The 288,358-nt window shown below is 41.9% G+C and overlaps 3 protein-coding genes and 2 non-coding genes across 6 annotated transcripts; 2 read left to right on the top strand and 3 right to left on the bottom strand.

Annotated features, from left to right (window-relative positions):
* Window positions 1-27,005: 27,005 nt before the first annotated feature.
* On the bottom strand, window positions 27,006-50,834 carry ube2e3 (ubiquitin-conjugating enzyme E2E 3 (UBC4/5 homolog, yeast)). 2 transcript variants are annotated; one of them, XM_063006130.1, is made up of 6 exons: window positions 50,741-50,834; window positions 45,043-45,254; window positions 43,071-43,121; window positions 30,622-30,754; window positions 29,427-29,574; window positions 27,006-27,767 (listed from the first exon to the last, which is right to left on the bottom strand). In XM_063006130.1, the coding sequence occupies exons 2-6, from the start codon at window positions 45,243-45,245 to the stop codon at window positions 27,670-27,672; spliced, it is 633 nt and encodes a 210-aa protein (XP_062862200.1). In that variant the 5' UTR covers window positions 45,246-45,254; window positions 50,741-50,834; the 3' UTR covers window positions 27,006-27,669. The 2 variants fall into 2 exon arrangements, with proteins under 2 accessions (XP_062862200.1, XP_062862201.1); XM_063006131.1 differs by lacking the exon at window positions 50,741-50,834 and adding an exon at window positions 45,420-45,438.
* A 957-nt stretch (window positions 50,835-51,791) lies between these two features.
* Window positions 51,792-51,874, bottom strand: trnal-uaa (transfer RNA leucine (anticodon UAA)). Its single transcript has one exon. It is a non-coding gene; the product is annotated as a tRNA-Leu (tRNA).
* A 2,159-nt stretch (window positions 51,875-54,033) lies between these two features.
* trnal-uaa (transfer RNA leucine (anticodon UAA)) lies at window positions 54,034-54,116 on the bottom strand. Its single transcript has one exon. It is a non-coding gene; the product is annotated as a tRNA-Leu (tRNA).
* A 22,538-nt stretch (window positions 54,117-76,654) lies between these two features.
* Window positions 76,655-107,305, top strand: cwc22 (CWC22 spliceosome associated protein homolog). The gene is made up of 21 exons (XM_063006125.1): window positions 76,655-76,729; window positions 78,896-79,007; window positions 81,416-81,594; window positions 82,369-82,424; window positions 82,512-82,589; window positions 82,691-82,984; window positions 84,105-84,233; window positions 85,309-85,477; window positions 85,767-85,820; window positions 87,374-87,509; window positions 88,545-88,751; window positions 89,909-89,971; window positions 91,139-91,234; window positions 91,604-91,688; window positions 95,714-95,774; window positions 100,763-100,840; window positions 101,036-101,188; window positions 102,234-102,361; window positions 102,446-102,547; window positions 103,845-104,029; window positions 105,271-107,305. The coding sequence occupies exons 1-21, from the start codon at window positions 76,679-76,681 to the stop codon at window positions 106,986-106,988; spliced, it is 4,134 nt and encodes a 1,377-aa protein (XP_062862195.1). The 5' UTR covers window positions 76,655-76,678; the 3' UTR covers window positions 106,989-107,305.
* Window positions 107,306-116,824: 9,519 nt separating this feature from the next.
* znf385b (zinc finger protein 385B) lies at window positions 116,825-286,492 on the top strand. Its single transcript, XM_063006133.1, has 10 exons — window positions 116,825-116,907; window positions 149,445-149,729; window positions 211,767-211,772; window positions 231,864-232,006; window positions 244,168-244,278; window positions 270,524-270,695; window positions 279,957-280,217; window positions 281,560-281,741; window positions 283,059-283,160; window positions 286,280-286,492. The coding sequence occupies exons 2-10, from the start codon at window positions 149,450-149,452 to the stop codon at window positions 286,490-286,492; spliced, it is 1,470 nt and encodes a 489-aa protein (XP_062862203.1). The 5' UTR covers window positions 116,825-116,907; window positions 149,445-149,449.
* The last annotated feature ends 1,866 nt before the right edge of the window (window positions 286,493-288,358 follow it).

Below are 288,358 nucleotides of genomic sequence, written 5' to 3'. Positions count from 1 at the left end.
CTGAAGCTGAAGCATAGTTGTGTTATGAAGCAGAATAAGCAGTTCATCTGTATACAGCTAAAATAAAACAGAATTACTGTTTGAATGTCCTGGCACAGTAGAACACAGTAGAGAGGGATTCTTAAGATGATTTTTGGTTCAAGGTCCTTTGGAGTAAACACGTGTTGTTTAATTATTTATTCACCAGCAGAGGAAATTACGTTTGATTTAAACTTAATTGAAAATTGGTTTTATTTATGAAACTAGATACATAACCCCACCAGCAAGATTTGGAGTTGATTTGTTATATATACTAATCTCAATTAGCTCTAGTATAGCCTCCCAATTTACCTCCCCAAAATGAAATTAAATTGAAATGTCCACAATAAGGTAAATATATGTACAATTTTAACAAACAAAATGATACTAATTTATATTATTGATGTTATTTTAATTATAACATTTTTAACTAGTGAATAAAAATCAAGCTAAAATAGCAGACAGCATGAAAAACTAAAAGCTAAGACAATTAGTTGAATTAGTTAGAAACCAAATTGTGAATGGTCATCCATTCAAGTCTGTAGTTTTTCTACAGAGATGTACTTATAATAAAAATATGATTTAGCACACCAGAGCTGGGATTTTGAATACATCGTATTAAATCTCAGCTCTGCCATCCGGCTGGGCTGAGCGGCTACATGAACAACGATTGGCTGTTGTTCGTAGGGTAGGATGAGCCGGACCGGGTTCCTCATAACTGATGCAATTACGACCTCTGCTGGCTGGTTGATTCTGTCTGCACAGAGTCGAGGAAAAATGCTGATCAGGGTGTGGCTCTCCATGCACAGAGCTGATCCGCATATGAACTCGCCTCATGCAGGTGAAAAGACGCAGTCGGCTACTGCACACGTGTCGGAGGGGTCGCTCTCCTCAGTCGGGGCGGGGGTGCCTTAATGAGTATGTGACGCATCTCACATATTTATTAAATGAGGTTATAATGAAACTGTGACGTCATAATGCCAAAATGTGAACATTTAATACAATAATAAAACACTGTGGTTAAGATTCCTTTATTGATCCCCATTAGGGACATTCGAGTGTTACAGCAGCTCCAGTATAGTGTAAGTACAGTAAGTACAGTAAATATAGTAGATAACATAGAGTAGAATAAAATTAAAATACAATTTAAAAACATTATAAAATATATTGACTGTAATGTAATTACTATTATACAGAAGTATTACAGTTGCAAATATATAAGAGAACACTGTTTATATTTATAGTATGTATAATATGTTACAAGACCAGTGTGTCATTTACAACAATAAATATAAATATTTGCGGTGTAATAGTGACAGATTGTTTTTGGGATTTTAAAAACCACATAAAACAGAATTCCGATGCTAACTACTCTCCCAAAATTGGTGCGTGATGAATACAGTGATATAACTGATCATAAGCACACATTATAACCAAACATGTACACAGACGTAACATGCTGACTAAGACAAAGTATGTTTCAGTCGTAGTATAAATATTTCGAACACAGTCACTGGTTTGAGTCACTGCAGGCTCACTCAGTGTCCCGTCGCAGGTCAGTGCTATAAATCATTTCAAATCTTCTCTCATGTAAGCCTGAAAGTCTCAGCATTAGGTCATTCTGACCCTGAACTCCGTCCTGTCTGGGACCAACTCACTTTTGGAAGTGCCAATGTATCGTAAACCCTGTGAAATACGAGTTTCCTGGATGCTAGACGGGTGTGTAGACGTTTATGTAATGCCCCCAAAGGAAAGCGGGTCGTATTTAGGCTCCTCTCGCCCCCGCTGCACAAACTTTCTCAGCAGTTCTATTTTTCCTCCTCAGTCACAGACATGTTTTAATAAGAAGTCAAGTCAAATATATTTATATGGTGCTTTTTTATAGCATTCAGCTCTATTAAACAGGAATGGAATGAACTGGAACATTAGGCTTTCTTGATCAACATCAGTTCCCAGCCATACAAATGCTCTTTTGACTGAATTGGCACAAATTCCCACAGACATAATTCAAAGTTTTGTAAGAAGCCTTCTCAGAAGAGTGTCTGTTTTTTATAGCTATTAGGATCACACAGAGGTCACTCGATTTAAATACTATTTGTTTTTAAAATAGGATGTCCAGCAAGCTCATGGTCAGGTGTCCAAATACTTTTGGCCATATAGTCCACACCTTAAGAAAAGTAGATTCACTCGAGTTGAATCAGGGGTGAAAACCTTCAAGTTTATTTGATTTTATTTGTTGATATTTCACACCTAAACCTGTAATGAACCTAAACAGAGTGGTGTTTTCTCAGCTTTTCTCTGGACGATGTTATAAACCCAAAGGTGTGACCAGAGAGGGTCAGTGGGCTAGAGTGACCCAGTGACCCCGCGGACTTCCTGTGTGGATGGACTTGGTAGGGATAAAACGACCCTGACTGATTCATAAACACCACTGCAGGCTGGTGTGGGATTGCAGGGCAGGACAGGAGTGTATAATCACACACACTCTCTCAGAGGGACGTGTGTTTTTTATCAATACTCTTGATGTGTCATCCACATGGATTCTTGTTCAAAGGTATTTTTTAAAAGCTGATCATTGTTTAGTTGGTGGAATCATCAACAGACGTGTGATATTTACAAGAATACATCTGGTAGAGTACGAACCATGAACAATGAAGCATTAGTGTTACTAATTTCCTTTAAAATATTAGAAGATGGGTACTCGAGCAGTGCAGTTGTCTAATGCGCTGATCCAACGCCGCTGCGCTCTCAAGCTTTCTAGTTCGAATTTTAGCTGTACTATCAACACAGACAGGGAGAACATGCAAACTCCACACAGAAAGGACCCGGACCGCCCTTACCTGGGAATCAAACCCAGGACCTTCTTGCTGTGAGGCGAGAGTGCTACTGTAGGTGTTAAAGATCTTTGATGGGGAATCCATTTTTGGCTTTACTGGTTTCGAAGGTGTGTTAGCTCGCCTGCAACCAGCAAGGTCACCTGAGTGCAAAGGGGAATTGAGTATAACCAAACTGGGACAGTGCAAATACAGAAAACTACATTAATAAATAATTATGTGGACACTTAACCCTGAGCGTTAATATAGTAGCTACACAACCTCCACGTATCTAGAAAAGCTTTTTACCAAGTTTTTGGAGTATGTGTGTGGAAATTTGTTCCCACTGGTGAAAGGAGCACTGCATCTTTTAATTATCTATTTTTTCCCACTTTTTCCCCCAATTTGTATCCCTATTCTAGTCATGTCCAATTACCCTGATTGCGTCCTCTATACTGATTCGACCCTTTTGCCGCTGACTGAGGACGCCACTCAACTGACTTGCGCCCCCTCCGGCACGCAATCAGTACAGCCTGCATTTTTCACCTGCACTAGCCGAGTTCATACACCGAGAGACACTGCGCACGGAGGGTCACACCCCCCTCAATGTTATTCCTCAGCCCTGTGCAGGCGCCGTCAGTCAACCAGCAGGGGCCGCAGTCGCACCAGTTATGAGGACCTATGCTCCGACTCTACCCCTAACTCTGAACAACAGTTGTTCATACTGCCGCCCAACCCAGTCGGAAAGGTAGAGCTGAGTTTCGATATGATGTATGTAGAAACTCAACTCTGGTGCGCTAGCGTACTTTACCGCTGCGCCACCTGAGCGGCAGGAGCACTGCATCTTAAGGGGAATTGGATATGACTTGATCAGGAGGAAAAGAGGCAAAAAAATAAATTAAACATAGAAGTTATGTCATTTATTTCTGTCTTTTACCACTTCTTTATCCGGGTCAGGGTTGCAGTCTGCCCGGTTTGTCCGGACAGGATGCCACTCTCACTAGCCCCAACAACGCCCCCCCCCCTCCCTTACCACAAACACAATCAATCATTTCTGTATGTAAATGTCCGACCAGCCAATAGCACTGCTGAGGATTGTAACCCCGAATCCCAGCAGTACTGGGCTAGATTAATTTACTGCTGCGCCAACCAAGCGGCCAAAAATAATATTAATAAAAAAATCTAAATAGAAATAAAAACATAATTCCAAGAAATGTTCATTCCAAGTAAAGAAGCTTTTTTTTCCAGCCACCATGTGTGTGTGCTGAAGTGAGGAAATAAAAACGTCTGGAGTGTGTGGAGTGTTCTTGTATCCCGCCGTGCCTGCATGGCCTTCACGGCTCAGGCTGTTAATAATCACCCTCAGTGGGCTACACGGCTCACACTCCGTCTCTCTCTCGCTCACACACACACAGACACACACACACAGTGATTTTTTTATCTTGTAGCCACACAAACCCACTATCATCTCCACTTTACACAGACCCTTCGATAACACACACACACATTATGATAACACACAACACACTATGCTAGGCAGCAGGAAATGACGGACGTGAGAATCTCCGTCTGCAGGCACGTCTTACAGAAGGAACACCTGAGTGGAAACGTAATCACTCCACAGCTGTCAGTGAACCCAGAGAAGCTTATTGATGTGTAGGACAGGTGTTGCTGTGCAGCAAGAACGCTTAAACATGTGTATAAGTGTGTGTGAGATATGAGAACACATTCCTGCCAACTTGTCGAAACCCCACCTACCCACCCGGTCCCAAAAAGGTGCCAAGGTTTACACCTCATCTCATCTCGTCTCGTCGCGAAAGACGCTCTGGCACTTTCTTCTTAGGTTTGAGCGCTAACTCTCAGCGCGTGATTTTTCGCAGGAAGGTGTAAAGGTTCTCACCGACGCTAGAAGCACACTCCACCATTACAGGCGGGCACGGCGATCAGGCCTAGATCCATTCGGAGGTGGTAATTAATGTACCCGTGTAGTTATTTATACCGTAATGTGCAGACGTTCTCTTGTCAGTTGTTTTGCACGCCTCGTTTGGCTCCAGCGCAGGAAGGAACAGCGCTTGTCGGCGATCTAAATGGATTGCGATCTTTTGTTAATTACACAAAGGAGCGAATTTAACGAGCTAGGAGAAAACGCAGCGAGGTGGCTTGATGTGGGAAGCAGCAGAATGTCTCTTTACTTCTCATGCAGTCGTAGAAACCCCAAACTGTCAGTAGACATAGTCCTCAAAATTTGAAAAAGTCAGCAACAAAGCAACTGAAACCCACTGTTCATGGATGGATCTAATTCAAAGCCGTTACACCCAACAAGTGTCACCAGAAAGCAGCCTTTGTACCAGAAAGTTCCAGAAAGTCTAAGCAATATACACCGATGAGGCATAACATTATGACCACCTTCCTAATATTGTGTTGGTCCCCCTTTTGCTGCCAAAACAGCCCTGCAACTGTGATGCACTGTGTATTCTGACGCCTTTCTATCAGAACCAGCATTAACTTCTTCAGCAATTTGAGCTACAGTAGCTCGTCTGTTGGATCGGACCACACGGACCAGCCTTCGCTCCCCACGTGCATCAATGAGCCTTGGCCGCCCATGACCCTGTCGCCGGTTTGCCACTGTTCCCTCCTTGGACCACTTTTGATAGATACTGACCACTGCAGACCGGGAACACCCCACAAGAGCTGCAGTTTTGGAGATGCTCTGACCCAGTCGTCTAGCCATCACAATTTGGCCCTTGTCAAACTCGCTCAAATCCTCACGCTCGCCCATTTTTCCTGCTTCTAACATCAACTTTGAGGATAAAATGTTCACTTGCCGCCTAATATATCCCACCTACTAACAGGTGCTGTGATGAAGAGATAATCAGTGTTATTCACTTCACCTGTCAGTGGTCATAATAAATCAAGCCAGGCACATTAGCCAGGTAACACTATTCTCACTGGAATGTAACCAGAAGTCTGGCTAGGAATGATCAGAAAATTAATGCTGCATAGAACAAATGAATCTTGGACAAGATCCTTTAAATAAACGTGGTTTAAAATTACTTCAGAGAGAATTAAATACCAATGGTAAGCAAAGCGCTACTGTAAGAAAATGAATCAAACTTAAACAGTGCTACAGAAGATTTAAACACCACAACAACCAAATTGGGGCAAATCCAAACCCATCTTGTTGTTGCTACTGCTGTTGTTTAAAGTTACCATGTCGTTTTAGTCCCAGCGTCAGTCAGAAAACACCATAACGGCGCCCAGGTGGCGCAGCGGGATATTCAACTAGCACAAAAGCGCTGAGATTCTGAACGCCTCGGTCGGCCGGGCGCCATCTAGCGGGCATAATTGGCAGTGTCTGCAGCAGACATGGTTCTGCTAGGGCGGGATGACCGGATTATGTGGGTGGGGTGACCGGATTATGTGGGTGGGGTCTTCAAACACTGTGTAAGGACCCTGATTGGCAGATAGAGAGACGCCTGTGCAGAATGCATGGGTGAAAAAGGGTTCCACTAAGGGCTGCATGTGGGTCAGAGGAGGCATGAGCAGCAATATACCCACCTCGCCTGCAATCAGGGATCCCGCAGCAGCGGAAGACAAATTGACTACGCTAAATTGAGAGGAATATGTGCATGAGTATTGTTATGCAATTAGAAATAGACAATGTCACATTAAGTACAGATAATTCTGGATTTGTATCCTATCGTGTTGTACTGCAGGGTACCGTGCAATACAAACAGGGAATTGTTTGTACTTCAAGACCCAAATAATTTGGGTTACTTGAGTCTTGAAGTAATTAGAACAGAATTTGTGACTATTACACAAAAAATGCAACATCTTTGAAGAAGTCCACAGCTCATTTACAGCTGCAATAAAAATGCAAAACAATTAAATGGCACCAAACCAAGACCATACTATCCTCAGATGCCTGAACTGATTCAGAGTAAAAATATTGCAGCCCCAAAGTCTTAAACATCAGCATTTCTCTTCTTCAGGACCAGAGGTGTCTCAGTGCTAAAGTCAATCTGATTTTCCACACACAGATCAAATATTATTTCTCTGAAAAAGTGCAGGACAGTTCCAGATCGGGCAGTAGCTTGGTGGGAAGCGCTATATTTGTACAATAGGAAGTAATTTGGGATTGAGCCAGATTTTGATAAGTGGGAAAGCCCGTTAAGAGAAATTCTCAGCGGAAGTGCTTCCAGCTCTGTGTAAAATAAATAAATGAAGCACTTTTGGAGCTCACAGACTTCAGGAATGTGAATGAGTAAGCTGAGTTTAACCATAAAGAGACAGAAAACGGGAAAATATCCAGCATGAGTAACCTGGACAAAATTAAGTATCGCTGCTCAGAAATTCCCAAAAAACTTCTATTCATCTGTTCTGATGATTTCCAACTGTGTGGATGAGTGGACGTTCCAGGTTCCTCTTGACTTACAGCTCATTCGGGTCTTCCATTAAATCTCTTCTTTATTTCGCTGAAGCATGTCGTTATGAAGCTGTGTTACGTTTACAAAAAGATTGGATTTAACCACTAACAACGCTTAGAATTTAAAGAATATCATCAAACTGAAATCGAACTGAAATAGGATCATCAAAAGAGGTCAGAAGCTTCAACAAGTCGTCGGAGTGTGTTTATGTCACTAAGTAGCTTTAGATGCTGAATATTTTCCCACATTTTTTCAGTTAAAAAAAATGTGGGAACTGATGCCCCTTAATTTGGGCATTAGGGCACTATAATTACTAGGGATGTAACGATGCACCACAAGACAGTTAAAAATCGATTCACATGAGTAACGATTCAAATCAGTTTACATGTATAATGAATGAATATTCACTTTAAACATCAGAGGGCAATGGCGCTATTCACCTCGCCTGGTTGACGTCACTACTGGGTTGCCAGGTTCTGAATTTTCCAGCCAAATTTTTTTATGTGAGGATACTTTATTTGTATCATTTATTTATTTATTTAATGTGGGATTTATTTCATTTCAGTTTTTTTAAACAAAAAAAGGGAAATGTGCAGCATTGTTCTGCATAGTTTTTACCTACCTCAGAAATAAAAGGACATTCATTATTTAGATAAATAAAAGATAAGTACAAAGAGAAAAAGGAAACTCTGTCATAATTTGTCTTCGATTTAATTTTGTTTACAAAATTGGGGAAAAAATCGTATCCTGAACCCAGTATCGTGAATCACATCGCATTGTGGATAGAGCGTTTCATTACATCCCTAATAATTACATTTTCTTCAGGATTTCAGTCAGGATCTATTACTTCATTACTATCTAGTGTAGATGGAGTCAAAGGTTTACATCGATTTGTAAGAACAAGAATGTCAAGTGAGTTTTTAGATTTTTGACGATTTTTTGTGTTTCTTTCATTTTCATGCTTTACGACGGCTTTATCCCAGTCAGGGTCACGCTGAGCGCAATGCAATAACTCAGCCCAGACAGGACACCAATCCATAGTCGGGCCTCGGCCGTCCCCTCAGGCATATCTGTGTGTAAACTCCCGACCAGCCAATAGCACCAATGGGATTCAAACCCTGGATCTCAGCGGTAGTGAGTGAGTGTAATTTAGAGCTGCACCACCAGAGTGCCTATTTATATTTATTTATTTCTTAATTTATATATATTTTTGTGACTGAAAACATTTATGCAGTCCAATAATAAACCTAAAAATGTACAAACAAAGCATAAAACACCCAGATCTTAAAAAACCATAAGTTACCGGAATAAAGTCTGGCAACTGGCAACCTGACCTGGTGTTTCCAGCTTTTCGCCGAATGAATGGGATCCAGTGCAACCGTGACCAAAATAAAGCTGTGGTAAAACAGACAATGAATGAATAAATTGTTGAATATTTAACATAACCTATAAAGTGTAATTCAGCTTTGTGGCATAATGCATTGTTTGTGATTATTAATTATTAGAGCAGCTCCTCTATGCCCATATAAATAGGGCTGTTTTGACAGCACCCATTAGACTAAGCGACAGGCATTACAATGGCAAAGTCTAGGACACTCCAAATGGATCTTAGAAATATTACTTGTAGCCTTTTGTAAGCAACTTCAGATGCCAGACTAACAATTATCAGCGAATTAAAACTATAAGAACCAGTGGTCTCTTAGGTTATATTGGGTACAAACCCAAACTGTCATTTCATGCTGAAAAAATTGCCTGAACACCAGATAGTAATACAGGAACCACAAGAAAAAGGTCTGCCACAAAAACCACCAAGCTAAAAGTACAATACCAAGAGCTTAAAGTCGACTGTGCAAAAAAAGACCAGCAACAAACGTCAGTCAAGCTTTATGGTGCCAAGCAGGGGATGTATTCTTTAACACATTAATGTAAATTTCCTCTAAGCATACTGTGCAGGTCTGAGTTATTTTACAGGAGACCATGTGTTATGTACAGAACTGTGCAGTCTAATGGGTGCAGTATAACTAGCCATTTTTATATCGACACAAAAAGACACCAGCTGTAGTCATAATCACTAACTAGCAATTAAAATACAATGCAGCAAAGTTCAGTGACATTATAGAACATTCAACACCACCTAATTATTAGCCTAAATTACTGTATGGATGGAAGTAACGCAAACTTGTGATAGTTTTTTTACCTGTCCATTAAACAGTTGTGGACGCTCAGGTGGCACAGCGGTAAAACACGCTAGCACACCAGAGCTTTGCTTCCAGCAGGCTGGGCGCCTACATGAACAACGATTGACTTGTTGTTCAAAGGGAGAGTGCTGGAGGGGATTCCTCATAACTGATGCTGATTGATGGCGCCTGCACAGAGACGAGGGATATTGTGATCAGGGTGTGTCTCTCCATACACAAAGCTGGTCCGCATATGAATTCACCTCCTGCAGGTTAAAAGATGCAGTCGGCTACTACACGTGTCGGAGGGGGCGTGTGTTAATCACAGCTCTCCTCAGTCAGACTGGAGGTCTGGATACAACTAGATTGGGAGTAAATTGGGGGGAAAATGCATTAAAACATTGAAACTCTAAGACTGACATGGCATGTGTAGATGTTCCTCACCACTAAATATCAACTTTTGATTTTAACTGTGAAGTCAGGAGCCATTTAGGATTTATGTAGTAGACTTGTGTCTCTATGAAATGTACAACTTGTCCAGTTGTTGACCTTTGGGCATCAACTTTTGCTTAATACACCATGGAATGAACGATATGGGAAAGTAAACAGGTTAATTAAACCCTTGAGACTTACAAGCTTTTCATTACAAGGCTGCTTTTCATCGAGTGTTGTTGAAATTAACACTGTTAACACTACTGAAAGCTGAACCAATCATATTTATTTTTCTATACGTGCTACAGACTTGACCACTGTTTGACTTCTGAGAGTTAGTGATGAAATAAAACAGGACCAGATTCTTATACATGTGGCAGTCATCAGAAGGACTAGTAATAAACCAAGCGCTGTCCTCACGCTCTCTTTAATGTGGCTGTACAATATCTTTTTCTTTAGATTTAATATTAGATGTCAAAGTCAGTTTAGCGGTCTCGCTTTAGCACAGCATGACCTTACAGTGTCAGGCCGGCCCAGATCACAGGAAGCTTTGTGGCAAGTTTGCTCTGGAGTAGGCACTTCCTGTTTTGTTTTATAAAGCCAATGTTTTTATAATTGTCCTCCTTTCCTTTACTTGTTAATGTTCGTATCATTCCCTCAGCATTCAGACCGATCCATTGTGTTGCGGTCTTGGTCACGAGGTCGGACAATGCCGCACCACTATTGTTCCCTGCTTCCTGCAACTACTCGCCTTATATAATATGACCAGTGAAGGTCAGTAACGCGTTACTTAGTAACGCGTTACTCTTATCTGACCGCATTTTTCAGTAACGAGTAATCTAACGCGTTACTATTTCCAATCCAGTAATCAGATTAAAGTTACTTATCCAAGTTACTGTGCGTTACTATTTTTGTCATTTTCCTTAGTAAAAAGATATATATTTGCTTTCTTCTTGCGTCTCGGGGAGTGACGTCTGGCCTATGCGACAGTTAAGTCACGGGCTGCGTCCGGAATCAGTTACTTACAGAGTGTGCACTAGATTGGAGGAAGTGTGCACTACTCGGCCAACGGCGAGTGATGACGTGGGGACGTGATGACGTAATATCACCATGGTTACAGACTCATTACAAATCCCACTCGCCAAAATGTAGGATATTTATCGTCTTTTTGTTATTTATTTGTCTTTAAAAATGTTTTATTTTATTTATCTTACTTACACTTGTGAACAGAGGACTCAGTTTTCCGCGTCTTTCTTGTTTCTTATTCCGCTTCAATCGCAGCTCCAGTTGCATTATGGGATACATTAGCGGACCGCATTATATAACTAATAAAGTAACTTGTAATCTAACTTAGTTACTTTTAAAATCAAGTAATCCATAAAGTAACTAAGTTACTTTTTAAAGAAGTAATCAGTAATCAGTAATCAGATTACTTTTTCAAGGTAACTATGCCATCACTGAATATGACTGATGAGATCTCATGTGAGGTGAGACCTCGTGTCTGCCCAATGAATTTATCCATCCTCTCACACAGCATGTAGCACATCCAATAAGGAGCCCTGTAAGAAATAGGTTCCATGATCCATTTACAGCTGAAAAAGAGGAAAATTGACAACCTTGTCACGATTGCTGTCTGGAGTACAAGTCCACTCTGGTGTTTAGAATAGAATAGAACGCCTTTATTTGTCATATATACATATACAGGTGTACAGTACAATAAAATTCTTCCTTCACGTATCCCAGCTTGTTTGGAAGTTGGGGTCAGAGCACAGGGTCAGCCATTGTATGGTGCCCATGGAGCCGAGAGGGTTAAGGGTCTTGCTCAAGGGCCCAACAGTGGCAGCATGGCAGAGCTGGGATTCAAACTCTCAACCTTTCAATTGATAGTCCAAAGCTCTAACCACTAGGCTACCACTGTCCCCCACTGTTTAAAAGTGCACTGGGTAAAATTTTGCCTCTAGTGAATTCATGGTGTAGACGCCATGGATTGATGTACACGCAGGTCTTCAGCAACGCATTCATAGTCTTTTCAGCCTTTGGTTCAATCTTTCTTAAGAAGAGCAGATTTGTCAGTAATCGGGTTTTTGTGTCATTATTTAACATCCAGTCACATATCATTAATTAAAACATGTTTTTGCCAATTAACTCCTTAAGACTTTGTTATCACAGAGGTTCACTTACTTTTTCCCTCCCTGCACTGTACAGTTTTACTCAATGTGCTCAGTAAAAGACGTGAACATTACATCTGTGTAATCAGTTTAGTTAGATTGTGTTTGTTACAGTTGTTACTTGAACAATCAGACCACATTTAATTAAGAATCAATTTAGAAATCCTGGTCATTACATAAAGGTTCACTTACTAAAGTAATAAAGAATGCCAGCATCTGTGCTGGCAGTAAACTGAATCGAATCAAGCTCAGTATTACAGTTCCAGGAAAAAGGAGCGACTCATTGAGGAAATAAACAAGATAAATAGAAAAACTTCTGTCAGTTAAGAGGAACTGATTCATCAATCATCTGTGCCTCCATGCCCCCTCTGTCGGCCATAAATGGCAAGGCAGAAGGGCATCATTCTGTAACCAAGTCCCCTCAGCAATCACCACAGCAGGTGGGCTGGTAACAAAAATAAAACTATTTGTTGATGCTTCAATTAGCCGTTACACTTCAAAAAGCTGAAGCAGCCTTTCAGTGGATGTGAGAGAATCTGTAAATATAAAGACAGATTAATTTAGTCTGTTTTTATGTACTGCTTTATAATTACATGGTCTTGGTGATTGCCTTTATGATGATTTATTTTTAATAACTTTAGCAATGACAGTTATTTTGTTTGTTATTATTATTTATTGTATTTTTAATTCTCTTTCCTTTTATTTTAATAAAGTGTTGATTGATTGATTTTGATGTTGGCATGGTGGCTAAAAGAGTCTCGCTAATAAACTGACACTGTTAGTGATGTGTGTGTGTGTGTGTGTGTGTGTGTGTGTGTGTGAAGGTGCACATCCAGGACATCCTTCCTTGTCTGGATGGTCAGACTCGTCTGCTTCTAAGCTGCAGGACACTCATCCTTCCCGGTTATTATTTCCTATTTTGGATTCAGTGATTCATTGTGGGTTAAATACAGGCACCTGAGAGCAGGAACTACTCATTACTACACACACACACACACACACACACACACACACTGACCCCAGGGCGTATGTGCTAGAATAGAAGACATGGAACAAATAAAGGCTGCGTTGTGATGCACTCATGGTGTGGGTGCTGCATAGTTAAATCGATCTTAGGGGTTTGGGTTTTATTGGTTGTGTCAGATCACTAGTTATGAGAAGTTTTTGAATGTTCTCCCTGTGTTTGTTAGCTACACTAAACCGCCCCAGGTGGAAATAAGTAAATAAATCTTGTGTAGATGGACAGGGTGTATTACTGACTTGCACCAAGTGTTCCTGGAGGAGCTTCCAAGCCAGGAGTTTGTAAAATAAATGTTTAAAAACGTGAGGTCGGCAGGTCAGGCATCTACATACAAACATTATTAGGCATGTCTGATAAAGGGAGGTGGCCTAGGCCCTATGATGGACTGACTTCCTTTCTAGAGTGTGTTACTGCATTGTGCCCAGTGAATCTGAGGAACCCGGTCCCACCACAAGCCTGACCAGTATAAAGAAAAAAAACATAAAATGAAATTAAATGTGTCCCTTGAGGAGTGGAGAGCACCAATAGGGGATTCAGCAACACTCAGTGTTACCTCAGAGCCTGGTCAGTGTCACCTTCTTGATAAAAAAGGGTTCAGGTGGACATTCTGAAGAACTGAAAACAATCCACACAGACAAACGCATGAAGCAGCAGCACGCGATGTAAACCTCAGAGCCCAGTCAGTGTCAGCGAGGCATCACAGTGAGGCGTCAACGCACATCTGCTTTCATTCAGGCTTGGCTTCGTTTCCCAGTGTCACACATTGCTTTAATAGCTTAGTTTCCAGAAAGAGGAAACCCCCACGGTTTGGGATGAGACCAGGGTGAACACGCTCCTGTCCTTATATGGACCAGATGAGAGTCTCTTCCTGTCAATCAGAGAGGCCTGAGGGAACACAGAACGATGCTATGTACACCAGAACGTGTGTCATGTCTGGAGCTTCATTTTAACCAAATCTGGTCACACACATGCAAACACCAGTGCAGCACATTCTGCTTTGGTCATTTTTGGAAAATGAATCATACACAGAATAAAGAAGGAACATTAACAGCACAGCATTTAGAGGAGCTATAAAATGTATATTTGATCGTAAATAGTTGTTAGTCAGCTTCAAATAACTGCTGCAAATGGAGTGCACATTTTAACTGTCAGCTTACTGATTTTTATTTTCTGTTTAACAAAGAAAACACAACACAATATTGTGGTGACCGGTTGGCTCACCGTTATAGTAAGGCATCGGCCATGGGAGCGTGACATCCCATGATGCTGTGTGGCCACGGTCGAAGCATTTTTAGGGGATAAAAAGTGGGTTTTGTGGTTAGAATGGCGTTTTGCTTGCCACTCAGGTGGTGCAGCGGTAAAACACACTAGCACACCAGAGCTGACATTTTGAACTCGATTTGAAACTCAGTTCTGCCATCCAGCTGGGCTGGGCGGCTACATGAATAACGATTGGCTTGTTGTTCATACAGAGCGGGAAGCCGGATAGGGACCTCATAACGGATGCAATTACGACCACTGCTGGCTGATTGATGCGCCAGAGTCGAGGAATAATGTGATCAGGGTATGGCTCTCCGTACACAAAGCTGATCTGCATATGAACTCACTTCGTGCAGGTGAAAAGATGCAGTCGGTACTGTACACGTGTTGGACGGGGCGTGTGACAGTCTCGCTCTCCTCAATCAGAATTGGGGATCAGCATCAGTAGAGAGGAAGCTTGATGCAATCGGGTAATTGGATACGACTAGATTGGGAGGAAAATTGGGAAAAATGCACAAAAAAAGGATGGTGTTTTGCTCGTATGCACATAGTTATTTTTTTATGATGTGTCTAATGATGTATTTTGTCTTCATGTTTATGAGAGTTGGTAAAGTTACCCTCTAGGTTAAATGTGTCATGTTTAGTGACCTTCCTGTTCTGTTGGCCTGTAAAAGCATAGTGGTCTGTGTATTCAGATCTAGCCTCTTCTTTGTGATTGGCTCAGAAGCAAATGTCTCGTTCCTTCTCGCCTACGCCACAATATATTTAGTTAAAGACAAAAAGTTTAACACCCTATTAGTTTTTGTGCACTTTACTGTGTTATGGATTTGATCCTGAATCAATCGAATTATCCATAATTATAACATGAACCAGTACTCCTTCTCTGTGGTTCTCCAAATTGTGCTCAGGTACATCTTGTTTGCATTAATGATCCACAAGTTGTGTAATAAACTCAGTTATATTCCACCTGCTGAAATCTGCATTGACTGGACGTAGTTTGGACAGGCACACACATGGTCTACAGTATGTATGACAAATCTCAACATTCAGCATAAAAGAAAGAAGGGCGGATGCCTGTACTGAACCAGATGAACTTTCAATATGACTCTGACCTCAGGAAGCAGTTCTGCTTTTGTTCCAAAGTGTCAAGTATAAATCTAACTCATCTCTTTAACTCATCTTGACCTTGTCAAGTATCCAACAATTATTTTGAAAACAAAAGAAACCAAAGCAAGTCTGTTGTTCAGGACGAATAGCTTTGTGATGATGGTCAAGAAATCCAAAAAGGATGCATCGAGTGGAACAGTGTAAATAGAATAATAAGTCAGCTATAATATGCTGTCAAGACACCCCTGACCCACTGAAACATGTACACCACAAGACATCTGAAGGAGTACTGTGGTATCTGGTACCAAGATATTACCAGCAGTTACTTCACCTTATGTATGTTGTGAGGTGGATCATCCTACAGTGCACCCTGGTGCCATCTCATCGGAGGGTAAACAAAGCACACCATCCACCAGTCAGGCCATTCATATGACCAGTCAGCCTCCATTGCTCCAATGCCTCTGTACCCACTGTAAGTGCCTTTTTGGTCCTAGAATCTGGTACCAGAATCTGAAGTTGCTTTGAGACACTGTCCATTGTAAAAGAACTACACACATAAATATGAATTTGAATATAGCGTGATTATGATGTGTGGCAGAGGAGCGTAGCGTCACCCTTCAGCAGAAGCAGCTGTGCTCTGTAGCAGCATCTCAAGTCGGGCCATTACAATAAACCTCCCAGAGGAGATACTTAGCAAGCCATCTGAGCTTCATTATTACACACCATGCCATTGGGGACGTGAGGAAACCAGGAGTGTGGAAAGAGTGCCATCTGCAGGCTGGAGTCAACAGTGTCATGGTCCAGAAATGTAAAGACTAAAATGTGATACTTTTTAGGGGTCACACTTCGTTTACATGGATTACTTGGATTAATATGTGTACACTATACACCGACAAGGCATAACATTATGAACACTGACAGGTGAAGTGAATAACACTGATTATCTCTTCATCACGGCACCTGTTAGTGGGGCGGATATATTAGGCACCAAGTGAACATTTTATCCTCAAAGTTGATGTTAGAAGCAGGAAAAATGGACAAGCGTGAGGATTTGAGCGAGTTTGACAAGCGTCTCCAAAACTGCCGTTTTTGTGGTGTGATCCCAGTCTGCAGTGGTCAGTATCTATCAAAAGTGGTCCAAGGAAGGATCAGTGGTAAACCGGCGACAGGGTCATGGGCGGCCAAGGCTCATTGATGCACGTGGGGAGCGTAGGCTGGTCCGTGTGGTCCGATCCAACAGACGAGCTACTGTAGCTCAAATTGCTGAAGAAGTTAATGCAGGTTCTGATAGAAAGGTGTCAGACTCCATGCCTCGACGGGTCAGGGCTGTTTTGGCAGCAAAAGGGGGACCAACACAATATTAGGAAGGTGGTCATAATGTTATGCCTGATCGGTGTATGCTGTAATGTATCTGGACACCCCATTTAATTATTGACAATATTTGACTTTATTTAGGTATATATATATTATTAATTATGTAAAATAAATTATATGCTTTCAACATTGAGCAAGGCACTTGTGCAACTCCCTTTTTTATGCTGTTTTCTTGTTGTGTGATATTTTCTTTTCACATTGTTGTATAAAATCATACATATAAAAGCTGTAAAAAATTATTTAGAACAAACAGATTGTATGCTTCTAATTTTATGGCAATAATTTGGTGAAGGCCCTGTCGACAGGGTGAGGTTGTACTTGTACAATGACAGTAAAGGTATTCATATTTGTATAAAGACCAGTTTGGTGTGAAGAAAGTTCAGTAGCCCTGATCTTCACCCCATTAAACATGGAGACTGTTATAGGTCAAAATGGAAAGATGCGATGCTCGGGTGGCAAAGCAGTCTAGCACGTTACCCCACCCACTGCTGAGATCTGAAGTTCCAATTTCAGGCAATGCTGGTTCCACATAGCTGTGCCCGTTTAGGGAGGGTTGACGGTGTAACATAGCCGCCGTACAAATGCGACCTTTGCTGGCTGGTTAAAGCACCTGCACTAGTGACTGCACTAGCGATATGGCTCTCTGTGAGATACCACCACTGGCAGGTGGAAGGATGTAACTGGTGACTGCACGCATGTTGGAGGGGGCATGTGACAGTCTCAGGTCTCCTAGTGTGGAGTTGGTGCAACTGGCAAAATACTTGAAAAAGGGGTAAAAGTAGGGGAAAATTCCCCTGCCAAAAATGAAAAGAGAAAGAAAAAACTAAGCACAATACTAAGCTTTTAATTAAACAAATAAAACTTTTGCACATTTTAATGAGTTATGCTAAACAGCATCTGATTAAAATGGTAAAACTGAAAATGGTCAAATTAAACAGAATAAAATGAAAAAAAGTGATACTTGAAAAACAAAAAAGAGAGTATAGTGGTGAAGTGTGGACTGTAATTGGGTATCAGGGTGCTTAGCAACAAAAATACCCAATTATACCATTGTGCTATGTAATTGCACTGGTTTTAACACACACACGTACACACACACACTTAAACAATTCATTCAGTGCCAAGCTACAGTGTTGTTTTTGTCCTCTCAGTTGGAAGTTCAATACCACAGCATAAAGCGGTTAATGAGGAGCACTTATGAGCACTTAACAAACGCTTTATACAGTCAGGATAGATATATTAACCCTTTACTGTACTAATTAATGCTGTTAAAACACTTAAACCCTAATAAAAACATCAGTAATTTGACACTGGCCCCATTTCACAGCAATTCCAATCTCTTTGTACAGCCAAGCTTTCCACTTAAATTTGGATCACGGCCAGTGATCTGGGTAGCATGGTGACATAAATGATAGTTGTGCTACTGGGGCAACTATTCCTAATATCACTACTATTGGGATAGTTGTGGAATAGGTGTACAGACTATCACAGACTGGACTGAATAATTAAGAACTCCAATTGCTTGTTATGATTTGTGAAAGTCTAATTCATTTAACTTAATCTCCAGACCACACAAGGAGGACGGAGGTCCCTGCTGAGTCTGGTTCCTCTCAAGGTTTCTTCCTATAAGTTAAGGGAGTTTTTCCTTGCCTTTGTCACTCTTGGTTTGCTCAAGAGGATTTTTTTGGTGTGTCGGTCCTGGATTCTGTAAAGTTGCTTTGAGACAGTGTCTATTGTAAAAAGTGCTATACAAATAAATTCGACTTGACTTGAATCTTTTTAGAAGAGTGTTTGTAAGGTTGGGGACGGATGTAAGACGAGAAAGCCTGGCTCATAATTGGCATACCAGTGTCTCCCAAAGGTGGGTTAAGGTCAGGGCTCTGTGCTCTCTGTGCGTCAAACCATGTCTTTACAGGTCTCACTTTGTACACAAAGGCACAGTCATGCTGGGAAAAGAAAGAACCTTTCCTCAACTGGGAATGGGTGTCCGCATACTTTTGGCAGTGAATTAGACTTGTCACTTATAAGTGTACGTAAACTTTTTGACTCCAAGTGTGGGAGCATCAAAGCAGTTCCTTCCAGGCGAAGATAAACTTTATTTTAGTCAGTTCGGTGTGACTGAGGTAAACAAATGCACCTGAATAGTGACAGCCAGCGTCGCCTCACTGAGTCTCATAACTGCGCTAATTAGAAAAGAATCTGAGAAGTTCATCCGAGCTGTCTGTCACGCCCGTTTAATCTCTAATACAAACTGATATTTGGAACAGAAGAACGTTTCGGATCCGTTTCTGTTCTGCCACAGTGAAGGTGCTCCGGGAAACTGCAGATGTCTTCAAGTAAAATGAGGTGAGGGTTTTTTGAAACATGCACTTTGTTGACAGATGAACACAAATGAGATTTTAATTACACAGAACAACGTAAAGAAATATTTGTAGTGTTCATCTCAAGTCAGCTGATTATTGTTAATAAGCTAAGACATGTTTGTTCAGTCTGATTTACTGGGGGAGGGGAGTTGGATCTACCGTGCTGGTTGTGTGCTAGTTTAGCATCATATAAACTGTGTATTTACATTAGAAATATATTTTTTATTTAAATTAGAATTAGAAATTTGATCTATTTTATTTTATTTATGTTTCTTTATGTTTTCTTAATTTATGGTGTTTTTATTCTCTCCTTAATGTCTTACTTTTTAATTGTTTGATAGATTTTGTTGATTTATGTTTTATTTATTACTATTGTTTGTTTGTTTATTAGGATTTTAACATCATGTTTTACACTTTGGTTACATTCATGACAGGAACGATAGTTACTTATTACACAAGATTTATCAGTTTGAATCGAACACATTCATGGACAATGTTGTATCTCCAATTTACCTCACCTGCATGTCTTTGGACTGTGGGAGGAAACCGGAGCTCCCGGAAGAAAACCCACACAGACACAGGGAAAACATACAAAAGCTACACAGAAAGGACCCAGACCACCCCAACCGGGGATCGAACCCAGTACCTTCTTGCTGTGAGGCGACAGTGGTACCCACTTAGCCACCGTACCGCCTGTTACTATTGTTTATTCACAATTTGTTTATAATTCTTTTTTTTATATAATTTCTTTGGTTTGTTTGTACTTGGTATTTTTTCTCTTACTTAGTCACTTATTTTGTTTGTGTTTTTACCCACATTCTTGTGATCTTCCTCTAGCTGCACTGGTTTTGTTCCTGGTAGGTCAGATTTCTCTAGCATTCCAAAAGCATTCCAGTAGATGGACTGGCTGCTTTATGTTGCCCTTTGATGTAAGTGAGCAGGTTTGTGATGCCTGGTGATGAACTGTCACCATGTTTAGGATGTACGGGCTAAGTGATCCTGGTTTGGATTTGAATGAATGAATGAATGTATAAATGAATGAATTAATTAATTAATTAATTATTGCATGCATGTATGAATGAATGAATGAATGAATGTATAAATGAATAAATGAATGAATGTATGAATGAATGAATGAATGAATGAGAATGTATGAATGAATTAATTAATTAATGCATGCATGTATGAATGAATGCATGCATGAATGAATGAATGTATAAATGAATGAATGAATGTATGAATGAATGAATGTATAAATGAATGTATGAATGAATGTATAAATGAATGAATGTATGAATGAATGAATGAATGAATGAGAATGTATGAATGAATGAATGAATTAATGCATGCATGTATGAATGAATGAATGAATGAATGTATAAATGAATGAATGAATGTATAAATAAATGAATGAATGAATGAATGTATGAATGAATGAATGAATGAATGAGAATGTATGAATGAATGAATGAATGAGAATATGAATGAATGAATGAATTAATGCATGCATGTATGAATGAATGAATGAATGTATAAATGAATGAATGAATGAATGTATAAATGAATGAATGAATGAGAATGAATGAATGAATTAATGCATGCATGTATGAATGAATGCATGTATGAATGAATGAATGTATAAAAAAATGAATGAATGAATGAATGTATGAATGAATGAATGAATGAATGAATGAATGTATGAATGAATGAATGAATGTATGAATGAATGAATGAATGTATAAATGAATGAATGAATGAATGTATAAATGAATGAATGTATGAATGAATGAATGAATGTATAAATGAATGAATGAATGTATGAATGAATGAATGTATAAATGAATGAATGTATGAATGAATGAATGAATTAATGAATGAATGTATAAATGAATGAATGAATGTACGAATGAATGAATGAATGAATGAATGTATGAATGAATGAATGAATGAATGAGAATGAATGAATGAATTAATGCATGCATGTATGAATGAATGCATGTATGAATGAATGAATGTATAAATAAATGAATGAATGAATGAATGTATGAATGAATGAATGAATGTATTAATGAATGAATGAATGAATGTATAAATGAATGAATGAATGTATGAATGAATGAATGAATGTATGAATGAATGAATGAATGAGAATGAATGAATGAATTAATGCATGCATGTATGAATGAATGCATGTATGAATGAATGAATGTATAAATAAATGAATGAATGAATGAATGTATGAATGAATGAATGAATGTATTAATGAATGAATGAATGAATGTATGAATGAATGAATGAATGTATGAATGAATGAATGAATGTATAAATGAATGAATGAATGAATGTATAAATGAATGAATGTATGAATGAATGAATGAATGTATAAATGAATGAATGAATGTATGAATGAATGAATGTATAAATGAATGAATGTATGAATGAATGAATGAATTAATGAATGAATGTATAAATGAATGAATGAATGTATGAATGAATGAATGAATGAATGAATGTATAAATGAATGAATGAATGTATGAATGAATGCAGGCATGTATGCATGTATGAATGAATGAATGTATGAATGAATAAATGAATGAATGCATGTATGAATGAATGAATTAATTAATGAATGCATGCACGTATGAATAAATGAATGAATGTATGAATGAATTAATTAATTAATTAATTAATATATGAATGAATTAATGGAAAATACAGCAGACGGTAAGAGGTTTATGTATTGCAGTACAGACTGGTGCAGAAAACGTTTAAAATAAAAGAGTAAATGCTTTAAAAATAAAAAGTGTCTCAGTAATCAGCACAGCAGAGGTTTATTAAGGCTCTTAGGTTAAATATGTTTGACACTTTGTCTCCCTCACGTGGCGTTACATGAAGTCAAATCATCATAAAATCGATTAATCACTCAAATCTCTTGCCCCATGTTCTGTCCTTTCAGATTAGACCCAGTCTCAATGAATTTAGCTGTAGTTGATGGCATGATGAAGCAACAAAATCCATTCCTCTATAGCAAACACTTTATGTGTTGAAGGTTACTTAGGGAACAGTGGACTAGACCAGTTTTAAGGTCTGGCCACAAATGAATGATTGACCAGGTTGTGATGGGGATTCTGACTGGACCCCTAACAGTCATCAATTCTTTTCAAGTCACTTCAGTGTGTAAACTTCAGTGTGCTTAAGCAGGTTTTCTATCCATGATTTCTTACTGCCGTCCAGCATTTATCTTCCTTTCCTATAATTGGAGTTATATAACGTTTGGGAGAAAGAACATGGCTAAAACTCCTCCCGACTTCTAATTGACTGCCTTTAAATATATTACCTGTCATTCCCTTTCCTCCTTGATGGATCCTCAACCACACCTCCTTCCCATGTCCTTCACAACTTTTCACGTTCTTGTTTTTCCCCTTACTGTCTGACATAATCACTTCTTATCCCCTATAGTTCAATAAATCAAGAGGAAAAGTTCCTTTTTAGTTTAATCAGACTACAAGGATATTAGTAGAACAATGCAGTGACAATTGGGGGGGGGGGGGGGGTCAACTTTATATACGTATGTTAATATAAGTAGCTGTTTAACTTTTTTAATACACATTATTGCTTTCTGAGTTTCTGAATTAGATTGTGTCAACTGCATATAGATAAATGTTAACTCTAACTTACTCTAACTTATTGTTGACTCAAACTCGAAGTGTAAATGTTAACTCTATTTTTTACCTCTAAGGTTTTGCCTCTAGCTAGTCTCTAACTGTTATTTTTACCTCATTTTGGGGAGTTCAAGTATTAATTTAGAAGGTCAGTCTCCCCCAATCTCCCATGTAACACGAACCCTGGAGGAAATGTTATTAAAGGAACTGTATCACAGACTGGCAGAAGGTCGTAATTGGATTTTAGAAATCAACACGCATCGAGGACGTCACCAAATCTGCAAGAGAGTTTTAACAGGGATTAATTGGTCTATAAACAACGGTCAGCATTAAAAAACACAGCGACTGCAGCCTAAAGCTGTTTCCAAATGGCAGGTTTTATAGCTCCAACTCACGCTGAGTGGTTCAGAACAGATTCCACATGAGGCAGGAATCAACAGAGACTTACTTCTACACAAAATCTGTGCAACAGGACTGTAGATGGTGAGCTGTGATGGAGGGTGTTGGGTTCTTTTGGTTAAAGTGTGTTCCATTTAACGTCTACATTATATGGCCAAAAGAATGTGGCCACCTCCTAATTATGGTGGTGGTAGGTTAGGGGTTAAGGTATGAGTAATTAGAAGGTCACTGATTCAAGTCACATCATTGCCAGGTTGACACTGTTGGACCCCTGAGCAAGACTTTGAATTGATTAGTTTGTAAGCCACTTTGAATAAAAGTGCTTGCTTAATGCCATTACATTACTATCAGGCTTCATTTCATTTATTTTGATCAACTGATTTTTCCTGCTCAGGGTTGTAGTGAGTTGTAAACACCTCAGCCAGACAGCAGAGGTCGCAAATGTACAGCAGGAATAAAGCCCGGTTGATGTCCCTCTACCATGCACAGCCAATTTTGTCTGTTATGATGGTTTGACAGCACCACAAGTGATTCGTGGAGTAATGCATTAGAAAGCTGTCACGCCTTTTTGTGGATTAAATTTACCACTGCTATAAAATGAAAATAAATAAATAAGTCAGCACCGTAAAGCTCAGATGGACAAGTGGATAGAGTAGCAAACAGTGTAACCCATAGTCCAGCAACTTCTAATCCAAAGGGGGTGTTGTTTGTTTGGGAGTTTGTTTTTGATTGTTTTTTTGTGGTTGTTGGATCATATCCAGCCATATGGACATACCATTGCACCACCTCACCACAGGATGGTCGCATACTATCACCCGTTCCCTCCGACATGTGCATAATCAAGTCGGCCACTTCTTTGTCACTGGGCAGTGGCTAGAACCCACAAAGAACCTCCATGAGCACAGAGTCCTATCACTCAGCAGGTGCCTCAGCTGTCAAGCAGCCACTTTTGGTCCTTTGAGCAGGACCCTTAACCCGCTTGGCTTCAGGGGGGCCGTACAATGGCTGACCCTGCACTCTGACCCCAGCTTCCAAAGAAAATGATATGTGGAAAATGTATTTCATTGTACTGTACACGTGTATGTGGCGTTCCATCTGCCTCATTTTATTATCATGTGTCTAATGCAGGGCAGCACACACATTCACTCACTCACACCTAAGAGACCAGTTTGCCAATTCGCCTTCTGCATGGTCAGCAGTGAGAGGAAACCAGAGCAGACAGGGAGACGGTACAGCCGGGGAACAATGAGTCGCTCCCTGATAGTGAAAGTGCAATTGTCATTATGAAATGAGCCACCAGGGGGCTGTACACACATCAGGCACAATTCACTTCTGTTTCTGGAGAATGATTTCACACACACACACACACACACACACACACACACACGGGGAGAGAGAGAGAGAGAGAGAGAGAGAGAGAGAGAGAGAACAGAAAACAATGTGTAGTGTTCTGAAATGACTTTGTCTCGCAGCGTCTTTTGGGAACGCCACACACACACACACAAAGACAAAGTGTTTCTGTGTATGTTCCACAAGAGACCATGTTTAAGGAACATGGTAAATGTGACTGATGGAAATCTTAGTTCAAACCCACACACAAAGATTAGAAAGACAAAGAGGTGTGTGTGTGTGTGTGACAGAGAGAGCGAGAGAGAGAGAGAGAGAGAGCGAGAGAGAGAGAGAGAGAGAGAGAGAGAGAGAGAGAGCTCAGATCTACATCACAGGAATATTCGCTATATTTTTTAAATGACTTTGCCTTGCAGGGTCTCTTAGGGACACGGGCACACACACACACACATCAGCAATTCAATCCCTGTTAGTGATGCAATACAATTCTCAGTATCAGATTGTAACATCTCTAATCCTCATGGATCAAATAAGCTTTTGAAGAAACACAGTGAATTTTCACTGGCGGCTGCAGGTGTCACTTCATGCTCTCACCAGGAATGTGAAAGTGTAACTCACCCCTGTCTGACTGACGTGGTCATTGCACATCCATCATCTTAATTAATTCCAAATTATCTAACATATTTGATATTTATTGGCACTTGGTCTCAGTTCTCCGTGGAGCTTGGGTGCTCGTTTCAATGGGGATCCATGCTGGTCCTCAACATGTGTGTGAGAAACTGTGACTGAATTACACAAAGATTCATGGTCTGTGCTGGTCGAGATCCAGTAAGTGGACAGAGTGGCATCTGCACAAACACTAACAACACACACCAGGAAGCCCTTTTGGAGTAGAGGTGTTGGCTTGTGCTACCCAGAGGACAAACGCAGAAGCAGTCAGTAGCATTCCCTTTGGAAACTCAGATATACATAGTATTATACATTTTTTTACTTTATTACTGACTTGAACGTTATAAACAAACAGGCCAAATCATATGTGTATCTCATCTGGTAGGCTAACTCAAAATCTGTAGACATCAGCTTGTAGAACATTTAGCCCCAGAACAAAAATCTATAATAATCAGAAATGAATCCTTGTAGATTTAGTAAGGAAATGTACAGCCAGGTAATTTAGGATCAGGAACTGAAGCTGTAGAACTAATGTCCAGAATTCTATCATACATTCTAAAACCAGACAGAAAAACCTGAAACCCAGGCATTTAGGCCCAGGAATTAAAACCACGTACCTAAGACCATACATAACACTGCATAAACAGGACCTAAGCACCAGGGCCTGGACTTTAGGGACAAGATCGGTCATATAGGGCCAGAAAAGCCAAGAATTTAACTTTGAAATTTCAGTCCAGAGATTTGAAACCAAGACAACTGAAATTAGCAGTGTAAACACAGAAAACCAAACCAAGGATCCACATCAATTTTAAGCAGAGGACTTTAAAACCAAAAAGATTACTCCAGGAATATAAACGCACCAACATCAGCCCTTAAAGTGAAACCCTAAGCATTAAAACATATTAAATTAAACCCTAAACTATCTAATTTGCACTGTCGCCTCACAGCAAAAAGGTCCTGGGTTTGATCCCCAGGTGGCGTGGTCTGGGTCCTTTCTGTGTGGAGTTTGCATGTTCTCCCCATGTCTGTGTGGGTTTCCTCCCACAGTCCAAGGACGTGCAAGTGAGGTGAACTGGAGATACAAAATTGTAAATAAAACAGAGGGGGAATCCAGTACTAGGGATATTAATGATTAAGGCCCCAACTTTTTCACAGCCGTGAAGTGAATCATTTCCCAAGAAATATGCAATTTGCTGTGAAAGGTGTTTGTGTTTAGCAATTTAACATTTTTCATTAATGTAGCATTGAAGTGCCTCACGTTTATTGGTTAACCTGCACTATGAGGCAGTCCTAGCAATCCTACAGCAATTCAGTTAGCAATCAGTTAGTCAAAATGCGCAAGATGTCGAAATGTAAAGTAGCTAAAAACACGTCTCGGGTCACTGAGTTTGGAACACTACCGACCAATTCTGTGGACGCAGGGGGGGGGGGGGTGAAAACAGCAGAGTATCAGAGTATTTTTGAGACCATCTTTGGATTTACAGTCAACTATTAAGGTAGGCTATGCTGTGTATTAAAGCTTCCATTTATTCTAGCATTCAATTTATGAGTGTAATTTAATGAAACAGTCCATGAAATTAAGCACATTTTCCCAAGAATTTAGTAAGACCCTATTAATGATGAACCAATTAACGAACCAACTACCAGAGAACCCACAAACAAGCAAATGTGCAAGACATAAACATGCAAACACACACACCAACACACAAATAAGTGATCACACACAAGCAAACACACAAACACAACCAAGCAAACACACACACACGGTTGTACAGGTTATATTTTTATTGTGTAGGAGGCAATAGAACATCGGTGGCTCATTTCAGCCGAGCTACAAAACGGAGGATGAGCTTCTCTTCATTACAAAGTGACAAAGATAAAACAGATTCACAACATCAGTACTCACAGAACGGGGGAAACAGCTCCGGGGCTCAGAGGAAATGACATCAGGTCTAATATTCTACACCTACATACGTTTGAACACTTTCTTTTCAACATGGTACAGGGAATGAATTAGGCTAAATGAACCATCATATCAGGATTGGAACTGTTTCCTTCAAACATCACAAAATACATTTTTATCTTAATATCCCAAAGAAGCGAGACTTGCCAGTATACATGTCATCTAAAATCTAAAGCTAGAAAAAGAAACAATCGACACCGGTGGTAGCGTTCAGCTGGGCGGGGTCTGCTGTGCCCCCAGTCCATGTTGGGTAAAAGAAACCAGGGCAGGTTCCAGGGGACAAATACACACGAGTCTGTATTGTAAAGGTTATAAAGATCTGCTGCACATTGTTAAGTTGTGTCTCCTGGATCAAGAGCTCCTGCTGGACAATCGAGTGGGTAAAGAGGGTCTGGGGCAAGGGGGGGATTTGGGGTGAGCAGAGGGGAGATATTAAGGTAGGTGGGAGGTGAAGAAGGAGTGCCGCGTCTATGTGGCGTATCTCTTGGTCCACTGTCGAGCTATCCTGTCATGTTCAGCTCTGTTGGTCAGATACTGAGTGGCTATGCTCCCCACCAGAGGATCCGCTAAAGAAAAGAGAAAGAGACGGAGTGAAAATGAGTTTCATACACATGATTTTATGCAAAAGTTTGTACACCCCTGATCACCCACACTGGGCTCATTTTCGAAGTGGAAAGAAGATAACACATTCTTTATAGAGAACAAAACTGCACATTTTAATGCTTAGTTCTGGTTTATCTGCTGACTTCAACATGCAAAAAAAATCATTTGCTTTTATTTTTCCCCCAAAACAAAACATACAGACAAAGGTTTAAGTTTTTCAATACCACCTACTGCTTAGAGATGTATTAAATTATTAATTTGTGTTAATAATTTGTGTTAATTCTCATCAAATGTGATTTATATATTTGTCTTGATGCTCCATTATTATTCTTTTTTACTTTTCTCAATTGAATTAAATGGGACCCCCCTCTAAGCTTACTGAGAACCACTGTGCTATAGCATGTGACCCCCAGCAAATGTGTCATACAACCAACAGAGATTGCCAGAGTGCTCAGGGGGCGGCACGGTGGCTAAGTGGGTAGCACTGTCGCCTCACAGCAAGAAGGTCCTGGGTTCAATCTACAGGTGGGGCGGTCCGGGTCCTTTCTGTGTGGAGTTTTCCTTGTGTCTGCAGGTGCTCCGGTTTCCTCCCACAGTCCAAAGACATTGGAGACACTAAATTGTCCATGACTGTGTTCGATATAAACTTGTGAACTGATGAATATTGTGTAATGAGTAACTACTGTTCCTGTCATGAATGTAACCAAAGTGTAAAACATGACGTTAAAATCCTAATAGACAATAAACAAACAAACCAGAGTGCTCAGGGGAATTGAACATATCCAAATTGGGACAATGTCTGTGTGTGTGTGTGTGTGTACACATATAATCCACATCAACTGACCTAAATCTAACTTTATTATGAAAGATCTAAATGATCAATTAAAGATCAGTTGGTTTTGAATCCAGTCTCAGAGCACTATAATAACATTTTCTGTAGTCATGAGTTCAAACACAAAGCAGCTGTGTGATGTTTCTGTTCACTCTCACTCACACACACACACACACACACACACAGCGAGCAGCTGGAGGCCTCTCAGAGAAGAACACCATGTGGCCTGAGCTGCAGATCTGAAACTGGAGCCTGCAGGCCAAACACACATTCAGTTTCTGTCGAGTGTTTTTAGTTACTGATCAGTGTTGAGGCAGCACCCAAAATTAGATCCTACAGATCCTACAAAAAAAGAGAGAAAATAATACACTTCCTCACACCGCCTCAGTCTGGTCTACATGTTTATTAGATTGAGGATGATAATCAGGGCAGATGGAAGGTTTTTATTTATCATATCTACAGATGCACGTGTACAGTACAATGAAAAAATTTTTGCACGTATCTCAGCTTGTTTGGAACCTGAGGTCAGAGTGCCGAGAAGGTTAAGGGCCCCAACAGTGGTTTCATGGCAGAGCTGATTTAATACCATGACCTTCTAAGTTCAGGGGTGTCAAACTCATTTTCACCGAGAGCCACATCAGCCCTTGGTAATAATATTAAAGCAATTCAATATAAATGCACATGGTTTTTGGAATGGGACGTCCAGCAGGCTCATGATCAGGTGTCCCAACACCCCGTGACATGTCAGAATTGTGAGTGACAAAAGTTATGTGTGTGGTGTTGAACTCACCGGGGTTACAGTCTGTCAGCAGTGAGCAGATAGACAGCAGGACCTTGGAGATGGTGAGCGCTGGACTCCAGTTATCCTTCAGGATGTCCAGACAGATCACGCCCTGACTGTTAATGTTGCAGTGGTAGATCCGCGTACGGAACGTAACCTGGGAAATCATGAGGAGACGAATGAGCCACGAAACACCACCATTTATTATAAATCACCAATATTCTTCACGAAACACCACCATTTGGTATAAATGACAAATAGTTATATAATAGTTATATAACAGTTTAATAAAAGCTCAGGTAATAAATGCTGATGTGAGAAATGTAATATTAGCACAGGCTCACGCTGAGCTGTTAGCTTATAAATCATCGTGTGTGGTGCTGATTGCTGAGCTAAAGGTTAAACTCTCATTACTGACACTCTCACTGAAACTCACTGAGATGTGAAACCGTTACAACTGATACGAGTGCTTAAACCAACCCTTTATCCTCCTACACCAACCCTAATCACAGGCTGAACATTAAAGAAAAGGAATTACAGAGGAAGTGTAGGGGTGTAGCGACACTCACATTTTATTTGATGTGTTCCCATTTCAATACAGATGTAAAAATGCCAGTGTATAAAAGTCTGTAGTTAATCAGCTTTCTCTCACACCAGAAATAAAACAGATTTAAACCCATTAAAAAGAACTATTGACATCCTACATTCAAGAGCTTTGTTTTTAATACTAGTGGGATTCACAGCTGGAATCTTAAAGCATTGTTCAAGCCAGAATTCTCTGTAGATCCTACACGTTCATGGGTCCCATCTTATGGACTCTCCACTTCAGTTGGAGCTTACACCACAGCTTTAATAAGTGGTTTAGGTCAAAATTACTCGAACATTCATGGGATTAGCCTAGTTCTTATCTCATCCAAAACATTTGAAATCATCATTGACCTTTTAAAAGATCCAACCACAACCTAGAGATTTAATTTCTTGGCAGATGCAGCCAGATTTCCATTTCAAGACTTCTGGTAGTTCATGATGCCATGTACACAAACTTCCCAGAGCAAATGAAGGAAAAATACCAAACCCCAATACCACGACCAATACATCCAAAACACATGTGAGTACTAGTACCAATGCCTTGTTTTTAATCCTCTTATTAGTCATTCAGACCTACTCAACAATGCAAAAAAATATCAGGTCTGTAAACGTTTACTTTTGGAGGTTTGAAGGGGTAATCTGAGGAGAAAGTGATATCCAGGAAGAAAACTCCACCCTCGTAAACAGAGCCAGGCGGACCTAGGATGGTGGACCTCCACTCGTAGATGTTGTCTCCTTTAGGTCCAGCACTGTAACACACAAACACACAACCAGATCAAGGTTAGGTATTATTTACTATATTTACATTAATCAGACGACCTGCTAGGACTCTTAAATCTGCAGAGCAATGGCTGGTTGGTAACAATGGTGCATGTGAGGGTCAGAGATCTATAAAATGTAGGACTGATGGTAGTTTGTCATAGTTTGTGTGTTAAGTGCTAAAGATCGAATCAGCAAAAAGACCTGCCAATCCAGTCGTATCCCATAACTGAATTTATATTTCCACTGCTGCTGCAGACCTCCACTCCTGAGAAAAGCAGCACTGACCACTTCTTTTCACCTGAATTGGTCAGTCCAAACTGCCCCAAGGTGTTTGTATATGAATGGATGGGTGTGTGAGGGTCAGCGCTGACTTGGCACCCTGTCCATGAAGTGTTTTTGTTTCTGCTCTGCAATTCTGGTGATATTCTATAATAGGTAAGGGCGACACGGTGGCTTGGTGGGTAGCACTGTTGCCTCACAGCAAGAAGGTCCTGGGTTCGATGCCCAGGTGGAGCAGTCGGGGTCCTTTCTGTGTGAAGTTTGCCGGGGTTTCCTCTGGGAGCTCCGGTTTCCTCCCACAGTCCAAAGACACGCAAGTGAGGTGAATTAGAGATACAAAATTGTCCATGACTGTGTTTGACACTGAAGAACTGATGAATCTTGTGTAACCAGTATCTATACTATATATGATTTATACATGCTGAGATGTAATGGTTCTCTAAACCATCCCAGTAGCTCAGTAGCTAGACTGGAACTGGTTTGGCTGGCTGGTGTAGCTGAGAGCCCAAAATATGATGATGACTTCAACTTTACTCAATCAGAGCTACTGCTGTCCTCATGGCTTTATTCTTCTCTACACAGCAGTCTGGTCTGATTACACACACACACACGCACACACACACACACACACACACAGCATGTACACAGCTGGTGGGCGCTCTGGGCGCCTCTTTGAATGATTGCAGCCCTACAGACATGAGGCACAAGAGGAGGAAAAAAAACAATTTCAGAGGAGAGAATGTGCATCAGTAAATACGGAGCCAGAGGAATAAATCTAACACCAGAAGAGTCGCTGCTGTTCCAGCTGTACAGATCACACAGAGGTCACTCTGTTTTAACACCACACCAATAACGTGGGTCAAACGCTATGGTCATGTGTGTTTCCACTGGGAAGTCCAGCAAACCATCCTGCACCCACACAAACCCAGCCTTCCTACTCAAAACATGACTGACCGTTACTGCTAGGTAATAAAAACAGTATGATAACCAAATCCATTTCATTTCATTTTTAATCAGTGGCTTTATCCTGGTCAGGGTTGTGGTGGATCTGGTCACATTGAGAAACACTGTGCGCAAGGCAGGAACACCCTGGACAAGGTGAAGATCCATCAAAGGCTTGAGCCACACCTCTCCCGTCAGACATAGCAAATCATGTCTGTGCAATTGCTCAGTTGACCGATAGCACAGTTGACTTTTGAACCCAGATCTCAGTGGTGGTAAGAAAGCGTAATAAGACAGCTGTGCCACACAAACGCCTTATTAATAAAATTATCTAAAAAAACTGTACAGGTTTTACAGGTTTACACACACACACACTTGGTGCAGTTTTTAATAGCTCTTATTGGCCTGACTGCACATCTTTGGACTTGAGGGAGGTAACTGGAGCACCAGGAGGAAACCCACATGAACACTGGGAGAACATGCAAACCACACAGAAAAGACCCATGCCGCCTGACTGGGGAATCAAACCCAGGCCCTTCATTCTGTGAGGCAACAGTGCTACCCACTGTGCCCCCGTGCCACCCTTGATGATTTTCTCTGACTGCTCTTTTTCTATGCCTGAATAACCGGAGCGCTCAGGTGTCGCAGTAGTGTTTTATGCTAGCCTACCAACACTGAGGTCCGAGTTCAAACCTCAATGCCGCTACAGGATGGTTAGAATGGTTTTATGAAGTACATGTGTATAAACCTCTAGCGTTTAGGATAAAGCTCGCTATAAACCTCAGCAGTAACATAAATCCGGTAAAAACCCTCCCGGTAAAGCTGTTGCTGAAAAAGATGCCAATTACACAATCCTGCAACAGGCAATGAAACAACCCAGCAAGAAATGTAGAAGCAGGCTGTGATAAAAATGCCTGGCTGGCTCTGGGCGTGTGCAGGATATTTATTTAGGATAAACCCCTCAGGTGTTCCAGCCCCAGCTGGGAAAGCCGAGGATCCAAACTGCTTTTATGATGCAATTATGCCTGATGCCCTGCCTGTGTGTGTGTGTGTGTGTGTGTGTGTGTGTGTGTGTGTTTAAGTGGTGAATTTTTGGCCAGATTCCAGCTGTAGAACAGGTCTGACCTCTCGGAAGCCGAAAAGTGGCGAGTGAGGCTGCAGCAGTGAATGAATGAATATGAGCACGCTGTGTAATACAGAACAGACCTCAGGGTTCAAACAGCACAAGTTTAATAAGCTTCAAATGCACTTAGTCTTCACACACACACACCCCGAGCTTTAATAGCTGTGTTAAGTCATATTAAGTGGTGTGAAAATCACTGGGATGCACCAATACCATTATTTCTCTTTTTCAAACCAATGTGATATCTGAACATAAAAACACTTCCTGGCCGAAAGTATGTAAACACTGGATCTTGATGGACTAACATACAAGCTTTACCCTTGGGTGGGTCATTTTTACATTTACATTTTCAGCATTTAGCAGACGCTCTTATCCAAAGCGACTTACAGAAACAGTAAACAGTAAACATTTCCTACTCTAGTTTAAGTAGACAACAGTCCAAGGCTACAAATGTGCTAAAACTTGTTTAATAAACAACTAAGAGCGTTAGTTCTCAGCTTAAGTGCTTAGTAAAGAGGTGATGAAGGTTTTTAATCGTCTTTTGAAGACAGTGAGACTCGGATGTTCAGACAGACAGGGGAAGCTCGTTCCACCACTTGAGTGCAAGTACAGAAAAGAGCCTTGATGCTCGTCTTCCCCGAGGTCTGGGTGGAGGATCAAGATGTGCGAGACTAGTGGCTCAGAGGTTGCCTGGCACAGAGTGGGGTGTGATGAGTTCTCTAAGGTAACTTGGGGCTGGTCCATTTTTGGCTTTGTAGGCAAGCATCAGTGTTTTAAACCGAATGCGTGCAGCTACAGGATGCCAGTGAAGAGAACGCAGCAGTGATCATGGAGAAAGGTCGCAGCAGGGTACCTCCAACCACACCTCTTCTTTAATCAAAACCAGCGTCTGATTAGGGCACACTGCTCAAAAAACCTCAGCCTCCCAAATACCCTTCTGGTAAATAAAACTGACGATCTAAAGTGAGGGGATCGGAGAAAATTCAGAACAGCCTGAGAGTCTCGGGAACCAAATCCTAAATGGTACTGATCAGACTCAGGTAAATCCTTCTGAATACAACAGCCTCTAGCTGCCATTATGCTTAAAAACGTGTCTGGATGTCACAAAAAACTAACAAAAACAAGGTCTACCATACATCAAAAGCTATGTGTACATGCCTTTGTATAGAGTCAAGCAAGCTAGGGCTCAGTTGCTCAAACATGAAACTTGAATAAACCACAGAGACTTCATTCTGACTTCAAACCCAAAGAGTACTTTTGGTTTTGGGATGAATTGGAATGCCAATTGCAAGCCAGCAAACATCAGTGCCTGACCTCACTAATGCTCTTTCAACTTAATGGACAATCATTTCTACAAAAACACTCCAGCTTTTCAAGCTTTTTAGTAAAGTAGAAATTGTTACAGCTGCCAGTGGGCTTTATTATTATCATTGCCCATGATTCTGAAGTGGGATGTCATGGTCGGGTGTCCAGATACTTTTGACCACATAGTAATACTATACCCTGATTGGATTAGGCTTACCAGGACTACTAGGGGGACTGATTTTAGTCTTGTCATACCCCTGAGTGCCCACAAGCAAGGCAGGAACACCCTGGACAGGGCGCCAGTCCATCACAGAGCTCCAACCATCCGCCCCCAATCAGATACAGTCAATCATGTCAGTGTAGACACCCGGTCTTACATTTCCCGCCCTCCCCTCGCTCTCTCTCAAAACTGACAGTTCAGTTACTCGCAAACCCTCCAAAAATCGTTCATGACATCACGCCTGCCAAAATCTGTTGACCTCAAGTATAAATACACACAGTGTGAGCTGCAAATAAACAGAGGTCATGTGATCTGCTTCTGAAGCCAGCGGAGTGTTGTATTATACACTTAACCTCAAACCAGCCATCTCTCCCTTTTACACACGCTCACACACTCTCTCTCTTTCTCTCTCTCTCTCACACACAAACACACACACACACACACACACACATTCATACAGTCAGATCAATAAGAAAGAGAGAGAATAAGGTTTTACTCACTATGTAATTATGCTGACGATGTATAAGCTGTAATCTACACACCGACCATGAAACATTCATGGCAGTTTTAAAGCTTAGTGTCAAACGCTACGCAACTTATCAGTCAATAAAGAACCTCTATTAAAAATAACACGCACACAGACACACACACACACTCACACTACTGGAACAGTCAAGCTAATAAACCTTTAAATTAAATTAACACAGAAATTCGTTCATTTATTCATTGTCTATTTTACCATGGCTTTACCCTGGTCAGGATTACGGTGGGTCTGAGTCATTGGGCAAAAGGCAGAAAACACCCCAGACAGGTCGCCAGTCCATCACAAGCCAGACAGTTCAGTCGGCCTGACTGCACGTTTTTGGACTTGTAGGAGAAAACCGGGGCACTCAGAGTAAAAGCACATGGACACAGGGAGAACATGCAAACTCCACAAAGAAATGACCCTGGCTGTCCATCAGGGAAATGCCCTTTTTGCCGTGAGGCGACAGCACTCCCCTGCACCACAGAAGTTCATAAATACAAAAATAAATCAGATAATTGAGGTTTTATGGCATGAAATTTCAACAGTATTATTGCCATGTCAAACCAAGGTTTTACAGACTAGCCATTAGGAGGTGGACTTGTCAGTGCTCTCCCAGTGCCGGTCCCAAGCCCAGATAAGATAAGGAAAGTTGTGTTGGGGATCCAGCATAAAAACTCTGCCAAATCAGATATGCAGAGCAGATCCACTGTGGCGACCCCTAATTTAAATATATGAAAAATACCCAAAAAAAAGCTTCCACAGCAACCTCGGCAAACTTATTTAAAAATTTACAAATTGGAAGCCCAAAACTGTCAATAATGTCACACATCATGCTGCCTCAAACATCAGTGCTAACATTTATTGGAATGTGGACACACAGGAGAACAGGTTTAATGTGCTAGCCCATTTTCACAGTTATCAAAGTTCAAATCTGAGCTGTGCTATCGTGCGCAATGGTAGCTTTAACCTTTAACACTTAATTGCTTGCATTGCAGTTGATTACAATTGTAAGTCACTGTAAGTTATAAGTCACTGTTGATATATTAATTTTTTTGGATTCGAGCATTCGAGACAGGACAGGTAGTTACTGGTTACATAAGGTTCACCAGTTCACAAGTTTGATGTCAAACACAGTCACAGACAATCTTGTATCTCCAATTTACCTCACTTACCCCCAGAGCTCCCGGAGAAGCCACACACCCACGGAGAACATGCAAACTCCACACAGAAAGAACCCAGACCATTCCACCTGGGAATCAAACCCAGGACCTTCTTGCTGTGAAGAAACAGTGCTACCCACCAAACCACCATGCTGCCCCGAGTCACTTTGCATAAGGTGTCTGCTAAATACCATAAATGGAAATGTTCGTCTGGGTGCCTAGACAGACATGGTTGGTTACATCCGTCAGTATGGTTGGTTGAAGGAATTCCTCATTACTGCTGCAACTGTAGCCTCTGCTGATCTGAATAATAATAATAAAAACTATTGGGACACAGGGTTGCTCTTTACTCTCTACAGCTGTGAGAGGTGTTTTATTCCACAGAATAAGATTAATATACGCTGATGGGAAACACACTCTCATCAAACCAAAAGAGACTCTCTTAGTTCAGTCAATACCATCCTGCCCTGATCTGTATTTATATGCATGTACACAGATCTGCACGTTGCATTCAAACACATGCAGAGATACTGTGAGATGTACACACACCACAGATATTCAAATGACAGAATGTCGTAGCTGAAAGCAACAGACCGTGAAATGATGATGAGGAAAAGCAAGTTGATGAAGACTATTCATATATTTATTAGGATTTTAGGGTCATGTTGTACACACTTTGGTTCCTTTCATGACAGGACAGGTAGTTACAGGTTACACAAGATTCATCAGATCAGGTTCAATGACAAACAGTCACGTCTTTGTACTGTAGCAATTGAACCAGAGCTGTTCTATGTATTCAACCGAGGTCATTTGTGTATAAGTTTGTTTGTTGTTTGTTTATTAGGATTTTAACGTCATGTTTTACACTTTGGTCACTCATTACACAAGGTTCATCAGTTCACAAGTTTAATATCAAACACAGTCATTGACAATTTTGTATCTCCAATTTACCTGACTGCACGTCTTTGGACTGTGGGAGGAAACCGGAGCACCCGGAAGAAACCCACACAGACACAGGGAGAACATGCAAACTCCACACAGAAAGGACCTGGACCGCCCCACCTGGGACCTTCTTGCGGGAAGGCGACAGTGCTACCCACTAAGCCACTGTGCTGCCCATTTGTGTATGAGTAACAGCAGTGGGCCAAGAACTGAGCCTTGGGGAACACAATGACATGCATGATGAACCCACAAATACTAATAAACTGCTTTTTATCTGTTTATCAAGATTACTTGAATCAAACAATCAGGCAATTTTTTAAAAATCAGTACAACATTATGTCAGAACTCAGCTGCAGAGTCCAAAAAATAGGTACGCCCAGCAACCCACAGTCAGCCACAACCAGTCATTTATCACCCTAATCGAAGCGGTTGCAGTGCTGTGGTTTGCCCTGAAACCAAACTGATACTCCTGTAACAGTTTATAAAAGGCTTTGTTTTTTTAGGCTGGTGGGCTCAGCAGGTCGGCTACTGCAAACTTTATCCCCAGGCTGTTTCAGACCAAAAACAAAACCAAACTGATGTTATTTATAAGAGGAACATCTAGACGTATAGCCTGTAAGACCCGAATGCCTTTATAAACAAGAATCCAAAATGATGTGGATTTTGACATCCCATTCCAAAAACCCTGAATAATGAGCGCGATCTGCACGGCCACCGAAGGTTCAGCATCAGACTGGCATTGCTAATGAGATTGATCGTCGTCTGGTTTTCATTTCCATCAGACGATTCGATGATAATGTGGTCATTGAGCGTAAAAATAAAGAATAAAACAGGACATGATGAACACCGCGCCCGCTCGCTCGCTCCCTCTCCAGCTATTTATTTTTAATGCCAGTCTGGCTTCCACGCCATGCTTTCCATTATGACCATGCTTTTCTTTCACCTCCGCGCTATACAGCCTGAATATTAATCAACTGATTACAAGGTGCAATCAAATCTTCCCTGCATAACAGCAGTGTAAAGAGTAACCCCCCCCCCCCCCCCCCCCCCCTCCCAACCACCACCACAACACTACTAATTATCTCTGTTATTGCATATTTGTCACTGTATGTGATGCCATATTTGTTTAATCATCTTGAACCAGTGAGACAGTGGTAGCCTAGTGGGTAGAGCTGTGGGTTGCCAGTTAGAAGGTTGTAGGTTCCAATCTCGAATCTGCAATGTACCCACTGTTGGGCCCCTAAGCAAAGCCCATAACCCTCTGAGCTCCAGGGGTGCGCTCTTACCCTGACTTCCAAAGAGGCCGGGATATGCATCAAAAGAACTTCAGTGTACTGTAAACGTGTTTATGTATATATAATAAAGATATTTAATTTCAACCACTGAAAAGGATCAAACAGCACATTTTACAACAGAATTTTTATTTAGTTTATTATTTTAATCAACCCAAATGCTTCCACATTACCACACTGCTGCACTTTATTCACTGGCTTTAACTAGCTGCCCGTGTTCTATTAACAATGTTTGCCTAATGGCCGCTCAGGTGGCGCAGCGCTAAAAACACACGCTGGAACCAGAGCTGGGATCTCGAATACATCGTATCGAATCTCAGCTCTGCCGACTAAGGCTGAGCGGCCACATGAACAACGATTGGCCTGTTGTTCAGATATGGGCGGGGCTAAGCCGGATGGGGTCTCTCTTCCATGACTGGTGCAATTACGACCTCTGCTGGCTGATTGATGGCGCCTGCACAGAGATGAGAAAAGAGTGCTCTCAGGGTGTGTCTCTCCGTACACAACGCTGAGCTGCACTGCACTGCACTCGTCAAAGTGTAGGTGATAAGATGCGTACGGCATGCTGCACACGTGTCGGAGGGGGCGTGGGTTAGCTTTGTTCTCCTCAATCAGAGCAGGGCTCGGCATTGGTGGAGAGGAAGCATGATGCAATCGGCCAATTGGACGCGCTAAAAGGAAGAGAAAGGGGAGAAAATGCATAAACAAAATAAAATAATAAAAAAAAATGTTTGCCTAAAAAGCCCAACAACTGATCAGCTTTACCTACTTTGGCTTTTCTTGATCTAGCAATTAGAACTCAGGGAAGACAGGCATCAAAACTCTTGTCTGTGCTAGCTCCCAGGTGGTGGAACTTCCCTCGTCTGTTCGTATAAAAAAGGGATGGACTACAGACCATCGCCACCTCTACTGCTGTTCTTCTGCTTCTATTTTCTACTGTCAGAATTTCGGCAGATTCATCTTCTTAGACTGGGGTTCCCACACTTGAATTAGAGTGTTTGCTAAATTGTGTAAATTATAACTGATTTAGAAACATTATCCAACAACCATACCATCCCTGTAAAAAATCTCCCTTATTAAGTGGTTACACCGACTTTAGCAGCAATGTCTGTAACCAAACACATTCTGCTCATCACTTGTGAAGGAATTTTACCTTCAATCTGGTTTTCAGATAAGAGCTGCACATTTTAGATCACAGTACAATATCTCGTCTGGGTTTAGGTCAGGACTTTGACTAGACCACTTCGAATCTCTTGGTTTTCAGGCAGTATGACAGTAAACGTGCTTTGTATTTTTGTCCTGCAGTGTAACCTATGCCTCGGCTCGTCACATTACCACTGCCTTATTTTACTGTTCATATCATTACAATGAAACACACTAAAGAAAAACACAAAAAGAACACTTAAACAAAGATCCAGGTGTCTTAGTTCCTTTAAAAACTGATATATTTTAGTAACTGTTTTTAGTTCTACTGGAATTTTCTCAGCCTGTGGCACAGTGTTTCTGTAGAAACTTTAAGGGTTATTATCTACACAGCCGTGAAAATCAGGACTGGCTGGGTGTAATTTTTTAAGCCGGCCTAATGAATGAATGATGGAACCAAGTGTGTGACTCCATTGACTTTTTTCTGTATACAGAAGTTGGACAACCTTAAATAAATAAAAAAACAGAAGAAGTAGATTTAATAATAAAACTGGAATGCATGCAGCTGCTGGAAGAAAAACAAACATCATACTTCTCAAAGAACTTTGAGTGATTCATCAACACAGTTTATCTTCAGATCTTATCTTCTGTTTTCCTGGCAGTTCACACTGCTTACATTACAAATTTCCCATGATGCCCACATCTGTCTTCTCTTACTTTCCTAAACCTGTGTCATAAACTTGTGAGGAATTTAGGTTTCAAGGTGGATGGAAACAGGCCTTTAATAAAGGAGGTCAAACTCATGAGCCTTTTGGTCAGGGTGGTGGTGCTACCCAGAAACACTGGACACAATGACTGTTTGATGCTGAATCTCATTTCATTACCACACTAGTTCCACTGGCAGCAAAACATAACACTACCACCACCATGCTTCACACTGAGTACACTGTTGCTGGGTTTTCTTGCTTTAACCCAACAAACGTCACTCATGCTTTCAGATGCCGATTTTGGAGCAGGTGCTTCTTTCTTGTACGAAGCCTTCAACTCTGTGGTGATGTAAAGCCGGTTTGATTGTAGTCGCCAGTACTAAATCAGCTTTAATTTATACCAGCTGAACACAGACTCCTGTATAACAGACGACAACGTAGAGCTTTTTAATTGAACACAGGAGACTCTGAAGGAGCCATTCTGCAGAATATAAAGAACACCTCTCCAGGCTGTAAAAGAAAAGCCCACGCACTGCTGTTCTCCGAGATTCCTCCTAAAATTCCAGACGGGTTTTCTTGTGAGGTTTAGAGCAGCAGAAATCGATAGAATGAATAAAACCGCTACAAATAGTGCATTCGTTTTCTCATCGTGCAATCACAGGCTTAACCGGTCATAAATTCACAGCTTTTTACAGCCTGACCAGTAGCTCAAATCAGAGGTTTGTAAGATTCCACTGACTGGCTAAAACAGCTAATAAACCATACGACCTAAAGTATTCAAAACATCCTAACTTCATGCTGTCCCTCTAATCATGTCCACCCTAGTTCCATGTTGCATTCACCTGTTTGTTTAACATAACTCTTTATTTATTAGGATTTTAATGTCATATTTACACACTTTGGTTACATTCATGACAGAACAGGTAGTTCCTGGTTACACAAGATTCATCGGCTCAAGTTTTATTAATGTCAAACACAGTCATGGACAATTTAGTATCTTCAATTCACCTCACTTGTACGTCTTTGGACTGTGGGAGGAAACAGGAGCTCCCGGAGGAAACCCACACAGACACGGAGAGAACATGCAAACTCCACACACAAGGGACCCGGACCGCTCCAACTGGGGATCAAACCCAGGACTTTCTTGCTGTGGGGCGGCAGTGCTACCCACTAAACCACCATGCCCTGTCCCTCTAATGAACTCCTTACTTACCACGTCCACCCTCATCCCTCCTGATGAGAACCGCAGCATCTTTATCTCTTCCAGCTCCCTCTCCGGCCTTTTTGGCAGTGCAACCGCCTCCAAGCCATATAACACAGCAGGATGGGAAAAGCTCTGTCCCTTTCACCTTGTCAGATACCCTTCTATCGAAAATCACTCCTGCCACTCTATGCCACCCACTCCACCCTGTCTGCACTCTCTTCTTACACACTTCTTCAAACCGATGCATCCCGTTGCATTTATTTATTTATCAGGATTTTAACGTTGTGTCTTTGGACTGTGGGAGGGAAACCGGAGCACCCGGAGGAAACCCACGCGGACACGGGGAGAACATGCAAACTCTACAAAAGGGACCCAGACCGCTCCACCTGGGGATCGAATCCAGGACCTTCTTGCTGTGAGGCGACAGTGCTACCCACCAAGCCATTGCACCACCCATCCAACATTTACCATTGTTTAAGTGTTAGTTTAACATTAGGACCTCGCTCAGGTGGTGCAGCGGTAAAGTACGCTAGTGCACCAGAGTTGGGGTTCTGAATGCATCGCATCGAATCTCGACTCTACCTTTCCGACTGGGTTGGGCGGCAGCATGAACAACGATTGACTGTTGTTCAGGGTTAGAGGGTAGAGAGTCGGATCATAGGTCCTCATTACTGGTACAACTGCGGCCCCTGCTGGCTGACTGATAGCGCCTGCACAGGGCTGAGGAATTAATGCTGATGGGGGTGTGACCCTCCGTACACAGCGTCCATTAGTGTATGAACTTGACTCGTGCAGGTGAAAAATGCAGTCTGTACTGATTGCGTACCGGAGGGGGCGCAAGTCAGTTGAGAGGCGTCCTCAGTCAGCAGTGAAGGGTCGAACCAGTATAGAGGACACAATCAGGGTAATTGGACACGACTAGAATAGGGGAGAAAAATTGGGGGAAAAAGTGGGGGAAAAAAACAAACAAACATTAGGACCTCAAATGTCCCTACACTGTGAATGCATACCAGCCCAGACTGTTCCTAAGGATCCAAAACTCACACAATGTCCACTGTAAGTCAGTATTCTCGCAAGTCCAGTCATCGTCTCTACAAGATCTACAAGATCTCTACAAGCCGTCTATGAACAGAGCTGAAACCAACTCAGGCTAGGTCTACAAACCTACTCAAATAGCTCCTGTTTAACACCAGCGAGCCAAGTCTTCAAACTGAGATTAGCGTCTGGAGGAACATCAGCAGGGACCCAAATGAAAACACAGCAGAACTATACACAGCAGCTCTTCTTTCACACTCAGTACAGTCAGAAACCCCAGACGGTGAAGATAAACCGGTGAGGAGTCTCTCGGCTCCAGCGCGCAGAAGTTCCAACCAACAGCGGCGGTTAGCGTTTAACGGTGATGCTTCTCTGCGGCGTTTCAAACACAAACTGAGCCATAACATGAGCAGTAAAAAACCTACCTGCAGTTGGGTGGAGGATCCAGAGTTATTTCCGCTAGCTCCTTCTGAATCCTGCACATGAGAGAGAGAGAGGGGGGGATTAGTGTGTGTGTGTGTGTGTGTGTGTGTGTGTGTGTGTGTGTGTGTGTGTGTGTGTGTGTGTGATTATTCAGGGGTAGCCGTGTCCCTCTGACTGCAAGCCTCACTCCCGCTAACACAGCTGCTCTCTCTTTGTTCTGCACCCGGAGTGAATCTGAAATTAGGAAAGGACTCCTGATCCCAGGACCACGCCCCTCACCTCGGGCCCCGCCCCCGGGTCATTCCGCTTTTTTGAAGCACAAAAGACTGATGTTAATAGCTTATATGCAAATGAGGCAAAAGAGGCAAATGAAAGGAGGGACGTGACGGGCCCGGGGGGACTCTCAGTGATGAATTAGTGACAGGGTGCGAGGGCAGGATTTGGGATGTTCTCCCACATGTTCTAATCACACTTCCTGTTCATGCATGAAGAGTCTCAGAGCTTTCTAAATGCACTTTTTTATTCTTGTTTTACCCAATAGCAAGCGGCTCTGTGTCTGGTAGCAGGGCACTAGAAACTGTAATGATGACAGCGTGCCAATCCAGCGCTGGGCACCACACGCTCACCCATTCACTCAGTCATTCACTTACTGATAGGAGCAACTTAAAGCACCTACTAGAATGTTTTGGGTGCTGAAAGGAACCTGTCTCGTGTCAATAGTTCAGGCTGGGAAAATATTTTCCTGACACAGACTGGGCCGCCTGATACCAACCGAGCATGCTCTAAATGCCAGAGCCTGTCTGAGTGTCCTTGCTGAACATGTGCTTCCCTTTATGGCCATCCATAATCTGCCATCCTATGACAATAACTTGATAATCATTGTTATTTTTATAATGACCCAGTTGTAGCTATTTGCCTCGTTTTGAAATTTCATTTTGAATCTCCTAATACTTATTAAAATCCATAAAATTTTTGGGTGGTGCAGTGGTAAAACACGCTAGCACACCAGAGCTGACACTTCGAACTCATCGGTTCGAAACTCAGCTCTACCACCCGGCTGGACTGGGTACGGGGATTTCCTTATAACTGATGCAATTATGACCTCTGCTGGCTGACTGATGGCGCCTGCATAAAGGCGAGAGATAATGGGGATCAGGGTGTGTCTCTTCATACACAAAGCTGATCCGCATGTGAAGTCGGCTCGTTCAGGTGAAAAGATGCAGTCGGTTACTGCACACGTGTCAGGGGGCATAAGTCGGTCTCACTCTCCTCAACCAGGGTGGGGATCGGCATCAGTAGAGAGGAAGCGTAATGCAACTGGGTAATTGGATACGCTAAAAAGTCGGGAGAAAAAGGGGAGAAACATAACTATTAAAATTTTTTTTGGATGCACCCATATTCAGGAGTCATTAAGGCAGATCTGGCCTGCGTACCAGACTTAGCACCGTTTTTATTTTTTTATATTAAACAAATGTGATCGTTTTCATTTTTAAATCATTTTAAACCTTTTCACTGAACGTTAACGATGCATGAGCAACATTTTCTGCAAACGCGACCTCAATCTCTACAACAGCACAACGCGGGGCCCAATCAGCCAGCTGTAGTGCTTTTATACACCCAGCAATGATCCAAAACACCGCCGGCAGGATTCCAGCTCTTAACCATAACCACCAACTGCTCACCAAATCATGCCATTCATCACCGAGCATCACAGTCTGTACATCACCTGTTATTAAACCATTCACTCCTAACAATAACTCATTTATTTGTTTTCACCTTCAAAGACACAGGGTGTTACACCCTCACCTATTAACCCTTTACTCACACAGCTGCAGTTTAAAGCAGCCACACCGACTCTGCATGGTGGAAGGGGGAAGGAAACAGAAACTCTTCACAAAATGAAACCCAGGTCCCCAGGATCTATAATGTTCTACAGCACCCACTCTCCCACCCGCACTGTGTGTTTGTGTTTACCGTTTGGCGCTGGACGACAGCTTGGCAGGGGTTTTGCTGGACTGTTTGCTGGATTTCTTCTGACTTTGTTGTGGAGGTGTGGGCTGTTTTCTTTCCTCCTGCTCCTCTGCTTCTGCTACAGGTGGATCTCGCTGATCAGCATCTGAACTTCCACTGCTGGTGCTGGGACTCTCATCGTCCGACCTCTGCCTTTCTCCGGACATTTTTCACACCTGGGTGGAAAGGAAAACTACATTGATGATATTTTCCACCACTTAATGAAGCAACAACTGTAGTATTACTTTATTTACATGTAAAGCTAGTTTTTTTGTCCAGTTGGACTTTTTATATTTTACATTTTCAGCATTTAGCAGATGCTTTTATCCAAAGCGACTTACACAATGAGCTGAACACGATGAGCAATTGAGGTTTAAGGGCCTTGCTCAGGGACCCAACAGTGGCAACGTGGTGGTGGCGGGGCTTGAACCGGCAACCTTCTGTGTACTAGTCCAGCACCTTATCCACTGAGCTATCACTGCCCTTTTATAGACTCTATTAAGTATCAGGAGATTTGAAAGGAAACTGAAAATTTGCCAAGAAGCCACGACTGGGTCATGGTTGGATTGCCTACCAGGACAATGATCCAAAAATATATCCTAATCTATGCAAAAATGGTTTAGTAGGGACAGAATAAAACCAGGGTCATCACAGTCCTCTAAAACCCTCTTAAACACAAAGACAGTTTTAACATGATGAGTGTTTTGCACTTCGTTTACCAAGAGGCTGGGCACATATTGCCACTTAACATAGCGTTTAAGCTTTTCACATAATACCCAGCAAAACCGCTGGCTCTCTGTACGTGTTACAGCTGTCTGTCGGACTCGCGGTACATGTCGAACAAGGCACACAATTCTCTCAGTTCTCCTCAGCCAGTGTGTGGGCAATAGTGGAATTGGCAACGATCAGACTGGGAGAAATATGGGGTGGGGGCAAGCGTAAACAAAAGCTGACGTATCTCCAGCACTGATCACACCGGATATGTTTTAATTTAAAGCAGCATCACATGCATCCTGTTCGCTGACTGAAGGAAATCCCATAATTCAATTCACCCGGCACGTGGAAGGAAGAATCTCGCTTACTGAAGAAAACATCTGCAGATGTGAGTCAGTCTGTTCCACTGCTGACACGGTCCTTACTGATCAAAACAAGTCCCGGTATAATACAGTTCAATCTCTTTTCCACTGCAGTTCTGGAACGTTCGGGGGGAACCGGACCCGTGATTTTTCCACCGGAACAGAGCGGAACCCAAGAGTTCCATCACAAAACAGCAAGATGATTCACGTGGTGATGTAGAACGTTCTAGAACGTCATTTAACTGTAGCACAGCTTGTAAATTCTCATTAGTATGATCAGTCATTAGTGTTACTACAGCTGGTGACTTTTCTGTGCCCATATAAATAGGGTTTATAGAGGCTGCCTTGCAGGAATAAAGCCTATGTTCTTTACATCCATGGTGGTGTAACACTGGCTCGACTGTGAACAGTCTCACTAATGTTTGAGCAGCTTGTAATTCATGGACAGCCTGTTTTTGGGAGGATTTAAGCTATTTATATATTTTTACACTATATGGCCAAAAGTATTTGGACACCTGACCATGTCCAAACTCCACAGACAACTCCAAACTCTACATACTATACAAGTCCAAACTCCACAGACAACTCCAAACTCTACATACTATACAAGTCCAAACTCTACAGACAAGTCCAAACTCCACAGACAAGTCCAAACTCCACAGACACAAGTCCAAACACCACAGACAAGTCCAAACACCACAGACAAGTCCAAACTCTACAGACAAGTCCAAACTCTACAGACACAAGTCCAAACACCACAGACAAGTCCAAACTCTACAGACAACTCCAAACTCTACATACTATACAAGTCCAAACCCTACAGACAAGTCCAAACCCTACAGACAAGTCCAAACCCTACAGACAAGTCCAAACTCTACAGACAGGTCCAAACTCTACAGACAGGTCCAAACCCTACAGACAGGTCCAAACCCTACAGACAAGTCCAAACTCTACAGACAGGTCCAAACTCTACAGACAGGTCCAAACTCCACAGACACAAGTCCAAACTCTACAGACAGGTCCAAACTCTACAGACAGGTCCAAACTCCACAGACACAAGTCCAAACTCCACAGACAGGTCCAAACTCCACAGACACAAGTCCAAACTCTACAGACAAGTCCAAACTCTACAGACAACTCCAAACTCTACATACTATACAAGTCCAAACCCTACAGACAAGTCCAAACTCTACAGACAAGTCCAAACTCTACAGACAGGTCCAAACTCTACAGACAGGTCCAAACTCTACAGACAGGTCCAAACTCCACAGACAGGTCCAAACTCTACAGACAGGTCCAAACTCCACAGACACAAGTCCAAACCCTACAGACAAGTCCAAACTCTACAGACAGGTCCAAACTCTACAGACAGGTCCAAACTCTACAGACAGGTCCAAACCCTACAGACAAGTCCAAACTCTACAGACAGGTCCAAACTCTACAGACAGGTCCAAACTCCACAGACACAAGTCCAAACTCTACAGACAGGTCCAAACTCTACAGACAGGTCCAAACTCCACAGACACAAGTCCAAACTCCACAGACAGGTCCAAACTCCACAGACACAAGTCCAAACTCTACAGACAAGACCAAACTCTACAGACAAGACCAAACACCACAGACAAGTCCAAACTCTACAGACAAGACCAAACTCCACAGACAAGTCCAAACTCTACAGACAAGACCAAACACCACAGACAAGTCCAAACTCTACAGACAAGTCCAAACACCACAGACAAGTCCAAACACCACAGACAAGTCCAAACTCTACAGACAAGTCCAAACTCTACAGACAAGACCAAACACCACAGACAAGTCCAAACTCTACAGACAAGTCCAAATTCTACAGACAAGTCCAAATTCTACAGACAAGTCCAAACACTACAGACAAGTCCAAACACCACAGAAAGGTCCAAACTCTACAGACAGGTCCAAACTCTACAGACAAGTCCAAACTCCACAGACAAGTCCAAACTCCACAGACAAGTCCAAACACCACAGACAAGTCCAAAAACCACAGACAAGTCCAAACACCAAAGACAAGCCCAAACATCCCAAACACCACAGACAAGTCCAAACACCACAGACACGTCCCTCCACAGACAAGTCCAAACTCCACAGACAAGTCCAAACTCCACAGACAAGTGGTTCTGGTTTTAATTTGCATCTCATTTTTCCTACCAATTTAGTCATGTCCAATTTCCAGATTGTTCCTTTAGACCACTGCGCCACTCCAGCAGCTTGATGAAAACGTAACACTGATGCACAGCCAGTTAAACAGAAGCTCATACAGGCAGCATCACAAATAGAAAAAAATGAAATCTTACAATCATTTCTCCTGCAGCCTGCTGAGGAACTGAGACACTGAGGAGTCCAGCACTGAGGAGACGGTAACGTGTTCCAGCAGGATATTATTACTTACACCTCCGTGCGGTCACTCTGCCACGACGTGCATGCGTGTGTTTGTAAACTGGCTGACTTGTAGCCTACAGCGTCGCATGTATCCGGTATGCAAGTCGACAATAAGCCCTTAATTCAGTTCTCCAGGTATGAACATTTGAAACGTGTGGAACAGTCGATTCTTGTTTAAAAGTATCCACAGATGTGAATTACTGACTGCCACATATCAAACAGCAGCTTGACAATAAGAGTCATATAAAACGCTGGCTAATAAAGTAAACAGTAAAGACCATCAATACTACACTAATCAGGATACCAGAATTTTGGTTGTCATTACCAAGTAAACCAGTAAGATCTGGTGTTTTTCAGTGGCAGATATTATCACAGCAAAGCAGTAATACCAGTAAGCACAATCCTTTATTTAAAAACTAAATTATTACAACTTTTTACTGTTGCTTTTATTTCCTATATTTATATTTATCACAGTGGATCATGCTGGTCCACATACTTAATATGGCACTGATGCCCATCGTGACGCAACCTTCCATATTTTATCAGGCTTGGAACCAGCACTGAGAGTGCACCAACCAGTGCACCTCCCAATAGCGAGACTGTTCAACACCACCCAAACCCCCCCACCCCTCAAGACATAGACAATCATGTATGTGTAGCCAGCCATTAACACCACTGCAATTTTAACCCTGCCAACATTTGCAGCTGCAACAAGGAACCCAGTTGACCACCCCTAGTGGTAGCTTTTTTATTTAGAGTTGGACCAGCATAATTGCGCCTCCCAATGTGTAAGGCATTCAGCCACCACTCCCCCCTCATCAGACAGTCAACTGTGTCAATCAGGATGCACAACCGGCCGACAGCACCACTGAAAATCGAACCCCAGATCTCAGCGATATTGGGTTGGGCTAGCGTGACATTCAAAGTACATAAAACATGGACCTTTTGTGTTCAAATAAAATAAAGATCCAGTTATCAGGTTTGGAAGAGAAAAACTGCAAAAGAGGTGATCAAACCCAACAACACTGTACCTACTGTTAACCATGGTGGTGGTAGTACTATGCTGTGGGGCTGTTTTACTGCCAGTTCAGTAAGAAAAAGATTTTCAGCACAACCTCAAACCATCAGCAATAAGATTCAATCTTGTAACTGGATGTAGCAGCAGGACAATGATCCTAATCACATGCCATAGCAAAATCAGACCTCCTGACCTCAACCCAATCATGGTTATGGAGAAAAAATTGCAAAGACAAGCAGCAAAGATCCAATCAGAGATGTTCCAGAAGCATGTCTAAGTGCAATCCAAAGCAGCTGAAGAAAGCTACACGTGTATACTGGTGTAATATGTGTGTGGTGTGTTTATATTTCAGCCACATTCTCGGAATGAAATTAAGCAAAAGACAAACTAACATTTCTCTGCTCAACTTTTCAGTCTGCAACCTGCTGAGTGCTGGAACGCCATGCCACCGACCCAGGGGGGTAATGTTAACATCCAGCCTGATCTCATTACTTACCCCAAAGTGTTGTCATTCTGCACAGAGCATGCAAGGAAATCTGTGTAACCTGGTAAACTGGTCTCCTAAACCTAGGGCACCGTGATGCCAACTTAATTCTGCTGGACTGGATCTGATGTCTGACACTGTTATGGAAGCAACCAGGCCAGCGTGCCACATTGTATCATAATCCTTCCCAAGGGTGGATCCGGGCTACCGTGTAGAGAGCTCAAGACTGCAGCACGATTTCCGAACAGCATGCAACAATGTGCAACCATCAGAAGGCGCAAATGTTGGTGCGCAGACTGGAGCGCTGCGAGGGAAGCAGAATTATTCTCAGCAGCAAGAAAAGAGAGAGAAGGAGGAGGGGGGGGGAATGCAAAGCAAAGCAAAAGCAAAGCCCAAAGCGTTCCAGTGAAGCCCACTTTAAAGCGCACCCAGCATGCATATCGCTCCTGAACCTGGATGACTGAGTGAATGTGAGCGCTTTTGAATGGACGCGGATCGGGTTTGTTTGTGCTCCACTATCAGTAACTGATGCATGAAGTCAGTTCCGAGCTCCCCCTCCTTCCCTCTCCCTCCCTCCCTCTCTCGGTCTCTTTCTCTCTTCTTCAGAGCTATAAAACAGCACAAAGCTCGATCATTTCTCCCCCGGATCGATCCTCGGAGCTTCAGCTTTACCTTAGACTCGGTCCTGTGCTGATCCGGAGCGGTTTAGAGGATGAAAAATCCGGTTGAAATGGAGCCGGAGCAGGAGAAGCACGACGAACATTGGAGAGCAGGAAGCAAAGGAAGCGTCGCACTGACACAGAGCCGCCGATAGAGGGCGCTGATCCGCGGACACACCGTCACCGCATACTTGCATAAATGCACTGATAACAGCCTCATTTCATTATTCATTTACTCATTTACTTTGCTCTGGTCACTGTCGCGGTAGGTCCTGAGCCGCCTAAAAAATATTGGTCGCAAAGCAGGACAACACGCAGTTTATCGCAGGGCACCGTGCACTTTTGTCATTCACTCTCTCATGCCTGGAAGAAATGTAGACTAGCCAATTCACCTACTGGCATGCTTTCTAGCAGCTGTGATAAACCCTGGATATACCCTGAAAGGACTTGCCAATTCACCTACTGAAAACATGCCAATTCACCTACTGACATGCATTTCTAGCAGCTGTGAAAAACCCAGAAGATACCCTGAAAGGACTTGCCAATTCACCTACTGAAAACATGCCAATTCACCTACTGGCATGCTTTTCTAGCAGCTGTGATAAACCCAGAAGATACCCTGAAACGACTTGCCAATTCACCTACTGGCATGCTTTTCTATAAGCTGGGATGAACCTGGAGATACTCTAAAAGGACTTGCCAATTCATCTACTGGCATGCTTTCCTAGCAGCTGTGATAAACCCAGAAGATACCCTGAAACGACTTGCCAATTCACCTACTGGCATGCTTTTCTAGAAGCTGGGATGAACCTGGAGATACTCTAAAAGGACTTGCCAATTCATCTACTGGCATGCTTTCCTAGCAGCTGTGATGAACCCAGAAGATACCCTGAAACCACTTGCCAATTCACCTACTGGCATGCTTTTTTGCAGCTAGAAGAAATCCAGGAGATATCCTGGTCAGATCCCACGTGGAGAAATGTATACAATGGTGCTTACATCAGCAACCTACCACTTATAATCCCAAAATCTTCAGCTAACACTGACCTAAAGTGTAGGATTTCTACCAGGAGTGGGGTTCGAACCCACGAGGACATGCGGCCATTGGATCTTAAGTCCAACGCCTTAACCACTCGGCCATCCTGGTCCACACGAACCTCAAACAACAACAACGTGATACACAATGTAAACCACACAACATGTAAAAAACTAAAAACACACACCACATAAAACACAATAAAATACAAAACATGTAAAAAAAAATATAAAACACTCAAGTAAAAACAATATGAAACACATCATATAAAACACACAACATGTAAAATACCTGGCAGTACTAGGGCTTGAATCAGTAAAATAACAATTATAAATCTTGTCCTAAAGTCTAGGACAGCTACCAGGAGTGGGGTTCAAACCCATAAGGAAGTGCATCCATTGGATCTTAAGGCCAACACCTTAACCACTCAGCCATCCAGGTCCACGCAAGCAACACTAACAACAAAAAACACCAACAACATGTGATACACACTATGAAACACCATATAAAACAATATAAAACACACACCATATAAAACAATATAAAACACATCACATAATACAATATGAAACACACCATATAAAACACAACATATAAAACAATATAAAACACACAACATGTAAAATACAATATAAAACACTCATGTAAAAAACAATATGAACCACACATCATATAAAACATCAGGCCATGGTGGAGCTTGAATCAGCAACCTACGAATTATAGTTCTAAAGCCTTAAACTAACGATGTCCTAAAGTCTAGGATTATTACCAGGAGTGGGGTTCGAACACACGAGGACATGTGGTAGACAATATGAAACACACACCACATAAAACACAAATGAAATAAAATACTAAAAATGCACAAAATGTAAAATACAATATAAAACACCCGTGTAAAACACTATAAGAAACCAGGCAGTGGTGGTGCTTAAATGGGCAACCTACCAATTATAATTTCAAAGTCTTAAGCTAACTCTGTCCTAAAGTCTAGCATTACCAGGAGTGGGGTTCGAACCCACGAGGGCATGCATCCATCCACGAACCACTCGGCCATTCTGGTCCACACAGGTATCAACATGTGATACACAATATGAAACACACACCATGTAAAACAATATAAAACACACACCATATAAAACAATATAAAACACACACCATATAAAACAATATAAAACACACCATATAAAACAATATAAAACACACCATATAAAACAATATAAAACACACACCATATAAAACAATATAAAACACACCATATAAAACAATATAAAACACACCATATAAAACAATATAAAACACACCATATAAAACAATATGAAACACACACCATATAAAACAATATAAAACACACCATATAAAACAATATAAAACACACCATATAAAACAATATAAAACACACCATATAAAACAATATAAAACACACACTATATAATCACACACCATATAAAACAATATGAAACACACACCATATAAAACAATATAAAACACACACCATATAAAACAATATTAAACACACACCATATAAAACAATATGAAACACACACCATATAAAACAATATTAAACACACACCATATAAAACAATATAAAACACACACCATATAAAACAATATTAAACACACACCATATAAAACAATATGAAACACACACCATATAAAACAATATGAAACACACACCATATAAAACAATATGAAACACACACCATATAAAACAATATTAAACACACACCATATAAAACAATATTAAACACACACCATATAAAACAATATGAAACACACACCATATAAAACAATATAAACACACACCATATAAAACAATATGAAACACACACCATATAAACATACACCATATAAAACAATATGAAACACACACCATATAAAACAATATGAAACACACACCATATAAAACAATATGAAACACACACCATATAAAACAATATTAAACACACACCATATAAAACAATATTAAACACACACCATATAAAACAATATGAAACACACACCATATAAAACAATATAAACACACACCATATAAAACAATATGAAACACACACCATATAAACATACACCATATAAAACAATATGAAACACACACCATATAAAACAATATGAAACACACAACATGTAAAACACACAACACATGTAAAACACACAATATGTAAAATACAATATAAAACACTATAAGAAACCAGGCAGTGGTGGGGCTTAAATGGACAACCTACCACTTATAATACTTAAACTCTTAAACTAACTGTCCTAAAGTCTAAGATTATTACCAGGAGTGGGGTTCAAATCCACGAGGACATGCGTCCATTGGAGCTTAAGTCCAACGCCTTAACCACTCGGCCATCCCGGTCCACACACACACAAAGCAACAACAACAAACACCAACAACATGTGATACACAATATGAAACACATCATATAACACGCACAACATGTAAAATACAATATAAAACACTAATGTAAAACAAAATAAGAAACCAGGCATAAACAATATCAAGTTTGTTACTTTACACTGTTACTTTAATGACTGTTACTTTACACTGTCAGTGTTGAGTGTGTACACGTGTGTGCTCATGTAGTAATAATTTATGTTTGCTCGTGTGTGTTGTGTGATCTTACATGAGGTGACAGTCTGAGTTCCACCTTGTGTAGGAACATTTGCATGTATTTGAATGCATGTGTGTGTGTGTGTGTGTGTGTGTGCTGGTTACATTATGTCATGTTGCAATAAATCATTACAACAGTAAAATGTATTTCATTGTTTGAACACTGGCTTGTGTAGAAGAGGTTTATAATCGTGTAGTGGGCTCTTATCCAGCATCTGCTTAACAGAGGTGAAATAAATCCACAAATTTGATGTCTGTACAGACACCCAGCTGGCCGATAGCATGAATGATGAACCCCATGTGAATGTATTTAATTCAGTTTTGTGTCACTTTTCTATAAGGTTATTCCTTATATATGAATTATATGGCCAAAAATATTTGGACACCTGACTATAAGCTTGCTGGACATCCTATTTCAAAAACAAACTTTTCTGAGAAGGCTTCTCAAAATGCTTTGAAGGTTTCAAATCTGTGGAAATTTGTGCCCATTTAGTCAAAAGAGCATTTGCATGGCTGGTCACTGATGTTGGTCAAGAAAGCCTCAACTAAGGTTCCAGTTTAATCTAAAGCTGTTCAGTGGTGCTGAGGTCAGGACTCTGTGCAGGCCACTGGAGTTTCTTATATCCAAGCTTTTCTTCATGTCTGTATAGAGCTTGCTTTGTGCACAGGGGCACAGTCATGCTGGAACAGGAAAATGTCTTCCCTAAACTGTTGCGGCAAAGTTGGAAGCATTTAATTACCTTTACATAATTGATTTTATATATATAAATCATATATATGTTCTGTTCTAGTGTGTATATTTACCGCTGCACCACCTGAACGGCCTTTACATAATTGATTTATTACACCTGTTAGCAACTGTTGTGGCTGTAACACTTGAACGCAAAAATGAAAAGGGTGTCCCAATACTTTTGTCTTATAGTGTCTTACTGTATTACCTCAATTTACATGTCAAAATAAATAAATCTACACATTTACACTATTCAACCAACATGTACAAAATATAGTTTCAAACATACAGCATGAAAGTAAACAATTCGTTATCTTTAACTAAAGTCAAAAAAATTTTATTTATTAATTTTTAATGAATTAAGCAACCATGAAACCATTATTCCTCACCCAGCTCTCTCTGGTTTGTTTATAACAGTAACTACAGAACCCTGATTTCCTTGTCATTGTATCATGAGAGGTTTTAAGAGCATCACCTGTTCTTAAATGTGATCTAAAAATAAAGAAGTCAGCTTCCTTCCTGTGCTGCGAGTGTTTTGAGGACAGTAATGTGAGCAAAGGCAAAGCCACACGTTTCCTGCTCTTTGATTGGTAGTTTGTATGGAAGGTTCTGGTGTCTGGAGAGAGTGCTGCCACTATGTTTGTGTTAGATAACATCCTGTACATTGCAAAGGAGTAAAATCATGTTCATATTGTTTACATTTCACTTTTAGAATAAAAAAAGATTAGATGTTTCATGAGTTTGGGTTTGGCTCTGGTCCACTGTGAACCCAGATCAGGATCAAGTGTTAAATAAAATAAATAAATGAATGAATTGATTTTCATGTGGGTTTCTGTCTGGTGCAAGACCAAAGACATGCAGTCAAGCTAATTGGAGCTAGTGAAATTGCCATAATTGTGTGTGTCCTATGGAGGACTGGTGACCTGTCCGGGGTGATTCACCCAATAAATAAGACCCACGGTGACCCTGACCCTGACCCTAAAGCGGTGGTAAAACAGACAATGAATAAATGAATTCATTTATTTCTGGTAGTTGTGGAGATAAGCACGAAAGTTTGAAAGGCTGCAGATTTTATATGATGCTTAGTTGACAAAGTAAAAATGTGCAATGTTTTATCACTGTTTTATACTGGTCAGGGTCATGGTGGGTCCGGTTTCCTCAGACTCACTGTGCACAAAACAGTAACAGACTCCAATTCATTGCAGGGCCTCGGTCACTTCCAGATATAGCCAATCACGTCTGTATGTAGATGCATATAAACCAGTATATACCAACTGGTTGCACTGGTAGCACCAGGCTAGTGCAACTTACAGCTTCGCCAGTCAAGCACCTTTAGCACACAATGATACAACTGACCTAATGTTGCATAGATGACTGAGGGATGACTGCTTGACTTTAATGCTAGGGTTCAAGATCAATAAGATTTACGTATGTGGGTTTAAAATCAAGCCTACCTGTGCTTGGTTAGCTACATTTGTATCACTTACTGGATCTAAAATAATACAAATACAAATAATACAAAATAAGTTTTGTCTTTACTTACATTTATTTTCCACAAACATATCAGAGCAGAGGCATCTGGAAGAAGGTAGTTATTGTTTTAAAACAACAATATGTTCAAAAGTGTATAAATTGTAATTGTATCTAATTTTGTTAGTATGTGACCAAATTGACGGGACTAAAAATTAATACTCATTTTGTTATGCAACACACACAGTCACACACACACACACACACACACACACACACACACAGTCACACACACACACACACACACACACACTTGTAGGGTTGAGGGTTAAAGCAACCAGCCGCTCGTGTGAGCGTTTATCTGCACTGCTGTGTTTTGGTTTTCTTCAAAGTATGTAAATTAGCTAAACCAATTGGTAAACACACGTCGAGACTAACTGTTCATGCACTGCAGAAACAATGCAAGATACTCAGGCTCAAATGTGTGGATTACCTAGCTGTTTTATTGCATTTCAGCTTTGACCCAAATTAAAATAGGAAATGTTTAGAAATAGGAAAGACATAGCATATATAGATACCTACTAGATAGATAGATAGATAGATAGATAGATAGATAGATAGATAGATAGATAGATAGATAGATAGATAGATAGATAGATGGATGGATGGATGGATGGATGGATGGATGGATGGATGGATGGATGGATGGATGGATGGATGGATGGATGGATGGAGGGAGGGAGGGAGGGAGGGAGGGAGGGAGGGAGGGATAGATAGATAGATAGATAGATAGATAGATAGATAGATAGATAGATAGATAGATAGATAGACAGACAGACAGACAGACAGACAGACAGACAGACAGACAGACAGACAGACAGACAGACAGACACCATCACCATTCCTTTTTTTAATGGTTTGGAAACTGAGGACACTAATTGTTGAAGTTTTGCAAATTGAATTTTCAGGACTTCAGCTGCTCAGCAGTCCATGGTCACCATCGTCTGATTTTCCTTTTCATGAGACTCCATTTGTTTTCTACTGGAGATAGATGTGGATTGCAGGCAGGCCAGTGAAGCATACACACTCTCTGTTTTGGAAGCCACACAGCTGCAGAATGAGCTCTGGCATTGTCTTACTGAAATAACCATGGACTTTATGAAAAAAGACACCTAGATGGTAGCGTTTGTCTCTCTAAAATCCCAATATAAAAACCCAATAAACATAAACTTGGTTTCTAAACTTTCATTGGAACAGATTATTAAACATAATAAATGTGACCAGATTGTTGGAAACAATTAATCTGAATAATTAAATAATTGCTTTGCTGACACATTTGCTCCCAAATGCTTCTACAAGCTCCAGAGAAGCTCCACATTCTCACACTTTCACTTTCATTAATATCGATCTTCACATAAACAATTCCTTAGAATCGTGTTTGCATACACACCCTTCGTTCATAATGCCCCAGGCCTGGGTGTTTAATGTGTGTGGTGCATTGTGGGAGACAGAACAATTTCACAGACATTTAAACAGCCATGTTTTATTAGATTGTTACTGAAAATGTTGAATAGCAGCGGAATAAAAGACAAAGACAAAAGATTCACCCTTCAGTAAACTATTTTTAAAAAACACAAGAGATAAAGTGTAGTCTGATTCACAGTTGTTCTCCACAGTGGGTTCAAAAATTCCTTTCTTAGAGGTTCCTGAGACCTGGGTTCAAGACTTGTTTCAATGTCTGTGAGGAGCTTTGCATGTTTTTTTTTCCACCTCTTAAAAACATGTAGATGTAAATGTGCCTCTCTGTCTCTGGGTGGAAGTAAGTGACTTAATGTTTGAGAGTTTGTTGCCCTGTGATTGGCGCATCTTGTTGACCCCACTAGACCCCCCTGCAACCACGATCAGTGAAGTGTTTTTTGAAATGAATAAAATGACATCCTTTGTTAAATCTGTTCTGTAAACCTGAAGTACACGGGGAGGGAAAAGTGAATAATGGGTTTACATGGGTTCTTCAAGAGGCTCAGCGACAGGAGCCCGACAAAGGTCAACAGACAGAAGTTCTAGACAAACGACAGTGTGACCTGAGTGTGGTGCCACAGGTCTGTTTGGGTGCTTATCAGACACTGGCCATGTCTCAGGGTGTGAAAGCTGCCTGGGTAATTACCTTCTTGACAGTGCTACCATCTGACTAAGGTTCTGGCATGAGTGGTGGCAGGATACAGAGGGAGTCACATGCACCTTCACATGTGTTATGGCTCTCTGTAAGAATACACTCAGTGAATTATAAAAGAAAGAGACCTTTGGCACACCTTTACACATGAAAAGGTACCTCCACTGACCAGATAAAGAGGTCAGAACATCTAAACAGGATTTGAAAAATCCCAACAACACTGCTGCACCTGCTGTACCTCTATGTTATTACCATATAAGTGCCATTGTATTGCTGAGAATGGTTCACCACTCAAGTATCATTTCGTCATGTCCGTTTGATAAATGGGGTACAGGGGGACGGGAAAGTGTACAGAGCAACAGATGGGCTACAGTCAGTTATTGTATACCCACAAAGTTCAGTTGTATGGTAGATGTCGTTTATAACATAGTTATTTGAATGAATGTAAGAGATAGGTGTACCTTATGAAGTGCTACATATATATACTGTATATATATATATATATATACTGTATATATATATATACTGTATATATATATAGTTAAACAGAGGGTTTCAGAGCTGAGGAACAGAAATAGGACACACTGTGTCAATACTGTTTATTACACACACTCACACACAGCTTATAACAGTCATTGATTCTATGTAAGCGATAAGTGTACCTAATAAAGTGCTCATGGGGGTATACATGTTTATTGTTAAACAGAGTGTTTCAGAGCAGGGGAACAGAAATAGGAAACACTTTTTTAATATCATTTATTACACACGCGTATTTAAACCATGTAAAGAGCCGTGAAGGATCTTCACACTGAGCTCTGATGGAAACAGGCGGCTGTAGCTTAAGTGCAGCTGTCAGTCAATATCGTGGTGTTCAGTCTGGTCCTGATATGGTGCTGAAAGCCTGTGATTATAATCTGACAGGATAATAAAAGGATATTTACTCTGTGTTGGATCTCTGAAGGGTGTTATCGTGTTGGTCATGCCGTGGTTTAAACGGAACCTGTGGGAGCTGTCAAAAGGACAGTAGCCTAAATACTAATATTGTATGAATGACTGTGGCCCTGTGAACAAATCGAGGTCCATATAAATATAATTTAACAAGTTTGATGTGGAGGAACTCTAGTGGCCTGCACTGAGCCCTGACCTCAACCTCATTGGAAATGTTTGACATGAATTGGAACACAAATTGTGAGTCAAGCGGTCTTATCCATGAGCAGTGCCTGTCCTCATAAATGCCCATTTAAGTAATTCTGAAGGATTAAGAACTATCAGGTCAATTCTGACCCCTGGGTACCATGTGGATATTCTTTTCTTTTTTTTCTACTTATTTTTCATTTATTATCCATCTTGTGGCTGGCTGTCCTCTTCCTCTTTTACCTTTAACTCGACCAAGCATAATTGTATTTTCCAATAAACTGGTTCTTATCATAATGTGTCCAAAATAACAGACCTATAGTTTACTGATCTGAGCTTAGAACGAGAGGTTGGGTTTGGGTTTGATTTGGTCGAGGATCCATTTGTCTTCTTTACTATCCAATGTACTCTCAAAAGTCTTCTTCTGACCAAAGTTCAAGAGCATCAATAATCTTTCTGTATCACTTTTTATTGTCCAGCTTTTTTATCTTTGTTTGAAGAGACAAATTTGTGTTCTATCGAGTGCCAGTCTGTGTTATATTACCTGACTGCTGGATCCTTTGCTGTTAATAATTCATCCAAGAAGGTAAAAGCTGTTCACCACTTTGACATCTTCTTCATCAATGTTAAAAGTTGGGGTTTATCCTGTTGTCATAACTTGTCTTTTTCCTGTTGTTGCCTATCTTTAACTTATGAGAATTTTCTGCTTTGAGTGTTCTGTCATTCACATATTGAAGGTTACTGATGTTTCTTCCACCAGTCTTAAATCCTGGATCATCTTCCTCCAGTCCTGCTTCTGTCATTATATGTACGGTGTACAGGCTGAACAGGAGTCACTTTTTGTCCTCCTTTGCCAGTGTGAAACTGGTCTGTTTGTCCATTTTCGGTCATAACTGGGGCTTGAGATTCCTCATTAAAATAATGAGATGTTCTGAAATTCCCATCTTCCTGAAGACATTCCATCATTTTGTGTGGTCAACACAGTCTAAAGCTTTGCTGTGGTCAATAAAGCACACATCGACCACGGGTGGCACGATGACTTACTGGTTAGCACTGTCGCCTCACAGAAAGAAGGTCCTGGGTTCGATCCCCAGGTGGGGCGGTCCGGTCCTTTCTGTGTAGAGTTTGCATGTTCTCCCTGTGTCTGCGTGAGTTTCCTCCCACAGTCCAAAGATGTGCAAGTGAAGTGAATTGGAGATTCAAAACTGAGGAACCTTGTGTAATGAGTAACTGCCGTTCCTGTCATGAATGTAACGAAAGTGTAAAACATGACAATAAAATCCTAATAAACAAACGCACATTGACCTCCTTCTTGAATTTCTTGGCTTTTTCCATAATACAGTGCACATCTGGCTGTTCTTTTTTAATTAGAAGGCTCGCATTTCCACCAATATCTGGAAATGCAAAGTGTTGGTCAGGTATCCACCACACAGTTCAGCTAACATTTCACATTCTGGAGCGAGTGGACGAGTGCACCCACACACCACTCGTCTATTCTCTCCTACAGGCTCTTAAGATGAAGCGGTCTGTATTTTAAGCACATGTAATAGAGACTGATTGGCAGGGGAACGCACACCTGCAGCCATTAAATCAAGCACTCACGACCTGGAGCAGCTTTGAAATTTAAATTCTGTGTTCAGCGTGGCGGGGCGGCGGATCAAAGATAAACGCTTTATGGAATTAGTAATTCAGCTGATGGTTCGGAATGGTTGACCTGCAACAGGGGACGAAGGAAGGGTAAGAAGAGGAGGATTCAAAAATGATAGGCAGAGGAAAAACTATGGTGATCTCCCACGTTTAGGGTTCAGCTAAATAGTTAAATACACTAAAATTACCTGCAGTACTTCTCACATTGCAACAAAACCTTGGTTCATTCCTGCAGCTCAGCTTTCAAGCTCTGATGGAGTCTTAGTATACACGATATGGACAAAAGTATTTGGACACTCTCCTGATTATTACATTGAGACCTATATATAAATACGAATGATGTGCAGCCAACATAATGGCAACAGGCACTGTTCCTGTTTCAGTATGTCTGTCCTCCTGTGGACAAAGTGAGATCCATAGAAACATCTGACAAGTTTGGTATGAAGCAACTCTAAAGGTCTGCACAGATCCCTGACCTCAACCCCACTAAACAGTTTTGGGATAAACTGTAACACTGATTATGAGCCAGGCATTCTCGTCTGACAGCAGTGCCCAAGTTTATAAGTGCTCTTTTGACTAAAAGGTCACAAATTCCCACAGACAAAGTGTGGGTGATGCCGCTCAGGTGGTGCAGCGGTGAAGACACACGCTGGAACCAGAGCTGGGATCTTGAATACATCGTATCGAGTCTCAGCTCTGCCTGCCGGCTGGGCTGAGCAGCCACATGAACAACGATTGGCCTGTTGTTCAGATATGGGTGGGATATTAAAAAAAGCCGGATAGGGACTCTCTCATAACTAATGCAATTACGATTTCTGCTGGCTGATTGATGGCGCCTGCACAGAAAGAAAATGCATAAACAAAATATATTTAAAAAAGTGTGGGTGCTGTTATAGCTGCAAAAAGGGAGGTGTGGCAACTTCATATTGATGCCCATGGCTTTGGAAAAGGATACGTGTCAAGTTTGAGGTTAGGTGTCCATATACAGTACTTTGGTAATGAAGTGTAACTGACTTTTAGACTGGTAGTGCCGTACATATGGTGCTGAAGCCCTGCAATGGATTGGCGCCCTGTCCAGGGTATTCTGGTCTTGCAACCGATATTTTCAGGTGGAACTGGATCCACCGTGACCCTGAGCAGGATAAGGCAGTTGATGAAAATAATTGTCCAAAAAAGGAGGACGACTGTGATATTTTGGACACACACACACACACACACACACACACACACACACACACACACGCAAACACACATACACACACCCATATACACAAACACACCCACTTTGCTATGAATGAATATATGCAGGGAATGAATGTAGTCACTTTGCAATATGAGTCTTGTACAAACCTCACTCACACACACACACTCTCACACACACACACACTGAATTGACAGAGATGTTTCCTCACAACTCGTGCATTATTTACACTTAGAAGGATTTCCATTTACAGAAAGCATCTTTGCTGAGCCAGCTGAATCTCACCATGCAGCATCTCAGCTGTAAGTGTGTGTGTGTGTTTGTGTGTGTGTGTGTGTGTGTGTGTGCATGCCAGATCCAGCAGTACATGATGACCATACCAGTAGCTGATGATCACACCAGGTCATCATGGTAGGTGGCACAGTTAGTGTGAGTGACAGACAGTTACAGACCTCCATTAGCACCTCACCCATGTGCTACTCTCATTCACATCAACTCTCCGTCATCACACTCATCATTAACAACTCCTTGACATTTAGATTTTGTCCCTACGGCTCTCAAGAAGGCACAGGTTATCCCCCAGATTAAGAGACCCATATCACTCCTGTTTTTTCTCTCCAAAATGCCTAAACAGGCTGTCTACAATCAGTCGTCTCTTTTTCTCAATGACCTTCAAGATCAGTATCAGTCTGGCTTCAAGGCAGCACACACAACAGAAACAGCTCTCGTGAGTGTCACTGAAAAGCTTCACTGATCAGTCCTGATCCTCCTTGACCTATCTGCACCCGTCAGCACAGTAAATCACAGCCAAGTCGAGTCAGGTTTATTTGTATAGCACTTTTATTTACAATAGACATTGTCTCAAAGACTAAAAACCCTTGTTGAGCAAGCCAAGGGTGACAGTGGCAATAAAACTCCCTTAAAAATACAGAAAGAGACCTTGAGAAGAACCAGACTCAGCAGTCTGGTTCTTCTCATTGGGTGGTCCTGAGAATAATTTAAGCACAATTATTCAAATTATTCTCATTTTATTATTCTAATTATTCCCCATAGTATTCTCATTTTCACCCTCTCCAACCACAGAGTAATTGATTCAGCATGGCAGTGGATGACTTCCTACCAGGCAGGGCAGTCCTACCAGGTGTCATAAAGAAGATCTACATCCTTCATGCAAGTGGAGTCCCACAGAGTTCTGTACCTGGTCCACTTCAGTTTTCCATATACGCCTTCTCTCTTGGTAAAATAATTGTCATGTGGCTTCTTGTATCATATGAGGCTCCTCCATCAATCCCTCTATCAGACACCTACGTCTAGGCTCACATCTCGGCATGTCTGGCAGACGTCTCATTACAGATGTCAGCTGATCCTCTGAGACTTTAGACCGGTAAGACTGAGCTGATAGATATTTCTGTAGATCTGTCTCCATGCCAACAACTAGTCCTCTCTCTCATTGACAGTCAGATCAAACCATCTCATAATGTACGGAATCCTGATGTTGTCCTGGATAGCAAGATGTCCTTCATGGATCATGACAAGTCCATGCCAGTTCCTTATCTACAACATCGTCATCTTATCTTGTCCAGTCTCTGCTGGACTACTGCAACTCCCTCCTGGTAGGTCTTCTCATGTCCATTATCAGATGCGACGGATTCAAGATGCATTTAGTCATAAAAGCAATTGTATTATCGAGTACTGATGTTGGACGGGAAGTCCTGACGTACAGTCGGCATTCCGATTATTCCTGAATGGGTTTAATGTAAGGGCCAAGAGAAGGCTACTGGAGTTCTCCACACTAAATTAGCCCAACCGTGTCTTTATGGAGCTCACTTTGTGCACATTTACATTCATGGCATATAGCACACGATTTTTATTCAAAGCGACAGTTGTGACAGTATTCAATCTAAACAAATGAGGGTTAAAGGTCTTGTTCAATGGCTCAACAGTGGCCTGTCTGATTACTAGTCCAGTAACCTTAACCACTAGGCCACAGTGTATAGTTTATATTATATCATTTATTTTAAATGCATGTTAGCAATGAGTAAGGTTGAAACACCTGGACATAATAATCAGGAGAGGTGTCCACATACTTTTGGCCTGATCAAGTGCATTTCTTGATATTTTCGTTAGTGAATCCACACTTCCAGTAAGCCGCCACTACGCTTTCATCCATTTCCCTTTGTTTTCGCTTTAATTCTAGCTGATACTCTCTTCATAATGGATGTCTCAGAGGAGCTCCTTTCAGCTACAGCCTAAAAAAGGAAAGATTTAGAGATTTTGTCCAGAGTCTCCCAGCAGCCCCCGGGTAATTTGAGTGAATGGTGAGGGGAGAGATATCTATTTTTCCAGAGCAGGATTCCTTTCGGTCGTAATAAATGGTCCACCGGAGGCCTGGAGGAGCAGGCCCACCAGCCATTACATTTTATTAATCACACTGATTCCACCCTGACATTGTGAATAAGGTCAGCCGGGGCTGGAGGATCAGGAGCAGAGCGATGGAGGAGGATCAGTGTGGACGTCTTCAGTCTGAACATTTCAAATAGAAATACCATGAGGGACACAAGAAAAAGATCAGCAGCGTAAATACTTGCCGTTCCCATTAGTCTCAAATGTAATAGCCCACCACCACTGGGATCCAGTTTTTTTTTTTTATAATTTCATTACATTTTTTACTACTGCTTTATCCTGGTCAGGGTCAAGAAGGGTCCAGTTTTGGCATTACCACACTATGCACAAGACACCAACTTAATGCAGACAACAGTGGCCACTTTTTGGAACCTGCAACCTTCTGATTACTTCGCTTTATCCTGGTCCTGTGGGTCCGATTCATTGGGCAAAAAGAAAGAAATACCCTGTAACTGTAGCTGTACCCTAGTAGTTAAAGTATTGGACTAGTAATCAGAAGGTCACAGGTTCAAGCTCCACCACTGCCAGGATGCTGCTGTTGGGCCCTTGAGCAAGGCCCTTAACCCTTATTTGCTCAGACTGTATATATAGACTGTAACTGTAATGTAAGTCGCTTTGGATAAAGGCGTCTGCTACATGCCGTAAATGTAAATGAATGAATGAATAGATGAATGATAATACTGAACTCATTAAAGATTTCAACCCCTCCCCCTGTACCGGGCTGTCTAACTGCCCTCTCCTGCCCTCGACCCTCTGATTCAGTCATGTGCCGCATGCATTCCCGGGGCTTTAGCATTGTTACAGCACAGCGAGCCCTGAGTATTATCGGTTTAATCTTTCTCTCTAGTGTAATTCACCAGCTGTTCAGTTCCATTCCCGTCTTTTGTCTGGCGCTCTGATCAGAAGGGTTTTATTACTTCTTGTCTCGAGGGAAACGTGGACACTATCTCAGATGGTGCCGTGATTTCAGGGAAGCGTGAATGAGCACTTCAAGGTGAAAAATGATGGTGTGTTATCGGTGTGTTCTGCTGTGGATCACAGGTTACATGATCACTTACTACCATTGGTGAACACAGGAAGGTTTTCATCAGATGTTTCTGAGCTCGCTACGTGTTTATGTGTCGGCGGTATCAGCTGTTTATGTGTTTTGCTTCACACATAAACTGTTTTGTCTGCGGAGCAGGTGGGGAGGGGTTTCTTTTAGAAGAAACAGAAGATCAAAGTTCAGATGCACAGCCAGAATTAGCTGAAAGAAGTAATTGATGAACTCCTAGGATTTTATGCACAATAGTCTCAAGACTTGACACAAAGCAGTGTGGAAAAAAAGTACAGTGGTACCTTGTAACTCAACATCCCCTAAACTCAAAATCTTTAAAACTCAACGCCCTTCGTCAAGAAATTTGTACCCTTAAACTCAACGTGTGTGCAACTGCTGCTTTGCTCAGTGCTCGGTTTAAATGGTGTGGTAAAACGTTATCAAAATGCGAATATGAGACGAATCTGCATTTGTGTGGAATATCCATCAAATTTACTCTGAAAGCTTCACATGTATCTGTGTTCAGATGGATTTTTCTCCTGTTTCACTTTTAAACTTGTGTTACAGCTCGAGGTTGTGAGAAATTGTGAGAATCAGCTTTTCCAAGAGTCTAAAATGCTTATTATTAAAATAATGTAACTTAATGTATTAAAAGAATGACATAGAAACACTAAACCTCTCTTAATTATTACTGCTTATTTGTTCTCTCTACTAATTAAGAAGCATAAGGAAACAATAAAAAAGTAAAGCTAAAGTGCAGGTTTTATTATATTTTTGATATTGTTGAACTGTTTTTAATCGTATTCCAGTGTTTTTATAGTATATTTGTGTTATTTTCAGTGTATGTGTCAAAATCAACCCCATTATTTTACATAAGCCTAAAATATATGCAGTTCCACGGGACCATTTAACGCATTAACAGGTTTCCCATTCATCCTTTAAACTCAACGCCACTCCCAGAAACAACTGACGTTGATTTCAAGGTACCACTGTAAACTGTGGCAGTTCTGCTGACATAAAGGCCTTGTTGATGAAAGAGGTCAGAAGAGAATGGCCTTACTGGTTTGAGCAGAGGAAAACATCAGGTTTCATAAACAGGAATCTGAGGCTACAGTGTGCTTGCAGAACTGCCGCTCACTGGATATTTTTTGTTGCTGCAATGTGTTGATCCCAGTCAGTTGTTTGGTGTGTGCACCTTAAATGACTCTCTTGACCGATGGCTGTATGATTTTATGCATTCCTTTGCTGTCACATGACTGGCTGATTGTATAAATACATAAATCAGTGGATGTACTAGTCCTAATAAAGTGACCGTTAAGTAGATATTAACATATTATGGGATGCTACTCAAGTTTTTACTGTGCTGTGATAAACTGTAAGCCTCGTAATAAGTCATGATAATAATCCATCATGTCTCACTGACGGCTTTGAATTAATATTTTATAAGAGCGGAAAGATCCATCTTATACCAAATCCTCTCTGAGCCCTTGACAACACACACACACACACACACACACACTCACACACACACACACACACACACACAGAAGGAGATTTCCGTCACACTAATATTTGGCTGCCTCAACAATGGCTGCTTTATGGAGGCTATCCCAAGAGTAGTGGAGGAACAGAAGGGTTAATTTAGGTCTCTGTATGCAGTACAGCTCTCTGCGAAAATCCACCGCTGGCTGGTTTTAAGATGTAGATGCAACTTCACATGTGCTAGTCTGTGATTGATACTGGTCTGAACAGAAGACCATATCAGGTTTCATGAACAGGAATCTGAGGCTACAGTGTGCCTGCAGAACTGCCGCTCACTGGATTTTTTTTTGTTGTTGCTGCTGTCGTTCACAGCATTCTGTGTACAATTTACAGTGTTGATCCCAGTCAGTTGTTTGGTGTGTGTACATAAAATTACTCTCTTGACCGATGGCTGTATGATTTTATGCATTCCTTTGCTGTCACATGACTGTCTGATTGTATAAATACATAAATCATTGGATGTACTGTTCCTAATAAAGTGACCGTTAAGTAGATATTAACATATTATGGGATGCTACTCGAGTTTTTACTGTGCTGTGATAAACTGTAAGCCTCGTAATAAGTCATGATAATAATCCATCATGTCTCACTGACGGCTTTGAATTAATATTTTATAAGACCGGAAAGATCCATCTTATGCCAAATCTTCTCTGAGCCCTTGACAACACACACACACACACACACTCTCTCACACACACACACACACACACACACACACAGAAGGAGATTTCCGTCACACTAATATTTGGCTGCCTCAACAATGGCTGCTTTATGGAGTCTCTCCAAAAATAGGGGTGGTACGGACGTCGGCACAAGTGGTGGAGGAACAGAAGGGTAAAGCTAGGTCTCTGTATGCAGTACATGGTCGGTATGAAAAAGTAAACAGCAACTTTACAGGTGCTAGTCTGCGCCTCTCCTGGGAGAAAAGGGGGAGGATCCACAAAGAAAATGCCAAAAAATGGGGCGCTATTGGCTGGATATTTTTGATTGGTGGACTATTCTCAGTCCAGCAGGGACAGTGGGACAGTGAGGTGAATGAAACTCTAGCAGTGCTGCTGTGTCTGATCCACTCATATCAGCACAACACACACTAACACACCACCACCATGTCAGTGTCACTGCAGCGCTGAGAATGATCCACCACCCAAATAATACCTGCTCTGTGGTGGTCCTGTGGGGGTCCTGACCATTGAAGAACAGCATGAAAGAGGGCTAACAAAGTATGTAGAGAAACAGATGGACTACAGTCAGTAATTGTAGAACAACAAAGTGCTTCTATATGGTAAGTGGAGCTGATAAAATGGACAGTGAGAGTAGAAACATGGAGGTGGTTTTAATGTCATGGCTGATCAGTGTACGCTAGCCCACCACGGTTGAGATCCGGGTTTGTATCTCAGCAATGTTCTCGGCCAGCCAGGCATCTACATAGAGATGACTGGCTATGTCTCAAAGGTATAGGGGGGCTGAGCGAAGTCCTACAATAGATTTCTGCCTGGTGCCCAGTGTTTTAAAGGAATACAGAGAGCATAGTATGATTTTTTGGGATATCTGCTGCTGGCCAGTCAGGATGGACATGTGTTAGTCCACTGCTCTCCACTACATCAAGGGTGTTGTGCAAATGGCAGCAGGCACCAGCAGGCACAGGGAGTTAAAGGTACTGACTGATGTGTGATGCTGAATGTGAGAATGAATAAAAGTCAGGTCATTACTGGTAAAAGAGGAGCCGACGTTTTTGGTTTTGAATGTTAAAGGGTTTTTTGTAAGTGAGCTTGTGAAGCGATTCTCTTCACTCATCTCCAGGCAAATAGGTTGTGAGGTTGTGGAGTTTGAATTACACATCACTGGGTCACGAGCGGCTATAAATCACTGAGTGTTTTCAAAGCAGTCGTTTTATAGAGACGGGCAGAGTGAGATCGCTACAGGGAAGCATCGTTCAAATGAAAAATATCAACATGTATTCAGAGCGACAGCCTGACAGCTGTAGGTTTAAATACTCGTACAGACTAAATCCTACTGATTTACTGTGGCATCTCTCTCTCTCTCTCTCTCTCTCTCTCTATCTATCTATCTCAGACACACACATACACTGTCCGACCAAAAGTATGTGGACACCCAACCATGAGCTTGTTGGACAACTCATTTCAAAATCAAATGCTATTAAAATAGAGTGATCTCTATGTGATCTTTTCAGCTATAATAACAGCCACTGGATGTCTAAGCACTGGTGTTGTTCATGAAAGCCTCCATCATTCCAAAGCTGGGCTGAAGTCAGGGCTCTGTGCAGGACACTGGAGTTTCTTTACAGGGGCTCAGTCATGCTGGACCAGGAAAGGACCTTCCCTTAAGTGTGAGCAGCACTGAGATTCTGAGCTCATGGGTTCGAGTCTCAGCTCTGCTACCAGTCGGATGGGCGCCCTCTAGCAGGCACAATTGGCAAATGTCTGCACCAGACAAAATTGGCTTCCAGTCTGCTGGGTGGGAGAGACCGGATTAAAGGTTTGGTTATCATTGCTGTGTAAGGACCTTGGTACAGGGTGCCTGTACAGAAAATAGAGGAGCACAGAGATCTGGGTGTGGCTCACCGTACGCACAAAGACCTCACGCGCAAATCCACCTAAGTATGGGTGAATACAAAGGGATTGGTATGATTGTGCACACATTGGAGGGAGTGTGTGTCAAGGCCTCTACATGCTTCCTGCGAAACTAAGTTCGTAAACGTTGCATGAAGCCGAACACGCCTTTGCAAGCTTACAAGCTGGCACACTTTCAGCTGCAGGTGACGCTGTGATATTTATGATGTTAAGTTCCATGACTACCGAAAAACGATGATCACAGTTATGGCGACGTGTGAGGTATTGGAAGCGCATAAAACATGCTACAAGGAGAAGCAGAGGAAGAACAATCTGAGTGTCTTTATAATCTCTCAGCGAGGAATCATAAAGGTGACGATACCGCCATACTTGCTCCGAGAGACGCTCCTCAAAGTCGTCCATGTTTGTTTTCATGGCATGCCTCCTTTTTACCGACCAATCACAGGCGCTGTCGCGGAGTGTCGTCGTCCGCGGAGTTCGCCCAGCTTCCATGTGCGCGACAACGCGAGCGAAGCCTCTTCGCAACGCCTGTAGTTGTATGCTTTCTCCGCAATTACATCACATTGGTCGCCGAAGCCAGGCGAACGTCGTCTCCGCATGAAGTATGCTGAGGCCTTCAGGCGAATATACACCCTCCTTGGATGCCGTTGAGGTTCCCAGCAGCAGATTGGCTACGCTAAATTGGGAGAAAAAGAGGGGAAAAGATTTCACAGAAGAGTGGAGACAGTTGTAGCCTCAAAGACAGTGTTGGGGGACCAGATATAAATGTCCATTGTTTAAACAGTGATGCCCAACAATCTCATGGTCAGTGGATTCCTTCTTGTTATGGAAGGGTTTCTTCAAAGGGACAGAGGTTGTGACTGGTTTGTATTAGAGGTGCTGAATTATTTAGGTGTTTAAGAGTCTCCGCTGTGATTTACACCTTCGCTCATGGAGCGCTATCATCAATCAGCTGCTTCATCGTTACATTTTGTGGATGAACGTTTTGTTCCGTCTCATTAGGTGCCTTATTCAAAACTAATGAAATCTCCAGTCTGATTACAGTAATGCCTGTGCAGCTAAATTTAGTGACATCAAATAACCCCGCCGTCACACCGCGAGTCTGCTCTGTCGTACTAATTAGCCTGATGGATGGTAGGCTAATACGCGCCGAATCTTTTTGGCGTGTGCGCTAAGGCTAAGAATGGCACTTTCAATCACGCTGCTGATGAGGATGATTAGCAAGTTGATGATGCGGCTATAAACTTTTCAGTCGGGATAAATTGATGTTTAGACAATGTCATAAATTTTATTATGACACATTATAATAGCTGTAAGGTCTCAATTGACTTCAATATGATGATCTGTAGGTTACCCATACACAAATGTAATACATGTACATGTATAAAATATTCATACATAAAATACACCGATTAGCCATAACACCATAAAACCACCTCCTTGTTTCTACACTCACTGTCCATTTTATCAGCTCCACTTACCATATAGAAGCACTTTGTAGTTCTACAATTACTGACTGTAGTCCATCTGATTCTCTACATGCTTTTTTAACCTGCTTTCACCCTGTTCTTCAGCGGTCAGGACCCCCACAGGACCACCACAGAGCAGGTATTATTTAGGTGGTGGATGATTCTCAGCACTGCAGTGACACTGACATGGTGGTGGTGTGTTAGTGTGTGTTGTGCTGGTATGAGTGGATCAGACACAGCAGCGCTGCTGGAGTTTTTAAATACCGTGTCCACTCACTGTCCACTCTATTAGACACTCCTACCTAGTTGGTCCTCCTTGTAGATGTAAAGTCAGAGACGATCGCTCATCTATTGCTGCTGTTTGAGTTGGTCATCTTCTAGACCTTCATCAGTGGTCACAGCACGCTGCCCATGGGGCGCTGTTGGCTGGAAATATTTGGTTGGTGGACTATTCTCAGTCCAGCAGGGACATATTAAACCCATCAGCGCTGCTGTGTCTGATCCACTCAGCACAACACACACTAACACACCACCACCATGTCAGTGTCACTGCAGTGCTGAGAATGATCCACCACCCAAATAATACCTGCTCTGTAGTGGTCCTGGGAAAATCCTGACCATTGAAGAACAGGGTGAAAGGGGGCAAACAAAGCATGCAGAGAAACAGATGGACTACAATCAGTAATTGTAGAACTACAAAGTGCTTCTATATGGTGGAGCTAATAAAATGGACAGTAAGTGTTGAAACAAAGAGGTGATTTTAATGTTATGGCTGATCGGTGTATGTCATATATTACATTTCCGTGTGGGTAAACATGATGAATTCTCTACAATTATTGTAATTTAAGAAAATAACAACTAATCTTGCATTCCATATACGATATATGGCCAAAATTATCCGGACACCTCAAGAGCTTGTTGGACACCCTGTTTCAAAATCATGGGCATTAATATGCTGGCCTTTACTCTTTTGGGCAGGCTTTTCAGAAGATTTTGTAGGGTGCCTATGGCAATGTATGCCACTTGTGACGGGCTGGGTCACAATCTCTTCTAATATGAACAGCAGTTTCTCAGTGATACTCAGGAGAGATGCTGCTCGCCTTCCTATAGAACAGATTTCTAATAGAATGGTATTCACATCTCTCTCTCTCTCTCTCTCTCTCTCGCTCTCTCTCTCTCTCTCTCTCTCTCTCTCTCTCTCTCTCTCTCTCTCTATCTATCTCTCTCTCTATCTCTCTCTTATCAGTCCTATCACTTGCTATTTTCTTCTCTTATGTGTAAAGTGCTGGTTTTATTCCTGAGTGGTGCAGTTCAGGGCTGTTATCCAATGTTGAGTCAGACGTGCATGAATCTGATGTGAAATGATGCAGTGTGTGGTAGAGCGAGATGGACGCTGCTGTGTATTATAAACTGAATCTCTAAATCGAAGGCAACTTAATCTCAGGGGAAACCAGTTACGTTCAACCATTACTTATTAGAGCTGCCAGACCAAATTTCACTGTCTATGTACTATTTACATGTAATGCTAGATCAATATTTATATGTGTATTCCAGGGGGAGAATCCACATTTGAATTTGTAACATGCTTTAACACACAGTCTGTATTTTATTACTTTATTTTTTTTGCATTGCCCCCTTTTTCCTCCCAATCTAGTTGTATCCAAATATCAAACTGTATTTTTCTCCATCGTTACAGACCCCCACCCTGACTGAGGATGGCAGCAGAGTCTCACATGCCCCTTTCAACAGGCCTCTTTTAAATAATTGCTAACTGAAACCAGTGTGGCACACAGAGAGTCACACACTGCTATATGTGGCCCATTCATTCCTCGTGCATTTGCCTCAACCAGCCAGCAGAGGTCACAATTGCAACAGCAATCAGGAATCCATTTGACCATTTCTTTCATCAGATAAAGCCAATTGTGCCTCAAAGACTTAAGATCTCAGCGGTGGTAAGCTAGCTCAGTAGACCCAGGCTAGCTCCTCTTGAGTGCCACACACAACCCAATTAAACAAGTGCAACATACAGTAAAAACCCCAGAAGAGTTTGTTGATCTGCCATCATGTGAGTATGTAGGTATTGAGTAGCCACCTGGCTTCCAAATGGCCTTCACCCTGCCTTTACTTGTATTTAAGGTGGTCACAGTCACAAAGCCCCAGCTTATTCCAAAGCAGCTATTCTTAGTGGACAGGGACCTGCTGCGACCCAGGCCAGGATAAAACAGTTGATAAACATGAGTGATATTATTTGTTTTTTAGCCAGGCAACATATAGGCATCTGAAACATATGACAGTATGGACCTTTTTTAAGAAAGACAAGTATGGTGGAATTTTAATGAAATACCTTTGTGCCTAAAAGCTGGACCATTCAGACTAGAGGTGGATGGTCATTCCACCACCGAAAATCCAAACCTTATGGACATGCTTTGCTTGCAGATTTGGTCAGACCAGTCCTGAAGATCCACCGTATCCAGTGGCCTTTAAGGCCTGGAAAGCTAGAACCAGATTCTTGCACATTTGAAGGACCAGAGCATCTCCTGTGCTCCCTCTTTACCATCTTTATTTCTGTCTTTCTCCCTCTAGTGTATCAGCATCTCTGTTTCTTTGCTCTAATGTTGTGCGCTCGGTCTCTCTCTCTGAATAAGATGTGATCGGTGGAGCATGCACTGTATCAGCAGGTCACTGAACGAGGAACTGTTTATTATGTTGGCGATGCTCTTTCCCTTGATCTTTCTCCAGCCCAGAGAGGAGAAGGTCTATCATGATCACAGGAATCATTCTGGAATCATCCCAAAAAGGTCACATGTGGAAAAAATGGTTTAACCTAGACTCTGCTATACGGAACACCTATTTTTACAGATATTCCGACCATACAGGTGTAGGTACAAGCTAAGTATTACAGCCTTCCTTATTTGAAAAAGACTTAGCAGGGGGTCCCTTGTACCACGGAAAATGGGCTTTATTATATTGTACCTGTAGTGCTTTTCTGAACCAATAGGTGGCAGTGTTGTTTTACAAAAGTCAATTGTAATTGGTGCTGTTTATTATTGGCTGCATTTATTTTTTAGGTGCTTTACAGTGGTATTTTTAGATGCAGGTACAGTGGTGCCACAGCTTTAGGGTTCCAGAAGCTTGGTTTGATCGTCGCCGTCATTCACCTTCAGTAGGAAGTTTTGTGTATGGTTGTTTTCTCTTTCTCTGCTTGAGCTTCCTCCAGGTACTTTTTTTCTCCCACCTCTCATGAACATACAGAAGGTGATTTGTAAACTAAAAAGCACCCAGGGGAGAGAGAGATTGGGTATATGGCACATATTACAGCGTCAGATAAATCGGTGCCCTGTCCAGGGTGTATTCCTGCATTACGCCCACTTTTTATAGATAGGCTTCAGACCCACTAGGGCCCTGAACAGATAACGAATATTAATAAACAAATACCTCCTGTCTAAAAAGCCACTATGTATTGCAATAATGCCAGGATCACGATCAGGTATGTTTATTCTTTTACAAAAGGCTCAGTGGTGCAGCAGGTAGTGTCGGTGTTGTACAGCTCCACAGTACTGGGAAGTGGGAACTCTGATGAGATTTTTAATATGATGTTCTGGCCCTGGATCCACTATGATCCTGACAGTTTCTAAATATAACTGTACAAATAAAGTAACTGTAATGTCTTTATATTTTTTTACATTTTCAGCATTTAGCAGACGCTTTTATCCAAAGCGACTTACAGTTATGACTGAACACAATTTTAAGCAATTAAGGGTTAAGGGCCTTGCTCAGGGGCCCAACAGTGGCAGCTTGGTGGAGGTCAGGCTTGAAGCGGCAACCTTCTTATTACTAGTCCAGTAACTTAACCACTGAGCTATCACTGCCCACGCCAGAATCTTACATGCCAGAACTGACTGCTTAGGTGAGGATCAAACCGTGGTTCCAAACAGAGGCAACAATTGAGCCATATTGCTGTGCAGCACCCACTTGTATCTAGTTTTTTTATTTGTTTATTAGGATTTTAACGTCATGTTTTGCACACTTTGGTTTCATTCATGACAGGAACGGTAGTTACTCATTACACAAGATTCATCAGTTCACAAGGTTATATCGAACACAGTCATGGACAATTTAGTGTCTCCAATTTACCTCACTTGCATGTCTTTGGACTGTGGGAAGAAACCGGAGCACCCGGAGTAAACCCACGCGGACACGGGGAGAACATGCAAACTCCACACAGAAAGGACCCGGACCTCCCCACCTGGGTATCGAACCCAGGACCTTCTTGCTGTGAGGCGACAGTCCTACCCACTTAGCTACTGTGCCGCCCCCTTGTATCTAGTAAAGACTGGTAAAATATTCCCCCGTCCAGTCCACATGTACACCTAGGGACATTTAGAGTATTTAATTAGCACTGGAATGTTGTTGGAATGAAATAGGAAACAATAGTACCAAAAGGACTCTCTACAAATGGTAACGAACTAGGGATCAAACCTGAGTCTTTGAGCTTATACTACTTTCTGCTTTATTGTGCCAAACTTTAATAATATGATTTATTACTTTATTTTAACTAACAGATTCATAATGGTCAGAATTAATTAATGATATCATAAGATCAAGCAAGTTTGTGATGCCAGTGTGATGATGGTGTTATGCAGCTTGAATAATGGTGTTAGTCTGATTTATTCCTTTTTGTAAGCATTAAGAATTATTATGGATTAAGGGGTGCGGGGTGTGGATCACCAGGAGGAATATAAACAACAGTTTCTGCTTCATTGTGTTTTTGAAATGTTTCGACTTTGTTTAAATTAAAAACTAAGACCATTTTAAATTGAATCGTTCTAATAAGAAATGCGTTTCGTTTTGACATCTTAGGCACCACGTAGGCATCCGTAGCAGCACTTTCGAAAGTGTACTGTGTAGGGAAAAATGGCGGAACCCGAAACGGTAAAGGATATGAATTCGCCCAGAAGCGACAGGGTAAGGATTATACGCATTTACGTACTAAAACCAGCCTTAAATTGTGTATTAAAGTTAAACCGAGATTATGATGCTGTTTTACAATTACAGATATTTTACTGTGAATGTGATGAAACATGTTGGCCGTAGGAACACGCGTTGTGACTTGGGTTGGAATCTAATCAACATAGTGCTACACTATACAGTGTGCACTGAGTAGTGTTAGATGGGGTACATTCTTGCACACTAGCTAGGGGGCTGGTGTGCGGTTTGAGATACAGCCATTGAAAGCGTTATGTAGACGTTCATGCTTAGAAGAAATATTTTATCTTTACAAATATGAAATGTTTACATTACAAATACGATGTTATTTTGAATTAGACTTTGCTTAATTATTTTTAAGAATTCAAGTTTATATTAGATTATTAGAGTCTAAAGCCCACCTGTTAGCCTAGCATAGCCTAGCCTTTAGCAGTTCGATTATATTTGATTAACAGATTTTCCTTTAGTAGAATCAGTATTTGTTCCAGACATTTAACGAATTGTTAATGTTTGTTAAATAAACACGCCAAGAATGAAACTTTGATCGTTTTGTGTTGTAGTTCGTGTTTTTGTGGTTTTGTTAGCATTTTGGCTAAAGCTAGTCGAATCCCCACAGCCAGATATTAACTATCCGAATTATTATTTAACATCAAAATAATTTGTGTTATTCCAGAGATTTAAAATGAACTGAACCTGGGTCAATCGTATCTGTATGGCTTGAGGATAAAGCTCTTTGGCCTGTCTTAACGCCTTTGCTACAAAGCTCATTAACTTTAAGCTTTGTGTTTTTGTTTTCTTTCTTTCTACTTTACTAAATCTTCCCATTTAGTCATTTCCAGTTCCCGACTGTGAATCTGTTGCTGCTTGCACGACCCTCGATCTGATCAAGGAGATCCTTGTTTGTTTCAGTAGTACTGGAAGCACATTCTGATTTAGTAGGTGAAGCTGCAAGAAACTCTTTAGAGACGATTAAAGCCACTGCTTTGTACTTTGTCTTGATATATAGCTGCTGATATACAGAAAGTTTTCAGACATCTTGACTTTTCTGCACACATTTTGATTCTGAATGGATATAATTACCATTTTTGTCTTCATTTAATTACCCAGAATGATTCAGGTTTTTTTTTAATACTTTGTAAAAGCTCTAGTCTTTGCACACCTGGATTTGGGCAGTTTATCCTATATTTCATGGCCTGACAAAAAGTCAGGAGAGAGGAGGATGGATAAACATGTGATTCTTGTTGGAAGTGACAAGAATGGACTGGATTAGCAGGGAGTTTATTAGAGAGACAGGTAGGATGTTTTGGAGGCAAACTTAGGGAGGCCAGATTGAGATGGTTTGGGCATGTGCAGAGGAGGGATGAGAGTTCTGTCAGGAAAAGGGTGCTGAGGATGAGAGGCAAAAGAGGAGGTTTATGGATGCTGTAAGGAAGGAAAAGGTGGTTTGGCGTGACAGAGGAGGATGCTTAAGGCAGGGTAAGATGGAGATAAATCATCCGCTGTGGACATCTTTAACAGAACAAGACTTTACTCAGGACTTTTAGAGCTTGTTTAAAAGGACTGTTGTGTTCTTTCTTACCAGGTAGCCAAAACTCTGAAGGTACAAAGCTCTTCTATTTCAACATTATTGACTTCAGTATGTTCTTGATAACTCAAAGCCTTGCTACAATTTGATCGTGGAGATCCACAGACAGTTCTTTAGACGTCATGGTTTGGTTTTTGTCCTGACAGTTCAGTGTAAATTGTGGCCTTTAAAGACCCAGGTGTGCCTTTCCAAATCATCAAAAAATTCTGTACAGACAAATTGGTGCAAACAGGATGCATCTGACCATAGTTTAAATGTTAGTGCCACAGCAAAGAGTCTGAATATTTTCTGAATATACTGTGTGCAAATCCAGCCTATGTCTGTAATATTTATCTGCCAATGTGCTGCACACTAGTAGTAGATAAAACCAATCACATGAACTTAATAACTGAACGGAGTGTCCCCATACCTTTGGTCATATCATTCAGCACTGTTGCTTGAGCTGACCTTGTTAATGAAAAACGTACAGGGAGCAGGATCTTTATGTTTGGTGGTGTTTTGAGCAGAGCAGATGCTTCAGCACAAAATAAATTGAAATTTCTGGGTTTGATTCTCTGTAGAGCTCCAGCCCTGGTGAGATGGGTGCTGCAGAGACGAGGAGGAGGAGGAGGAAGTGTTCCACCTCCTCAGATGAAGGAGATAGTGATGGAGATGATCAGAAGAGGACTAACGGTAAGATCGACAAGCCAAATTCAATGGGAATTGGGACACCCCCCCCCCCCCCCCCATTAGTTACAAGTGTGTTTTTAGGACACAGCAGTTTTCTGATTAAAGACACCAGACTGAGGTGCCCAGGTGGTGCAGCGGGATATTCCGCTAGCACACCAGCGCTGAGATTCTGAACTCCTCGGTTCGAAACTCAGCGTTGCCACCGGTCAGCTGGGCGCCATCTAGCAGGCATAATTGACAGTGCCTGCAGCAGACACGTTTCTGCTAGGGTGGGATGACCAGACTGTGTGGGTGGGGTCTTCAAATGCTGTGTTAGGACCCTGATTGGCAGATAGAGAGGCACCTGTGCAGAGTGCATAGGTGAGAAAGGGTTCCGCAAAGGGCTGCGTGCGAGTTGGAGGAGGCGTGAGCAGCAATATACCTCGATTGCAATCGGGGATCCCCCAGCAGCGGAAGACAAATTGACTACACTAAAGTGGGGAGAAAATGGGAGAAAAACGCATAAATAAAATAGGAAAAAAGACACCAGACTGATGAGCATCTGACTGCTCAGTTAGAACATATGACTCTCGCCGTCTTTTAAAGGCGATTAAAGTCTTTTATCACCTCTTTACTCAGCACTTACATGGAAACTAACCTGAACTTGCTATAGTAAATAGTTCTCTACATTTGTTTCAGCAGATTTGCATTTTAGACCGTTGTCCACTAAAGTAAGGAAATATTTACTGTGAGAAAGTGCCTCTCTAAGTAGTTCTGATTATGGAACATGGTTTTAAATTCAGCACTTTGATTGTTGTGACAAAACGTACAAGCAAAAAAAAATCCCAATTTTTTTCTCTGACATTGAGGTCCTCAAAGGAAAAGCCAAACTAAGAACCTCTAGTGCAGTAAACTGGCTCAGGTGTGGTGTCAGAATACCTGCTCTACCTTCTCGTTTTGCAGTAAGTCGACGTTCGGGCGACTTGGACCCGCTCTGAAAGAGCACAATGCATTCAGATCAAGCTTAAGCTTTCCATCAGCTATAGAGAAACTGCTGTCATTTTTCCCAGCAGAAACATTTTGCTCTTTTTGATTATTTAGCAAGGTTCGTCGTGCTCCTCAGCACAGATTTATTGAGCTTTTACTGCTCCTCTGAGTGCATCTTCAGCTCTTTCACTTCTAAGAGCATTTTAATGAATCACTGCTGCATAAAAAAACGTTCCCAATGTCCTCTTTAGCTAACAAGCATTGTGGGCTTATGCATTATTCATTTCCATTCAAAAGGAATAAAGATAAGTGTCATGGGCTTGGATTGCTGGATTGCCATTGGTGGGTTCATCAGAAAATGCTTTAAAAGTGTCATTTTTGCTGGACTTTGATACTTTAACAGTGACATTTATAATAATCATGTCATGTGTTTGGTGTAGATTTATTTCAGTGACTGTATACACTGATTAGGCATAACATTATGACCACCTCCTTGTTTCTACACTCACTGTCCATTTTATCAGCTCCACTTACCATATAGAAGCACTTTGTAGTCCATCTGTTTCTCCACATGCTTTGTTAGTCCCGTTTCACCCTGTTCTTCAATGGTCAGGACCCCCACAGGACCCCCGCAGAGCAGGTATTATTTAGGTGGTGGATCATTCTCAGAACTGCAGTGACACTGACATGGTGGTGGTGTGTTAGTGTGTGTTGTGCTGGTATGAGTGGATCAGACACAGCAGCGCTGCTGGAGTTTTAAATACCGTGTCCACTCACTGTCCACTCTATTAGACACTCCTACCTAGTTGGTCCACCTTGTAGATGTAATGTCAGAGACGATCGCTCATCTATTGCTGCTGTTTGAGTCGGTCATCTTCTAGAGCTTCATCAGTGGTCACAGGACGCTGCCCTTGGGGCGCTGTTGGCTGGATATTTTTGGTTGGTGGACTATTCTCAGTCCAGCAGTGACCGTGAGGTGCTGAGAATGACCCACCACCCAAATAATACCTGCTCTGTGGTGGTCCTGTCGGGGTCCTGACCATTAAAAGGGGGCTAACAAAGCATGCAGAGAAACAGATGGACTACAGTCAGTAATTGTAGAACTACAAAGTGCTTCTATATGGTAAGTGGAGCTGATAAAATGGACAGTGAGTGTAGAAACAAGGAGGTGGTTTTAATGTTATGGCTGATCGGTGTAACATGAAAATATAAATTAAGAAGAGGAATTTAAGAGGGCTCATGTTTCATTACAGCTATTTAGTCTAAATGTTTCATTTCATTTTCATTATTTTTCCACCCCTTTATCCTGGTCAGGGTTCCAGCAGGTCTGGTTTCCCCAGAATCACTGGGATACAGTGCAGTAGTGCATTTTTGTTAAAGAATTACAGGCTCATTGCATCTGTCTCATCCTGTGTTTGGGTGTGGTGGTGTTTTTTTTCTTGAAGATGGGGAGCGTAGTAGCCCTCCTGCAGAAAGAACCAGGGATGAAGAAGATAAGGCAGAGGTTCAAGATGCAGCACAGACACGGCAGTCAGGATCCAGCGGCTCTGACAGCGACAGCAGTGAAGACGACAGTGACGATGATGGCAGACATAAGATCAGGAGCAGTGTTGCACAAGTCTCGGTCAGTGCATCATATATTGATTCAAAATGGTTGTAAATGATGGGCGAACAGATATCCCACACCACAACCTACCGTTACCTGCAGTTACTCGGCCAGTCAGACTCTCATGATTATTTTTTTTTTTTTTTACCCACTGTGATATTTGGGTGATCTAGGTTTGAATCTCAGCAGTGCTGTTGGCACGTCTACACAGTTTTTTTTTGGCAATGTCTAGGGGGAGGAAAGGCTGAAGCCCTGTGATATACTGGCTCCCTGTCCAGGGTATTCCTGCCTTGTGTCCATTGTAAAGCAGATGATGAAAATGAATACCTCGAGAGCCGTATTGCGTTCGTGTGGTCACATCATGCTGCTCTGCAAGTTCCTTAACCTTAGTGCATGTGTCTCAACCGGCCAATAGACTGGTGCCTTGACAGTCGCATTTACAACAGCCTGAAAGGCTCGGTGGGTAGCACTGTCACCTCACAGCAAGAAGGTCCTGGGTTCAGTTTCCAGGTGGAACAGTCTGGGTCCTTTCTCTGTGAGGTTTGCATGTTCTCCCCGTGTCTGCGTGGGTTTCCTCTGGGAGTTCCAGTTTCCTTCCACAGTCCAGAGACGTGCAAGTGAGGTGAATTGGAGATACAAAATTGTCCATAACTTGTTTGATATTAAACTTGAACTGATGAATCTGTAGCCAACATTAAAAATTCTAATAAATAAAGAACAGCCTGAACCAGCTGACTGTTGTGGTGGTGGCTCATGTGTAGCAGCTTTGATGTTTGTCTCCCCTTTTTTTAGAGGGAAACACAGAACGAGAGCAGGAGACCCAGACGCAGGAGTTCTTCCACAGAGAGGTAATCATTACTTATGTTTCTCAACATACTCTCCAACACAAACTCTCTGTGTGTTCTAAGAAAACTATTTGTATGCAACCGTATCAGGAGCAACGGTGCAAGGTCGCGTTCACGCTCCGGCTCCAGATCTCCATCACCACAGAGATATTCAAACAGATATGGCAGGTGAGCACACGATGGTTTGGATCTTGGTGCTACTTCACATTTTTTGGCTTTGTCTGTTTGTATAAAGCATATTAAAACCCCCACCCCTTCCCCCTTCTCAGGCCTCGAGACGGTGACAGAGATTGGCGTCAAGGTCGAGGCCCCAGCAGAGAGCGAGACGAGGACCGTCGCTCAGATCGACGCTACAGCAGAAACCGACACACTGATAGAGAGAGGTTCGGCTCCAGAAGGGCGAGGTCTGCTTCTCCATCTCAAAAGGACGATCCCCCCACAGAGGAGCCTCCTGTCAAGAAGAAGAAGGAGGAGCTGGACCCAATTCTGACCCGCACCGGAGGAGCTTACATTCCACCCGCCAAGCTGAGAATGATGCAGGCCCAGATTACAGATAAGAGCAGGTCAGGAATCAGCACTTAGGATGAACTTCTGAAATGAGCTAGATTGGTTTTATACTTTATCTTGACAGTTGAGCAGCACTTGCATGAAATCCTGGTGGATAACAAAAAAATCACTTGGAAAAATGACAGAACAGCGTAAGAAATGTATTACTGGGCACTCATTAGTAATAGCATGCAAGCCAACCACTGCTGAGATGTCGAGCTCTCAGCTGCACAGATTTGATTGGCTGTGTATGTGGCAAGACGGGCTGAATGGATTCCTCAAAGCTGCCGCAATTGCGGCCTCTGCGGGCTGGTCGTGGCGCAGCACAGAGATGGTAAATTACAGATCACAGTGCGTGACTGTCTGTATGTGATACTGATCCCTGTGTAAACCTGCCTTGTGCAGGTGAAAAGAAGCGGTTAACTACTACACACGTCGGAGAGGGTGTGTGTTAGGTACAGTCGTCTCCGGCCAGGGTAAAGTCTGCAGCAGTGAAGCAAATACAACTAGGAAATTGGACATGACTAGATTGGGAGACAAAAGGAAAAAATGCATCAATATAGGAAAAATAATTATTGACTAGAAGGCATGAAGGTCGTGTTTAAAAAGCATGAAAAACAGAGGGTCAGCTGGACTTAATCCTACTGTCGGGACCACAGATTTTTTTTAATACACCATGCAAACCATTTGTTTTTTGGTCAGCCAGGCTTAAGAGCCAATCATGCTGCCAAAACCTTGATTTCCCACATTGTACTTACCAGGATGGGCCCAATTAGTCAAAACCAAAAGTTATTCAGGCGGAATTATTCTGCTTATGTCAGTCAGCATGGTCCTTAATGTTATCTCCTTTATTCAATGTAAGATTTTCATCCTGATCTTTTACATGTTTGTATCTGAAATCTGAAAGTTTAATCAATATTACGATGAGCAGCTTGACCATTTGAGGCTGTACATATGAATTATCAGAGCAAAAATACTATTCATTTTTCCTGATTTCACTCCGATAAAATGTGTATATAATAATCTGTATCAGGATTTAACTTAATGAACTGGAGGCCGATCCCAGGACCGTCAACAGTCCTCACTTATGAAATTGGCAGCTCTTCAGGACTCATTACTTTCTCTAATCTGTTTTAGTCTGGCGTTCCAGAGGATGAGCTGGGAGGCTCTGAAGAAGTCCATCAATGGTCTCATCAACAAGGTGAACGTGTCCAACATCGGCAACATCATTCAGGAGCTGCTGCAGGAGAACATCGTCAGGGGCAGGTAATGATCATCACTACTCACTGCTGTATGTTTTGCACCCCAGGAAATTTCAGAATTAGCTTTTTAATGCCAAACCTTGGGGCTTTGTTTGCATCTTCACATTGTTTGCAGCAGCCCGCTGGCCGATCAGTAGGCCATGTCTAAATCAGAGATGATTTGAACTTGTTTCTTTTTATTGGTAATGCAATAGTAATTGCTTTTGTTTGGCCAGTTCACTGTCCCAAGTAGTGGAGGATACACATAGGAGCATGGCTCTCAGAGAATCCACCGCTTTCTGGTGTAAAGAAGTGACCAGCGACTGCTTTCACTGGTTTAGAGTAACTTGTAGAAAACCAAATCGACCCACACTGTGTTTTAAACACATAAACGTTTTACTTGAAGAAAAGGAAGCTGGACTTACCGACATACATCTGTAAACAGTGGTGCTTGTGACCAGTGTGTGTTTACTGTTCTAGGTTCATTTCAGGAGAGGATTAGGAAACACAAACACAATTAAATATTAATGTATTTATTGAATAAAGCATATGTTTAAATTATTAATAACTGACCTTGTGTACAAAACAAATAACCCCTTACAGTGCAGTCAGCCCACACAACCAATTAACAACGATAGTTTGGTTCTATTAGACCAGACAAACCCAGTCTTTTATGTTTGTTTATTCAATTTACATTTTCAGCATTTAGCAGACGCTCTTATCCAGAGCGCGACTTACAAACTAGGAAAACAAATCTGCTCAAACCTGTTAGAACCAAATCTTGCAAGAAATAGATAAGAGTGTGCTAAGTAAGTACAAGTCAGCTTAAGTGCTTGGTAAACAGGTGATGATGGTTTTTAATCATTTTTTAAAGACAGCAAGAGACTCAGATGTTCAGGCAGATATGGGAAGCTTGTTCCACCACTTGAGTGCAAGTACAGAAAAGAGCCTTGATGCTCGTCTTCCTCGAGTCCTGAGTGGAGGATCAAGTCGAGCGAGACTAGTGGCTCGGAGGTTGCGTGGTACAGAGCGGGGTTTGATTAGACCACGATTGTTAATTTATTGTGCTGTATTTATATATAATTGTGTGTGTGTTTCAGGGGTCTTTTGGCCCGATCTGTGCTTCAGGCTCAGAGCGCGTCTCCCATCTTTACCCACGTCTACGCTGCCGTGGTGGCCATCATCAACTCCAAATTCCCTCAGATAGGAGATCTCATCCTTAAGAGGCTCGTCCTCAACTTCCGCAAAGGCTACAGAAGAAATGACAAGGTATAATTAATAATCCATAATAATCCACAATCTCTGTTAAACATACAGGCAAATTCATTCATCATCATTGGATTGGGTATGATGTCAGAAATGAGGTTTTTTAGCATATTGTCTGTGATCTATTGTTTAATACTGTTAGGGTCCTGCATGTGGAAACACCACTTTCTGATGTAACATTTTAACACCGCAAAAACACACAAATTCAGTGTGTAAAGACATAATGAATAGAAATTGCATTCGTGACCAGCTTCAGGTTCTCAGAAGAACTTACTGTTTTATTTCTCCACAGCAACAATGTCTGACAGCTTCTAAGTTCGTGGCTCATCTCATCAATCAGAATGTGGTACGTACTAACAGCATCTCTCATGTTCCTTTATATTATAGCACAGGTCTTGCTTTTAAATATTTCTTATTAGCTATCTACTGCAGAATGAACCGGTCGGTTGAAGGATGGATGTTCAGTACATTTTTAAGAAGGTGTTGTAATGACACTGATTTGCCACCTGGTGGTGTCGCAGATCCTTTATCAAGTCCGTTCGGCAGGGCGTTCATTATAGACTGAACACATGTAGCTGAAAATGTGGACACGGATCAAGCAACTGCAATCGAAATTATTATTAATTATTTACAATTATGGCATTTAGCAGAACCTTTTTTCCCCAAGGCCACTTACCGTTTTTACCGACTACAGTGCAAGCAATTAAGGGTTAGGGGCCTTGTTTAGGAGCCCAATTATGGCAACTTGGCAGCAGTTGGACTTTAACCAGTGACCTTCTGATCAACAGTCCAGTGCCTATTCTGTCCCACTACCTGTCATCCGCGCTTCGAATCTCAAGGATTTGCTATTTCTCTCAGTCCAAAGCTCAGACAAAATAGGTGGGGCATCTGCTGTATAAACTGTGCCATATCAGGTACGGACTTGATTGAGTCCATTGTCACCGCTGTGGTGACACCTAAATACGGGAGCAATCGAAAGGGGGGGGGGGGGGGGAGCGTACTTTTATTTCTGACTTTGAGCCATCATCAGTATTAAAATTTTAATTAAAGCTTGGCATCTGGTCCACACATCGAGGCTGCACCCCAAATATTTGGACATGCTGTTTAGATAGATAGATAGATAGATAGATAGATAGATAGATAGATAGATAGATAGATAGATAGATAGATAGATAGATAGATAGATAGATAGATAGATAGATAGATAGATAGATAGATAGATAGATAACTTTATTAATCTCATAGGGACAGTTATTACAGCAGCTCAGGATACATTAAGGCAAAAAGTATTAAAGTATGCAAGTAGTGTTATACAACTCTATGTAATTAAATAAATAGAATAAGAAATGTATTATGTAATATAATGAGATATGTAATATACTAAACTGTTGTAAGGTGTTCTTTGCAGTAAATATTAACAGGAGTGTAATGTAGGTTCCATAAACAGAGAGCCAAATCGTGCTCCATGAGTCTATCCTAATAGTGTCTCAGTGTTCAATGATGTCCCACACCGGTGAAGTGTTATACAGCGTGATCGCTGCTGGTACGAACGATTAAGTACATCAGTGGTTTAGGATGCAGCACATGTGTGACCATTCAACTCTTTTGCTCAGTAGCTTCAACTTGTGAAATCTCATTGTTTGCCTGAGACCCAGGATGTGCAAAATAAAACTCTGCTCCATAGTGTTTGATATTTTAAATGAATTACACGTTTAAAGGAGTTCACTAGTCTTACCTCATGCTTTGTATAATCGTCCGAAGTCGTTCAGTCTGACACATGCGATACAGGACACATTTGTAAAGGGGAGTGTTTACTTTACACCAGTGTAATTTGATGATAGAGGTCAGGAGTGTTACAGTCGATGTGTTAGGTTTATATTGCTTATGTCCTTCGTTCAGGCTCATGAGGTGCTGTGTTTGGAGATGCTGACTCTGCTGCTGGAACGACCCACTGATGACAGCGTGGAGGTCGCCATCAGCTTTCTGAAGGAGTGTGGCCTCAAACTCACTGAGGTTTCTCCTCGAGGCATTAATGGTACAATCCCAATCCTACACTCAATCTCATTACTATAATGCTAAAGCACAGCTTAGTTCATATTGAAAGATGTGTTGTGTATGTATTGAAGAATATACACAAAATAGCCAAAAGTATTTGGACACCTGACCTTGTGCTTGTTATACATTCCATTTTAAAAAACAAATGGATTTAAATAGGGTTATCTCTGTGTGATCTTGTCAGCTATAACAGCCACTATTCTGAGAAGGCCTCACACAGGACTTGGAAGTAAGTCTGTGGGAATCTGTGCCGATTCAGTCAAAAGATCATTTGTATGGCTGTAATTGAGCACTGCCACACTTAGTAAACAACAGGCAACCCTCTGGAGCTGATTAGAGTGACATAACTTGTCTGCAACCTCATCAGTTGTTCTCCTGTTATAGCTCTCAGCTTGCTAATTATACCCTCACCTCTGAGAGACGCCTTTATTTCCAACAGGCGTGATGATGACGTACAAATTAGCTTCTCACGCTGCTCAGATGTATGCTGCGTGAAGCTGTAGAGAGATGTCAACAAGAACAAACGAACACTGAAGGGTTCTGGAATGCACTAAATTAGGTCAGACCACTATTGGCCAAAAGTATGTGGACATCTGACCATGTACTTGCTGGACATTCTATTCTCAAACCACAGGCATTAATATAACAGTGTTTTCGTTTTCCGTTTTGTGTGTACCTGTGAGAATTTGTGCCTGTCTGGTTCAGAGAGCATTTGTGAGGTCAGGCTGATGATGTTGGACAAAAAGGCTTGTCTTGCTGTTGATGTTCCAAGTAATCCCACAGTTTTTTTTTTTAAGTGCAGATGTGGTCAGACCATGTCTAGAAGGATCTTGTTTTGCACACAGCTGGAAGCATATATTAGATTTTCCACACCTGTTAGCAAGGGGTGTGACTGAAAAGCCTGGATCTGATTGTCTGCATACTTTTAAGCAAAATTTAGAGCAGTTTTGATCTGATCTGAATCTGATCTTCATGTGTGGTCACTGTATCTTCTGTGCTGTTTTTTTTTTTGTAGCGATATTTGAGCGGCTGAGAAACATCCTGCACGAGTCAGAGATCGATAAGCGCGTTCAATACATGATTGAGGTGATGTTTGCCATTAGGAAGGATGGTTTTAAGGACCATCCCATCATCTCAGAGGGGCTGGACTTGGTGGAGGAGGAGGACCAGTTCACCCACATGCTCCCCCTGGAGGATGATTACAACCCTGAGGACATACTCAGTAAGAACTGTACACTCTCACGACTCTCATACAACATCTTACACAAGGTTCGACTTGTGCCTTTAAGCCTTTATCGGAATATTCTCTTGCCAAGCTTAAACCACTAGACATGAAATTTAATTTCAAAACCAAAACCCTATTTTTTCTTTTTGTTTATGCATGTTCTCCCTTTTTGTCATGATTTTAGCATAGCCAATTAGTCTTCCGCTGCTGGAGATCCTGATTGTGTCCGAGGAGGGTATATTCGACTGTCCTTCAACCCTTTCTTTTTCGCTCGTGCCTTGGGCTCCTTCACGTCTGCACATGTGCCTGGGGTTGCTAATCAGGGTCCCCACCCACTTATTAGTCTGCTCTTTTTACACCCAGCAGACTTGATAGCCAGTTTTGTCTGCTGCAGGCGCTGCTTATTCTGCCCGGTAGCAGAGCTGAGATTCGAACCGGGGAATCTTACTGCTGGTGTGCCAGCGGGAATATCCTGCTGTGCCACCTGGGCACCAAAACCCTATTTTTTTGTAAAAACAAACACATTTAGAATTTAGAATTTGGTGCCTGCAACACACCTCTGCCCAACAAAAGGTAGGGCAGAGGTGTGTTTACCCCTGTGTACTATTACCGTATATATTATTTAGACTATTTAATGATTTGGAAATTGAGGACATTAATTGTTGCAGTTCTGCAAGTGGAATTTTTGCTTGATACGAGACTTCAGGACTCTGGACTGCTGGCAGGCCAGTCAATCACAAACACTCTACAAAGCAATGCTGGTGTAGCATTTGTGCAAAGACACACACACACACACACACACAATTCATTTCTTGTCTGAACTTAAAGCTACATCTCTGCTCTGTCTGATTCATTTCACTCTGTCCTTTGCGTCTGTGCAGTTCCTCGTACCGTGTACACAGCAGCACATTTGGCATTTTGAATACAAAGGGAGCTAATGGAAAAGCTCTAAGATCAGATTTACAGGGCATCAAAACAGCGATTATCACATGATCACTTTTTTCTAAATCCCTTCTCATACACAGCAAATCCTTGTTCATGGCTAATTAGTGCTGATTACATCTCCTCCACCAGCCTCTTCATTCCTCTGACGTGTGTAATTGCTCACCGAGGGTTGCTGATACAACACAAACACTTTCTTTTCTGTTCCACAGACGTTTTCAAGATGGATCCGGACTTTCTGGAGAATGAAGAGAAGTACAAGGCCATTAAGAAGGGTGAGTTTAGGGTGTGTGGGGAAAAAATCACCCCCCTCCCTTTATTTTCCTCATCTAGTTGTTTCCAATTTACTGTTGCACACTGCAGTTCTCTGTCGCTTGCACCATCCCGGACTGGAAGCAGGATGTCCACAGACGATTATGCACAGCCTTTGACAAGACTAGGACCTGGTGTGAATCCTGTCGCTCAGCCAGAGACAAATAAAACCCGTCCAACCTTCCCATTGTCAGACATGGTAGCCACATCCAATTCCCCTGCTGTAACCTCCTCTGCAGAAACAGATCCCCACCCAGACCAATGAGAGCGGCAGATTATTGCATACCTCCTCCAACCCGTTTGTTTCACTTGCCAGAGACGAAATGCTCTGCTGTCCATGAATCAACCCTCTCTAGTTTGGAAAAGGGTGGTATGGTGGCTCGGTGGGTAGCACTGTCACCTCACTGCAAGAAGATCCTGGGTTTGATTCCCATGTGGAGTGGTCCGGGTCATTTCTGTGTGGAGTGTGCATGTTTTTCCTGTGCCTACCTGGGTTTCCTGTAAATTGGAGGTAAACTGGAGATACAAAATTGTCCATGACTGAATCTTGTGCAACCAGTAATTATCTGTCCTGTCATGAATTTAACTAAAGTGTGTAAAACATGACATTAAAATCCTAATAAAATTCAATAAATAAAATAAAATCTCTAGTTTAGGTGCCTCAATCAGCCAGCAGAGGCCACAACAACAGCATGTTTGACCCTTTCCTCCCTCCCTCAAATTCAGCCATACTTGTATCTGAGTAGGTGCACAGCTGATCTTTAGCACAGCTGAAAACAGAGCTCAGGCTACCATTGGTGATGGGCTAACACATGGGAACGCTGTGCCACCTAATTGCCCTAAATTGCAAGTGATTTCAGTCCTGTTGATAAGCTAAACGTGTCAGAGCACACAGTGCTATACATCAGTGCACATGTATGTATATGCAGATTCATATCAATTAATACCTGTATGTTTATGCACCGGCCGGTTGTGCACTCTTCGGCCTGAGCTGGGGTGGTACAAACCGTCAGTGAGACCTTACAGACCTTAGATGTGTTGGTTGAGCATCAGAGCCAACAAACTCACAGATCTTTTGGAAGTAACTGGTGCTCACTGTTGACCTCAGTGATGAATGAATGTTTTAACAGAGATCCTGGACGAGGGAAGCAGTGACTCTGGTGATGACGCCGATGGTAGCGATGACGAAGAGGAGGAAGATGAAGATCAGGAAGAAGCTGAGGAAGGTAAATTGTTTAATCTTGATGTCTAAGCTTATTTAGTTCATTCTGGTTCAGAGGTTTACATACATTTTAAAGCAACATATATTCAACAGCATGCTTAGGGTGTTTATACTTGTGATCTTTTATTGCCACAGTTGTGGTCTGATGCCCTGTGCAGTGCAGGTCAGGTGGAACTACTGTAGTGTAATTGGATAGAGCTTTGTGGTGGTAATTGCTCCGGGGGGGAAAATCTTCCACCGTGCCTGCTCAGAAGGCGTGAAGGTAAAAGAACGAACGGCAGGAGCGAGTGCAGTTAACCTCTGGGGTGAAGAGCAGGTCATGTGACTAACACTGCTTCATCGTTATTGACCTCGTGTCTTTGTTTCTCTTCAGACCAATCCAACGTCACCATTCTGGACAAGACCGAGGTGAACCTGGTCTCGTTTCGTCGCACTATTTATCTGGCAATTCAGTCAAGGTGAGTGTGTGCACACAGCCAGCAGTGTTTAAAATAAGTGTGTGTGTGCTGTGTCAGCAGAATGAGGTCCGTGTGATACTGTCACCCAAAACGGTCAGAGCCAGCACCTTTTCTATAAATATTCCAGATATATTCACCAAAGCCCTCGCAGACTGACGGAGGCTGGATACTGGGCTTACTGGGATTTAAGACTAAAAAGACCTCCAGCAGGTGCTGTGACTTAGGCTGTAGTGAATCAAGTACTTTTTCAAAGCCACAGAATTGCACTGTAAAACTGTCCACTCTGCAGTACTGTGCCGTAAAACTGTCAGTGGCAAGGAGGTACACCCACCTCCGACCTTCCCGTCTTCACACACCAACGACTGTGTCTTTTATTAGCCAGACAAGGCCGGTGGCACCACAGAGACTTCTGGTCCCGGTGCTAGTGGGCTATTGTAACAGCCTGCTGAACCACATTAATTTATATTCATATAAATAAAACATTTTCATTTCTTGATATTTTGAATACTTAAGTATTTGGAATTAGGGGTGGGCGATATATTATCGTTCACGATAATACCGGTATAGTTGTAAACTCGAAATGATTTTTGCCATATCGCGATATTGTTAGCAAACGCGCGTCACTCGCTCTCAAGCGCGTAACAGTGAAATAACGGACAGAGAGTAGTACCGGAGTTAGCACTGAGGATGAACTAGTCCCTAAAAGCGGAGCTACATCACTAGTGTGGAAGTGTTTCGGATACAGAAGGTCAGACTCCAAACAAACGACTGTAATTTGCAAAACGTACAAAAATACGATGACGACAGACGGTGGCAACGTCACATTTATTTCGGCACCTAAAGCAAAAGCACCCGCGTGAGTACGAGGAGTGTCGGTCACTGCGTGAGTCCGAGAATGATGTGAGAACAAAAACTGTCAGTGAACGAACAGAATACACAGGTTACCACACAGGTTACCACACAGGTTACCATCTGAGAAAGTTTAAAACCCAAAAGCGCTGAGCGGAATGCTTTCCTTCACATATGAGCATGGAAACTGAATGACTGAGTCAATGAATCAGAATCGACTCTCTTCACACAACTCCGATTCAGAGATTCAGATGTATGAACCAATCAGAACTTCGAATTTAGCTCTCTCTTCATTGGTTGTTGTATAATTGACAGACACGCTTTCATTATTAAATGATAGCAAATCATGATCAAATATTAAACGTTTTCGGGATTTTTTTCATGCTCATTTATTTGAAGTAAAACGGACAGTATAAATGTGATTGTGAGATTCTGCTGGTTTGTTGTAATAATACAAAATATAAACACTGTAATTAGTCAGAATGTATCAGAAGTACAATGTTTTGTGATTTTAAGAGAACTTATAAACAATATAAGGTAAAATACGAGCAGTGACCTGCCATCGTACTTTAGGTTTACATTATATCGTATTGTATATCACCACTTCTCAAAGGCATATGGAGATATAACGTTTTTTAGCCATAGCGCACAGCCCTACTGGAAGTGATGCTTAATTTAATGTACATTTAGTAACATTTGTACCTTAGATTTCCTGAGTGTCTGCAAAACAAAAGTGTTTTTAAAATAAACTTTTAAAAAAAGTGTTCTTATATATCGCGAGTGAATATCGTTATCGCAAAAATATCCCAAAATATCGTGATATTATTTCAAGGCCATATCGCCCACCCCTATTTGGAATGTCAATGAAACAAAAGCTTTAATGGCATCTTTAAAGAGAAGATCTTCGTTTTCATCAGCTGTGCTTCTATATACAAAAATACAGTAAAATCTCACCCTATTTAATATATTTTAAATCTAAAATAAATAAATGAACAGCTGTGCTTTAGTGTACGCTGCATTGGATATGTCACCAGCCCACTGAACTGACCTGATTTCACCCTGCTTTGATTCCGAACTGAGAGTTTGACTTCCCCCTGACTGGGTGATCACGTGATCAGCTTTAGAAAGCCCTCTCTTTTCTTTAGGAGGACAGTAAAAAAAGTAGGCTGTTATGTTGGTTTTATCTGTAGTGGAACCTGGTTCCTTTAAGAGCATGCTGTGTATGTGTGTGTGTGTGTGTTTCCACTATATGATGGCGTAACCTGGCTAGTGTCAGGTCACATCTGTATCCTTTAATGACCTGTGTGGCTGCTGTCCTCTGTTGATTCGTTTCAAGCCATGCCACTGTCAAGTTTCCACTGTTGGACCCTTGAGCAATGCTCTTAACCCTCAGTTGCTTGCATTGTATTGATCACAATTGTAAGTCTGATTAAAAGCTGTAAATGTAAATACACATGAACTGATGTGGCAGTTATACTACTTGGCCAAATGTATGTGGACACCCCTCATATCAGTTGAGCCACACCCATGTTCTGTTCCAGCCTGACTCAACGAGGTCCAAAAAGATATTTTGGTGTGGAGAAAATTCATGAACCACATAAAACTCATTTGGGATCAATTGAAACGACTACCAGGCAGAATTCACATCTAACTTTACTGTAGTGCCTGACCCTTTTGGGTTCTATTTTGGTCACAAATTCCTGCAGACACTCCAAAATCTTGCCAAAATTCTCTTCAGAGTTCAGATGAGGCTTTTGAAGCCACAGAGTGGGAGGGGAAGTCCATTATAATTGTCATGGTTTTTGTATAGGATGTCCAAAAAGCTCATGATTAGGTGTCCACTTACTTTTGCTCCTTTGTTTTGCTCGTTTGTAATACCAGTCTGTCTGTGTGTAAGTGAAGGACATACAGTTTGTAGAGAAGCCTCCTCGTCTCCTGCTCAGTCTCTCTACTCTGTGTTAACGTGGTTAAATCTCCCCTGCTGTGTGCTTGCTAATCTGCAGAGATGGCAAGAGAGGAACGGCACTACCATCGTCTCCGAATGTCCCACAATGCACCAATACTTTAGTGCCAAACCCAGCAGATCGTCTGTTCTATATTTAGCAGCTTTTACTGTAGTACTTTCACACACGGGTGAGCTCACACACTGTTCCATACGAGCGTTCATCTTACCGCTTTAGCTTAGAAAATTGAGCCCAGGAGGGAATCACTTTTAAATCGTCCCTCCAAAGTCTAAATTTAACCAGCCTGATCGAGTTTATATGGAAATTCTATTATTAGACGTCAGAGGGACGCGGCTTACTGTTTCAGCTCACCCCCCAATCCAGTCGTATCCAATTAAATGCCTACTCTATACTGATTCGACCCTTCACCGCTGACTGAGGACGCCTCTCAACTGACTTGCGCCCCCTCCGGTACGCGCAGTCAGTACAGATAGTGCATTTTTTCACCTGCACGAGTCGAGTTCATATACTTGACGGGCACTGTGTATGGAGGGTCACACCCCCATCAGCATTATTCCTCAGCCCTGTGCAGGCACCATCACTCAGCCAGCAGGGGCCGCAGTCGCGCTAGTTATGAGGACCTATGATCCGACTTTTTTACCCTGAACAACAGCCAATTGTTGTTCATGCTGCCTTCCAGCCCAGTCGGAAAGGCAGAGCTGAGATTCAATACGATGTATTCGAAACCCAAACTCCGGTGAGCTAGCGTACTTTACCACTGCGCCACCTGAGCGGCTATTACTAGTCCGGTACCTTAACCGCTAGGCTACAACTGCCATACATCTTGTAAGTTACAGTAGGACCAGATTGTACAGAGAAAGTAAGATGCATTGTGTTGCCTGGGTTGCGGACATGATGTGAGTTGCCCTTTTTGGACCACTGCGCCACCCTCATGCCCCAAGAAGGTTTTAATTTTCATTAAATAATAGTGAAACATAGGAAGTGGGACTGTAGAGTAGAACAGTAAGATAAACACTGTGAGCAATATAAGTTCTACCTTCCACACACTGGATCTGTATTCCACCTTAACTCATATACTTAAATCTGGTTCCCAGCTTGACCTTGATTATTCAGTCTTGTTTTTTATTAGTCTTGGCCTTGTCCTGATCTTGACCAAGCTTGACCACCTTTCCAACATTGTATGTTAACATTTCTTGTTGTGTGTTTTCTTAGCTTGGACTTTGAGGAATGTGCTCACAAACTGATCAAGATGAACCTACCTGAGAGCCAGACGGTATGTTAGCCTCCCTTTCCTTCATTTTATTATCCTCTCAGACAAACATCTTAGTGCTCGATCACCCCGTGTGTATGTGAGTGTGTATGTTTGTGTGTGTGTCCTTCTCTGTTAGTCTGTGTGTAGTGGTGTGTGAGATGAAGGATGCAGTGTGGTGTGTATGATGAGTGTATTATGTGTGAGATCATCCCCAGGGAGGCATCTGTACCGGACCAGTACATTACAGATGTTCGGCAGCTGGTCAGACATGCAGCGCTATGCTTTTCCTCTCCTGAATATTGAGGATGTCTGTGTCGTCCACCTAGAACCAGTATCAGGTCTGATCCTGGTCTCCACTAGTGCATCACTGTCCCCTTCCAGCCCTGTTTACAGACAAATTGTTTAAATGGGCTGGACTCAGGACAGTAGCTCTGATGTTTGAACCTCAGATAAAGAAAAATTCACGTAGACGATCTCCAACGTTATGGAAACCAAGTCGTCATTACCACCCATAATTTAGGGTGGGATTTGGGTCAAGTGTTCATGTACATTTAGCCATACTGGCACACTACCAGGTCATGACCTCTGACCTACTTGTGGCTTACTAAAAATAGCCTGTCATTCTTTGGAGCGACTAACAGGAAGGTCCTGCAGCATCACATTTCGAATAGCTCTACCTGGACACCTCAAATCAATCATTCCAAGAAGCCCTGCAGGGTAGCGGAATAGATTTTTTCTTCCGTCATTCTTAATTGAGTGGGAAAATGACTAGGAATTCTGGGTAAATCTTTCTGGGTAAAGACGTGTGTGTCTGTGTGTGCACCCATATGTGTGTGCATGTGTCTGTGTGTGTTTGGTTGTTGGTGTGTGTGTGTGTATGCGTGTGTTTGTTTGTGTGTGTGTATGTATGTGTTTGTTTCTGTGTTTGTGTGTGTATGCATGTGTGTGTTTCTGTGTTTGTGTGTATGCATGTGTGTTTCTGTGTGTGCATGTGTTGATGTATGTGTGTGCATATGGTTTTTTGTGTGTGCACGTGTACATTTGTGTGTGCATGTCTTGGTGTCTGTGTGTGTCTATGTGCATTTGTGCGTGCATGTTTGTGTGCGTGTGTTTGTGTGCGTGTGTTTCTGTGCGTGTGTTTCTGTGCGTGTGTGTGCATGTGTTGGTGTACGTTTGTGTGTGTGTGTGTGTGTGTGTGTACTTTTGTGTGTGCTTTTCAGTACAGTTCACAGATTTTCAGTAGTTTTGGGTCAGGACTTTCTAAACCCTTTTCCAAAATCTTTATTATAGCTCAGTTCTGACTGTTGACCCGTGGACCATCCAGTCCGGCGGTGTTGAACTTCTCCAGCCGAGCACACCTGACTTCCCTAATCTAAGAACTATTTGTTCTCTTGGTGCCTTTTTTATCTGACGATCAGATTTAATAAAGTAGATCAGATGTGGAAATCTCACAGCTGAGCAGATCTTTATGTAGGTCAGTGTACAGTAACTGGCAGCAGTTCGTCCTCCAGCTCGTACTGTATTAAGATCTCGGTGTCTCATGGGATCCTGTAGAAGTGGAAGCTGAATTTCCTCTCATCTTAAGAGCATCTGCTGAATCTGGCAGATCTGCTCTTTTTCACACCTGGTTTGGCTGAAATGCCACGATGGATCAGCGTCCTCTCCGGGGTGTGTTACTGCACTGCGCTTAGTTATACCGGGGAATCCGTACCCACCGTGACCCTGACCAGGATTAAGTGGTTTTTAAACATGAAAATGAAATGGAAAAGATATTTTAGGGCACTCAGGGATACTATGCAGATTAATCACAGTAATAGTGTTTCTAAAACGAGAAAATTAAACATTAAATGGCCAAAGGTATTTGGACACCTGACCATAAACTTGTTGGATGTCCCATTTAAAAAACAAATGGTATTAAAATAGTGACCTCTGTGTGATCTTTTAAGCTTTACACAACCATTCTGCTCAGAAGGTATCTTGTAGGACTTGAAGCATGTCTATGAGAATTTGTGCCCATTCACTCCAAAAAGCATTTGTATGGCAGGGCACTGCGAGTTGTCTGTGTGTGGACGTCTGGCCAGGTCAGTGGCTCTGCTGACCATCAAACTTGTAACCGCTCTGCAGTGGTGTGCTAGCGTGTAAGACCACTATGCCGGGACCTTTTTACATAGTGTGAAATTAGTACCCATGAACGCTCCCGTGCTGAAAACCGGGCATCTCACAGATCCGGGTATAGAACAAAAAGATACATCAAGAACACTTGTACTGTTATTGATGGGTTGTAAATAGCAGACTGGTCTGGGACTCGTTGGTCTTGATGGTGTATTTGAGTTGGGAGAGAAAATGAAATGGAACGGGGGAGGAACGGATCATATAAAATGATTTAAAAGGCGGGATAATGATGTGCTGTAATGTAGGCTAATGGAATTTAGGCCAGCAGATGGTGGGTCATCTCTGCACTTAACCTTGCAACACTTAAAGAATTCAAAAATCAATTATTTAAAGGACATTTTATGCTTCCAGCTTTGTAGAAACAGTTTTGGGAAGGCCCTTTTCTGTTTCAGCATGACTGTACCCTTGTGCATAAGCAAGCTCTATAAAGATCTGATCTCAGCCCTAATGAACAGCTTTGGAATGAACTGGAACATCAATTGAGGCTGTCATCCTTTGACTGAATGGACACAAATTCCCACAGACGTACTTCAAAATATTGTGAAAATCCTTCTGAGATGAGCTGCTGCTGTTATGGCTGAAAAGATCACATAGAGGTCATTGTATTATAATACCATATGTTTTTGAAACGGGATGTCCAGCAAGCACCTGGTCCGGTGTCCAAATACTTTTGGCCATATGTATTGTATTTCTTTCTAAAACAGGGACCCCCTTTTCAATGCATTAATACTTCACATGATTGCAGCAAAACCACTTTTGTGTGCCTGTGTTATTGTTTTGTATAGACCGAGTGTTGCTTTGATGTTCGGTTTTTACCGCTTGCAGCTGAACTCAGTGTTTAATCTGATGACTCAAACTTTGACCCAGTTTTACAGTGGCTCGGGGGGTTTCACTGTCGCCTCACAGCAAGAAGGTCCTGGGTTTGATTCCCAGGTGGAGCGGTCTGAGTCCTTTCTGTGAGGAGTTTGTATGTTCTCCCTGTGTCTGTGTGGGTTTCCTATGGGAGCTCCGGTTTCCTCCCACAGTACAAAGACGTGCAAGTGAGGTGAATTGGAGATACAAAAATGTCCATGACTGTGCTCGATATTAAAATTTGAACTGATGAATCTTGTGTAACCAATAACTACCGTCTAACCTGACTTATAAATAAATAAACTGACCCAGTTTGCTGCTGACCAATCACATGAATTGTTTATATGACGTAGTTGAACATGTCTGCTACACTTCTGTTCTTTATGAGCATGTTCCGTTAGCGCTTGTAATGAACTCTTTGCTACTGACTGTATTAAAATACGACATTCTGGATGCCAAACTGTTTCTGCTCACAGTGTTTATGTTCCTCTTACTGTTCTACAGCTCCAGGCTGTTCTGAAGCGCTGTGATGTCTTCTATAATTTAATGGGATGCTATAAGCTCGTCAGTTATCCGTGAAACGAAATTTGCATCCCTAATAGCACCGCATTAGACATTAAATAGTACGTTCAGAAAATTTTTTTATAGCTTTAAGTAGGTCTATCCGAAATCCAGTCTGAGTGCCAAATGTTGCCCTTGGATTTAATTTGGCCTGCAACATCTCTCAGAGGATCCATTTCTAGTCTGCTCCTGATACTTATGATCGCTACGCAGCGGAGCTAATGATCCACCTGAACACGCTCAGACATCTTTACAGCCCTGTCACTGCTGAGCCAGGTGGAGATTTGGGTTTGTTAAGCGCTGCCTCCGTCCCTCATACCAAGCACCTTTCTGATCGTCCTCCAGGGGTATTGTATGCTTTATAGCCACCTGACACCTGACCATACCCTGTTGGATATGAAAAAAAAAAAAAAATGAGTGACTTATGTGTTATATCTTTACAGCTATAACATGTATGTCTGTGGGAATTTGTGCCTATTCAGTCAAAAGGGCATTTCTGTGGCTGGGAAGTGATTTTGGTCAAGGAAGCCTCAAATGATGTTCCAGTTCATTCCAAAGCTGCTCAGTAGAGGTCAGGGCTCTGTGCAGGACACTGTAGTCTCATTACATTAAACCTTTTCTTTGGGTGTGTTTGAAAACCTAGTGAGCTGCCTTGCTGTCTTACTGTCTACATAGGCAGCTGCCTAAGTAGAGAGGATTCTAATAAGTCATTGACTTATAAGACAGGTCGAACGCACTACTTAGACAAAGCAATTCCATCAGTTTTCGCTTACTAAGCTAACGCAGTTGGCCTCATCCCATTCAAACCAATGGGCTGAGGTGGCACAACGCGCTAGCATGCCAGCTAACGTCTCCCTCTGTGTATCGAAATGGGTTAAATTTGCTGACAAGCCCGAATTTGCGAATTAATGACGTTTGTGCACGTTTATGCAAATTAAAAATCAACAATAATTTATTTACGTTTGAAAAGAACTCTGTTTGTTGCTCCGCACCGTCCGCCATGTTTTATATTTTCCTGTAAGAAAAGTCGTGCCGCACTGATTTCTGGGATTGCCTTCACCGCTAAGGCAGCATCGGATGCTTCTTCATTATTCAGACAAAATACCATTCAGATTTAAGGTACCTTATTAGGGAGCATTTTAAGGTGTCTAGGATTTCGAACAGCCTTCTTCTCGGGAGCGTAGAATGACGTAAAATGCGTCTATGTAGAGAGCGCACTAGGTTTTCGAACACACCCTATATGTTTATGTCTTTATAGACGTTGTTTTGTGCACAGGGGTACAGTCATGCTGGAACAGGAAAGGGTCTTTAATAAAGTGTTGCACTTGTTTGGATGGAAATGTGACTTAACACCAGTCTTATGTGTTTCAGTTTTTGGAGTGTGTTGACGTTTAATTGATGTTTGTGTGTGTGTGTGTTTGCAGAAGGAGCTGTGTAACATGATTGTGGACTGCTGTGCCCAACAGAGAACCTATGAGAAGTTCTTCGGCCTGCTGGCCGGGGTAGGAATGATATATTTTTGTATTATCTTTGTTATTTTTTCTTTCTGACTGTCTTTCTATCCATCTGGGAGTCTGTTTGCCTTCCATTCTGTCCACCCATTTTCATTATAGCTATAAGACTGACTACGACTTGCAGCCCTAATCCTGGCTCTTTGTGTATCTAGTAGTCATTATTCCTTCATTCTCTCCACACAGAGGTTCTGTTTGCTGAAGAAAGAGTACATGGAGAGTTTTGAGGGGATTTTTCAGGAGCAGTATGAAACCATCCACCGACTGGAGACCAACAAACTGCGGAACGTGGCCCGGATGTTTGCACACCTCCTCTATACCGACTCCGTACCCTGGAGCGTAAGTGACTCACTTTTAAGCCGTCAGCTGATTCAGCAGTGCTTAATGTATCGCATCCGTCTGTCTATAATTCTGCTCATCAAAACAACTCAAAAGATCAGACCAGGAATCATTAGCTTGCCACTGCAGCAACTGTATAGTGCAGCTATAGAATACGTAAAGAATGGCATTGTCCTGTGTAGGAATCCATTTCTGGCTGGTATAAAGCAGTATGTGCTAGCCTTCCTACGAAGTTAGAAGAATTATTTATGTTTCTGTATTGATTTACATTTACGACACTTAGCAGGCGCTTTTATACAGATCAGCTGGGTTGATTGCCTTGCTTAGGGGAACAACAGTGGCAACTGGGCAAGGATCAGGCTTGAACATGCAACTTTTGAATTACTGGTGTAGAACCTTAACCAGGGGGTGGCTCAGTGGGTAGCACTGTCGCCACACAGCAAGAAGGTCCTGAGTTCGAGCCCCAAGCCGGGCGGTCAGAGTTCTTTCTGTGCGGACTTTGCATGTTCTCCCTGTGTCTGCGTGGGTGTTCTTCGGGTGCTCTGGTTTCCTCCCACAGTCCAAAAACATGCAGTCAGATTAATTGGAGACACTGAATTGTCCTATAGGTGAATGTGTGTGTGTGTGTATGTATGTATGTGTGTGTATGTACATGTGTGTGTATATATGTGTGTCTTCCTGTGATGTATAGTCAACTATCCTGAGTGATCGTATGTGAGAGGCAGAATGACAGCAAACCAGGATTACCTGAATCAACATACATTTTTATGACTGAGGCAGGGATGGACAGTCCTGCTCCTGTAGGGCTAAAGCAAAGGCCGGGTAGATGACCCAACTTATGATTAAAAACATAATCATGTTGAGTCCATGTCCAGGCAAGTCAGAGCTGTTTTGCTTGCATATTAAGCGGAGGGTTTGCATGTTTTGACTAATAAGTGTAGACCGGTTGAATGTGAACTTGACATCTTGACATCAAGAAACTTGAAATGTTTCATCCTGTTTTAATACAAAGTTTGACTCTGTGGATCTTTCTGTGACCCCTCAGGTTCTGGAGTGTATGAGGATGAGCGAGGAGACCACAACGTCATCCAGCCGTATCTTCGTGAAGATCCTGTTTCAGGAACTGTGTGCCTACATGGGACTCCCCAAACTCAACGAGAGACTCAAGGACATGTGAGGAACTACGTCCTTATTTAGATGGAATTGAATACTCTTGGTGAGAAGAACATCTGATCATTCTGTATGTTTTCTGTGCAGGACTCTGCAGCCTTTCTTTGAGGGCCTGTTCCCTCGCGATAACCCGAGGAACACCAGATTCGCCATCAACTTCTTCACCTCCATCGGCCTTGGTGGACTCACGTAAGAACAGCTTCTGTTTTAGTAAACTGGCTGATGAGTTTTTTCTGTAGACATCTACACTGATAATCATTTTTATGGACGATAGTAAATTAATTACTTTAGCCCCGCCCATTTTGGCTTAAGTCAGTGTTATAGTGTTGGCTTGATTTGGCTGTTTAGGCCATTCTCTTTGGTCAGGCGTGAAGATCGTGGTCTGAGAACTGAGATCCAAACATTGACCAACAAAACGTTACAACTCCATTTTTATATATAGTTTTAGGAATCATATTGTTTATACATGAACTAGGCATAACATTATGACCACTGACAGGTGAAGTGAATAACACTGATTATCTCTTCATCACGGCACCTGTTAGTGGGGGGGATATATTAGGCAGCAAGTGAACATTTTATCCTCAAAGGAGAAATGGGCGAGCGTGAGGATTTGAGCGAGTTTAACAAGGGCTAAATTGTAATGCTAGATGACTGGGTCAGGGCATCTCCAAAACTGCAGCCCTTGACAGGGGTGTTCCCGGTCTGCAGTGGTCAGTATCTATCAAAAGTGGTCCAAGGAAGGATCAGTGGTGAACCGGCAACAGGGTCATGGGCGGCCAAGGCTCATTGATGCACGTGGGGAGTGAAGGCTGGCCCGTGTGGTCCGATCCAACAGACGAGCTACTGTAGCTCAAATTGCTGAAGAAGTTAATGGTGGTTCTGATAGAAAGGTATCAGACTTCATGCCTCGACGGGTCAGAGCTGTTTCGGCTGCAAAAGGGGGACCAACACGATATTAGGAAGGTGGTCATAATGTTATGCCTGATCGGTGTAAGTTCAAGCCTCGCCCCCATTTCTCCAGTCATGCACTGGTTGAATCCATCACTGCTTAGATTTCTTATTAAACAACTGGTTATTGCATTTGTATTTAAAGTTCTTGGATCTTTTAACTATATTATGTACTGTAGATGGTGAAGGATCTAAACTGTTTGCAATGCTTTGTTGAGAAAATCTTTTTTAGAAATAACTGAACATTTCAATCAGAAGGTTTGGCACAAAGTGGTGAACCATTATCTAAAATTTCAGTTTTGAGTGTGTTTTGGTCCTCACATTCTAATTTGTTTAGATAAATACAGTGTTGATCAATGAAAACATTAAATACAGATTCATCTTTGGGACGTTGTGTACATGCACTACAGTGGCAGTATTTTAAAGTGTCCAGACTACATGACGCATGGCTCTAAATAAATGTAGAATTTGTGCTCTTGTTCATTTTTTTTACTTTTTCTTTCTTTCTGTCTCTACTTTCACTCTCTTCAAACAGAGACGAGCTGAGAGAGCACTTGAAGAACGCTCCTAAGATGATCATGACCCAGAATCAGGACGTGGAATCGTCAGACTCTTCCTCCTCTTCTTCCTCCTCCTCCTCTTCGTCGGACTCCTCCTCCTCTGATAGTGACAGCAGTAATAGTGACTCGGACAGCTCCAGCGACTCGGACAACTCCTCAGGTAGCTATTGAACCCAGGGCTTGTAAAAAAAAAAGGTTTTTATTAGCAGTCCTTCTTAACTGGTCTTACTGGGATTTCTAGATCTTACCACTATTTTATTTACAACCACCAATTAGGAAACAGCCACATTCATATTCAACTTGTTTTACTGTTTTCTAAGATCCATGTAAACGTTTGTGAAGCTTTAAAATAAGTAGCACTACGTTTTAAGCCGTCTACAATACATCAGTCTTTCCCCCAGTGCACGGGTCCAGGCCTACCAGTGTCTTTAAAACAGGATACTGGACCCTTCCCAATGAAAACGGCCACCCGTCTCTCCCAGGAACCAACAGCCCCATCACAAACCACTAAATTATTGCCTTCTACCAAAGTACACTATATGGCCAAATGTATTTGGACACCTGACCACGAGCTTGTTGGACGTTCAATTTCAGAAACAAATGACATTATAATAATGACTTTTGCGACCTGTGGACAAGTCGTAGCCTAGTGGTTAAGGTATTGGACTAGTAATCAGAAGGTCACTGGTTCAAGCCCCACCACTACCAGGTTGCTGCTCTTGGGCCCTTGAGCAAGGCTTTTAATCCTCAATTGCTCACACTGTATACTATAACTGTAATGTAAGTCGCATTGGATAAAGGTGTCTGCTAAATGCTGAAAATGTAAATGTAATGTGGCTATTTCAGCCATTCTATGTCCGTGGGAATCTGTGTCTATTCAGTCAAAACATTTTTCAGAACATCAGATTTCTTTATCAGCAGTGCTGAGGTGTGAGAAACTACCAATCAGCTGTTGGAAATGACATTTAAAATGGCGAACATTTTAACATGTCAGTAAGTGGTTACTTATCATCATCAGGGTGTTGCCCAGCACTGAATTGGCTCCTGGTTCCAGCTCAATCTTTATTAATAGTAATAATAAATAAGCTGTTAATGTGGGGTTATGTTCAGGTGGGGTTCCCTCAGGTACTCTGGTTTTCTCCCATCTTTTCAAAAGCATGCAGATGGTGGATTGGCTTCTCTAAATTTCCCCTAGGTAGACGAATAGCCGGGTGTGTGTCTCTGCTTTTCTAAAAGTGTGTTCTTTGCAGTTGCATATTTAATATTTAAAACTGGTCAATTATCGTTTATGATCACTGCTTGTGCTCGTTGCTTTTACATATTGATGATTATTTTGCTCCGCTTTCAGAAGTCACTGGCCTGGTTTCTAATTCTTTTCATTATTCCTTTTTTTTTTTGCAGACGCAGACAAGAGAGGTAAAAAAGCGTCCAGGCATGGAAAGAAAGACAAGCAGAAAAGCTCCAAACACACTCCTGCTCTAGGGGAGAGGCACAGCAAAAAACGTGGGAACCAAAAGCAGGATCAGATTATTGAGGAGCGCAGAAGAGGAGAGGAAAAGTCACAAAAAGATTCATTTGTTTCGCGAGATCGAGCGAGAAGAGATTCGCCAGACACACAAGGGCGCAGACGAAATGATTCGGCTGAGCGTGGAAGACGAAGGGACTCGTCTGATGAGCGTGGCGCACGGAGAGACTCGCCTGATGCACGAGGACATTCACGTAAAGATTTGGCGGATGCACGAGGACGTTCACGCAAAGACTTGCCTGACCGCAGTGGACGGAGAGACTCCCCCGATGCACGAGGACGTGCCCGTAAAGACTCGCCTGAACGTGGGGGAAGGAGAGACTCCCCTGATGCTCGGGGGCGTTTACTTAAAGACTCACCTGATAGGGCCGGACGGCGAGACTCCCCTGATGCACGAGGACGTGTACGCAAAGACTCACCAGATGCACAAGGACGTTCACGAAAAGACTCACCTGATAGGGCCGGACGGCGAGACTCCCCTGATGCACGAGGACATGTACGCAAAGACTCACCTGATAGGGCCGGACGGCGAGACTCCCCTGATGCACGAGGACGTGTACGCAAAGACTCACCAGATGCACAAGGACGTTCACGAAAAGACTCACCTGATAGGGCCGGACGGCGAGACTCCCCTGATGCACGAGGACGTTCACGAAAAGACTCACCTAATAGGGCCGGACGGCGAGACTCCCCTGATGCACGAGGACGTTCACGAAAAGACTCACCTAATAGGGCCGGACGGCGAGACTCCCCTGATGCACGAGGACGTTCACGAAAAGACTCACCTGATAGGGCCGGACGGCAAGACTCCCCTGATGCACGAGGACGTGTACGCAAAGACTCACCAGATGCACGAGGACGTTCACGTAAAGACTCACCTGAACGGGCCAGGCGGCAAGACTCCCCTGATGCACGAGGACGTGCACGCAAAGACTCACCAGATGCAGGAGGACGTTCACGTAAAGACTCACCTGACCGGGCCAGGCGGCAAGACTCCCCTGATGCACGAGCACGTGCACGCAAAGACTCCCCTGATGCACGAGGACGTGCACGCAAAGACTCGCCTGAACATGGCGGAAGGAGAGACTCTCCTGATGCTTGGGGGCGTTTACGTAAAGACTCACCAGATGCACAAGAACGCTCACGTAAAGACTCACCTGACCGTAGCGGACGGCGAGACTCCCCTGATGCACGAGGACGTTCACGTAAAGACTCGCCTGACCGTGAAGGACGAAAGGATTCACCCAAGGCACGAGGACACGGTCGAAAAGACTCCCCCAACATGAAAGATCGGCCGCGAAGAGACTCACCTGAACGTGGGAGTCGAAAGGACAGGGAACACAAAGGCAGAGAGGACGAGGACTCATCCAGAAAGGAAACTAAAAGTGACTCTCGTAAGGAGCGAGAGCAGCGGCGCAGCAGAGAGAGGGAAAGGTCAAGGTCAAAATCACGCGAGCGAAGCCGCAAGGACCCGGGAGACTCGTACAGAAATGGAGTGGAACGTGAGGACAAGGAGAATAAGGAGAACCGGTACAGGGAGTCCAGGCGGAGGGAGGACAGGAGCATGGAGCGGTCGCCACGGAGACGCAGATAGCCAACAGTGACGGTTATACCCAAATATTTGTAGTCTTTTTTTTATTCTTTCTTGTTTCCAAACCTTCATCGTGTCTCTGTGTCTGCAAACTGCTTTGGTGCTGTAAAAAGCAGTGCATCATGGGAAATTTAGTCTAAAGAGACCCACATTGAATTCTGTATGCTGTTCACATGGTGACTGTTTTAGATCCACGTTGGACTGATGGAATCTTGGAGGACTGTTTGTATTATGGAACATGTTTTGTATTTTATGATTCTGTTTCCCTCAAATGTTTTGTGTGTTGGAGGGTAAATAATTGATTAAAGGACTGGAACTGGTTTCAATTTTACATGACTGGATTTTTTTTCGTTGCTGCTCTGCGGTTTTAGTGAGAAACCAGAAAAATCGTGGCAACGATTTCCTCAAATAGTACTTAAACAAATAATTCATATCACAGCACAGTAAATAAAGATCTGGTTTTTTTCTTAACAGGCTGAGAACAAATTCACCAATTAAATACTCTAAAGTATATACATCAAAAGTATGTGGACACCTGACCGTGAGCTTGTTCATTTAGAATGCATTCAGGTCGATTCAGACTCCTGGTGACCATGTGAATTGTGTTTCTCCAGAACATTCTGACTTCTATTGGGTCTTCAGGCTTCTTAATGACTTGGTCATTGTTCTAATTGTATTCATCCATTTTCTTACTGGTCGTCCTCCTCCTCCTTTACCTTAAACTTTTCCAGGCATAACTGTCTTCCAATCAATTGGCTCTTCTTATAAAGTGTCCAAGTGTAAAGTGTTCAGTTTGGTCAAAAGAAGACATTTAAGAGTCTCTTGGACAGCGTAAAAGTCAAATAAATAGATCCTCAACCAAAACTTTTACTTCAAGCTTAGATCACCAATGTTTGAAAGCATTGATATTCTTCCTGTCTCGTTTTTATTACTGTCCAGCTTCACAACCAGAGCACAGACTGGACAGTTGTGATCTTTGTTTGGAGGACAAATCGTTATATCTGAAGATCTTTTCCAGTTCATTCTTTCTTGTTCTGCCAACTGCCAGTCTGTGTCCTATTTCCTGACTACTGGATCATTCACTGTTAATAATTGATATAAAAAGGTTAAAGCTAATCACCATCTTGACGACATCTTTATCAATGGTAAAGTTATTTATATCAAACAAACTTAAATATGTATGTTTCTTGGACTAAGAAGTTTGTGTTCCAATCATTCAGTCACAAAAGGATAGTTATAGTAGTAGCAGCTGAAATTTTTTTTCAAATTTTTATTCAAGCAACCTACATTTTGTTCGTAATTTTTACGGGGGGGGTTTGGCGGTTATGTAATGATTAATATTTTTCTGTGACCCATTTTTTGGTTCACGACCCTCCAGCCTGATCAGGTGCTCCACAGACACGGTCATGTCTGGGGAAGGGAGGCCCAGCTGGAGAATTGCGTTCTTGGCGCTACAACAGCGCCTCTTACTGTCTGGTTGAGGTGCCACCTCTAGGAATACAGAAAGAGGAGCGTGGTCTTTCATTCATGCTGGTGCTCTAACAGCGTTTCCCAACCTTTTTTGCACCACGGACCAGTTTCATATAAGATATAATTTCACGGACCGGCGGGGGCGGGAGGATGTAATAATATTGCTGCTCCCACCTAAGGGTGACATTAAGACAATAACACCTGAATTAGAAGCAGTGAAAATTGCTTTTCTAGCAATCTCTAATTATTCATTCTTTCTGTGCGGCCCGGTAATAAATAGCCCATGGAAATAAATAGCCCCATCGGCGGCCCGGTGGTTGGGGACCACTGCTCTATAACAATCTGCTGCTGGCTGGTGTAAAGAATCAAAGAATTCCAACTGCCTTCACATTTCAACCCCGTGAATACTGACCTGAAAAAACAGACCCATGTTTTTACTTGGATGTGAGTGTATTACTTAAATGCACGGTTCTTTTTGAGTCCTGTTCATTTTGTCTACTCTGTAGATTATTCCGGGAGGAAAGTGTTCACCCTGCCAGCCTCTGTACCCGCTCATGTCCTCTCTCCTATTCTAGCTTATTTATTTATTTAACACTGAGATTTTATCTGACTCTGATCTGCGTTCCCTCTGCCCTTAAGGTTCACGTGAAGAGCACGCCATGCTTTTATAACACGCTCCTTTTACTCTGCTATATATGAACGTGACCTAGAAACGCTCCCTTCCTTTGTACTTATAGGTAATGGGGTGTGTGTAGATTGTTCTTTCTGCTCCCACAGCAGCCATCACGTGTAAAATAGAGGTAGTTTAAGTAGTCTGGATGTCAAAAGGAGAGCTGAGAGATTGCAGATATATGGGTGCTTTGGGCTCTACTGGGTATCTGGAAGTCCGTTATAGTGCTCGTTTGAAGACGTTTGATGTGCCTTAAGCCTTTAAAACAGTATAAACGTCTTTCTGGTGAACCATTTCTTCTGGACCTTTACCTTCCTTCAAACTACATGAACTGCCGGGGGAAAGACAGTCAGACTATGGAGCTCCGTGGGCAAATATGTTGAAGTAACAGCAACACCACTGCCAGTGTTCTGTGCCTGCTGGAGAGAAGAACGATTTGGATAAACATGTCTAGACAGATGAACAGACTCTGTGAAACCCCATGAGGAAGGTTACATAAGCCTTCTACAAACCATACAAGAGCACAATTCACAAACTGAACATCCATAAAGCTAGAAGGGTTTCAACATGAACAAGTGGAAGGATTGCAGACACCTTTCATTGAAATGAATAGACTGAGGGAAGGAATGAAATGGTGATGGAAGAATTTAAGAAAAGAAAACGAATGGATGGATAATTATTGAATAAATTAGTCTAATGATATAAAATTTAAGAATGAATAATGGATCAACGGGAAAATAAATAAAAGATGATGAGAAGATTGATGAATGGTGAGATACACCGATCAGCCATAATATTAAAACCACCTCCTTGTTTCTACACTCACTGTCCATTTTATCAGCTCCACTTACCATATAGAAGCACTTTGTAGTTCTACAATTACTGACTGTATCTGACATCTGTTTCTCTGCATACTTTTTTAAGGCTGCTTTCACCCTGTTCTTCAATGGTCAGTACCCCCACAGGACCACCACAGATCAGGTATTATTTAGGTGGTGGATCATTCTCAGCACTGCAGTGACACTGACATGGTGGTGGTGTGTTAGTGTGTGTTGTGCTGGTATGAGTGGATCAGACACAGCAGCGCTGATGGAGTTTTTAAACACCTCACTGTCACTGCTGGACTGAGAATAGTCCACCAACCAAAAATATATCCAGCCAACAGCGTGCCATTGGCAGCGTCCTGTGACCACTCATGAAGGTCTAGAAGATGACCAACTCAAACAGCAGCAATAGATGAGCGATCGTCTCTGACTTTACATCTACAAGGTGGACCAACTAGGTAGGAGTGTCTAATAGAGTGGACAGTGAGTGGACACAGTATTTAAAAACTCCAGCAGCACTGCTGTCTGATCCACTCATACCTGCACAACACACACTAACACACCACCACCATGTCAGTGTCACTGCAGTGCTGAGAATCATCCACTACTCAAATAATACCTGCTCTGTGGGGGTCCTGACCACTGAAGAACAGAGTGAAAGCAGGCAAAAAAGTATGTAAAGAAATAGATGGACTACAGTCAGTAATTGTAGAACTACAAAATGGACAGTGAGTGTAGAAACAAGGAGGTGGTTTTAATGTTATGGCTGATCGGTGTAAATAAAAATTATGAAAATGATCATTATATGGATTGATAAGAGCAGAAATGATTAACTGAAGGATGAGTGGCTTACTGGGAGAAGTACAAAATGGATAAATAAGAGCTTTAATGGAACCTTGAACGAACTGAGATGGATGGATGGATGGGTGATTAATGGGACTGAATGATAAAACTGAAGTATGGTTTATAGATGTATATATGGATGAATAACAGACGGCTGCATATATGGATGATAATGGGTGGATGGATCGATGATGAACTGAAGGATAAATGAAAATAATAGAAGAATTGGATGAACGAGTGAAGAAATGTTATGATAAATAGATGAATAGGTGGACTGACACAGTGCAGCATACATTTCGAGCAGATGACACAAGATAAATGAACAGAAGTGTGTATAAGGGAAATATAACTTTCAATATTTAAGCTACGTAAATAGAAGAAGGTCTAAAGAAGAAAGGCTTCCATAGCAGGATAGATGCTGGATAGCATGGAAGAATAAATTAACAAAACAGTGTTTAGGGATAGACAGAATATTAAAAATATTTATGAGCATCTATTCCTCAGAGAAGGTTTTCCACAAGATTGTGTAGTGTGTCTAAGAATTTATGACCATTTATTTATGAGGTCAGACACTGATGGTGAGGACTGGCTCACGATCAATGTTTTAAAACATCTCAAAGGTGTCTGATAGAGGTGAGGTCTGGTATCTGTGGCAACTTCAGGACTTTCTCCAAGCCAAACGTGTCAACCAATGTCTGGTTGTCCAAATGACTTCTCTTTGTGCACATGAGCTGTACAACCAAAAACAGCTCCAGACCATTATTTATCTTCAGCTAAAACAGACAGTCTTCCTTTGCATCTGGCAAGACTGGCAACTCTGATTTATTCCTCAGACTGGAAGATGGTGAAGCATTATCACTTTAGAGAACCTCCACTGCTTTATAGTCCAACAGCAGTGTGCTTTACACATAGCTTGTGGCACTCAGCTTTGCAACTCAAGCTACAAAGTTCCTAATAAACAGTTAATGTGGTGCAACTGCTTTCAAAGACAGTTTAGAAATTTGTAGTGTGTGTTGCAACACTTGTTTTGAGCAGGATGGATGAAGGATAGGACAGAAGAATAAATTAAATAAAAGGGTGTGTAGGGATAGACAGAATAATTAAATGGTATGGTTAAGACACTATATGGCTCCTTCTTCCAGCTACAACAGCATCTGTTCTTCAGAGGTCTTCCACAGGATTTTGTACTGTGAGAATTTATGGCCATTTATGAGGTCAGACTCAATGTTAAATGATGAGGTTTTAAAACATCTTAGAGGTGTCTGATAGAGGTGAGGTCTGTTATCTATGGCAACTTCAGGACTTTCTCCAAGCCAAACTTGTCAACAAATGTCTTTGGTTGTCCAAATGACTTCTCTTTGTGCACAATGGGCATGTTCATATTGGACCAAACTGTACAGCCAAAACAGCTCCAGACCATTATTCATCTTTAACCAAAATAAACATCTGGAAAACTCTGATTTAGCCTGGAAGATGGTGAAGCATCATCACTTTAGAGAACCTCCATTGCTTCAATGCTTTACAGTCCAACAGCAGGGTGCTTTACACATTGCATGTGGTACTAAGTTTTGCAACTCAACCCACAAAGTTCCTTGTAAATAGTTCTTGTGTTACAATTGCTTGTGCGGCCTACTGCTTAACCTAGATAGTTCCACTCCAGACTGACTGTTAGTAAAGTGGCATCCTATGACAGTGCCACAAGTTCTTAAGATCTGGAGACTGCATGGCTTCATGCTTAATTTATGACATCTGAATGAATGTTCAGGGTGGCTCGGTGGGAAGCACTGTTGCCTCACAGTAAGAAGGTCTTGGGTTTGATTCTCAGATGGAGCGGTCCGGGGTTCTTTCTGTGTGGAGTTTGCATGTTCCACTTGTGTCGGTGTGGGTTTCCTGCGGGTGCTCCGTTTGGAGATTGATAGATAAATTATCCTTAGATGTGTGTATGTGTGTGAGGTGTGAGTGTTTGCCCTGTAATGGACTGGTGACCTGTCTAGACTGGTGACTGGCAACCTGTCTAGGGTATTTCCTACCTCTCGCCCAGTGAATTGTACCCACCGTAACCCTGAATCAGATAAACCGGTGGTAAAACAGACAATGAATGAATGAATTAATGAACGTTTGTAAAATAGCAGAATTAAGCAGTTACAGTAGGTGTCCACATACTTATGGCTGTATACTGTGTCGAAGGAGATCAGTTTGTGTTTAAAAGTTTTAGTCATTCTTTGTGATCCTTGTCAACAGTCATATTGCCAGAGGCGATAGTTTCTGCACGCTAAATTTGATGCATTTCACAGGCCGTCTAGCAGGTAATGAAGGTAGGAATAATTGATTACATCAAGTGCTGGGCTCTGATTGGTCCAATTAAACTCAAACACTATTATCAATCATAAATAAGACAAGTGTGTAATTCTTCCCTCTTGGGACTCCACCACAATCGGCTGCTGATCATCTTTGTTGAGAGATTTGATCTATTTTTAGCTGCTTGTGTTGAATTCATCATCTCAATGCTGAATGTTGCACTCCATTAGCAGGAGATGATTTTGGAAACAGGACCAGCCGTTCACACCCATGTGACAAAAGTGTGAGTCTGATTTTTCACACCTCTTTCTTAAACGGGAAGTCATTTCAAAGCTCTTTTTGATTTTCTACTTAGTCTTGCCTCGTGATTTTAGGACTCAATTTGCAAGTTCTAGAAGTGGAAGAAAAGCACTCACACTCACACCTGGAACGATTTAGTGGCCCAGCCCAGGAGATCTGGATGATAAAGTTCAGTGAAAACAATCCAAGATAAAGAAAATCAAATAAACCGACTACCTAAAACTTGCTTCCTAATGAGGCCATCGATTCATCCATTAATCCATCTCTTTTGAAAGCTTGGGGTATCTGAATGAATGGTCTGTGGGGTACTGAGCATTTTATTTAGAAATCTTTAGTATTTACTGGCACAGGGTCTTCTAAATGGACAGATGAGTGGATTGGTGGATGCAGTAGTTGGATAAATGGAAGGATATGTGGATGTAGTAGTTGGATAAATGGAAGGATAGGTGGATGTAGTAGTTGGATAAATGGAAGGATAGGTGTATTGGTGGATGTAGTAGTTGGGTAAATGGAAGGATAGGTGGATTGGTGGGTGCAGTAGTTGGATAAATGGAAGGATAGGTGGATTGGGGGATACAATGGTTGGATTAATAACTGGAATGGTAGATCTGTGGTTAGGATGGTTTAGTAGATGGTTGGGTGGAAAAGTGGTTTGGTGGATTGTAGGGTTGGATGAATTGGATAAATGGGTAAACTGGTGGATCTATTAAAGGGTGGTTGGGTGGAAGGGAGAATGGGTGGTTTAGTAGATTGGTAGTTGGGTGGAAGGGAGAATGGGTGGTTTAGTAGATTGGTAGTTGGGTGGAAGGGAGAATGGGTGGTTTGGTGGAAAAGTAGTTTAGTGGATTGGAGGGATGGATGAATTTAATAGATGGCTGCATTGGTGGATCTGTTGAAGAGTGGGATTGGTTGTGTGTGTGATATACTTGGTACTTTTTCATCAGGGAACCATTTCGCTCTAGTAATGACATCATTCATCACTGACACCGCTGTAAGGATTTTGGATTTACTCATAATGGGCTGAACGGACGTACTACATATGACCATAATTGTGTGTACGTCTGATCATGATCTGCTTGTACAGTCCATTAAAAACCTGGACAGCCAATTACAAAACCATTACAAAAAGATTGTGTCTGTAAATTTGTTCAGTCAAAAGGACATTGTGTGGTCAGGTACTGATTCAGCATTCCAATTCCCAAAGATGTTAAGGTTCATGTCTTGTGGTTAAGGTCAGGGATCTGTGCAGTGGAGCTCTCTTTGTTCACTGGGGAACAGTCATACTGAAAATGACCAGAAAAGAGCCCTTCACATACTGTTGCTGTAATATGGAGGCAAAACGTGTAATAACAGAATCCCAACAACACTGCTGCACCTAATACACTAATACCAGAACAACACACACTACCATGTTGTCACCATATTAGTATCATTGCAGTGCTGAGAATGGTCCACCACCCAAATGACATCTGGTCAGTGGGGGTCCTACGAAGGTCTATTTTGATTGATAAATAGACTACTGTGTAAAAAGATATACAGAGCAACAACTTGGCTACAGTCAGTTGTTGTATGCCCTCAAAGTTCATTTGTACGATAGGTATAGAGCATAAAACAATAAATAAATGGACGTATCAGAATGGTTTACCTAATAAAGTGCTCAGTGAGTGTGTTTCACACCACTGTACATCTGTCCTGTCTATGCTTCCTCCAAACACCAGATGAGCTCCAAAATAGAAAAATAGGAATCTGATTTGTGTTGCCAGATTGGGTGGTTCGCTGCCAAACTGAGTTATTTTAATCACAGTTCAGTCTTGGGCTGAAAGATCTAAATTGGCAAAGATACAATCTGGACTGGTGAAAATTTATCCCAGTTCATCTTGAGCTGTTATTTCTACGAAGAGGGGATTCATATTAACGAAGAGGCGGTAGAATAAGCAAGAGGGGGGTTTGCAACCATTAGATTGGGTGAGAAATGGGTAAAAAATGCAAAAATCTGACTAAATAAACAACCAAAAAAGCTGGCTGATGTACTGGAGCGATGTACTGGCAGTTTCACCTTTGCCGGAGGTGCCATGTGCTAGCCTGCGGGCATCTTCGGCCAGAGAGATCGTCCTGCTACAGACAGAGGCCTGTTAGAGTGGGATCCAAAAAGGACATCTTGCATTTGGGCAACCCTGGTGTAGAAGTTTGGATCTTCTGGCTCATTGGCTACCATCTCTATTAGAAGTAAAGGGTGGAGATCAGCGTGGTACCCACAAAGCCTGTGTTTATCTCAAAAATAGATATTTAGTGGATGACCACAAGTGTAGCCTGCAATTACAGACCAGTTACCTACTGAGAGAAAATCTTTCACCACTGCAACACACACACACCAGTCCAACACTGTCTTATTAAATACACATGCATGTTTTGGTCTGGTTTTTAAAACTTCATTTATGCAGATTTTATTTGGAAACTATATGATTTTGTATTTAATTATACTGTATTATTAGGAAGCGGTGGCACAGTGGCTTGGTGAGTAGCACTGTTGTTTTTTCGGTGTTTTCTTTATGTTTTGTAAAATTCTATATTAAAATGTCCCCAAAGAATGTGCAGAGGAAGCGTAGTGGTGAGAAAATTAACAAATCTATTACATTTGTTTTTGTATAATTACTCCTGCCAGTAGCTGTCACTGTGTATCAGACAGAGGGGGCAGTGAGTGAGAGAGAAGAAGGAAATAGCTGAGTAAAGTATTCTTTCTTTCGTGTAATTACACCTACAGAATACAACACTATTGAAATAAAGAAGGAAATAATAGAGAAATATGAGAGTTGTTTCTGGTAGATACATTTTATTAAAAAAAAAGAAGGAAATGTATTATGGTGTATGGTACAGCACACGTACTGTACTGAAATGTGATGTGTGTTTATGTACAGTACTGTACTACTGTGTATTGTTGTTTATTCTTGTTTATTACAGTATTATATATTCTATAATTTAAGATTAAGGGAAAATATAGTTGTATTTATAACAAAAAAGAGCATTTAAGACATTAGAGAGGTTAGGTAAGGGGGTGTTTGGGAGGTCTGGCACAGATTAATTCTATTTACATGATTTCTTATGGGAAAAACAGGTTTAACTAACGAAAATTCTGACTTAAGAACAGCCCTTCAGAACCAATTAAATCTGTAAGTCAAAGGGTCCACTTTGCATACAACATTGTCCATGACTGTGTTTGATATTAAAAATTTGTATTTACCGGTATTTACCTGTTATATCATAATTGTAACCAAAGTGTGTAAAACATGACGTTAAACCCTAATAAATAAATAAATATTATTAAGAAAGTGTTGACTGCAGTGCTGAGCAGAAATGTGCAGTCAGGATGCGCGTTCACGTGACACGCTGTCGCTGAAAGGCACATGCCCGTGCGCGCTCACACATTATCAGTGTGAAAGCTGCTCTGCTTCGCTCGGTCTGATTTGCTGAAGTGCTGAAATCAACTTTATCACTGAAGGATAAAATCTGATTCATACAGGTCAGTGCTGCTGGGATTTAAGTCTACACGTCAGTACACCGCTTTAGTCCGTGTTTATCCCGGTTTATTTAGTTTTATTGCACTACAGTACTACAGGATGGTGCGCGCTGGGATGAACACGATTTCAATCACGTGGTCGTTGGAGAGTAAAGACTGGTATACAGGTACAGGTGAACTTTGTGTGTGTGTGTGTGTGTGTGTGTGTGTGTGTGTGTGTGTGTGTGTGTGTGTGTGTGTGTGTGTGTGTGAGAGAGTTACAGACAGTACAGGATGGTGTGCAGGTACAGGTGAGCTGTGTGAATTACAGACAGTACAGGTGAGCTGTGTGTGAGTTACAGACAGTACAGGTGAGGTGTGTGTGAGTTACAGACAGTACAGATGAGCTGTGTGAGTTACAGACAGTACAGGATGGTGTACAGATAAAGGTGAACTGTGTGTGTGAGAGAGTTACAGACAGTACAGGATGGTGTACAGATAAAGGTGAACTGTGTGAGTTACAGACAGTACAGGTGAGGTGAGCTCTGTTACAGACTACAGGTGAACTGTGTTAGTTACAGACAGTACAGGTGAGCTGTGTGAATTACAGACAGTACAGGTGAGCTGTGTGAATTACAGACAGTACAGGTGAGCTGTGTGTGAGTTACAGACAGTACAGGTGAGCTGTGTGTGAGTTACAGACAGTACAGGTGAGCTGTGTGAGTTACAGACAGTACAGGTGAGCTCTTTGTTACAGACAGTACAGGTGAGCTGTGTGAGTGACAGACAGTACAGGTGAACTGTGTAAGTTACAGACAGTACAGGTGAGAGGTGAGCTCTGTGTTACAGACAATACAGGTGAGCTGTGTGGGCTACAGACAGTACAGGTGAGCTGTGTGAGTTACAGACAGTACAGGTGAGCTGTGTGAGTGACAGACAGTACAGGTGTGAGGTGAACTGTGTAAGTTACAGACAGTACAGGTGAGAGGTGAGCTGTGTGTTACAGACAGTACATGTGAGCTGTGTGTTACAGACAGTACAGGTGAGAGGTGAGCTGTGTGTTACAGACAGTACAGGTGAGAGGTGAGCTGTGTGTTACAGACAGTACAGGTGAGAGGTGAGCTGTGTGTTACAGACAGTACAGGTGAGAGGTGAGCTGTGTGTTACAGACAGTACAGGTGAGCTGTGTGTTACAGACAGTACAGGTGAGAGGTGAGCTCTGTGTTACAGACAGTACAGGTGAGAGGTGAGCAGTGTGTTACAGACAGTACAGGTGAGAGGTGAGCTGTGTGTTACAGACAGTACAGGTGAGAGGTGAGCTCTGTGTTACAGACAGTACAGGTGAGAGGTGAGCTGTGTGTTACAGACAGTACAGGTGAGCTGTGTGTTACAGACAGTACAGGTGAGAGGTGAGCTGTGTGTTACAGACAGTACAGGTGAGAGGTGAGCTCTGTGTTACAGACAGTACAGGTGAGAGGTGAGCTGTGTGTTACAGACAGTACAGGTGAGAGGTGAGCTGTGTGTTACAGACAGTACAGGTGAGCTGTGTGTTACAGACAGTACAGGTGAGAGGTGAGCTCTGTGTTACAGACAGTACAGGTGAGAGGTGAGCTGTGTGTTACAGACAGTACAGGTGAGAGGTGAGCTGTGTGTTACAGACAGTACAGGTGAGAGGTGAGCTCTGTGTTACAGACAGTACAGGTGAGAGGTGAGCTGTGTGTTACAGACAGTACAGGTGAGCTGTGTGTTACAGACAGTACAGGTGAGAGGTGAGCTGTGTGTTACAGACAGTACAGGTGAGAGGTGAGCTGTGTGTTACAGACAATACAGGTGAGAGGTGAGCTCTGTGTTACAGACAGTACAGACTGAGTTGTTTGTAGGTCCACGTGAGCTGTGGGTACGGCGTCCCAGTGTTTCGAGCTGGTTTGCATTGTTAGCTTGGTGCACATAGATCTGATATCACAGCACTTGCTGATTAAATGCAGACTGTTGTTTGGTTCAGTCTCATCTTTTGATGTCATTTTTGGGTGAAGGTGTCCACAAGGTGGCGTTGTGTGCGCTATCATCCACAGCATTCAGCAGATGCTCTCATCCAGATGTGATTTGTGCTTCCATCAGTAAACATTTCTATACTTGTACAAATAAGGAACAGTCTGAGAACGCAGAGCTGATGGAACCCTGCTGGAGGAATATATAGGGAGGAGAAAAGATGGTGAACACAGCTTTCTCTCTCTCTCTCTCTCTCTCTCTCTCTCTCTCTCTCTCTCTCTCTCTCTCTCTCTCTCACACACACACACACACACACACACACACACACACACACACACACACACACACTCTCTTTCTCACTTTCTTAAGTCAATTTAGTTCAATTCAATTCCATTCAAAGGGAGCTTTATTGGCATGACAAATACAGACATTTGCGTTGCCAAAACCTAGTTACAGATTTAGGAAACGCAATAAAAAGAACCTATGGTCACACACTGTCCCTCACCTGGGGGCAGGTGTGTGTAGAGTGCTGCTCTCTGTGCTCCCCCAGTAGGTGAAGGAGTTTGTCGGGGAGGGGTGATGGTGTTGAATTTGAAGATGAATTGGGACAGAATGTGGTGGTATTTGGTACATTGAGTAATGAAGTGCAGCTCTGTCTCTACTGTACTGAGAGTGCAGTGCAGGTACAGTCTCTCCTCTCGGGGCAGCTAAAATGTGTGTTGCTCAGTCTTCACGGTCAGGTCATGTGCATTCAGTCTGTACCTCATCAAGGTCTCTCTCTCTTTCTCTCTCTCTCTCTTTCTCACACACACACACACACACTTTCTCTCTTGCTCTCTTTTTCAGATTTTAAGTTTTCACTAGTCATCAGTCATCGTTTTAAGACAGGAGGCGACTCAGCTGTCCACTTGCAAACACACAATCCATGAATTTAATATGTAACTGCAAATGCAATGCAGTATGATGCATTATTAGCTTGTGTGCCAGTCTGTCCACAATCAAAATAAGTGCATTTCAGTTATAACACAGGAATTTTAAAATAATCAGCACTTATTTTTGAGACAGCTGCTGAAAATGGGCCAGAAATTGAATCTCAAAGCTATAAAAAGCTTTTTTTCTTCTTACAGTAGAAGTCTTCAGGCTGTATTTGGGAACAGAGACTTTGTGAGCACTAGTGTTGTTCCTTTGTGCTGTTTGAATAGTGTTGAGTGAGGCTGTTGTCAGGGCTCAGTGGAGGCCACAGGACTTCCTCCACACCAAACTCATCAAGCCGTGTCTTGATAGATCTCACTTTGTGCATGTGGCACAGCAAGAAAGGGCCTTCCCTAAATTCTTTCCTAAAATCATAATTAGAAGTAGGTTATATACATTTATATGATTTTACATTTACATTTATCCAAAGCTTTTTACAATCATGACTGAACACGATTTGAGCAATTGAGGGTTAAGGGCCTTGTTCAGGGGCTCAACAGCGGCAAGCTGGCGATGGAGGGGCTTGAACCGACAACCTTCTGATTACTAGTCCTGTACCTTAACCACTGAGCTACCACTGCCCTGATATTATACATATAGCAGGAAATTGCACTAGTCTCCCAGTGCTGGGATCCAGGCTTCAAATCAAACATGATTGACAATGATTGGCAGCAGAAGGGGGATATGGATTGGCGTCCTGCCCAGGGTGTGTTACTGCATTGAACCCAGTGATTCCAGAGAAGCTGGACCCACTGCAACCCTGACCAGGAAGGAACAATAGTAAAACTTGAAAATGAAATAAAAATCCTATCCAGAATGGGTGCGATTACATATATATGTATGTATGTTATATATTCATTTATGTAACAACAGTGGGACTGTATAAATTGAAGACCTTTGGGGGACACACACAAAAAAAACCATTGACATTTTTATTTGACCTATTGGGTACTTTTAAAGGTTGCATTTGTACATCCAGGTCAGTGCTGCTCTACTTACTTATTCTACAGAAATACTGGTCTGTTTTAGGTAGAATTCAGATCTTGCTGAGTGCTAAATAATAGCTGTCACACAATCACTGAGATACTTTAATAAGCTATTAACAGTGTTTACTTGTTTAAAATGAGAAATTAATTTAACAAGGACAAATTATATTAGATATTAGATTATTTAAAAATCATAAAAAGTCATAAAACATGCTAATGAAAGCTTGTGGCACGTAGTTATGAATACACAGAGTTTTAACAGACAGCCTGTGGATACAAAAGCTTTGAGAATATTTCATCTTTGACCCATATTTCTATATATAAAGAAAAGAAAGGTTACATTTGCACATCCCCATCGACACATCTACAGGGGCCAGAACACCTTCTGAATAATGATACCATGATGGAACCATGTTTGGTTCCCTGAAGAGCAGAATATCCCTGGAGGAACTTTAGGTTGAGGTGTTCATTTTAGGATTCATTTTAGGTTGAAGTGCTCTTTATTCAATCTAATATGGTTTGCACACCTGGAATACTGTTGGCTGATCTGATTGTTCTGCACATTATGAGGTCAGAATTTGGCTTAAACAGGATGTTCATATTAGTATTAGTATCTGGTACCAGGACATTTGTACGTTGCAAGGTAGATCGTCCTGGATTGCATCCTGGAGTCTACTCTGCAGGTAAACGATGTTCACTTGATCTTGGAGAAAACAGGATTCATCAGATCAGTCAAGCTTCTGTCGTTGCTCTGAAGTCCAGTTCTGATGCCAGCGTGCCCACTGTTGGTGCTTTTGATGGTGGACTGGGGTTAGCATAGGCTACACAGACATGTACACAGAAGGGTTTGATGTGCCTGTGTGTTGTGACATTCACCTCATCTCCAGTATTAAAATCATCTGCGGTCGCACGGCGCATCTTTACATCGTCCAGCAGATTGTCAAAGAGAGCTGCAGCACATATGAAGCACCACGCTTTTCACTCTGCATTTCTTGCTAGTGGCATCACCGAGACTTGAACCTAACTCATAGGTCTTGGTGGTGTTAAGCTAGCATTTTAGAAGCATATTAGACTGCTACGTTTGTTTATTAGGATTTTACCGTCATGTTTTACACTTTAGCTACATTCATGACAGGAACGGTAGTTACTCATTACACAAGATTCATCAGTTCACAAGGTTATATCGAACACAGTCATGGACAATTTACTGCCTCCAATTCACCTCACTTGCATGTCTTTAGACTGTGGGAGGAAATCGGAGCATCTGGAGGAAACCAACCTAAACTCCACACAGAAAAGGACCCGGACCGCCCCACCTGGGGATCGAACCCAGGACCTTCTTGCTGTGAGGCGACAATGCTACCCACTTAGCCACCATGCCGCCCGACTGCTACGTCAAGACCAAACAGAGCAATTATTTAGACCTTGAGGCAAATTTTTACCTGCATTGTTCCATTTTTCCAGTCTTACCCTCAGCACTTTGTAGTAGTAACACACCTCAGACAGGACGCCAATCCATCTCCTCAAAGGACGAGAATTCCTGTCTTTGCTGTCAGTCATGTGTTGTGTCTGGCCAATCTCTGGAACATTTTCACTTTTTCACGTGGAGGAAAAGAAGAAATCAGTGGTCGACTTTTGTTTATGGTTTACAACAGTACAAGATTTTCTTTTGGTTTCATGTAAAATGTTCGGGAATGGTTTGGGCCTTTGTGTGTCAGAGATATTTGGTGGACAGTGTGATCTTTAATCTGCAGGACTCATAGCTTAGCTGCACGCTTGTACATTTGGATTGGTTGAACCCCAGGGGGAAACATGTACCTGTACAGTATATTTCTTCCTTCTAAATATAAGAATTGATGAACTTTTAAATATCTAGTTTTCTCCTTGGGGAAACTTTAGAGACTGTGGTGTACCTACCGAAGTCTTTAAAGATTTGTAATTGGACTTTTAGTCTCTCTCTTAAATGTTTATGGGTACATTTGCATTGGTTATACTGTAGGGAACAACAGTGAGCTGTAACAAAAAGAAATAATGTCTTAATAAGAATCAGCAACAGTATCACTGGTTTAAATATATTTAATCATTGAGAAAAACATCAGCCGAACATGAATCCTTGGAATTTTTCACAAGCTGCTCTATAGATTCAGAATCAAAACACTCATGATGAGCAGCAGTGGGTGAAAGTGGCAAAATATAAACTCCCAAAATTTTACAAAAAAGAAGCCGTGAAAGGAACCAATGGGTGGCTGTGTTTCTGTGTGTGTGTTCCTGTGTGTGTGTGCCTGTGTGTCTATCCTCCTGTGTGTGTGCCTGTGTTTGTACACCTGTGTGTGTTTCCCCGTGTCTGTGTGTCTGTCTTTGTGTTTGTGCTTGTGTCTGTGTCTGTGTCTGTGTCTGTCTGTTGGTGTGTGTGCCTGTGTCTGTGTGCCTGTGTCTGTCTCTGTGTGTGTGTCTGTCTGTCTGTGGGTGTGTGTGTGTGCCTGTGTCTGTGTGCCTGTGTCTGTGTGTGTGTCTGTTTGTGGGTGTGTGTGTGCCTGTGTCTGTCTGTCTGTGGGTGTGTGTGGCTGAGTCTGTGTGTGTGTGTCTGTCTGTGTGTGTGTGTGTGTGTGTGTGTGTGTGTGCCTGTGTGTGTGTGTGTGCCTGTGTCTGTGTGTGCCTGTGTCTGTGTGTTTGTGTGCCTGTGTCTGTGGGTGTGTTTGTGTCTGTGTGTGTGTCTGTTTGTGGGTGTGTGTGTGCCTGTGTCTGTCTGTCTGTGGGTGTGTGTGGATGAGTCTGTCTGTGTGTGTCTGTCTGTGTGTGTGTGTGTGTGTGTGCCTGTGTCTGTGTGTGTGTGTGCCTGTGTCTGTGTGTTTGTGTGCCTGTGTCTGTGTGTGTGTGTCTGTCTGTGGGTGTGTTTGTGTCTGTGTCTGTGTGTGTGTCTGTCTGTGGGTGTGTGTGTGTGGACGCCTGTGTTTGTGTGTATGTGTGTCTGTGCTCCTTTGTGTGTGCCTGTGTGTGTCTGTGTGTGTGTGTACTTGTGAGGTTCTGTGTGTGTTTGCCTGTGTTTGTGTGTGCTTGTGTGTCTGTGTACGTGTGTCTCTGTGCACCTGTGTGTGTGAGTGTACACCCGTGTGTGTGTATATACAGTATATATATATATATATATATATAATCTAGTGTACTCTATAGTCATGACTGCATAATGTTGAATAAATCTTAGAATCAGAATCAGATTTATTGGTCGAGTATGTGGATACACACAAGGAATTTGGTTCCGGCTGATGGTATCTTTCTACTGTAAATCCAGTATACAAGCAATGTACAAGTTGCAGACTATGCACAAGAAAATTAAACATTAAACACAAAAATATACATATACAGTACATATATATATATATATAACTGTAAGACTATATACAGGCAATATATATAAAATGTATGGACGTGTGCATGTATGTATGTACAGTATTTAGTGACCTATGTATGTACATATAAGCAGAGGTATACAATATATGGTAACAAACCAATGGCAGTATACAGTAATATACAGATAATGTAAGCTAGCAGCGTGTGGAATGTTTAAAAAATAACAGTAAAGTGTAGGATGAGTACTACAATATTTAGTCAATTGGCAGCAGGTGAATACTGTCACGCAAGTCTGTATTGTCAGTCATTTATTTATTTAGGAGGGAGATGGTCTGTGGGAATCTTAGATGCTAAACGTGTGATTGGCAGCTGCACAAATTGCAGATTTATGATTAATTTCATGTTTTGCAGTTTGCAAATAATAGAAGCTCTAATTTTGTTCTTTATTGCTTTTCTGTAAAGATGAGAAGAGAAGAGTCCTGATGAGAGTTTTACACACACACACACACACACACACACACACACACACACACACACTACCTACACCAAAAGTCAAACCTAATTTTCAGAAACACACAATGTTTCAGAAACATACAAAGACATATTATTTTATAACACTGGTGCCACAATATTGCTCAAATGTGTTATGAATAGGTGATGCAATATGTATCAAGTCTATGAAGTAATGTATAAAAATAATATGCTTGCAACTTTGTCAAACCAGTTTGGGGAACGCCCTTTCCAGGTCCAGCGTGACTGTATTCTGTGTGTTACAGAATCAGAATTTTAAAGACATAGCTGTTTTGAGTGTGAAGGAACTCAAGTGGCCTGCACAGAGCCTTGACTCCAATCCCACTGGACACTTTATCAAACAGGGTTGTATTGTTGTATACATGTTTTGATTGTTTTAAGGTAAGATGTTCTGGAGACAATGTTAGGGAGGCCAGATTGAGATGGTTTGGAAATTTGCAGACAGTGGATGAGAGTTGTAATGTGAGAAGAGTCCTGAGAAGGAGATGAAGACCAAAGAGGAGGTTTATGGATGTGGTGAGGGAGGACAGGGAAAGATGGAGACAAATGATCTGTTGTGGCGTCTCCTAACATCAGCCATACATCTTACACAGAGGTGAACTTTGCAGGTATAGAGTCACTGATTAGAGCCCATATCTTGCTCTTTATACATTGTCACCCCCTTGTACCCTATTTATCAATCAAAAAGGCTCCCCAAAACATCCCCCTGGCCAGATGTTATTTGGGTAGTGGCAGTGACACTGACATGGTGATGATGTGGTTTTTTATGTTGTGCTGTTACGTTCTTATGTCAGCCATATGAAGAGTATCTGATCCCATAATGCTTGGTAATGTAGGACTTCTGAGCTCTGTGACTGATTAATCCTGTACTGTGTGTGGTCAGTCTCGGGAGTGTAATGGTGCCACACAGGCGATCAAGTGGCCGGGGATTAAATAAGTAGATGGAGGGTTTGGCTAGAGTGCAGCAGATTTTGGCAGGTCCCCCTGGACCACGTTGTGTTCCTACACTGCCTGATTTATATGGCTCTGGCGGAACCGTGCTAGCTTTATTGGACGCTATGAATGGAGTTAAATGGTAGATTTGTAGCGGAGCAGACAAGCTGTGAAAGAAACCAGACTGCTATTAGAGATTAAAATAATGGTCAGCTCGTAAAACTGAAGCCTACTGCTGACTTGTGAGGAATTTTTAAATGTAAGCTAATTTAGAAGCAAAATAAACTGTTTGATAAAAAAATGAAAGCAAACAAATATAGAAACTTTCCAGAGCTTTTTTTGTCTAAAACTTCATACCAGGCCTTACATATGCTTGATTGCTGGACTGGTGTAAAGCACACTACTAGTGGACACCAGAAAAGTTATATTAACTTTTAGGGATGTCCCGATCCGATCTCACAGATCGGGATCGGGGCCGATCAAGGCATTTTTAACTGATCGGAAATCGGCTTTACTAATGCCGATCATAACCCGATCTTTTGTTTTACGTCAGCATGTCCGCTGTGTGGAAATACTTTAAATTGGAAAGTGAAACGAGTCCAACAGCGGTGTAATGTCTGTAATGCGAGCGTTTCACGAGGCGGTGGGAGCAGAGCTGCGTTCACTACTGTAGAATTTTACTGTTTATATGGTGTGTGAGTCAAGGATCACTCCGGTGTACAAAACAACAACTTTTAATCCGAGTATGAAAACTTCAGGACCATAACATACAGCTTTTACGAGTTTACGTGTTACAAGACTGAACGACATCTCAGTATCAAGCTCTCTGATTGGCTTAGTTATGTAACCGAGCGTCGTAGTGATGCACTCGCTTAATAAAGAAATAAAATACACGGTATATTCACAAATTGTCGGGAGCAAAACACTTTATTAACTTATTCTGTTCCGAATAGCGGACAGCCAGAGCCGAGCACGCTATCCCGTGCACTATGGAAGCCCCAAAGGGTCAAAACACACTCACTTTGCGTAGACCCGTCCATCAAACCATTGTCACAATACAAGCACTTTAAGAACTGGCTTTCCTTCATAACAAAAGAGTGACTTTCCATTTTATTTTGGTATTCAGGTTTTACTGTAATGCTGTTAAGTAACTTATTTGTTTTTTTATATTCAAGTTAAGCTGCTACACCACTTGTGAGTGGAGATTTTTGTTCATGTTTAGTGTATCACTGCATTAAACAGAATTATGTTCTTTGAATATAAAGTTCAAAGTGAAACTGTAATTATCTCACTTCATTTTTACTACAATGCTGCACTAGGTTTGTTTACTTTTATTTTGTAAAAGAACATTAAGCAATAGCTTGGATGCAGTTTATTTTTTCCTACAGCACTGCAGAGCTATTCAGTTGTTAAACATATACATTGGATTAATTTGAATAACTGTAATGTACTTGAAGTGTGCACTGTGTAAACAGTGTTATCTTATCTAGACAATATCTAGAAAATACAAGTATCGGTTTGAGAATCGGTATCGGATCGGGATCAAAATTAAAGATCGGGATCGGGAACAAAAAAACGTGATCGGGACAGCACTTATGGATGTGACTCGTAATTACTCACATACACACACACGGATGCACAAACTTACATGCACATACACTAACACATGCACACTCACAAACACACACATACATAAATCCACAAACACTTGCACACGGACATACACCAACACACTTAGATTCTGACACACATGCTTACTCACACACACAGGCGCATACAAACACATGCTCACACACACACATACATACACACATACACACACACTTACCTGCACACATACTTACACTGGCACAAAATTTCTCACATTCTATATACACACATACACTCACTTGCACACTGGATACACATGCACAGACACTCACTCACTCACTCACACATGCACTTGCACATGCACACTTAAACTCAAACTCAAAAGAAGCTTTATTGGCATGACAAATAAGGAAATTCGTATTGCCAAAGCTCAGTTACAGAGAAAAAAATTAAAATAAGAACAAATATATAGAGAACAGTTACAGGTGCAAAAATATAAAATAAAAACAGTGCAAATGATAACAATAAAAAAGGTGACATTTACAATAATGAGGTAGTAATAAACGTGTGTGTGCGTGTGCGTGTGTGTGTGTATGAGCCATGGTCACCCACTGTCCCTCACCTGGTGGCAGGTGTGTGTATAGAGTGCTGCTAGTGTGCAGCTCTCTCTCTCTGTGCTCCCCCAGTAGGTGGGGCAGTTTGTCGGGGTCTGGGAGGGAGGTAAAGTTGGGGATGACGGTGTTAAATTTAGGGAAGAATTGGGAGCGGACGTGGTGGTACTGGGTACTCTGGGTGAGGAAGTGCAGCTCCGTCTCTACTGTACTGAGAGTGCAGTGCTGGCACAGCCTCTCCTCCCGGGGCAGCCAGGACCGGGTGTGTCGACCCGTCTTCACGGCCAGGTCGTGTGCGCTCAGTCTGTACCTCGTCAGGGTGTTTCTTAATTTAGGGTCGGATACTGCGCTCAGATAATCTTCTGCACTGTAGTGTTTGTTTAGGGCCAAATAACACTGCATTTTACTTTGAGTTTTAGTTTCAGTTTCCCAATAATTCAGATATTTAGTTCTGAGTAATTTGGTTTATTCTAATTGGGTTTCCTGTTCCTGAGTCTTTATTGTGTTAGTGTGTGTTAGTGGTGTGCAGGTGTGTGTTAGTAATGTGTCGGTGTGTGTTACTGGTGTATCGGTGCAGTGACTCCGGACCTGTTGGATGAGGGGACTGGTATCTTTGATCAGCTCTTGGTGTTTCAGGGTTTTATAATGATACGATTGGGGGTCGCTCTTGTTTAGATGGTTACAGAATTTAATTGCTCTTCTCTGTATGTTAATATTAAGTGGAAATCGGCCTCATTCTGCCCTGCATGCATTGTTCGTTGTGTGTCTGTGCACTTTTAGGATGCTTTTACAGAACTCTGTGTGCAGGGTCTCTAATGGATGTTTGTCCCAATTATGGAATTGATGGTGTGTAAGCGAACCCCAAACTTCACACATACACACTGGACTCTGACAACTTAAATACATACAGCTACTGTATTGTACTACTGTGACTATATTACTTGCATCTTTGCACAATATTGCAATTTGCACAAGTTTTTTGCGTCATTGCACCTTATTCTTTTTTATATCTCCACTGCTGAAACAAAAAAAAAACCCTACGCTGCTAACTGCATATCAGAATATGTTTTTCTACCTCACCCATCATTTACGCAGTACCATGTACTGACCATCACTTGTCTCTAGTCTTGTCTTCCTAAATTACTCTTTAGATTAGAAATGTCTTCTTGTATTTATTTTAGGCCTTTTTTGTATTTGTTGTACTGTTGTTTATCTGCACTGTGTATTGTACTGTCTTGCACTTTTATTCTGTGTTGCACCCTGGTCCTGGAGGAACGTTGTTTCGTTTCAATATGTACTTGTATACAGCTGGAATGACAATAAAGCCTCTCTTGAACTTGAACTCTTTTGATATTTAGGTGGACGTGGCCATGAAGCTTATCTGATAACAGAAGTAGCTTTAATCAATAATATACTTTAGATGGACAAATGAAAGATTGGCTGACGGGAAGTATAAAAATAAAAAGACCAAAATGGCACCATTAAATGATTGGTGACTGAACATAATGTTGTCTTTGATTGTATCTACCAGCTCTGTTTTTAACACAACAATTTTGGATAAAACTCATAACTTAAAAGTGCATACTGCTGGACTTTATCGTCCAGCTTCACTAATGCTGTTGTGGCTGAATGGAAGTGAAGCCTGGCAGTTCATGTCTCTAAATATATTGGACAGCCTGCCCAGAAGAGTAGAGGCAGCAAAATAATATAGACTTTATATACAGTTAATGCTAATGGTTTGAAACCAGGCTGTAATGCAGGTTGTGGTGGCTAAGTGTTCAGCGTACTTCTACCTCCAGCTTCCACCTTTCGGCCTTTAAGCAAGGTCCTTCACCTTCTGTTGCTTGGAACTTTTGTTTTTCCAACGTTATTGGAATCTTAGTTGCTTGCTAATTAGTTAGCTTGCTCACTATCCACCGATCAGGCATATCATTATGACCACCTTTCTAATATTGTGTTGGTCCTCCTTTTGCTGCCCCATACGCAACAAACTGTGATGCTCTGTGTATTGTGACACCTTTCTATCAGAACCAGCATTAACCTCTTTAGAAGTTTGAGCTACAGTAGCTCCTCTGTTGGATCGGACCACACGGGCCAGCCTTCACTCACCACGTGCATCAATGAGCCTTGGCCGCCCATGACCCTGTCGCCGGTTTACCACTGTTCCCTCCTTGGACCACTTTTGATAGGTACTAACCACTGCAGACCGGGAACACCCCACAAGAGCTGCAGTTTTGGAGATGCTCTGACCCAGTCGTCTATCCATCACAATTTGGCCCTTGTCAAACTCGCTCAAATCCTCACGCTCGCCCATTTTTCCTGCTTCTAACATCAACTTTGAGGATAAAATGTTCACTTGCTTCCTAATATATCCCACCCACTAACATCAGGTGCCGTGATGAAGAGATAATCAGTGTTATTCACTTCACCTGTCAGTGGTCATAATGTTATGCCGGTTCGGTGTATATCCAATGTATTGAATCCATTGTAGCTAGCAAAGCAACAAAACTATCTTAGCTTTTTCACAGTGGTTTGGTGGGTAGCACTGTCGCCTCACAGCAAGAAGGTCCTGGGTTCGATCCCCAGGTGGGCCGGTCAGGGTCCTTTTTGTGTGGAGTTTACATGTTCTCCCCATGTCAGTGTGGGTTTCCTCCGGTTTGTTCCCACAGTCCAAAGTCCAAAAACATGCAGTCATGTTAATTGGAGACACTGAATTGCCCTATAGGTGAATGGGTGGTGTGTGTCTGCCCTGTGATGGACTGGTACCCCATCCAGGGTGTTACTGTGTGCCTTGCACCCATTGAAAATCTGGAATAGGCTTGAGCACCCCCCCCCCCCCCCCCCCCCCCCCCCCCTTTCCCTTGACCCTATTTGGATAAGTGTTTATGAAAGTGAGTAAATCGAATGATGTCCTGGTACTTGTTGAGATGGTTTTTGACCAGTTGTCTTATTTTAGGTTATACAGCTCTGGTGTTAGTTTAGTTTCAGCAGATGCTTCTCTCACTTCTTTTGTCTCTCTTCAGACCTTTAACACATGCTTGTTTTTTGCTCGTGTTTACTCAGGGTTTGTGGAAGGACCTTGTTAATTTCACAGCTCATTTCCAGTAGAAGCCTGGCTATTGATTTAACTCACTCACAGTTTATTCTTTTTGCATTCACGAGTCAACAGCAAGGTGAACCGAGATCCAGCTGAATGTATTCAAACAGCTGTGCTGGAAAGGCATGGTAAGAAAGCTAACAAAAACTGAGTAGAATATGGAAAGAGAGCGCTGTGTTCTAGCAAAGCACATAGTCAGTGGTTGAGTTACAATAAAAGTGAACAATTTATTCACATTTTATTTAATTATTTAGGTACTTTAGGACTTTACATAACATTAACATATCAAATAATAAATGTAAGATATTTTAAAGCGCCATAGTTGCTGAAGCTGGAGTAGAGTCTGCCACAACCAGCCAGATTTTCCTGTTGCTTAAAAAATTGTTTAATCGCTGGGAGGACGGCTGCATGAACAACGATTGGCTGTTGTTCATAGGGTTAGGGGCAATTCGGATCATGGGTCTTCATAACTGGTGCAATTACGACCCCTGCTGGCTGATTGATGGTGCCTGCACAGGGCTGAGGAATAATGCTGATCAGGGTGTGGCTCTCCGTGCACAGTGCTGATCGGTATATATGAACCCGACTCGTGTAGGTGAAAAATTCAGTCTGTACTGAGCATGTTTCAGAGGGTGCATCAGTGATGTTATCTGCCATTCGTGTGTCTGCATGGACATGATCGGCTAACATCTGAAGGAGGGATGGTCAAAACAGCCTAGCTATTGGAAGGTGCACCTGTCAGTGTGCTCTCTGTTCTGGTCCCAAGCCGGATAAAAAGTAAGGAGGGTTTCATCAGGGTGTAATCAGGAATGATTTACTGTGGCGACACTTAAATTTGGAAGCAGATGATTTTTTGGTAGTTGTAGCTTAGTGGTTAAGGTACTGGACTAGTAATCAGAAGGTTGCCGGTTCAAGCCCCACCATCGCCAAGTTGCCACTGTTGGGTCCTTAAGCAAGACCCTTAACCCTCAATTGCTCAGATTGTATACTGTCACAATTGTAAGTCGCTTTGGATAAAAGCGTCCACTAAATGCTGAAAATGGAAATGTGATTTGTGACGTGACTGTGAATTCACAGGTCTATTTCTAAAGGATCTTAACAAATAATCACTGAGACACTGAGTACATACAGTATAGCCCTGTGTGTCATTTAGAATTGGAAGATATATTTTTAAATCTCATTTGTATCTCACTTTCTCATATAGTGTGATAAGTGATGACCTTATAATTGTAAAGCAGTAAATCTCTCACCTTTAGTTTAATTAGAAACAGTGATAGCGCAGACTAACACTATATAAAGTGCATATGAACTGCTCATATGCATATGAAACCACAAAAAATCTATGTGGAATAATGTATGTTTCTTGTTGAGGAAGATAAGAACAAGCTTAGCAACATCTCTATCCGTTTTATCTCTACCCTAATTACAGGTACTGGAATAATTATAAATATTCATGAATATGCAAATCAGATGCTCCAATTTTCCTCCTGTTATCCTGTACCAGCAGTCCAGCCCAGTACTGCCTTCAAGAACTGTTGAAAATAGTCATGATTACGAGATGTGCTCATGTAGGCCAGTACAATCCTGGAGCTACCAGTAAGGAAACTTGGGTTGTCAATAAAAATGATGGCAGCCACCAATATTAATGTTGCATCTACAGTACATTTTAATCAATCTTAGAGTTTGACAGATTGTATTGTGTTTCTGGTTCTACAGCACTGACTCATGAAGGCTTTTGTTTCTTGAAAATGTCTTTCCACAGAAAAAAAAAAGAAAATTCAAGTCATTCTGAATAAATGATGTCTACATGATTTGTCTAGTGCTCATTCTCTGCTGTATAGTTCATTTCAGAGAAGCAAAGTAAACTTTTCCATAGCAAAATACAAGTAAACAAATAAAGAAACCTTTCAGAGCTCTGGATAAATGTTCCAGCCAGCTTCCGGCGTAGTGATGAAGCATCGCTCCCTACTCCCTACACAGTTTGAAGTTCACTTCATTTGAACATTTTTGTGACCTTTGGATTGAAATCTCACTTAAAATGGTGGAATACCCTACATAGTGCACCTCACAGGAACAACTGAGGTGAATGGAACGCTCATTCAGAATTGGTGCTATTGGTTGGAAGAGCGCCTTCTGAACCAATCAGACCTTCTGATTTTTAATTTTCAGTTTGCGTCAGACAGATGATGTGTCAATGAAACGCTTGATTGGCTTTCTAACGGGTTCGTGTTTTACTTCACAACCAGGAAAAGTTTGGGGTTTTTTAATTATAAGCACATTTACAAAATAACGGATTAGAGAGAGAGAGAGACAGTCAGAGTCAACTTGTTCGTGACGTTACGTGTTTCATTCGCGAGTGAATTTCGGTTCATAATCCTAAATTTGTTCGTACGTTAAATTGAAAAAACGCTCGTAACCCAAAATGTTCATATGGTAAATGGTTCGTAAGCCAAGGCTCTACTGTATTTTGATATGCAGTTGTGTAACTGTGGAGGTTTGAGGACCACATGAGCTGATCTGTGTTGTTTCAGTTCACTTCTGCACTGTTCTGTGCTTGTGTAACTGGAGCTCTGTGATGTGCGCCAGTTTTTCTGCTCCTGTAGAAATGTGGTACAGGGTGGTGCAGGTGAACAGCTCTTACTCCCATTCTGTCTGCGCTGATTTATAGCCTCTATGCGGTGTGTGAAAGTGATCTATGGCCAGGGGCGGCCGTTCTGCACAATCGTGCACCTGTTATTTTTATACCTGTTATTTTTTTCCTTTCTAAAAAAGATTATGATGTGGTGTGGAAATATCAAGATGACTTTTTTCTTCACAACTCTGTATAGCATGTGGTGTACCTTCACATGTTTATTTACAGCCGTGTTATAACATACTGAGTGTTGACTGGTCAAAATTCTAACAGTCAAATGCACCGTTAGTATAAAGGAAAGAAAAACAAAAGAAAGATTTTTTTCCTTTTTTTGGCTGCTTTTGCATTTAGGTGCTCAGTGCTACAGCCAGCAGAAAGTGCTTTTTTTCTATTAATTTATGCATTTTCTCCCTTTTTCTCCTGATTTAGCGTGGTCAATTTGTCTTCCGCTGCTGAGGATTCCTGATTGCGTTTGAGGAGGGTATATTGCTGCTCACGTGCCCTCCGACGTGAGCGAAGTCCTAGCTGACCCCTTCTTTACTCTTGTGCTTCTGCACAGGTGCCTCTATCTGCTAGCCAGGGTCCTTGCACAACGTTTGAAGACCCCACCCACGTAGTCTGGTCATTTCCCCACCCAGCTAACACGGTAGCCAATTTTGTGTCTGCTGCAGGCACTGTCAATTGCTCCGCTAGATGGCGCCTGGCCGACCAGAGCCGAGATGCCGAGAAGCTGGGGTGTTCAGAATCTCGGCGCTGGTGTGCTAGTGGAATGTCCTGCTGCGCCACCTGGACGCCCAGAAAGCGACAATATGCATCCAGTCTCCTGGTGAACGAAACACAAAGATTAAAGTACTTTAAACTTAGATCTTGGCTTGTATGGTTTCAGACATGTTATGGAATAATGATTGTGTTGTCCACAGCAGTAATTCTTACCTTCCCAAGTTTCAGCTGTTAGGTGATTGGATAGGTGGGAATCGACAGTCACTAAAGTAGAAAAATGTAGAAGATGGGGTTACAAGTTCACTGTACATCACTGTTATTTCCACCCCTTACTGGAAAAGTTTGAGTCCAGTTTTGGAGACGATTACCTGAAAAATATTGCAGGTCAGGATGATATTTAACCAGTGGTGCTCAAGCCAGATGCTGAACAGACACAGTTGGCTATATCTTAGGAAGGGAGGGTTGGATGGAGTCCTAATGCTTTAATGTAGTGTAACAGTGGCTGGTACGGTGTGGTTAAGGTGCTGGCACGAGCCTTTGTACATGCTGGATCTGCTTCATATGTTAAAAAATGTGTGTGTTAGGCTGCCGCCGACTTTGGGCAGCGTGGGTATCGAGTGGTCACCAGAGTGAACAGGGAAATTCAGACTATTCAAATAAGGTACAAAACCATTAAGATTAACTTGATAAATAATAATGAATAGATGTCATGACCAGGACAGGTCACATTTATGGAAGCCGTCTGGCTGAACGACTGTGTGCTCAGATGAGAATAAATTGGTGAATAAATGAAATATTTATGCTTTAGGTTTGTACTGATTTGTATGCAGATTACCTAACACAGGCACCATGTTCCTGTACTTTCCCCCCCCCAAAGTCCCAGTCCTGTCAGAAAGAGTGCTGGAGGAGTGATTCATTACCCCACTCAGAAAGTCTCGTTCCTCCTGCGCTGGCTAGTGGCATCAGGTGACCTTCAAACGCCCGACTTTCAGTGTTCAGGTTATAGTATGTTAAACTCCAGAGACGTGAGGGATGTGGAGCCAATTTATTTCTGCCCTGTTTCCCTTCAGCTACCTCGCCCTTCTTCCTGCCCTCCTCCAGGAGGTAATTCACGCTGTGGATTGCTATGTGCATATTCCTCTATCTGTTTTTTTCTTCCTTGGGCTTAAATATGTAATTGTGTCTATAACAGCCTCCACTCTTCTGAGACAGCTAACCACAAGATTTTGGCACAAGTCTGTGGGAATTAGTACATCAGTTATTTATTTAATTTTTGGGGGTACTTTTTTGTCTTTTTCTTCCAATTTAATAGTTTCCAGTTTAGTTATTGCAGTTCACTCCTGCTATCCAGGAGGAACATAAAGGCTGAAATTTGCCCAAAAACACCCCCAACAGCCAGAAATCAGAAGTAGACATTTTAGAGAGACCTGGGTTCGGCTGCATCTAGGTAGGGGCAAACATCATTCCACAGTGAGGACATCATTCCATTAGTCTAACAGGGTGTCTTGCTGTTTCTGGGCCTGGTTGACTGGTTGAAACAAAATTTCCTCTGTCCACCAGAAAAAAAGTTATGTAACAAGTCAGAGATCTAAAAAACAGGTTGACTTTTTAATAGCTTAAAAAACCAAAATGAGTTCTGACATGAACTTAATTGAGATGATTTAGTAAGAAGCATGTTTGAGTGCTCATGAGTTCAAATCTCAGCAAAGCTACTGTCCACATGAACACAATTAGCTTTGTTTGGGGGAGGGTTGGATTGGGTCCCTTCCCACTGCCACTGCAATATGTGATCTGTGCGACTGTGTGAGAGTGTGTGTGTGTGGGGGGGTGTCACATGAAGCCTAGTGTGGCCCTGTGTAGGAACCCAAAATTGGCAGGTGATAAAAAGTGGCTGCAGATTGGACACGTCTCAGAGGGGGACGTGTGATGTTCCGGCTCTCCTTGATCAGATTGTGGGTTGTGCAAAGCTGCGGACTCATAATTAGGAATGGCAAACAATTAATTAGGATATAAAAAAAGAGAAACATCCAGAAACAGTCATTCAATGTGACTGAATTAAAGTGATTCTGCAAAGATTAGTTGGGCCAAAATTCCTTAAGGTTGATGTGAAAGTTTAAATTCTAGTTGCAGTTGATGCTGCTAAAAATTGCACAGCCAGTTATTAAGTTCAAAGAGACAATTACTTGACCTGAGTAATATAGGTGTTGCATATCATTTTCCTCTTAAATAGAAGAAACACTCATTTAAAGCTGTGTTTTCTCTTTCCTCGTGTTCTCTTTGTTCTGTAATACATTTAAGATCGGAACCTGAAACAATGGAACCACTTCAGAGAAAGATCCCTCTCAGCGTGAATTTGTCCGTATACAGTCATGATTTGCTGCAGGAAGGTCGTGCTGTGAACGCACAGGAACTTTGGTGCTCCGTTTACTTTTGTGCTTTATTAATCCCAGGCCAGACGCTGTGGGATCTGAGCAAAGACAGATGACGGGTTCCTGTAAAACACACACATACACACATGCATCATAAATACTGACACTAATTTTTACACAGAACTGGAAGCTAGTGGCTTTCTAAAAAAAGAAACATGTTACTTTTATTGTATTTTTTAATTTGTAATGATTCAATACTTGTTTGCAACTGGCTGATGACTGCAAACCTGTCGTAGGGACGTATTTGATTTATCTTTTTTATCGGCACTAAGGGTGCATGATCATGATGTGTCTTCTGTATCTGTGAGCCCAGCCTGGGATCCGAACCCCTGGATCTCAGGCATTGCTGTTACCCAGATAGTTTTTTACCATTCCATCACACGATCTGACAGATTTACGAGCTTGGTTCACGTACCACCACAGGAGCTCACAGATTTACAGATAGTGTAAAGAATAAAGTGCAGAAACAGCAGTCACTTAAAAAATAAATCTCCCTCTGCAAAACAGACTAAATACATGCACTGATAAATCAATATACAGTCTTATATAAAAAGCAAAATCATGTCTGGAGCTGGTAATGAAGTTAATGGTCATCCTTGGTCCATCCTGCTGGTGGTTTATTTAACATTGTCTAAATTGTGTGTGTGTAAACACTTCTCTAGTTTTATATTTCACCATGCATATTAATAGCTGATCATTTTCAATCAGGCAGGGTGTGGCAGGGCTTTTTGATTGCTTTTAGTAGATGTTTAAGCACATGTTGTAGGTCTGTGTGTGTTTGACTTAGGGATGAACCTTTTTCCCTTTTTATATCCGCATACTTGCTACTCTATATGGACAAAAGTATTGGGACGGCCCTTCTATTTTTTTAACTTGTGTTTCAGATAATTGCTAAAAGGTGTAATATATTAATTATACGAAAGAAAGTATATGCTTTTAGCTTTACAGGAACAGTTAAAGGAATAGCCCCATTTTTGCTTCCAGCATGGCTGTACCCGTGTGCACAAAGCAAGGTCTATAAAGATATATATATATATATATATATACACACGTATGTGGCACAGTGGTAGCTTAGTGGGTAGAGCTTTGGGCTATCAATCGGAAGATTGACGGTTCAAATCCAGGCTCTGCTATGCAGCCACTGTTGGGTCCTTGAGCAAGGCCCTTAACCCTCTCTGCTCCAGGGGCGCCGTACGATGGCTGACTCTGCACTCTGACCCCAGTTCCAAACTACCTGGGATATGCGAAGAAAGAATTTAATTGTACTGTACACCTGTATATGTATATGTGACTAATATCTATCTATCTATCTATCTATCTATCTATCTATCTATCTATCTATCTATATGAAGAAAAGCTCGGATTAAAGAAACTCCAGTGGTCATCAGCCCCACTGAACAGCTTTGGAATTAACTGAAACATCATTGAGGCTTTCATGACCAAAATCAGTCAATCAGCCCAGCCGTACAAATGCTTATTTTATGAACTGGGCACAAATTCCCACAAGCACACTTGTGAGAATCTTTCTAAAATGGGATGTCCAGCAAGCCCATAGTCAGCTGCTAAAATAAGTTTGGCCATTTAGTGTAGTTCAGTCTGAAATAAATGAACCAGCTCAGCTCAACGTATACTGGGTGTACTTGTGCTTATACTCTTGGTCATGTAATTACACATCACATTAACATAACATTCCTACTTGTAGTTTAAATGAGATTAAATATAAGAGAAAATGCTAGACATGAATGTGAGCTTACATAACCCCTGTGAGCAATCTTCATACAGGCGGCAGTGTAACCAAGGGTGGAGGATTATACCTGTGGTATTAAGAACAGAAAAACCCGCTGTTTACTCAGATCGACTGTTCCGTTTAGGTTTGTCGTCTCTTTTGTTAAATGTGATTTAGGGAGAGGAGAAAATAAATAAATAAATAATGCCCGGCTGGCAGCTCGCAGAAGGAGATGAGCAGAGGGACGGACGAGCCGCCTAACAGATGGGGAACGTTAGGACTCCTAACGCTAATCCTTTCAACACTGACATCAGAGTGTGTGAGCGGTAACTCATACCCCGAACACTTCGCTAGCAGCCCAGAAAAACAAACAGTGTCAAAAGGGACTCAAACTCGCAGCCTTTCTGCACCACTGCGCCGCTCTAACTTTTTTATTGAGGCTTTATATAGAAAGTAGATGGAGATGTAATGCATTTAAACCTGGAGGTCGTTTTAATCCGATTAGGCACGTTAGCTTGACCCCCCTGAGCTATCTCTGTCCTCTCTCTCTCGTTTATCTCGTCCCTGTCTCTTCTCAGGTAAACCTTGGCGCCCGCGGTAACTTTACGAGGCCGGCGGCTTCCATTAGCGCAGGCACGCATCGTTTTAATTTTTTATGAAATGTATCCGGATAAATCCGGATGCGTAATCGAAGCTGGCTGGATTTCCTGCCTGGCTCAACACACACGCCAACGTTGATTTTTCCATCAAATCTGTGCCATCTTCTCTTCTTTGTCTATTTTAATTGTTTTTCCCCTTAGCATTAACTTTTCCACATGAATTGATACCTGATTTGTAAATGTATTCACTCACTAAGCAATTTATTAGGTACACCTCTTGTACATACATTCAGTGGGTATTTTAGAAGCTACACCTACCATACAGATGAACTTTGTGGTTCTCAGCACTGCACTGGTAGTGACATGAATGAGGGAGTTGCTCTGGTATGGGTGTAGAAGGTGCAGCAGTGTTGTTGGGATTTTTAAATAGTATTTAAACGTACTGGCCTCTTTATAATAAACACACACCCTGTTAGTGCTGGTCGTAGGTGCGTTCAGTTCCTCTAATCTTTATCAGTGGCCACTTACTGAGCACAGTACAGGACGTTGTTGACTATATTTTTGATTGGGCACACTATTTTCTTTCCATCATTGGCAGTGAGGTGTTTAAAAGCCCCAACACTGCTGCACCTAGTACACTCATGCCATAACAACACACATAACAATGCTATTACCGTGTTAGTGCCATTGCAGTGCTGAGAATGCAATATCCTGTCATTCCAGGTCCTGTGAGGTCCCTTTTGATTGGTAGATGGTGTACAGAGGGGGTGACAAAATGTACAGAACAACAGATGGGTGACAGTCAGTAATTGTATGACATACAATAGTTTGTTGAATACCACCAGTTAGGTGTACCTAATAAAGTGCTCGGCGAGTATATAATGGGGAAGCATCGTGGCACAGTGGGTAAAGTGGGTGGAACATATCGTTTTAGTCATGAGGACTTGGATTTAATCCACACCACCACCTCCTAAAGACATGCGGAGTGGGGATTAGGTATATTTTCTGGATTGGTGGCATATCCATGGCGTATTCCTAACCTGTGCCCAGTGACCTTGACCGATTAATGACTAAGTACATGAATTATGATTTAATAAATTCTCAAAACCTTACACTGACCCTATTATGCATGTGTAGAACGGCTTAATTCTGATCAGGGTTGCAGTGTGCCTGTGGGAATTTGTGTCCATTCTATCAAAACATCATTTGTGATATTGGACATGGGTGTTAGTCAAGAAGGCCTTGCTCTCAGTCAGTATTCCAGTTCATCCCAAAGGTGTTTAATAAACAGGTCTAGGCTCTTAAGGCCAGAATTCCTCCACACCAGACTCAACAAACCATGGTGTTATGAGACCTACTTTGTGCACAGGGACACAGTTATGAAGGAACATGTGGGGGGAGGGGTGGGCTTTGCCCAAACTGTTGCCACCAAGTTGGAAGCATCTGATTTATTTTGTATTATTGGCTGAAACACTCGAGCTCAATAATTGGGATTGGTGTGACTAAATACAATGCAAGCAATTGAAGACTAGGAGTCTTGTTAAGGTGCTCAACAGTGGCAACTTGGCAGTGGTGAGACTTGAACCAGCGACCCTCTGATTTCTAGTCCAGCTGAGTTAGCACTGCCCTTGTGTAGGTTTTTCTCCCTTTTGTATTGTAGTGCACTGTAGATCAATGCTACCCCTCACATGTACAAGGGTGGGGTCAGAGGCTCTTGCGAGGATAAAACGGGGTGACTGAACCACCAAGCAGCTGCTGTTCAATCATCAGTGCATGTCCATTCTGCACAAATCATGAAGATTAAAGATAAGCTGATCGCGCCGAGATACAAATTATACACTGAGCTCCATGTAAGTAGGTTACGAGCGGGCGAGGGGAAGAGTTTGTCTCCAAGTCGATTGGTCAGTCAGGGATTAATATGGATAATTAAGAGGTTAAGTCTAAAAGCTGAGGGTGAGTGCAGTGTTTAGTAATCTACAGTGGATTCAGAAAGTGTTTAAATTCCTTCACTTTTTGCACACATTATTGTTTTAGGAATTTGAATTTATATCATTACGTTTTTACCATCAATTTACACTTTATAACCCCATATAATGTAAATCTAGGTTTCCTGTTTGTTTTGATTAAACTTGAGACGTGTCTAGAACTTAGTTGGAGTCACCTGTTGCAATCTGAATTGATTAGACGTAGTTTAAAAACACACCTACACTGTCAAAACAAAAAATCATTACATCCAAGGACTTAATGATCTTCAAGGACCGAATGTTCTCTAAGGACCTAATGTTCTCCAAGGACCTAATGTTCTCCAATGATCTATTGATCTTTAAGGACCTAATGATCTTCAAGGACCTAATGTCCTTCAAGGATCTATTGATCTTTAAGGACCTAATGTTCTCCAAGGACCTACTGTTCACCAAGGACAAGATGTTATCCATGGACCTACTGTTCTCCAAGGACCAGATGTTCTCCAAGGACCTAATGTTCACCAAGGACCAGATGTTCTCCAAGGACCTAATGTTCTCTAAGGACCTAATGATCTCCAAGGACCTAATGTTCTCTAAGGACCTAATGTTCTCTAAAGACCTAATGTTCTTTAAGAACCTAACATTCACCAAGGACCTAATGTTCTCCAAAGACCTAAAGATCTTCAAGGACCTAACATTCCTCAAGGACCTAATGTTCTCCAAAAACCTAATGTTCTCCAGGGACCTAATGATTTCCAAGGACCTAATGTTCTCCAAGAACCTAATGTTTTCCAGGGATCTAATGTTCTCCAAGGACCTAACATTCACCAAGCACCTAATGTTCTCTAAGGACCTAATGATCGGTCAAAGCAACAATATAAAACAATATTTAAATCTTTAAATGTTTCTAGAACCACAACGAGTCAATATTTTTTAAATGAAAGAAGTCAGGACCTCTTTAAAATTGGCCATCCAGTCAAATTGGGCATATGGTCAAGAAGAGCTTTGGTCAGGGAGGTAAGAAAGAACTCAACAGTCACTGTGAAGGAACTCCAGAAGTCCAGAGGAGAGAATAAAGAACCAGTTGGATGGACAACCATCTCTGCAGGACTATAAATCTGACCCTTGTGGCAGGGAGGTCAGATGGAAGCCACTGTTAAGTTAAAAGTTTAAGACAGACAGTGAAGGACTCAACAAGAGGGAAAAAATACTCTGGTCTGCTTCTCTGGACTTAAATTGAACTATTTAAGCAGACCTGGCCAGGCGCTGCTCATCACCTGATTGGATATCTTGGATTAGGTGTTGGTACGTCAATCATATCGTGTTGGAAGGAGAAATGGACGAAATGGATGTCTTTGTTAATCACCTTACTCTTGACATTGTCTGAACTTAATTTGATTGATTTGGACCTTGACTCACCTTCTTACTCATCACATTATATCAGCTTAACATTTCTGATAAGTGTCGTCCTGTCTTTTCTCAGGAGTCTCTTCAATAATTCATCGTTTCCTCTGGACGTGTGTAAAGGTAGATCAGGTTAATTAAGGTGTCCCTCAGTGAGGTCATTTTAAATTTAATCCCCGAGTCCCATTCTTTTACCCTCGTCCTCTTTCTTTTTTTAATTCCTCTCGCCGTGCCTTCCTCTGACTCTTTGATTACGTTATCTCTAACACACGCTGCGGAGCGTTCTGTTGCCTCCGCTGTGTTGGCCCATTTCCACCCCCTACTGCTGTAAGGAATCTGTGCTGTCATACACACACACACACACACACACACACACACACACACACACACACACACACAGAGTGACCTGCACCTTGCTGACGTTCATATGCTAGCTGGGTTTTGGTATCCAGATAGGTTCATATGGAAAGTCCATTAATAGGTGGACTTCAAAGGAATACTTTTACGTTTATAAAATATTATAATTAATTCATTAATTCATTCATTTGTTCTGCCAGCCATTTTACCCTGGCCATTATGTATGAGGGTATTTGGGAAAATAAGACACTGATAAAACCGGGAGGAGTCTGGGAGTGTACACTATATGGCCAAAAGTATTTGGACACTGACCACTAGCTTGTTGGAACCTTTTCAAAAACAAATGGTATTAAAACAGAGTGACCTCTATGTGATCATTTCAGCTATAACAACAGTCACTTTCTTGAGAAGGCTTCTCACAGGACATTGAAGTATTTCTGTTTGAATTTGTGCTCATTCAGTCATGAACATTTGTATGGCTTGGCACTGATGTTGGTCAGGTAACCTTCAAGAAATTGATTGTATTGTTGTAGCTGAAACACATCAATTCAAGTCTCAGCTTCTGCTGTCTGGTTGGGCACTGATGTTGGTCAAGAAACCCTAAAGTTGGAAGAGTATAATTACATTTATATAATTGATTGTGTTGTTTGTTGTAGCTAAAACACATCAATTCAAAATTAGAAGGGGTGTCCCAGTACTTTTGTCCATATAGCATCCACTGACATTATAGGGTCCTGAAAGCATATTACTCTGGTAATAGGGAATTCGTGGAACATAGGATTCTGGGAACGGAGATATTTTGTTTTTGAGTTAAAGTCTCAGCTTCTGCTGTCTGGTTGAGGTACTGGCATGAGTAGTAGAGGAACATGTTGGGCATAGCATAACTCTCTGAACATGGTATCCACCACTGGCTGGAATACCCTCTGGGTCACCTTAGATCAAGAAACATAGGAATCTGACCATGAATTAATTCATGTACACGGTACTGGTCTGGGGTTCTGTTCTTTTCTTGGGACACTGTGAGTTCTCTCCAGTTAAATCTGGGTTTCTCTCAAGTACTCTGGTTTTCTCCTACCTCCTGACCCAAGTTGTGAGTTAGTAAATGGTTGAGTGTGTGGTTCCCTTAGAGGCCGGAACTACAATTTTAAAATAGAGTCTGTCGCTGGTAGTTCTGGTGCTGCCTGGAAACACTAGGTTCAAGGCAGAAATGCATCCTGGACAGGGTGCCAGTCCACATTCAACCATCAACTCCTTCAGTCACATCTTGGGATCGTAGGTAGAAGAAAACAGGAAGACCTGGACGAACTCCTCACAGACTACAGACAAGAATCAAACCCAACCTATAAGTCAGGTGACTATCTAATGCGTTTATCCAGAGAGCACAAATAATTTTATTAGGAGCCCGGTCACGTTCAGCCTGTGTCCGGTGAGACTGGACATTTCTACAGGGAACATGTTTGACCCTGACCTGCTGTCCTACTCCCTGTCCCTTGCTGATATGACTGCTCATATAAGAGTATTAGTAGCATATTTGTACATTTCCTCATCTCACTGGGTGTTCATGAGTGGAAAGAACATTAATAAATAGCAATAAAAATAAAAAGAGTAAATGTTAGAGGACAAAGAAAGAATAAGCAGTGGGAGGAAACATGCTGAGCTATATACACTCAGCTCAGGAATTCATATCATTTTACCTTCCTCTAAATAGCTCACGTATCGATCTTTATGTTCTCTAGGTCAAGTCCTGGATTTAAAAATGGAGCGTGTGTATCGTATAGCCCAGGTTTATCATTGTACTGTGCAGGAGGTCAAGCAGAAGTTCACGGGTACGTAAATGTAGGGTGAATAAAACAGTGTGGACTGGATAATTCATTTACAGCATGGAACTGTGGAATAAATATAATACAGGAGCACTACGAATATATATTCCATTCTAAAACCATGAGCGTTTACATGGACTTTCTCCTCCTTTGTGGCTTTCTACCAGTTTGCTGGGTGTCCGTGGGAGCAATGACGTCTTTCTTTCTAAGCACATGGTGATCCAATGCTTGCTTGACTGTGGACACATGTATTGCTGCAGCTTCTACTTTCTGACAGGCCTGTTCTTGGTGGTACCAGGATTGAATTTGACCATTCTGGCAATCTATCAGCCTAAATTGCAGCTAGGGTGTATTCTCTCCAAGAGTCCATCAATTTCATTGATGCTAAACCTGCCATCAATCTGGATAAGCAATCTGGATAAGGAACAGTTTCAGATTTGAAGACCCTTCCTATTGTTTATACAGTAGTTTCTTGTAAGTGTAGCTGTGTTTGGAGACTGGTACTGTTGGGTACTGTTTACCTTACAGTCCTGGAGGCTGGTTTTTCTACCTGAGGCGACCAGTAACACATTTCGTTCCTTCTCCGGTTGTGGTGGGTGTTCTGTCTGGAGTGTGTCACTCTTTTCCGTTTGTTGGTTTTAGGAGTGCCAGGAGAGGTAGATTCTCAGGTCCTGAATGGCGCCTGCAGGACATTCTCAGACAGCCCAGTGTTTGCAAAATTAGTCACCAAACTGGGAAAAATAACCAGTTGTCTAGTTAAATACGCCACTTTATAAATTTTCTTATGGGTTTGACGTGCGGGAATGAGTGAGTCTGTGCTACCTGACTACTCGGAAGGCAGAATTAGAGAGACCTTGTTACTCAGACTCCGAGAAGAAGTAGAAGAGAGTAGAATTGTGTGATTTGTACGAAACATTAGTACAAGGTAAAAGTGAGCTGGTGTGGCATAATGTTAAGAGCTACACTGCTTTGAGACGATGTCCGTTGTCATGAGAAAGTCACAATTATTTTTTTGTGCCAGAAAGCATTTCGGCATCTGCAGAACCAGGTCTGTATCCCAGGTGAGATCAGATTAAAAATGCTGAGCTGCAGGTATCAGAACTTTACTTTTCCCACCGTGCAGGTTTAATCCTGTTTATTTTCCAGCTGCTCAGCATTTTTCTTCTACATGGATCTGTAATAAGTCCTTGATGTTATCAGTACCTGATCTTCTGCCCTGTTGAGTGTTCTTCTGAATACATCACAGTGCCAGAAGATCACACAAGTGTGTGTGTTTGGTTTCTTTTAGAACTTTTAACACAAACCCCATTTCCAGAAAAGTTGGGACGTTTTGTAAAATGCAATAAAAGTAAAATCAGAGATTTGTTTAACTTACAAAAGTAGAAAGACAAGATTTCCAACTTGATTGCATTTTGTATACATAAATACAATTACAAGTTGATACCCGCAACACACTTAAAAAAAGTTGGGACAGAGGCGTGTTTAGCCTTATGTTTTAGTAATGACCTTAATCAGCTGCTCAATAGTCAGTGATCACTGTCTGATTCTCCTCTTCATGATGCTCCATACATTTTCAATAGGAGACAGATCTGGACTGCAGGCAGGACACTCAAGCACGTGCACTCTGTGTCTACGAAGCCACGCTGTTGTAGCCCATACAGATTGAGACCCGGGATTGTCTTGCTGAAATAATTAAGGACAAAGTACTTCTCGGGAAAAGTTGTCGCCTTAATGGCATCATTTTTCTCTCTCAAATCTCAATATATGCCTCAGCAACAATGCAACCTCATGCCATGACAGATGTTGGCTTTTGCATCTTTCACTGATAACAGTCTGGATGGCCCTGTTCATTTTTGGCAGAGCTTCAAACCTCAGTTACATAGTTGGAACAGTATGTTATATGCTAATAAAAATTTTATGTGCATTGTTTTGACCCCTTTGACATGTGAAAACATATTTAATGTTTTACCTTTTAAACATTATACATTTTTGATACATTGTAAATACTGTATGAGCTCATTTAAAATGTACTGGCTGCACATTTCAAAAATCTCTCCCTCCGTGTTACTGTAGGATCCCACTTCCCAAATCTTTCTGTCCAGATGTTACACATCTGTGCCAAGTACACTAATCATCTCCCACCCTAACCCACCCCACCCCACCCCACTCCTCCACACATGATCGCTGAGTGGAAAAGCTTATGTTGACTTGGTCAAGTGTTTTGTGGTTATGTTCTTCTGGGAGATTTGTGAGTTGGGTCTTAGCACTGAGGTCGGTGACCATCTGGTCCCCGGTGTGTTTTTAGCAGTGAGGGGGTAGCAGTGAGCTGTGTGTTTAAAGTCAGCGTGGATGACTGGACCTGACGTCCGAGCCCATGCTTCTTTACTTTCTAAATATAAATATAAAGTAGATTCTGGTGAAAATCGGAAAATGCTGTGTTCAGTACACACTGAAGTTCAGACTGAGCTGCTGAGTTTTGCAGGCAGATCTCTCTATTGAGAAATGATTGTAGGTTCTGAGTGCCTTGTTTCTTTTGCTTATTTGTTTGCTTCCATCCATCCATCCCTAACCATCCATCTGTCCATCCATCCATCATCAATCTATTCATCTACCCATCTACCCATCTGTTCATCCATCCATCCATCCATCCATCCATATGTCCGTTCATCCGTCTATCCATCAAATAATCATTAGCAAGGGCGTCCACATACTTTTGGCCATATAGTGTATTTCATGAACACTGTTTTTTTTCCTTGATATACCTTCATGAAGTTATTGGCACACTGAGTAGTGCTGTCAACTCGCAGCGAGGTGCCTGAGTTCGACTCCTCAGCTGGGAGTTCTGTGTCCTTTCTGTGTGCAGTTAGCATGTTCTTCCAGTGTCCACATTACCCTCAGGTGCTCTGGTTTCCTTCCACAAGTCCAACAACATGCAGTTAGGCCAACTGGAGCTACAACAATTGCCCCAAGTGTGGTTGTGTGTGTGTGTGTGTGCCCTGTGATGGACTGGCGACCTGTCTGGGTGTTTCCTGCCTTTCGCTTAATGAGACCTACCGCGGCCCTGATCAGAAAGATGCTGGGTGAGATTACTCTGAGCTGATCTTGCTCCTAGATGGTTCCACATCAAAATAATGGTTGACCAGCTAAATGTACATATATCTTGTATAAATGTACCATGGATTAAAAATACTCAGATTAAGCTTGGCTGGATTGATGATAGAATATCAATATAGTAGGGATGTAATGATGCACCACAAGACAGTGAAAAATCAATTCACATGTGTAACGATTCAAATTTGTTTACATGTATAATGAATCGATATTCACTTTAAACAGCAGAGGGCACTGGCGCTATTCACCTCGCCTGGTTGACGTCACTACAGGGATGCCAGGTTCGGAGGATACTCTCTTTATTTGTATTATACATTTATTTATTTAATGTGAGATTTATTTCATTTCAGGTTTTTTTTACACAAAAAGGGAAATGTGCAGCATTGTATTGCATAGTTTGTACCTACCTCAGAAATAAAAGGACATTCATTATTTAGATAAATAAAAGATAATCACAAATACAGTATTTTATTTTACTTTTTAAAGAGAAATAATAAAAGGAAACTTCGTCATAATTTGTTTTCAATTTTATTTTGTTTAAAAAATTGGGAAAAAATCGTATCATGAACCCAGTATCATGAATCGCATTGCATCGTGGGTAGAGTGTATTGTTACAACCCTACAATATAGTGATGTAGTAATATTATGATGCAGTTTTGTATGTATTGTGCTTTTCATACATCGGTAGTGCCTTAATTTGTTTGAGTCAGCATTTTAGCTGTACCTAATTCATTTAGCTTTTGCTTTATGAATGCAATTTCATGTCCCAAATCAGGTCTTCATTTTTCAAATTGTTTTTGGGAATAATTGACATTGTTTCCTGGTCCAAAGAGGAAACAAATTACAAATTGATGTCCATAATTTTGTTAAAAGAAAGGTTATATAACACAGTAGTAAACATCCCCCGTCCCAACTTTTATGTAATTAGGCAGAAATGCGTCAAAATGCCAGCGTCCCATTAAATGTTCTCCTGGTCTTTAGTATAATCCAGACTGTGTGGTTTTATGCAATGGGAGTGGCTGATTTAGACTCTAATTAGAAGGTGGGCAGCACGGTGGCTCGGTGGGTAGCACTGTCACCTCACAGCAAGAAGGTTGATCTCTTTGGAGTTTGTATGTTCTCCCTGTGTCCTGTGGGATTTTCTCAGAGAGCTCTGGTTTCCTCCCACAGTCCAAAGACGTGCAGGTGAGGTAAATTGGAGATACAAAATTGTCTGACCGTGTTTGACCTTACAGACTTGAACTGGTGAATCTTGTGTAACCAGTAACTACCTGCCCTGTCATAAATGTTACCAAAGTGTGTAAAACATGACATTAAAATTCTAATAAATCAATAAATTAGAAGGGATGTCCACATACTTTTTGGCCATTCCTCCTGCTTCTGGTCACTCACTCTCTCTTGCATTAAACCCATGCGAGTATTTCTTGGTGAGGTTGACAGATGGCTGCTGGAGGTCACGGCACTGCGGCCGTTCCTGAAACTGTAGGGAGGAGCCTAACAAGAGGGCACCTACCCAACACACACACACACACACACACACACACACACACAGATCTCCACCCTCAGATAGCTCATTTCACTAGGCTTTATTTTGCCGGGTTTGGGATGTAAACCCTCCTCCCCTGTGTACAGTGATGCTGACTTTTGAAAGTGAGCTGCTTCTTTTTGAAGAGTATTTTTTGTGCCAGTGTTCCCACTTCAGCTTTATTCCTTGTATTCATTCCTCATCTTGTCTCTTACCTCAGCAGGTATGAAGACTCCTCTGAGTGAGGCCCGGCTGATGGAGAACAGCCCGCTCTATGTACCCGTCCTGGAGCTGAAAGACGGCATGTTTGAAGGTACGATTCAGAGGAAGAACAAGCTGCCGTACTCGCTCTGTGAGGTCTGTAACATCCAGCTGAACTCTGATGCTCAAGCTCAGATCCACTACAACGGGAAATCTCACCTCCGCAGAGTCAAACAGATGAACAACGGAGAGGTTCCAGCCTCCAGCATCCCAAATCCTCTGTCTGTGACCTGCAGCAGCTCAGGTAGGGCTGTTTACCTGATTTTAATGTATTGACCGTGTGCTGTCGCCCCCTGCCATGTCGGAGGACAATTCAGAAGCTGTTTTATTGTAAATGTATTTATTTATTTATTAGGATTTGACAGGACAGTTACTGGTTACACCAGATTCATAAGTTCAAGTCTTTAAGTCAAACACAGTCATGGATAATTTTTTATCTTCAGTTCACCTCACTTGCACATCTTTGGACTGTGGGAGAAAACCCACGCTGACACAAGGAGAACATGCAAACTCCACACAGAAAGGACCCGGACCGCTTTACCTGGGAATCGAATCCAGGACCTTCTTGCTGTGGGGTGACGGTGCTACCCACCAAACCACCATGCCGTCCTGTTTTTGGGATATATCTTGTATAAATGTACCATGGATTAAAAATACTCAGATTAGGCTTGGCTGGATTGATGATAGAATATCAATATAGTAGGGATGTAACGATGCACCACAAGACAGTGAAAAATCAATTCACATGTGTAACGATTCAAATTTGTTTACATGTATAATGAATCGATATTCACTTTAAACAGCAGATGGCACTGGCGCTATTCACCTCGCCTGGTTGACGTCACTACAGGGATGCCAGGTTCGGAGGATACTCTCTTTATTTGTATTATACATTTATTTATTTAATGTGAGATTTATTTCATTTCAGGTTTTTTACCTCAGAAATAAAAGGACATTCATTATTTAGATAAATAAAAGATAATCACAAATACAGTATTTTATTTTACTTTTTAAAGAGAAATAATAAAAGGAAACTTCGTCATAATTTGTCTTCAATTTCATTTTGTTTAAAAAATTGGGAAAAAATCGTATCACGAACCCAGTATCATGAATCGCATTGCATCTTGGGTAGAGTGTATTGTTACATCCCTACAATATAGTGATGTAGTAATATTATGATGCAGTTTTGTATGTATTGCGCTTTTCATACATCGGTAGCACCTTAATTTGTTTGAGTCTTTTAGCTTTTGCTTTATGAATGCAATTTCATGTCCCAAATCAGGTCTTCGTTTTTCAAATTGTTTTTGGGAATAATTGACATTGTTTCCTGGTCCAAAGAGGAAACAAATTACAAATTGACGTCCATAATTTTGTTAAAAGAAAGGTTATACAGTATAACACAGTAGTAAACATCCCCCGTCCCAATTTTTATGTAATTAGGTTTGAACTAAAATAGTTGTGCGTGTTTCACATTTAGGACAAAATATTTAAAGCTTTTTTTGTGCACGGAGAGTCACGAACTGATCCCTGTGCAGGGGACAATCATAACTGCATCAGTTATGAGGAATCCCCTCTGGACCCCTTTTCTATGAACGAGCCAATCATTGTTCGTGTAGGCGCCCAGCCTGCCGGTAGCAGTGTTTTACCACTGCACCACCTAAGCACCCTAAATAATGAAAGCTTTTAACCAAACCGTGATCAAACTATATTTTTCCCACATTGCAAGCAGTGACGCATTATTATTATTATTATTATTATTATTTTTCAATTTATTTATGCATTCTCTCTCATTTTTCTCCCGATTTAGCGTAGCCAATTTGTCTTCCGCTGCTGGGGGATCACTGATTGCATTAGAGGAGGGTATATTGATGCTTACGCCTCCTCTGACCCATGCACAGCCCTTAACGGACCCTTTCTTTTTTACCCATGCTTCTGCACAGGCGCCGCTACCTGTAATCAGGTTCCTTGCGCAGCGTTAGAAGACCCCACCCACGTAGTCCGGTCATCCTGCCCTAGCAGACACGATAGCTAATTATGGTCTGCTGCAGGCACTGCCAATTATGCCCGCTAGATGGCGCCCAGCTAACCGGTGGCAATGCCGAGTTTCGAACCGAGGAGTTCAGAATCTCGACGCTGGTGTACTAGCAGAATATCCCGCTGCACCACCTGGGCGCTTGTGCAGTGCTGCATTATTCAAACTGCTTGCCAGCATGAGGAAAATAAACTCAGAGGAAATGCTAACACTTCATTCTGCTGAAGAAAGAGTTCTCACATGAGAGTCCAATCGATCGTACGTCACTTTATAGCTTCAGTTTAGACTTTAAACAATTCCACGGTTGTTTGGAGTGTCACTAGGGAGTGTGTGTGAGTTTGGCGGTGACCTGTAGACGACCTGTCGATGATACAGTAGTGAAGAAATTGGTGGAAAACCAGCACGGCTCTTCCAGACCTTCTGCAGACGCTTTGTGCTGAGAAATAACACCCGACTGTTTCAGACTGGCTGATGGAAATGTTGGCGTCCTGTGATGGTGTTGACTGGTTTATTCCGTGCTCACGCTGTGCTCTAGCTGGTATTGATGTTTAAACTATCACTGCAAAGATTTTTGTGCTTCATATTTCCAGCAATTTTCATGTGTTTAGATTTGCTGGTTAATAATGATAATTATTATTAAAGTAGAAGTCAAAGGTTTGATGACGGGGTTCATGCCAGACTCAAACCTGTGAATCTGAAGTTGATCAAGTGTGGACCACAAGCATTAATCCATTTATTATAGTAAGAAAGTAGAAAATCTAAGTATTATGCATCATGGTGTGTGCCACAGACTCATGATTGATAGGTGTGTGAGTGTGTTATCTGTATTCATGCACATCTGTGTGTGGGGGGTGTGTGAGAAGGTGTGTATGAGTGTGTGTTCGTGTGAAGAAGTGAGTTGAAGGTGCGAGTACGTGAGAAGACGGAGCGGGTGCTGTTTTGTCCTGTCTGGCTGAACATCTGGCTGATGTGATTTCAAATGTGTATAATCTTTACTCGTCCACTCATTTGATCACTTGTTGCTTCATCTTGGTCTGGGTTGCGGTGGGTCAGGGGCCACTTGGAATCCCTGGGTGCAGAACTGGAATCCCTGGGTGCTGAACTGGAATCCCTGGGTGCTGAACTGGAATCCCTGGGTGCAGAACTGGAATCCCTGGGTGCAGGGCTTTAATCCATTGTAAAGCAACATACCTACTAATTGCTAAATTACTCACACTCACACCGAGGGGCGATTTAATGCAACATTCATTAGCACTGATGCTTGGTGAGTTTATGTATTTGGGTACTTGACAAATTAAGTTGAAACAAAAGGATTTAAAATAAACTAATTATTTTCATTAGGATTTTATGAAATTCTAATCTTCAAGGTCTAAATTGTCCTAAACTGCTAGTGTTGACCAGATATATTTTCTTTTTCACCATTTTAGAAACTTTTCTCACAGACAGGAATATAAACTGTCCTGTGGTCTGACATCACATTACACTAAAGTAAAAATAAATATGTAATAAGAATTTTACATATATGTAAGTTTTAAGGTCTTTTTAAGCAAATTAACATTAATATTTCATGCTTTCTCCGTACTGTTTAATATGGAAGTATGTGATTTCGGATGCAAACAGTGATGCCGGATTGGTCGGTTTTCCACCAAATAGGGTGGATTTTGTTGGAAATTGGCGGGGAAAAATTGGATTTGGCGGGCGGACAAAATTTGGGTTGTTTTGTAATCATTTTGGCTGCCTAAAATATCAAAAAATATAATATTAAAAAATATAAAAAACAATTGCTTTTTAAAGCAGCTGGAATATAAATAGACCTACCTTCTCCCACCGCATCTAACCCGTTGTCAAAAGTTTGATTGACAGTTTATTCTTTCTAGTCCAAAAGACAAAAAAAAAGAGGCTTTTTTTGAACTCGTTTCTAGGCTAACGGTTTTGGCTTGTTTAGAGCTCATAATGCCAAAGTGGGAAAAATACAAAAGAAATTACCAATGGGAAAGTGACCCTGAATTAAAGTATTGGATATCACCTGCTACATATGATATTAAGGCGCATAATGTATAATAATAATTTGTCCTTTATAATTTATAATTACTGATCTGTACTTTTAAAGATATTAATTTGTAGGTCATGGTGGTTTAACTGTTTTATTATTTTTGAAATGCTAAACATCATCTGCTTATCCTGTGTTGTTTTGGGTGGTTTTTCTTGCATTTTGGTGGGTTTTGAGAAGGTTTTTGGCTGAAAACCACTGTTGCAATCTGGCAACCCTGGATGCAGCCTCATTTAGAACACTAGTGGTGTGTGATACTGCAAAATTTGGTATCGATCCGATATCAAGTAAATACAGGGCCAGTATTGCAGATACCGATACTTTTTAATAATTAAGGTAGATGCATCTTCAAATTGCTAAATCTGGCCTTACTTACATTGGTAAGTATATATACAATAATACCAAAAGCATTAATAAACAGTTTCAGGTATTTTATTTTATAAAGGTTTATATTTTAAACTTTTTACTTCAGATTGAGTATTTTTGCCTTACAATAAAAAACACAAATCTTTTATCTACAAGTTAAACCGTTATATAAAACAAACCGTTACATAAAAGTATTTTGGAAGAAAACACATTTTAATAGGTATTTTTATTTGATAATGGTAAAATCAGGAGTCACGTCACCCCCTCACGCATGTGTGTGAATGTGATCAGGTGTGTTACACAGCAGTGCAGAAACACGAGAGTCCTCACACTCACCACATCATAGATCTACGAGTGGATTTGTTAATCTGAGTTAGTGATCAGTCTTTACTGACAGAAGAGCTGATTGTCTGACAGCCGTGTACTGAGAGCTGTGTGTGAACTGGCAGTGTTGGTGTAACCCGGTCAGTGTGGTGTGTATCCTGAGCTGCTGTATGTAATTACACCAGGAGCATGGTATCATTTCTTTTTAATTACACCAGGAGCATTGTTTTTCTTTTTCATTATTAATTACAATTAATACAAGTCTGTGCGTGCTGATATTTTCTCAGGATGGCGGTTTAATGGTGTCTGATGGTGGATGTTGGAATTTGATGACAAGTCATTCATGAAGGTAAATATTGGTGTTTAGTGGTAAATTGTGGTGTTTAATAAAAATGAAAAATGTTGTGATGAGGACGGGGTTTGTAAATGTTCTTGTTTTATAGTAGTAGTTTCTTGGTGTTTAATGGTTTTTGATGGCAAAGGTTCATTCATGACAAATGTGGTGTTTAGTGTTAAATTGTGGTGTTTAATAAAAAATGTTGCTGTTTGATAAGTAAGTAAATTTGATGGTGAATGTTGGTGTTTATTGGTGTTTGATGCTGAATATTGGAGGTGTCTATTTGTGTTTAAAGTAAACCTGTGGTTGGCATTTCAGCTGTTTGTTTGATTGTGTTTGCCAGAAAGTGTTGGTACTGCGTTGAAAATGTGTGGTGTTTTATAAAACATGTTGCTGTTTGATACATGAAAAAAGTAACGGTTTAATGGTGAATGTTGGTGTTTATTTGTGTTTGATGCTGAATATTGAAGGTGTCTGTTTGTGTTTAAAGTAAACCTGTGGTTGGCATTTCAGCTCTACTTAACTTAAAGCAAGTGTTGTTTGTTAGATTGTGTTTGCTAGTGTTGGTACTGTATTGTAAATGTGTGGTGTTTGGTGGTAAAGGTGTTTTTATGGCGTTTAATAGGGTTTGGTGAAATTCCAACCAGTGTTAACTGTTAGATGGTGTTTAATGGAAATGTATGTTGATTGAAGCAAAATGTTAAATAATAAGTGTTTTTATCATTTTACTTGGAGAAACATTTAAATTTTCAGCATTTAGCAGACGCTTGTATCCAAAGCGACTTACGGTACCATGACAGTGTACTGTCTAAGCAATTGAGGGTTAAGGGCCTTGCTCAAGGGCCCATCAGTGACAACCTGGCAGTGTTGGGGCTTGAACCTGCATCCTTTTGATTACTAGTCCTGTAATCTTTGATGACTTTGATGCTATTTCAGTGGCCCTGTAATCCATCCTTGACCCCTCACCCCTCACACGCCCTTCTGCACACACATGTCGAGATCAGCTCTGCTCCCTCCTGTGGCCACTTGAGCTGTCACTGCTCTGCCTTGTTCATCTCATTCTATGGAAACTCCTCCTGTCCTGTCGTCTGTTCTCCATTCGCCTCTTTTTCACTCTGGCCTGATCTTTCCTGATTCTCCTCCTTTGTATGACTTGTATGATTAAAGTCCATAGAAAAAAGATCCTCTTATAAGATGTATTTGAAAAGCTCAGTAGGCAGATCAAATTGTTTAGTTTTTTTTCCTTGTTAATATCGTGGAAACAAGTATTCAAAATCCTGATGACTATGGAATGACGATTAGAATCAGATGTAATCATTGTAAGTACGTTTTTACATACAAAGAATCTGACTTGGTGTGCTGGTACCTGACACAGAAAGGATAAAAATGTAATATAGTAATATTAACCTTTTCCTATTTTTAGGCCAGCCTTTCTGACCTGGACCACAATGTCGTTGCAGTCTTTCATCCAGCACTGTAACTCCCTACATATTTATCTATAGGCTTTTGCTGCTGACCCATACTGATCAATAACACAAAGTGCGTCCTCCCTGTATCTATCTATAGACCTGCCTTTTGATTATTTATTGGAATTTCTGTGGCCCAGATAAAATTTTTATTGGATGGATATAGTTTAAATAAGTTCAGTAGTGTGTCCTACTGGAAGGAGAACAATAGAATTTTGACACACATGATCTACATGTACTGTATTTTAAAATAGATGTACTATAGGTAGTTTTTTTTAGAATAAACTTTAATAAAAGCTTACATTTTTGTAATAAATTCTAAATATTTTGTGATTTGAGATATGAGTTCCTAACCAATAATACATACTAATAGTATTATTATTAATAATATTGCTGTTGTTGTGACTTTTTATTTGCCCCTTCATTAGGGGTGCCAGTAATTCCTGCGCTGACTGTATGTCCTGCAGGATTGTGTAGTAAACACTAGATGGCAGTGTTGGGAAGTTGAAGGTTTTGCAGTGAACGCGTCTCAGTACTGAACACAGCAAGTTTATCACAGGTGAAACCCCACAAACCACCTGAGCTCATTATTACCAGAAGAAATGACACTGTGTGTGTTTACTGTGCGTGTGTTACATGATAATTCTTTATTTCTGAGACTTAACAATTGAAATCTTAAATTGACACATGCTGCAGTTACTATTCTCAAACACTGAATTGTTTAAATATAGATGCTGATAGCCACTTCCTCCTGGTCTGCAGGTCTGGTTACATCGGAAAACACTTCACTGCAAGCCACCAATCCATCGCAGGGCTTTGGCCATCCTGTTCCTCAGACATAGCCAATCACGTCTGTGTAGACGCCCGGCTGCTGATAGCTCTGCTGTGTAGGTGGCTAGAATAATAGACTGCTGCATTCCTTGAGTGCCCTGTTTACATATATTCCTCTTACATGTTCCTGTTATATGTTGATTATTATCAGGATGAACTCTGGATCAGCTCTGCAGCTGTACTGTTAATCGTTATTATTGCAGTTACTGTGGGGCCCTTGGGTAGCGCAGTGGTCTATTATTCGGGGGTTTGAATCTCAGCGGTGCTATCGACCGGCTGTCTACACAACTGGCTACATCTAAAGGTGGGATGGTCGAAGCCCTGTAATGGATTGGCGCCCCTTTTAGAGTGTTCCTGCTTCCCACCCAGTGTGACCAGACCAGTCACAATAAAGCAGTAAAAGTAACTGGTGGTTTTACACACCACACTGAACTGGTACACTACTGGTTTATACCCGGCACATTTTTTTTCTTTTTATCTTTTCTGGTTTAAAATTTTTTGTTATTTGTTTTATTACATCCACTGTTTTCTGACCTTAATGGTTGTGACACTTTTTTTGTTTTTATCTCTCTAATTAACTTCCTTTCTTTTTCCTTGTTTTGCTTCTCTTCTCTTTTATTGTTGTCATTTTCTTTATTTAATTGTTTGCTTGATCTGGTTTTTATTATTATTATTTTTGCCTTTCTTTGGTTGTCGTGTCTCTGCCTTTGTGTGTCTTGTTTGTTCCCTTGTGGTTGCTTTTGTCCCTTATTTATTTTATTATTGTTATTACTTGCGGATGGCACGGTGTGTAGCACTGTCGCCTCACAGCAACAAGGTCCTGGGTTCGATCCACAGGCGGGGCAGTCCAGGTCCTTTCTGTGTGCAGTTTGCATGTTCTTCTCGTGTCTGAGTGGGTTTCCTTCGGGAGCTCCGGTTTCCTGCCACAGTTCAAAAACATGCAGTCAGGTTAATTGGAGACACTGAATTGCCCTATAGGTGAGTGTGTGTGTATGTGTGTCTGCCCTGCAATGGACTGGCGCCCCGTCCAGGGTGTTACTGTGTGCCTTGCGCCCATTGAAAAGCTGGGATAGGCTCCAGCACCCCCCGCGACCCTGATTGGATAAGCAGTTAAGAAAGTGAGTGAGTGAGTGAGTGTTATTATTTGCACTGTATTGTTTAGTTGTGTTTTTTGCTTATATTTTCTCATCCCCTGTTTTTTTCCCAGCATGCCTTGGTGTTCTGTGGCATTACGCTTATGCTAATACTACCGAGCTCTTACATTAAATGTCAGTTTGAATAATCGCATCGATTTTTGCCTTAATGGTGAAAAATTAGGCAAAATATTTACACCAGTAGACACAGCAGTTCCTTCTATCAACACTGTGTGTGTGTGTGTGTGTGTGTGTATGTGTGTGTATGCGTAACATGCTTTGTGTGCACATTTACACAGCAACAAAGCCTCATTCATTAATCTAGCTTTAATACTATGCATAATTAACTATGACGCTATCCCACCACCACTAAGATCCAGGTTCGAATTTCAGCAGTGATATTCCGATGTTCCCGATCTGCAGTGGTCAGTATCTATCAAAAGTGGCCCAAGTGTCATGGGCGGCCAAGGCTCATTGATGCACATGGGTAGCGAAGGCTGGCCAGTGTGGTCCGATCCAACAGACGAGCTACTGTAGCTCAAATTGCTGAAGAAGTTAATGCTGGTTCTGATAGAAAGGTGTCAGAACACACATTGCATCACAGTTTGTTGTGTTTGGGGCTGCATAGAGTGCTGTCAGGGTGCATCTCTCTGTACACAGTGCTGATCCGCAATTGTCAAAGTGTAGGTGACAAAATGCATACGTCTGCTGCCCACGTGTTGGAGGGGGCGTGGGTTAGCTTTGTTCTCCTCAATCAGAGCGGGGATCGCATTGGTGGAGAGGAAGGATGATGCAATCGGGCAATTGGACTCGCTAAAAGGGAGAAAAAGCATAATATTTTCTCAACAACATTTTCTTATCAAATCTTTTTTTCTCAAACCCAAAATCACAGGAACCCCTTTTAAAGAATCCTAGTTTTCCATTGATCAAATGTTACTTTATTTCCTAGTCGAAAGCTTTCCATTTCCTCCTCAGCACTGTTGTGTTTCTCTTTGTTATGATTTAAATATTTTCATGTTTTTTTCCACTATGCTTCTTGCAACCTTTGGCATCAACAAGCAATGGTTTTGAAAAGTCAAATAAAAAGTTTGGTTATATTTGTAAATTCTTACTGATAAATGTGTGTTCTGCTGCCCACATGGGTAAACATCTCACAGTGCTGTGACAGTTCTTTTCTTAGAATAAAACCGTTGAAATAAATACCACAATTCAACAACGTCCACAGATACAATAGTTTTCCTACAAACGTGTCCGGTTTGACTCACTTCCTTTAACTTCTCAGGATCTGAAGATGAAACATTGATTAGTAACAGAAATCCTCTGAAAATGATCCAGCCATCCTTGGGAATATTATGACTGAAGCAGAAAGACTGAATTTTATTTATTTGTTTAAAACGTGATTATTTATTTTTACATTGAAGATTTAATTTGGTTTGTTAACGTTGTTGAAGAAGGATGGCTGAGTAAATGTCAAACTGCCCTGCTGGGATCTGACCAAACCAATATTGAGGTCACGTTTTGGGTTTGTTTAAGCACACGGTCAATACAATTAGCTTCTTCTGGTGTTGATGTTTAGTTTCTGCAGTGTTTGTTTAAGAAAACATATTGATATGCATTTTTATTAAGTACTTTTTATCGTCTTTAATTACATTTAAATTTTTTCATGAGTAGGGCAGCACTGTGGCATAGCTGGTGTTTTGGGTGGTGAGATCTGTGGTGAGATCTTGGTCACTGGTTTGATCCTACTTATGATGGTTTGATCCTTTTTAATGTTTGTGTGGGCTTTACCAGTACATCGGTTTCTTCTCACCTCCAGAATTATTCAGAAGGTGGATTGGCTGTTTTAAATTTCCCTGCAGTGTAAATTAGTGTAAATCAACTTCATCATAAAATTCGTAAGTAAATAAAGTAAATAACTTTTTTTAAGGTTAATTGTGAATTTCTCCACTGTGGGACTAATAAAGGATTATCTTATCTTATCTTATTATCTTGAACCATGTTGGCATGAACAGTCTTAAAAATAACCACTGATAGCGCCCAGGTGGCGCAGCGGGATATTCCGCTAAATCGGGAAAAAATGCATAAATGAATAGAAAAAAAAATAATAATAATCACTGATGAAATGATCTGCTAATTATCAAATTTGTTAATTAGCTCTAGTTTAAAAGACCCGACTGATAATCTTTAATGTTGCACGAAATGTTTGAAGCTAGGCTAGTAATGCACCAGTATCGCCAGTCATGTCACCCATCTTGTACTTAAATGTTGTTGACCTCTCGTCTTACCCCTCGTTCCCCTCACATGTTAATAAAGACACATTCTGGACAGATCGGCTGCCGTTGAGATGGACGCGTGATATCTGAGCTTGACCTCACCAACACTTGTTTAGTCACACTGAAATATTTGGTTTCACACTGTGGATGGATGCTTTGGCAGATGACCCACCTTTCGGAGCTCCGTGTGCCCCCTCCGGTGCACAAACACGAACAGAGGTGGTGGGATCCGGTCACGCTCGGGTGGAGCTGTTACAGCTCATTTGGGGAGCAGTGATGACAGTACATGTGGGACGGTGTAATGTGTGAGTGTGGGACGAGACACATGCGCTGATGTCTGGCTGTTTATTGGTTGTATAAGAGGTAGGGGCCATAATACTTACATTCACTCGTAATGGGATTTTAATCATTTCTGCAACTGTTTTTTTCTGTGACTGAATGCTTGGATTAAATCTGTGGCATGACATGTATTTCTCATTAGGGATTGTGATTGGTTGCAGCCTGTGACTTCTCTGTGCCCATATAAGTGGTTGTTTGCCAAGGTTGGGAAGAAAACATACTCACTAATACTCAGTCATGGTTACCAAAAGGCTCATTTGTGTTGAATTGGAGGCTGCAAAGTGATTGGCAATAGGCAGTACTGTCCACAGTCCAGCAAGCTTTACTTCGCTGTGAGCCTTAAAGCTTTCAACCTACCAAGAAACCTCACTTCCAATTGTTTGTTGCTGGTTATATGAACAAAAAAACAAAAGCCAGGCCTTCTTCTCTGTACAGTAGACTCTAAATGATGAAAAGCGTGGTTGACTGTGAACAGTGACCCCTGTTTTTCTTTCTTTTTTTAATGCATTTTTCTCCCCATTCTCACTCTTCCGCTTGTCTTCCACTACTGAGGGATACCCGATTGCACCCGAGGAGAGCACATCGCTGCACACGCCTCTTCCGACACATGCATAGCCCTCCTCTTCTCGCCCATGCACTCTGCACAGGTGTCTCTTCCGCCAATCAGGGTCCTTACACAGCGTATGAAGCCCCACCCACACATAGTCCGGCCCCCACCCTGCAGATACGGTGGCCAATTAGTATCTGCTGCAGGCACTGCCAATTATTCCTGCTAGATGGCACCCAGCCGGCCGGTGGCAACGGCGAGTTTTGAACCGAGGAGTTCGGAATCTCAGTGCTGGTGTGCTAGCATTGAAACCACCCCCAGAAATGGGCTGATTTTTTGGAGAAAATGCCACATTAGGTTAAGGTTAATGTTTAGGGGCTCAACAGTTGCAACTTAGTTGAAGTAAGGTTGGAACCAGCAACCTTTTCATTATAAACTTTGTACCTACCACTGTGCTACCACTGCCCACTGGAAACAAGACTTTGGAGTCTATCTGTGAGGATTTGAGCTCATTTAGTCAATAGAGTCAGTAAGGTCAGACACTGATGTTGGAGGAGAAGGCTTGGCTCACAATCCAGGTTTAATTCATCCCAAAAGTGCTGAGTTGGGTTGGGACCAGTGCTCTGTGTAAGCAACTGGAGCTCATTTGCAAGCATCTAGTCAAACCATGTCTTCATAGAACTTGATTTGTGGGCAGTTGAGCCTAGTGGTTAAGATACTGGACTGGTAATCAAAAGGTCACTGGTTCAAGCCTCACCACTGCCAGGTTGTCACTGTTGGGCCCTTGAGCAAAACTCTTAACCCTCAATTGCTTAGACAGTATTAGGGATGCATCGATACCATTTTTTCCCAACCGAGTACGAGTACAAGTACATGTATTTTTGTACTCGCCGATACCGATACCTATTTAGAATGATGCAATCTGGAGCATTATGGAATAGTGTAGTTTTTAGTGTAAAATAGTGCAGTGGAACTAGGGTTGCCAACTTTCAGAACTGGAAATAAGGAACACCCTGTTTACCTCAGCGGGAGGGGAGGGGGGGTTAGGGTTACACCTGTAAACAATATAACGGGTCTTACACCATCATAGGAACGTTATCAAAATGTTTAATTTAAGCTGTTTAACATATATTATTTTCATTCTTTAATGATAAATCAGAACCATATTTTAGGTAAAAGAACATGCATAAACAACATCATGTAACATTTTTTCTCAATAGTGAAAACAAAATTTTTACATAATCCATCTTCACACCAACATGCAGCCCGGTTCTGGACTGCGTTGCTTAGGGGGGCAGTAAGAAAATTGGGGGAGGGTTGGGGCAATGCCCACCCCAGAGCCCCCATAGCGCCGGCCCTGCTTGTGTTACTATAGTTTCGCCCTAAGCCGGATTCGAACCTAGGGCAGAAGAACGTGCGTGATGCGCGCTGCCCACTGCGCTACTCAAACAGCGAAGTATTTATAGTGGTGGTAAATTCGGTTCATTTTATGGACTCGGGTTAATCTGAGTCACTCAGTAATGTGATCCGGTTCACTTGGGTCACTTGAGTCAGTTGAGTCACTTATACTGACATTCTGATTGTGATTGATTTATTGCATTAAAATGCATCCAAATATCACTTGTCTTCCATGCACTCATCCTTCTCTCTTGATTCTCTTGGCACCTCGCACTTCTCCTGTCAGTGACAAGTTGACACTTTTTTTAAGTGAATACTTGACCATGCGGGAGAGGGGGGTGGATTCACATACCAATCAGATGGGTATATTAATGGGTCAAGGGTTTAAAATGACCATGGGGGCTGTGATACTCCTTACGCAGTACAGTACTAAAGTAGCCTGTAAGCATTTGCATTTTAATAATAATATAACTATATTATGTTCTTTTGCTTACAAGAAAATATGCTGCATTACTAATCTATACCACTACTACTGATTAATAATAATAATAATAATAATAATAATAATAGCATGTGCATAAAATCAACCACATAACGAACACCAGTGTGTGTAATCGCAGTCAGAGGTGTTTCCAATGAGTCGGCTCACTCGCCTTGTATACTTAGCAGCAGCCAGTCAGAGGACTCGTAGGATCCGGGTTAATTGAGATTTCGGACTTGTGATTCCTGATTCAGTACAAAGATTCGAATCATTAACCCGGGTGATTCAGGAACCGCCCAGCTCTAGTATTGAACAGTCTAATCTGCAGCGTTTCTCTCCCATTGATAAAATACGGAACAAAGCGCGTCCCGTATCTGTTCAATACGGAACGCGACATTTAGTTTCCAAATACGGAACGATTCCGTATTTTACGGGACGGCTGGCAACCCTACTCCCGTGGGTGAAAAATTAATTGCTTTAGTTTTAGAAGTAAAAACACGGTATCGGATGTTTAGTATCGGAGCCTCGTTTGCGAGTACGAGTACGAGTTAATGAGCGCGGTATCGGGCAAATACCCGATACTAGTATCGGTACTCATGCATCTCTAGACAGTATAGTGTTCAGAGGCCTAACAATGCTGGAAGGAAAAGAAACCTCCCAAACGGTTGGCAAAATGTTACAAGCCTATTGTTTACCTTATATCCTTTTTATACACCTGTTAGCAATGAATGTGGTAGAAAAGCTAAATTCAATCATTACCAAGGGTGTCCACATACTTTTGGTCATATAGTGTACTATTTAGTACAATAGTATGTGGTCTGGAACACAGCTTGCTTAGGCTGTCATCATTACTTTAAGCTCTGCCAACAGAAGGAGAAGTTTGGCTTATAATGTTTGGAGCTAATAAAACTTCCCTCACTCCACCTTCTAGCCACGATATCATGAATGTTTTTCCAGGCATCAGTGAAGACAGCAGGTCCTGTGAGATTTCCTTTTCAACACTGATTCTTTTTTCTATCAGTCTTTACATTCTCTCTCACTCCCTTCAGTTTCGTCCTCTCTCTTTCATTCTCCACATCCATTCACCGCTCGCTTCTCCTCCGCCCAGCGTGTATTGGCTGTATTTTTTTACGGTAATGGTCAGTTTACGCTTCACTGTGTGATAGGAGGTGATTTCTCTTCTGGGCTCCAGTAGCGTATCAGTTCAGGCAAGGTGCGGGTTTGAGATAACCCTCAATAATGGCGCCCAGGAGGGGAGGCTTTCCATCCCGCTGAAAGAGCGCCGGCAGTATTTCATTAATTCCCTCTGAGTGAAAACACTTTGGTGAGAGCCTGAGTTAAAGGCCACGCATATCATTTTTACCAGCAGTGTTGGATTCTGATGGGAAAAATTGTGCTAACAGGAGTGTGTGAATGGCGCTGTGTTTATGAGAGTTAAATACGAAAAGAGTGAAACGTTTACTTACACTGTCACGTCATCCTGACAATAGGAAAGGGAACACTGGGTCCAAATTATACATACAGCAATGTGGATGATCCATCTGATGTTAATTCTCCTAATTCCTTGTTAGTGGTTATGATTGATGGCAGTTGCAGGGCTGTTTTGGCAGCAAAAGGGGGACCAACACAATATTAGGTGGTCATAATGTTATGCCTGTTCGGTGTATATAGGCACTATATACTATATACAGTATATTTATATATATATATATATATATAAATATATATATATATATATATTTATATGTAGTGTATATAGTGTGTATATACAGTATATATATATATATATATATATATATACAGAGAGAGAGAGAGAGAGAGGCACTATATACCCTATATACACCAATCAGGCATAACATTATGACCACCTTCCTAATATTGTGTTGGTCCCCCCTTTTGCTGCCCCATACGCAACAAACTGTGATGCACTTTGTTTTCTGACACCTTTCTATCAGAACCAGCATTACCCTCTTCAGCAGTTTGAGCTACAGTAGCTCGTCTGTTGGATCGGACTACACATGCACCATGGGACCACCGGCCCATGACCCTGTCGCTGGTTTACCGCTGTTCCTTGATTGGATCACTTTTGATAGATACTGACCACTGCAGATCGGGAACACCCCACAAGAGCTGCAGTTTTGGAGATGCTCTGACCCAGTCGTCTAGCCATCACAATTTAGCCCTTGTTAAACTTACTCAAATCCTCACGCTCGTCCATTTTTCCTGCTTCTAACATCAACTTTGAGGATAAAATGTTCACTTGCTGCCTAATATATCCCACCCACTAACATCAGGTGCCGTGATGAAGAGATAATCAGTGTTATTCACTTCACCTGTCAGTGGTCATAATGTTATGCCTGGTCAGTGTAAATAGGTCTTGCTTGACTGCACCCAGTCTAGAAAGCTCTGGACAGATATCAAAAAGCATGTTATAGACTTTTGCAATTCAGGAATCACGTTTTTACTTTGATCTTCAGGTCCCAACTGACTGTTGTAAATTACATATGAGCTTTTTACCCTACAGCATTGATGCCAAGACTTTGTAGTGGAAGTGAAGGAGCAGTTGTTGAATTCTATCAATAAAAATGGGCAGTGGTAGCTCAGTGGGTAAAGTACTGAGCTTGTAATCAGTAGGTTGCTGGTTTAAGCCTTACAATTGCTGAGTTGCCATTGTTGGGCCCCTGAGCAGGGTCCTTAACCCTAAATTGCTTGAAATAGATTCAGTAATAATCGTACACCGATCAACCATAACATTAAAACCACCTCCTTGTTTTTACACTGTCCATTTTATCAGCTCCACTTACCATATAGAAGCACTTTGTTGTTCTACAATTACTGACTGTAGTCCATCTGTTTCTCTGCATGCTTTGTTAGCCCCCTTTCACCCTGTTCTTCAATGGTCAGGACCCCCACAGGACCACCACAGAGCAGGTATTATTTAGGTGGTGGATCATTCTCAGCACTGCAATGACACTGACATGGTGGTGGTGTGTTAGTGTGTGTTGTGCTGGTATGAGTGGATCAGATACAGCAGCACTGCTGGAGTTTTTAAATACCGTGTCCACTCACTGTCCACTCTATCCTTGTAGATGTACAATGGGCAAGCCGTAGCCTAGTGGTTAAGGTACTGGACTAGTAACCAGAAGGTTGCCGGTTCAAGCCCCACCACTGCCAGGTTGCTGCTGTTGGGTCCTTGAGCAAGGCCCTTAACCCTCAGTTGCTCAGACTGTACACTGTAACTATAATGTAAGTCGCTTTGGATAAAGGCGTCTGCTAAATGCCGAAAATGTAAATGTAAATGTCAGTAAAGTTTGAGTTATTTTTGGTTGGTGGACTGTTCTCAGTCCAGCAGTGACAGTGAGGTGTTTAAAAAACTCCAGCAGCGCTGCTGTGTCTGATCCACTCATACCAGCACAACACACACTAACACACCACCACCATGTCAGTGTCACTGCAGTGCTGAGAATGATCCAACACCTAAATAATACCTGATCTGTGGTGGTCCTGTGGGGGTCCTGACCATTAAAGAACAGCGTGAAAGGGGGCTAACAAAGCATGAAGAGAAACAGATGGACCACAGTCAGTAATTGTAGAACTACAAAGTGCTTCTATATGGTAAGTGGAGCTGATAAAATGGACAGTGAGTGTAGAAACGAGGAGGTGGTTTTAATGTTATGGCTGATCGGTGTATGTCTCCTTGGATAAAAGCATCTGCTGAATGCCATGAACGTAAAAGTAAAAGTGTTTGGTGGGATAATTTAATAACTTCCTCAGGTACTTTTTACTCTTTTTACATTTACATTTACAGCATTTAGTAGACACCTTTATTCAAAGCGACTTAACAGTACTGTGACAGTGTACAGTCTGAGCAATTGAGGGTAAAGGGTTGAGGGTTAATTACTAATCCAGTACCTTAACCACTACGCTACGGCTATTTGAATTGTATTTGAACTGAATTGTAGACTCCAACCTGTCATTGGAACAGGGGAGTATGGACTTTTTTATATCCAGTGTAAATGGGCAGCTTTAACTTTAAGCTTCACTTGATTGGTTGATCAGTGCCAAGCAAAGTAATGAGCGCTAGGTAAATTTACAAAGCCTTTATTAAATTTACAATAATTTAAATACTGTAGATTTTTTCTCTTTATCTTTTATTCTGAAAAGATTTTCTGTAGATTGGACATGACGTTAAAGAGTTGAGCAATCCAGACAGGGTTTGGACGGACTGGGATTGTGTTTATTTTTGCATGGCCGGAATCAACACTAAAAACACTCACTCACTTTCTGTGAGCCTATCCCAGCTTTTCAATGGGCGCAAGGCACACAGTAACACCCTGGACAAGGCACCAGTCCATCGCAGGGCAGACACACATACACACACACACACACACACACACACACATCCATTCACCTATAGGGCAGTTCAGTGTCTCCAGTTAACCTGACTGCATGTTTTTGGACTGTGGCAGGAAACCGGAGCTCCCGGAGGAAACCCACACAGACACGGGGAGAACATGCAAACTCCACACAGAAAGGACCCGGACCGCGCCCAGGTGGCACAGCGGGATATTCCGTTAGCACACCAGCACCGAGTTTCTGAACTCCTCGGTTCGAAACTCGGTGTTGCCACCGGTCGGCTGGGCGCCAACTGGCGGGCATAATCAGCAGTGCTTGCAGCAGATACTAACTGGCCACCGTATCTGCAGGGTGGGGGCCGGACTATGTGTGGGTGGCTGGATCTTCATACGCTGTGTAAGGACCCTGATTGGCGGAAAAGACGCCTGTGCAGGATGCAGGTGCTGTACACGTGTCGGAAGAGGCGTGAACAGTGACTTGCTCTCCTCGGATGCAATCTGGTATTTCTTAGCAGCGGAAAGGACCCAGACCTACCCGCCTGGCGATCGAACCCAGGACCTGATTGCTGTGAGGCGACAGTGCTACCCACCGAGCAACCGTGCCACCCACACTAAAAACAGACTATTCTAAATGTGTGACAATGACCTTAGACTTTATTATTAAAAGTGCATTTTCTTTGTTTTTCTCTTAAATGTATAGAAATAATTGTTTGTGGTTCAATCATCATACAAATACTACAAAACTGATTTAGTAATGAAAACTCTGGAGTATTTCTTTGCCATGAGCAGATCAATAATCTTTCAGCATTCAGCATCTGTGTCTCTTTGCTGAATATCTGCCTCTTAGATTGTGATTTTATTAGCTTCTGTGTGGTCGATTTTTCTCCTCACCTTTCGATATTCAGCAGCTCCTTCTTATTCAAATCCCACCTGCTTCATGATCTCTTTTCTCGTGAAGGCTTGTTTCTGGGAAATGACTTTGACTTGCATGAGTCAAGATGTTCTCTCTATCTGCATGAAGAGAGTCTGAGTGGTTTATGAGGAGCTCTTCGGTCCAGTAATTGCTTTTAATGCACCTTTGTAGACGTGCTCTCTCCAGTTCCCATGGGTTGAATCTACAGGACTTCTAAAGGGCCATTTTATGCCTTTATCTGTGACTATGAGTTACTGTGGTAATCGACAGATCACAATCGACATTTTTCATACATTCACTTATCTTTTACAGTTGGTTTAGAGCCTGACCCAGGACCGTTGGGTAGGGATGTAACGATGCACCACAAGACAGTTAAAAATCGGTGCACATGTGCCACGATTCGAATCGGTTATTCATTTAAGATGAAATGATATTCATTTTAAATAGCAGAGGGCACTGGCGCTATTCACCTCACCAGAATAGGCAGTTGTCTATCAGCCAATCACAGTTCAGGAAATTTGGGGAAATGTATCAGCCTCAAAAAGGCTGATCGCCACTAGTGCCGGATTTCTGAACTCTCAGGTTCGAATCTCGGCTCTGCTACCGGTCGGCTGGGCACCCTAGCAGGTATAATTGGCTAATGTCTGCAGCAGACAGAATTGACCTCCAGTCTGCTAGGGCGGGAAATAACCAGATTAAACAGAGGGGTGGGGCTGTGTAAGGATCCTGGTTGCCCAGGGTGCCTACACAGAAGTGGAGGAGCGCAGAGGTCAGGGCGTGGCTCTCCGTGCGCAAATTCACCCAAGTGTGGGTGTAAAAGTAGGTATCAGTAGACCAAGCACACATCAGAGGGAGTGTGGGTCAGTCAAGTCACCCCCTCCTTGGGCGCCACTAGGGGTCCCCAGCAGCGGATTGACAATGCTAAATTGTCGATCCCCAGGTGGGGCGGTCCGGGTCCTTTCTGTGTGGAGTTTGCGTGTTCTCCCCGTGTCTGCGTGGGTTTCCTCCGGGTGCTCCGGTTTCCTCCCACAGTCCAAAGACATGCAAGTGAGGTGTATTGGAGACACTAAATTGTCCAAGACTGTGTTTGATATAACCTTAAGAAGTGATGAACCTTGTGTAATGAGTAACCACTGTTTCTGTCATGAATGTAACCAAAGTGTAAAACATGACGTTAAAATCCTAATAAATAAACAAACAAACAAACTATGCTAAATTGGGAGAAAAAGGGGGTAAAATGTAAAATAGAAAAAAGGCTGATTGCTTCATTTCTACTCTGAGTCTAAGCATCAAATTTTGAGGGACACGTTCTGGATGGTGTGAAGTGATCAGCTTGGAACCACTGAGCGTTTCTCATCAGTAGTTAAGCGTTTGTTTATGGCCCCCGTGGTACCTCTGTCTTCCCTTCACGGCTGCCAGGCCTGCGTTGTTTCCACTACTGGCTCTGGAAGGGTGGAGAAGTTTGTTAAAGAAACGGAACGAAGGGAAAAACACATTGAGCCAAACTGAGGCCACGTTTTCTGAAATGAGTCACTTGTGGAGAAAGCACTGAGCTGTAGAAGAGCTCAGGAACGACCTCAGACTCGGACCCCAGATCTTAATCGCTGCTCTGTTTTCTATCTCTGTAGTCTGGATGTGAATATGATCCTCATTTGAACCCCGCAGTGGTTAAAGAAGCATGAAAAAGACCTTGATCAGACACTCTCTCTTAATTTCACCTCCGTTATGGTGATGCCTTTGATTTTTCAGCGTGACCGATTTTCGCTCAGACCTGCCAGCGCCTTCACCCACATTTACAATTCCATTTGACTGAATTAGCATCCCTTTTAAATGACTCCTTTGCAAAATAAAATGGAAGAAAATGATGCACAAGTTTTAAAGTGCTTTCACAAATTGAAAGTGAGTCCGAGTAGCCACCAGTTACTACATTACTCACATTATTAAAATTTATAGTCTCGAATCTCAGCTCTGCCATCCGACTGGGCTGGGCGACCACATGAGCAACGTTTGGCTGTTGTTCATCCAGGTAGGGAGCCGGATAGAGACCTCATAACTGATGCAATTACGACCTCTGCTGACTGATTAAAGATGTCTGCACAGAGTAGAGGAATAATGCTGATCAGGGTGTGGCTCTACCTGCTCTACTCGCCTCGTGCAGGTGAAAAGATGCAGTCAGCTAGTGCTCACGTGTTGGAGGGGGTGTGTGTCAGTTCGCTCTCCTCATTCGGGACGGGGGTCAGCACCAGTAGAGAGGCAGCATAATGCAATAGGGTAAAAATTAGACGTGCTAAAAATCTGAGAAAAAAAGGGCGAAAATGCATTATGTTGGATATACTCTGTTCCCCTGTGCACTCTGCTGACCTTTGCATGATACTGTTGCTAGCTGAATAGAGCTACAGTCTCTGACACGTCTTTAAAAACTGACCAATAGTGGATTCTTACAGAAGGCTTTATCGGGTATAGAGGACCACACTATGCTTCCTGTTTTTTTTCACTACGTCTGCTGAAACCTTCACAAGATGAGACGCTTTTATTCAAATGCAATTCAAGCAATTAAGGGTTGAGGCCCTTGCTTGGGGGCCCAACAGTTGCAGTGGCGGGGCTTGAACTGGCAATCCTAAAAATCCAAAAGTCCAGTGCCTCAACCATGCTCTGCTAAGTCCTCTTTGGGGAATGTGGTAGCCTAGTGGATAGAGCTTTGGGCTATCAATTAGAAGATTGTCAGTTCAAATCCAGCCTCTGCTATGCAGCCACTGTTGGGCCCTTGAGCAAGGCCTTTAACCCTCATTGCTCCAGGGGTGCCGTACAATGGCCACTGTTGGGCCCTTGAGCAAGGCCTTTAACCCTCATTGCTCCAGGGGTGCCGTACAATGGCTGATCCTGGCTCTGACCCCAACTTCTGAGATATTCTTCTACCCCTTTTCCACTGATGCGGATCGGTTCCGGTTCTGGTTCACGAACGTGATTTTGAACCAGTTCCACGTGTTTCCACCGATAAAAAGAGGTTCCAGACAGTGAGCTAGCGTTCTAATCTGGCACCACAGAATACTTGTTGTTTTAGCGCAAACCGTGACGTAATCGGTGGGCGTGTCACAGTGTAGAGGTTTGGATGCTTTGCTAAACCACTGTGCTGGTGTCTCGTATGGAGCTTAACGCTGAATTTTTATCTTTTAAAGTTCACCTGATTAAATTTTGATCCAGTTTGCCGCTGATATTTTCAAAGCGCCTTAAAAAAGATGAATTGTGTGATATGACGTGGTAAAAGTGACCCGGACAGTATGAAAAACGCTTAACGGGAAAAATAGTGTAACGTTGTTTGTTGTACTAAAACAACGACCGATGAATTTGGGCAGTACAGAGCACTTATAACCAGTACAGAGTGCATATAACCAATATGTAGTGTTTCTATGTCATACTTTTAGTACATTCAGCCACGTTACGCTTTATTTAGGTAAAGCTTTTTGCGGATTCAGAACTGCAAAACCACCACACGTGAAGTAAATCCAGTTAAACACAGATATATGTTGTATTTTAGACTGGATTTGATGGTTATTTCACACAGATGGATGTTCATGTCGTGGAACTTTAGTGATGTTTTATCGCTCAAGCCGAGCGCTGAGCAAATCGACTTTTTGCGCCGAGAGTCGCTGTGAGAGTGAAGCGCAAAACTCTTCTCACGTCAATGAACTAAAGAAAACAACAACTGCGACAAACACGTCTACGTCTTCTTATCACCAATAGCTGATCGATGCTTTTTGCGTAAAAACAAACATCTGTAACAACAGCACAAATGCTCTCAGGTGATCTACACGCTCTGCCATGATATTACTACTCTTAACTTTCGTTAAGTAATGCCCACCGTTGATGATGCAGGCTTGGTTCCCAAAAACTGGTGGAAACGCGCGTCGGTTCTCTACAAAACACCAAGGTTCTACGAAACCTGATAGGAACCGGTTCGAGAACCATGGTTCTTTTGGTGGAAAAGCACTATCAGACTCCCAAAATCCCAAGGACGGGGCTAGTATGCCAGACTGCTACGCCATCTGAACATCCCAACATTAAAAATGAATATAAACATGAGGTTTTTTATTTGCTCCTACACTGCTAGATGACATACCAAAGAAACCAAAGGTTTAATCAGAGTGCTTAACTACAAAATTACATGCAAGTCTCATCATTTTCAATCAGCTTTGATTTAATAAAGTCATTATTTTAATGAATTGACTCTTGAGAGGAGAAGCATGTCCGGGTGGATACGAGCTCCTCTGTGCCTCCGTCTGCTCTTTGTTCACGCTGAAGATTGATTTTTTTTCCGCCTGGTTCTCAGTAAGCGAGTGCTTATCTGTTCCCGTGTGAGTAATAGATCTGTACAGAACCGGTCACTTTCAGCCTCTGCAGCATTAATTAAGATTGTCGTGTTGATTTCACACATGGAGCTTCATGCTGCAGAGGCACATTGAAACGACCCGGGTCCCTGAGAAAACCTGGTCTTCAGTTTCTCAGCGTTATGAACTGCAGCTGCGTTTGATAAATGATTCAGACAGTAATGGATCATCTTTATATTCCGTTTGTACAATGAACGTTGATTTATTCCTGTTATCTGTGAATAAAGTGACTTGAACCAGTGTTAGAATAACGCTCGTCTTAACATTCAGCGTCTGGGAACTGTCATGAAATAATATAAAAAGTTCTTAATATTTTCAAGTCAGTGTTTCAGAAATTGATTGAAATTGACTAACCATTTGATTCAGTTTTACCAGAGAACTGGTATATCCATAAGATTACAACCACCTCCTTGTTCCTACACTCACTGTCCATTTTATCAGCTCTACTTACCATATAGAAGCACTTTGTAGTTCTACAATTACTGACTGTAGTCCATCTGTTTCTCTGCATGCTTTGTTAGCCCCCATTCACCTATAGGGCAATTTAGTGTCTCCAATTAACCTGACTGCATGTTTTTCGGACTGTTGGAGGAAACCAGAGCTCCCGGAGGAAACTCACACAGACACAGGGAGAACATGCAAACTCCACACATAAAGGTCCCGGACTGCCCCGCCTTGGGATCGAACCCAGGACCTTCTTGCTGTGAGGCGACAGTGCTACCCACCGAGCCACCGTGCCGCCCATTATTATTATTATTTAAATTTAATTTATTGACCCTTTTCCATATGAGTTGAACAGAATTTTAGTTGTGCCAGTTTTAAAATAGTGCTGATGAATAAAGAAAAAACAATCACAAGTGAAGTATATTAAACTTTCATAAATAATATTTAATTCTAGACAGTTATTGAGATTAACTTGTTGATGTTTTGCTGCAGAGTCACGCCGACTCCCTCCGAATCTCCTCTCAGTTTATATAAACAGCGGCTGGACTAACAGATTATCCTGACATTAATGAATATCTTTCATATTCCAGTCGTACGATGACATTGATTTATTCTCCCTATTTATAAGTCCAGCAAATCGGATTGGAGCTTTTAATCCATGTTATTGTTCTGTCGGTCGGCCTGCTTTTCTTCAGTGACCACGTTTGTTTTTCACTTTCACTGAGATGGATGTGATAAAAAAACTGTTCCTCTAGTTTCTACTTTTATATGGCTAGTTTTTTCTTCCATTACATGCTTTTATTCGGCCCGACGCTTTTATTTAAAATGACTTACAGGTCAGACTGAAAGCAGTCAGACGTACATCAGAGCAATTAAGTCTTAATGCTCTTCTGTGGATCTTTGAACTTTGTTTCTTTGGTTGTTGATTTGCTCTTTTGATTGGAAGCAGCTTGAACAAGTCGACTCGTCCAACATCTGGTTATTCAGCCAGTGAACTCAACATTTGATTTATTTATTATTTTCATGTAGGTGGCGGTGGTCAGCACTGTCACCTCACAACAAGAAGGTTCTGGGTTCGATCCCAGGTGGGCCGGAGTTTGCATGTTCTCCCCGTGACTGAGTGGGTTTACTCCGGGTGCTCCGGTTTCCTCCCACAATCCAAAAACATGCAAGTGAGGTGAACTGGAGATACAAAATTGTCCATGACTGTGTTTGACATTAAATTTGTTAACTGATGGGCGCCCAGGTGGCGCAGCGGGATGTTCCGCTAGCACACCAGCACCGGTCGGCTGGGCGCCATCTGGCGGGCATAATTGCTAGTGCCTGCAGCAGATAATAATTGGCCACCGTATCTGCAGGGTGGGGTGGGTCTTTATACGCTGTGTAAGGACCCTGATTGGTGGAAGAGACGCCTGTGCAGAATGCAGAAGTGAAGAGAAGTGTCGGAAGAGGCGTGTACAGCGACGTGCTCTCCTCAAATGCAATCTGGTATCTCTCAGCAGCGGAAGACAAATTGAGTGTGCTAAATCGGGAGGAAAATGGGGAGAAATTACCTGTCCTGTCATTAATGTAACCAAAGTATGTAAAACATGATGTTAAAATCCTAATTATGTTTTTTTCTTGCTCAGTTGCTCACTGTAGCCTCACAGCAAGAAGGTCCTGGGTTTGATTCCAGGGTGGAGCGGTCCGGGTCCTTTCTGTGTGGAGTTTGCATGTTCTCCCCATGTCTAAGTGGGTTTCCTCCTGTTCTTGACTCATTGAAATGTCCTGTGAGCTGTTTAGTTTTTGTATGTCATGGTTAGCTGGTTTATTTATGCATGTTCTTGGACCTCTCTGATTGTCTTTGAAACTGGGATCTTGTTTTTCATTGAGGTTTGGACTGCCAGTGTTCAGTAGGGTTGACTTGACTTTCAGTTAGATCCAGATGTGAGAACTGAGATCATATTTAATGTAATATTTCTGTGTGGATCGGTGTTAACATTATGGACCACGGACGCTCTGGTATGTCCATATTTGTATAAACTTTCTACCGAATGGCAGGACGAGTTTTTACTGGAGAGACGTCAGTGCAAGCCAGTGGGTGAACTCGCCTTTGCTCTTTCTTCGCCTCAACACGGGTGTCAGGACCCACAGACTCGAAATAAAAGCACTCTTGCTGACTTTTATTGGCAGCGCTGCAGTTTCTCTCTCGCACCGAGTGTTTCTTCTCAGCTGCTGCCAGACATGGTGATTATGTTTTGAAGCAGCTGGAGCTTCGTTCTGCTCCGCCGCTGTGCTTTTTGCCCTTGGTCAGAAGAGACCTCCCAGTGCCATCCGCGAGCTGGAATTAAACGCCGGTGTCAGTGACGGCGCGTTTCCGATGAAGTTGATTTGTCACAGAACAGTGCGGTTGTTGGCTCTGGGATTGAATTTTTTATGACTAAGTGCCGGTCGCATTGTTTTAGTTGGACCGCTGAGAGGATCCTCTAGATTTTACTTACCAGTCTATACAAGTTTGAGTTTGATTTACCATGGTTGATCGACAGCTTTCACTTGATATGGAAATTTCTCTAGTAAATCATGGAAATAACTGAATACAGAAAGTTGTGCAGTTGGTATTTAGGCTTTAGTTAAACACATTATAAGCTAAATAGTCTAGAGCAAGAGTCCCCAACTACCCACAGGCCACCTAACTGACTAGAAGGATTCCAAGTCATTTAAGATGATTAAACTTGCCTGATCATTGAATGAACTTACAAACAAAATACTGTTGTTTATATTGACACAATGTTTTCGTAATAAAAATAAATTCTAAAAGGCTAAAATGCTGCATGTCAACAGGAATATATTTCAGACATAGCATAGCCCACAACTCGCAGGTTTAGGGGTTTATGGGTGTATGTATGTGTATAGATGTATGTGTGTGTGTGTGTGAGTGAGAGAGTTTGCGTGTTTTTGGGTTTGTGTGTGTTTGGGTGGAGTAGCTGTATAGGTGTATGTATATGTATGTGTATAAATGCATATGTGTGGGGGGGTTGAAAGTGGGAGTGTTTTCGGTGGGCATGTTTTTGGGTTTGTTTGTGTGGAAGAAGCTGTGTGGGTGTATGTATGTGTATCGATGTGTGTGTGGGTTTGTGTGTGTGTTAGTGGGTTTGTGTGAGAGTACCTGTATGGGTGTATGTATGTGTATAGATTCATGTGTGAGTGTGTGTGCATGTTTTTGGCTTTGTGTGTAAGTGGGTTTGTGTAGAGTAGCTGTATGTTTGTGTATGTGTATAGATTTGTGTGGGTGCGTGTTTATAGGTGTGTGTGTATGTGTATAGATTTATGTGTGGGTGCGTGTGTATATATGTGTATAGATGCATGTGTGTATGGGTGTGCATGTTTTTGGGTTTGTGTGAGCTTGTGTGTGTAAGTGGGTTTGTGTGGCGTAGCTGTATGTATGTGTATGTGTATACATTCATGTGTGTGTGTGTGTGTATGGGTGTATGTGTGTGGGTTTATGTGTGCTTGTGTGTGTAAGTGGGTTTGTGGGGGTGTAGCTGTGTGGGTGTATGTATGTGTATGTGTGTAAGTGCACATGTGTGGGTTTGCGTCTGCTTGTGTGTAAGTAAGTGGGTTTGTGGGGGTGGAGGGGAGTGTATCGGTGCATGTGTGGGGTGGTGTTTCTGTGTGTGTGTCTGTGTGTTTAATGTTAGTTACTGCATATTTTGCCATATTTAGTCACAGTTGTGTGATATTTGGCTCATTTAGTCTTTAAATCCTTGTTTAAAATGTGCTTATATAATAGTGTGCACTCACTCATGCACTGATAGCGTAGCGCTCTTCTGCTAAAAGCAGTACTGCAGGTGTAAATGCTCTGATTATGCTAAGTGTAAAATCTAGAGTGGTTTATATACCGAGAGCCCTATTTTTACCTTAATGTAGGACATTATGGTTCATATGGACATGGTTCAGATCACTGCATAACCAAACATTAAATCCTGGAAACATTTTGTTTTTGCTTGTAATTCAGTTTGTTTCCAGCAGCATCACACTCAGAATAAAGTTAGTTTAGAGGCAAAAAGTTTATAGAATATTTAAGATACACAATTTTAGAACATTCAACAATGAGCGGATGAATTAGTAGCAGGTGAGGGATCATAAGTCGGTATAAAAGAAGGATCCACCAATGTCTTAGTCTTTGCAAGCAGAAATAGGGCGTGGCTCACAACCTTGTGCCAAATTTAGTAAGAGAACTGTCAATCAGTTAAAAAAGAACATTTGATGTTACTCAGGTGGTTCAGCGGTAAAATACACTAGCACACCAGAGCTGGGATTTGGAATACATCGTATCGAATCTCAGCTCTGCCATCCGGCTGGGCTGAGCGGCTATATGAACGACGTTTGGCTGTTGTTCATCCAGGTAGGGAGTCGGATAGGGACCTCATAACTGATGCAATTACGACCTCTGCTGGCTGATTAATGATGTCTGCACAGAGTAGAGGAATAATGCTGATCAGGGTGTGGCTCCCCGTGCACAAGGCTGATTGGCATGAGAACTCGCCTTGTGCAGATCAGTCGGGTACTGTTCATGTGTCGGAGGGGGAGTGTGTCACTTCGCTCTCCTCAGTCAGAGAAGGGGGTTAGCACCAGTAAAGAGGAAGCATAACGCCAAAATTGGACGCATTAAAATTGGGAAAAAAGGAAGAAAAAAGAACATTTGCAATGCAGGATTGTAAATCATTCAGGTTTGTCACCATCTACTGTACATAATATTGTGAAAAGATTCATAGAATAAGGAGAAATCTTAGTCCATGTGATCTGTCCAGGATTTTTCTGCCTCAGTGTTTCTCAGTGAAATCAGACAACCGAGGCAACCACAACACCAAACAGGATAAATCAGTTTATACGCATAAACATTAAGCACAGAGCAGTGGTAGCTCAGCGGTTAAGGTACTGGACTAATAATCAGAAGGTTGTTGGTTCACGGCCTACTAATACCAGGCTTCCATTGTCTGGCTCTTGTGCAAGGCCCTTAACCTTCAAATGTTGTAACTGTTGCCTCTGATAAAAGCATCTGCTGCTGTAAATGTCAGCACAGGGAACAGCACAACAGCACAATGTGCATCAGACTAAATGTCCTGTCTTTTATTATTATAATATACTGTATATATATATATAGTTTATGCATTTTCTCCTTTTTTTCTCCCTTTTTTACAAATTACAAATTGTTGCACGTTTCTGATTATACCATGTGCCACAATAACAATAGATAAGATCAGGATCTACTTCAAAACATTGTCAGAAAATGAATCTTAAGGAAGTTCTTTTTGTAATTAGCAGCTAATTTCCTGCTGTTTGATGCCTGAAAGACGGAGACACAATACAGATAAAAAGAAAAGATTTTCACACCCTTAAATTACATGCATTCAATTTGAAAGGCTTAATTAAGGAATGAGATCTTAACCATCGATTACATCGTTCATGTCGTGGAGCTAATAAAAGATTTATCTGCATGGACAGCTGGTTTGATTAAGTGTCTGCTCATCTGTAGGGGATTGACAGCCGTTATCTCCTCCAGATCACCGAGACAAATGTGTTGCCCACAAAGGTATCGTGACCTTTTATAGACTTTAAAGGGTTTATCCAGTCATTCTGAGGATCTTTTACCCACTCGAGCCGGCACAGAGGCCCAGCAGGTAGTGTTTCTGCTGAGAACCTCCAGGGTCCCAGAGATCTGTATTCAGACGTTGCCTTCTGTTTATGTTAACCCATCCAGGGTTGTGGTGAAAATACTGGAAGAAGATAGAAACACACGCTGAGCATGCTGAAGAGCTCAGTGACTGTTAATGTGGTACTGACATGGTAGAATGCTTGAATTGCCTCGGTCAAGTGAGTAAAAGTGCTATCTGTCTGTGGTTGTGAAACTGCAGAACTGAGTTCCAAACTGTCTCAAACATGCATCAAAATAAAGAACTGATCACTTTAAAGTCAAGAATTGGGTTTTAATGGTTGGTGTAAGTGTTGGTAGATGGATAGATAGACAGACAGACAGACAGACAGAAACATAGACAGGCAGACAGATAGACAGACAGGCAGACAGACCGATCGATCGACTGGCCGACCAACAGACAGATACTGTAGACAGATAGATAGATACATTCATTAATCAATTGACAGACAGACTGATCGATAGACAGACAGACAGACAGAGATAGATAGATAGATAGATAGATAGATAGATAGATAGATAGACAGACAGACAGACAGACAGACAGACAGACCAATCGATCGACTGGCCGACCCACAGAAAGATACTGTAGACAGATAGATAGGTTTATTAATCAGTCGACAGACAGACAGACTGATCGATAGACAGACAGACAGACAGACAGACAGAGATAGATAAATAGGCAGACAGATAGACAGGTGGAAAGACAGACCGACAGATAAATAGACAGACAGACAGACAGATAGATATACAGGCAGACAGTACGACAGACAGATAGATAGATAGATAGATAGATAGATGGATAGATGGATAGATAGATAGATAGACAGGCAGACAGACAGATAGATATAGAGACAGACAGGCAGACAGACAGATATATAGATATATAGATAGATATACAGACAGACAGACACAGAATGATAGATAGATAGATAGATAGATAGATAGATAGATAGATAGATAGATAGATAGATAGATAGATAGATAGGCAGGCAGACAGACAGACAGACAGACAGACAGATATATAGACAGATAGATATACAGACAGGTCCTCTCTTTTTACAAGATCCAAAAAAGTTTGTGTAAAAGACTAATCATAAAGATATATGCTATATATTACAAGCTTTGGACATTAGTCAATTAGGTCTGTGCAGATGCCGGTCCGGCTGATAGCACCACTGAGATTCAAACCCTGGATAACCTGATTTCAGCAGAGGTGGGCTAGTGTATTTTACCGCTTTGCCATTCAAGCGCCCAAAAGTAAATACTTTACAAATTTAGAAGAAAGCCTTCCTAGGTGAGTGGAGGCTGTTATGGCAGCACAGGGGGTCAACTTCAAGGTTTAAGATATAGTGGGCTTCATTTATACAGCTGCACTATTTAGGAGTTCACATATGCACAGACCCGTGTATAATTTCGTTTACCGCACTGGCTGTCATTTTTCTGAACCAAGTGACCAACCCATTGGCTTTTATTTACATGAAGCCGTTGGCTGTCAGGACCCTTTGAATCCGCTCCAGCGCGTTTTCACAGCTGTAATTGAATTTCACTGAACCACAAAGTGAAGACTTGCCGTGTGATGTCCACTGTAAAATATGGATGGTCAGACCTACAGCCAAACCGCATGATGAAACTTCATCCCTGGCCTGATGAAACACCATTTCACTGCCTCGTCCGCACATGCTTAGGGCTTTTTACCATTTCTGTCCTCTGCTTATATGGACGACATTCAATTTTTATTAAATCACAGAATTTGTTGAATAGATCTTGAGGCCGCACAGGAATAAATAAATTCAGAGTTCATTCTCCAGCATGCAGGCTTGTTAGGGTGAGTTGTGTTATTTTTTTATTTCTTTCCTGAGTGTAAGCAAACACACTCATGCTTTTTCTTGGCACGGTCTCTGAAGGTTACCTGGAATAAATTTTCAGAAATCTTTGCTATTCTGTGGGTGAAGTCATGGCGAAAATGTCCTGGTTCTGAGGATTGTAACTTCTGGAGCTGAAGAGCGTTCCCATGCGTTACGGCTAACCTCATTTTCATCCATGCAGTCGAGAGCGTCACACATGGATCTGGTTAGCTGCAGAGTCAGGTTCTTCTGAGGAGATTTTGAGGAGATTGTCCGTTCCAACACCTGCCATCCATCCTTGTACCTGCTGCTGAGGCTCCGGCTGGAGTGTCTGTGTCAACAAGAAAATGGCTTTAAAAATAACATATAATAATAACATATAATAACTAGGGTTGTCACATGCGTAAAATTTTGAATCGAGATTAATCACGATTAAAGAGCCAAAGTAATCGTGCGACTGCAAAAATAAGCAAAATGTGAACAGTTATGCACATTTTTATTGCAAGAAAATGTTTACCAATAAAAAATTTAATAAAATTATGATAAAAGGATTAAATCTAAATTATCTTTAGAAAGCCGGCCAATGCCTATATAGAGTTGTTAACAGCTACCCATCTTTCAGCCAGTTATTTAAAAAGACAAGTCTGTTCACATTATGTGGCAAAAGTGAGGATCTTTTCCTGTTCGTAACCCTGCCACTGAAAACAGGCGCTCAGGGTACTACAATCAACCATTTCTGGATGCAACACGTATAACGTCATGTCGACCCACATCGTTAAGTTAAAGCATCTACAGTCCATTGCGATCCATTTAACACCAGTGTTTGTAATGTTCCCACGATGTGTACAGTTCATGGGCTTTCCATCCAAATGAAATAAAGTCGTCTGAGCTCATTTCGCCTGTAACGCGTATACGTGTGCGCAGACGCCTGACGAGACAAATGCGTGCTCTGATTGAAGCATCAGTTAATAACTGTCATTTAGTCTAGTGATGATTTCTCACGCTTTTTGAAAACAAAGAATTTTGCAATATGTAGCAGCTGGGTGCTGGTCTGTCAGAGGGTATCAGATTCACTCTTTGGGACAATTAAGAGTAGCCATTCCTACTACTAAGGTTTTAACCCAGTACCTGTGTGGCACCCTCACTATGTTCTGTGCTGGATGCCAGTTGCATCCAGTGTTCAAGTGATGTACTAAAATCCCACTCCTATCTACTCATGACAAATGTAAACCTCTTTTTATGGGATGGATGAAGGAAATGGTGGCATTTTTACATTTACAGCATTTAGTAGATGATGTTACTAAATACAATCCAAGCACATGAGGGTTAAAGGCCTTGCTCAGGGGCCCAACAGTGGCGCAGTCATGGGTCTTCAGTACCTTAACCACAGAACTATCGCTGCCTGTATTAATAAATCCCTTTATTTGATGTTAAGCTGTATTTAGTAGTTTCTTGGTTCTTTGTTTGAATCATATAATTTGATGTTTCTTTATTACTGGGTTCCATATTTTCATTATAATTTTATTCTATTGTCTATTTATTCATTTATTTATTTAAACCGACTGTGTTATCCTGGTCAGAGTTGCACTGCATCTGGTGTCACTTGGACATTGTTGTAATACAATTATAATACACCCACTGTAGGGACAGTGGTAGCCTAGTGGGAAGGGCTTTGGGCTATTAACTAAAAGGTTTGAATCCCAGTTTTGCCATGCAGCCACGGTTGGGCCCTTGAGCAAGGCCCTTAATCCTCTCAGCTCCAGGGGCGCTGTACAATGGATGACCTTGCGCACTGACCCCAGCTTCCAAACAAGCTGGGATATGCGAAGAAAGATTTTCATTGTACTGAACACCTGAATATGTATATATGACAAATAAAGGCATCCTATCCTATCCCTGTCCTAGGAGCCCGACTTATAGGTGAGTAATCATAATGAACACAGGGCCCAAAGTAACAAGTAGGCGGCATCTTAGATAGTGCACAAGATGTGGTTTGGGATGCACCCAGTAAATCATTGTTGAACCCTGATCACATGACTACTGCAGACTGTGCTGTAGCATTAAAAAAAAATGCAAAATGGATCCCAGGACAATGCAACATTTCTAAAGAAAACATTAATTTGCAAGATTTGTTTTGTTAATTACAGTTTCTTTTGCATGTTTAGGTGATTTATTGCTTTTCAGTTTTGGTATGGAATTGAAAAATGAAAAAAAAAAAAAATCACGGCCAAATTCAATTTCAGCCCCATTTAAAGCCAGATTTTCCAGTGACTTTCCCCAGATGCCAAATCTTGTTAAGAGACTGGGGACTGGCAAAGCAAGATAAGCACACAGACCAGGTTCTGCGAACCACTAACCACACTCTTATGTAGCTGTGTTGTTTAGAAGCGAGTGCTTTTGCATTCAGAAAATATAGAACAGACACGGTAGTAGTCTAGATATTTCTTTTCTATTCTCAGACATTAAAGGAAATTGGTTTTTTATTGCTCTGGATTAGCTTTTTTAGCTGGATTAGCTTTTTTAATCCTTCCAGTTCTAACATATTAATACCAAAGCAGCTTCAGCTATGGGTTTTATTATTCGTGTAATTATTTTAACTACATTTACATTCATGACAGGAACGGTAGTCACTCATTACACAAGGTTCATCAGTACACAAGGTTATATCCTTGTACACAGTCATGGACAATTTTGTGTCTCCAATTTACCTTACTTGCATGTCTTTGGACTGTGGGAGGAAACCGGAGCACCTGGAGGAAACCCACGCAGACATGGGGAGAACATGCGAACTCCACACAGAAAGGACCCAGACTGCCCCACCTGGGGATTGAACTCAGGACCTTGTTGCTGTGAGACGACAGTGCTACCCACCGTGCCGCCAGAGCTCCATTTAAACTTGTTTTGTGCGGGTAAAAAGATGCAGTCAGTGCTGCACATGTGTCGGAGGGGGCGTGTGTTAGTCACGACTCTTCTCGGTCAAGAGTGGAGGTCAACATCAGTAGAGAGGAAGCGTAATGCAATTGGGTGATTGGATACGACTAGATTAGGAGGAAAATTGGGAAAAATGCTAAATGTGGTGGATACCTGCTAGAGTGTGTGTCAGTCTATTGCAGGGCACCACATACACACACACACACACACACATTTGCTTTCTCACTCACACTGAAACTCTAATTTATAGCAGCCAACCCACCTTCTGTAAAGAAAGAACAATGTAACACAAAACGTAGCTTTAGAAAAAGTAGAAAGACTTTGGCTGAACACATTTCCAGCGTTCAGATAACATTTGGACTGCAGATATGAGGGGTCCTGTGGTTTGATTTTCCATTTTTAGACATCAAAGGAAATTGCTTTTGAATTGAACTGTTTCCTTTGCAGGATTTTTTTATTTATTGTCTCGTGCACAGTTTCGTCTGATGTTTCAGTATTAAAGCAAATCAGAAACACCGGGTGTTGGACAGATATGCACCCTGCTTTGCTACCACTCAAACACACACACATACACACACACACTTACATTTGTTACTTACTTACACTTATACACAATATAAAGCAGCCTATCCACCTACTGCATGATTCTGGGAGGTGTGAGAGAACTCCAGCTGAGTTCTAGACACATTTCCAGGATATTCAAAGCAAACAGGGTGCAGCTGATCACTATGTAAAGAGCCGTAGCAAAGATTCTGAGTACTAATATTTGATAATAAGTGATTTCAAGATTAAAAGCACTGACGGGTGAGGTGAGTAACGTGATCTTGTTACACTGGCACCCATCATTAAGGTCCTACCTAATTCACGCCCGGGAAAATCGCATCACGGATCGTGAAATGAGCCATTTCTCATAATTCAAAATTCAAAAGGCGGTACTAGGCGGTACTAGCAATCATACAGTAATTACGATAGTGTAACAGACTTTTCTGTGGTGTAGTGAGCTGACAATGTTTGATGTGTGCTTACGTATTGAGTTCACTTTGTCCCTTTGGGGATTCATAATCAAAGAAAAAGTGGCTTCTCTACACACGTGATCATCTCTGTATTCTGTGCTGCGCCTCAAAAGAACAAGCCAGTAAAGTATTCTGTTCCTGATAGTTTGTCTATGTACAGTTTATTTATTTCTTTGTTAACTAAGCAAACTAAAGAAGGTTACATTAGCAATCGGTTAGACAAAATGTCCAAGATCGGGTAACCAATTGATTCTGTGGACACAGAGGTGTGTTAGGTTAGCTGTACTGTGTATTATAGCTTCCATTTATTCTATCATTCAATTTATAAGTGTTATTTAATGACTGTGGTGAAAAGCTGGGATAGGATTCAGCACCCCCCTGGATAAGCGGTTAAGAAAGTGAGTGAGTGAGAATTAAGCACATTTGCCAGTGAAGTTAGTAGGACCCTACACATCATGCACACTAGTATACCTCCACTGTGGCAAAGGTTTTTGTGCCGTTAATGCAGCACTGTTAGGCACATGGTTTTAATAAGAGGTCACAGTTTGGCTGCTCATTTCTCATTAAAAGCAAACTCTTGCCTTCGTCACTAAGATTACTCCTTTTACTGGGATTATTCCTGCATGTCAGTTCCTGTTAGGCTGATACTGAACATTTCTAATAGGAACTTCACCCTGGATTGTGTCTCTAATCACATGTAAGGAGGCAAGCAGGGGTGAAATGGATCTCTTCCTGAAGCGCTGTGTGTTTTAGGGACCCCCGTGGTCCCAACTGTATGTTCTGGATTTGTGGAACTGGTGGTTCAGATGGCAGTTTCCAAATGGCGAATGATGGGTTTGTGTAGTCTGTGAGATCAAAACCTACAGTCCCGTACAGTCTCCCGATCCCGCTCTGTAACACTCCTGAGAGAATCGGTGCATTGAAACGTTTCTGACTTTGGATGCCCTTGAATGCTCTATTATTGCTACTCGTCTGCTTGTGCCGGAGCAGATTACCATACGATAATCCCCTTGCCAGCTTCAGGCCTGGCCTCCGTGCGTCTCTGTGCATTAGGCATGACCGTGAGAGTTCCGAACTGATTGAATCATCCTCGGCATCTCACTGACGATGACAAGAGGCCTTATATATACCGAGGAGGAAGTCCTGTAATATATTTTAGATGAGCTTTCTCTGACACTCAGGTGAGTTTGCACAAGCTAAACAAACAGCAGGGGATGAACGTCGCTCACTAGCCAGTAACACAGAACAACCTGGAGTAACCTTGAAGAACTTGGTGATTACAGTACTTTTTTTCCAACATGCACTTTTACCTGCAGAGGGTTTTGGGATGAAAAAACCCAATGTGTGGATTCTTACTGTGAATTATTTGATCAGAACGGTCCGTGTACCTTTGGTCATTCGTTTGTCACTTTAAATCCCAAAGTTGAAAAACAAGAAAACGAGCCGTTTTTTGGTTGTTGTTTCAAAAAACAGTATTGAAATGGTCGCTCAGGTGGTGCACCGGTAAAAACAAACGCTGGAACCAGAGCTGGGATCTCGAATGCATCGTATCGAACCTCAGCTCTGCCTGCCGACTGGGCTGAGCGACCACATGAACAACGATTGGCCTGTTGTTCAGATGGGCGGGACTAAGCCGAATGGGGTCTCTCTATCATGACTGGTGCAATTACAACCTCTGCTGGCTGATTGGTGGCGCCTGCACAGAAATGAGAAAAGAGTGATCTCAGGGTGTGTCTCTCCATACACAACGCTAAGGCTGCACTGCACTCGTCAAAGTGTAGGTGATAAGATGCATACAGTATGCTGCACACGTGTCGGAGGGGGCGTGGGTTAGCTTCGTTCTCCTCAATTAGAGCAGAGATCGGCATTGGTGGAGAGGAAGCATGACGCAATTGGGCAATTGGACGCGCTATAAAGGGGGGGGGAATGCATTTAATCGTTTCAAGATCAAAAATCAAATAACAAACAAATTGAAAAATTGATCGTATTTTAATTTTCCGAAATCAACATTTTCTATCAGTTTAACCGAAAATAAATGCGCAATCATATGCACACACTAACATGCGTATATTTTATATACGTGTATAGACAGTGTAAATCAAGCACAAGTGTTGAGAAAGTAATAATTATGTAACAACACGTCCCCTGCTGTTCTGGATTTTGTGTTTTATATGTGACGTGCAAAATATTTGCTCTATCTTCAAAAAAAAAACATTATGGGGAAGCGTACTGGACGTTGTACACCGCCAAGGAAACCCACACAGACAACAGTAGAAAGAAGCAGCACTCAGAACTCAAACCCAGGACCTTAGGAGCCGGAATTTGATTAGAATAAAGAAAAGTCTTTAATGTTTGGGATTTTTATTATTTATGGACTTTTTTTACTCTAATAAACTCAAATAAACAAACAATCGTGTACATGTTGGGCGGCACAGTGGCTCGGTGTGTAGCACTGTCGCCTCACAGCAAGAAGGTCCTGGGTTCGATCCCCAGGCGGGGCGTTCGGCAGTCCGGGTCCTATCTGTGTGGGGTTTGTATGTTCTCTCGTGGGTTTCTTCCGGGAGCTCCGGTTTCCTCCCACAGTCCAAAAACATGCAGTCAGGTTAATTGGAGACACTGAATTGTCATATAGGTTAATGGGTGTGTGTGTGTGTCTGCCCTGTGATGGACTGGCGCCCCTGTCCAGAGTGTTACTGTGTGCCTTGCGCCCATTGAAAAGCTGGGATAGGCTCCAGCACCCAACGACCCTAATTGGATAAGCGCTTAAGAAAGTGAGTGAGTGTGTGTGTACATGTTGTAGCTAATTTGGGCACCAAATTAATTTCAGGACCTTAAATTGCTTGAAGGAAGCTTACAAAAGCAGAATACATTTTCAAATTACACGTTAATCTTAGCTAAATTGAAAAGGTACCACTAATTTGCTAACTAATCAATTAAGGCGGACCATTTCCAGCTGGAATCTCCCTGTATTGGCCTGATAAACTGCAGTTCTTTGAGAAATATTCATATTTTTTAATAAATTACAGTTTCAACTAATGTTTTCCTTATTTTTGGATACTAAGTCATAATTCCAGGGAAAGTTTTTGTTATTTTGAGGTTTAAAATTCCAAGAAATGATCTCATTATTTTCTAATACTGAGCCATCACTCGAGGACGCGGCCTCATTAGAGAACACGTTTCTTTCTCTCATGTCGTGGAAACGGTTTCTGAGCTCTGACAGTTGAATGAGAGAGAAGCCATATTGTGGAAAGTAGATTTGAGTATCAAGTAAACGTGGGTGAGTGGATAAAAATGTCTCAGATGCTTCTGAGATCCAGTGTAGTCCTGCAAAACAAGATTAATCTGGCCTTGTTTACTTGTTTAGGAAAAGCACTCTGCGCAGCAGCTAATGACATAACAAGACGCCCAGACTGTCGCCTACCCTCATGCCCGTTCAATTCAGTCATGATTAAATACAAGTGTGGAGATTTGTCAGCTGTGCCGTTAGCCTGTCATCATCACTGATTGGTCCTCATTCTTTCCCATGTTGTCTTCTCCTCACCCTTCATCATGGTGTTTTGTTTCATGCTGGGATATTCAAGGTGAGATTAGGCAGCTGTCCTGCACCTGACATGGGTGATCATCCCGCCACTAGCATGAGGTCATGGCTGTGATGCTAATTACGAATACCGCTATTCCAGTATCCTGTTGAGAGGAATGTTAATGCAGCGCCAGAGATTTTTCATGTGGATGCTTGACCGATGGCCAGCGCTGATCTGATGCTCTGAAACAGAGAATCTGTCAAGAATCTGATCTGATTTTGTCCTGCCTCACAGCAACCTATGGCTACACTACTGCACATTTCTGAATTTGATCAGAATGGAAAAGTCTTTAATGTTTGTGCTTTTTATTATTTATGGTAGTCATACTTACTCCAATAAACTCAGATAAACAAAGATTTGTGTGCAAATTGGACCTGATTCAGGCATCAAATTGATTCCAGGACATTTAATGCCCGATTGCATCACGCTTCCTCTCCACCAATGTCGCTCCCTGCTCTGATTGAGGCTAACCCACGCCCCCTCCGACACATTGGCAGCAACAGTATGCATCTTATCACCTACACTTTGACGAGTGCAGTGCAGCTCAGCGTCGTGTACGGAGAGACACACCCTGACAGCAATCGTTTCTCATCTCTGTGCAGGCGCCATCAATCAGCCAGCAGAGGTCGTAATTGCACCAGTCATGGGAGAGAGACCCCATCCGGCTTAGTCCCGCCCATATCTGAACAACAGGCCAATCGTTGTTCATGTGGCCGCTCAGCCTTAGCCGGAAAGCAGAGCTGAGATTCGATATGATGTATTCGAGATCCCAGCTCTGGTTCCAGCGTGTGTTTTTACCGCTGCGCCACCTGAGCGGCGTTTAATTGCTTTTATGAAGCTTGCAAAACCAGAATGAAGCCTCAAGTTACAAGTTGGTCATAGCCAAATTATAAAGCTACCACTAATTTGTGAACTGAACCACTAAAGTGGACCATTTTCAGCTGAAATCTCCCTGTCTTGGCCTGATAAACTGCAGTTTATTTAAATATAAATATTTTTTGATCAATTATAGGTTTAAGTGATATTTTCCTTATTTTGGGGTCATGGCTCTGATGCTAATTACAAACATTGCTATTCCAGTATCCTGTTGAGAGGAAAATATTTCATGTGGATGCTTGACCGATGGCCAGCGATGTTCTAATGCTCTGAAACAGAGAATCTGTCAAGAATCTGATCAAGTTTTGCCCTGCCTCACAGCAACCCAGTTGACGCTCTTCCAGCTTGTGGTGCCAAGTTATATTAAACCTGATAATGGCAGCTTAAAGGTGGATGGGGTAAAGATCTGGCTCTAGTTGTACAACAGGATTTCTTAATCTGCAGCCCATGGAAGGTTTGTGGGCCTTCACATATGAAGGTGATAGGAAGCAGTCGATGCATGTAAATATAGAATTTTAAAAACAAATGACATGACTTTTCTACATCGTCACCTACCAATAGATTTTTCCAGAGTCGTACCAACTTGTAATGACTTTTGAAATTATTTTGGTTGAGTGCATAGCCACTGATGCAGCTTTCACATCATCATCACATGACAATTTTCTTCCCCTTAAAGCGTCCTTGAGTTTCCAAAAAGGTGGAAATCTGATGCGGCTAAATCCGGACCATAAGCGTCTCTCAGACACGACCAGGAGACTATTCCTCCCACCCTCACCGTTTCCAACAAGAACATAAAAGTGCTGAAACTTTTTGAAGATCCCTTGTAGAAAAAAGTTTGGGTACAATTTGGGGTCAATACCAGCCAGTTCTAATATTAAGTTAATATTTATTTAAGCCTTTCAGTTTTTATTTTGAACACAGATTGTTGATTTTTTTCCCCCTGAACAAAATAACAGTGAAATGGTGTAACTATCAAAATAGATGTGCAAATATGAAGACATTAATTAGATAGACTTAGTACTGGTATTGGTACTGGTACCCAGTATACGCCGGTACTTCAGAATCTGGTGTCAGTATCAGAAAAGAAATAACTTCAACCCTCAGCCTAGTAAAATGTAGGTGAATTTTCACAACCGGCTTCTATCAACACCTCGTACACTTTAAACTTCTGTATTTTTCTATCCAGCTTTACAGGATCTTAATAAAAAACAGACTAACTCAGCCCGGCGCTGGATTCTGGACCTCGCCTCATTGTGTGGAGTCAGAGGTAATTAAGTGCATATGTAAATTTGAACTGGTGTATTAAATAAAGCTGCGAGTCAGTTCTTTAGCTTGACTGGCAGTGTGATTGGATTTTTCTCTTTATTGCAGGCGAGAGGCCTCATGCTTAAGCTAACACAATCCTCGATTAGTCTGTTATTGATCTAATTCATTGGAGAAGGGGAATCATTTCGACCGCTCTTAGCTTTCACTGCTCCTGGCATTAATCATTTCTCCGAATACCCAACCTGGAGTATTTAATTTTGACCCCGTCCTCCTTTTTATCATGTCGTTTCCTTTCTTGTTATAGAGATATACAGGTTTCTGACGGGCGTATTTTGAGGAGCTATTAATCCGTCTCTTGGCTGGCATGTGAGAATGTACCGTGGATATTAGAGCGTGGATTATGGGCACATACCTCATCATAATTACATCTGACCACCTGACGCATGGGAAATAGACTCGGCCTTGTTGAGCACGAGAAGCGACGGCCACTTGTCTGTCGCTGCCCTGCACTCTCCCTCCCTGTCTGAAAGATTAAATAGTTATTTACGAGCTCTCTGATGGATTCTGGGTATTACCCAGAGCCTTTATTAGGGATAATACCCCCCTATTTACACACACTATATTATCAGGGACATTGACGAGAAGCCTGGTGGGCACAGCTGAGCGACCGCAGCTTAAATGTACTGTCGGAAACATCAGCTGAAATAAAGCCGCTGACTGATGCCTTTTGAGCCACGTGGCCGAGTTTACTCGCCCGTTTGGACAGTGGACACCTGCATCTGTGTGGCATTTAGGCATAAATTGCATTGTCAGTGGAAAGAATCCTTGACATGGGCTACATATTTATAGCTCCCTCTTAGCTTTGCATGTCGGGGGTAATGTGAGACGTGTGTGATGGGCAGCAAGCGCGTCCTCCCGGGCGTCTAGTACTGTAACCCAAGACAGTTACGAGCTTTAAAACGGCCCTGTCCCGTCTACATTAATCATATCACCGGCTTAGGAGGTGGACCGGGCACATAACCTTCTTGACCGCGTGGTTGGGGAATATTTGGCGTGACGGTCAGGGCGGCACTCAGAGAATCGTAAATCACCTTTCTCCGAACCCTGGTTCCACGTTAAGAGGAGGTCGAGACTGTGCAGACCCGTCGCCCTTGATGGAAAAGAACACAGCAACCCTATCTAAGAGTCTAATATAATACCAGTGATATGTGACAGGATCCAGTTTCCAGTGTCCTTAGACTGGAATTCATGTCGACGTAAATAGTTCATCCAGAAAATGTTCTTAAAGTTTTTATTTTAAATGTTTAGCTTCTATTTCAGTGTTATTTACTGGTTCACTATTTTGCGTTTTTGCATTGTGATTGTTTCACACTTGTAAGACACCATGTACGACCTGCAGTCACTTACCTTCAGAGCAAGGTAACATGTTGTTGTCTCCTCTCGACCTTGGTAAAGAAACCAATGTTCCATCTGCTGTTTATTATACTATTGTATGTAAGCATCTCTTAGACCAAAGAACATCATTCTGAAAGGCTAAGGGGTTATCAAGGTATTTTTGGTTAATAAAAGAGCATTTATGTTCCTCTTAATTAGCAGTGATGTCCTTCTAATTGTCACTAATCTTTTTCTGATGGTTTAATCCTCACCTTAGTTGAGGTGAGCAAAGCCTTCAGCTTCTCAGACATTCATAAGGGGTCTTTTGTCAATTCCTAAGAAGGTTCTCCATGTACTGGCCACTTCTCGGGTTAAAGAAACTCCAGCATCCTGCACAGAGTTCTGACCTCAGCCCCACTGACCAGCTTTGGAATGAACCGGAACATCAACTGAGGCTTCCTTGCCCAACATCAGTGTCCAGTCAAGCCCTTGTCTTGTGAGAAGCTTTCTCAGAAGAGTCGCTCATTGATTTCATCCAACTACCCGACTGCATTACGCTTCCTCTCTACTGATGCTGATCCCCACTGCTGATTGAGGAGAGCGAGATTGTTACACGCCTCCTTCGACACGCGTGCAGTAGCCGGCTGTCTCTTTTTACCTGCACGAGGCGAGTTCATATGTGGATAAGCTATTGTGTATGGAGAGCCAAACCCTGATCACATTATTCCTGCCACAGCCACCCTGTATGAACAACAAGCCAGTCGTTGTTCATGTAGCCACCCAGCCCAGCCGGATGGCAGAGCTGAGCTTTGAACAGACGAGTTGGAAATGTCAGCTCTGGTGTGCTAGCGTGTTTTACCGCTGCACCACCTCAGCGGCCTTACAATTTGGGATGTTAATGTTATTTTGCGACACGGTGGCTTAGTGGGTAGCACTGTCGCTTCACAGCAAGAAGGTTCTGGGTTCGATCCCCAGGCAGGCTGGTCCGGGTCCTTTCTGTGCAGAGTTTGTATGTTCTCCTCGTGTCTGCATGGGTTTCCTCCGGGAGCTCCGGTTTCCTCCTACAGTACAAAAACATGCAGTCAGGTTAATTGGAGACACTGAATTGCCCTATAAGTGAATGGGTGTGTGTATGTGTGTGTGTGGGTCTGCCCTGCGATGGACTGGTGTTCTGTCCAGGGTGTTACTGTGTGCCTTGCGCCCATTGAAAAGCTGGGATAGGCTCCAGCACCCCCCTTATCCTAATTGGATAAGCGGTTAAGAAAATGAATGAATTAATTAATTAATTAATGTTATTTTGGCCATTAGGGGTTTTTTCACCCTGCAACCTGTGTTTTTGGGGTGGGCTACAGACCCACTGTAACCCAGACCAGGATAAAGTTCTATCCTAATGGTCTTAATAAAGATATGGTTAGGTTTAGGTATGCTAGATTATTCATGTTTGAAACTGTTTGTGGTTGACTTGGTGTCTGTAATACTCTTCTCTCTTGTGTGGCTGTAGTAAACGCTCAGGTAGAACTTCGGAAGCAGCAGATTTACCGTGTTTTAGGTGAAATCTCGTTCTCGCCCGTTGTAGCACCACCCCGCCCCAGCTGTTCCCACCGAGCAGACTTTGTTGAAACTTTACCTCCTTAAGCTGTGTGTTCTCATGTTCCCGAGTTGTCCCCTCGTTAAAAGAGCCAAAAATGTTTTGTCATGTAACGTGATCTTCAGAGCTTCTTCTTCGACTTCATTCCTGACGTTCCAGAGGAATCTGAAAACATCTCACCTCTGAAAATCTCACCACTGATGGCTCTGAGAATCCACCGTACATGTGGTAAATTTTTATCCCTTCGATCTAAATCTCAACTGTTGCAAATGTAAAGAAACCCTTAGATTTTTTTATTTTGCTGACAAGATTTCGTTCTTTTGTCTCCATGCGTTTACATCTTAGGTCAGACTTAGCTATTGGGCTTCCAAAATCATGGTTCAGTTCAGATAATCATGACAGGGTGTGTCCACCACATTTCATCATTGTTCTGTGCTATACTTAGATCATAGTTCCTTCAAAAAAGCTATTTGGACGTTGTGATTTGTACACATCTGTATTTAGTTGTGTGTATTTTACCCTAATAAGTAAGTAAGTAAGTAAGTAAATTTTATTTATAAAGCACTCTTAAAACAACTTACATTGACCAAAGTGCTGTACATCGAACAAGCATACATAAGACACCATTATGTTTAATAGACTAAACAATTATAATTACCACGGCTCCTCACTGTTCAAATGCCAGCTTATAAAAGTATGTTTTTAGGAGTGATTTAAAAACAGCGGCCGAAGGTGCTTGTCGAATATTAGGAGGTAGAGTGTTCCATAGCCTCGGAGCATAAACTGCAAATGCACGATCACCTTTTAGCTTCAAACGAGCCCTAGGAACAGTCAACAAATTCTAAGTGGCTGATCTTAAAGATCGCTGTGCAGTTGTGGGAGAAAGCGTACCACCGAGATAAGCCGGGGCTTGACCATTAAGCGCTTTAAAAACAAATAAAAGCACTTTAAACTGAATCCTGTGCTGAACAGGCAGCCAATGTAGTGAGGCAAGGACGGGTGTAATATGGTTTCTTTTCTTGGTATTAGTCAGTAACCTTGCTGCTGCATTCTGGACCACCTGTAAGCGCTGCAACAGAGACTGACCAATCCCAATATACAGAGAAATAAGAAATAAGCCAAAACATAAAAACCACCTGTCTAATACAGCATGTTGTCAAAACAGCTCTGACCCACCAAGACTTGGTCTCCTTAAGACCTGTGGTATCTGGTACCTGTATGTTAGTAGCAGCTCCTACAGCTTCTGTGCTGTTGTGAGGTGGATTGTCCTACAGTGAATCCTGGATCTGTCTGAATTATGGAAAAAACAGGATTTGTTGGACCAGTCAACCTATTTGCATTTCTGATTTCCAGTTCCAATGCCTGCATGCACATTGTAGCTGCTTTTAACGATAGACAGGAGTTAGCATGGGCACTTTGACTGGCATGTGACTACACAGCCCTGAACACAGAAGGATTCAATGCAGTGTGTTGTGACAGATTCACATCATCACCAGACTTAAAATGATCTGCAGTTTGAGCCGCAGTAGCTCTTCTGTTGGATCTTACCATATTACATAACTTTAATGAGCTTTATGTGGCAACAGTGGCATAAAGGTTTGTCAGTCCTCAGATCATTGTTGGTGGGTACTTACTACGACTACCTGTGGGCACCTAATGCTGTTTAGAAGATGCTTCAACCCAGTTTTCTCTATGCTGTAACCACAATTATTATTAAATTGGCTCTGCTCTGCATATTTTTGGGTCAGTTCTAGTGTTTTAAACGTAAAAGTAACTAGATCTTCATCTGCTATATGATAGCTGAGCTTTTTAAGGATCACTGTTCGTACCTTTATACAGTGTTCAGCACTGATTCAGCAGGACTGAGATCTTGTAATGAAGTCTGTCAGCTCTGAATGAGATTTATTAACGCTGAGCTTCATGCTGCATTACTCGTAACGAATGCTCACTAACTACATCACTAATTTACACTAATGCTGTAAATAAATACATTTAGGCGTCAGCCTTAATTTAATAACCTGCACCAGTGTTTCCATCTTTTTACAGACCCCAAATTTCTCCTGTATGCTGCACCCCAAAATGCCAGTTTCTTTTTAAAAATAAATTAGAAATATTCACCCCCCCTTTTTACTTAGTAATTTCTATTTTTTTATTATAATTATGCTAATATTTTATGCTTATACACAGATCAGCCATAACAATAAAACCACCTCCTTGTTTCTACACTCACTGTCCATTTTATCAGCTCCACTTACAATATAGAAGCACTTTGTAGTTCTACAATTACTGACTGTAGTCTATCTGTTTCTCTGCATGCTTTGTTAGCCCCTTTCACCCTGTTCTTCAATGGTCAGGACCCCCACAGGACCACCACAGAGCAGGTATTATTTAGGTGGTGGATCATTCTCAGCACTGCAGTGACACTGACATGGTGGTGGTGTGTTAGTGTGTGTTGTGCTGGTATGAGTGGATAAGACACAGCAGCGCTGCCGGAGTTTTTAAACATCTCACTGTCACTGCTGGACTCAGAATAGCCCACTAACCAAAAATATCCAGCCAACAGCGCCCCGTGGGCAGCGTCCTGTGACCACTCATGATGAAGGTCTAGAAGATGACCAACTCAAACAGCAGCAATAGATGAGCGATCGTCTCTGACTTTACATCTACAAGGTGGACCAGCTAGGTAGGAGTGTCTGACTGAGTGGACAGTGAGTGGACACGGTATTTAAAAACTCCAGCAGCACTGCTGTGTCTGATCTACTCATACCAGCACAACACACACTAACACACACAGACCAAATCTTGGCCTGAAAATATAAATACAGCTATTCAGATTATTAATATGTTGGTGTACAACATGCTTAATTTTGTGTAAAATGTTCTTTACTCCTAATTTTCTCATTACTGGTTATAATAGAATCATTTAGCTGGTTTTACTGCCCCAGTGAGACTAAGATACAAGCATTACAGCACAAAATTTTAGAAAGCTCATTTTTTTTTAATGCATTTTCTCCCCTTTTTCTCCCCGACTTTTTTTACGTATCCAATTACCCAATTGCATTATGCTTCCTCTGTACTGATGCCGATCCCCGCTTTGATTAAGGAGAGCCGAGACTGACACACGCCCCCTCCGACACGTGCAGTAGGCACTGCATCTTTTCACCTTCACAAGGCGAGTTCATATGCGGATCAGCTTTGTGTATGGAGAGACACACCCTGATCAATGCATTATTCCCTGACTTTGTGCAGGCGCCATCACTCAGCCAGCAGAGGTCATAATTGCATCAGTTATGAACAACAAACCAATTGTTGTTCATGTAGCCGTCCAGCCCAGTCGGATGGCAGAGCTGAGTTTCAAACCGACGAGTTTGGAATGTCAGCTCTGGTGTGCTAGCGTGTTTTACCGCACCTAAGCGCCAGAAAAATCAGTTCTTAACTTGTGGTTCACAGAGTAACACTGAATGTAATTGATGAAATATCAGGATGTTGAAACATTTCTCTCTGTATCTGTTACATACACTTAATTACTCTTGTTAAACCAGTCCATGCCCCCCCACCCCAGAAATTCAGTATCTTGGACTTCCACTGTTATAACTTACTCATTTTCTTTAACTGTGCTTCAATTTCTTCTAATAGCCGCTTAATTGTGGTCAAGGTGTGTCTCAATCTTAATCATCACTCACTTGCACCTAGGGTCAGTTTAGACCAGCCGATTCACCTCATACTTTTGAAAGGTGGACGGAAACCAAAGTACCCACAGGAAACCCTGAAGAACATTCGAAAGACAGTGACTGAAGTTGAGGAACGACCACAATCCTCAGGAATCATTTTGCTGTACCACTTCCATCCCCACTGTCATGTGACCTGGCAAAAAGCAATTACATTATTTTACATTCTTCATTTTGGGGTGGGTTGGGTGTCACTCTCCTCTGCCTGACCTCTTTAGACCCCTTACCTAAATAGTTGTGGGTGGCACAGTGGCTCAGTGGGTAGCACTGTCACCTCACAGCAAGAAGGTCCTGGGTTTGATCCTCAGGGTGGAGCGGTCCGGGTCCTTTCTGTGTAGAGTTTGCATGTTCTCCCCGTGTCTGTGTGGGTTTTCTCCGGATGCTCCTGACCACTGGCAAATTTCCATACAGACATTTCACCCCTGAACCCAGTTCTGCTCTTCTTCCACCTGTTTTCCCCTCGATTGGTGGCACATGATGATTTACACTACTGTACATTCCAAGGAAACCATTTGAGTTCGGATCCTGACATGCACATTTTTTCTTTCATTATTTTTCTTAAAAGGTGTCAGTGGGGCTGCTGGGAAATCTCAGGTCTCACCTCATTTACGAATGCTTGAGCTATCTGTGCATCTTATTACGCTCTCACAGTGAGAGGAGGGTATGCAGTGACATTTGCTTTCAATCTCTCCTTCACCCACCCTTTCTAACACTCTCTCTCTCTCGCTCTCTCTCTCTCTCGCTCGCGCTTTTTCTTTCTCGACACAACACGCTCTCTCAGTCTCTCTCTGAGCGCACGCTTCTCTGATCACACGAGTCGCTTCTGATTTACGAGAGCCAGATTCCTCCAGCCTGAATCACGGCGAGGCGTGAAGCTTGTAAAGCGGCGCGCTCCACGCTCTCGATCTTCTCATTCAGCGATATGGAAAAGCTGTGAATTTTTCTCTGAGGTTTTCTCTCTGATTTTCTCTCTGTGTTTTTTCCCGCCTGTTTCTCCACATCAGTGATGGACTGACCCAGTTTTTTAATTTTTTTGGTTTTGGTTGCACTGTGGTTCAGGGGGCTGCAGATGGTCACAGCAACTCTCTCACTTTCTATTCCTCTACCTCTCTCGACCACTCGTCTTGAGGGAGTCTCCACTTCCATCTCCAGCTCCGGCTACACTTGTCCCCCCCCTGAACGGTCTTACTCTCTGGCTTAAGTGTTGCTCACACAAGGAACTTATCCTCTTCTGTAGCAGCATCACTCTTGCACCTTAATTTCTCGTCATGCTCCTAGGTGAGTCCAATTCTGAAGATGATGCTTATTCCTTGTTGCCCCTGCATGCTTTCTGTGCAAAATTCCAGCATGACTTACATAATAAACTGATTGATAGCTGAGGGAAAGATGAATAATGAGTGAACTGGCAGAATTTTACTGCATTTGATGTTTTTTGATCACCTTTAACAACTTTGCTAAATGTAAGAACTTTAAAGTGTTTACAGTGTATTCATCAGGGTCATCTCTTGACATAATTGATGCTTTGAGTTTTTCTAATTCATGCCATTTTTAGATTATTAGATTAGATTTATTTATCAAAGGAAATACACTGTATGGACTATGAGTGTTGGGAGACCCCTTTTAATTGTTTAATTAATGTGTTTCAGCCACAACAATTGCAAATAGGTTATAAATCAATAATATAGAGGAAATTTAAAGGAATGCCAATGGCTAGAGTGGGCACAAATTCCCACAGACATGCTTCAAATTCTTGTGAGAAGGCTTTTCAGAAGAGTGGCTGTTGTTATAGCTGAAAGAATACATCGAGGTCTCTCTGAGGTCTTTAATACCATTTGTTTTTGAAATGGGATGATTAACAAGCTCATTGTCCAGTGTCCAAATACTTTGGGCTATATAGTGTATATATTAACAAATCTATAACCGACTTTGTATTTGTAAATACAAACAAAAGTGTTTGTTTATAAGCATGAAGAAAGGTGTGTTCAAAGGTACATAGGACTCCACAAATTAATAAGATTAATAACACATTGTTGGCATTTATGGCTTTGATCCATCTACAGTTTGCTGCATTGTGGTCTAATTTTAAGCCATTCTTATTAATGCCATTTTTTAACAGATTAGATTCATTTATCATTTAATTCTTTAATTTAAACCAATAATATAGAGGAAATTTAAAGGAATGCCAATGGTTAGAGTGGGCACAAATTCCCACAGACATGCTTCAAAATACTGTGAGAAGGCTTCTCAGCAGATTGGCTGTTGTTATAGCAGAAATGATCACACTGATGTCACTTTGTTTGAATACCATTCGTAACAAGCTCATTGTCCAGTGTCCAAATACTTTTGATTATATAGTTTATATATTGATAAATCCATTACTGGCTTTGTATTTGTAAATACAAACAAAAGTATGTGTTTATAGGCATAAAGAAAGGTGTGTTCAAAGGTACATAGGACTCTACAAATGAATAAGATAATGAGATTAATAAGACATTGTTGGCATTTATAGCTTTGTTCCATCTACGGTTTGCATTGTGGTCTGATTTTAAGCCATTCCTGTCATATTGTCATTCATATTCCAAGGTTGTAAGGGTCCCTGTTCCAAAATCCTTCTTAAATTGTTAAACTGATGGTATTCAGGAGATCAGAAGTGCTATTCAATCAGCTTTACCTTTTTTGGATGTTGGAACGAATGTGATTGCGGTGCAGTGGATTTCTTTTATTGCTCTTGGTGTGTTTGTTGTTTTTGCTGTTGTAATGTCATCCTGCAACTTTTTCAAGTGCCGCCAGCTTTTTATTTTTAACCGATAAATCCACGGATGGATTATAGAAGCAGTTGTGCTGACAGGGGTGTTTACAGGGTTTGCTGTGGCTCTGTAGCTTTTTTAGGGTACGTGTTTAATAATTCTGTCCTTGAACACATCAGGAAACTCTTTTCTCTTTACTACGATTGCCACATCTGTTAAATCGTCCTAACGAATAACATATTTGATAATGAAGCATATTTCATAATAAAAAAATGTGTTTGATATTTAGCAGGTATGTTTAAATATATATGTAGCATATCGTCCTTGTATGTGGACTGTATTAGAAAATCTGTACCAGATAAACAACACACATGAACTTTGCATAAAATTCTGCTAAGTGAAGCGATCAGAGCTTCAGTCAGAGTTTTTCCTAGAGCTCAGTTTATTTCATTTCATTTTAATGTTTCGATCCTGGTCAGTGTTGCTGTGTGTCTGGTTTCCTCAGAATCACTTGGCCATCTTCCGATGAGCCGATAGCTCAGCTGGGGATTCGAACCCTGGGTGGTGGGTTAGCGTAATTTACCGCTGCACCACTTAAAACTTAAAGCTCTTAAAGCTTTGTAAAGGATATTAAAAAGGTCTGATCGAGGTGAAAAGAGGAATCAGACTTTAGGATCTAAGGACTCGGGATAAGTGTTTACTTATGATGAATGAGTGAATATAATCAGGATTTTCTTGATGATGATAACAGTGAGGAAGCTTTTGTGAGTTGGGGGGGGGGGGGGGGTGCTGCACAGCATTGTGAGTCTTGAAGACCTGGGTTCCATTGCTTTTGATCAGTGATTGTCAGGAGTTTCCTGTGTTCACACTGTTTCCACACAGTTTCCATCTATGCACTCTGGTTTCAATTTTCTTTCCATAAACATGCGGATGGTGGATTGGACTGAGTAAATGACTGAGCTAGTGAGTAAGGGTGTGAATATCTGTGTTGAATTGACACCCTGGTGTGTCATTTGTGACCAGTGTTGCTTGAAAGACTGCACTTACATTTACTTTTGTGGCATTTAGCAGACACCTTTATCCAAAGTGACTTACAAATATGACTGAATACAGTTTGAGCAATTGAGAGTTAAGGGCCTTGCTCAAGGGTCCACAGTGGCAACGTGGTGATGGTGGAGCTTGAACTGGCAACCTTCTGATTACTAGTCCAGAAACTTAACCAGTGAGCCACCACTGCCCTCTACTCCAGACCCACTGTAACCCTGATCAGATTGAAGCTTTGCTAAAAGTGAATGAAAATGTAGGGCAACACATAGGGCAACATGTTAAAGCCTCAATAATATTATAACCGGTGGCACATTGGCTAAGTAGGTAGTGTGGAAGTGATCTGTTATGTTCCTCCTTCATCTACTGGACTTGTTCTGGAGTTTCCTCCTGGAGTTTCCTCCTGATTCACAAAGAAAAGCCTGCTGGTAGATTGGTTGCTTTACATTGGCTTGACCCCGTCCTGAGTCTATTACTGCCCTTCACACTGTGTTCTCAGGTAGGTTCCCGACTCGTCGCTACCCCACATATAAAAGTGGATACAGGGTAAATAAATGAATGAATGATTCATAGATTCGATTGACACTAAGCCCACATGTGAAGAAAATCTGGATTCATAGAGACCTCTCACCATTCTGTTGTCTCTATCATCTCATAAGGTCTTGTTTGCTTTATTTCTCCCACACTCGGAGGTCTGTGACACATCATCTTCAAGTCAACAAGCCTCTTTCTAAACAGAAATAAACACCGGATTCACTTTGTGCTTGTTTTGCCCATAAAGACCTTTCCTGTGGCTGGTTTAGGCTTAGTCACAATCCATGTCTGATTAAATTCTAACCATGCTCCGCTAAATCAGGGTCTGGGCTAAAAAACATCATTAAACTTCCAAATCACCCCCCTCACCACCACCAACCCCCCACCAACCTGCTGGCAAGCGGTACTTACCTTCACACTGATGAACCATTTACATAATCGTCTTTCATAAACTGCAGCGTATCTTATTAAATATTTAGAACCTGTTGTTTGGAGTTTTGTCTGAGGTGAGAGATCATCGAGGTGTTTTATTGTTCCAGGTAGAAAGCTGGAGCTTCCACAGCAGTAAAAAAACAACACTAACCTCTTTAGGTAAACAGACTCACCCGGGAGTCTAAAATAAACCATATTTTTATATAAGAACTTGATCTTAGATCTACAGGTTGAATATATTCACCTAAGGTGCAGCTTTAAAACTTCAAATCTCCAGCACCACCTAGAAACACTGGGTGCACGGTAGTGAGCAACACCCAATTACATATTCATTTATTTACACAAACTGTGGAGCAAACAGCCAATCCACCTTCTGCATCATTTTGTTTGTTGATAGAAAAATGATTTTAGCCGCTCAGGTGGTGCAGCGGTAAAAACACACGCTAGCGCACCAGAGCTGGGATCTAGAATACATCGTATCGAGTCTCAGCTCTGCCTGCCAGCTGGGCTGAGCAGCCACATGAACAACGATTGGCCTGTTGTTCAGATATAGGTGGGATATTTAAGCCGGATAGGGACTCTCTCATAACTGATGCAATTACGACCTCTGCTGGCTGATTGATGGCGTCTGCACAGAGACGGGAAAAGAGTGCTGTCAGGGTGTGTCTCTCCGTACACAGTGCTGATCCGCATTGCACTCGTCAAAGTGTAGGTGTCAAGATGCATACGGCTGCTGCCCACGTATCGGAGGGGGTGTGGGTTAGCTTTGTTCTCCTCAATCAGAGCGGGGATCGGCATTGATGCAGAGGAAGCATGATGCAATCGGGCAATTGGACGCGCTAAACGGGAGAAAAAGGGGAGAAAATGCATAAACAAAATATAAAAAAAGAAAAATGATTTTAATGACATTTGCTGCATTTAGTGGACACTTTTATCCAAAGTGACTTACAATCATGACCTAATACTATATGAGCACAGTTAAGGCTTAAGGGTCGGCTCCCAGGTGGCGCAGCGGTATGCAGCAGACAATAATTGACCACCGTGTCTGCTGGGTGGGATGACCGGACTAAGTGGGTGGGGTCTTCTAACATTGTGTAAGGACCCTGGTTAGCAGATAGAGAGGCACCTGTGCAGAAAGCATGGTTGAAGAGAAGGGGTCTGCTGGAACTGCGCACAGATCGGAGGAGGCGTGAGCAGCAACATATCTTCCTCGAATGAAATCAGGGATCCCCCAGCAACGGAAGACAAATTGACTAAGATAAATCGGGTGAAAAAGTGAGAAAATGCATAAATAAATAGAAAAAAAGGCTTAAGGGCCTTGCTCAGGAGCCAAATAATGGCAAATTGTCGGTGGGGGGCTTGAACCAACAATCTTCTGATTGCTAGGCCATTACCCTAACCACTAAGCTACCACTGCTCCACCTTCTACATTCTCCAACTGTTCCTTTGAGTTTAACGGCTCATGTTAGACCTGTTTTTGTTGGTTCCTGGATTACTGACCTTCTAACAATCTGAACGAATGTCCTCCTAACAGTCTGGATTTTCTTTTCAGCCCTTGTCAGAAAGACCGCCGTTCCAAGTATTATGTAATATGTGTGATCAAACTAGCTTTGTTTATATAGGCACAGAGAAATCCTAAACCATAGTCAAATCTAATCATGAATGAGGATTAAGGAAAGCATGACTAGCACTTGCCTCCTCCAGCATTTGCACCAGCCAGTGGTGGATTATCACAGAGAACCTTACTACATACGAAGGACCACACTATGCTCGGTGTATTTCTCCACCGAGGTGTCACAAAAACAAGGGGGTGACTCCCCATCCATCCTTTCTCCTTTACAACCAATTGTATCTTTTAGGCACTCGCCCAGGCCGAGTTCACCACTGGAATTCGTAAACCAGTGAAGTAAAATGTTAATTCCTTAACCAGTCGTACCCAGTTTTATCCTCAAGGTGGCATGGTGACTGCAGGTTTTCACCTGATTCAACTTCTCAGTAGTTTAAACACCGAGACCAATTGATTAAGCGAGTGAAACATGTAGCTTATCCTTGGTTGTATGAAAACCTGCAGCATGCAGAGAAACAGATGAACTACTGTCAGTAATTGTAGAACTACAAAGTGCTTCTATATGGTCAGTGGAGCTTATCTGCAGATTGAGCCACTTTAGATCTTTTGTTGGTCTGTACCAGATCCCATAGCCTTCCTGTTCTGTTGAATCAAGGAGTCTTGACTGCCAACAACCTGTCAGCGGTTTGTGACTTGTCCCTTCTCAGACCACTGTCGGTGGGTACTCACCAATTTTTATGATACTTAAATCCAGTCGTCTGGCCATAAGGATTCCTCCTTTATTCAACACGTGAACTGAGAAACTACCATCAGCCAGACATTTGTTTTATTTATTTATGTATTTTCTCCCCTTTTCTTCCCAATTTAGTGTAGTTAATTTGTCTTCCGCTGCTGGGGAATCCCTGATTGCAGTCAAGGTGAGTATATTGCTGCTCACGCCTCCTCCAGACCACTTTTTCACCTATGCATTCTGCACAGGCGCCTCTATCTGCCAATCAGGGTCCTTACACAGCGTTTGAAGACCCCACCCACATCGTCCAGTCATCCCGCCCTAGCAGAGACGTGTCTGCTGCAGGCACTGCCAGTTATGCCCGCTAGATGGCGCCCAGCCGACCGGTGGCCACGCCGAGTTTCGAACCGAGGAGTTCAAAATCTCGCCGCTGGTGTGCTAGCGGAATATCCTGCTGCCCCCTCAGCCAGATATTTAATGGACCCCTGATCCTCGCTTGCACTATTATAATGAATAGGCATCGTTATCCACATTTTGGGCGTGGTTATAATGGTTTGGCTCATTAGTGTGTATAGAACAGTGTTTATAAAACACGTCTGATTATTGGCTGGAACTAAAAAACTCTCTGTATTTATGCATTTATTATTTAAATCCTCAGAGAAGTCCATTTATTTTCATTTTTAGGCAGTTAGAGACCTGGAGGACTGAAAATCGGAGCAAACATGGTTATTTTATAGATTTTTTAGACCGTATTGCTAATGCTTTGGCGTTTTGTTAATCAACATCCACAAACCTGATTGCTTATCCCAACTGTAATCACACCAAAACTTTTTAGGGTGAGTAACCGTAATTGCAAACATTTGTTAAAGCGAACAGCTTTGTCTGAGCTCACGGTGATGAATGTTCAGGCTTCTGTCATTAACCCACGCCCAGAGCGGCCGAGGTTTGGTTTTAAAAGCCTGCAGAGCGCTCAAGTCTCTCCGGCTCTGAAGTATTTTATTTTTTTTACCTGCTGCAGTTCAAATATGTCAGACATACTGTAGCTTAAAACAAGATAACAATTCCCTCTGCGGCAGGATTCGATTTGCTCTACGCTGTTCCCCACTGCTGAATAATAATGTCCATTAGTGTTTGATCAGCCGTGATAGGCATAAGTAGGTTTGGGAACGGGGGAGACGGCGGCTAGGCTCGGCAGCCCACGCACCGCGACTGAGAGACGGAATAAAACATTTTAATTCATGAGGGAAATCTTCAGAGTACAGTCGCACACCTTACACTTTTACTTCTATTATTAGCTACAGTAAAATATATTTACATTTCACTATATAACCCAAAAAGTGGAAAATATTTATTGCAAATACTGTTTTAAAATCAAAAGCATTAATATAATGTTTTGTCTCCTTTGAAGCTACAGTATGTCACCCTCCAGTCTTCTGGAAAAGCTTTCCACAAGATTTTGGAGTGTTTCTGTGAGACTTCCTGCCCATTCAGTTAAAAGAGCATTTGTATGGTCAGGCATTGATGCTGGACGAAAAGGCTTGGCTTGCAACTGACGTTCCAATTCATCCCATGGATGTTCCCATAGATGTTCAAGAGGACTGAGGTCAGGGCTCAGTGCAGGCCAGCTCATCAAACCATGTCTACAAGCAGGAACCAAAAATGGCCTTCCCTAATCTGTTTTCACCAAGTTGAAATCGAAAGTATATGAAAAATCAGTTTGTTTGTTTTTTTTTTTCAATTTTTCTCCCACTTTAGCTCATCCAATTTCTGCCCGTCAATCATCCTCTCACTAATGCTGGTCCCTGCTCCTGATTGGGGAGGACGAGGCTGCTCCACGCCCCCTCCGACACGTGCACAGCAATCGAACATCTTATCACCTACACTTGACGAGTGCAGTGCAGTACAGCAGAGTGTCTGTTTTCATAGCTGAAAAGCTCACATAGCGGTCACTCTGTTTTAATACCATTTGTTTTAGAATTAGGACGTCTGACAAGCTAATGGTCAGATGTCCAAATACTTTTAGCCATATAGTGTTATAGATTAGTGTTACATGTTAAAAGACAGAATGTGTGGGCCACTCAGGTGGTGCAGCGGTAAAACACACGCTAGCACACCGGAGCTGGGATCCCGAATACATCTTGTTAAATCTCAGCTCTGCCATTTGGCTGGGCTGAGCAGCCACATGAACAACGATTGGCCTGTTGTTCAGATAGAGGTGGGGTATTAGTAAGCCAGATAGGGTCTCCTCGTAGCTGATGCTGAGTGTGTTGATCGGGGTGTGTCGCTCTGTACACAGTGCTGATCCGCATTAGCACTCGCCAAGTGCAGGTGAAAAGATGCATACGGCTGCTGCCAACGTGTCGGAGGGGGCGTGGGTTAGCTTTGTTCTCCTCAATCAGAGCGAGGATCAGCATTGGTGGAGAGGAAGCATGATGCAATCAGGCAATTGGATGCGCTAAAAGTCGAATGTGTATAAATGTGTAGTGGATCGATGTGTTGAAGTGCATTAAATAAAAGCAGAAGTGGTTAAACACTTGCCCAAAGTGACAAAAATACATCTACCATTATTTTTTTTTTATATAAAAGTTCATTAATAAATAATTCATGTAACAACGTTAGCTACAGTAAAAGAATGGGTTTTGATATTTTTTGTTGAGGCATGATATTTTTTTGCTGGTGTGACTGTTCAGAGTAACATTGCTGATCATTCCAAAATAGAAAAATAAATAAGCAGAATATTATATAATATTACACACACATATGGTAGACATGGGTAAAATAGGTTTGATACATTTAAACAGTTGGTAAATTTGCTTAATCCCTCTCTTATCAGGAATAATTTTTTAACAGAACAAAGCACAAAAACACAGGTCTGGCACTAACTTAACAGCCACTTTTATCTGTTTGTTTGTTTATTAGGATTTTAATGTCATGTTTTACACTTTGGTTACATTCATGACAGAAACGGTAGTTACTCATTACACAAGGTTCATCAGTTCACAAGGTTATATCGAACACACTCAGTACACAATTTAGTATCTCCAATTCATCTCACTTGCACGTCTTTTGACTGTGGGAGAAAACCGGAGCACCGAGTAAACCCACGCAGACACAGGGAGAACATGCAAACTCCACACAGAAAGGACCCAGACCACCCCACCTGGAGATCGAACCCAAGACCTTCTTACTGTGAGGTGACAGTGCTACCCACTTATCCACCGTGCCACCCCCACTTTTATCTGAAGTGATCTGATCACTAGTCCACTGATCACTGATCTGAGTGTCTATGAACTTTCAGACAATAATTAATGACTTCTTGTTTAATACTATGGTATTAATATGAGGTGACACAGGTAAAATTCTCTTAGTTATTTGTCATTCTCCAACATGGGAAAGATGAGAGAACACACAATTCAAACATAGCTCCTCACCTGAAATGCTCGGAAATGCCTAAGAACTACATATATGTCATTACCAAGTCTTCAAAACTGCTATTAGGTGCCACCTTCATGCCAAGCGATTATTTGAAAGCCTTTGAAAGTCAGGAGAAAGTCTTCCCTGTCATCTATTTATAAATGTTAGCTCCTGGAGTTTGCTAAACTCTACTTGAAGTCTACTGGAACCATGTTCTATGTTTAAATAAAACAAAAATGGAGCTCGCTGCTAAGAACTAAAGCCTAAGAACAAACCAATGAAAATAAGAACCAATCATCATAAAGTTCACTCACTAAGAGCAGAGCACCGGTCTGTTTCTGTCTACATTCAAGTGGTGCACATGTCATTTTCATCCCTACAGATTAAGTGAGCCCTAGACTTACGGATGAGGTCTGCAGCCAAACCCTACTCGTGGAACTGGGAACTGTAGACTGGTTAGAAGCATTGGGAGAGACTGGTTGCAGTCAGTGACATTGGAATTGGGAAATGTTGTCTGACTGGTAACAGAAACGACATAGAACTGCTCTGTGACTGGTTACAGTGACATTGGGAAATGTGGTCAGACTGGTTACATTTGCAGTGGGACTGGGAACTGTAGTCTGGTTAGCCACAGAATAAAGAGGCATAGACTTGGGAACTGTGGTTTGATTGGTTAGAGGCATAGAGAGAGTGACTAATGCAACTGGTTACAGTGCCGTAGGATTGGGAACTGTGGTCTGATAAGTTACACTGGCATTATAGATTGGCAGTGAGACTGGGACCGGTGGGATGATTGATTACATGCATTAGGAAGGGGATTGGCAGGGATTTAAACTCATATCCTTCCAAGAAATATGAACGGCTCCTAGGTTGAGATGGGCTCACAGGATGAGGGTAAGCGGTGAGCTGGTAGTCACAGTTTTACTAACAGATTAGTTTATATGGAATTTAAACAACACCATTCTTGCATCTGTGTTTATTCAGCATGGGATTGGGGTTAGCATAACTGTGTGCTTTACATCTTCAACATGACCATTAATATTTGTGTCTGTGCTTTCAGGGAGGGATGTAGAGAGAAAGTGATGTTTTGCGTTGCAGAGGGTCCCTTAGTCACCATGGAAACAGCAGAGCCGGAATAACAAACAGTGCCCCCAGTTTGAATCACTTTATGAAAGTAATTTGCACAGCCAAAGTGATGTTTTTTAATATGAATATGTAAATTCAGCCTGACACGAGCCAGGAAGGATTAAATAAAACCCTTGTCTGGAGGAAACATGGTCTAATAATAAAGATGCACTTCACTTTATTCTAATGCTAACTTTTGTTAGGGTCAAGTGACTCGTTTATTGGTCCAAATGGGAGTCAAGTGAACATCTAGTATTGCTTATTATCCTAAATTATTCCTGCTGAAGAAAAACCTGCAATAACTAGCTGGTTTTAACTGGTAACAAGTGTTAACTGGTTTGGCTGGGATGTTTTGGATTTAATAGATTCCTGATCCTCACACTAAAACCACCTCCTTGTTTCTACACTCACTGTCCATTTTATCAGCTCCACTGACCATATAGAAGCACCTTGTAGTTCTACACTTACGGACTGTAGTCCATCTGTTTCTCTGCATGCTTTGTTAGCCCCCTTTCACCCTGTTCTTCAATGGTCAGGACCCCCACAGGACCACCACAGAGCAGGTATTATTTGGGTGGTGGATGATTCTCAGCACTGCAGTGACACTGACATGGTGGTGGTGTGTTAGTGTGTGTTGTGCTGGTATGAGTGGATCAGACACAGCAGCGCTGCTGGAGTTTTTACATACCGTGTCCACTCACTGTCCACTCTATTAGACACTCCTACCTAGTTGGTCCACCTTGTAGATGTAAAGTCAGAGACGATCGCTCATCTATTGCTGCTGTTTGAGTCGGTCATCTTCTAGACCTTCATCAGTGGTCAGAGGACGCTGCCCATAGGGCGCTGTTGGCTGGATATATTTGGTTGTTGGATTATTCTCAGTCCAGCAGTGACAGTGAGGTGTTTAAAAACTCCATCAGCGCTGCTGTGTCTGACCCACTCATACCAGCACAACACACACTAACACACCACCACCATGTCAGTGTCACTGCAGTGCTGAGAATGATCCACCACCTAAATAATACCTGCTCTGTGGTGGTCCTGTGGGGGTCCTGACCATTGAAGAACAGCATGAAAGGGGGCTAACAAAGCAAGCAGAGAAACATATGGACTACAGTCAGTAATTGTAGTACTACAAAGTGCTTCCATATGGTAAGTGGAGCTGATAAAATGGACGGTGAGTGTAGAAACAAGGAGGTGGTTTTAATGTTATGGCTGATTGGTGTATATACACCCACACACTGCATTCTGCCTAAAACTCCACATACTGCATCACACATCATAAACCTCAATAAATCATAATGCTATTAGATATGCAAATGCAGACCCTCCCCAAAAAATCCCTAATGATGTCTGGCTTTAATGTCAATCCAGTTGATTTTTGTGGAGCAGATGTTGGAGATTTACGACCGATCGTCCTCTAAGCTCCCCGTTTGCCACTTCGCTGTTCATAATTCTCCTTTATTTTCCCTTTGTGATTTTTAACGAGATGTCATTGTTGACTTTAAACGACTTTCATTAGCTCGCTAACGTCTTGCTAAACACTTTAATTATTACCAGCTATTCCAGGCTAATTACGGACAGAAACGGGATTCGTAATGGGGATTTCTCTTGTTTGTTTTGCAGTCCGTCTGCAGTCCTCCCATCTGGTTCTCCTTAGCAAAAGCCACGTTTGAGATATTGGCGAGCTGTCAGAGAAATCCTCTGGAATAAGAGAGCGCTTTGTGCAGGAGAAACAGGAGAAGCGTGTTGTGTATTGCCGACGTTATCTCCTGTTTACTTTCAGATTTAGGGTTTTTTCATCTTTGGGGTGTGTTTGTTGCCAGTGCTGGTGAAAGATTCCCATCTAAAGCTGTTTTTATTCTTTCTTTATTTCTGCTGTGACATTCTCTGAAAGCGACGTCTCTTTCTTTGAACCGTTGATGTGCAGGAGAACGTGCAGGTGTGCAGGAAACAGGTGGGAGATCTGTCTGATGCCGTTTAGCCTGACAGATACCCCCTCATCCCTCCATCAACCGGACGGACAGATTTCCGAATGAGCCTGGTCGTTTGCACCTGCTCTTCCGTCGCTCTGACAGGTTTGGGAAATCTACCGTCGCTCTGTGACTCGTAAACATGAGCGCCGACCCTCGGATCTGGCCTTTGATTTCTTTCTCCTCGTTCTCGTCCCACTCGTCACGCAGGTGGATTGAGTCACAGGGTCTGTGAGTCACTTACGAATACATATAACGCGAGAGTTTTGCCTCCCACTCAGAAAGAGAAAGAAACGTGGAAGTGAGGAAGGTTCTATAATAAAACTGCTGGTTACTTTTTTAATTTACTCCAGCACTTTGAGAGCGCAGGAAATAATAGATTCAATGAAGATGTTTATTTACTAATTTTAAAAATCATTTTGCTGAGATTTCAATTCATTGAATCGAGCTGATAAAAGCTGTTCTGGGAAATTGAATGAGGTGTCGCAAGGCTTTGGCCATTTCTTCCTCAGACATAGCTAACTATGTCTGTGTAGATGCCCGGCCAGCCCATAGTGCACTGGTGGTGGTCCAGCATAATAGACCGCTGCGCCACCTGAACATAACAGTCATTTTTATTAATCTAATTATTTAATGTGCCACTTAGGATTAAGGGAAAAGGTCTGTAACCTGCTTGTTGAAGATCCAATTCCAAAATCATGTGTATTATAATAGAGTCGACCCCATCCACCCATTTTTCAGATTGACGAGCCTCCACTATTCTGGAAAGCCTTTCCATAAAACTTTGAAATGTGTGTGTGAGAATTTGTGCCAGTGTAGTCAAAGAGCATTGGTGAGGTCAGATACTAGTGTATAACAAGAATGTCTGGATCACATTTGACGTTCAAGCTAATCTCATAGGTGTTATTTGGGGTTAAGGTCAGGGCTCCTGTTCAATTTCCACCACTGCCTCGTTTACATTGTTGGACCCATGAGCAAGGCCCTTAGCTTTTGATTGCTTGGATTGTATTTAGTCAGGATTGTAAAAGTGTTTTTACATACAGGAAATATAAATGTACAGGGACACAGGCTAGAACAGGACAGGAAAATCCCCGAACTGTTGTCGCAAACTGTATTTTATAGAGTTGATTTTAAACACCTGTCAGCAACTGGTGTGCCTGAAACACTTGTGCTCAGTAATTAGAAGTGTTGTGTATATATTTTTGTCCATATAGTGTTAACTGCAGTTCATTTGTGAGAGGTGCAAAGACAAGGCGGAGAGAACACAGCCCTGGGGTACTCCTGTTGTCCAGGTTCCTTCATTCACATTTTCAGTAAAATCTTCCTGTTACCTAAAAAAGCTGCATTCACTCAACCTATGCGCTGTTTTCTGCTCGTGTCCCCAATATTCTTCAAATCCGGGTTTCTTATTGTGGAAGAAATTCTCATTTCTTTGGAGAAGTGGCAGTAAAAGGCATCATCACACAGATTCTAGTCTCAGATGTGGCTCCTGCTGTTTGGACGGGGTGCAGCATGAGCAGCAGAGGAATATAAAGCGTGGAGCGTTGTGCTCTGTATCTGTTTTAAGGAATTCGTAGTTAGTCTGTGTAAATATGCATCCGGGGGAGGTGGTGTATGCTAGTCTGGGGCTCTCCTCGGTCAGCGTAGGTGTTGTCCAACTGGCAGAGGTCACTAGAGTCCAAACTGGTACAATGGAAAAAGAGAAAAAGGACAAAAATGATTCATTACAGGCTCAGACCTTGAACAGGTGAACAAAGCAGTTTATTCAGCTTCATATTTTTACTTTATTGCAAGGTCGAACCCATTCAGGTTTTGTACTCATTCAGGCTGTTCCGAAATTCTAGTTGTTATATGCCAAGGTTACTGAATTCCTAAAAAAACGAGCTTGTATTACACATGAGCAGCTGCTCTGGTTTTAAAATCCTTGCTGTACCTCTACAAGACCCTCTCAACAGAAATGATGTTTATTTCTATCAATTTACTACATTTTTACCTCAATTATATAGTCAATTTATAGACAGGCGTTACGACTCTCCCCTGTACTATCACCCTGTTGGTGGAATTAGCTTGCACTGTCTGATTAACCAGCCGAGTCTCTGGATGGTACAGTAAACATTGTCTCGATCCAAAAAAAAATGAAGACAGTAAAGTCCTGATTTTCATAATCTGTCCCCTGCCAACAGCAGTGCGTAAAAGCTGTCAGCACAGATTACCGTCAGCCAGCGACGCCGGCTCGTATGAGCCCTGTTTTCTGGGCATCTTCTCATTTCCTGGAGCAGACACGAAGTTCCAGCGTAATTTCATTTGTCCTGTTTTTCAGGTGACGTTTATTAGGAGGCTCATGCAACTTTGTTAGGCTAAATTGTTTTAAAAATGGCACACTGGCTGCGTTGTGTCTCCTGTTTTCCCTGAGCAGATCGCTGTCGTGCGGATCTGCATTCGAATTGAATTTCGCCACATTATTAGATTTGTCTGAAACAGCAGTGAGTGTAACGTGTACCCCACGGACGCAGCTCGTTTTTCTGCACGTGAACGGAGGGACGCCGGGTCTCATTAGGTCAGAATGTCCCTGGACCGCCAGCCGATGTCTCTGTCTCATTTTCTCAGTTTACCCAGACGTAGAATAATTTAATTATGCCTCGTGTTTGTGTTGTAACCCTGTGTGTGATGAGGATGGAAGTATGAGAAGCATCACAAGCTCGTTAATAAGCTGGTGTTTTTAATAATGCCTGGATTTTTACCGGCTGTAGAGAAAACATCATTATTGAGAGACGTGTTTGGTTAAAGCTGTAATTAAAACAGATAGACATGAGGAGGTCGTTTAGAGCGCTGGATCCTGTGTGGTTCCTGACGTAGTGTTAGAAGGTCTGCATTTTTTTTCTGAACCAGAACAAATGTTGAATATGAACATGATATACACCGATCAGCCATAACATTAAAACCACCCCCTTGTTTCTACACTCACTGTCCATTTTATCAGCTCCACTTACCATATAGAAGCACTTTGTAGTTCTACAATTACTGACTGTAGTCCAGTTCTTCAATGGTCAGGACCACTGGACCACTACAGAGCAGGTATTATTTAGATGGTGGATGATTCTCAGCACTGCAGTGACACTGACATGGTGGTGGTGTGTTAGTGTGTGTTCTGCTGGTATGAGTCGATCAGACACAGCAGTGCTGCTGGAGTTTTTAAATACCGTGTCCACTCACTGTCCACTCTATTAGACACTCCTACCTAGTTGGTCCACCTTGTAGATGTAAAGTCAGAGACGATCGCTCATCTATTGCTGCTGTTTGAGTCGGTCATCTTCTAGACCTTCATCAGTGGTCACAGGACGCTGCCCACGGGGCGCTGTTGGCTGGATATATTTTTGGTTGGTGGACTATTCTCAGTCCAGCAGTGACAGTAAGGTGTTTAAAAACTCCAGCAGCGCTGATGTGTCTGACTCATACCAGCACAACACACACTAACACACAACCACCATGTCAGTGTCACTGCAGTGCTAAGAATGATCCACCACCTAAATAATACCTGCTCTGTGGTGGTCCTGTGGGGGTCCTGACCATTGAAGAACAGGGTGAAAGGGGCTAACAAAGCATGCAGAGAAACAGATGGACTACAGTCAGTAATTGTAGAACTACAAAGTGCTTGGTCATATGGTCAGTGGAGCTGATTTTTTTCTCCATATAGTGTAATAAAAGGCATCATGGAACAAAAAAAGCATTAGCAGTGTTGCCTAATTTCTAACAATTAAATAAATTTATTCATTCATTCTTTGTCTCGTTTACCACTTTTTATTCTGTTCAGGGTTGCAGTGGGTCTGATTCATTGAGTGAGAGACAGGAATTCCCCCTAGACAGGTTGCCAGTCTATCAAAGGGCAGACACACACACATTCTCACTCTCTTACACACACACACACACACTTAGGGCTTTTTTAGTAGCTCAAATCAACCTGACTGCATGTTTTTTGACTTGTGGGGGGAAACCGGAGCACCCGCAGGAAACCCATGCAGACACAAGGAGAACATGCCAACTCCACAAAGAAAGGACCTTGCTGTGAGGTGAGCCACCGTGCCATCCTTTTGAGTAACGGTTCACTAAAATAAATCAATGTAGCGTCCTTGTTTTTTTTTATTGACTTGTTTTTCACACAAAGGGGCCCAAGGCCTTAAAACGTTTAAGAACCTTCAGTTTACAGGACTCAATCAATTCCAGCATGATGCTCTAGCAGGTTCATTTTTAATGGCTTAATATTGAACATGAAGCCACAGTGTTCCAGTCTTTGCATATCAGTATTTTTATACAGGGGTGACCTGGTGGCTCGGTGGGTAGCACTGTCGCCTCACAGCAAGAAGGTCCTGTGTTTGATCCTTAGGCGGGGTCTTGGTCCTTTCTGTGCGGAGTTTGCATGTTCTCTTCGTGTCTGTGTGGGTTTCCTCCGGGAGCTCTGGTTCCCTCGTACAGTCCAAAAACATATGCAAGTGAGGTGAATTGGAGACACTGAATTGCCCTATAGATGGATGGGTGTATGTATGTGTGTCTGCCCTGCGATGGACTGGTGCCCTGTCCAGGGTGTTGCTGTGTGCCTTGTGCCCATTGAAAAGCTGGAATAGGCTCCAGCACCCCCAGCGACCCTAATTGGATAAGCGGTTAAAAAAGTGAGTGACAGTAACAGTTTGTCTTTATATTTAACTTTATATTAATTATATTTATATAGCAATAAAATAAACGGCAGAGCAAACTCTATCCTATTGTTTGGCCCTCACCACTAAAAGACAAATATGTGCAGGAGGATCTGTGTGGGTTTGTCCCCAGAATGTTAGTGGTCAAATCAAGTCCAGTGTATTTGTACAGCTCTTTATAAAATGGACATTGTCTCAAAGCATCTTTAAAGAGTCTCGGTTCAAAACCCCTAATGAGCAAAAAGAAACATGCTCATCCTGGCACTCGACCAGACAGACAGTAATAGTCGCTGTTGTAGAAACCAGGAGCTGATTTCCCATTTGTCCTCTGACTATAAAGCTGTGGTAAAGTCCAGGAGGATGAGGATATTAGAAAAACCAACATGAGTAGAAACTCGATCATCAGTCACTTTACTGAGTAGTCTCAGTACTGTGCAGGTTACAGAAGCCTGACTGAAAGGGTTCAGACAGATTATTTTATCTTAGAAAGTGCTAAATCTGTGAGGACAGGATCTAAGCCAGCTTTCTTAAGTACGGGTGTAAGTGCAGCCATTTAAAGAGAAGTGGGGACAGAACCTGAGGAGAAAGATTGATTAATCAAACAAGCTATAGGAGAAGAGAGAGTAAAGGAACATGGTTTAAGAAGAGCAGGAGAAGACTGTAGACCCTGGGTTGAGACCCTTGGGTGGGTCATAAGCCAAAAAATATGGGTCGCAGAGAAAAATTTAAACAGGAACATGAACCTGAAGTGAACTCATCCACGTATGTGTGGAGGCTTAATGTACATCTTGTAAACCACAGTAGGATCAGATTGCGTTAGTCCATTGTAAAAAGTGCTTTACAAATAAATTTAGTTTGAAAATGTAACTTGATTGCCACCATGTTTATTAAGTATATTTCGTGTTTGGTTTTGATCCATTGTTTGTGTTGCCTGGGTCGCAGTAAAAATCATGGACAAATTGTGGGCCAGTTAAAAAAAAGTTTGAAAAACCCTGCTGTAGGAGACTTTTCTGTAGTTGAATCAACAAGGTTGAAAGCAGACAGTTGAAAGTGAGGATCATGGGAGGATGAAGACTGTGCTACAGCATGGACGCGCTGGTAGATGTTGTTCATTGATCAGGGGAGCTGGGAGTAAATGACTTAGAAGGTTGAAGAAGTTTGTTTATGGTCCTGAACAGGTTTGGGTCTAGAGCTGCCACCATGGTGCTTGTTACCCCTCACTACAGTGTATCACGAAAGTGAGTACACCCCTCACATTTCTGCAAATATTTCATTATATCTTTTCATGGGGCAACACTATAGACATGAAACTTGGATATAACTTAGAGTAGTCAGTGTACAACTTGTATAGCAGTGTAGATTTACTGTCTTCTGAAAATAACTCAACACACAGCCATTAATGTCTAAATGGCTGGCAACATAAGTGAGTACACCCCACAGTGAACATGTCCAAATTGTGCCCAAAGTGTCAATATTTTGTGTGACCACCATTATTATCACTGCCTTAACCCTCCTGGGCATGGAATTCACCAGAGCTGCACAGGTTGCTACTGGAATCCTCTTCCACTCCTCCGTGATGACATCACGGAGCTAGTGGATGTTAGACACCTTAAACTCCTCCACCTTATACTTGAGGATGCGCCACAGGTGCTCAATTGGGTTTAGTCCATCACCTTTACCTTCAGCTTCCTCAGCAAGGCAGTTGTCATCTTGGAGGTTGTGTTTGGGGTCGTTATCCTGTTGGAAAACTGCCATGAGGCCCTGTTTTTGAAGGAAGGGGATCATGCTCTGTTTCAGAATGTCACAGTACATGTTGGAATTCATGTTTCCCTCAATGAACTGCAGCTCCCCAGTGCCAGCAACACTCATGCAGCCCAAGACCATGATGCTACCACCACCATGCTAGACTGTAGGTAAGATACAGTTGTCTTGGTACTTCTCACCAGGGCGCCGCCACACATGCTGGACACCATCTGAGCCAAACAAGTTTATCTTGGTCTCGTCAGACCACAGGGCATTCCAGTAATCCATGTTCTTGGACTGCTTGTCTTCAGCAAACTGTTTGCTGGCTTTCTTGTGCGTCAGCTTCCTTCTGGGATGACGACCATGCAGACCGAGTTGATGCAGTGTGCGGCGTATGGTCTGAGCACTGACAGGCTGACCTCCCACGTCTTCAACCTCTGCAGCAATGCTGGCAGCACTCATGTGTCTATTTTTTAAAGCCAACCTCTGGATATGACGCCGAACACGTGGACTCAACTTCTTTGGTCGACCCTGGCGAAGCCTGTTCCGAGTGGAACCTGTCCTGGAAAACCGCTGTATGACCTTGGCCACCATGCTGTAGCTCAGTTTCAGGGTGTTAGCAATCTTCTTATAGCCCAGGCCATCTTTGTGGAGAGCAACAATTCTATTTCTCACATCCTCAGAGAGTTCTTTGCCATGAGGTGCCATGTTGAATATCCAGTGGCCAGTATGAGAGAATTGTACCCAAAACACCAAATTTAACAGCCCTGCTCCCCATTTACACCTGGGACCTTGACACATGACACCAGGGAGGGACAACGACACATTTGGGCACAATTTGGACATGTTCACTGTGGGGTGTACTCACTTATGTTGCAGCTATTTAGACATTAATGGCTGTGTGTTGAGTTATTTTCAGAAGACAGTAAATCTACACTGCTATACAAGCTGTACACTGACTACTCCAAGTTATATCCAAGTTTCATGTCTATAGTGTTGTCCCATGAAAAGATATAATGAAATATTTGCAGAAATGTGAGGGGTGTACTCACTTTCGTGATACACTGTACATGAAGTTCATGTCTGGTTTTTGTGCTTTGTGATGATCTCATGATGTCTTTACTGCATTTGTTCTTTGCTTTACGTACGAGTTCCAGTTTCCTTTGAACTACAGTGGTACCTTAAACTCAACGTCAGTTGGTTCTGGGAGTGGTGTCGAGTTTAAAAGACGGTGAGTTTCAAGGTATTTTTTCCCATAAGGTTGTATGGGAAGCCTGTTAATGCGTTCCATGGTCCCGTTTTAGGATAATGTAAAATAATGGGGTTGTTTTTGACACTTATACACTGAAAATAACACAAATATAAGAGACAAAAACACTTGACAAAAAATACAATAAAACCTGCTCTTTAGCTTTACTCTATTGTTTCTTAATGCTTCTTAATCGTATAGATGCTTGATCTTGGAATACCGTATTCCTTAGCGAGTTCAGTAAAGGCACATTCACATGAGAAGTAGCAAAATAGCTTTGGCGCTGCTGTGCCATTATTTCCTGTGAAGTGTGACGTACACAACGCTTAATGTAACTTATTGTACTAAAACAACAAGCAAGGAATTTCATTAGTGGAGAGAACTCATGATCAGTAATAATTAAGAGAGGTTTAGTGTTCCTGTGTCGTTCTTTTAATACATTAAGTCATATTAAGCTTTTTTAAACAGTAAGTGTTTTAGACTCTCTGAAAAGCCGATTCTTACAATTTCTCAGCGCCTCGAGCTGTAACACAAGTTTAAAAGTGAAACAGTGAGGAAAATCCAGATAAGCAGAGATACATGCAGAGCTTTGAGAGTGAACTTGATGGTCATTCCACACAAATGCAGATTTGTCTCATATTCACACTTCGATGACGTTTTACTGCACCGTTCAAGCCCGAGCACTGAACAAAGCGACAGTCGCACAAACGTCGAGTTTAAAGGAAACATTAAGTTTAAGGGGTCAAATTTCTCGATGAAGGTTGTCGAGTTTTTAAATTTTTGAGTTTAGGGGACGTTGAGTTACAAGGTACTTCTGTACTTTTATCTCCACTTGCTCTAAGCCTTGTTTTCCAGCTCTAGATGTCAGTCCTTGGTTTGCTTGGTTTTATCCGTTTTCCTGGAGTTTCAGAGCGGATTTACCGCAGTAATCCTCACAAGCATTTTGGCTCCTGTTATGTTTTCATAAGCGCGATTCTCAGATAGCCTTTAATGAAAACAATAGCGTGTTTCTACATTTTCTGCCCCCGGCACCCTACAGTGAAGCAGCAGTGTGATGATTTAATGGTAAACAGAGTGTGTTGGCGACGATGCCAGGCTGTAAGAACAGCACTTGGAACGGCAGCGTGATTATCAGGCCAGATGATTCATGCCGTATTAGTTGGAGCTATTCCTGTCCCGTTTGCTTTAAGCAGGAGCGCAGTGCGTGTCCACGTGTGTAATTCGATCTATTAGGGCTGTCATCGTCCGCATGATGAAGATCTCGCACTCCGAGGGTGCCGCCTTTTCGTGTTAGGATGTGACCTAAAGCCAGGTTTTAGAGGCAAATGCCAACTGGGGTGACAATCAAGCTGCAGCTTCTAGTGTTTGAAAATGCAACGCTGGGACACTGCTCAAATTTAGACCCCACTCAGAATGTTAAGGGCACAGGGCCCATTCAGAGACAGAGGCAGTGTGGGAGATTTATAAAAGATTAATTGACTACAAAATAATTCTGCATTGACCTGAAAGGTCAGTTGATGGTGCAGTGGCATTTTACATCTAGACCTTGATGACCTGTTTCAGTCTGGCACTTTTTCTGACATTCTGTTTCCTCTTAAAACATAGTCAGGGGTGTGTGTGTGTGTGTGTGTGTGTGTGTGTGTGTGTGTGTGTGTGCTGAGTTGATTCTAGATAGTGGGAGGGCAGCAGACAAAAAATCATAATGCCCTTTTGAATATTTTTAGGACTGTTAGCAGTACAATAATAGTTTTTTTTTTACCACCTTTATCCTGGTCAGGGTTGCTGCAGGTCCAGTTTCACACACCGGACACCGGACTCCAATCCGTCGCTGGGCCTCTGACACCTGACCATGAACTTGTCGGACGTACCATTTCAAAACCACAGGCATCCTTACAGGGTTGCCCCCTGTATGGCTACATCAGCATTTATTCTGTTTAAAAAAAAAGGCTTTTTACAAGATTGGAGTATGCCTGTGGAAATTATTGACCACAGAATTAAAAAAAAATAAACATTCCTCAGACTGGGCACTCATATTTGGCAAGACCTTGCTCACAGTTGACATTCCAGTTCATTCCAAAGGTGCTTTATAGGAATACGGTCAGGGATTTGTGCAGACCATTGGAGTTTCTCCACACTAAACTCATCACAAGCATTTTTCTGGACCTCACTTTGTCCACATGGGTAGAAATGGGTGTGGCTGAAAGGCCTAAACACATACTTTTGTCTGTATAGTGTGAATAGTGCTAGTTTGATGGCAGCTATTAGAACTGAGCCAAAAGCCTAACAATGAAAAAGATTAGATGTTATGGACCTTCACAAATTAGGAATGAGACTTTTCTGATCAATGTCAGGTCTGTCTCCACTGGCTGTGCCACCATGCTGGCATCAAAATTTCTCTAATTATTGTGGTATATTGTGGCTGGCGCTCAAATAGTGTAGCGGTAAAATATGCTAACCCACTACAGCTGAGATCCGGAGTTTGAACCTCAGCGGTGCTATCACTCGGTCATGTGTCTACACAGACATTATTGGTTATGTCTGGAAAGGGTGGTGGGTTTAGCTGCCTAGCCATTAGGAATGCACTTTCAGGTATGTATGCAAACCAGAATGATCCACAGCTGCAACCTGTTAATACGGAAGCAGCCAAAAGAAAAAAAATTATGATATATTTTCCCAGCTTCTATGCCCAGTTCATCAGTCTTAGGAAAACTCCACCATTCTTCACAGCTGTCACTATAGTAGCCAACCATGTTGTTCTCCTGGTATCTATAAAACCCAGAGTTTTACAATTAGACTGACTGTTAGATTTCTAACCCCCGGAAAATGTATTTCAACTGCTCCATAGACCAACGGCAGTGTGCTTTATTGCTCTTGTAACTTTTAGGCAATGGAACCTAATCCATGAAGCTTCTCATGAACAGATGTTGATGTTGCTCCCAGAGGCAGTTGCCAGTGAGCATTCCCAGTTAAAACTGAAATTCTTATAGATTTTAGTGCTCGATGGTCCTCTTCTGTGTGGCTTCAGGGCTGAGCTGTTTCCACTTCACAGTATCAGCACTTACAGCTGAGCAGAAAATCAACAAACCGATTTGTTCAGAAAGGCGACGACGTCCTGTAATAATTTCATATTCACCATCACTTGGGTATTTTCATGACTGTACGCACCCATAGTAATTAATGATGTATAGATAGCTGAAATCACTCATTAAAAAGGTGTCTACATGCTGCTCAGGTGGCGCAGCGGTAAAACACACTCTAGCACACCAGAGCTGGGATCTCGAAAACATCGTATCGAGTCTCGGCTCTGCCTGCCGGCTGGGCTGAGCAGCCGCATGAACAACGATTGGCCTGTTGTTCATATAGGGGTGGGATATTAAGCCAGATAGGGACTCTCTCAGACCTCTGCTGGCTGATTGATGCCGCCTGCACAGAGACGGGAAAAGAGTGCTGTCAGGGTGTGTCTCTCCGTACACAGTGCTGATCCACATTGCACATTGCACAAAGTGTAGGTGACAAAAATGCATATGGCTGCTGCCCACATGTCGGAGGGGGCGTGGGTTAGCTTCATCTCCTCAATTAGAGCAGGGATTGGCATTGGTAAAGAGGAAGCATGACGCAAAACGGAGAAAAAGGGGAGAAAATGCATTAAAAAAAAATAAAATAAAAAGTGTCTACATACTTGTAACCATGTTCTGTAGCTCTAGAGTTGAGGTTGAGTTAAAACAAATGCTCATTCATGGTTCAGGATGAGTACGCTGCGAAAACATTCAGTTTAATAGAAACCATCTGAGTTCTTCTTGTGCCGTTGGAAATCATCTCTAATCAGTCCAGTGTTTCTTTCATTGCTGTTTTTTTACCTGTTTACCTGGTTAGTTACATGTCTTATATGAATTCGTCATGCTTTGTCCTCAGTGACCTTAATCGCAGAGATCTTAATGACCAGGGAAATATGAAGTCATGCCCGCCGTGTCTGTTTCTCCGTGTGCAGAGGCTTAAGAGGCCTGTAAGCCATGTAATAATATCCACGCCCGGCTTTAAGACTCACGGTGCGGCACGGCTGATGTCATTCTCCTGAAGCACGCTGGAACCAGAACATCACTTTATACTGCATGTGGAGCAAAAACATGAAATATAGAGTGCTCAGATTTCACTATTGTACCAGTCAGAGCGGGGGGTAGAGAGGGGGAACATGCTCGCCGGGGTACGATCTATGTCCAACCTTTTCATTTTTTTTATTTTTAGAAGTAAGGATGCCAAATGTGGGCGGCACGGTGGCTCAGTGGGTAGCACTGTCACCTCACAGCAAGAAGGTCCTGGGTTCGATCCCCAGACGGGGTGGTCCGGGTCCTTTCTGTGTGGAGTTTGCATGTTCTCCCCGTGTCTGCGTGGGTTTCCTACGGGAGCTCCGGTTTCCTCCCACAGTCCAAAAACATTCAGTCAAGTTAACTGGAGACACTGAACTTCCCTTTAGGTGAATGTGCGTGTGTGTGTCTGCCCTGAGATGGACTGGCGCCCCGTCCATGGTGTTACTGTGTGCCTTGCACCCATTGAAAAGCTGGGATAGGCTCCAGCAAACATTGTCGGCGTTTAGCAGACGCCTTTATCATAGGGATTTACAACACTGGGACAGTATACAGTCTGAGTAATTGAGGGTTAAGGGCCTTGCTCAACGGCTCAACAGTGACAACCTGGCAGTGGTGGGGGTTTTGAACCGGCAGTCTTCTGATTACTAGTCCAGTACCTTAACCGCTAGGCTACACAGCCCTCCTATAGACAGTAAATATATTGAGATTACATTTGGCATCCACTCTCTCTCTCATTGTAACCAGAGTTTTTTTTTGTTTGGAGTTTGCATGTTCTCCCAGTGTCCATGTGATTTCCTCTGAGTGCTCCAGTTTCCTCCCACAAGTCCAAAGACCTGCAGTCAGGCCAAGAGTAGCTACAAAAAGTGCGCTGTGTGTGTGTGTGTGTGTGTGTGTGTGTGTGTGCAGAAGGTAAATTAGCTGCTGCAGGTTGCCCCAGGTTGAAAAAAAGTGAATGAGTGAGTAAACAAATGAGTAAATGTGTGTGTGTGTGTGTGTGTGTGTGTGTGCGTGTGTGTGTTTAATGGATTGGCACCATTTATGCTTGTGTTTCTGCCCTGTGCCCAGCGTTTATGGGTGGTACAGGACCAAATGCAACGAATAAATAAATGGCCGCACATTCAGAATGTTACCCAGAATGTTTAAAGCTATTTGGATCTCATATTTGTCTAGAGTTCATATATTTATACCCCCAAAACGTATCCCAGCAATCCATCAGTGAGCAGAGAATCTATTTATATGATAATTAATACAATCATTAAAAAGATCGTTCAGCCTGAAAACATTTTCCCATGAATGACGGTTATTAAATGATTGTCTAGTCAAATTATTTTAACAAGTGTCTTTAATATTCAAATCATCATGCTAGCCCACCACTGCTGAGATCCGGGTACAAATCTCACTCACTCACTCACTCACTTTCTTAACCGCTTATCCAGTTAGGGTCGCGCTGGGGGAGGGGGGTGGGTGTTGGGGTGCTAGAGCCTATCCCAGCTTTTTAATGGCCGCCAGTACATCGCAGGGCAGACACACACACATACACACCCATTTACCTATAGGGCAATTCAGTGTCTCCAATTAACCTGACTGCATGTTAGGTTCCGCACAGAAAGGACCCGGAGGACCCGGAAAAAGACCCGGACCGCCCCGCCTGGGGATCGAACCCAGGACCTTCTTGCTGTGAAGCGACAGTTCTACCCACTGAGTCACAGTGCCCCCCTAAGACAAATCTTATAAAGTTTAAAGGATTTACTCTAACTCACTCACTCACTCTCTTAACCGCTTATCCAATAAGGGTCGGGGGGAAGGTGTTGTTCTGGAGCCTATCCCAGCTTTTCAATGGACGCAAGGCACACAGTAACACCCAGGACCATCTTGCTGTGACGCGACAGTGCTACCCACCAAGTCACTGTGCCACCCTTGGTACAAATATTATAAAGTTTTTTTTTATTATGAACCCAGGACTTAAACACTGAGCTACCGTTCAGATTTGCTGATTTAATTGACCACGGCTTTACCACTAAGTCTTTGACTCATGTTGGAACAATAAAGATCCTTAGAAATATGTACATGAATACAGTGGCTTAGATTTAATTGGGATGTTTTTAATTCCAGTGGCTTAATAACGTTCGTATTCAATACATCACATTTCAGTGGTTCATGTCCTTTATTTATCATACACACTGGGTTTCTACAGCCAAACGTTCAGCAAAGCTAAAATATGTTTACTACCGCATGGTCACTATTCATCTTCTCTTTTTATTTATCCTGGAACTAATTTCTCTAATGTTTCTCTTTCTTGGCCTTCGATGCTTTCAGTTTTTTTTTTATTAACACTGGCCTTTCACACATTTTTGAGCTGTTAGTCATGAAAGGCTTCGCCGGAGATTTCCTTTTTCTGTGCTGAAATGTTTTAATTAAAGCGGCTGATCGAGTTCAGTACTTCACTGATAAGGAGGTTTTAGTGGGTAAATTTATAATCCTGTGCTGTAGTAAAAATTAATAAAGAATAAATGTATGTGATGGCAATCTTTAAAGCTGCTGGGGGTAAAGGGATCAGCCAAACCATTAAAACCACCTCCTTGTTTCTACACACATTGTCCATTTTATCAGCTCCACTTACCATATAGAAGCACTTTGTAGTTCTACAATTACTGACTGTAGTCCATCTGTTTCTCTGCATGCTCTGTTAGTCTCCTTTCATGCTGTTCTTCAATGGTCAGGGCCACTACAGAGCAGGTATTATTTAGTGGTGGGTCATTCTCAGCACTGCAGTGACACTGACATGGTGGTGGTGTGTTAGTGTGTGTTGTGCTGGTATGAGGTTTTTAAATACCTCACTGTCCCTGCTGGACTGACAATAGTCCACCAACCAAAAATATCCAGCCAGCAGTGCCCCTTGGGCAACGTCCTGTGACCACTGATGAAGGTCTAGAAGATGACCAACTCAGACAGCAGCAATAGATGAGCGATCGTCTCTGACTTTACATCTACAAGGTGGACCAACTAGGTAGGAGTGTCTAATAGAGTGGACAGTGAGTGAACACTGTATTTAAAAACTCCAGCAGCGCTGCTGTGTCTGATCCACTCACACCAGCACAACACACACTAACACACCACCACCATGTCATTGTCACTGCAGTGCTGAGAATCATCCACCACCTAAATAATACCTGCTCTGTGGGGGTCCTGACCATTGAAGAAGAGGGTGAAAGCAGTCTAAAAAGGTATGTAGAGAAACAGATGGTCTACAGTCAGTAATTGTAGAACTACTGTACATAGAAGTGCTTCTATATGGTAAGTGGAGCTGATAAAATGGACAGTGAGTGTAGAAACAAGGAGGTGGTTTTAATGTTATGGCTGATCAGTGTATATTAATAGGGCTGGAGCTATTGGGAAATACAGTATAAAGAAAGCCAAGACATGTACAGTTACTCCCAATTCTTAAGATTTTTAAACTGGCAACAGGACAGACAGCCATCATGAGTTGATGATACCTAGGTGAAACATTTTAAAAGTAATTCTGGCATGACTTTGAAAGTTAAAATAAAATCAGATTAATATAGTCTTGAGTTTAAATAGCTTTGAATAAAAAGCCCTACTGAACAGATTTGGAATGAACTGGAACATCAGTGTGAGTACCAAAACATTTGTAATTGCTTTAGTTTTCTGGGAGAAGTGCCAGAGAGAAAACGAAAAAACGAGCAGCCCCCGAGAATCTATGGCTGTGTCCCAATCCACATTGTTCAGTGCTGGTTACATGAGAATTTAGAACACAACCTTTGTCGTTGTAATTTTTTTTAATGCTATGACATACTGTTTGTTGTTTGTTTGTTTATTAGGATTTTAACGTCATGTTTTACACACTTTGGTTACATTCATGACAGGAAAGGTAGTTACTCATTACACAAGGTTCATCAGTTCACAAGGTTATATCGAACACAGTCATGTACAGGTTAGAGTCTCCAATTCACTTCACTTGCACGTCTTTGGACTGTGGGAGAAAACCCACGCGGACACGGGGAATACATTTACATTTTCAGCATTTAGCAGACACTTTAATCCAAAGCGACTTACACAATGAGTGGAACACGATGAGCAATTGAGGGTTAAGGGTCTTGCTCAAGGACCCAACAGTGGCAACTTGGTGGTGGCGGGGCTTGAACCGGCAACCTTCTGTTTACTAGTCCAGTACCTTAACCACTGAGCTATCACTGGCCCCACTGGCTATCACTGCTAAGCTAAACATGCAGACTGGAGATTGAACCCAGGACCTTCTTGCTGTGAGGCGACAGTGCTACCCACTTAGCCACCGTGCCCATGACATACTGATTAGTATATTAGTACATTTTATGTCGTTTGAGACTTAATCTTTAATTGTGGGGGGAAAGTAACCACACCAACGGTGCTTATTATGCATTTTTTGCATTTTCTAAAAGAGCAGGGGTGCCAATACTTCCGGTCATGACTGCAGCTCAGGATTTTTGGATTAATAAGCGTGGTCAGGGGGCGGCATGGTGGCTCAGTGGGTATCACTGTCGCCTCACAGCAAAAAGGTCCTGGGTACGATCCCTAGGTGGGGCGGTTCGGGTCATTTCTGTGTGGAGTTTGCATGTTCTCCTCATGTCTGTGTGGGTTTCTTCCGGGAGCTTCGGTTTCCTCCGACATCCAAAAAACATGCAAGTAAGGTGAATTAGAGATACAAAATTGTCTGTGACTGTGTTTGACATTAAACTTGTAAACTACCTGACCTGTCATGAATGTAACCGAAGTGTGTAAAACATGACGTTAAAATCCTAATAAATAAATAAATAATAGTGGTCATGAAAAACTCCCATTTTCACACTGTTTTTCTGTAACGTGTGTGTGTGTGTGTGTGTGTGTGTGTGTGTGTGCATGTGTGTGCATGCATGTGTGTGTGTGTGTGTGTGTGTACATAGCTGTATTATTCCAGCAGTACAGGTCGAGTTGATCCCAGATGAGCGTCTCTGCCTGATTGGAGTGTGTTTTCTTTTGTGCTGTTTTTCCTGTTAAAGAGGTTAATGAGGGGGAGGACCACAGCAGTGCAGCTCGATAAACGTTCACTGGCTTTTAATTGCCTTTTTATATCCCCCTCACACTTCAAAACACACACTTCATGTTTGTGACGGCATAAACCTGTTCCTTATAAAAGCCCAAAGCTGCCGATGGCCGTTCTTGTTTAGTCTTTTATCAGGGTGAGCGCAGGTTTGCTTATAACAATCACACCATCTCACTGCATCAGGAGCTTCATCAGCTGTGTGTCAGGAATGTTAATGAGTTTTCCTTGGAGGTTGTTATTTCTTATTACTTAGGGTGACCATACGTCCTTTTTTTCCTGGACACGTCCTCTTTTTGGGACCTAAAAATGCATCCGGTCTGGGATGTTTGGGATTCGGCTTTTCTAGTCTGCACTCGCTATTCTATGTGTGTGTGTGTGTGTGTGTGTGTGTGTGTGTGTGTGTGTGTTTAAACTGATTTCAGCTTTGTTGTTAGGTTGTTCTTTTTCAGTTTTTGCATTTCACACCACGAAGCATCACAACAGCTGCAGATCAATGGACTGAATGTCTGTTTTGTAAAAAAAAAACTTTCCCTGATTCTGAAAAAGTGCAAACATTTTAACAAATGCTGTTGTCAGCACTGTGATGCCACTGGAAAGGAATAAGATTATCTGGCCATGGTCCTGGTTTTCGCTCCTTGGCAAGCCAAGTCCATTTGGACATGGTCATTCTTGGCATGATGGTGGTGGCATGGTGGTGCAGTGGGTAGTGCTGTCGCCTCAGAGCAGGAAGGGCCAGGATTTGATTTCCCATGTTCATTTCTGCTTGGATTTTGCTCAGTTTTCCTCTCACAAGTCCAACACATGCACTCAGGCCAGTTTGAGCTACTGACCCATCATGAGCCTGACCAGGATAAAGCCGTGGTAAAAAAGCACAGTTCATAAACTCATAGAAGCACTGGACAAGCGTGCTCAGGTGGTGCAGCAGTGTATTACACAAGCCCACTACTGTACTATCTGCGGTCCAGGCGTCCTGACAGATGTAGAGAGGGGGTGGTCACCCTGATAGCAGTACTCACAGGCTTTGGAGACGACTAAAAAGTCACAATCAACCACAAAAAACGAAAAGATCTACATTTTATGCTTTTATATTTTATATACAAGTTGTTCTTTCTCATCAGAATAAAACCACTAACCCCACATTAATTGTGGATCATTGTTCTCTACACTGTTTACTGGTGTCTTCATTTCAAATCATTTCGTTACATCTCCTTTTTCATCTAAATTAGCATTTCCTAACGAGCTACAGTCTCTAATTTCTATCACATAATAACGGTTGACCATAATTACCACTTACAGCAGCTTTTAAAGATCAAAACACAATTAAAAGGCAGTACAAGGCATGTAATGAGCTACGGCTTTAGTATATTAAACGCCAATGCCTGATAGACTGTGCACACAAATTACGAGAGCATGGAGGCGCTTTGCATTGCACCTCATTACTTTCGTAAATCTAGCCCATCTCCTTGGTGTTAGAAATTAATGATGAAGATGATCGTTGTGCTAATCAGATCTTCTGCAGTTCCTCGTATCGGCGCAGCAACAATAGCTAGACCTTCGGCGTAATGACCTTCGAGGGCTCAGCCCTACAGTTTAGCTCAGGGTTTGATGTACGGTAATAATGAGATACATAAAGAAATGGAGCAGAGAGACCGAGAGCTATCACACATTTATTCTTCAACGATCTTCCTGAATTTCACTCACCAGCTCTCAACTGGAAATTTACATTTTTATTACGGAAAAAATTGCCACCCTGAATAATTTCCATTTCCATTTACAGCATTTAGCAGACGCTGTTATTCAGAGTGACTAACATGAGTCTAAATATTAATAATAAATAATAATTAAATAGTAGTATTTATAGTACTATCAGTAATTTAAGTATATAGTATAATAAATACAATTTAAACTGTAGGGTGGCACGGTAGCTCGGTGGGTAGGCCTGTTGCCTCACAGCAGGAAGGTCCTGGGTTTGATTCCCAGGTTTAGAGGTCCAGGTCTCTGTGTGGAGTTTGCATGTTATTCCTTTGTCCGTGTGGGTCAGTCCAAAGACTTGCAGTCAGGTTAATTGTGGATTTCTTCTGGCCTGCCGGGTGCCTACACAGACATTATTGGCTATGTGCTAAAGGGGGGATGGCTAAAGGTCCCAGACAAATTGGTGCCCTGTCTGGGGTGTGATCCTCTCTAGTTGTTGGTGTTTCCTGGGGAAGCCGGACCCACCGTGAAAATGAAATGAAATGAAAATGAAATGAGCCTGAGCACTCGGGCGGAGCTGCAGGATAACACACTGACCCACCAGTGCTGAGATCTCGAGCTCTCAAGTTTAAATCTAAGTTGTGCTATTAGCCAGCCAGGCGTCTACATGGACACACGTTTGGCTGTGTGTCTGGAGGGGGAGGGACAATGGCTGAAACAGGATTCTTTGTTATCGGTGTAAGTGCGACCTCTGCAGACCAGATGAGGACTCTGCACGGGGGGCGGCTGATCACAGATGGCAGTGCATGGCTCTCTGCAAGTAAAATTGTGTTCTGTGAGACTCCTGGCAGGTGAAAAGAAGTGATTAGCGGAGAGATGAGTGCATGACAGCCTTGGCTTTTTTCTTTTCCAGGAAGGGTGGGTATTAGCAGCGATGAGAGAGAAATAAGCTCTGATCAAACTTATCAAATAGAAAAACATCAAACACATTGTCAGATTGTGCCAGTGCTGCAGACGTTTACGGGGGGTAACAAGCCTGCAACCACTTTTCATTTGAATAGGTGGTCAATGAGCATAGATTCAGAAGGTATATTCCTAAAAGTACCGCCTCAGTAACAAGCACAGTTACATCCCAGTGCTCCAATTTCACAAAGTGTATTGCATAATATATAGTATTTGAAGTAAATATTAGTATTATTATAGTTATCACACTCAGGGGATTGTGATAGGGCAATCAATGCGCCAGAGCGGCTCAGAGCAATCGCTTTGCAAAGATTCATCCTGATTGCCAGCCTGCGAGTGAAATCCAATGGGATAAAAAGCACATTTATTAACGATAACTTTATCCGTTGGCAGCCAGTGCTTTCAGAGTTGTGTTAATGGTTAAAAAGTCTACTGCTGTGCTTCTTGGCTCCTGTAGTGCAGCAGATTAAACAGCACTTTGCAGTGGATTTATTAGCGAGTAGAACTCCTGAAATGTTAAATGTTAGCCAGTGGTGGAGCATGAGGGCCTCTTGTTTTCTCTTTTCCTCTCGTTTTTCCGCAGCCGTGGCTCTGATGGATGCTCTCGCTGGTACGGTGTGAAGTGAAAGATCTGCCTGCTGTCTAAACACAGATTGGTTGGTGTTTAGATCTGTTTGGCGTTATTAGGTGTTGAAGAAGACTCACAGAACCCTGCTGCTTTGTCTCCTTAACATTTTTTTCCTTAAACTGAAGGAAGGCCTGAAAATAAAATTTTACTTCTTGTTCCATTAGCTGCCAAAATTCAGCACTGAGCAAAAAACTGTTTATCTCATTTGGATTTAATTGCCAGACAAAAGTGACTTTTAGGAACTGTACGCGAAGTCTGGTAATTATGAGGACGACACGGTGGCTCGGTGGGTGTCTCTCACAGCAAGAAGGTCCTGGCTTCGATTCCCAGGTGGCGCTGTTTGGGTACTTTCTGTGTGGAGTTTGCATGTTCTTTGTCATCAGTGCACTGATGTGTGGATGTGTGCTTCCAAGAAGAATTCTTCATCAAGAATTGTTGCCTCTTGGTACCCCATCCTAATACTTTATTATTAGACTATTTACCCAATTAAAAAAAAATGCCTGTACCACTAGGGGGAGTGTGCCAAGGAGTTAAAAATGCCCCCACTAATAGTTAAGAGTGGGTGGCAGAAATTCGCCCCTCTGGAAAAAGTGTGTGATGCTCTGTGATAAACCTGGTGTCCAAATTCTACTTCAGCACTGAGAAGAAAGACAATCTGCAGGTTATACGAGGGATCTTCAAAAAGTTTCTGCACTTTTATATTTGGGTTGGAAACAGTGAGGGTGGGAGGAGTAGTAATCGTTTGTGTCTGAGAGACTGAGAGAGCTTATAGTCTGGATTTAGCTCCATCTGATTTCTTTCTTTTTGGACGCTCAAAGAAGCTTTAAGGGGAAGAAGATTTTCATGTGATGATGATGTGAAAGCAGCGCTGCATCAGTGGCTACGCGCTCAACCAAAAACTATTTTTGCTGACGGCATTAAAATGTTGGTACAATGCTGGGAAAAATGCATCTGAAGGCGACTGTGTAGAAAAGTGATGTGATTTGTTTTAAAAACGGTAGGAAACCTTTTGAAGAACCCTCGTATAAATGGTCAATGACTAAATGAATCAGGTTAAAATGGAAAACAATACAGCTTAGATCAAAAGTATCACATTATCATTCTCTGTGTCCTACAGGAAGTTCCTGCCACACTAACACACTCCCGGCGCTGGTACGTACCCCTCCTCTGATGATGCAGTCGACACTGGATATGAAGCCATTTGTGTCCTTTCCAGTGGACGGATCATCACCTGTCGGTCTCTTCGCCAATTTCAACATGGTATTCAATCTTCTTCCTATATATTCATTTGTCTCCTTTTCTATCAACCTCTGCCTCTGGGCTCCTTGGTGTGATGATAATAAAATGTGAACATTTCTCATTTCCTGAGTATCGAGTGGAACAGCGCCTCGTGATTCTTCACTGTGGTTGATTGTCAGTTTATATACAGTGTATCACAAAAGTGAGTACACCCCTCACATTTCTGCAGATATTTAAGTATATCTTTTCATGGGACAACACTGACAAAATGACACTTTGACACAATGAAAAGTAGTCTGTGTGCAGCTTATATAACAGTGTAAATTTATTCTTCCCTCAAAATAACTCAATATACAGCCATTAATGTCTAAACCACCGGCAACAAAAGTGAGTACACCCCTTAGTGAAAGTTCCTGAAGTGTCAATATTTTGTGTGGCCACCATTATTTCCCAGAACTGCCTTAACTCTCCTGGGCATGGAGTTTACCAGAGCTTCACAGGTTGCCACTGGAATGCTTTTCCACTCCTCCATGACGACATCACGGAGCTGGCGGATATTCGAGACTTTGCGCTCCTCCACCTTCCGCTTGAGGATGCCCCAAAGATGTTCTATTGGGTTTAGGTCTGGAGACATGCTTGGCCAGTCCATCACCTTTACCCTCAGCCTCTTCAATAAAGCAGTGGTCGTCTTAGAGGTGTGTTTGGGGTCATTATCATGCTGGAACACTGCCCTGCGACCCAGTTTCCGGAGGGAGGGGATCATGCTCTGCTTCAGTATTTCACAGTACATATTGGAGTTCATGTGTCCCTCAATGAAATGTAACTCCCCAACACCTGCTGCACCCATGCAGCCCCAGACCATGGCATTCCCACCACCATGCTTGACTGTAGGCATGACACACTTATCTTTGTACTCCTCACCTGATTGCCGCCACACATGCTTGAGACCATCTGAACCAAACAAATTAATCTTGGTCTCATCAGACCATAGGACATGGTTCCAGTAATCCATGTCCTTTGTTGACATGTCTTCAGCAAACTGTTTGCGGGCTTTCTTGTGTAGAGACTTCAGAAGAGGCTTCCTTCTGGGGTGACAGCCATGCAGACCAATTTGATGTAGTGTGCGGCGTATGGTCTGAGCACTGACAGGCTGACCCCCCACCTTTTCAATCTCTGCAGCAATGCTGACAGCACTCCTGCGCCTATCTTTCAAAGACAGCAGTTGGATGTGACGCTGAGCACGTGCACTCAGCTTCTTTGGACGACAAACGCGAGGTCTGTTTTGAGTGGACCCTGCTCTTTTAAAACGCTGGATGATCTTGGCCACTGTGCTGCAGCTCAGTTTCAGGGTGTTGGCAATCTTCTTGTAGCCTTGGCCATCTTCATGTAGCGCAACAATTCGTCTTTTAAGATCCTCAGCGAGTTCTTTGCCATGAGGTGCCATGTTGGAACTTTCAGTGACCAGTATGAGAGAGTGTGAGAGCTGTACTACTAAATTGAACACACCTGCTCCCTATGCACACCTGAGACCTAGTAACACTAACAAATCACATGACATTTTGGAGGGAAAATGACAAGCAGTGCTCAATTTGGACATTTAGGGGTGTAGTCTCTTAGGGGTGTACTCACTTTTGTTGCCGGTGGTTTAGACATTAATGGCTGTATATTGAGTTATTTTGAGAGAAGAATAAATTTACACTGTTATATAAGCTGCACACAGACTACTTTTCATTGTGTCAAAGTGTCATTTTGTCAGTGTTGTCCCATGAAAATATATACTTAAATATCTGCAGAAATGTGAGGGGTGTACTCACTTTTGTGATACACTGTATATATATTCGGGGCATGAAGTTCCAGTGAGGATATGTGTGAGATCTGCATTTCTGCAGGACCACCAGAGAATCTGATTCAGCTGTCTGATATTTTAGTCAAAGTCTTTGCCCAACAGCTCTGTTCTTTTATAAGTAAATAACTAGCATGATGTATTTCAGGAGGCATTATAGTACAAAGTCAGCCGGAGCTAAAGTGCTAAATATTCTCCTGCTAGCCTCAGGTCATGATTATTTTGTTTTGTTTTTTTGCTCTTTGCCTTGTGAGCAGCATTAGACACTTTCATTTGTATTATTTATTTTCCCCCCTTTTTCTCCCAATGTAGTAATTTCTAATTCCTGATTGTTACTCTATTTTGAAGAAGGTATGAAGTATGAAGAAGGAAACATAAACACTTCAGCTTAAGATAACATCCAACACTGCTTAAAGCATTTATGTTTTGTCAAGTTAGAACAAAATGTGAAGTCAGCCGCCTGTAATCACATCACTCCTGAAATGATGAAGTCAGAGTGGGATATTCTCTCTCAGAGTCGTTTCCTTCATCTTTATTTGAAGGTGATGAAGGCTAGCTGTAGCATTATCATCCAGGTTTGTGTATGTGTGTCTGACGGACACTCCCCAGTGTCACCCCCCAACCATCGATTAAACTGGAGTCGGGCAGCTTGAGGGGCAGTGAAATCGATTTGAGCTTTTATCTGGCTGGAGCAGGCACACTGACCGATGTCCAATCTCATCTTAAAGGGATAAAAGTCCACCAGAGTTTTGAGATTTCTTCAACTCTGGGTTGTCAGTTCTTATTCTGTCATTCTGCCCTCTCTCATTTCTTAGAGGAGTCTCTGTCTGTGTTCCTCGCCTTGCTTTGTTTGCTGCTGTCTCGGGAAATAAATTCACATTTCAAGCATTCTTAGTAACTCTGTATGAATGTGCCATAAAACTGATTTTATAAAAAGAAACTTAGTAGTTAATATATACCGATCAGCCATAACATTAAAACCACCTCCTTGTTTCTACATTCACTGTCCATTTTATCAGCTCCACTTACCATATAGAAGTACTTTGTAGTTCTACAATTACTGACTGTAGTCCATCTGTTTCTCTACATACTTTTTTTAGCCTGCTTTCACTCTGTTCTTCAATGGTCAGGATCCCCACAGGACCACTACAAAGCAGGTATTATTTAGGTGGTGGATCATTCTCAGCACTGCAGTGACACTGACATGGTGGTGGTGTGTTAGTGTGTGTTGTGCTGGTATGAGTGGATCAGACACAGCAGCGCTGCTGGAGTTTTTAAATACCGTGTACACTCACTGTCCACTCTATTAGACACTCCCACCTAGTTGGTCCACCTTGTAGATGTAAAGTCAGAGACGATCGCTCATCTATTGCTGCTGTTTAAATTGGTCATCTTCTAGACCTTAATCAGTGGTCACAGGGCGCTGTTGGCTGGATGTTTTTGGTTGGTGGACTATTCTCAGTCCAGCAGTGACAGTGAGGTGTTTAAAAAAATCAACGCTGTTGTGTCTGATCCACTCATACCAGCACAACACACACTAACACACCACCACCATGTCAGTGTCACTGCAGTGCTGAGAATGATCCACCACCTAAATAATACCTGCTCTGTGGTGGTCCTGTGGGGGTCCTGACCATTGAAGAACAGCATGAAAGGGCTTAAAAAGCATGCAGAGAAACAGATGGACTACAGTCAGTAATTGTAGAACTGATAAATGGAGCTGATAAAATATACGGTGAGTGTAGAAACAAGGAGGTGGTTTTAATGTTATGGCTGATCGGTGTGTGTGTGTGAACATTACCATGGCATTGCATTAATCATACGAACTGGGTGAAAAGTGGCAGGCTTTTTTTTATCAGAAAACTGCTGAAAATCTCATGGAGGAAGATGATCACACAGGCAAGCAAATCATGCATGTATGGGCACCTGGCTGGGTAGATAGCACCGTCTAAGATTCAAACTCAAGAGCTTGAGCTAGCTTATTACATTGCTGTGGTACCTAGACACCACATATGATTGATTTTATATGCATGTTAGCACTGGGTGTGGCTGTTCACATACTCCTGGCTATATTGTATACATAGTATGTGTTGCGTGGTTGGTTTTGTAACGTGACAATAATATTCACCCATCACCATGCGTACGACAAACCAGTAATGCGTATCAGTGTTTTTTTTTCTTCTAAAAAATGTCTTTGTGAACGCAGCCTTAGACGAAAACTGTTGGCTGAGGGCTGTGTGAAGACGCTCAGTCTCGCTGAAGATAAAACCCAGCGTTGATTTGAATCGAAATGGTCTGAAAGCTGTAAAAAGAACAGTGCGTGAGAAACACTCTCCTTGTGGGAGATGAGTAGAGATGCGCCTTGTTGCATTTCGGCGTTTTTATGTAGTCAGTAATCAAGCCAGCATGTTAGCTGCTCCGTAATGCTACACATGAATACAAGGCTGTTAGTAAGCAATCTCTTCTCCTCCTGTCTCTGGTCCTTTATGTCCTTTTCTGTCTCTCTTCATCTCCTCTCAGCGTCCACGCGGTTCTGACCCGGCGTGACCCGTGTTTAGCCGTAAGTGCTGTCAGCTTCTTGAACGCTCTCCGCCGTCCAGCTTCATGTCTGAAAAAAAGAGAAAGAAATCTTGTAATTGCTGCATAGCTGTCAGACCAAATCAAGTGGAGCTCCAAGCTGCAATCACGCCGCTGTGAAACTAACATAATTACACGGCCTCCCGAAGTTAATCACCGACCGTCTTTAACCAGCCGCAAAGAAACAGATGGTTATGTAGCGACGTGTCTGATTTTCTGGGATTTTCTCTGCATATCCGCACAATGAAAATTACAATTTTTATAGAGCTTTTCTCACACCAAGGTCATGACAATTTACACAGAAAAAGAAAAAAATCAAAGGAAAAGGGACGAATATTTGAGAGACAGTGGAATGTTTTTATCTTAGATGAGATATTAAGATATACGGGTCAAAATCTGACATACCTGTTTTGTATTTTTTTGCAAATAAATGATTTAGACACGTCCTTTTTTTGTTCAAAACAAACTATCATTAGTTGGAGTTTAATTGGGGTTTATTGTGGGTTTTTAAACATGTAACCAGATCAGGATGATTCATGTGATGGTGTTGAAAGCTCTACAATAACGTTTAACCCTGTTACATGGCCTCCTAATTTCAGTTAGCAGTTATGATTGACTACATCTGGCGACTTGCATTTACAGCACTTAGCAGACGCTTGTATCCAAAGCGACTAGCAATTGTACTGAATACAATGCAAGCAACTGAAAATTGAGGGCCTTGCTCAGGGGTCCAACAGTGGCAACTTAGCAGTGACGGGGCTTGAACCATTGACCCTTTTATTGCTATTTCCATCACTACCACAGCCCACCACTGGCTATTCTGTGCCATTTAAATAGGACTAGTTTATTTTAGACCATGTTATACCTGGTTTGATTTCCAGGTGGAACAGTCCGGGTCCTTTCTGTATGGAGTTTGCATGTTCTCCCCGTGTCTGCATGTCTGTGTGGGTTTCCTCCGGGAGCTCCGGTTTCCTCCTACAGTCCAAAAACATGCAAGTGAGGTAAATTGGAGATACGAAATTGTCCATGACTGTGTTTGATATTAAACTAAGAGCTGATGAATCTTGTGTAACCAGTAACTACCTGTCCTGTCATGAATGTAACTAAAGTGTAAAACATGACATTTAAATCCTAATAAAAGAATTATAATTATAGCAGTTGGTGGAGTTTAAAAGCAATATGTGTAGAAACTTTGGGTTAAACTCATGTATCAGCTGAATGACTTTGGGCTCAACTTATGTAGCAGCTTACTGGCTATGAAGTTGATTTATGTAGCAGCTTTGGGACTTTTTGCTTGGCTTGTGTAGCAGTTTGGGGACTTTGTATTTAACTTGTCTAGTAGTTTAAAAACCTTCAACTTAACTTGGACTTAAATTGCAATTTGAAATGCCAGCCTGAGGACTTGAGTTGATGTGTAGGAGCTTAAGGACTTAGTATTGGTCTTGTCTATTACCCTTATGACTTGGTATTGGTCCTCTGTAGCAGCTTTAGGACATTTAATTTGACTTAAATTTAAAAGCAATTTATTGACTTTGGATCTTTGGTCTTGTGTAACAACTGAGGGACTTAAAGACTTTGTATATGACTTGTGTTAAATATTCTGGACATTTGATGTTTGACGTACATGACACCTTATGGTCTTTGAACTCCTGTGTAGTAAGTAATGTCTAGTTCACACTGCATAATTTCCGCCCTCGGCTTTCAATCTATGTGTGAGGTACTCAACAATTCGATCCAAACGGCTCCCCGAGTGCTCGGCAACTGAAGAGAGATATCTAGTATGTCAATATCTGGATCTGAGTTGCTCAACTGGCAATGAGTGCTATGTTGAACAGCCAATGTAATATAATGTATATATAATATAGTTTATATCAGAATACGTCGGCACACACACACGTTTTACAGTATTTCTGAGCTTATTGTTCTCTACAAAACACCAACGCTGCATTGCAAAAAATATTTATTAACCTCCAACTCACTATAGAACAATCCATGCTGCTCGCATTGCCAAATCCACTTAGATTCACCTGGCATTAGGGACATTTAATTAGACTTACATTTTAAAGCAACTACAACTAACAACTAAGGAACTTAAGCATCCACTTGTGCAGCCCAAGGACTTTGCATATGACTTGTGTAAAAGATTCTGGACATTTGACGTTTGCTGTACATGGCACGTTATGGTCTTTGAACTCCTGTGTAGCCAGTTAGAGACACACTTGGTCTGGATCTGAAAGATAAGATGATTTGGATTCCACTCATCCTTGACACCTGATGATTTAAACCTTGACTTGAGGGTAACAGACATGACAACAATTGTCAGTAACCACAAGGTTCTGGGATTGAACCCTGCAATTTTCAGACCCTTAAGCTAGAACCTTCACTCAGATAGAGCTGTTTGCTGAGGAATGTGTGTAAATGAAACATTTACAGCCCAGACAGTAGAGAGGGAATTGAAACCTTTTTCTTTTAAGAATACATGGTGTGTATTTTTGGAGTCTTGGGGCAGAGAGTGCAGCCGTTCATCAGGCCGTTGATGATTTCGCGGATGAGCAGAGAGCCGAGATGAGGGATGAAGTAAAGGTGATTGCAGTGCACTCCGTTCCCAGTCTTTCTTTCTTTTTTTCTCTCTTTTCTGTGGTTAGAATCGATACTATCAGGAACAGCGCAGACTCGGCTCGGAGATCACTCATGGCCAAGGTCATGGATCATATCTTCACAAGTTTCCACTACCATCATTGTAAAAGGCTGAAACGCAGAGAGAAAAACAGACCCAGAGAAAGAGAGAGAGAGAGAGACTGAATTGAGTGTTCTCTATTTCTAGAAAATAATAAGTAGACTGATTATAGAGATAAAACAGGGTGATCATGAAATGAGATGTGCAATGAGGCAAAGAATAAAATAATGATCTTTTCTTATGCTGATTATTCTTTCATTCCTCGTGTGATGTTTACAGCGCTCTTAATAGCATCATTTAATTATTCATGTGATGATGACTGCTTTATTAATAATACACATTATGTGGCAAAAATGTGGCATTTGTGCCAATCAAGCACCCACTGAAAAACAGAAAAAGAAATGTAGAGCAATAGAGAGAAAAAGAAGAAGGATAAAAATAATTCTGGATGTAATTCATGGCAGTCTTGGGATTTTAATGATATTTATAACTTTTTGGAATTAAGTGATTGATCAGGAAAACTTGTGCCTGGGCTCCACTGCCGTCCAAATAATAAATGATATGGAACGCAGATAATTCCAGGAGCTGAGCCAATTCACAGTGAAATAACCAGTCCAAGCAGAATCCATATTGGATTTATTCAGTCTGCATAAACGTTATTACATTTCTTTGTGATCAATATCACTATATGGACAAAAGTATTGGGACACCCTTTCTAATTTTTGATTCAATGTGTTTCAGCCACAAGAATTGCTAACGTGTAATGAATCAGTTTTTTAAAGGAAATTATCTGCTCTCAACTTTGCAGCAACAGTTTAAGGAAGGCTCTTTCCTGTTTCAAATCAAGCTCTATAAGGATGAAGAAAGGCTTGGGCTGCATCCCAAATCGCATACTTAAACAGTACGTACTAAATTGGAGGCAGTGCGCACTGCTCAGGCGGTAAAGCAGTATGCTCTTTCAGTATGCAACCTCGAACTTACTACGTCCGCCATCTTACCAACATCACGTGATGCGTTAGCCGAATGCAGTAGCCGACTGCATTTTTTCACCTACACGAGGCGAGTTCACATGCCGATCAGCCCTGTGCATGGAGAGACACACTCTGATCAGCATTATTCCTCAACTCTGTGCAGACGCCATCAACCAGCCAGCAGAGTAATTGCATCAGTTCTGAGGTCCCTATTTGGCTCCCTAACCTTGCATGAACAACAGTCAAATGTTGTTCAAATAGCCGCCCAGCCGGAATACGATGTATTAGAAATCCCAGCTCTGGTGTGCTAGCGTATTTTACTGCTGTGCCACCTGAGCGGCCTCAATCATAACATTTTTAATGTTTGTCTTACTCTGTTTTCCGCCATCTTTCTTCTTCGCCACGAACACCTTTGCGTCTCCAAGTAAATTATGGGATAGATTATCAGACCGTAAGTTTGCATTGTTTGCATACTCAAAAATGGCTGCCCATTTTTCATGGTCATCCGGGTACTTTTCGCATACTGTTTAATGAATACTACAAATTCGGGCACACTACCCGCTCACGCGTACTGCTTTCACGTACTGTTAAGTATGGAAGTATGTGATTTTGGAGGCAGCCCTTCTGTGTCCTGAACAGAGTCCTGACCTCAGCCCTTCTGAACAGATTTGGAATGAACTGGAACATCAATTGAGGTTTTACTGACCAACATTAGTGCCCATGGTGGCTCGGTGGGTAGCACTGTTGCCTCACAGCATCAAGGTCCTGGGTTCGATCCCCAAGCGGGGCGGTCCGGGTCCTTTCTGTGCGGAGTTTGCATGTTCTCCCCGTGTCTGCGTGGGTTTCCTCCGGGAGCTTCGGTTTCCGCCCACAGTCCAAAAACATGCAGTCAGGTTAATTGGAGACACTGAATTGCCCTATAGGAGAATGTGTGCGTGTGTGTGTGTATGTGTGTGTGTGTGTGTGTGTGTGTGTGTGTGTGTGTGTCTGCCCTGCGATGGACTGGCATCCCGTCCAGGGTGTTACTGTGTGAAAAGCTGGTATAGGCTTCAGCACCCCCCTGCGACCCTAATTAGATAAGCGGTTAAGACAGTGAGTGAGTGAGTGAGTCAACATTAGTGCCCAGCCATGCAAATGCTCTTTTGACTGTATGGGCACAAATTCCCACAGACATACTTCAAAGTCTTGTGAGAAGGCTTGTTGTAGCTGAAAAGATCACATAGACGTCACTCCTTTTAATAGCATTTGTTTTTGAAATGGGATGTCCAACAAGCTTATGGTCAGGTCATATAGTGTACTTTGAGATAAGGTACTTTTATCATTAACTACTAACAATTAGTAGATGTGGTATCATGTATGATTTGGTCATGAGTGTAATAAGTTTTTTGCGATGCCATTAAGACACTTTCCACATGTCGTGTCACGTCTGACCCTTGTTTAAACTTTCTCCTTTTTTCCCTCATATTTGTATTTTTTTCTCGTTGACGTGTCCTCTCTGAATGACGGTCATGTCACGCTGATGTCCACTGGATATTTTTCCACCTGCACACACAGGAAATGATTCTGTGTGTGTGAACAAGTTCTCTTTAATGACAGGAGGTCAGTTCAGATCAGATTTTCCTCATTTTCATTTCCAGAACATCAGCGAGAGAGAACAAGAATCATTTCCATGTTTTCATTTGGCAGCTGTTTTTGTCCAGCGGGACGAGTAATCTAATCTCAGAGCACAAGTGAGGTCTGAGGAAACGGTTCACTCAGAAATTAAATGCACACTGTTTTTTTCTAATCAGTCAGTCAAGACGTTTTTTTTTTGTTTTGTGCTAAAGCAGTATGTTTTGGGATTTGAACTTATGACCTTCCTGTCAGTCGCAACAGTATTAATCACAGTCTAAGAGCTGGAGCAAATGTCATCTGTTATAAACCAGTCCCTAAACTACAATTGACTACAAAATAGCTAGTTGTCTTTATATTTAATTGAGTAATACTAGGTTTTATTCTTTAAATTTAGAACTATAATGCAGATGTGGCCCTCGGTGTAAATGAGTTTGACACCCCTGCTTTAAAGGATCATTTAAATGGTGTACTGATACAGAATTATTTAAAAACAGCTGTTTATGGTTTTTTTGTTATTGATTTTTACTGCTTTGGCTTCTATACTCACTATAAAGTGTGTAACTTGTCCACATAACTCAGGAGGAAACTTGTGTCATGTTGCTTTTACTGGTTTTATTGATTTCGAGTAGACTCTCGAGTAGTCCATGACCCATCCTAAATGTCTTCTGAGGACTAGGGTTCTGAGACACACATCTCAGCAAGATTTTACTTACAGAACATTAAAACTTACTGACCGTTCAAACAACAGAGAGTGGACGGGACGGTTAGATTAACTCTCATTGATTGGTGCTGCTCATTTTGATAGAGTGCTGCATTAGTGACCTCGACAGCACTCAGGTCACTTACTGAGACACCGTTCACCCCACCACACACATACACACTCCTGTGTTGAGCATTCTTTCTCCTAAATGCATCACCAACTCTCTCCAGAGATGCTGTTTTGCCAGTAATAACATCCTAGAGAACAGGGTATAAATTATTCAAAATGTACACTATGTGGCCTAAAGTATGTGGACACTAAAAATATGCTTGATGGACATTCCATACCAAAATCATTCTCATTCTCTTTCTCATATTTCTCATTTTTCAAAATTATGCAACTCAGGACACTGTTCTTGTTGTGGTCATGGTGTTATGGTCAGTGAGTCCAACACCATCCAGACATCCAACACTTGGTACAAGGCAGATTTACACTGGACAGGAATTTGGTTCATTACTGTCTATCACACTCCTAACCACTGTTTTTCACTTTTGCACTCGAATATGGGTAGAATTTTTAGTTTATAAATCTAAGATTACAGAATGTTTAAGTTACAACATTTTGTAAAAACACAATGAGCAGGTAAATTAGTAACTGGTGAAGAATCATGATTGATTATGAAGAAGGATCCACCAAAGGCTCGGTCTACAAGCAGTAATGGGTCCAGACTCACCATTTTGTACCAAACGTTGTACAAGAATTGTCATTCAGTTCGAAAACAACATTTATAAATGTAAGATTGCAAATAATTTAGGAATTTTACCATCTACAGTACATAATAATGTGAAAAGGTTTTGTAAACCCACAGAAATCTCAGTCTAAATTGGGCAAGACCAAAAACTACACTTCCGTGTGAGACCTTTGAGCCCTAAGAGAGAATCAGATGAGAAACCACCATGCTACGGCGATAAATATAGCCACAAAAGCTTAGGAGAACTTCAGAAAAATATTGTCACTTAACACAGTTCAACACTGCATCAAGAAATGCAACCTGAACGTCAAAGAGTAAGCCGTACATCAATTCTATACCCAAGGTGGGGCTTGAACCAGCAACTTTCTGGTTACTAGTCCAGTACCTTAACCACTAGGCTACAACGTCCCTACACACATAAATAGATAGTCGATTATATCTATCGATCTATCTATCTATCTTGATTACTAAAGTATATACATAAATGTGCCAGAGTTCTCTGGGCCTGAGCTCATCACTGATGGACCAAAATACATATATAAATATATATGGGGGGGACCATTAAAAAGGGAATTATGGCAAATAAAAGAGGTGGCCAAATGAATAGAAACAAAGTAATAAATGAATGATGCAAAAACGTCCACAGCCCTCAATGGAGAAAGTGCATAGGATAGTGTAAGGACAGTGCAGAACTGGAAATGGATGTCACAATATAACAGGCTGTTCCAGCCAACTGAGACAAGCCAGATCTCAGATAAAGGAAAGATAAGACACTTTTAGAATCTCCCAGGTTCCCACAATGCATGATCGGAATCCCTACCTTATTAACTGGTGCACCCTGTAGCCCCGTACATCCGGTATATTTTAAATACAGTGAAATCAAATCCCCTTCACATCTATTTTCTCACCTTCCGTCTGAATGTAACCCATACCCAGTGTCCTCTCTTCTTCTCTCTATTGTTGGCCTCCGTCACACCCTCTGTATCGTCTCTCCTCTTTTTGTGTGGGTACGTTCCATCTAAATTCCCTCCCGGCTGTATCTTTTTCAGATGGATCCGGTCCAGAAAGCTGTAATCAACCACACATTTGGAGTCTCCATTGCCCCGAAGAAGAAACATGTGATAACCTGCAACATCTGCCAGCTGCGCTTTAACTCTGACGTGAGTGTTTTACCAGCTTCTGTTTACTTGTGCTCGTGTTGTGTTCTGTCGTTTTCTGTATTGAAAAGTCAGTTGATCTTTTCTTAATTCATGAAACAGTAGTTCATTCTGACATTTATTAGATTCAAGATTCAAGAGATTCAAGAGAATCTCTTGAATCTTGAATCTTGAAAAGTCAGTTGATCTTTTCTAAATTCATGAAACAGTAGTACATCCTGACTTTTATTAGCACATATAGACTTAAAAAAGTAAACACCCCCCTCTAAATCTAACTTTTTTAACATGAGGAATTTTCCTAGCATGAGATTTGTATTCATATTTAAATCAGTAAATTATAGGTATTTAAATTATTTGGTACTTTATAGCACCACCTTTGGCCACTGCGGTAAAAACATGCACTGGAACCAGAGTTGGGATCTCGAATACATCGTATCTAGTCTCAGTTCTTCCTGCCGGCTGGGCAGAGCAGCCACATTAACAACGATTGGCCTGTTGTTCAGATAGGGGTGGGATATTAAAAAGCCGGATAGGGTCTCTCTCTCTCTCATAACTAATGCAACTACGACCTCTGCTGGCTGATTGATGGCACCTGCACAGCGATAGGAAAAAGTGCTCTCAGGGTGTGTCTCTCTGTACACAGTGCTGATCCGCACTGCACTCGTCAAAGTGTAGGTGACGAGATGCATACGGCATGCTGCCCACGTGTCGGAGGGGGCGTGGGTTAGCTTCGTTCTCCTCAATCAGAGCGGGGATCGGCATTGGTGGAGAGGAAGCATGATGCAATCGGGCAATTGGACGCGCTAAAAGGGAGAAAAAGGGGAGAAAATGCATAAACAAAATATATTTTAAAAAATTACAGCAAGTATTTTTATCTTGAGTGTTGGTGAGGTTCTGCCCACTGTAGCCTGTCTGTTTCTGGTTTTGGCTGACTGGTGTGGTAACCGTTGTGGTTTTCTATGTTTTTTCTGTTGTCATCTGCCTCAAGGTTCCATGCCCGTTGTTTTCTAAGATCCTCGATCTTTTCTGCCCACCATCACCATGACCTTTCTCATCAACAATACTAGCAGATGTTTTTTGTTTCTGTTTGACAGTTTTTCTGTCTGATCTGTCAGTGTTGGCATCATTATTCTGTTAAGGTATTTATGCTTTGTGGTAGATCAGGTTAATCTTGAATAGATGTGTCTGGAAAGTCTCAAGAGTAAGGAACATAGCATGATGGAGCAATTTCCATTCTCTGTGAAAACCCATTCCAAGTTCTTCAGGTTAGTTGGCGACCCCTGATCAGTGTACTGCAGTTTCTCAGTACAAATGTGGGATGTGATTAAGATCAGCGCTCTGACTTGGCCAACCAAGTACTGAATCAGTGATCAGTCAGTAGGGTTTGGTTTATTTTGGATCTTGTTTTTTAAATGCAAGGTTTCATTCCAGTTTAGACTTTTTATACAAGATTTAAGAGTCTTTATTGTTATTTCAGCTCTATACAAGTACATAAAGGAAACAACGTTCCTCCAGGACCAGGGTGCAAGTACATCTATTTACCATCAGTCCTGGGCAGATTTCCATTCATTACTGCTGAATAACATTTTTGCTACCACCATCATATTTTACATAATTGATAGTGTTACATACTTGATGCGTCTATAATTGTAGCACACATAACACTTTGAATTCCAGCAAAAAGTTAAACCTTAGTCTTGTTTTATTACAAGACAGTTCTGTAATGGACTTGATCTTGTACAGTGGTAATCAGAATGTCGCCGGTTCAAGCCCCACCACTGCCAGGTTGCCACTGTTGGGCTCTTGAGCAAGGCCCTTAACCCTCAATTGCTTAGACTGTACACTGTCACAGTACTGTAGTCGCTTTGGATAAAAGTGTCAGCTAAATGCTGAAAATGTAAATGTGTTGAGTTTCAAAGATTTAGAGTTTAGGGTACGTTGAGTTACAAGGTACCACTGTACTTGATTAGCTGTTAGTTCTATGTTCTATGTTGGCTATAGTAAGCGATTGTCTCTTTGAATCTGAATCACTAGCTATGCCATTTAGCATTTTTTCGGTGGTATATATGATTAGATTGGGAGATTTAGGGGAACAAATAAACCCAGACTAGAATTTATATCTTACAGTTGGAGAAATTAGAGCTGATCTGCTCAACCTGCTGCCACCATGATGAGGAGAACTGGCTGAAAAATTAAATAAAATGAAAACCAGAAAACAGTGATTTGCAACATTTATGCCTCTGAATCAGCCATCAGTACCCATCACCGCTTCACAAACAATATTCACGCTATTCCATCTTTCTGGCAGCTTCTCCAGAAATGTCTTTTGTGAGTAGTTTGTCATGTTCTTATATATTCTGATTTGTTTTATGTTTTATATTTCATTTCTTTCCCATATTTTTGCAATATCAAAATCAGTCCATTATATAGAATGTTTAGCTCCATCTTCCTCCGTAAATGTCACTTAATGTGTTTTTGTTGTCTGTTCAGTAAATGAAAGGTAGCGGTGAGACAGTAGCTCCGGCTGAGCAATTCTTATCTCTCTTTATGATTTTGTTATTCATGTTTGAAGGTTATAAACAGTCTGTATTATTCTCAGCACATAAATATGGTTTATATCTGAGCATTTTCTGTAGTTAAAAGCTTTATTTTGCTGTAGCGTGGCTACTCAGAGGTTGCTTAAATGGTTCGATGCTGGATGATAATTGAAAAGCAGAAAGTATAAGCCCCATCACAACCAAGGTACTCGTGCTTGACCCCTAAGCAGGGCTCTAAACCCTCAGTTTACTTGGTTGTATCCTGTTTCAGTTGGAATTAATTTTGAATAAAATCGAGTAGCTCTCGTGTGTCACAGTGGTATCACAGGCCGGGCGACTACACACATGTTGGAGCAGGTGTGAGACAGTCTAAGGCTTTTCTTGATGATGTGATGGAGCAAGTGGTGAAGGAATACCAATCAGGGAATTGAGAAAGACTAGACTGAAAGAAAAAGGGGGAAAATGCAAAAATTGAATAAAAAAGTTAGCAATTTCTGATTTTCTATGGAGGGTGGCACAATGGCTTAGTGGGTAGGATTGTCACCCCACAGCAAGAAGGTCCTGGGTTCGATCCCCAGGCGGGGCGGTCCGGGTCCTTTCTGTGCAGAGTTTGCATGTTCTCCCTGTGTCTGCGTGGGTTTTCTCCGGGAGCTCCGGTTTCCTCCCACAGTACAAAAACATGCAGTCAGGTTAATTGGAGACACTGAATATGAAGTGCTGGAGCCTATCCCAGCCCTTCAATGGGCTCAAGGCACACAGTAACACCCCGGACGTGGCGCCAGTCCATCGCAGGGCAGACACACATACACACACACACACACACACACACACACACACACCCATTGACCTATAGGGCAATTCAGTGTCTCCAATTAACCTGACTGCATACTGCATGAAACCCATGCAGACACTGGGAGAACATGCAAACTCCGCACAGAAAGGACCCGGACCGCCCCACCTGGGGATCAAACCCAGGACCTTCTTGCTGTGAGGCGACAGTGCTACCCTTAGCCACTGTGTCGCCCGGTCCAATAAACATACTTATATAAATAAAAGGTTGATTCCTATTCACACCTTTACATCTGGCTAATTAACCACACATACATTTTAACCATTTTTTCTCATCTCCCCCCGGGGTGCTAATATATTTGTAGTTGGCTGATTAATCATGCAGATGTGTGTGGCTCAGATCTGTAACCATAAATCTGTGCATACTGTTGTTGTGTACGACTCTCTGTAGGAAAAGAAGAGTAATTACTTACAGTACCAACGTGCTGCCGCTCACTCTTGGCTCTGTTCAAGCCATTTAATTTAAGATGAACGGCGTCGGGTGGCACCATGCCCAGCCTGACGGGGGAAACCCTGTGGTGAGCCGTAATGCAGGAGAGGAAAACAGACGGGAAGCTTGGATGTGGCCTGTTTTGTCTTGTTTTATGCTGGTTGGATTTGCATCGTGGTGAAATGCAGTTGGAGATCAGGAACATCTCAGCGTGAGTGAAGGGAAATGAGCGTGACACTGTTGTTCCTGTTGACTAAGCTTGATTGATCAATACATACTGACTGTTAGAAGTCAGTTTAATTTAATATCACAGCAATATTTATTGACCATAAGGGGCTGCTGTAGAAAATATTTCTCATGTTACCTTAGGAAACCTGAAATTGCTATATTTTTAATTCTGTTTTTGCATTTTCCCTCCATATTCCCTTTTTTCTACCAATCTAGTTTTTTCCAATTCTCTGAATAATATTTACATTTATATTTTCGGCATTTAGCAGACGCCTTTATCTAAAGCGACTTACAGTTACAGTATACAATCTGAGCAACTGAGCAACAGCAGCCACCTAGCAGTGTTGGGGCTTGAACCAGCAACCTTTGGATTACTAGTCCTGTGCCTTAACCACTAGGCTACGGCTATTCCTTCACTGCTTGCATCACCTCATCAACAAGGAAAGCTTTAGACTCACACCTGCTCTGACATGTGCAGTTACTGGCCACTTCTTTTCACCTGCCAGTCTTACAGGGAACTGTGTCACATCTGTTTCACTCTACAAGTTCCCCACCATCTGTGCAGGCATTTCTATGACAATGAGCATTTGCAACAATCCTGGTAAGCCAGGTTGATAGCACAGGTGGAATTCAAACCTGAGACCTGAGATTTCAGTGCTGGTGGGCCAGCATGTTAGACCGCTGTGTTAAAATGCTATTTTTAAACCCAGGTTTACCTAATCCAGATACTCAGAAAGCCCTTGTGAATTAACCTTAAGCGTACACCAAAGGTTCAGATTTGGTCCTGTGACTGAATGATAGGAACACGTTTCTTGTTGCCTGGATCGAAGGTATACATGAAGCACACCTAATATTTGGTTATAGTCCCCTGCCAAATAGCTGCTTTTAATAGCCATCAGCTTATGTATTTAACCAACTTGGCTGGGTTTCAGTCACAGGTTTGCCTTATCAATACAATCCACCCAATTACATGAAATTCCTTTGCCAACACAACCGGAACCTGCCATCCTGTCAAGTGTCCTCTTTTTTAAAAACCAAAATATGGTCACCCTAACTGTGACCCTGACCAGGATAAGACGGTGGTAAAAATGAAAATATGCAAACAATTAGCACAAAAAGCAGTGGCTGACTCCACATTTTCTACCACATTTTGTGTCCTGATATTTGGTCGAACATAATCTGTTTAGTTCCTGTATATGTGGGTTTCCTCACAATTTTTAAAATAAATCAGGATCTTGTAGTTGGCAACCAGCATAAAATGATTAGAAACTGTAATTTTGAGGTTGTTAAGGCTTGATCTCTGTAATGCTAATCTGAGTGCATTAATTTCATGTGATATCTTTTTTTTTCTCTCTCAGTGGGTATGTTGGGTATTATTAGCCTCCTGCTAAATGCTAGATGCTCTGGTTAGCGTGTCAGAAGAGATCATGATGTTCTGTTAACTCTGGCAAGCTCAGTTTCTGTTTGCCAGTGCTAGCATACACAACGCCAGCTGACGGATTAGCCTGTCATCACTCTAGCACTCAGTTTAAAGGATTGGTTTGGCGAAAATGAAATGGAAACAGGTGTTTTATACTATAGCTGATGTTGCTATTCAAGTTGCCAACATTTATTTAATTCTATCATTTACTTACCCTTTAATCCTGGTCAGGTTCACAGTGGGTCCAGAGACACTGAATCACTGGACTCAGGGTAGGGCTAATTTATCCTTTGCATCATCCAGACACTGGAAGAACACATAACACTCCTCACAAACTAAATGACTAAAGATATGAACCGAACCCAGGTTTTTTGGACCCATAGTCTTATGCAGCACCTACTCAGCTGCCTGGGTCACCATGCTGCCCTTTAAAAATCATTTGAAATCTGGGTAAAGTTGGCCTCTGTGTGTACAGACTACTAAAGTATTTGGCTTCACCTGCTTGTTAGCAACATCAGAAGCCAAACTGCTGCTTCAAGCACAACTGAAATGCGCTTATGCTGCGTTCCACCTACACTATATGGCCAAAAGTATTTGAACACAGGACCATGAGCTTGTTGGACAACTTATTTCAAGAATAAATGGTAATAAAATAGAGTGCCTCTATGTCATCTTCTCAGCTACACAAGAGTTTTAAGTTTGTCTGTGGGAATTTTTGCCTATTCAGTCAAAAGAGCATTTGTATAACTGGGCACTGATGTTGGTCAAGAAACCCTCAGTTTATACACAGACATGATTGGCTGTATCTGAGGGGGAGATGATCAAGGCTCTTCGGTGGATTGATGTCTTGTCCTAGGTTCTGCTGCACTGTGCCTTGTAATTCAGAAGAAGTCAGACACACAGCGACCCTGACCAGGATAAAGCAGCAGTACAACATTAAATGTATGAATGAAAGTGTGAAAGTTGAAATGTTGTGGTGCTGTTTAAAATGTTATGTGTGGCATAACTGATATGGTCGGCTTGGTGGGTAGCACTGTCGCCTCACAGCAAGAAGGTCCTGGGTTTGATTCCTAGGTGGAGCAGTCTGAGTCCTTTCTGTGTGGTTTGCATGTTCTCCCCATGTCTGCGTGGATTTCATCCAGGAGCTCTGGTTTCCTTCCACAGTCCAAAGACATGCAAGTATGGTAAATTGGAGGTACAAAATTGTCCATGACTTGAACTGATGATTCTTGTGTAACCAGTAACTAACGTTCCTCTCATGAATGTAACCAAAGTGTGTAAAACATGACGTTAAAATCCTAATAAAAAGCCGCTCAGGTGGCGCAGCGGTAAAAACACACGCTGGAACCAGAGCTGGGATCTCTAATACATCGTATCGAATCTCAACTCTGCCTGCCGGCTAGGCTGAGCGGCCACATGAACAACGATTGGCCTGTTGTTCAGATATGGGTGGGATTAAGCCGGATAGGGACTCTCTCATAACTAATGCAATTATGACCTCTGCTGGCTGATTGATGGCGCCTGCACAGAGATGAGAATAGAGTGCTGTCAGGGTGTGTCTCTCCGTACACAACGCTGAGCTGCGCTGCACTCGTCAAGGTGTAAGTGATAAGATGCATACGGCTGCTGCCCACATGTCGGAGGGGGCGTGGGTTAGTGTCTCCTTAATCAGAGCAGGGATCGGCATTGGTGGAGAGGAAGCATGATGCAGTCGGGCAATTGGATGCGCTAAAAGGGAGAAAAAGGGAAGAAAATGCGTTTTAAAAAATCCTAATAAAAAAATAAATAAACATAACTGATAAATATGGGTTATTAACTGGTTATATGGGTTTGGATTCTACTGCCTACTGAAGGATCCTACCCTGGATACACCACCACCGTTTTTGAGTCCTTAACTTGAACACAGCATAAAAGTACATCCATGAGCTTGTGGGCTTGTGTGCCAGTGGCTAGCTAGTATGTAAACAAGCTTACTTTCTCTCAAAGACCTGTCAAATCTTATTATCCTCATACTAAAGGAGAAGCCGTGCTTTGGTTAGCATGTCAGATCAGATCAGGCATGCTCGGGCACATACAATTCCAGTTCACCTTCATCCCTCTGATGCGCTCTGATGCCACCTTCTCCCTGTTCTTTTAGAAAAAAAAAACAACCCACATAACAAAGCCTGCCACACTTCACGCTTGTGCAGTCCATTTCCAGAGAGCCGCTCGTTCACCGAGTGCTTGTTAGTATGTCGCCACAGGGCGAGGGACGAATAGACAGCGGAAATGGAACCAGTATGTTATTTTAAGTGGATTTTGATGGAGCTTCAAGCTTTTTTCCTTTAAACGATTGCTTTGCGCCAGACTGCTAAATCAACCGTGCAAATTAGCTTACACTCTCAGAAGCATCATTAAAGCTAAAGCACTTCCTGTCCACTCCTGTGAGGTACAAAAAAACACAGAGATGAAACTTAATTTCATTTTGTAGAGCCTGCTAAGCCCACGCCATGTTATCCTATCCGTCCGTATAGCCTGAGGTGAGAGAAAAAGAGGTAACAGGAGGTATTTCACTAACGGTGACCATAAAAAATGGCCTGTAATGAAGTTGCACAGCTTCTGCCAGACTTCTTTGTTCTGGTAATAAGATGGCAAGCAGCTGGGAAGTGTGAGTGAAACTGGATCATAAATGAGAAGAAGATCTCACACATGACCTGACATGTGATCTGGTCTCAGGCCTACAATGAAATGTGAATTTTATAGCCTGTTGTCGAGGGATGTTAATGACTAATGCTCGACATTAATCTCCAGATTCAGAGCGAGACGATCTGGAACGATCTCCTTCTGCCTGGCTCTGTTTCCAACATGCAAGTCAGTGATAAAATAACAGCTGTATAGAACCATGCTATGGGTCTGAGCTGCCTTCCTGTCTACTGCCTACCTGATCAGCTGCCTAATGCCAAGTTCACACTACACGACTTTCCAAGTCGTCAGGTCGCTGTACAGTTCACTCATCTCTGGTCTCCCAAACTATGTTTTGTCACAAAAACAAACGCTAGAAGTGATGAGAGGTTTAATGATACCACGTCCAAAAATGCACCTCAACAATAAGCGAGCGATCAAAGTTTGTGCGCTGATGTGCAGCGTAAAATCAAGGAGAAAAAAGAAATGAATCTGAGTGGATTTTGCTACGTGAGCAGCAGGTATTGTTCTATAGTGAGTTGGAGGTTAATAAATATTTTCTGCAATGCAGCGTTGGTGTTACGTTTTGTAGAGAACGATAAGCTCAGAAATACTGTAAAACGTGTGTGTGCTGATGTATTCTGATATAAACTATATTATGCCCCTGTCCCACCTTTTTACACTCCTCTCCTGCGTTTCCCCTCACACCGTATCTTGCATTCTCATTGGCTGTTCAACATAGCACTCATTGCCAGTCGGGCAACTCAGATCCAGATATTTGACAAGCTAGATATATAACTTCGATTAGATACAAAACTTGGATATATTCGAGCCGCTAGGATCGAGTTGTTGAGTAGTTCACACATAGCGATTGAGAGCCGAGTTTCGATCGACGAGCGAACGCCGAGTTGCTCCCGAGCCGGCAAATCTAGCGCCGACCAGTCGGCGAGCGAAAATCAGGGCAAATGTCGTGTAGTGTGAACTAGGCATAAATAGAGTGGATTCTAATAAAACATCAAACTTATAAGGCAAGTTATTCAGACACACTACTTGGACAGCAATTACATCACTGCAGTTTTAGCTTAATAAGCTAACACAGTTAGCCTCAGGCCATTCAAGCCGATGGGCTGAGGCGACACAATCTCCCTTAGTGTACCGAAAATGATTCAATTGTCACTGACAAGCCAAATTTGCAAATAAATGACACTGTTCGCTTACCCTAATAGAACTTTTAACAACTCTGGGTGTGGATGTGATTCATATTAAAATGAATATGTGCACCAGTGGATTATAATTTTGCTGTATATCAGGCATTCTTCTCCCTTTTCACATGTTGTTGAACTGTGATTATACTGCAGGCCTGTAATGTTTTATTCAGTACACTTTAATATTGATTTTTAATCATATTTTGTTTTTAAATTGTCCCTGACAAACCCGAATTTGCAAATAAATGACACTCGTGCATTTGCTCTGCATTCGTTCTCCATATTTGAAATTTTTTGCAAGAAAAGTTGTGCCGCACTGAATGCTGGGATTGCCTTCACCACTAAGGAAGCATCGCACTCTTCCTCGTTATTCAGTCAGTTTATCACTTTGAAATACACCGATCAGCCATAACATTAAAACCACCTCCTTGTTTCTACACTCATTGTCCATTTTATCAGCTCCACTTACCATATAGAAGCACTTTGTAGTTCTACAATTACTGACTGTAGTCCATCTGTTTCTCTGCATGCTTTGTTAGGCCCCTTTCATGCTGTTCTTCAATGGTCCCCACATGACCACCACAGAGCAGGTATTATTTGGGTGTTGGATCATTCTCAGCACTGCAGTGACACTGACATGGTGGTGGTGTGTTAGTGTGTGTTGTGCTGGTATGAGTGGACACAGCAGCGCTGATGGAGTTTTTAAACACCTCACTGTCACTGCTGTACTGAGAATATCTAGCCAACAGTGCCCCATGTGACCACTGATGAAGGTCTAGAAAATGACCAACTCAAACAGCAGCAATAAATGAGTGATCGTCTCTGACTTTACATCTGCAAAGTGGACCAACTAGGTAGGAGTGTCTAATAGAGTGGACAGTGAGTGGACACGGTATTTAAAAACTCCAGCAGCGCTGCTGTGTCTGATCCACTCATACCAGCACAACACACACTAACACACCACCACCATGTCAGTGTCACTGCAGTGCTGAGAATGATCCACCACCCAAATAATACCTGCTCTGTAGTGGTCCTGTGGGGGTCCTGACCATTGAAGAACAGGGTGAAAGGGGCTAACAAAGCATGCAGAGAAACAGATGGACTACAGTCAGTAATTGTAGAACTACAAAGTGCTTCTATATGGTAAGTGGAGCTGATAAAATGGACAATGAGTGTAGAAACAAGGAGCTGGTTTTAATGTTATGGCTGATTAGGAGGCAGCATTTTATTTAGATTGAATTTTAAATGGTTTCAGTCTGTTAAACGTTGCTGATCTGATTAAGTACAGTGTATCACAAAAGTGAGTACACCCCTCACATTTCTGCAAATATTTCATTATATCTTTTCATGGGACAACACTGTAGACATGAAACTTGGATATAACTTAGAGTAGTCAGTGTACAGCTTGTATAGCAGTGTAGATTTACTGTCTTCTGAAAATAACTCAACACACAGCCATTAATGTCTAAATGGCTGGCAACATAAGTGAGTACACCCCACAGTGAACATGTCCAAATTGTGCCTAAAGTGTCAATATTTTGTGTGACCACCATTATTATCACTGCCTTAACCCTCCTGGGCATGGAATTCACCAGAGCTGCACAGGTTGCTACTGGAATCCTCTTCCACTCCTCCATGATGACATCACGGAGCTGGTGGATGTTAGACACCTTGAACTCCTCCACCTTCCACTTGAGGATGCGCCACAGGTGCTCAATTGGGTTTAGTCCATCACCTTTACCTTCAGCTTCCTCAGCAAGGCAGTTGTCATCTTGGAGGTTGTGTTTGGGGTCGTTATCCTGTTGGAAAACTGCCCTGAGGCCCAGTTTTCGAAGGGAGGGGATCATGCTCTGTTTCAGAATGTCACAGTACATGTTGGAATTCATGTTTCCCTCAATGAACTGCAGCTCCCCAGTGCCAGCAACACTCATGCAGCCCAAGACCATGATGCTACCACCACCATACTTGACTGTAGGCAAGATACAGTTGTCTTGGTACTTCTCACCAGGGCGCCGCCACACATGCTGGACACCATCTGAGCCAAACAAGTTTATCTTGGTCTCGTCAGACCACAGGGCATTCCAGTAATCCATGTTGTTGGACTGCTTGTCTTCAGCAAACTGTTTGCAGGCTTTCTTGTGCGTCAGCTTCCTTCTGGGATGACGACCATGCAGACCGAGTTGATGCAGTGTGCGGCGTATGGTCTGAGCACTGACAGGCTGACCTCCCACGTCTTCAACCTCTGCAGCAATGCTGGCAGCACTCATGTGTCTATTTTTTAAAGCCAACCTCTGGATATGACGCCGAACACGTGGACTCAACTTCTTTGGTCGACCCTGGCGAAGCCTGTTCCGAGTGGAACCTGTCCTGGAAAACCGCTGTATGACCTTGGCCACCATGCTGTAGCTCAGTTTCAGGGTGTTAGCAATCTTCTTATAGCCCAGGCCATCTTTGTGGAGAGCAACAATTCTATTTCTCACATCCTCAGAGAGTTCTTTGCCATGAGGTGCCATGTTGAATATCCAGTGGCCAGTATGAGAGAATTGTACCCAAAACACCACATTTAACAGCCCTGCTCCCCATTTACACCTGGGACCTTGACACATGACACCAGGGAGGGACAATGACACATTTGGGCACAATTTGGACATGTTCACTGTGGGGTGTACTCACTTATGTTGCCAGCCAATTAGACATTAATGGCTGTGTGTTGAGTTATTTTCAGAAGACAGTAAATCTACACTGCTATACAAGATGTACACTGACTACTCTAAGTTAAATCCAAGTTTCATGTCTATAGTGTTGTTCCATGAAAAGATATAATGAAATATTTGCAGAAATGTGAGGGGTGTACTCACTTTCGTGATACACTGTATATTGTTGGATTATTGTGCACCGGTTTACTTGGAGACTTTTTCTTCACTCGAGTGCTGGATGTTTGTTTTCTTTCTGTCTAATGAAGCAGAGCTCATTCCTAACTGCACTCGTCTGCTTCATCATTATAGATTTTGTGCTGTTTTTTTGATTGATAGTCTCGCTGTTCAGATCGATGCATGTACAAGCCCAGCAGTGCTAAGTGTTAATGTCCATTAAGCGGCCAGACCTAGTTGTGCCCTGTTCGATGTTTTTAACGCTCTGTGTTGCGCCGGCAGTGTGGAATAAGTGTTTTTCTGTCCAAACCCACAGCACTGTTTACTTACCCTAATAGAGCTTTTAACAACTCTGGGTTTCGATGTGACTCATATTAAAATGAATATGTGCACCAGTGGATTATAATTTTGCTGTATATCAGGCATTCTTCTCCCTTTTCACATGTTGTTGAACTGTAATTATACTGCCAGACGGCAGGCGTGTTATGTTTTATTCTGTACACTTTAATATTTTTAATCTTATTTTTCTCTTGCTACCTCTTGGCTGTCTGGCTATAAAATTTAAATTCCTCCAGATGTGCACCGAGTGATCTCATGAATGCTGAATGTTGGTGGAGGGTTGAATAAATAATTGGGAGTCATTCCATTTGGTCAGATCTGCAGGTGTGTGTTTGGGAGGCGGCAGCATGTGTGAGGCTGTGGCTTTTGTCCAGTCTAGTTAAGTCACAATACGGCGTGTGAAACCAAGCCAGCGTGGCTGAATACAAACACATCTTATTAAACACACTGTAGTCAAGACGTGGTGCTAAGCCCAGACCGACCAGCATTTCCCATGGAACAGAAAGGCTGTGGTCCGGTTGTGGTTTGTATGTGGCTATGCTAGCACGACAGCCCTGAAGTATCCAGTTTTTTTTTACCAATGTGGTTCATTTCACACACGCAAATTGATGTTGTGAAAAATAACCCTCACGTCTGCTTCTGCTTCATCCATGTTTGTTTGTTTATTAGGATTTTTAACGTCATGTTTTACACTTTAGTTACATCCATGACAGGAACGGTAGTTACTCATTACACAAGATTCATCAGTTCACAAGGTTATATCCAACACAGTCATGGACAATTTAGTGTCTCCAGTTCATCTCACTTTCATGTCTTTGGACTGTGGGAGGAAACCAAAGCTCTTGGAGTAAACCCATGAACAGGGAGGACATGCAAACTCCACACAGAAAGAACCCGGACCGCCCCATCTGGGAATCAAACCCACGACCTTCTTGCTGTGAGGCGACAGTGCTACCCACTTAGCCACCGTGCCGCCCGCTTCATTCATGTAATCATAAGCAAACTCCAATCAAGCTTAAAGGTGCCCATTTTAGTGCATAGGCATCTGATTACTAGTCCAGTACCTTAACCACTGGCCTACAGCTTGCCCCAAGAAACAAAATTCCCTTTGGTCATCACTCCCAAAGACCATCCCTCCATTACTGCTTACAGCCTTCAGATTTAAGGCTTCTTTCTTGTCGAGTAGCTTTTATGTCTACAGTGTTCTAAGGCTAAGTTCACACTACACAGTTTTAGCCCTGATTTTCCACTCGTCGATAGGTTTGGGAGGTTGCCGACAGGTGGAAAATCTGCCATCGGCTCTTGATCGCTGTGTGTGAATTGTTCAGTGATGCAATCCAAAAGTCTTGCAGAACACTTGCAGATTACCAGAAAATAACTAGCATGCTAAATAAAGTGTATGTATGATTTGTGTAAATTCTATTCATTTAAATTATTCTCCAGGCCACCCGTAGAGGATGGAGGTCCCTGCTGAGTCTGATTCCTCTCAAGTTTCCTTCCTGTATTTTAAGGGGAATTTTTTCTTGCCACTGTCGCCCTTGGCTTGCTCAATATGGGTTTTTGGTCTGTTGGTCCTGGATTCTGTAAAGTTGCTTTGAGACAATGTCTATTGTAAAAAGAGCTATACAAATAAAATTGACTTGACTTCACTAAATAGCAGGACCTGTAGGCAACTCCAAATCCTGTAGTGTGAGAAGTGTTGGGAATAGGTTATGACGGTCAGTAAGTGTGGTGTAAGAGTGGAGCTCCAGCCAATAAGAACACAAGTTACAGAGTGAGGAGCAGCTCGGGGGAGTGCTCGTACGGGAACACATGGTCCCTGCACACAGTATGTCTATGTGGGTGAGAAGTGAGCCTGCTCGTGCTCTTGATACTTCCTCTGCGTAAGATACATAAAGCTTACACTTAAATTGTCATGATGCTATTTTTCAAAACTAGCGAACACTAGCTGTGCTGTCTGTGTTGATTAACATCCTGCCACCCTGCTCATTAAACAAAGCTGGCATTATTCTTCCTGGCATCTGTTCCCTTTAGCCGTGATGGGACAGTGGTGGCCAAAAGTCTTAGACCACTCCACTGCCAAAAGCATTTGGACACCTGGCCATGAGCTTGTTGGACCATCTTCCAAGAGAGGGCTTCTCACAAGACTTTGAAGTTTGTATGTTGGGATTTGTGCCCATTTAGTCAAAAGAGAATTTGTATAGCTGTGCACTGATGTTGGACAAGAAAGTCTCCACTTATCTTCCAGCCAGGTCAGGGCTCTGTGTAGGACATTAGAGTTTCTTTAAACCAAGTTTTTCTTCATGTCTTTATAGAACTTGCTTTGTGCACAGGGGCACAGCCATGCTAGAACAGGAAAGGACCTTCCCTAAACTATTGCTGCAAAATTAATTGCATATAATTTCATTTATATAAACTGTTAGCAACTGTTGTGGCTGAAACATAAATTCAATAATTAGAAAGAGTGTCCCAATTCCTTTGTCCCTATAATGTATGACCTGTATTAAAACTGACCTGCTGAAAGCTGACATACTCACTTTTCAGCAGTGCTCTGATTGAGGTACGAACCTAACACACGCCCCCTCCGACACAGGTGCAGTAGCCGACTGCATCTTTTCACCTGCACGAGGCAACTTCTAGTCCCATCTGTATGAACAACAGCCAATCGCTGTTCATGTAGCTGCCCAGCCCAGCCGGATGGCAGAGCTGAGTTTCGAACAGATAAGTTCAAAATGTCAGCTCTGGTGTGCTAGCATGTTTTACCGCTGTGCCCTCTGAGCGCGATTACAGATTTTTTAATGAAAAACATTTCATTAGCTTGGAGGAAAATCTAAAATAGAGGCATTTTCATTAGTGGTCTCTGACTATTGCCTCCCACTAAAGCCTTTAGATGTTTAGAAGAATCTGGTGAGTCCTAAAATATTTAGGTTAGAATATAGTTTGCAAATGTAATGGCTTTAGTAAAGTACAGTGTCTGTGTCTCCTACACAGCATTTTCATCAAACATGAGTCATTAATATTAAATCAGAAACATGAAACCGTTTCTCATGTTTTCTGATGAAATGAAATCGCATTTTGTGTCTGAGCATGTAAGCGCTCAGTACCCATGATTCCTGTAAATGCCGCAGTGCTAATCAGGAGGATACAATGTTTTCCCAGTGGACTGGTCATGTTTTAGCCTGATTACTGTGAGCGCTAATAATATTACACTTATAAAATTAGCTTACAGAGGCTGAGTGTTAATAACCAGGTCTTTATTTGTAGTTATTTAAATAAGTAAATGATTCAGCCTGTTTAGAGAGGGTTCAGCTTACATCATTACAGGTAAAGTCAAAAGTTTACACACACTGTAGGGAAGTTCAGTATGTTCAGACATGGCTGTTCTGGCACTGTGAGGATTTCTGCACCTGGACTTTTTTGTAAGTAGGGATGTCCCGATCACGTTTTTTTGCTCCCGATACCGATCCCGATTATTAATTTTGATCCCGATCTGATACCGAGTCTCAAACCGATACTTGTATTTTCTAGATATTGTCTAGATAAGAACTAGATAACACTGTTTACACAGTGCACACTTCAAGTACATTACAGTTATTCAAATTAATCCAATGTATATGTTTAACAACTAAATAGCTCTGCAGTGCTGTAGGGAAAAATGCTGCATCCAAGCTATTGGCTTAATGTTTTGTATTTTTACAAAATCAATCAAAATGAGTGAGATAATTACAGTTTTACTTTAAACTTTACATTCGAAAAAAAAAATCTGTTTAATGCAGTGATACACTAAAAATGAACAGAAATCTGTGTAGCAGCTTAACATGAATATAAGAAAAAAAGTTACTTAAAAGCATTACAGTAAAACCTGAATACCAATATAAAATGGAAAGGCTCTTTTGTTATGAAGGAAAGCCAGTTTGTATTGTGACAGTAGTTTGATGGACGTTTCTACGCGAAGTGAGTGTGTTTTGACCCTTTGGGGCTTCCATAGTGCACGGAATAGTGTGCTTGACTCTAGCTGTCCGCTATTCGGTACCGTAACAGAAGAAGTTAATTAAGTGTTCTGCTCCCGACAATATGTGAATATACTGTGTATTTATTTCTTTATTAAACAAGTGCATCACTACATTGTTTTGTAAACCGGAGTGATCCTTGACTCACACACCATATAAACAGTAAAATTGTACAGTAATGAATGCAGCTCTGCTTCTACCGCCTCGTGAAACGCTCACATTGCAGACATTACACTTCGCTGCTGGACTTGTTTCACTTTCCAATTTAAAGTATTTCCACACAGCAGACATGCTGATGTAAAACAAAAGGTCGGGATTACGATCGGGTTTAGTAAAGCCGATTCCGATCAGTTAAAAAATGCCTTGATCATCCCTAAATAAAAGACTTATTTGAATTTGTTCTTCTACATAAGTTCATTCTTGGGTTTCTGAAAATATGTCAAAATCTTCCAAGTAAAAAAATAAATAATCGCACCCAGGTGGCGCTGCAGGATATTCCGCTTTCACACCAGCACAGAGATTCTGAACTCCTCGGTTCGAAACTCGGTGTTGCCACCGGTCAGCTGGGCACCATCTAGCGGGCATAATTGGCAGTGCCTGCAGCAGATACTAATTGGCCACCGTATCTGCAGGGTGGGGGCCGGACTATGTGTGGGTGGGTGGGTCTTCATACGCTGTGTAAGGACCCTGATTGGCGGAAGAGAAGCCTGTGCAGAATGCATGGGGGAGAAGAATAGTGCTGTACACGTGTCGGAAGAGGCGTGTACAACGACGTGCTCTCCTCGGATGCAATCTGGTATCTCTCAGCAGAGGAACACAAAAATTAAAAAAAGCGTTAATATATTATGGGCCCCATTGCACCTGCCTGTAGTTACGCCCCTGTAGTATATCATCCAACCCTGTCCTTGTGATATACTGTATTATTTAGAATATTCAGTAAACGTGCAACTGTCTTTATTTCTACTTGACTAACATTTCCTGTGAGACCGACCCTAATGCTCCTCCTGCGTGCCCGTGTTTCTACATCTTCCGCTTGGCCGGGCAGTCGCTGAGAGGTAAGGAGATAAGAGAGGGTCAGGAAGCAGAGCTGTTTCCACACATTAAGTTTGCCTGTACTTAATTACTCATAATGAGGTGTGTATAATTACGATCGTAGAGAGGTGGAGGAAGGAGGGCAGGCGTGTCTACACACCTTACATCTCTAATCTTTTGCCTTATAGGAAGGGTTTTTAAGGGAAGATCGTGGAAGTCCTGGGGCGTTTCCGATCAAACCAGGGTTCTGCTGAAAGTACAGAGTTCTCCACAGTGCAGCGGTTCAAAGAGCTTTCTGATCTCGATGTGCTGTGCTAGTGGTGTATAAAAAAAATACAATGTTATGGAAAATACATATATAAAGAATGGAATATCACAGCAGGGCTTTCAGAGGTGCACTTAGAGAACAGGAACTGGCATAAAGTGCATTTCACTGCATTGTATTTATTTAGTTATTATTATTATTATTATTATTATTATTATTATTATTATCATTATTATTATCATTATTATTATTATTATCATTTTTATTCTTAACATTATTATTATCATTATTATTATTAGTATTATTATTATTATTATCATCATCATTATTATTATTATTATTATCATTATTATTATCATTATTATTATCATTATTCTCATCATTATTATTATAATTATTATCATTATTATTATCATTATTATCATTATTATTATCATTATTATTATTATTATTATCATTATTATTACCATTATCATTATCATTATTATTATAACTGCTTTATTATTGAGTATTATTAATGATTTTGGTCTTTTACCAACGTTAACATCTGTCATTTAGTGGACATATTTTTTTTTATCTAAAAGCGCTTTACAGTTGTAACCAAATACCATCCAAGGAATTGAATGATAAAAGCTTTTTTTGCATTTCCCTCTAATTTTCCTTCCAATTTAGTCATATCCAATTACCCGATTGCATTACGCTTCCTCTCTACTGATGTTGACCTCCACTCCGCATTATCCCTCGTCTCTGTGCAGGCGGCATCAATCAGCCAGCAGAGATCGTACTTGCATCAGTTATGAGGAATCCCTCAAATTGGGAGGCACTTTCCTAGAACAACAAGCCAATCATTGTTCGAGAAGGCGCTCACCCTGCCGGGTGGCAGAGTTGAGATTCAAACTGACAAGTTCGAGATGTCAGCTCTGGTGTGCTAGCGTGTTTTACCACTGCGCCATCTGAGCGCCCATAAAAGCCTTGCCTGTAGCATCTTAACTGCTCAGCTAGCACATCTATGAAAATAGGTGGTGTAAATCACTTGGGTAGTTCTGCTGGAACAGGAAAGGACCTTCCCTAAACTGTAGCAACGAAGTTGGAAGCATATGATTTTCTTTTATATAATTGATTTATTACACCTGTTATCAATTGTTCTGGCTAAAACACATGAATTTATAAATTAGGAGTGTCCCAATACTTTTGTCCATATAATGTACAGTATATGTTTCTCATCGAAGTTTATAGCCGAAAACATGTGGACACCTGACCATGAGCTTGTTAGTCACTCGAGTCTTCTAGGGCACATAAGATTAAAACAGGATTAAGCCTTCCCTAAACTGTTGCTACAAAGTTGTAAATATCTAGTTTTTTTACATACTTGATTTTACACTCCTGTTAGTAATTGGCTTGGCTGAAACTCTGGAACTCAATAATAAGGAGAGGTGTCCACATTGTTTCTGACCTTATAGTGAATGTGTCACTTGTGAGCGTATGTAAACTTTTGACTTGCCCATTTTTAAGTGGCTGAGGCCAGTGGAGAGGTTATAAAGACTGAGATCACTTGGCAAAGGTTAGTAAGTCAGACTGCTGGCATAAATCCACACCAAACTCGTGTAGCATAATTATCTGAATAATCTGTGACTCCACTTGGACCGGTGCAGCGTAAACACTTGGATTTCATCCCAAAAACCCTTAGTTCCCTTAAAATCTACTGATGAGGCATCAAGTTTATGGATTGTTGTAAATGTTTACTGCTGCATAACGTTACCCATTCGGATACACTGGTAGACTGATGCCTTATAAATCACCCTCAGTTCTGTCCTGTATGATTCACTGCCTGGTATGTCGTATGAAGATGATTTACTGAAGTTCAGCGTGAGCCAGATGTAGAAGTGTCAGATACAATGAGGAGATTTCAAAGCCAATCACAGAATAAATGTGTGTGTAAGAGAGACAGACAGACAGATAGATAGACAGACAGGGATACAGAAAGACAGATAGATAAATAGACAGACAGACAGACAGACAGACAGATAGATAGATAGATAGACAGACATATAGATAGACAGACAGAAATACGGACAGACAGATAGATAGATAGACAGACGGAGATACAGAAAGACATAGATAGATAGATATAGACAGACAGACAGACAGACAGACAGACAGACAGACAGACAGACAGATGGACCGGTAGATAGATAGATAGATAGATAGATAGATAGATAGATAGATAGATAGATAGATAGATAGACAGACAGACAGACAGACAGACAGACAGACAGACAGACAGACAGACAGACAGACAGATGGATGAATGAATAGACAGATAGATTGGACAGTCAGTAGCACCACGGAGATTCGAACCCTGGATTTCAGCTGTGCTGGGTAAACATGATAAACCACTGCGCCCCCTAAGCATCTGTTTCTTTATATATTTTTGACAGTGAATGTACACATCGACCGCTGAAGTTCTTTTATTAGCTCCACATTGACGTCTATCTTGAAACAGACTGGGTTGTGTTCTCTATCACTCCTCAGCGTGTCGTAAACATGTACGAGTGATGAAGGATGATGCAGTCGTAGTGCGTTCATTATTCTTCCTGATTTATTACCAGCGCAGAGCATGAGTCCAGAACATCTCCAGACGTTAGAGCAATCACTTTTCCATTATTCTCCCACATCAATCGTGAGGATTATTTTTTATTCCTGAGCATGAACCGTCTGCAGTCTTTGATATCATTAATAACACAGGGAATATTATAACTGTATATTAGCAATGAAACACTGCAGATTGTCTGCAAAATATGGACATCACTGGTTGATTTCAATATAAGTTATTACAGGCTCTATAGGAAAGAAACATCTGCTCATTTTAAAGAATGATTAGTGTTTATGTGCAGAACTTTACCTGTTGATAAAACATGAATGTGGCATTTATCATTTATTTATTACATATTACACATTTAAAGGGGTGGTTGCATTTTTTCCCTTTTTTGGCATTTTCTATTCTTTTTTTTATTTTTTATTTTGTTTATGCATTTGAGATGTTCTCCCCGTTTCTCCCTTTTAGCGCGTCCAGTCCGATTGCGTCATGCTTCCTCTCCACCAATGCCGATCCCTGCTCTGATTGAGGAGAACGAAGCGAACCCATGCCCCCTCTGACATGTGGGCAGCAGCCATATGCATTTTGTCACCTACACTTAGACAAGTGCAATGCGGATCAGCACTGTGTACGTAGAGACACACCCTGACAGCACTCTTTTCTCGTCTCTGTGCAGACGCCATCAATCAGCCAGCAGAGGTCGTAATTGCATCAGTTATGAGAGAGTCCCTATCCGGCTTAATATCCCACCTATATCTGAACAACAGGCCAATCGTTGTTCATGTGGCCGGCAGGCAGAGCTGAGATTCGATACGATGTATTCGAGATCCCAGCTCTGGTTCTAGCATGTGTTTTACCACTGCGCCACCTGAGCGGTGGCATTTTTTTATTCTTTTTACATTTAAGACAGTTAGATCAGTCTAAGTGATTGAAGACTAAGGACCTTGCGTAAGGACCTAACTGTAGCAACCTGGCAGTGGTGGTGCTTGACCCAGCAACCTTCCAATTACTAGTCCAGTACCTTAATTTCTAGGCCGCCACTGCCCTTTCTGTCAACTTAATCTTTTCATTTCCAGATTCCCATTACAATTTCTTTGCCACCTGCACCACCTCCTGTTGGTGGAGAAAGGGCTGCAGATGGGTGTTCAAATGTTTGCACTAAGACTAAGATCTAAATGAGTATAAGTAGCTTAGTGTATAAGCTTTTGGTGCTTTTTTACATTAGAACCTTAAGCCAGTAGGATGATTTTTACCCTCTTTTACTCTGTACTCCAAATCTGAACTTTTAAGTTGATGCTGTATCACAGAATAAATATCTGCACTGTAAAATAACTTATAAAGCATTTACCCCTGTATAGTTCCAAATATTTATTTACTTAAATGTGACACGGTGCAATGCAATCTGTGCAACCCACCACTGCAATCCACACTCATGTTGCTGTTTAATATGCAAAAGCTGCACCCTAATTGCAGCCGGTACCGCCTACGACTTTCATTATGCTTCAGGCTCCGAGCTGAAGCTGCTGTAAAATGGTAAAAATGATCAACCTAATTTCTGGAGAGACATTCACTCACTTTCTTAACCGTCTATCCAATTAGGGTCGTGATGGGGTAACACCCAGTCCATCTCAGGGCATACACACGTACACACACACATAAACCTATAGGGCAGTGTATTCAGTGTATCCAATTAACCTGGCTGCATGTTTTTGGACTGTGGGAGGAAACCAGAGCTCCTGGAGGAAACCCACGCAGACACAGGGAGAACATGCAAACTCCACACAGAAGGGACCCGGACCGCCCCGCCTGGGGATCGAACCCAGGACCTTCTAGCTGTGAGGCAACAGTGCTACCCACCGTGCCACCCTGGACAGACACTCTGGTGTGGAGGACATTGATACATTAACAAAATAGTAACACACTAAACATCACTGCATACAGAAGAAACTCTGCAGTCCAGATCTGTCTCCTACTGAAACTGGTGCTCATCATGAAGAGGAGAATTAGACGACGGCGACCACGGACTGTTGAGCAGCTGAAGTCTTGTATCAAGCAAGAACAGAGACAAATCCACCTGCAAAACTGAAACAATTAGTGTCCTCAGTTCCCTAACCATCACAAAGTCTCATTGATGGGAAAGATGATGGAACACAGTGCTAAACACGCCTCTGTCCCAACCTTTGAGTGTATTGCAAATTCTGAATATACACTGATCAGCCATAACATTAAAACCACCTCAGCTCCACTTACCATATAGAAACACTTTGTAGTTCTACAATTACTGACTGTAGTCCATCTGTTACTCTGCATACTTTGTTAGCCTGCTTTCACCCTGTTCTTCAATGGTCAGGACCCCCACAGGACCACCACAGAGCAGGTATTATTTAGGTGGTGGATGATTCTCAGCACTGCAGTGACACTGACATGGTGGTGGTGTGTTAGTGTGTGTTGTGCTGGTATGAGTGGATCAGACACAGCAACGCTGCTGGAGTTTTTAAACACCTCACTGTCACTGCTGGACTGAGAATAGTCCACCAACCAAAAATATCCAGCCAACAGCGCCCCATGGGCAGCATCCTGTGACCACTGATGAAGGTCTAGAAGATGACCGACTCAAACAGCAGCAATAGATGAGCGATCGTGTCTGACTTTACATCTACAAGGTGGACCAACTAGGTAGGAGTGTCTAATAGAGTGGACAGTGAGTGGACACGGTATTTAAAAACTCCAGCAGCACTGCTGTGTCTGATCCACTCATACCAGCACAACACACACTAACACACCACCACCATGTCAGTGTCACTGCAGTGCTGAGAATCATCCACCACCTAAATAATACCTGCTCTGTGGTGGTCCTGTGGGGGTCCTGACCATTGAAGAACAGCATGAAAGCAGGCAAAAAAAGTACATAGAGAAACAGATGGACTACAGTCCTACAGTCCTACTACAGTAATTGTAGAACTACAAAGTGCTTCTATATGGTAAGTGGAGCTGATAAAATGGACAGTGAGTGTAGAAACAAGGAGGTGGTTTTAATGTTATGGCTGATCGGTGTATATACCAAATTCTGAATGTTTATATTTATAAACCACAATTACTTTTGTCAGTTTAATAAAGATTGAAGAGAATTAACACATAACAGGTTTTACAAAATGTCCCAGGTTTTCTTGAAATAGGGTTTGTAGGTTGTCAGTTGTGCCTGACTTTACAAATGCTCTTTAGACTAAATGAGCACAAATTCCCACAAACACATTCTAAAATATCTAAGAACTGTAATAGCCACAAGCTCCTGGTCAAGTGTGCACATAATTTTGGCCATGAAAGTGGCTCAGTGGGTAGCACTATCGACTCTCCATGTGGGGCGGTCCGGGTCCTTTCTGTGTGGAGTTTGCATGTTCTCCACATGTCTGCGTGTCTGGGGTTTCCTCCCACAGTCCACAGACGTGCAAGTGAGGTGAATTAAAGATACAAAATTGTCCATGACTGTGTTTAACATTAAACTTGTGAACTGATGAATCTTGTGTAACGAGTGACTATCGTTTCTGTCATGAATGTAACCAAAGTGTAAAACATGATGTTAAAATCTTAATAAATAACAAAAGCAGCTGCCACTAATATTACAGACCTAAGTAAGTAAATTCTACATAATGTTTAATAAGCCAATATCTGTCATCATTTCCTTTTTGCTGTGTAAACTGTCTTTATTCTCGTACTCTCGATTTTAACATACGTTGGCAGGTTTTCTTTTGTAAAGTCGCCTTTAATATCAACAAAAAGCTTCATACATGCAGCACTCAGTCCCTTCAGCTTCTCTCCAGCGATTTATGTCACAGAGTTAAAATACTGAGCTAAAACTTTATGGAAATTAGTTTTTTGCAGCTTTGCAGCCTGTGACAGTCCATAGAGCCAAAATTATGCTGCTTCCAATTTCTATGCAGAAGCTGGGGATAATGTGCTGATTAAGATGGATTATGTATAAACCCGCAGACTGGGATAATCCTTTTAGTGCAGAAATGGATGGTTAGAGAGCGACAAAGTGCTAGGTGGGACCTTTACGCCGCTCAAGTTAATTACACAGATGCTCAGTAGGGGAAGTGACGGATCAGAGCAGGTTTTGTCCGAACGCTGAGAGAAATCTCCCGGTCATGTAGTTAGGTTAGGCTAGCGAGTGAATGTCGGTTTTTGAAGTCAGTCGAGACTTAGCAGCTTTGATCTCGTGCAGACGAGGAACTGAGCCGTGTAATGTAGAGCAGTTTGGAATTCAAACGGTTTCTATTCCCTTTATGTTTACTTTATGGCTGAAAATGAACCAGTTTCTAACGTGTGCTAGAAGAATTAAATCCCAAAATGCTCAGTGAGTACACGGCATGTTTATTTAAACTTAGAACACCACTCGTCCTGATTCTTGAAGATTGAAGATGTGCAGGTGCAGTCCACCTCCTTGTTTCTACACTCACTGTCCATTTTATCGGCTCCACTTTGTAGTTCTACAATTACTGACTGTAGTCCATCTGTTTCTCTACATACTTTTTTAACCTGCTTTCACCTGTTCTTAAATGGTCAGGACCCCCACAGGACCACCACAGAGCAGGTATTATTTGGGTGGTGGATGATTCTCAGCACTGCAGTGACACTGACATGGTGGTGGTGTGTTAGTGTGTGTTGTGCTGGTATGAGTGGATCAGACACAGCAGCGCTGCTGGAGTTTTTAAATACCGTGTCCACTCACTGTCCACTCTATTAGACACTTCTACCTAGTTGGTCCACCTTGTAGATGTAAAGTCAGAGACGATCGCTCATCTATTGCTGCTGTTTGAGTCGGTCATCTTCTAGACCTTCATCAGTGGTCACAGGACGCTGCCCACAGGGTGCGGTTGGCTGGATATTTTTGGTTGGTGGACTATTCTCAGTCCAGCAGTGACCGTGAGGTGTTTAAAAACTCCAGCAGCGCTGCTGTGTCTGATCCACTCATACCAGCACAACACACTAACACACCACCACCATGTCAGTGTCACTGCAGTGTTGAGAATGATCCATCACCCAAATAATACCTGCTCTGTGGGGGTCCTGACCATTGAAGAACAGCATGAAAGGAGGCTAAAACAGTATGCAGAGAAACAGATGGACTACAGTCAGTAATTGTAGAACTACAAAGTGTTTCTATATGGTAAGTGGAGCTGATAAAATGGACAGTGAGTGTAGAAACCAGGAGGAGGTTTTAATGTTATGGCTGATCAGTGTATATTCAAATAAAAGGCATTTGTGTGGTTCATCAGTAAATAATGCTAGCCCAGTACCACTAGGATCCAGGATTCATATCCTCAGTGGTGCTATCAGCCGGTCCGATGTCTACATCACATCAAAGTTTCAAACATTCTTTGTCATCTTCAGCCAAACTATCACTTTATTCTCTGATCATCACATCTTATCCCTGATTGGACTTGTGTTACTGAAAGCTGTCCGTATAGCTGTATCTATGTGTGTGTGTGTGTGTGTGTGTGTGTGTGTGTGTGTGTGTAGGTGAGTGTAGGTGAGTGTATATGTGTGTATATGTGTGTATGAGAGTGTGTGTATGTGTGCATGAAGGAGTGAGTGTATGTGTGTATACGTCAGTGTGAGTGTATGTGTGCGTATGTGAGAGTGGGTATGTGAGTTTGTAGGTGCATTTGATTGTGTGTATGTTTGTATATGTGTTGGTATATGAGTGTATGTGGGTGTTTGTGTGTGTGTGTGTGTGTGTGTGTGTAATTGCTTCAGTTGTTATAAATGAGCCTTATTTGTACGGTTCATTTGTTCTCCTTTGTAGAGCCAAGCCGAGGCGCACTACAAAGGGAGTAAACATGCCAAGAAGCTCAAAGCACAAGACTCCACCAAAACTAAGCAGAAATGCGGCGCTGGTCCGGACAACTGCGCCAAGCCAATCAGCACAGGCCCCGCCCCCACTGCTATGGTCACTGACACCAGCTCTGACCAATCAGGTTAATCTTAAAACTTTCATTCTTCTTTTAATTTACGCTTTACCTGTTTTAATATCATGTGTGTGTTGTAAAGCTTTGTGTGTGTGTGTGTGTGTGTGTGTGTTTTCAGTCTATTAGTTAATAGCTGTTACATAATGGCTATGATACAGCACACACATAAACATAACACTGCAACTGATTATTAGCCATATCAGCCCATCAGCCCATGTGCATGCTTGTGGTTTAAAAGTGAAACCCTTGTCCAATTTACAAAAATAAATAAATAAATAAATATATATATATATATATATATATATATACAGACCCAGTTTAAAAAAAGTTGGGACAGTAGGTAACATGCAAATAATTATTTAATAATAATATTGTTAATAATGTTGTGATTGAGATATTTAATGAGCAATAACAAGAATCTCAGTCATTTACAAGCAGCAATTAAGTTTCACCGTTTACAGTCCATAAAATTAAAAAATGTAAAGAATCTTGGTGCATAAAGGGCAAGAAAAAAACCAATGTTAGATTCCCATGACCTTTAATCTGTTAAACTGCACTGTATTAATAATGAGATTCTGAACTCCTCGGTTTGAAACTCTGTGTTGCCATCGGTCGGCTGGGCGCCATCTAGCGGGCATAATTGGCAGTGCCTGCAGCAGACACGTTTCTGCTAGGGCAGGATAACCGGACTATGTGGGAGGGGTCTTCAAAAGCTGTGTAAGGACCCTGACTGGCAGATAGAGAGGCGCCTGGGTGAAAAAGAGTTCCGCTAAGGGCTGCACACAGGTTGGAGGAGGCGTGAGCAGCAATATACCCACCTCGACGGCAATCAGGGATCCCCCAGCAGCGGAAGACAAATTGACTATGCTAAATTGGGAGAAATTGGGAGAAAAGGCATAAATAAATCATTAAAAAAGTATAAAAAGTTTAATAAAAAGTTAGATCTTTGAAGTCTTTGAAAGATTTCGCACTAATTTCCTTGAGTCTGATGCCCTCCGTTGAAGCACGAGATCAGACGACTTTCAGCAGGTGGATTTTATCTCATCAGAAGCTTGTTTAAGAAATGTATGTTGTTTCACTACACCATCTTCACATTGTGATGGTTGGCTGCACAGATGGGTCAGCTTTCTCCAGTGCCCTCTGTCTCATGTCTCTTGTAGCAGACGAGCCCCTGATAAAGCAATCCACGTCATGATGTTGTTAATCCAGTTTATTCTTGGTCTTCCTCGTCTTCTGAGTCCTCCCACAAGTTCAGTTATACACTGCTATCAATGCTGCCTTCTCTCTCTGTTGCAAACTTTAATGAGCCAGTACTTCACTTCTCGATGCCCACACTGTCTCTCACAGTGGGTACCGCCGACCTTTTTATCCTGGGCGACGTCCGAGCCAGTATGGCATCGTTTCTTGGACTGCTCATTTGTGCTCTGTGGGATGAAACAGACTTACTGAGCATCCCGATCTCTGGTCAGTCCTGCAGCTGATTCAGTGCTGTGCTAACCTGACCCAGCATGCACTATGCACTGCAACCCACAGTTCTAGTTTCACATGGATGGGGTTGTGATTGCTCTAGAACCTTCTGTTTGAAATTACTATTAAGGGTGACCCTGCAGGAGAGCAACTCCAGGGGGTATCCCTCTCAGGTTCATAGGTACATGAATATGATGTATGTACATTTTTTTTTTACTTTTAGCTTAAATTATTGTGCTGATTATTTGATTTTGTAAAGAGAAACATTGTATTAAATTCTAAAAAAAATTCTGAATTTAAGTGTTTTCACTGGTCGTCTTGGATTTTTATAAATTGAATAACAAGAAAAGTTATTTAATATGTGTGACTGCATGATTGGAACACATACTTGTTTGTCCAAAAGTATTATTATTATTATTATTATTATTATATTTATTATACTGGGTTAAAATATACATCTGCCAGGCACCCAGGTGGCGCAGCAGGATATTCCACTATTATATTCCACTCTGCCATCGGTCGGCTGGGCGCCATCTAGTGGGCATAATTGGCAGTGCCTTAAGCAGACAAAACTGGCTATCGAGTCTGCTGGGTGGGAAAAGGCCGGACTAAGTGGGTGAGATCTTAAAAACGCTGTCCAAGGACCCTGGTTTGCATCCGCCTCATCCGCCTGTGCAGAAGCGGATGAGCCTCATGTGTTAATCCACCGAGGTGCGGGCGAAAAAGAAGGGGTTGACGGACTGGGCACGTGTCGGCACGTGTGGAGCAGGCGAATATACTCTCCTCTATCGCAATCAAGATCCCCAGCAGCAGAAGACTTTGCTAAATTGGGACAAAATGCATAAAATACATAGAAAAATATATATACATCTGCCTCGATTATTGTTTTGGTTGTATAGAAAAATGATCTATCGATTATAGATGGTAACTTCTTTTTGCCCATATAACTAAAGCTAGTGGCACAGTGGTCTGTTGCCAGGGTCAGAAAAACCTGTCACATTGTACTGAGAGGAAATCTACATTAAAACTCCTTATAGACACTGACCAGTGGTGAAAATCAAACTCAGATCCCCATGATGCGATGCAGCAGCCACTGTACCAGCCTCTCCACCCCCTGAATATTTATGTCAGCATAATATGAATAACCATATGTACATGAATAACTATAGTTCCTGTAGGTGGTATACCGTTTCGACACATTATTTAGTGTGGTGCTATGTGACTGTCTGGAATTTGATCCACAGTGTTTTTCAACAACTGTAAAACTGGAATCCAGCAGAGCCAGACAGATTGTGGTGCTGTTCGTTAATCCTTTATTGCTATGCAGTGTCTTGGCTCGAATCAGGCCAAAACGAACATCACGCTGGTTCACAGATGGCCTGTGGGTCCTCACTTTCAGTATACATTTTTTAACAGCGAGCTCCAGTTCTCTCCCAAAGGCCTGATAGTGTTGCTGCTGCTCTCCATCACGCCGCGGTCACACTTTATACTGGGAACCCTCAGTGCCTGACTCATTAAAATAGCTCCAGCGCTTTATGTAACAGCTCACGCGTTATGTAACATGCTGTCTGAGCGCTGCTATGTCCATGAAGCTGCCTCAGATATATATCAGAGCAAAGTTGGTGCAGTGTTTGAAGTGGCCTGCAGCCAAGCTTGGTGTTTTTTTTAATGTACTTCTTTTTGGTTGTGCATGTTGCATAAAAAGTCTGCAATTAATTTGAGATGAAAAATAAATTAGTTTGTGAAAAACTAATCTACACCAGTCAGCCAAACATAGCAGTGCTTATTTCATAACAATGGTGCATGTAAGGGTGAGGAATCTATTAAATGTTTGGCTTATGATAGTAACTCTGTTCAAGTGTTGAAAGAAGCAAAAATGACCACGGAAAGACCAGAATGACTTGAATATGGACCAAACAGTTATGGCCAAACCACTAGATTGAAGTATATTTGAACCAGACTCAAACTCCAGAAAGGTTGTTGGGTGGCCAAGACTCATTGATTCCAGGCTATGGAGTCCAGTACTGACCAACAGAAGATCTACTTTGGCTCAAGTTTCAGATCATGTTGATCCTGGTGATAAAATGAATGTCTCACAACACACAAAGAACCTACAATGGGCATGCAGGCATAAAAAAGGGGACCCAAAGGCAATGTAAGGTTGACTGGTCAGACAAATCCAGTTTTTTTCCATGGCACCAGGTTGGCACAAGTCCTGCTGGTAATGTTCTGGTACCAGATACCACAGGACTCCACATAAAGTCCATATGGGAGGTCAGGACAGTTTTAACAATGTATTAGACAAATGCTCCTTATGTTTTTACTTATTCGTTTACACCAGACACACCAGTCTCTAATAATCAATTTTTCAAGATAAAAACTAATTATTTTAGAATAGAAAGGAAGAATAATGTGAAAATGAATTAGCTAATAACAATAGGTCATTTGTCTTTAATGGTGAAACAGTACATACAAATACACAGTGACAACCCAAGCACACTCAATGTTTAAAAACTCCAGCAGTGCTGCTGGGTCTGATCCACTTATACCAGCACAACACACACTAACACACCACCAGTGAGTGTAGAAAAAAGGAGGTGGTTTTAATGTTATGGCTGATATATTAGTAAATATTAGCCCACATCTCACAACCACTCATTGAGCTGATGTGGTATCAATAGCTCTGCAACAATTTAGTGGACAGAAATCCAGCAACAATGTAAATTAATAGAGAAGAAAACAATCGAATTGAATAGAATTGCACACCAACAGTTTTGGTTTTTCCCACAGTATTGTGCTGAATGCTTTGATTCTTTCCCTGCGTTTGCATGATATTTTGTGCTGTTCTCATTCCCCCATACATTCCTTATATGGTTTATGTTTCCTGTTCTCAGTTTTCTAGTTTCCATGGTAGTCCCTCCTGTTGCTTGTTACCCCTCATTAGTTGAGCTATATATACCCTCTTGGTTTCCATGTGTGTCTGTGAATTAGGGATTATGGATTTACTGCAGTTTAGGCAGCATATTAACACTGCTATTTTTATATGTTTTTTTATAAATCACAGTCAACCCCGAGGTTTGCTTGCTTGAGTTTAGTCTTTAGTCTGTCTGTCTCGTTGTTTTGACTCCTGACCACGATATTAAGTGCAGGTACTTAATTAATAACAAAGTCAAGATGTAAATGTAAAGTGAATGTTTTCACTGTGAGTAATGCAAATAACAAAAACAGAAAGAAGTTAAATACTTGCGTTTCCACAACCGTAGCTTCAAAACATGACAGTTTTACAGTTTTATTACAATAAAACACAACAGGCAATCTCACTAAACATGAACCTTGGGAATCATTTAAGCTGCACAGTTACTCTGCATCTTCTTCAGTAAAAGCACTGTTCTAGTTTATTATGTGGTATCACTGAATAGTATTCTGTGTACTGTGTTGAGTCTTCTACTACAAAGATGAATGTGTTAGTTATCACTCACTCACTCAATCTCTTTCTTAACTGCTTATCCAGTTAGGGTCGCGTACATGCGGGAGGTGGGGGGTGTATGTAGGAGGTTTGGGGTGGTTGCTGGAGCCTATCCCAGCTTTCAATGGGCACAAGGCACACAGTAACACCTTGGACGGGGCGCCAGTCCATCGCAGGGCAGACACACATACTGTACATACACACACCCATTCATTTATAGTGAAATTCCCGGAGGAAACCCGTGCAGACACGGGGAGAACATGCAAACTCTGCACAGAAAGGAACCGCCCCGCCTGGGGATCGAACTCGGGGCCTTCTTGCTGTAAGGCAACAGTGCTGCCCACCAAGCCACCGTGCCACCTTTCCAATTTATCCAGGATCTTTTTTTTATGCATTTTCTTCCCTTTTTCTTCCTTTTAGCACATCCAATTGCCCGACTGCATCATGCTTCCTCTCCACCAATGCTGATCCCTGCTCTGATTGAGAACGAAGCTAACCCACGCCCCCTCCGACACGTGGGCAGCATGCCGTATGCATCTTGTCACCTACACTTTAACGAGTGCAATGCGGATCGGCACTGTGTACAGAGAGACACACCCTGACAGCACTCTTTTCTCATCTCTGTGCAGGCGCCATCAATCAGCCAGCAGAGGTCGTAATTGCATTAGTTATGAGCGAGTCCCTATCCGGCTTTAATATCCCACCCCTATCTGAACAACAGGCCAATTGTTGTTCATGTGGCCGCTCAGCCTAGTCGATACAATGTACTCTAGATCACAGCTCTGGTTCCAGTGTGTGTTTAACCGCTGCGCCACCTGAGCGGCCTCCAGGATGTTTTTAGCTTACGACAACTGGGTTTAGATCAGGGGACTGGGAGTGATGAGTCTGTGCTCATCAGTGACGTTTCAAATTAATGTTGAATTGAAAGATCCTATAAAATTCCATGTTTAATAGCTAAGTTTTAGGTTACATTAATGACAAAAATAAAATCCTTTATATAGTTTTTGTAAAATCATTCGTCCTTTCATGCCAAACACTCATGACCTATTTCCAAAAGTCATTCGTCATTCATCTGATCAAAGAACCAGTTTTTAGTCAAATTTCAGTGGTGGCTTTTAACTTGAAGCTGTTTCTGGTTAGATTAATAAAAAGGTTTATACAGGGTGAGTCAAAATTATGTTAACACTTGTATGGCAGAAACCGTTTATTCATAAAACATACTTCATATGTGTAAGATGATTTACAGAACAGTCTTGACCTGTTCGCCATCATGTTCAACACACAAAAACCAGTGAGCAACAGTACCACTTAAAGCCCGGATACACATTTCGCATGGAATATTGTAAATCCATTAGTGTTAATGTAGTGTTGACTCACCCTGTAAATATAAAGGTGGCATCTGCTTGTAGAAGTCCGGATTTTTTTTTACCTCATTGCTAGAAGGCTGTATGCAGTATAATATACAAATTGATTCATATTTACATTAAGTTAAAGGTTCATGGTCATGTCAGTGTACATGAGTGTTTGTTTATACTCCATGGTGAGAATCAGGTCATGGGACAAAATGATGTTTATAAAAACGAGCAGTCGTGTCCTTCAGTGCAGTTGAAAAGTTCTTGGCCATGGCATTAGAAGTCCTCAAGGCTCAGTGTAGCCTTTCCACCATAAGGGAGATAGGAGTAGGGCTATTGCCATTCCACTTCAGCCTTGATAGCCTTGCCATCATCAGAAGAGACAGAAAAAGAAAATAACCAGCACTAGTGCAGCAGTGACTCCGATGTAAAAAGTACAGCAGCCACCTCCGAGGAACGTTACACAACACACAGTACAGAAAAACACAACCACAAAACAACCCTCTGCTTACAAATTCAGAGTCAACATGGTAAAAATGAGTCAGCGAGCAACGCAACATTGTGGGCGCATTACAACTGTCAGCATTGATTTTTTCTCACAGACGGTTTAATTCAAGTTTGAAATTTGCACAAAACAAAACCTGAAAAATGGAGGGAAAATGTCTGAGTAAAACAGAAATCTGCTGCTTGCTGGGTAAATAAATAGAAAAGGTTATAAATGTGAAGAAAACCGGTTTTTTTTTTTTTTTAGAATAAACAGCATAGTGAGTGGTATTTTAGTGACCGTGTGTTTGACTGATCTTGTTTTTATAAGGTGTCTGAATCGTCTTCTCCAAAATATCTTAAAGAAAAATAGCTGGAATTGAAACAATAACAAAACAACCTAAACTATCATTTTTTCTATTTTATTTATGCATTTTCTCCCAATTTAGTGTAGTCAGTTTGTCTTCCGCTGCTGGGGGATCCCTAATTGCAGTCGAGGTGAGTATATTGCTGCTCATGCCTCCCCCGACCCACGTACAGCCCTTAGCGGAACTCTTTTTCACCTATGCACTCTGCATAGGCACCTCTCTATCTGCCAATCAGTGTCCTTACACAGGGTTTGAAGACCCCACTCAGATAGTCCGGTCATCCCTCCCTAGCAGAACCGTGTCTGCTGCAGGCACTGCCAATTATGCCCGCTAGATGGTGCCCAGCAACTGAGGAGTTCAGAATCTCGGCGCTGGTGTGCAAGCGGAATAACCCGAGTCACCTGGGCGTCCCTAAAATGTCTTTTGACTAACACAAGCCATCCTTCTTTAAGTCTCTGAAATGCGACCAGGTGGCACAGCGGGATATTCCGCTAGCACACCAGCATCACGTTTCTGAACTCCTCGGTTCGCAACTCAGTCGGTTGGGCGCCATCTGGTGGGCATAATTGGCAGTGCCTGCAGCAGATACTAATTGGCCACCGTATCTGCAGGGTGGGGGCCGGACTATCTGTGTAAGGACTCTGATTGGCGGAAGAGACCCCTGTGCTGAATGCAGAGGCGAGAAGAGGAGGGCTGTACACGTGTCGGAAGAGGCGTGTACAGCGACGTGCTCTCCTTAGATGCAATCAGGCATCTCTCAGCAGCAGAAGACAAAATTGAGTGTGCTAAATCGGGAGGAAAATGGGGAGAAAATGCATTTAAAAAAACCTCTCTGAAACTGCATAACAGATCATTAAATAGAGGACTGAACAGAAGACCATTCTTTAAAAAAAACTTATCCATAATTTGTGATTTGATGACAGTGTGATTTGAGTTGAGATCTGGTGACTGTGAAGGTCAAAACATATGATTTTCATAATGTGTATACTTTTTTACTGGATTAGTGACCATTACCACACTTTAAATGAAAGCATTGTCAGGCCAGAATAATCCACGTCCAGTAGTATTGAAATGCAATCACATTTTCCTTACGGTTCAAGTGTGCATGAACCATGCCAGGAAAACGTCTAGCTTAGCTTAGGTGGTCTAGCCACTTAAAATACAGGCATGGTTTTGACGTTGGAAAGGGAGCAAAGTATCCAAAGGAGAAACACACTCAAAGAGACAGAGAGAGAACATACCAAAGTCAGCACTGCTTACCTGCTGTCGACAACCTGCGTCCCTGCTTCCTACAGTAACCAATCAGTCACGCATTGACACGCATGATTATGTTTGATGTTAATTTATTTTCATTTCATTTTCATGTTTTACCACCATGTCATGCTGGTCAGAGTTGCAGTGGATCCAGTTTCCCAGGAATTTATTAGGATTTTAACGTCATGTTTTACACTTTGATTACATTCATGACAGGAACGGTAGTCACTCATTACACAAGGTTCATCAGTTCACAAGGTTATATCAAACACAGTCATGGACAATTTTGTATCTCCAATTCACCTCACTTGCATGTCTTTGGACTGTGGGAGGAAACCGGAGCACCCGGAGTAAACCCACGCAGACACAGGGAGAACATGCAAACTCCACACAGAAAGGACCCAGACCGCCCCACCTGGGGATTGAACCCAGGACCTTCTTGCTGTGAGGCGACAGTGCTACCCACTGAGCCACCGTGCCGCCCTCACAGTACTGTAAGTCGCTTTGGATAAATGCATCTGCTAAATGCCGAATGTAAATGTACATAATTTACTGCTGCCCCACCCCGAGCGCCTCTGTTTGATGCTGTTTCACTTAAATGTGTGTTAGGTGAAATAAGTGAGTTCGGATGTCAAAAAATATTTCATGTTTCAAAAAATGAGGAACAGCATCTCTCCTGCATCTCTCCTGCATCTCTCTTTCTCTCTCTGCTGGAATAAAGCCCGCAGCTTATTTAATTCCTGCTGGCTCCCCATAGATTTGATCTTAGTTTTATTAAATTTGGCCAAATGACTCACCACACAGCTATTTTTAATTTTCCAACTATTTTCTGAGAACCATGTGTCTAATCTTTCTGTGTGCTTTTTATTTTCTCTAGCAGAAAAAATCATGGAACCACCCATCCCTCCCAAAGCCACGGTTTCTCCAGAATTCTCGGTGCCCGCCTCTCCGGCCTCGTCTGGCACCTGTAAGCCGACCCCCGCGCCATGCAGCTCACCCACTGAAGTGAAGACCAGCCCTAAATCAAGCCAGGCTGAACCCAGCACTGATTCTGAGGAGGAGAAAGCCAAGAAGCTGCTGTACTGCTCATTGTGCAAAGTGGCAGTCAATTCACTCTCACAGCTGGAGGCTCACAACACAGGTGCCCTGAACATCTGCCATCCTTCCCCAAACACTCCAGTTTCTCACTCTCATTAATACCCAATGCTCACAATGGACACGGACTGGGAGGCTTCCAATCTTCTTTATTCTCTGACGTGAACGTGTTTCATCATGATGAACCCACAGAGACGTGATTTCAAATGATTGCTACGCTTGGATTGGCACATTTTAGGTCCAACTTAGAATTACAAACCAGTGCACTGGACTTAACAGGTCCCAGATGTTCAAACATCTCCAAGAAGAAAAACATTTTTGGATAGCAAAGCCCAGGTGGCTTATGAATATTAATGCGCATCAGAAAATCTGAGAGTTAACCCTTTATATACCTGGTATGTTTATATACCTGGCATGGATTAGCCAAAAATCTGTCTAGACTCTAGCCCAGCGTCTCAAAGAGCATGGGGCCATGAATCAACTATTTACCTGCTTTAATAATGCACCTATTTTTTGGCAGTAATTTACTATGGGCCTGTTTAGGTTGAATATTGATTGTTTGCTTTCCAGATGCATTGGCATTATTTGTACACACCTTTTTAGATAAGTGGTGGCTCAGTGGTTATGATACTGGTCTAGCAATTAAAGTCATTGGTTCAAGCCCTGCCACTGCCAAATTATCACTATTGGAACAAGGTCTTTAACTCTTAACTGCTTGCATTGTATTCAATAATGATTATAAGCAGCTTTGGATAAAAGCATCAGCTAAATCATGTAATTTTTAACATACTGTTTTTGCTATTTTGCATCACTGATTACTCTGTGGTGGAAAACCCCTTAATAAAATACCTCAAAGACTGGATTGTGAGTAGAGAAGTTTTAATCTTGTCTGCAGAGAATTATCACACCGACTAAGTCTCTTACAGAGGCTCTGTGGATGCGATAACAATAATAATAACAAACATTCTTATATATCTTGTTGGTGACCTTGTAGGACAGTGGAAGTTTCCACAGTTAACACAGGAACTGGTCTATATCAGCTAGAACTGGGTTGGAAATCATACAATGCAATTGATGCACTTATTATCATGTACACCATGTACACATCCAGTAACATTCTATATATGACTACTGGCAAAAATGCCCTAAGCATATCTACATTTTCTAAGTAGTAATTAATCATGTATTAATACTTCATGTGTAAATTAAAATTTTTCTGTCACAAATCAGTGGTCTGCCTAATATAAGCTTACAGCCTTCCATGCATTAGTGTTTTATACACTTAAACTTTACACTGAGAAACCTAAAGTCACTCACCTAATATGCTGGGGTCTGATTATTTTAAGTGTTAGATCTTACATGATGCTGATTTTGTTCCGTCACTGCAGGTTCAAAACACAAAACCATGCTGGAGGCAAGAAACGGGGCCGGCCCTATAAAAGCCTACCCCAGACCTGGGTCCAAACTCAAAGTGCAGGCCACCGTGCTGAAAGGCTCTGGTTTACAGAACAAGATGTTCCACTGCGAGATCTGTGACGTCCACGTCAACTCCGAAATCCAGCTCAAACAGGTGTGTGTTTACGATTCTCTCTGAACTGTAGCACTGATTTAACAAACTAACTTCATCCAACTGAGCAAATGAAGACATGCTGTACATTGGTAATGTGTCATGACCTGTTAATTCCTCATTATTGATGATAACTGACTTTAGCTGGTGAATTTACTGTTTTATACTTTTGGCATTTAGTGGAAGCTTTTATCCAAACTGTGACAAAACACAGTTCAGCTATTTGGGGGATTTACATATACGGCATTTAGCGAATGCTTTTATTTAAAGGGACTTACAGCTATGACTGAATACAGTTTAAGCAATTGGGGGTTGAGGGATTTGCTTAGGGACCCAACAGTGGCAACTTGACGTTGGTGGGGCTTGACCTGGTAACTTTCTGATTACTACTCCAGCACCTTAACTATTGAGTAACCACTGCCTAGATAAGAGCATTGCTCAAGAACCCAACAGTTGAAACTGGCAGTGGTGGTGCAAGAACCAGCAACCTTCCAAAGGCAAGTCAAGTATCTTAACCACTGAGCTAATATTACTCACTCACTCACTTAACCGCTTATCCAGTTAGAGTCATTGGGGGGGGTGCTGGAGCCTATCCCAGCTTTTCAATGGGCGCAAGGCACACAGTAACATCCTGGACGGGGCGCCAGTCCATCGCAGGGCAGACACATACACACAGCCATTCACCTATAGGGCAATTCAATGTCTCCAATTAACCTGACTGCATTTTTTTGGGGACTGTGAGAGGAAACCGGAATTCCCAGAGGAAACCCACGCAGACACAGGGAGAACATGTAAACTCCGCACAGAAAGGACCCAGACCGTCCCGCCTGGGGATCGAACCCAGGACCTTCTTGCCGTGAGGCGACAGTGCTACCCTCGAGCCACCGTGCTGCCCTGAGCTAATATTAGCATACACAAAAGGGGCTAGTTTAAGCCCACTGTATGGAGTACATGAAACAGTGGTCTGTTTGGGAGGAAGGATTTAAACTGTTACCTTATGATAAGAGGACACATGTATGTATGGTTAGATGTAATCCAACAACAAAACAATAATAGCCTGCCAGGTATAAGCTGCTGGATTACAGTCAAGTAAGACTAACATCATCATAGACTTAGAGACTAACAAACAAAAACATGGCATGCATTTCAAGTGTACTTAAATTTTTTTACTGCACTTTTGACTGCAATAGAACAAGTTTTAGCAACCCACACCATTAACAGTAAAATATGTAAGTAAATGTGACATCTTTTTAGGTTGCAGTGAATAGCAGATGCTTTCATAACAGTTCATTGTTCTTTGTTCCTGTTTTGTCTCCTCAGCACATCTCCAGCAGAAGGCACAAAGACCGGGTAGCAGGCAAACCGCTGAAGCCCAAATATAGTCCTTACAACAAGCAGCAACGAGGCTCCAGCTCTCTGGCAGTAATGCATTATTTATTGTCTTTCTAATCAAGCACTTTTATCATGAGATGCTGGCGTGTCAGGGATCAGCCATCTGAGTGAGCTAGCGCAGGAGTCTGATGGTTAGAATATGCTAATAATGTCTAACTGAGTGGTTAATGTGGGTGAATTTAAAAAGCTGCCTCTGAACTGCATGACATTTGCTGCATTTAAATATATACACACTTACCGGCCACTTTCTTTCACACGCCTACCTGGTGTGTGCATTCATTGGCCATATTGTGAGCTACATCTACCACACTTACATTTAACTTAATTATTGTTCTAAGAATCGTCCACACTCGGCTGTTTTCTGTGGTTCTTTATGGATGTGAAAGCAGGACAGTAAAAAAGCAGTAGAGGAAAAATATCGATGCTTTTGAACTTTGGTCAGAAGTAGGGCTAGCACCGATCTGATACTCTGTATCTGTCCGATATTGGCCCATTCACTGGATCGGATATCGGAAGGAAAAAAACGTGTAATCCGATACTGTTGCTTAATGGAAATAACACTTAATGGAAATAACACTTAATGGAAATAACACTTAATGGAAATAAGGCCATTCAGAAATTAAAACACACTGATATACTTAAACTTTTAGCATTTTAAAAAATTATCTACTACTGCCACATCTAAAAACACTGTTTTACAGCGTGTCGTATAAAGTGTCTACAATTGGAAGATGTGGATGTCAATCAAACGCGATGGACCAATTAGAATTGACGCAGTATTGAGATTTTCCGTTTAAGTTCAGTCACATTTTTAGATTATTAAAAACCAAAGCGTGTTTATTAAAAAACCCTGCTAGATTTTGAAGAGAACATCTGTGGCTAAACGGAAAACAGTGGAGTTTGTTTTATTTCATAACACTAATGGATTAATCGTTGAGGATGTGAGAGATCTCCAAGCCTGGACAAGCTAGATACAGTGTATCACAAAAGTGAGTACACCCCTCACATTTCTGCAAATATTTTATTATATCTTTTCATGGGACAACACTATAGAAATAAAACTTGGATATAACTTAGAGTAGTCAGTGTACAGCTTGTATAGCAGTGTAGATTTACTGTCTTCTGAAAATAACTCAACACACAGCCATTAATGTCTAAATGGCTGGCAACATAAGTGAGTACACCCCACAGTGAACATGTCCAAATTGTGCCCAAAGTGTCAATATTTTGTGTGACCACCATTATTATCCAGCACTGCCTTAACCTTCCTGGGCATGGAATTCACCAGAGCTGCACAGGTTGCTACTGGAATCCTCTTCCACTCCTCCATGATGACATCACGGAGCTGGTGGATGTTAGACACCTTGAACTCCTCCACCTTCCACTTGAGGATGCGCCACACGTGCTCAATTGGGTTTAGTCCATCACCTTTACCTTCAGCTTCCTCAGCAAGGCAGTTGTCATCTTGGAGGTTGTGTTTGGGGTCGTTATCGTGTTGGAAAACTGCCATGAGGCCCAGTTTTCGAAGGGAGGGGATCATGCTCTGTTTCAGAATGTCACAGTACATGTTGGAATTCATGTTTCCCTCAATGAACTGCAGCTCCCCAGTGCCAGCAACACTCATGCAGCCCAAGACCATGATGCTACCACCACCATGCTTGACTGTATTAGCAATCTTCTTATAGCCCAGGCCATCTTTGTGGAGAGCAACAATTCTATTTCTCACATCCTCAGAGGGTTCTTTGCCATGAGGTGCCATGTTGAATATCCAGTGGCCAGTATGAGAGAATTGTACCCAAAACACCAAATTTAACAGCCCTGCTCCCCATTTACACCTGGGACCTTGACACATGACACCAGGGAGGGACAACGACACATTTGGGCACAATTTGGACATGTTCACTGTGGGGTGTACTCACTTATGTTGCCAGCTATTTAGACATTAATGGCTGTGTGTTGAGTTATTTTCAGAAGACAGTAAATCTACACTGCTATACAAGTTGTACACTGACTACTCTAAGTTATATCCAAGTTTTATTTCTATAGTGTTGTCCCATGAAAAGATATAATAAAATATTTGCAGAAATGTGAGGGGTGTACTCACTTTTGTGATACACTGTACATTTGTTTATTTTTTATTATTTAATTGTTTCATTTTTATTGTTTATAAATAATATTTTTCGCTGCCTCTTAAAGGTGTAGACTTAAGAGTTGACAGATCTAGAATTTTATATTGAAATTATTATTTATTTGTTAAATACAGATAAAGTTGCACTTTAAATTTTATTTTAAATGTTTGTACGGTGCTGTTAAACAAGCCAAAAATGTTGCTAAATGTTCTGTGTGTAAAAGTGAAAATAAAAACAGCAGTTTTGCAGAAGTGTGATGTTGTAGGTTCAGTATTTATTCCTTTAGAATATTTGTTTCACAGTCTGAGCATTGTTATTTAGATAGCTAGTTTACCCATGGTGCATTGAGACATGTATTATTACTGCTTAGTTGTTTGAGAGGAGAAATGACGATATCGGATTGGTATCGGTATCGGCAGATACTCCATTTGCAGTATCGGTAACGGTATCGGACATAAAAAGTGGTATCGAGCCAGTCCTAGTCAGAAGAAGATGTTTGGGAGTATTGTAGATGACAAAGAAGACAAACAAATGGATTTTCATCAACCTCTTACTCCAAGCCCAGATCACCAAACTGAAGGTGTATTATTTTGGACACATTGTGAGAAGAAAAGACAATTTTGATTGGAAGAGTTAAAGGTAAAGGAGAAAGGACTGTCAGCAATGAAATGGATGGATACAATCCAAGAGTCTGTATAGCTGATATTGTCATGACTGTAGGAGAAGCTAGAATTTAAATTATTGGCTTTAGATACTGAAAAAATATATTTTGTAAAATATTCTCAGGCATCCCTGTGTGTTGTCCCAATGCCAACTTGTTGCAGTATTTTTATTTCCACTGTCTATTTAATGGCAAGTGTTGTTTTTTGGAGATCATATGTAAGAAGTTTATTTATACCAATAAAACCAGCAAAACACTTCACTCCCACTCTCTACCTAAGTCCAGGATAAGATGAATGTATCTATTGTTCCAGCTCTGCATTAGAACTCAGATTTACTTGGCTTTCTCTTTTTTTCCAGGCAAAGCTGGCACTGCAGAAGGACCTGGTAAAGCCCATCTCTCCAGCATTTATCTCTAATCCGTTTTCCTCCACCAGCATTTCTTCCATCTCGCTGCACCCACGCCCAAACACCTCGGTCTTTCAGACACCTGCACTGCCCACTTCCTTTCTGCAGGGGACACCAGGGCCCATTAGACCTTCAAGTGGCTCCATCCTTTTCGCCCCGTACTGATATTAGGCCGATGATTTTGACATGACCTCTCAGGCCGAGAACGTTTTCTCACACAGATGAACTACGTGATCTGACAGGTGAAGGTGGAAGGAGAGGGAGAGCATTTGAGGTTTTTAAAAATCTATATACATATATATGTATAAAAACATGAACGTGAAACCTCGTCCATCTTGAAGGTCCAAGCCCTATATGGTTGGTGCATTTTTTCAAGATTCAGAAGGAAACTTAATGAAATGTAGTTATTTGAACTTTATCCTGATTGACTTGAATGCTTGTGGTCTTCCTCTTCAACGGAACAGACGATTCTGGACACAAAAACAATGAAAGTCAGGAACTTCAAACAACCGGACGCTGCGTGTTACGTTCAGTGACTTCTTGTGATCAGGGTGATGCAGGTGATGCAGTTTCTGTGTTGTATCGTGTAGTCAGTTATGCTTGGTCATCAGTACTGAATTGTTTTCTCTGTTCCTCTTCCATGTCTCATCTTTTGGTTCTCAGATCTAATGTTATACTAAAGTTCCCTTATAGAAAGATCCCAGTCACACCTACATTCACACATGTTTACCTAAACACTACAGTTTACAGGTCTGCCATGGATTAAAATCTACTGGACCACAGTTGCCACTGTTAACAGTCAAACAAACTTTACAGGCTACAATTCAAAACAGAAGCCCCTGCTAAAAAATCAACACAAAAAATCAGCTTGTTAATGATGATAATGTGGACAAAGAAATATTTTTGAAGGAGAAGCTCTGGTCAGATGAAACAAGATACAGTAGACCCTTGGCTTATGAACTGTTTACCATACGAAAATTTTGGGTTACGAGCGTTTTTTTTTTTTTCAACTTAACGTACAAACTAATTTCAGATTACGAATCAAAATTCGCACGCGAACGAAACATGTGATGTCACGAACAAGTAGACTCCGACTGTCTCTCTCTCTATATATACAGTGAGTGAACATTCACACAGCGGACAGTGTTTTTCTGTGTTTTCTTTATATTTTGTAAAATTCTATATCAAAATGGCCCCGAAGAAGGTGCAGAGAAAGCATAGTGGTGAGAAAATGAAAAAATCTATTACTATTGAAAAAAAAGGAAATTTATTATGGTGTATGTAAGATTTTAGGGAAAATATACTTGTATTTACAAAAAGACCATTTAAGACATTAGAAAGGTTAGGTAAGGGGGTGGTGTGGGAGGTCTGGCACGGATTAATTCTATTTACATTTTTTCCTATGGGAAAAATAGGTTTAACTTATGAACAAATTATGAACAGCCCTTAGGAACCAATTAAATTCGTAAGTCAAGGGTCTACTGTAATCTGCCAGCATAAAATGAAATAATGAGCAATTATGATTACTTACCTAGGAATATTGGAATCTGGTTTTAGGTTGATAAACCAGGCGTAAGTGGAGCTTTAGTAATGGCATTTCTAAAGTCCTGTCCTTAATCATGTTCAAAGTATGTGGGCCACCCCTGATTGAGGAGAGCGAACTGACACACGTCCCCTCCTTTTTCGTCCGCACCAGCCGAGTTCATATGCGAATCAGCCCTGTGCATGGAGCGCCACACCCTGATTGCATTATTCCTCAACTCTGTGCAGATGCCATCAGCCAGCCAGCAGAGGTCGTAATTGCATCAGTTATGAGGTCCCTATTTAGCTCCCTAACCCTGTATGAACAACAGCAAATCGTTGTTCGTATAGCCGCCCAACCCAGCCAGATGGCAGAGCTGAGATTTGATACGATGTATCAACAGTCCACACTGTTATTAAAAGTTACAGTTTATTTGCTGATCATTTATACAAGTTTGAGCACATTTAATTATTTCTTTTCTTTGGTATTTTTTGTGTGTGACTACAGTT

This window comes from Trichomycterus rosablanca, chromosome 12, assembly GCF_030014385.1.
Source record: "Trichomycterus rosablanca isolate fTriRos1 chromosome 12, fTriRos1.hap1, whole genome shotgun sequence".
Classification (NCBI taxonomy): Eukaryota; Metazoa; Chordata; class Actinopteri; order Siluriformes; family Trichomycteridae; genus Trichomycterus; species Trichomycterus rosablanca.
This window is presented reverse-complemented; position numbering and strand designations above follow the sequence as displayed.

Coding starts and splice junctions, on each gene's coding strand:
- cwc22 (XM_063006125.1), top strand. CDS start 76,679: ATGGCGGAACCCGAAACGGTAAAGGATATGAATTCGCCCAGAAGCGAC. Junction 79,008..81,415: donor TGATCAGAAGAGGACTAACG/GTAAGATCGACA, acceptor TTTTTCTTGAAG/ATGGGGAGCGTAGTAGCCCT. Junction 82,425..82,511: donor AGGAGTTCTTCCACAGAGAG/GTAATCATTACT, acceptor CAACCGTATCAG/GAGCAACGGTGCAAGGTCGC.
- znf385b (XM_063006133.1), top strand. CDS start 149,450: ATGAAGACTCCTCTGAGTGAGGCCCGGCTGATGGAGAACAGCCCGCTC. Junction 232,007..244,167: donor TCTTCGCCAATTTCAACATG/GTATTCAATCTT, acceptor TATCTTTTTCAG/ATGGATCCGGTCCAGAAAGC. Junction 280,218..281,559: donor GCTGGAGGCTCACAACACAG/GTGCCCTGAACA, acceptor CCGTCACTGCAG/GTTCAAAACACAAAACCATG.
- ube2e3 (XM_063006130.1), bottom strand. CDS start 45,245: ATGTCCGGAGAAAGGCAGAGGTCGGACGATGAGAGTCCCAGCACCAGC. Junction 43,122..45,042: donor CTGTCGTCCAGCGCCAAACG/GTAAACACAAAC, acceptor TCTCATGTGCAG/GATTCAGAAGGAGCTAGCGG. Junction 27,768..29,426: donor GCTGACAGACTGTAACCCCG/GTGAGTTCAACA, acceptor TCTTTTCTTTAG/CGGATCCTCTGGTGGGGAGC.